The sequence below is a fragment of the Perna viridis genome, chromosome 7 (assembly GCF_037379345.1).
Source record: "Perna viridis isolate PV_CMFRI_1.1 ecotype Kerala chromosome 7, ASM3737934v1, whole genome shotgun sequence".
Classification (NCBI taxonomy): Eukaryota; Metazoa; Mollusca; class Bivalvia; order Mytilida; family Mytilidae; genus Perna; species Perna viridis.
This window is the reverse complement of record NC_142451.1, coordinates 31,194,258-31,450,713: the sequence shown is the minus strand read 5'-3', so window position 1 is coordinate 31,450,713 and position 256,456 is coordinate 31,194,258. Positions and strand designations below refer to the sequence as shown.

Sequence of the window (256,456 nt, the reverse complement as noted above, 5' to 3'; positions counted from 1 at the left end):
CCTCCCATTTTGTGTTTCTGTCTGAATTACTTTAGGGGTTCATATATGGATTCCAGAGAAGGGGCAGGGATATCAACATATTACACTTTGTGCATAATTTAGTTTAAATGTGGATATTTTTACTGTTTTATTATTACACAGAACTATTTATGGGGAGTCAAAAGAAATCCGTCAAAACTTAAATTTCGTCCACGTTTTAATGAAACTGTATAGGAAGAAAAAGTCAATCAACCGGAGAGATTTAATTGTTTTACAAGAATTAATATAGAAAGGACGTAAATAAAGATGTATATAACTCACAAATCTGATGATATAACAACCCCGATTAAATTACTTTAAAAAAAAAACAGTATGTGGAAATAGTAGAAATACTGCAGATTTTAATACCAGTTTCCTCAAAATTAAAAAATAAGGAAGTAAGTTTGCTTAATGTTCGTGTATAAATATAACTAGTCTTTCGAGAAAAATACGATTAATTGGTATTTAATTGAATTAAGTTTCCAAACTGAAAGTGAACTCCATTTGTTTTAATCAGGCTTACCTTGAGACGGGTTGCGAATGCATGCACATCCGTCATTTTCAAACAAAATTATTTATGCTGCAGCTTATAATTTACTTTAATCCTATTTCCTTAGATGTAAATGGACGGTTTAGTATTAAAGCATGCGTAGCATAGACTAAACACAAAGTTTCTTTGTTACTAAAAAAAAACAACATTTTGTTAATCTTACCATTTTTTTTTATAATTTCTTACCATATAACGAGAATAGGTATGGTGTATATGCCAAAGAGACAACAATCGCATCGGGATAAAAATGTCAGCCAGGCCAAAGGTCTTCAATGGACGACGAGAAAACCCTCGTACCACAGGGCAGGCTGCAGCTGGCCCCAAAACATTATCACCGGGATAACAGACATATAGAGGCCAGAAATTCCTGACTTGGGACAGGCGCAAAATATGCATCGGGTTACTTTGGCGTGATCACAACCCTCCCCTATTAAATCTGGTCACTGTGGAAAATATGTTACACAATTAAACATACCTAAAAATGTCTGAGTCTCATGTTACAACGGAAATAAAGAAACTGAACATAAATTGCACAAATGTACAAACCAAGGACTACTAGCAGTTAACTGACATGCCAGCTCCAGACCAGTTTAAACATACAAAAAGTTATGTCCCCATCGTATGTAAAACCAATCCCAATTCTGCCCATGCCGGTTGAGAATCACGGTACATCATACAGTAAGGACACAACCCACGTCATGCAAAAAAAACTGCTTTTAAATACAGTTCAATTTCTATGTAAAGACAGTATGAGCGAATCAATGTTAATTCCAAAAAAATGCTATCCTTAACGATTTAACTTCGATTGTCAAAATACTCGTATCTGTTCTTCTTGTATCTGGAGATGGTAGGTAACCATGATATGGCCAAAAAAGTCATAACTGAGTTAGGCTCGGCTACATGAAACAGGTGCGCGAATGGCATGAATTAAGCTTGTAAAAGAAATTACACTTAGAATTGCAGCGGTCATGTACTTCGTGTATCATGTAGTAAAAATAAATAAAATCTTGTATAATATTTAATGATATGAACAAATTTATTTCCATTTATTAATCTCATACTGAAAACAGTTTATCCAAGTAAATTTGATAAGCAGCTGTTGCGGTTTATGAACTAACACATTATGTACCCACATGGTCTTTCTTCTCATCGATGTGTCTTTCCTTAACATTGAAGTTTTATGTTACGTGTACTTAGGAGTTTTAGGAGTACATTTATACTTGACATAAAATTTGGTACGTATCAATTTCTATTATATGCACGAAAGACCTGTTTCCTTTTTTTTGTTATGCTAAGCTGACGTTACAAATGACAAGGACGTTCGTGTTAAAAATGTTCATACCAAAGCTTATTGTATATTCGAGTATATACATTGTACATATAGATTATCCCTCAGCAGTAAGTGGTTTTCTACATTCGTGATGGTAAAATTAAAGTTTTTCTACACTCGCGCTTAAGGAGGTAGACCTAGGGTAAGGGACACAACTCTTACAAATTGGAATGTTTCTATTCACTATTTTACAACAATCTAATGTAAGGATGAAAGTAACTTGGACTGATTTCATTCTGTTTCAAATGACAGCTTGACAGTCTTTAGTGAAAATTGAACACGATACAAACATAACACTGATTTCAATAGCTATGTCCCTTACCCTAGGTCTACCTCCTAAAGTGAGCATGTTAAAATTTTTATTTTACCATGAGAATTAATCATTTGATCTCTTCAGTTTGACAGTTTAAATGTAATATAATAAAAAATATTGTAAACACTGAAATTCACTACCATTAGACATGGACATAAAGACGTATTTTTCTTCTGGAAGAGGCACATGGTTTCTATAATTTTCGCTATTTTTTCCTTTATTTTTAAAAAGATTTATGTAACAACAATTCTTTAGATACAAAAATGTGTCATTTTCTGAGGAACCCAGGTTGGCACCATCTTTTCAAGGTTTCTGAATCCGCCTCTGCTACATGCACAATTATAAAAATGTAATTTTACACGCGTGTTTAAATATACATGGGTGCAAATACTGCATGTAAATGCAAATGCATACGTATTTAAAATTACACCATGTGTGCACCACCTCAGAACCAGATGTAAATAATTATATGTAAATATGTACAAGGGCATGAAAAAAAGTATAAATACTTACGGTTTTGATTTTACTTCATCGTCCACAGAGACAAATAGGGTTAATACTTAGTACTATCGGTGAAATGAGTCCTTCCAAAGAAATCATTTGAACAAACCTACACGTATATGCTTTTAAAGGGTTTGAAATTTATTTTACTATTTTCCCCATTTTCAATTTTATTGTAAGTAGTCATGTATTGGCCGATATAAAACCACGTAGTTTAACATAAGAGTGACAGACAGACAATTGTTATGTTACATACAGAGATACATATACAGGGATAATAAAGGATTACACAAAAAAATATGAATGATCGTGAAGCAAAATTAGCCGAGAACTGAGGTTGACACATTAAGGGCCTGAGGTTCAACATGTATGTTTTCCAACCCGGAGTATTGTCTTCGACTGGCCCAAATCATGACAATAGATCAGTTCAGATATACATTAAACATAATATAGAAAAAAAAATTAGTACACACATGATCAACAGACTAGCCATTCGAAGACAAAACATTACAGAAATTTCGAAGCAAGTTGCATAAATATATTATCAAACACTGAGGCCGAAGGCCATCTCGTATGGTTTTGCCCATCAATGCATCCTTTCTTTCATTCAAAGCAATTTTATTATCAATTTCAACGTTCCACTGATTATCACATAGTCCCGATGTTGTGTAATATCACACAGGCGGCAAACCTATAGACATGCACGTCCAGTCGTTTTTATACTATTAGGCATATACATTCTATCATTCAATTTGTCTGATTTTCCTCTGACCCTGCAACCCTCCTTAGAGTAAATTCGGACTAAAGCCACTGTTGTTCAGTGAATGTTTCTCCCACCAATCAAATAAACTGTCAAATGCCCACGTCACGTCAATCTCTTCGGACTTTAACCTATGGTTATTACCATTCAAAAATACTAGAAAATGGATCTTAAAGGCAAGATTTCCATCAATTGCTAGGATGTGTCGACAGAAGAACGAATATTGATTGACTGCTTGTTTCAATTTTGTTCTTGTAAAAATACACACCCTGCAAAAACTCGTAAAAATTCCTAGCAATTTTGCTTTTACACACATATATAAAATTTGTGCATGTAAATGGAGCTTAAATTAGTCCATATTGAAGACTATCATTATTTGTCTCCAGTTCTTAGAAGTCTAATTAAAATTAGACCTTGCGTTTTTTTTTTTATACTTTTGATGTACTCCGGCGAAACAAATAAAGATCGGAGGGGCTAATTTTAATTAGACTGCAGTTCTTAGTGAACTAAGGACCAGTAAAAGAAATGATAGAGAAGGGAACAGATAATGGTGAATTTAATGCACCATCGCATAACCTTTATCAAACTAGTAAATACTTACGGAGATTACCAAAAGGTCTCCAATAAGTGTAAACACAACTTCATGTAAGGCCCCGACAACAAAAGTAAGAAAATCCTTGAGATACAGTGTAACAGAACTTAACGATGACACAGTCAAACAATGACACGATTCAAGACACATTCATAACCAACAGTGTCAAACACTACTGACATTCATTTCTAACCTAGTATCATGTTGCAAGCGCAGCAGACAATTAACTTGAAAATAGTGGATAAATTCTAAATCAACAAAATTAGATTAAGGCAACAAAAATCTCCACAAAACATGCATCATCATTATCAATTATTTGTTAAAACTTTTGAATTTGATCTTGAATTTGATATCATAAAGCAATAAATGAAGTTGAAAAGGTAGAGAAAAATATGATTGGTTATAAATAACCAGGGATTGTAATTTAAACTAATTCCTGTGGTAAGAAAAATCCCATGAAAAAATCCTTGCCGTGAAGAGCAGAGCAAGGATAGAGGCTAAAACGGCGGAAAACACTTTTCGATAGAATTTAAATAAACTTACTTTAATGTCCTTAATTTCCCAACATGACAGAAAACTATCTTTATTTTTCTTTCTTAATTTATTAAAGCTTAAAGGTTGTTTAGAAAATCGTGCTCAATTATTTGAATGTTCGCGGCTTGCAACAGCCAATCAAACTGAACCTTTTGTATTTACATTGACCCGGAAGTTAATCCAGCTTATGACACGTCGTGCCAAAATATGAACGTCTCCGTTCCGGTTGATAATGAGGAGTCTTCGATAACAGAACATAAACAGGAAGCCCACGTGGAAAAGATGACTTCTGGAACTCGAAATAAGCTGATTTTCTGTGCTTTGGGGACGTTCGTTTGCTATTTTTACTACGGAATACTTCAAGAATCGATGTAAGCATGTAATTTTATTGTAAAAGCGAAATTAAAAAGGATATATTGTTTACCTTTTTCATGACACAATTTTGTATCAGATATTTCAAAAAATATTGTTAAAAGATCAAAATTGTTAAAACCGCTGCCATTTTGTTGAATGACATCGGTGTCTATGTGTGCATAGAGCATCACATTTACCTTTAAAAGCTTCTTGAGTGGAAAGGTATGTTCTGCACCAGTTAACAAGGTAATTACAATTTACCTGACACTCAGTGACAGGTGAGAAGCATTATGTTAATTAATATCCCAACAGCATAATGAGGTCTTGAACCTTAATTTTATGTTTCAGTGTAAAGTAAAGTAACCAAATTCACAGTGCTTTTTTCAAGAGTTTTTTTTTGTTTGCATATCATAAGTCAACTTTAAGGAACAGCATAATTTATGGAATAGGTATTGCCTATAAAAGTGAGCACCCTAAGTTTCATGAAATACTTGAAATTCAACTTTACCCTCACCAGAGCTCCTTTCTTTTTAAATTTCATAATTTGTGAATTCTCAGAACAATATCAGTTCTCCATGGAAGGTAGGAATACCTTACACATACAGTGTAACATATGATATAAACATATCCACATCAAAGATTATTTTACATAAATGACCCTGTCTACATGTATTTAAAGAAGATAATGGTTGCCTTTCCTTTCATAGAAAAGCTATACTTCAATATGGATAAAACAATCAAAGCTATATTTTTCTGAGGCGGGTCAGGTTCATCTACAGCCAGCAGGAAAGGAATAATGCTTCACCAGATTGGTTGTCCTGTATACAGCAATTTACCATTTTATATTTACTGCATTGCATGTACATGTATGTTTGTATAATAATATTGTTTCTTGTGGTTTCAGCACTAAAGGAAAGTATGGGGAAGGTGACAAGAAAGAAAAGTTTAAGTATACTATGGCCCTTGTATTTGTACAGTGTATCATCAATGCTATTGCTGCACAGCTAAGTAAGTATCAATATAATTGTAGTATCAGTCAAACTTAAATTGAAATCTTTATTATGGCTCAGACATTGTAGCATCGAGGATTGGTTAAAATATACGTTTGATTACCTGAAACCTCCTTTCAAAACTGATATCTGAACAACAGGCTTCAAGATGTTATAGATTACAATACACTGTGAAATAAATTTGGTAATTTAACTCTTGAACTTTCTTCAGCCAAAACATTTCAACACAAATAACAATCAGCCAATCACAAAATTAATATTTCTGTTGAAAAAGTAATAAATTATGAAGAAAATCTATATTATAAATGGGATAATCAATTGGTTATCATGAATAACCAAAATATAAGCACTCTTGCCAAAGAGGCATTAAGATTTAACTTTGTTAAACCATAATCAATCAATCAATCAAACTTTCTTTGTAGTAAAAATGACATGGAAGAAAGAAACAGACACAACATCAACCTACATGTATGTGTTATGTTCTATGTCATATCTTGGTGCTATGTTGGCCAGTAACCAAGCACTACAGCATGTCAGTTATCCTACACAGGTTAGTTTTAGTTAAAGCTTAACAGTAGTTTATCTTTTACTATAGGTGTTATGTCTCCTGCTTTTGAAGGATGCCCCCAGATATTTCCTGATAAATTTAACAATCTGCTGCTTATCTGCCCATGTCAGAATGGAGATTTAGCTGCAGTCAGAAATTTCGCTGGTATTATTTAAAACTCTGGCTCAAAATTGTAATAAGTTAGTTTGATTCTTGTCAAAACGTGGTGAAAACAAAAAAAAGTTTAGCAAATCTTCTGTTTTGAGATGGAGATCTCCCTCTTTAGGATTTTCTAAGGTTAACACCTATGTTCATCTCAATAGAAATAATGAGAAAATGTCCATCCATGAAAAAAACTAAAAAAAATAAGACAGGGGTGTCTGCCTTTTCAGCTGTTCCAAAGGTTAACAGGTGTGATTTTATGAACTATTATATCAAAATTCTTTTCTGCTATAAATTTCCAGTTTGTAGTCATTGCATGTATATGTTATTTTCCTGTAAAAAGTTGGATAATTTAAGGAAAAAAAACGAGAGTACTTGATCTGGTAACCACAATCGCCTTTGCATTTCCCAAGTTTTGCAGTAAAAAAGCTGTAATTACGTTTTTTCAATTTCATGGTTCAAAAACAATGGGTTACAATTTGAAATGATTTGGTTGAATATTGCTTTCATATCACCACTCTAGAAACCAGAGGTGCAAGAAATAATGAATGTATAAACAGACTTGAGGATCACATTTATATTTTTTCAAGTTTGTGTATATACTGCTGATTAATGAAAATTTAGATTGAAAGAAAATTTGAACATTTATTTTGTAGGTCCTTGGAAAGTCAGCAAAACCTATTCCTGTGTTAATATTAGGTATACTCTTGGCTAGGAAGAGGTACCCAATAGGGAAATTCTTCTATGTTTTGTTGATTGTATTAGGAGTAGCCATGTTTTTATACAAAGATCAAACATCTTCAGGGAAATCAGGTGTTTCATTTGGAATGGGAGAGTTACTTTTAGTAAGTAAAATGAAAGTTGTATTATGGTACAGTTTTAGAACATTTTAACATACATTGTGCATGACGATTTTGGCTTTGTATTGAAAACAATACTATAGCTATACTGTGATAATTTTCTGATAAAAGTCAATTCAATTATGTTATTTACAGTATCAAATGAAAAAAAAAATGGCACTACAAAGCAGGTATTGTTTTTCACTGTTTTACTAAAATGAGTGTTTTTGAATAATCAATAGAATAAGCAATTATTTTTGCTGCACTGTATGGTACGATAATTTGCTTGCTGCAAATTTAGCCAAAACTAATACACCACATAAATCTATGATTACGGTTGTCATTAGTTTATCTTATTAATAGGTCAGTGTCCATTTTTGGTTGATGGTTAAAAAACTTGCTACATGTTAAAGTTCTCTCTTCCCTGCAGACCTCTATTTTCAAATCCTAACTAGAACACTGTCATATTTTTCTCTGTTTACAGTTAATTTCACTGTCACTAGATGGCGTTACAGGAGCATTACAAGAGAACATGAGGTCCAAACATAAAACTGGTCCTTACTCTATGATGTTTGAGATGAACTTTTGGTCAGTTATATGGTTATTTATAGGTGAGTGAGTGATAGCCAATATTTTTAATACAGTTGTATGATTTAAGGCTTTATCTATTTGGAATGAATTTATTTGTACTCAAAAAACTGAATTGACAAAGTAACTTGTCAAATTCGGATATCTTCTAAAGTTCTTTAATATGAGTTTTATTCAACTTTGGACCTGTTTTAACCAAACAAATTGTTCAGTTCAGAAAGGAATTGTTTAGAATAAGTTTAATAGAAGCTTTGGTTGTTAATTTATCCATATCCCTGTACATCCTCAATATATTCAATAAAAACAAAATGACTAGTAAAAATTATACAGTTGGAAATTTCTGTAAATTTTTAATTCTATTAGAACATCTTGTAGTATTTAAAAAAAATACAGTTTTCTTTAATCATGTTTTTTTTTACTGTACAAATTGTAGGTTTAGTAGCAACAGGAGAAGGTGTACAATTTCTCGGCTTTGTACAAAGACATCCTTCTGTACTTACTAAAATGTTGACTTTTAGTTGTGCCAGTGCTCTAGGACAAGTAAGTAAAATATCAAAATGTGTTGCAAACCATCTTTTCTTTTCTATTCACACTGGGAACAACATGTTTGATTGGTAGAGCAATGTCTTCATCAAAGTGAAAGTGTATGGAATAGTATAATTAGGCCATGAAAAAAATATGTCTGTTTAAGGTTACCCTACCTATCATAATTTTTCTGCCTACTGCGGCACATTTTATTGGTATTTTTTTATGAACTATTGCTAAACTATCGTTTTTTTCGTTACGCTGTATTAAAGTCAAGAAATCCTCCAGTAAGTGTCTATATGAAATAATTTTGAAAAATAAAATTATTTTACCTACCTTCCTACTCTATTTTTTTCTTCCAAAGTAATCTTAAACAGACACAATTTTTTTTCTTGGCCTAAGAACACATCAAACACTGTACATGGACACAAACAAAGATCAAAATTTAGAACAATTGAATTTCTGACAGAAAAATGAAAACAGTTGAAACAGATACAAAAGATTTTTTTTTTTCAAACTAGTGAGAGAAACTTCTTGATGCTTATTCAGTATGAGATACTATAAAATGTAGTTATAGCTATTCATGATCATTCTGAATTCTAATTATATTCTTGGTTTACCTCCCCTTTCTTCCAAGTTCTGGAAATTGATTAACATGTGATGTTTTATTTTCAGATGTTTATCTTCATGACAGTAACATCATTTGGACCATTAACATGTTCTATTATAACTACAACAAGGAAATTCTTCACCATTTTAGCATCAGTAATATTATTCCAAAACCCAATGAACAGCCGGCAGTGGGTTGGAACAGTGTTCGTGTTTACTGGACTCGGGTTAGATAGTGCTTATGGCAAAGAGAAAAAAGACAAACATGACGGCAAAGACAAGAGTGAAGCTCACATTAGATAATGATGATTTTATCTTAGATTAATGATTATGGTTTATTGTTAAGGCTTAACAGTTTTATTCTTAAGTGTAAGTATTTGTAAGAATCAGGCAAAATGGGAAAAATCAGAAACATGCATTTCAAAAACCCACCAATCTGACAATGTAATATCACTCAAGGATACTTTCTCTATTTGGAAAGAATATTATTTGATCACTGCATTATTTGCTTTGCTCAGAATTTTTTCAAAACTTAGAAAAATGGGGTTTTTGGCAGAGCTATTTGCCCTTGAAACGTTCATTTTCAGTGCATTTCAGTGAAATTGTAACTCAGTGGTCCAGCATGATATGGAAAATCTTGTTTGTTTTCCTTGATATTTATGGTGCAAATAGTCAAATTACACTATCAATATGATGGGTTTTTTCATACCATGTTACACCTACTGCCTGATTCTTACAGGGACTGACACTTAAATATGAGTGTTGTGTTAAATTGTGAAGTTTATGTTAGACATTATGTTTTGAAATATGAAATGTGAGAGATTAATGGATGGAGTGAAATGTGAGAGATTAATGGATGGAGTTTTTTTACAAGGTGATTGTTGAATGTATGAGAAAGTAAAAACCTGCCTTAAAAGAAGTCATGATTGTCACATAATCAAATTAAAATTAGACCTACTGATTGCTCCATTCAGTCACTGCATGTAAGTGATTGAAAGCAACTATCAGAAGATCTGATTTTTGATTAGATTGAATTGATTTAGGGACCAAGTCCACACAACAGTTAAATATTCTACAGGTTTCTATGCTGGTTATATTTTAGTTATTTTAAAAATCTGTCTTATGCTATTAAGTCATGAATATTATCATCCCTATTTTTTTAACATCTCTAGGAGTTTGATTTTTCCATGTCCATCTCAGATGATGCTGAAGGTGACTTTGAAGATCTTTCATCTAACTTCATTTTTGTTTGAAGTAACCTCAAGTCAGATGTACCGTGATTTCAGTTAAGATGGATTAAGTATTTTTTAAACAGTTAAATTCTCCAGAGAATTTGTATAAAAAATGCTTTTATTAAAGTTCAATTATCTAAAAATCAAATTTGGTGACTCAAAATTTTTTGAAGTATGTTCATTTAATGTCATCTTCCAGAAAACCTGGGAAAAATTTTATCTACTAGAAATATTAGGTACATGTATGATTTACCTTATTGTTGTTTTGTAGAGTTGTTAAATACATGTAGTTACAAATCTGGAACTAGACTGATGTTTATCTAAGATTTGCATTTCACTGTAAATGATATAGCTAACTACAATAACATTGCTGTTTTATACAAGATCTGCTTTTACTGAAGGAATACACTTGTATATCAAAGGGGATTTTGTAAAATGGATATAGTTTCCACTTCTGAGAGATCAGACTATTCAACATTAGACAAACGTTAAAATAACATTTAAGCAACTGTGTTATTATCAAAGCCTTGGCAATTAAAAATTCCTGTAAAATTGATATTAATAATAAAAAATCATTTCTTGCAGTGTTTATTTTCCCTTTAAAGATATTTTTCACATATGCATCGTACATAGAATCTTATTTTGATGTGTTTTTTTCTTAATAAAAAACTTCATTTGATGTTTTGAACATAATGGTGACACATGTTGATAACTGTACTCAAGCTGTTACTGGAGTAGATTGTATGTGTTATACATAAATTAGATGTTAATCACTTCATTTTACACATGTTCATACCAATCAAACAAATCAGAAATTATGTGTTTGGTCATTTGATTTACACATGATTTGAGGTCCTGTTGTCAAAAACAACCTGAAATTTATCAGAACTTGTTTTTGCATAAAACACTGCATTTTCTAGTGAGAACATTTATATTAATCTTTTCTTTCACAAGTTTCTACAAGATTGAAGTCATCACTACAGGAGTTTTATGGTTGTCATCAACTTTTGGATTGTTATGGTGTATCCATCTGCACCATGAAAAGTGATTTATTCAACGGGTCATAGTTTTCCTTTCCTCGTTTGTCTACCCCGGACTTTACTTTTTATGAGCAATTTGGCAGGTGTTTCTAGAAAAACAGAGGACACTTACCCTACCGGTGCACCTGGTCCATGCTCCCAGTTTTTAGTGGAGTCGGAGTTGCTCATTTGCTTTATTACTTTGTATGTATGATTTTAGTTGCTTTATGTTCTTCGTTGTGTATGTCTGTTTTCCATGTCTTTGTCCCTGGATTGCATTCTTTTGATTACCGCTATAACCTTGGTTCCCTTGATTACTCTTTCTAACCCTAGTAAAGTAGGGTGAAACTGTATCAGGTTTATTGTATTATAGTTGTATTTACTAGAATCTGATGTACATTGAGTTTATATTCATTGGGAGTATTTTTGCAATAGTTAGTGCCATATTATGTACTGATAGATTCTATAAGGTTTTAAGTTCCTGTATACACTTAATGGGATAAAATAATTAAGCAGCAGAAAAAGGTGTAATACTTTTGCAATAGGGCTAAAAAGTATAAAATTGACATTTCATTTTTAAAATTCATTTTAAAGTATAATTTTTTACCAATTCTGGAATATTTACTATTATAATTTCCCTGAAACTATGAATATTTCCTTAAAGTTTGTTACTGTTTTATTTATACCTGGCTACTACAAAGAGGCGAAGAATTATGTGATCCACTCCGAAAAAGTGTATTTCCTCTCCAAAGCTTTCCAGATAATAACTTGAGAACGGATAATTGAATTTTTACAAAACTTTGCGCAGCAGATGAAGTTTTCAGCAATTTTTCAGCAAAATCCAAAATGAGTTAAGACATTTTGAACATTTTGATATCCCTCTTGTTTCACCATTACGTGGCAGGGTATCATTTAATGTTCCATTAAAATCTTATTTTTTTTTAATGCTGTAAGCATTTCCTGGTTTATTTTATAAAGTTTGGAATAATGCACAACATATAAGTGTAAGTTTATCACAAAACAAGTAGAAGAAATTGTTGCAAATGTTGGCATGTGATTACGATACATAAAACTTGTGTTTATTGAACTTTGATTGTAAATGATGGTTGGATTTTTCTCAGAATTGCAAAATTAAAATACCACTGATACTTTTGTCTGCAATGATATCATGTCAGTATATGTTTTCAATTACAATTATTTCAATATGTACAGAATATAGTATATATTTCTATTTTATTCATGGATGTCTGTACTAAACTTTATTTAATTTAAAATATACTGTGTTCACTTTTCTAGGGATTAATATGTGCTATTTCAATTATTGTCTTGTTCCTATTTACATCATGATTATTGAATTTTAGAGTTATTTTATTAGCATGAATAATATTTGGTTGTGTTTGTTATATCAAACATCAGTTTATTCAATCAAATATAGTTTTAACCTTGAAATGATGGTACATATTTCTAGATAATGCATTTCACACTCTCATTAAGTTTTTGACTCTTATCACAGAATAAAGATAATGATCTGATTCTTATGAACAGATTATGAACAACCATGCAGTTTCATAATTGTATTAAAGAATCTCAAACTATTTTTGTTCCATTAGTTTTTGTGATAATTATTAGGTTTAAATACTAAACACTGGCCATCACCATGTTATTGGTATAAGTAACATCATATTCTCAGAAAATGTAGCAACTCTAAATTTTCTTTACAGGAATTCTTTTATCTTGAGACAATTTTATTTTTAAAAAAAAGTTTTGGTAAATGAATTGTCAAATAACAATGCATTATTTGAGAAAAAAAATGCATTTTATGGTTTTGAAATGAATATTAAATTTGAAAAAAAAACTCCATCTGCATTTCATTTTCAGACTGAAAACTGATTCAATACTCCTTTATTTCTCTATACAATTGAACTTAATATCAAAACTTCTAGTGCAATAGCCAAATTCTGACAATCATTTATTTTTTTTTAATTCTACTGGAAAAGAATTAGGTTACAGTATAAAAGAAGTTTACATGTATGACCATTTTGCTTCCACTTATTCTTTTCTGCCTAATACATGCATGTTCTTGATTTTTTGGTAAAAAGTCAAAAAAATTTCTTTGGATATGCATAATATTTTGAAGCTAGACTTAGTTGGTGGACTTTTCAAAATATCAACCCCCCCCCCTGTCCTATTTTCTAGATTTATTTTAATTGTATTTACCTAAGACCTGTACTGAAAACACTTCTGTAAACTTGATTGTTGTTCGCTTTATGAATAAAATCATATTTTTCTTATGTTCTGTTAATGCTTATGATCAATTCTTAACCTGGTATGATATGAAAAAGCTTATGATCCATTCTTAACCTGTTATGATATGAAAAAGCTTATGATCAATTCTTAACCTGGTGTGATTTGAAAACGTTTTTAATAAGACATAAAACATGTCTAGACCAGCATCACCATCAAATTTTTGTCAGCACATTTTATATTCCACTCAGAAAAAGTTCTTTTTTTAAGCCAAAGTGTGAATTTTTTTTAAAAGCTCCCAAAGTTAAGGATAAATACCTTTAAGGCATTCCGACAACTTTAGCCCATTCACTCTTTATTATACATGGAGGTTAACCTGATGGAAAACTGGTTGGAGAAGGGAGATAACTCAGTATCTGATTGTATCATTTACTCCCAATGATAGCCCATCTCAAAGAATGTTTGTCCTGTCTGTGACACATTACACCTCTGAAACTACAGCATATTACCAGGAATTTTTAATCTGCTGAATTTTGTAGGAATAATGCCCTTTGAATTTTGAAATTTTTTGAAAAATACATCTGATTAAGCATGTAAGTGCAACTTCTCAAAAACAACTTATTTAATTTCATGAATCTGTGAAACTTAGTAGGTATTGAGGACACAATATGTAGTGCATAAAACCCTGAAAATTTTGATCATCTGTGTTTTTGTGGTAGCTGTGTCACTTGGAATATATTTACCTGAGGCAGCTTGTCATTGTAACTCCTTTGAAAGTACTCAATAGATACATATGAAACATGTTACATATGTAGGTAGTAAAGTATGGAACTCTATTATAGCACTGTGTGCGTCATTGATTATTAGGGGTTTCTTTGTTACAAAGAAAAAAATGATAGATTGAAGTTGTATGTCGAATGGCAAATATTTTCATGTAATTCATGTAGACAACATATGACTGATCCATAAGATCCTGCTTTGTCCTAGTCCAGCACACAGAACTATGCTTTTTACTTTGTTAACTCCAAAGAAACAACTGCATGCAGGTAGGCATGTCATACTATCCAGACACTGAGCCAACCAGTCATATTATTATTTCCTATGCTTGGCTCCCCTGAATATAGCTGAAATATTGAAGCTTGTTAAACCCCAATAATCAATCAATCAACCTATGCTTGGCAAAAAGGCAGAAACTGTCAAGTTACGGCATAACTCCACCAGGGGATTGAACATACTGCCAACATACTGAAAGATAACTCTCACTGAAAAATGTCACTGCCTTGCCATGGCTGGAAAAGGTTTTCGAAGGCAACCTCCAGAAAAATCCAGAACTAAGAAATAACGCTTTAAATTTCAGAATAGGAATATAGGGTTGAGGATTGCCCAACAAAAAAAACCTTGAATACTGGTGTCAAGTCTTCTAGGATTTTAAAAATTTTAGGTTTCCATGGAAGAGTAATTAAGGGAACCAAGGTTATAGCAGTAATCAAAAGAATGTAATCCGGGGACAAAGACCAGACATGGAAAACAGACATATACAACAAAGAACATAAAGTAACTAAAATCATACATACAAAGTAACAAAAGCAAATGAGTAACTCAGACTCCACTATAACTGGGTGCATGGACCAGGTGCACCGGTAGGGTAAGCATCCTCTGCTTTTCTAGAAACACCCGCTGAGTTGCTCATAAAAAGTCAAGTCCTGGGTAGACAAACAAGGAAAGGAAAACTATGACCCATTGAATAAATCAGTTTTCATGGTGCAGATGGATACACCATAATGATCCATGAGTTCATGATGACAACCATTAAACTTCTGTAGTGATGACTTCAATCTTGTAGCAACATAACCCTGTTCCAGAAGCCTATTTGTTAGAGTTCTAGCGCAACACAAAAAGTCAGCATAGTTTTGGCAAGCTCTGGCATAACGTATGAGTTGTGATATGAACACTCCATACGCAGGTGCTGAAGGGATGTTGCCACAGATGAAAGGAAAGTTGACAATTCTGAATGAAACACTCCAAATAAAGATTACCTTACCCACAATGTAAGTGTGCATTCGGACTTCTGAACATACCAAATCTTTTAGAAATTATCTTTCTACTAGCTAAAGGAACATTATATACAATTTCACCACTCCAAAATTGCACTTGCTCTGAGTGATTGGAAACTGGAATCCTAGAACACTGCAGGTGTTGGCCATATGGTAAAATCCAAGACCATAATACTGCATGCTAAGTTTATATTTTCCTCAAGAAAATATACATCAAATAAAATGTTTTGCAGGGATGCAACTGCAGAGGTAAAACCCTGAACAGCTTAGGCAAGTATGGGCACATCATTGAAGCTCGATATAGCTCTGAATTTTGAATGTGATTAAATATTTAACACAGGATAAAAAATTTACCAGAATTGAAAGTGGGCCACTGTTCGGTCCCTAATTCAGCATTGGTTCCAGTCAAAACCTAAAATCAATTCCAACCTTTCTTTTGGGGTACCATGTCAAAATTTTAAAAAATTACCTGTAGATAAAAAAAGACACGCGTTTCTTTCAAAATGTCAATTTTATAAATAACATTTTATTTAGAAAAGGTCAGTACAAATTTGCTATACATGCACAATCAATTAATGGCTTTAATGAATAAAACATCAAGCACCTGCAGGTCACATGATTCATGATCTTGAATATCATTGGACGTGAACACAATCTGAGTACTTAATGTCACTATTCAAATTTCATTTTAAGTAAAACTAAAAAATAACTAAGCTTTGAAACTGGACAATGTGTCAATTTTATTGCTGTCGACCTGAGAAAAGTAAACAAGATTATAAATTTTTACTTAATCCTATATTCAGAATTCGATGAAACTTTACTAGTCACATGACTTTTAAGGCATCAATACTCATTAAAAAACTAATAACTGGCCACTCAATTAAATTCCCCCTACAATACATTTTTGTTTTATACCATGATTCAATTAACAGGTAAGAACAGTTAAAATGAAAACAATTTTTGGCATAAAATAATAAAAACGGATAGAAAATACATGGTGAATTGCACACAAAAAGACAACCATAACATTTTGACAAATAAAACAATTATCTTTAATTTATGGCCGACTTCAAGACATTTTACAATGCATCAAAATTGAGGAACAAAAAAAAAGGACGGCAGGAAGATGTTCATATCTCATCATGATTAAAGAAGTAATTACTAAAAGAAATAATTTGTCCCAACAGTGTATTATCTGCAGATTATTTTGTGTCGTTACCCTTATCTTTGCACCAATGTAAATAAAATATCTAATTCTTCAAGCACCAACTTAGCAACATCTTAGCCCCTACATCTTCACCTTTTAAACAGCATTAATTAAATAGCTGGAAACTAAGGTTGCTTCCAGTACTTCTTTACATTAAATGGACATTAGAAATTAGGCTAAATTCAAAACTCAGGCTAAGAAAATGCATGCCTGTCAATAGCTGCCCATGTTATCAATGAGCAATGTTAAGGAGGGCACAGCAATCCAGACACATACTTCAAAATCCATTTCTTTGATATTTCCATAATTCTGAATGGTCCATCAACGATATACACAATCAAACTTCATTATCAAATTCATTGTGACAAGTTTGTGATTCATGAATGAAGTACAAAACAAAATTTGAATATACACCCTGATTATAATGGGGAAACATCTAATTACCAAACATAAAAGGGCAATAAGTTACTATACAATGTACAAGGATGGATTCTTGTTATCTGTACTGATGATCAGTATACATTTAATGTTATATCACAAAACTCTACATTAAAAGGGTGATTTTTTTTCCACATTTATGACAGTATCTTGAGTCAGTTGATGCATAAAACTGTTTTTTTTTCTTTTTTTTAAACAGTTTCAGCTACTTCAATTAAAAAATTCTTATTTCATCACTGTAGTACTTACAAACATGAAAATTTTTCAACTGAACTTTGAGATTCTTATCCTGTTCAGTGTCTAATTAACAATGAGTTAGTTTCTTAAAAGCTAAATCAGTTTTTTCAAAGAAACTGCAGCTTAGCAATAAAACAAACAAAACAATAGATAACATCAACTAACCCAAGATACTAAAACCTGACGTAGTCATGGAAATTTTATTTCATAATACAAATATATAACATCTACATAAAATAATTTGCAGATTTTCATTTTCACAGAGCAAGGGTCTGTCTATAGATTTGCAGCATCAAATGTCCGAAGATTGACTGAGGTCACATAAGGTGCAGTATCATATTGTCATGCACAGTTCACACTCTAAACAAGTCCAATTACAGGAAATATAAAAGCTGAAGAGAGTTCATACTCTATTAATCTTCTTCATCTGATTCTGAAAAAATAAAATAAAATAATGTAATTATTATCCTTGTTTGTCAATCTGTCTGCCAGTCACACATTTTTCAACGACTACTTGTCATTACTACTTGATATTTTGACATAAGCTTTATATTCATGTAGGTGCACCATGAAAAGGAATTTGGTTTCTGGCTTAAGGAGGTAGACCTAGGGTAAGGGACATAACTCTTGAAATCAGTGATATGTTTGTATCATATTCAATTTCATCAAAGCCTTTCAAGCTTTCCTTTGAAACAGAATGGAATCAGTCCACGTTACTTTGATGCTTACATGAGATTAATGTAAAATGGTGAATACAAACATTCCAATGATTTGTAAGAGTTGTTTCCCTTACCCTAGGTCTACCTCCTTAAGCAAAAAACTACTTTGCATAAAGTCATATACTTAAGTTAATGTACATCAGTGTCACTTATTGGCATCAGCTCACAGATTTTTTTGTTTTTGACTGTTAGTTATCAGATAAGTTTAAAATCTTTTTTTTTTCTTTTTTTTTTTATTTTGACAGGACATACATGTACTTTTAAGAACAAAAATTGCATTCTTGATTTAGCTTCTGGTTACATTCTTACCTTCTTCGGCATTTTCCAGCCATTCAATAAATTTTTTCATTTGTTCCAGGAAAGTACTTTTTCCTTTAGGAGAGTGCCCCTCCTTGTACCATTTAAGTATGACATCCTCAGATAGGACATCATCTACAAAAGGAAAATGGCTTATCATTTAAATTATTATTCAACAAGATATATGTATAACTGACACGTGGTTTAATCATTTTCTCGCATCATAGACCACATTTTTTAACTTCTAACTTGCACAACAAAAAGCTGTCCAATTGACAGATGTTCTGTTGTAACATTACCAAATAGACTGACATTGTGAAATGTAGATTTATGAGGAAAGAACAAAAAACAGAATCTTTAACAGGTACCCACTTTTTAACTCTAATCAATTTTTAAGTCTATACAAATAATTTTTTTTTTGAATCAGTTAAAATATATATATATATGATATACATTATGTTAGAAAGGTTTGCTTGCTATGACCATTGACCAACGAAGTTGGAAATGATAAGAAGATGTTGTCTTTTGATCATCCTGCCCTTAGGAAGATGCAAAATATGAAAATTTTACACACAAGCAAACAAAAAAAACAAACATACTTTGAACATGACCACTGGGTACAGTGTGGATTAGAACATATTTCACAGAATGGCAGTTCCAAGAATATTTTTTTCTTACTTTTATACAACATGACAATGATCTTCTGAAAAGACTTCATGAAGTTGACATTGCCATAGCAGTACTCCTGGATCTTAACCATTAAGGTAAGTTCTGCCTTGCCGCTCTTTGCCACCGCGGCCAACAAAGGGCAGTAAATCTTGATGTGTTTTATTGCCTGATCAGCTACTAGCTCCTCCTTCTTGTTCCATTCTACTGCATTCATTATTGTGTTCCAAACCTAAAATCAAAATATATTATTATATAGATAGCAGTGTTTTATCGAATGTTCCCAGTGTAATAAATTTTGATAATAAACACTGCGAAATAAATTTGATAATTTCCCTCTCGGATTTCTTCCGTCAAAATGTTACAACTTTGGTATGAATTCGCCAATCACAAAATTTAAACTCCATCTTAAAAATATGATAAATTATGAAGAAAATCTTTATAATAAATAGGATAATCAATTGGTTATCGTGAATAACCAAAATATAGGATCACTCATGTCAAGAACGCTGGAGGATTTAACTTGGGTGTGGAATAAGTGCCACACACACGTTAAATCTAAGCATTCTTCAGCACTTGTGATAATATTTTGATTGTTCACTTTTTCCAATTAATTATCCTATTATTATTTAGTAATTACGTGACTTCAAACATTTTTTCCCCATAATAATTTGTTTAAATTGCATAAATTGTGCATTCTATCAATACTCTTAAATGCCTGGTCTGAATTCTACAAATAAAATTATAGACTGACAAATTATTAGTATTGTTTACATTTACAATGAATGAAAATTGAGGTTCAAAGACAAATAATGACAATTCTTACAGGTTGAAATTTACAAACTAAATGCTTTACACAGAGGATATTCTATAACTGTAATTTTAACTGAGTGTAGTTGTGGAAATCACAGGATATGACATACCATTATTGTAATATCACTGTCTGATAAACTGTTCGTCTGAATCTGTTCCTGTACAAATTTAATCATCTGCAAAGCAAAATAACACATACAATTTATCAAACCATAAATTCCATTTCCCTAGCCTTCACAAACGACCATCACATGACTAAAGGTCTAACATTTACGTGTGAAAATCAAAAATTATGATCATCTAAAATAAAAGGTCAACTCTTTAAGAAAAAAAGGGACCAACTATACAAATCTAAACTTCCAATTTTAGATCATTCTCATAATTGCAAGATAAAATAGCAGTGGAGTGATCAGATGTAAACCTGAATAGGGTATTTACTCTGAAATACTTCACAGACAAACAGAGGTTGCAATAGTTAGACAAAATATGCCTGTAAACAACCTGTAATTTTTATGCATGCATGCGAAGAAATTCTGTATGCATACTATTTTGTCAATACAGGTGTGCTTTGATGAGTACTTGGTGTTCATATACAAATTTCCAACGATTGACATTGCTAAGTAGCACTCCAGCTAAGAAACATGTAAAATGTGATATATGATTGGAAAGCCTACATATTTATATTTTTGATATTTTGTTTAAAATGCTTTAGTAAACAGAAATTAACATTTGGTTTTTCATATAACCCGTGCTCTTAGTAGATAAAAATTATATAGAAACCACTGTAGATTTCAAAATTAAGGGAGATAATAACCCCTGGCTAGGGTTCTGAGCACTATTTAGTCGCCTTTTACGACAAGCTTAGCGCTGCAGCAGGCCTATTCTTTTAACACCCGGACCTGCACGGGTAGAGATAACTCTGTAAATAGCACTCAAATATAATAGAATCTATTGGATTTTCAATGTTAATTATCTCCTAAGCGCAGGCAGATTTGAATGAATAATTACAAATTTCATTGTATAGACCCATAAAAGAACTTAATTACAAAAATAAAAATATGTAACCTTTTTTGGGGTGTATCACATTTTTCAGATTTTGCATGATTCTTACAAAGACAGCTACTTAACAATCAAGTTCTGTTAAAAAGAAAGAATCTGAAATGTTCAACACAGCTGACTAAGTTCAAATTCTAAGATGTGTATTGATTACTACTGATATTTGATTGGATGCTATTCAAAAACATAATAGTTCTTACCCACAAAAAGATGATAGCAAGATAAGCATATAGTTGGTGGGAAATTTAGAGAACAAGCAATCAGATTGAAAAAAAAAAACAAAAGTAGGGAAACTTTAATATTTGCCATTGTTGACCCTGTGTTCAAAAAATGCCAGTAGTTTAAAAATGTAAAAAATGCTTTAACACAATCTCTGGACTTCTTATTAAGACATTATGACAGAAAGTAATTTATTCTGTAATAGATGAAAGACTTACATCTTCAACACTTTCTTCATCCTTCATCATTTCACCTAATTGCTTCTGTAAACCCTTTCTAACCCCTGAAGTAGATATGGCTTTCTGAAATGAAAAAAAAGTATTTCTTCCTTTCTTGAATCTGTCGTGGAATACATGAACATTTATTTGCAAATGTATTATTAAAATCTGACAATCTTATTACAATTATTTTGTTGAGGTCTTGTAATGGTAAAGCTAAATATGTAATAATTTAATAGATCAATGTGTGCTTTTGTTTCAAATTTTTTTTAATATTTAAACTTTAAAGAGAGGTGATCTTTGAAATGAGGTTACAAATTGTGATGTAGAAAGACTTTGATGTCAGCATATAATCCCATATTCATTTAGATTGTACTAATTGGAAGTTTTTCAACTTAATCACCAACCAGTGAGTAAATTTCACACCTTTACTATAGAATCTTTAATTCTGTTTTCATTGCAATATTGATTTAATCCTTTTGGCAACCAAATTATCTATATTGACCAGCAGAGCAGGTATCTCTACCTTTAAATAAATTTTTATAATTACAGATGTACCATATTTTCCGGACTATAAGTTGATATTATTTTTCAGCAAAGTGTCAGCCTTGACTTATTGTCCACTTCAACTTATCTAAGGATTTTTTTGAGAAAAATGTTCATCAACAATGCATTTCATTAGATTTGTTAGTTCAGTTTTGATTACTTTAATTCAAAATTTTTGGTAAACTGTAATCAACGAAAGCTGTCACACTAACAGTGAAATCGGTGATCGAATTCGAATATTATTGATCATTGCCGCTATCTTTTATGAATGAATACGATGATGTTAATAAAAACTCTGACACCGTTAAAATATATAAACTCTAGAAGATACTTTAACAAAACTCCTTTTTTTAACTCGGAAACATTATCGAGTGTTTTGGAGTTATTGGTCCTTTATTATGCAAATTTATACCCATTTATGGTATGTCGTAACACATTTGCACGTGGCTCAAATTATAATTAGTTAAGGTGCTATCTAAATGCTAATTGCAAAGAAATTTGCAGGTAACAATTATTTTTTATTGTATTTCGTAATACCAGGTAATATTGTTTACTAATTACTGCTCATAAATATGACCAATTCATCAAACAAATTTCCTGCTTATTTCACACATGGCTGCCCACATTTGACATGTTTACGATTTCGTACTCCTGATGACCTATGGCTGCAGAGAGCCATTGACATGCCATTCAATAAAAACAATTGAACTCGCGGACAAAATACAAAAACACAGATATTTATTTAATTCAGAAATCTTATACTTAGTAACATCGCTGGAATAATATGCTGTTGAAAACAAACAGCTCAACTCGGATCTCCACTGACATGTACAATAAAAATCCACACATCTGACCCTCAACTTATCTGCCGAATTCGACTAATACTCCACATCGACTTGTAGTCCGGAAAATATGGTATACATTTTTGGCATTGTTTTCATTTTTTTGTTGATATTCGATACTCAAAACTAGCATAAGGAAATATATATGTCAGTTTCCTGCTACCCTACCTACTCTAAAACATTTTAAGGCCATTTTGGCTCAAGCAACATTTAAATTAAAGTCTAGATCGATTCCCCATATAATTTCCCCTTAATATAATTTTTTTCTTGAAAATCCCAAACATCCCTACCAACTTACCCATCATTTTTGCTTGTAGCAGGAAACATAAATATTTTTTATTTGGCCCAAGTAAATCTCCACCACTGCATTTTTGAACATGAGAAAGAAAAAATAAATACCTGCATGTCAGCAATTTGTGAAAGCTTAGCCTTCTCAAAATGATCGACAAAGTTCTCCAAAGTCCTTTTGTTTAAAGGAAACAATTCCTACAAAGGAAAGCATGCGTTAATGAATAGGTGCCACCTTTCCTAGCCTGAATAATAGAGAACTGTATAGGATTCAACTAGCCAGAAACAAGAAAAGCACTCATCATTTTTACTAGCCCTGGGGTTCGGGCTAGTGGCTAAAGGTGAGCACAGGGTGCCAATAAATCAAATTACATGTATCATGGAGCAAGTACTTTTCACAGATGCTAATCAATAAATTTCTCAATTTTATTTTTGTCTTTTATCGTTATGTTTCAAATATTCCTAGAGGATGAGGTCCTCTGATTTCAGTCTGACAGGAACTTATCCTGTAATACCAAGTGTAATATAAAGCAAAGATCTTTTCAGCTGGGTATCTTTAAAAACTTTAAATGTTTATAGGTCACATCTTCAATTTTTGTCAAATTATGAAAAAAATAAATCCTTGTTGATGTCAAACTGAAAAAGCAAGACCATTTATAAAAAATATCAATATATATAACTTCAACCTATTCCTGCCTCATTTCAGAAATACAATTTACCCAGATATTAAATAAAATTTGCCAAGTATTACTTGGTTTTTTTTTTCTAAAATACGAAAAACTATAACCTTACTGTTATTGTGTGTTCACTCATTCAGCAACAGAATAACAGTTTTCAATTTCATGGGGTATTCTGTACATGCACATGTAACTTACCAGTAGTCTTCCGTCTATCTGGGCTTTCTTTAATGTGCCATTTATTGCTTGGATATCTCGTTCACTAAGCCAAACTCTGAACATCACGGTGGAAAAATCCAATGATAAACCTGTGATAAAATGCAAGTCATTAATAAGCCTTTAAAACTGACAGATTAAATGCAAGAGCTAAAATAAAATGATTTTTTTTTAAATTAAGGTTTGGGAATAAAAATTTACAGGTAAAAAGGATCCAGAACTGTATAAACTTTTTCAGTATTATTCACCTATCAGCATCTATTACAGTATTCACCTGAATATAGCTGAAATATTGCTGCTCGGGTGTTAAACCCCAACAAACAAACAATTACAGTAAATAGGCTATGATTCTTCCTGGCAATCTTATTTTATAATACTTGTAACTTAAATGGAAGAATTGACATGAAAGTTTATAATGAACTATTTAGCAGGATTAAAGTTACATGTCATGATGTAATTTACCTCCATGTATCTAAGAGGTCTAAGATTATTTAAAAATGCAAAAAATTTACTGGGAGTAAAAAATATTCATCAAATGACCATTACCTAATGTCTTTAGGCCATACAAAAAAAATGCCTATGTTCTGATGCCACATTTAAAAAAAAAATTGATGCAGGATGGAGGCTTTTTTTTAATCAGATGCAAGTTTTCTTTTCAGGATGTTGAGAAGTTAAATAACAGACACCATGGCATTAAATTTTTACTGGAATATGAAATGTGGCAAGAAATAAAAGCCATCTCTTCGCCACAAAGCCAAATTTTGTTTTTAATGATCAATGTTAAATAACAGTCTCATTAGCATCATACTTTTCCATTTCTGTCAAGTGTGCAGATGATTCCCTAACTAATTAGAAGTCGATTCTGGACTGGATATGAAAATTTCCAGGAACAGATATAAAATTTCTGGATTTAAAAAAAAAATCGCAGATGTGGGAAGGTTTTTAGGAATGTGACGGTGCCTGCGAACCTAGCATATTTTTTTTTAACTTCAGTAGTTCACTGGACTATTGTATTAATCCATGGTATTTGTACCTAAATGTATGTCTAAAAGAAAGTCTTCATTTCAACTGTCCAGTTATCTATCCTAGGCAGTTTATCAGGTGATGGTCCTTCAAACAATTTTATTCCCTTAAGTTAACTGTATTACTTGCTACAATCTCTGTGAAAGAACTATTTTATAACCAATAACTTACCATCTTTAACCAAATGATGTTCAAACAAACTGGAGAGTACCTTCGCTGAACAGAATCCTGTGGCCAGGAAAATTCCTGTAATTGTGGCCAATTTCCTCTGGTCTGATTCATGATAACCTTTCAGGAATAATATTAACTGAAACACCAGAAAACATAGATTTATTTTTAAAAATAAAGCAGAATAAAAATATTTAAAATGCAAATCTCGTAAAAATGATCAACTAGATAGGATTGACTAATTCTGTGTATCCATTTCGAAGTAATTTCCTTGAATGCAGGGGTTCAAATTAGTGGTGATCTGAGACCCAGGGCCTTCAATTTCTGAACTTGGACATTTAGAATTTCATTTCCATGAGTCCTGTACCTTCAACAACTTTTAATTGACACTTTAATGTAGACTTACGCTTTTCCTCAAGTGGACCATGTGGTCCTCTGATTTGAAACTGGCAAAATCAGGACCTTCCAATCTTGAAAGTAAATTAGAACCCCTGTTAAATGGTATATAAATCAACATGTGAAGATATTAATGGTATGAAATGTATTTTTACAGAACAGTACAGCTGCAATCAACAAACCTTTTTTAAGGATTCCTCAAAAGACTTCTCTAAATACTTGTATCTTCTTAAAAGTTTGTAATAGACCTAGAAAATAAGTAACATTGTTAACAGCTTGAATTAATGAAAAAATCATGTAATCAAGACAATGCCATTTGGGTCTGCAACAAATATGTTGAGTCAGAATTTGGATCACAAAATATATCTCATTACTAAATATGATATTCAATAAAAATATGGCACATTTCATCTATTCCAGGAGTTCAAATAAGTACTGATGTCAGGTCTTGGACCCTCAATTTATATTTCATAAAAAATATTGCACACTGTTCATATATTCCAGTAGTTTTTCCGTAGTTCGAATTAATACTGGTCTAAGGTCTGGGACCCTTGAAATTTCATTTACCTAGGACCTTTCACTTTCTTCTGATGAAACTTTCATTTAAGATGCAAAAAGTATAGGATCTTTCACTATTGAAAGTAAATTTTATAATTCTATCAATAAAATGAGCTGGTACTACACATAAAAGGTACATGCCAATGATTGTTGATACATTCAAATTAAAACTTACAACCTTATAAATCTGATTATTATAACATACCTCATAAAAAGATCTGATCTTTTCCGTGGACTCCTCCAAACCAAAGACACAGACATGAGTCTTGGATAATTTATTTGGGTCTGGATCTTCCACAATAGATCCACCTGGGGCTTAAAAATAAAACCGAAGTTATTGAATTGAAGAAACTGTCATATGCACAGGGTTCTAAGATGTTTACTTCCAATCACCCAAGGCACGTCAAATCTTGGTGAGGGGAAGCAATTTCTCATGCTCTACTTTCCCTTTAACAAGAAGAAAATTAAATTTCTGATAGGATTTAATAACATGGGAAGATGACATTGGTTGAATGAAATTTATTTACTTATTGGTGCTTTCCCTGAAGATCTTTTTTTTTCAATTCTAGACCATTGATGTAAAAGGAAAAAACAAAACTGAATTAAAAAGATGTCACAATGTCTTAGGTACTGAATCCACATCACTAGAATTAATAATGCAAATCTAATTGGTGATTTATTACAGCCAACTCCATTGAAACAATGCTCTATATCATTTTCAAGTTTGATAATCTCATTTTTAGGCCTTTTTTTCTCAGCTTCAACAGTAATACCTACATAAATAATATACTTTAAAAATACCTTCTTTATATCAGTCTTTGTCATATAAATTTCAGACAACAAATGAACTTACAAAGTAGTCATTAGCACATGAGCCGAAGTCTGCAAGCCCACCAGCACTCTAGCAGCCATTGCTGTTGGGCTGGTGGTCAATTTCCAAGACTGTTACATAATTCAATTTATCTTGATTTTAAAGGGAATAGGAACCCTTTTCAACATGTGGGGTATATTGATAGTCTTTATATAATACAAGAAGAATTTGAAGTTCATTTTCCTATATTGTTCTTATTTACTTAATTAGAGAGGAAAATTGCTCTATATCTATGGTTACAGGGGGCAGCCATCTTTGCTATAAGATAATCTCCCTTACTGCCAAATTACCAGATGGCAGCACTAATTATGATGTAAATGTGGCACTTAATCTGATGTAGTATTAAGTAAACAACCCTAGAAATGTGAAGAAAGTACAGTTTGTCAAAAATAGAAAATCATGAAAGTGGTTGTGAAAATTTATTTTACTTGTGAGTGAAGTTTACATTTCTGTTAAATGGAATATACACAAGATAATAATGGAACAAAAAGGACATATATTTATTTTTTTAAGTCAAGTCAATGACACTGCTGATGCATTATATTTTTTTCTATACATTACTCAATCATGCAAAACATATATGTTTTTGTTTCTCTTAATTTTAGAATCCATTCAATTGAATTGAAAACAAAATCAAAAGTTATTTTAAAAAAAAAAGATTTTGAAAGACTTTTTTTACAAAATAAAGAAGTCAACATTCTTGAATTTGAAATTTCATGCAATGCAAACAAAGAGAAAATTAAACTCTTTTATTATTTATCATCTTTTTTTTTCTCATTTTTGTTTTTGTTATAAACATACTATAAAAGTGTAATATTATTTACATCTAATTTTTGTCTGATGACCTGCTGTGCTGTCTCAAATTATGATATTGATTTTTTAAAAAACATTTTCAATTCTCAGTTTTTATTTTTTTTGTACAATTAATGTTGATTAAAAAAAAAAAACAATTTCAAGTTTTGATATTTTTTATTATACAATTTTTTTAATTATATTTTCTACTTCACACACATTTTATTTCTTGTGTGACCACATGATAAGATAAAGTATTACTTGATCAGATTAGTGCCACAGATACATCATAATCATGGTGCATGCTGGGAAAAAATGTCAGCCTCCTGTGTTAGTGTTTATCAGTTAATTAAGGCTAATTAGTGAGGCTTTGAAACTAAAGACACATTTTTATGCATGTTTACATAGATACTATTAAATTAGAGTACACCTCTTTTGGGGTTCCTATACCCTTTACAAACTGCCTATTGTTGAAGAGAAAACTAGATGTCATTTTTATTCCTTTAATATCCTAGCTGAACACTTTGTTAAAATATATATCATGTCTGTGTGATCATCATTTTCTAAACAGGCTATCAGGAAAGTTAACCATACCAAGTTGTCCTCCTGCTACGAGTATGTCAAAAAGAACCTCTGCATAACGTCTGTAGTCAAGCTTTGCCCCTGCCGTATCCAAATACTTTGAAACCTAAAAACAAACCCATGAATTCAAAATTTTACTAAAGCTCATGAACTACCGTATCTTTTTTTTTTTATAATAAACAAAACATAACAAAACCAACATGCACAGTATTAATTTTTTCTCTCTTCTTTTCTGTAAGGTTAGATGTGCATTAAACCCTTTTTTAATTACTACTAGAGGATGTCCACAAAATCGCGGTCGATTGAGCAAAGTGTGGATACAGAACTAATTTGATCAATCCAAGCAAAATGAGTAATCCTTGTAAAGGATCTATGATCATCTATCACATATCAGTGGTGTACAGTTTTGTTCGAATTGCTTTAGTGGTTTAAGAGGAGTTGACCTTTCAGAAGGACTAGGTTTTCTTCTGACTCAAGATTGTTTTTTTTGCAATAAATGATGTGACTGCTCCAGATATGCCTTGCATCAATGACATATTTTTGCAGTGATCGATTAATTCAAGATAAGCAGTCTCTACATGTAAACCTGATGATGTTACATGTAGCTGGTTATCCTGAGGCTACGCCAAAAATTTCACTCCATGGCCAGTGGGCAGCAAGAGAGTAACCTTGATTTTTATTTAATTAAGAATTCTGCTTATGTACACATTATAGGGAGCTTTCTTGGTCTAGTTAAAGGGTGTTAACGTTTTTTCATTGTTGAAGACCCTCACACAACATCAAGACGCAGAAGAGGCATTAAAGCCCTGAACTTGATATCAGTTATTTTCAATGTATCATGTGACATTTTTCAGATGCACATTCACACCGTAACCACCCTTTCATATGTATATACAAATATTTTTTTATCTTGCTCAAAATCGAGCTTGCATGTTTTTTTGTGCTTAACAACTGTACAAAGTTTTGTTTATCAAAGGGAAAACTCCAGGAGATGACCGAACAGACAGGGATAATCAACTGAATTTTTATGCATAATAAAAAAAAGTTTAGGCTTCATTCACACTTTATCTGAACTGTGCATTTTGCTCAAACAGAACTTTTTATCATACAATGTAATAAAAGAAAGACAACTACGCGTATACTATAAGCTTTTCAGAGTTGGTTCTGCATTTAAATGTGTGAAAATGTCATTTCCTGTTGTTTGTGACTGATGATCCAGTCATTTTGGTTTTTTTTTTGGGGGGGGGGGGTGGGGGTGAGTTGGAGTGGGTTGAACTCCCTTTAATTTTCTGAAATTCTGCTTCCACTCAGTTAAAAGGTGCATAATAAATTCTTAAATTTTAAATAATTCAATATTTTACTTGAAACAATGGGTCCCAGTCATGCCAGTTTACACATTAAATGGGGGAGTGTCCTAACTTTCAGTGCAGATGTTGACACATAGAAGGGGGAAGGTTTATTTCGACATGTTCTATGCCTTTCCATGTCTGGACAGTTTTGCACCTCAGAAAAATGGTGGATGTCGTTTAATTAAGCAAAATAATGAACATTCAATATTGGTGTACATATGATCCGAACAGTACGTCGATTGAGCATGCATGAAAGCGTATTATAACACACGGACCACTGACATTCTATGAATTCCCAAATTTTAAAAAATTCACGTTTCCTATTGAAAAAAAATTGTTTCAAAGACAAATTTAGGAAGTACACAACAATAAATTTATACTTCATATCACAAATATATTCGACCTTGTATGGTTTCAGAGGAGTTGCGGTTCAAAGACATCATCCTTTAGTAGTATAAATTTTAAAATAAATCAAGTAAAATTAATTGCAAAGAGTGAGCCATTACTGAACTCTCTTTTCTCTTGATTATTCTCTCAAACCTGGTTACTTCAAGAAGTCGCTAAATAAGGCACTAGACCAATGAATATTGCTTCAAGCCAATGAAGTTATAATAAAAAAAAATTTCTTTTCAGTGCATAATTTTGCATAAATAGCCTAACTGTGACTTTGGACCAGTAAAATTTTTGGTTCATCATGGAGACTGTATTATGTCCTTGTAAATATGATATGACTTACTTGTTCTAGATCACCATCAGTTTCATTGAGACCTGTGATAATTGCATCCCTGAATAATGAAGGATCGTACTTCTCCTTTTCATCTGAAAAAAAAAATAATTAATTCACTGAATTCTGATCTTGTTTATCAATTACTAAAAAAAGTCTGACCTGAGCATTAACAATTATAGAGCTCTACAAATTGATTTCAGTATTTTTTTTAAATGTCAGCTGTAGCAAATGTGACAACAATGCATGTCGGGCATAACTTGATTGCCAATTACGAGTAATTTCCTGTCCATGATCATTTTTAATCCTTTTATTTGGTAAATAAAAGCAGGGCTAATTGGTAGAGTGTTTCCTGGGCTTTGCATAGCTTTACACATCAGACATTTGTGTAGTATGTTAAATCATTGGTGCTAAAAATACATGTAGTTATAGATTGTATGATGTACATGTAGTGCAGCTACCAGTACATAATGTTGAAATGGGATTAGGTGCATTTTTTAAAAATCTTTTTTGTACCATCAAGTTAAGAATCTTTTAGAAAATAAAAAGTGGCACTTAGAAGGACCATTTTCTTCAACACATGGTAAGAATTGTTTTTACCACACTTTTTATACATTTTGCCCCTTTACGTCCCTCAGTAAACATGTTGACCAATCATTGTTTGAAATTATGAATAAATTGGTAACAACCATCTGCAACAATGAATGTTTCGATGACAATTGACCTGTGATGCCGTAATTTTAGCTCAAAATGGGAAAATGTGACAGTTGTATCAACAATTGTGCATATGGCATATCAAGACACTGTTCGTTTATTCAACATTTTAACACTTATCATGTTGGTGATAAACATTTCAGTGACAATTTTTTGTAACCCTACTTCCACATTTCGCAGCCACCAAAAGAGAAATCCTTGTATCAAACCATACAGCATTTTAGTGGTGTATACCAATATTAAAAACTTTCAATTCATATTTTATTCAAAAATTTACGTTTCTACAAAATAAGAGTACATATTATTATTAGAATAGAACTAAAATTTCCATGCATACAAACTGTAAACATCAATCATCTTCTTTCTTGCTCCCATCCTTTGCTTTTTTACAGTAAATGAACCATTTTTTTTTGTACACCCATGCAGAAGTGTTAGGGAATTTAAAAAATCAAAAATTTCAAAAAAATGAAAAGTGACAAAAGATGAGGGTGACGAATAAATAATATGTATGAACTATTTTATATGTAGGTATGACCCCTGCTTACTAGAAAAAGCACCTCTGCCCTTATTTTCTAAAGATTTCAATATACAAAATGTAGCTCACAAGAACATTCTTACCCCTTTTCCGAGTCTTCAGACGCGTGCCTGATAATGAGGGTTTTTCTGCCTTCTGACTCATAAAAATTCTGAAATAGTAAGTTCAGTATATTGCAATAATATAAATCAACTGACTGGCATTATCACACATCATTACAAGTCAGGGTGGATGGGCTTTATCTATGAATCAATGACAAGGAGAAGTTTTCATACATTCTGTTTGAAAAATATCAACATTTGGCCTCTGTAATAAACTACAAAAACTTCTCCATATCCAAGACGAATGAAAGAAGTGAGCACAAACTCAGAAACATTTCTGCTAATGTTTCCCTCTAGATTAGGCCCTGGTAAATACATGATATACTAATCTCCCTCTTTCACAAATTCTACCTAAAAATCTCCATATTAGCAGAAATATTGCACAAATTATGATCTAAGAGGCTTATCAGGGTTTGACCTTAACTTCATTTGTTTAGTGGTCAACAGGACTACTTCAGAGGTAAAACAGTAGTCTGCAGGTAATGATGGTTCTGTTCTTAAATCTGATGAAAAATAAGGCAAAATTTAGAAAGCCCATAGGACTACCATGAAAAATTTTTATGTGGTCTTCTACAAAATTAGGGTGGCACAGGATTACTGGACTACTGTTAGTGTCGATCCCTACTTATTACATTGATATAATAAATACAATTTTTAAGGTAACATAATAATCATTAAGAAACAAACAACAAATAATTAATCCTTTTGTGGTCAGAATTCTCACTAGGATTTTTACATGGTGAGTCCTGGGACTCATCACTTTTTTGGAAAGGCAAGCCCTAGTTTAATATAATCTGTTTGTATGCATTATACATTTATTTTAGTGTGTACATCAGTACTACATACATGTATGTACAATCTTACAAAACCATACCTCACTGCAATTATGCATATCGTCCATATATAAAAATTGTGTAACTCAGCATCTAAAAAGATTGGACAGTGAAAAGTTGAATTTTACTTGGTTCTGTTACACTTGAAATAATGAAATTTAATAAAATACTTCCTCAGCAAATGATACTCAAAGCTACACAAACAATTCCCCAATTTTTAACAATATTTCAATTAAAAGAACTTTGCATTATCATAATGGAAAACAAAAACCAAATAAGGGGTAGTGCCCCAAATGGGAGGTTAATCCTAATTTCAGGAATTGTTCCCTACCTGTTCAAATACAGCTGAATTATTTAGCTTTTAGTGTATCCACATGGCATGTATTTTAAAAATACAACTTAATACAAAGGAAATTATTAGCAAGACCACGAAAGTGGTTTTTATTTACACTGTATATGTAAATCAATAATAAAGAAACAGAAAATAACATCAATACATGTATCTGTTTAATGAGTCATTTGAATTTTACTCATCTCAATTTCAAATGACATTTTATCAAATTCTGCTTGCCCCCTTCAGACATAAGCTTTTACCAATATTTCTTTCTAGATTATTAGACCGAAATGATTACACTGAGTACGTAATTCTTTATGGACTGAAGTAAAAACAACGATAAAACAGATTTCTCAACGTGTCTTGTCATTATTAACCATGCTGGAGGTTCGAGGGGAAATATTTCACTATTGTATGAATTCTGTGAAGAAAATACTTGCGAAATAAACGTTAAATGACAGTGCCTATCGTTATTCGAATTTGTTAACCTCACCTAAACTTCAAGTGAAAAAGTAATGCCGGACAAGCCTTGTGTCGCTTCTTTCTCGGTCCTTGTCAAGAAAGAAAATGATACGTTACTAAATATAGTAACAAAATGCGGTGTCTCGCGAGAGGATCAAAATCGCAGTCGCTTTAGCGATTTAAAAAATAGAATTCTCAGTCTTTTTGTAATTAAAGCATCTAATTAACGCGAATAAGGTACCACGTGACACGTGACTTTCTCGGAAAGTTTTGGGCGTCATCATATCATTGAATAATCATTCAGGAGGGTTTACGAAAATAAAAATGGCAGCGCCCTTGACAAGAAGAATTTTAACTCAAAGCCCTTACAAGTTGTTTCAGGTTCGAAGCAGCACAATAAAGGGTCAACACAAGTGACAAATTTAACAAAATAGCTATGCGATTGAGTAACACACATATTAAAATTGAGGAACACAATTTATTTCGTAAAACCTGCACACTTTTATTTTAACCAGTTCAGTTGTAATTGTATTGAAGCCAATGAAGGAGAGACATGCATTATCATAATCAGGAAACATGATCATTGGAGGAGAGGGTCATAAGCCATTGTTACCAAATATTAAAAAATGACCCCAAACGTTGAAGATGAATCAATTACCCATTTTTTTCTGTGAAAAATATCCGATTGCTCATTTTATTGGCCATTTTGCATCAAAATATGGTGTATGCATTGCAAAGACTTTGAAGTTTCATCATATGTAAATTTCATTTTTTACCCTCCAGCAACACTATTTTAGTTTTTATGGGTTTGAATAATTTGTAGAGATTCAAGAAACCTGTTATGTTAACAAATGTTACATGCAGATGCAACTGACATCACATAAATTTTGAAAAGAAAATGCCTTTCCTATCTTATGAAAGCTTTGCTTTGATTTGGATAATTCAATCAGAGTTTAATTGAGTTTTTGATTTATCTAAATACCTTGTGTTGCTGTTTCATGCCTAGAACTTCGCTACTGTTTCTGAACAGTATACAAAAATATAGTCCTAATGTTATTCCTTTTATATCATTCAATACATCTTTTATAACCTGTTAATATATTTCTGGCAATTATTCACCTCAATAGGTTCTATTATTCCTGCAAATAAAATTAAGATCTAGTCGTCAAATGAACGAAAGATTTGAAGGACTCCTGTTTTGATGTTAAGTAATAATTTAGAAAGTAGGGAATGAAGGTGCAGTTATATGCCAAGAAGCATTAAATGTGTTAAGCATGTTCCATTTAATACAATTATCAGTCAAAATAGCCATCCTTTTATCTATATGTTATGATTAAAAAAACAGGAAATGAGGAGCATTGAAATTGGCTGGAAAATTCAAATTGACTAAGTGTCTAATTTTGAAAATCTTAATATGTTGATCAAGGAAATAATTTTCTTTAACTGAAATTAGTTCCATTTGAGTTTAATTACAGTTTAGGATAATACTCAGTTGAAATACTTTTAAAAGTGATTGCATATTAACTTTTTGACAGGGTTACAAAATAGGGAAAAAGGTGAAACACAACATTTGTAAATGTGTGTGAAGTTGGATACTATTAACTATTGATTAAAGTTTTTACTTCAGAAATCAGTAATTGATTGACATTTCATTTATACATATTAAGAAAAACAGTTCTAAATGATATGGGAAATACTAATGTATGATTGTAGTTTTATTTTACATTATGTAATCTTTTAAATTTTGTTCATGCTACAGTTTTTACAAGAATCAAAAACCCCCAGTGCTAACAGCACTTTGATTTTTTCAGAGGCAGATTAGATTCTTGACAACAGTAAGGGGGACAATGGAACAGAAAACATATAAAATGTATAATTAAAGATCATGTTTCAGTAAAATTAACTTCACTTTTTCTGATAGTCTTGAGTCATTTCAAGTTTTTGTTGAAATATACACAAAAATGTAAGTGAAAATGATCTTTTTAGAAAGTTCGGAAAAGTTGGTTGAACATATATATCCTTCTCCACTGTTCCATTGCTAAGCTTGCTGTCATAGAACATATTTGAGAAACATAAGAACTCAGATGTTAATTGACTCAAAGACTTAAACACAAGTAAAACTTTCCAAAATAATCATGCATTGGCATTTATCTCAATTTATCAAATTAAGTATGTGATGGTGTCAAAATACGAGCAATAATATCAGAACTCATTTTAAGTGTATATCCACAATTATTGTAGATACTGCTTGTTTGATCAATCAAATCTTGGTTTGAATTTTTACACATTTCATTGTAAGGTAAAGTAGGGACTTTTACTTCTAATGTAATGTCCCTGTTTCAGGTAAAAATTCATTTTATGGCCATCTTGAAGAATTTTTGAAGGCCTGTAGTATAGTATATAAGATTCTTTTAACGTATTTTGCACTTCTGTCCTGTTCAGCTCCCTTTGGGAATCACTCTTGAAAACAAGTTGGAATTACGTGTACATATGTATTATGGTTAGGTATACTGGTGTCATTTCGTCTGTCGTTCACACTTTGCACAGTAACTAAAAATGCTGCCACTTATTTTTATACAATTTCATTGAATTATTTCTCTGTATTGATGTGAGCAATCTTGATTTTAATAAATATCTGATTTTTCTTTTTTTGATTTTTGGCCTTTTTTTGTACAAATATGGGGTGATTCGGACTATAACTCAAAAAAACCTTCAGCAATGTCAATGAACCTTTATACCACCATACAAATAAAAGTGTCCTAAAGGAATACTTACATTGATTTTTCATACTGGTACTATATATATATGTTTTTTATCTGATGTTTTCAGGGGTTGGCATTGTGTAATCATGGAGAGATATGTGCATCTTCAATTGTCATCCAACACAGATTGAAACATAGTAAACATTGGAATCCTAAATTCAGGAGACAGAGAGCTGCCAAATTCTTGGAGGTAAGTTAATGAGGTAGACCTAGGGTAAGGGACACAACTCTTACAAATCATTGGAATGTTTGTATTCAGCATTTTGCATCAATGTTATGTAAGTATCAAAGTAACTAGGACTGATTTCGTTCTTTTTCAAAGGAAAGCTTGATAGGCTTTGGTGAAATTTAATATGATACAAACATATCACTGATTTCAAGAGTTATTTCCCTTACCCATGGTCTAACTCCTTAAGTCACTGTTTTCATGTTGAAGTTTATTATGTCCTTTCCACTCCAAAAATTATAGCTTAGGGTTATTGGTCAGGTTAAAACAAAATTAATAGAATTATTTTTTTTTCTAATGGAATTAATGAGATATTGCATGTTATATTAGGATATATAATATAGGTTGTTTGATCATGTTAAATAGAGGTCATTATATAAAAAAGAGGAACAATATTAAAAGTGAAAACGCTATTAGTAACAGGAAGTATTAAAAATTGTTGGTTGGCTCAAGAAAAAAAAAGAATCAAATCTCAAATCTATATGAAAAACATTCTGAGTAAATGCCAGGTCAATAGATCGAACTACATAAGTGTAGCCTAAGTGATTATAAACATGCATGTGTTTTCTTAAGCCAATTCTTAAATTAGCACAACTGTGGTCTATGTAATTACGAGATAGATTACCAAAACCTCAATTGTTTTTTATTCGAATCATGGAAATTTACAAATTACTATATATAATAGAAACTATATAGACTCTTTGCTTGAAGGATACACATTGAAGATTTAAACGGCTTTTCTCATTATACCCATTCTTCACCCACACCAAAAATGTTTTAGTAGGAAAATTAAATCATACATTTCAGATTGATCTCCCTGAGTATGAAGACTCTAAACCAAAAAATGAGAGGAAAACTCCTGATGAACAGAGGATGGATTATAAGAAAGATGGATATGAACCACCTTCAACTTTCAACCCAAAGCCTATAACAATATCTTGTACTTGTAAGTTGGCCTGTTTAATTTTTAAAGTTTAATTTTTATACAACATGTTTATTATGTTTCTTCCCCACTAGAGATCCCCAATGAGTATTGTATGCATGGGTAGGTAAGTAGGCAGAGCCAAAGTATTTATACTATCAGTGACTGTGTATCATCAATAGATATGATGTCAAAAGATATATCCATATTATTTCACTTACAAGTGAGCAAATATGTTAAGTAGCAGTCTTTGGAAAAATCATGCAAATTCTGTAATATGTGTTATGCCCCGAAAAAGGTTACACATTTGTATTTTTGTTATTAAATTGCTTATTAGGTCTGTGTGATGAAATGTATAATTATCATTCCAGTCTGTCTGCTCTTAGAAGATAATCCACAGAGAAAATCCAACAGTTTCTACTGTATTTTCGTATCATTTACAGAGTTATCTCCCATAATTTTGAATTCTACAGTGCATTCTGTATAATTTTTATCTCCTATGAACATGGATTATATGAAAAGCCTTATGTTAATTTCTGTTAACCATGACATTTTAAACAAAATATCAAAAATATAAAATATGTAGGCTTTCCAACCATGAATCACACTTTGCATGATTCTTATGTGGAGTGCTACTTATGTACATTTAAAGAGCAAGGAATTCAATAACAAGAATCAGAAATATAGAAAGATATCCATAAAAGGTAGTCAATTTGATGTATTTGTAAGAGAAAAATTCATATTCATCTTGAAATGACCCTTTGCAAGTTGAGGTGACCGATGTGAGAAGAGGTCATGCAAGCTCACCTAAATTTGGTCTCTTAACCAATGTAACCAATGAAATACCTTATAAGTGGCTATGTCATAGATACATATTCAAAACAAAGGCAAGAGAAATTTTGACGTCACTGTTTACTGTGTTTCCTGAAATGGTAATGCTATCTAGAAGAAGCAAACAAAATATATATGTTTACACAGAAGAAACAGGTACTTATATTTGTTGCAGATCTTAAGATCGGGTTGTCTTCCACACATTGGAGAAATTCTTGTTCCACTTGTGGAAAAGACTTAAATTTCTCAAACTCATGAAAGATAATTGGATTTTTAATCTTCACTCATTTAAAAACTTATTAAAATATCTGAGACCTGAATAAGGAGATGAAAATGGTCGATCATATAACTTACAAAAAGGAACCATATCAAAAAATTGTCAATACTTCCAAGTGTATACAATGTATACATGTTCTGTAAAATTCCCTACATGCTGTTTTCCTGCAAATATATGCAAAGAAAATCTTTTGAATTGAAATGACTTTCTTTCTTTCAGCAAGTGTTTTTGAGAAATTTATTCCCCCAGAAGGTGATGGAAAATCATCACTTTTGTCAAAACAGGTATGATTATTTATATTTCATAATTTTATTTAGAAAGATATATTTAAGTACTTCCACTTATGTTAGTGAAATAATTTAGTTTACAATGAAACAGAATAAACGGGTATAGTAAACATATCTCCCCTGAATTACAATGAAACAGAATAAACGGATATAGTAAACATATCTCCCCTGAATAACAATGAAACAGAATAAACGGATATAGTAAACATATCTCCCCTGAATTACAATGAAACAGAATAAACGGATATAGTAAACATATCTCCCCTGAATTGCAATGAAACAGAATAAACGGATATAGTAAACATATCTCCCCTGAATTACAATGAAACAGAATAAACAGATATAGTAAACATATCTCCCCTGAATAACAATGAAACAGAATAAACAAATATAGCAAACATATCTCCCCTGAATTACGATGAAACAGAATTAACGGATATAGTAAACATATCTTCCCTGAATTACAATAAAACAGAATAAACAGATATAGTAAACATATCTCCCCTGAATTACAATTTTCAATTTATTTTATAGAGTTAATAAATTTTGTTACTTTTAAGCATAATTTTGCCCAAAATTAGCAACAGTTGACCTAGAGCCTACCCCTCCCCCACCACCATTTTTATAACTTTTTGAATCAAACCCTGCCCTTATTTATTAATTTTTTACCCCCTGCCCCTGTAATACTTGTAGAAAACAAAACTGCATCAGACGATATGTTAAAAATTGTACATGAATATTCCTCAATACAAAAATTAGGATATAATACTTTAATTTACAGGGTGCCAAAGATAAAGTAGTTGGTATTGGGAAGAACACTTCATCTTGGAGACATATTAAAAAAATAAAAGATTATGAAGAGACATTTTCATCAAAGACATTTCCTACTGAGGCAATCGATATCTATAAAGAAGCTCATAAACTAATGGAAGAGTAAGTTAGTTGTTTGCACTTTCAATGGATATACAATACATGTACTTTGAAAGTATAATTGTTCGTGGGGTACTAACTTTCATGGTTTTCATGGGTTTGATAAACCACCAAATTTGGTTCCCAATGAAGAGGAAATTTCTCATTCATTTGTATGATAAAGTTGTCAAATCTAGAATTCAAGAATCTACGAACTGATACTTGTTTCTTAAGCCACAAAAATTGGTACCCTCGAGTAAAAGTACTTTCACAGTATATTGCCAGAAAATATCGCATTTATTTGACGAGATTTAGGAGCAGTGAGATTGCAAGGGTTCCCAGGCTAATCTGAGTGTTTTGGAGAGAGTACAAATAAATATATTGATATTTTCAGCATTGTTCACATATTGTTTTTATCCTGCAACCACATTTTCTAAATAAAAAATGGGAAATTTGCCCCAAAAAGTTGATTTTTTTCCAGCAATCTTTGAGTGCAGCTGTCAAGGTGTGTACCTCTGAACTTGCCTGTTTCCTATTTTTGATGTTGCTCATAACTGAAAGAGATGTTATTATGCAGCTCATAACTGAAAGAGATGTTATTATGCAGTGACAGAAAAAAGCTTGCATTATTTGACACCCTTTATATGTATAGTATAAAACAAAGTTGCAAGATAAAGGCTGATTGTTGGCAACAATGGCTGGCATGATAATACTGGCTCTAGTCAAAGTCTAATGTACTGTAAACATATTGACTTTTTACAGTGTACTAACATTCTATATTTTCATGATAGTCAAATAAGTGCAAAAACAGTAAATTCTTAAAATGGGATCAACACTTGTAATTTTTCAAAGATTTGAAAATTGATACCTGGAAATATGTTTGTTTTAAAGGATCAGAGAAATGAATACGTTTACAGTACCTATATGACCAAGTCATATTTTCTATCTTGATCAATTTTGCTGTAAGCACACCTTTTCATACATCTTGATGAAGATGTTATGATAAACTACTGTTTGTGCTCTTAAAAACTCAGATGTGTAAAATAGATTTTTTATCAGAAATTTTTAATGAAAAAAGGGAAAGCAAGACTGTTGTACAAGCTTCTCTGACTGTTTTGGAGAATTATCCATAATTATTAGAACTATGTCTAATTGGCTGCAGATTTTCAAACATGTAAATTCATAAAATATTGATGTATCCCAATTTCTTGGAGGGATACATGTTTTTGTATAAATGATAAATTCTTCACCGTTGAAAAATCATTTTTCATAACTCTTCAGTTTAAGTTCAATGTACATGTCTGTCTAAGAGTCAGACAAAATGTATATAAAGATGTGGCAGATGACAAAAAAGGCACCATGATTTTATTGCATTATCCAAGTATTTATACCTCATAACCTCCAGAAATATCCTTCTAAGTGTTTGTGAAGTATGCCCTTTTAAGATACTGATAGGTCAAATTTAGTTGGGAATGGTGGGAAAAAGTTCTTTATAAGCAGTATAAATTACCTTCGTCTAATATGCTTCAGAATAAATTTGAGTAGCTTTTTATTTACATTTGAGGCAAAAAAGGCCAAATTGAGAAAATTTGGTATCACTCATTGCTTGATTCTTACATAGAATGGTACATAGGATGTTTTTTAGGTTAATAATGTTCACATTGAATAGCTCTGCATTATTTATTTACAGTGTAAAGAAGAATGAGGATAGACTACATGATGTTGTAACAGAAACTGCATATCCTGTAAGATTTCATTTTATTTATATTCTAAATCATCTGTCCTTGTCATTGGCTAAATAAATGTATGGGTTCAGCCAGTATTAGTGTTTTCATATGTATTGTTAATATATTATAGTGTTTGTAAGTCTCATCTCATTCTAGATTCATTTTCCTTAGTTTTTCAGGTGATTCTTTGACAGAAAAAATATAACAATCATTTCTTAAGATAAAATATGCTGGAGGGGCATTTATGTCTTTTATGATACCTCAATATACTTTTTCTTTACAAAATTTATGTGAATAGTTTTACTACCCTGATGAGTTATGTGTCAAAAGACTATTGACAAGTCAATAGTTTCCTAACTATTTGACCACAAACATAATTATATTTTACTGAATTTTCATTGCTGCTACGATATTGGATAGCTTTTAAAAACTTCATTTGGAATTCTTGGTATTCATTGTTATTCAAGGTTGAGTCCAGAAATTTCATATTTCAGTCAGATGACAAGGAGTAATCAAGGGAACCAAGGTTATAGCGGTAATCAAAAGAATGTAATCCAGGGACAAAGACCAGACACGGAAAACAGACATACACAACAAAGAACATAAAGTAACTAAAATCATACATACAAAGTAACAAAAGTAAATGAGCAACTCGGACTCCTCTAAAAACTGGGAGCATGGACCAGGTGCACCGGTAGGGTAAGCGTCCTCTGCTTTTCTAGAAACACCCGCCAAGTTGCTCATAAAAAGTCAAGTCCAGGGTAGACAAACGAGGGAAGGAAAACTATGACCCGTTGAATAAATCAGTTTTCATGGTGCTGATGGATACACCATAATGATCCACCATAACGAACAGAAACATTATGGACAGTGCCCTGTAGTCAGATCGATTATGTTAAAAAAAATAAGGCTATGTATGTGACTACTAGAATAAGTAATAATAGAGTACTTATTTCCTGGGATCTTGTCTATTGCCTCTTTAGGTCTTTAATATAAATTTGTGTCTATTGTCTCTTCGGTATAATAAAACATTTACCGATTGTATTTTTAGGGAACAATAGGATAGTTCATCTGTCTCATTAATGATTTAATATTCACAAATTTGCATATCATTAAGTGTCAAATTGGTTTGCAATAAACAACTACATAAACAATTGACAATTTCATAGTAAGAATCCCAATTTTCAAACTTTATAACTTTGTTATTTTATATCCAATTTTGGTTCTGTAAAATGTTTCATTTAGATCAAAATAATTCATATTTTGTATGTGAATTTATAAATCTTTTACTTGAAAAATAGATTTGAAATGATATTTATATGTAAAGCTCTATTTTCACATAAAATTATGATTAAAATCATTCACATATAGTCTGATTATTGAATATTTATTCAAAAAATCCATGGATAAAAAAAATTATTTGCAATTTTGGGAACCAAAAGAATTTTTCATTCATCTTAAAAAAATGAAAAAATTATGATGATTATGTCCCATGCCACTCAATGGAATTTTTGCTAACCAAAACCAAATCACAGGTAAGTGATGACATCACGAAAGAACTCTCCTACAATAATAATAAATTTATTTTCCCCTTGGTTACAACTAATGTCCTTGGCTATGCCTCAGACAATAGTTGTACCCTAGAGAAAAGAAACTTACTATTCCACTCATACCCAGCCAATAAGTATAAATTGTTTTATAGCCCCACATAGTGTTGAAGGTATTGTTTCATTGTTTATACAGAGGTATTTACTTATATGGATTTTCCATATTTTCTACGGATTTAGAGTGCAAATTACGCTCTACGGATTGTGAATATCTCTATAATACCTTTGTTAAAATTTCAGAAAGTTCAGGATTTTATGGATCCTTTCCATAGAATACTGTGAAAAATATGGATTTTTATCCAGTAGTATAAACAGATCTGATCACAGCCTGAGAAAAATGTTGGGTGTACAATAAACTTTACTGTTAAACTTGTGTTGAACTAATCACTTAGTTAGTTCATGGCATTATAAAAGAATATGAATCATTTTACATTTTCAGCAACTGACATTTGGATTGGAATCTAAGTCCTTACGATGGGACTTTGTAGAATCTGTTGAGCCACCAAGAGTTGTTCATGTCCGTACAACTGATATGATGACCAAGGAAAACTTATATGCCCAGGTTACAGTCAGATTTCATACAAAACAGGTAAAATTGTTGTTCAATTTTCTGAAGTTATTCAGTTCTTCCTTAGGTCATTACTTAAGAAATTCTTGTGATGTTTTATATCACTTGAACAAATTTATGGTCAATGCTTTAAATATTTTTTTATTTAATTTTTTATCTTTTATTTACAATCTGTACATTTGTTAGTCAAAAACATCAAGTACTTTTACCTTATCCCAGCCCATTGCTTCAAATATTTTGTTGTTTGATGTCATCAGTATCTTATGGTAACAATATGACGAAAAAGAAAATAATTGTATCTTTTTTATATAATGGGATTTATTTTCAGAAAAATTTGGCAACAACTTCTTGTTTACTGAGGACATTGAAAAGAAAAAAAAAACTGTCAGGGGGCATATTAATTTACCCTTGTTCGTCCGTATTACACATGATCATGGCTTGTCTCCTCGTTCAGTTTTTGAACTACATCTAAAATATTTACAGGATATTTCTACACATGATGAAGGTGTGCCAAAGGATTTTGATTTTCATGAAATATTATGGAAATTAGTGATATAAATGTCGTTAGACTAAGTTATTTTCTACAGAAATAGGGCTATATGGCTTGTATGGCTATCTTCTTATCTAAAATATTTTTGGCAGAATGTTTCTACACATAATGATGGTGTACAAAGTCATACGATCTTGATTTTCATGAAATATTATGGAACTGGGTGATAGTTGGACTTTGGAATATTACATAACTGGGTGGTAGTTAGACTGTGCAACAAAGTTAGGGATTAGTTTTGTGGGGTATTTACAATTTTTTATGTGTCCGTCAGTCCGTCTATCAGTCCTCTTTTTCTCATCACAACTAGTCTGTTACTACCAAACAGAATTTCATGACACTATGTGGCCAGGATACAATATGTATATATTTAGGAATTTCTGGTCCCCAAATTTTTCGAGTTACGGTACTGGAACAGTTTGTCATTGCTAGTCTTGGAGGGATTGAGCTGAACCAACAGACCATGAGTATCACAAGTCTTGGAAGGATTTCTGAATCTGCAAACCATGTCTTCATACAAAGATAAATAAATCTAGCGAGCGGGGGCATCATTAGTGTCTTACAAATTTGATTTGCTAAAAAAAAATCTCTACTAACAAATGAGGCGGGGGCTCATGTGATAAAGAGGGCTTCTATTTTTGTTTTTGTTTCCTTCATGGTTTTTCCTTTTTTTGATATTAAGGTTTTGGTTTGTGTTCATTTCCTTTTTTGCGGTGGGCTGAAAACCACGAAAAATAGTACCTGTGAAATTAATTGTTAACACTATGTAACACCGAACATTTTTTTGAAACTTCAAAAATTGATACCTGCAAATATGTTCGCTTGACAGAATTTACAAAAAATACCAACCGAGGAAATTAATGCAATTACAGTAGTGTTTAATCTAAGAAAAAAATTTAAAACTTTTTTCTGCTGATTTTTAAACACATTAATATAGACTTTAATGTAATGTCTTTTATTTATACAGAGTGCTGATAATATTTTTCAGATATTGGCTATTTACGACAGATTTGGAAGGCTAATGTATGGTAATGAAAATTTGATCAAAGACGTTTTAGAATATGTTGTATTTGAAAAGCATGTATCTGATGAATATGGACGATGGAGGATACATGAAAAAATTATTCCAAGTTGGATGCCACCTCGGGAACCTCTACATAAAACTTATATCAAACCAGATTTTGAATATGTACCTCCTGCAGAAGATGAGGAAGGAGTGAAAGATACTGAGAAGGAAGATTTACCTCCTTCTGATGGGGCCACATTAACACCAGCAGTGGCTTAGTAGTTATTAATAAAACATTATTCTAATTCATTCTTGCTCTTTTTTGCTTAATTCAACTGAACAATTATCTTTTAAGTATAAAATTTTATGTGGCTTATGTGATAATTTACAGACATACAATTACTTTCCAAGTAACCCTCACTTCTTGATGAACATTTTTTTAAGAAGTACTCCAGATAAGAATCATGCAAAATGTGATTCATGGTTGGAAAGCCTACATATTTTAATTTTTGATATTTTGTTTAAAATGTTGAAGTTAACAAAAATTAACATGTGGCTTCTCATATAATCCTTGATCTTAGGAAAGGAAAATTATATAGACTGTACTGTAGAATTCATGATTAAGGGAGATATCTCTGTAAATATCATTAAAATACAATAGAAACTGTTGGAAAGTCTACATGTTTTTATTTTTGATATTTTGTTTTAAATTTTATTGTTCACAGAAATTAACATGTGGATTTTCATATAACCTATGCTCTTAGGAGATAAAAATTACATAGAATGTACTGTAGAATTCAAAATTAAGGAAGATAACTCTGTAAATGACACAGAGATACAATAGAAACTGTTGGATTTTCAATGTGGATTATCTCCCAAGAGATAGATTGGAATGAATAATTATAATTTTTTCATCATATAGACGTATAAAGCAACTAATTAACAGAAACAGAAATGTGTAGCCTTTTTTGAGGTACATCACATATTACAGAATTTCCATGATTCTTATCAAGACTGCTACTTAAATGTTCAGAGCAAGTTTCAAGGGTTGAACAAGTTCGTAGAAATCAGTTGTAATATTACAACTATTCTTTTCAATTCCCTTATAATATATATATGTTTTTTTTTAATTTCTTGGATATTTCTAGGTCAAAAATATTTTGATAAGTGATATCTTAAACAGGAACTTAGCAGAACCTAAGGAATATCATTGCAATAGTAATATACATCATGATCCAAAATGCAGGGACACATCAGTGATTTAGGATTGCAATTTCCCATCTTTCAGGGCAAGTAAAAATTTGGTAAGGGAAAGTTACAGAAAGTATTTTTAAGTTCAGAAAGTATACATTGATAATATGAAAGTTAATTTTTCATGATGAGCTTGAACTGGGGAAACCTCTAAATAACTTTACTATTAGCTTGTTAACCTGTATGAAATTTGATCAGGAAGTTTTAGATTTGTTTCAGGGATGGAAGTCGATCTGTGGTGGAATTCATGATCAAGCAGCACTTAATAAAAATTTATTGTTTTATTTATTGAACAACTTCAGTGATATTTGTTTTCTCAACACAATACTTTCAGATTATTCCCATTAAATAGATTTGATTGTATGTAAAGAAAAAGGTCATTCTGCTACCAGATTCTCCTGTATGGAAATTATTAAACAAATGTTGAATAATTTTTCATCAGTTTAACACTTTTAATAGCAGAATTTTTTTTAATGCTTCATTTTGTGAAGTATAAAAATTTATTAAATTGAACTTGATGTCTGAACTTTTTCTGAAAATAAACATATGGATACTTTTGTTTAAGTCTAGTTACAGCGAGTATTATAGTTAACTTCTGGGAATAGAGTAGATCTCTTCACTTGATTAAATGATAATCACCAGATGAATTTCATTGGTTGTTAACTGGAAAATTGACAGATTTCAAAATTTTCTATCAATCTTAGTTTAGATTTTGTTTATTGTACAGCTAATTTCATCAGGTTATGGTCATTGAATCAATGGGAGACTAACTCTATTCCCTGAATTAACCATATTACCTGCTGCGACAATTAGTCTGTTCATATTGTTTGGATAAAAGTGTACTTTGTTTTTTCCCTTGATTTATGTAGACTATTAATAGTATATTTAAACAAGATGATTGTCATGACTGTATTAAAGTTTGGGACCTAGGAGGGGTTTTCAGCAATTGACTCTACACAATTACCAGTATATGGAAAAAAATAGTGCAATCTAGCCCATGCAGACACAGAAGTGGCAAATATATAAATATATAAACAATCATACACTAGGTAATAATATTCAAAATGGCAACATTTATCTGTATGCAAATATTTATTTACCAGTATGTTGGAGTTAGTCCCTTTAAAAGTCCTGTTAGTTATGGCATATATTCACACTTCAATAGTGTTGTGTGCCTTTGCAGTATCAAATATTTAATCACAATCAAGCCTAAGAGATATGTCAGACTAGAAATGAAGGGCCTTACTTGCCCAAACATATATTTTTGTTTGCACCAAGCAGTATGTGGAGCATTTTTTCATCATCGGGCAACACTGGCATTGTTGCATTCAACTGGCTTAATAATGCACATCCATACAAGGCCTGAAGACACTGAAGAGTTAAAGTATCACAATGACATTTGGTTTTTTCCCTTGACTGATGTCCTAACTTCAAGTTGAAATCATTATAAAATATGGAAAACTCAAAATACTGTAAGCATGCTCACAAAAATACACCCTGTTTCAAATAGATTAAACCTTTAAAATGGGTAATCTCCCCTTGCAAAGTTTGATAATAATAATCCAACATATGGAGTTGGCATCTTAAAACAAACCCACTCGAAAGATTTTGATGAAATGTACAGTTATAAAAATAATCAATGTTAGACCACTACAAGAGGAGATAAGCCAAATTAAGGACTAGCACACTTGAAGTGAATGTGTTCTCTTTGTGAGCTAGCTCAAAGTATTTTAGTTTTGTTAGTTTATCCTTAGTTTTAGACTGATGACTAGAGAAGTGAAGTATTCTGACTTTGCCATAGTATCAATTATCAGCTATGGAATGAACTTCCAGTAGTTTTTTTTATAATAATTTGTATACAAAACCTGTTTTTGCTGTTGTTGTTCAGTGTTGATGTATCACTTTGTTATTTTGTGTGTAACATTTTACAATACAGTTGTCTTATGAGCTGGAGTTTAATTGGTGGGGGTCTGAGACACTCAAATTATGACCAAAGACTTTTGAAATTTCATTTACCACTAATTTTTACTCCTTTCCTCTGATTTTTCATTTTCACCTTTTGGTTTTCTTCTAGTGGACCTTTGATTTGAAATGTGGAAAAGTCAGTCCCGAACCTTCTACTCATGAAAATAAATTTGAACACTTGATGAGAAATCACACTTTAAACAATGGCAGGTCCAGTGAACCAAGGAGGTCCAATGTCTGGGGTTTGGGCCCCTTTTAAAGAATTTTTTTATCAATTTCATGCAAAATTAGGTCAAAAATGAGCAAAAAAATGGCATTGCATCCCATTTTTCTGGAATCCCACCTTTACCAAATTCTCTGGATCTGTGCTAGTTAAATTTTCCCTGCTAGCTATGCATGTACTTCATCATTCTTTGATCATATTTTTTTCTGCAAAGATAAAATACACAGAGCACCTGTTCTTTATTGATATGTAAACAAACTTGTTCTCAACTGATAAATATGACTACTAAAGAACTACTTATATGGAGTGGATTGGTTAATCAATAATTTTGTCTCATGGTATAAAACAATAAAAAGTATTATAGATCTGAAGTAAATATAAAGTAAACAAGAAGCTTCTGTATGGGAACCTGAATTCTTCACCTGTGTCTCATGCATGTATGTTTACATTTAATTACATGTACAAATAAAACTAAAAATCCATTCCAATGTGACAATTTGACTTTGATAAAAATGTATTAGTTGTAGCTAAATATATACAATGTATTACTTTCCACAGTGCACCTGCTTACCATTTCTTTCATTTGTCAAATTTGACCTGAACACAGCAAAAAGTTGTCTACTGACTTAAGACACATTTGAGTAAAGTGTAGCCCTAATGACAGTGCACTGTTAACAATCGGCGAAGAGATTTTAATGTAGATAAGAATATCTATGAAATGATAGAAATATCTACTGTATTTAGTACTTGTCCACATAAAATTCAGACACTGAAAATAAAGTGATTCATGGTAAAGAAAACCCACCAAACAAACGGTGCTTTTTCAGTCTACATGTGCTTTACTTTCACATAACTGTAATCATTTCTGCATTCAGGTCTGCACTTTTTTTAGAAAATTATACATTCATCTCCCACTAAAATCAACCAAATGAAATAAAATCAAGAACAATAACTCTTGCAAAGTGCCAATATCATGTACAATCTATATAATTTTTATTTCAAAAGTGCAACAGCCAAATGAAAAACTATGACTGGTTATGTGATCAGTAACTGCATGTTTCTGAACAAGAAACAAAACTGAATTTGCATGGTAGATTTTTGACATGCATCATGATGTTTCTGAGAAAGACTGATATTTAATTAGACATTTCATCATGCATTATCTACACAGTAATTCAAAGTTGTAAAGGTATATGGGAAGTGGTAAGATAAGCATAAAAATAGTAACAATGAAGTTGATTTTGAAACAGCGAAAATTCAGCTAATTTCATCACTAGACAGAATCACCGAAAATAGTAATATGATTTCAGTGACTATATTACTGACTGAATATAAAATACATGTAAAGTGCAAACGTTGAGGCCAATATTTATGTATTGTTTGTTTGCCCTAACTTCTCTTACAGAAAAAAAACTACTGGCCATTTTGTGACAATCAATTTTTTCAAACAATTCTAAAATGTCAATTCAAATGAAAAAGAAAGTTTTTTTTAACAGACGTCGCTAAAATGAATTAAATTATTCAGAAGTTGCTAAAAGTTTGTTTTTGTATATAAACCTGAATTTTCAGCCAGTTTGTGAATAAATTTGTAAAGCACATATTTTTTCCTCAAAAATGTAACGAGAAAGAATAAGGTGAATATGTCAAAAGTCAACAATCCCAACGGGATAAAATAATGTCAGCTCAAGGCCACTCCTGGGTTTTTTAATGAACGAACACAGGGCAGGCTGCCGCTAGTTCTCAAGTAAATAAGTGATACATCCTGAAAATGTGGAGATTACTTGCTCTTTAACAGAAGTTATAACATAATGAACAATAATATATCAATACTTTACAAATTCTTAGGATAATGACTTTCCAATGACCTATCCGTAGTGTATTGAACATGGCGCCACTTCCACCAATATGCAGATACAAAATGTTTTGGAACCTGGGTTTTTTTTCAAGGACGAGGGCCACCTTGAATTTTCACACAGTTCCTTGTTTCAATGGTCTGCAATGATGATGAATAATGGTTCCTTATAAACACTGGAAATAAAATAAGTTCTACATTTTTTGTTACAAGATGAGCACGAGCTCGAGTTTGACTACCAAACCTTGAATACATAACGATCATCACCAGGCACAAAATTCTTAAAATCTGTTCCTCTGGTTAATTTTATATATCACACATGCGTCAACGAATGATCAATATATCGTACCTCGTACGTTATGCCAAAGCTTGCCGAAACTACGCAGACTTTTTGTATCGCGCTAGAGCTCTAACAAATAGGCTTCAGGAACAGGGTTATGTTGCTACAAGATTGAAGTCATCAAGAACTCGTTGATCGTTATGGTGTATCCATCTGCACCTTGAAAACTGGTTTATTCAACGAGTCATAGTTTTCCTGTCTTCGTTTGTTTACCCCAGACGACTTTTTATGAGCAACTCGGCGGGTGCTCCCAGTTTTTAGTGGAGTCCGAGTTGCTCATTTGCTTTTGTTACTTTGTATGTATGATTTTAGTAACTTCATGTTCTTTGTTGTGTATGTCTGCTTTCCATGTCTGGTCTTTTTCCCTGGATTGCATTCTTTTGATTACCGCTATGACCTTGGTTCCCCTGATTGCTCTCTCTAGACTATAATGTGCAGTTTTTTTTATTAATTTTACTTTTGAAATTTTGAGTTATTTAATACGATTGATCTATATATCTGTAAAATATACTATCCATTTTTATTAATATAAATTTGGAAATTTTGAGCTATTTAATTACTAGTAATTAGGCAGTGGCTATATTGCCGACACTGGCTAGAAATGCTTCACTAGTAAAGGATTACCGAACGGACTCTGCACGCATGTGCTCCCTTCAAAAAAGGGAGGGTGACATGACCGTATAATTCACATTGCTAGCAACGACACAGCATCTTTGTCGGTTCTATATATATATCAAATTTTGAAAAGTAATTCCTCTAAAAAAATAAGTTTTGCAAACAGGATCCGAATTATTTTTTTTTTCATAAAATACTCCAAATGCTCCAAACTACAAACAAAAGCTCTTTTATGACATTCGGCCAAAAAGATCGAGCCAATTTCAAAAAATATATGCAAGTATGTCATTTGAAAATATTCAACTTCAATGAAATAAAAAAATGGAGCAGTCATCGTATTAATTCCTCTAAAAAAATAAGTTTTGCAAACAGGATCCGAATTATTTTCATAAAATACTCCAAATTACAAACAAAAGCTCTTTTATGACATTCGGCCAAAAAGATCGAGCCAATTTCAAAAAATATATGCAAGTATGTCATTTGAAAATATTCAACTTCAATGAAATAAAAAAAATGGAGCAGTCCTCGTATTATTTGAAAATGTTCAGGACAATATATACTGACTTTGAATCTTTGTACCTACTCCAAATAACTTGAGATAAAAGACGAAGTAAGCCTCGTATCTCGACCTACTTTTGGAGATCGATGAAAAGAGAATCGCATTACCAAACTGTGCGACCATCGCCTTGATTTTTCACTCTGTATTGACAACTTTCCTTTCATCAGTGGCAACATCCCTTCATCGCCTGCATAAGGAGTTTTCATATCCAACTCATACGTTATGCCAGAGCTGGTCGAAACTACGAGGATTTGTGTACAGTTCTAGATTTCTTAGGATTAGGCGTCTGGAACAGAGTTATGTTGCTACAAAATAAAAGTCATCACTACAAAAGTTTTATGGTCATCATGAACTCATGGATCGTTATCGTGCACCGTATGCACCGATCTGTTCACGCTGTCATAGTTTTCCTTTATTCTTTCAATCGTCTATCCCGAAAGTGACATTTTATGAGCAACTCGGCAGATATTTCTAGAAAAAAAGAAACAGAGGACGCTTACCCTACCGGTACACCTGGTCCATGTTTCCCGTTTTAAGTAGAGCCCGAGTTACTCATTTACTTTGTTTAGACTTTGTATGTGTTATTTTTGGTTATTTCATGTTCTTCGTTGTGTGTGTCTATTTTTCTTGTCTATTCTTAATCCTCGAACTTGGTTCCCTTGATTACTCTTTAAAAGGTGGTAGTCTAATATATTATAGATATAATTAATATAGATAATAAATAACCCATTTTCTATTTTACCGCGGCATCATCTAAATGTTTCTTGCACGTGTCTAATTTCATGACATGATATATTTATTACAAACAGGGAGGTAATATAAAGTCTCAGTTACAAATCAACATTAATTCAAAGTTTACTTAGTAGAGATTACTCATACTTTGTCAAAACTCCTCCAAATCATCTTCCAAATATACTGAAGAAATGCTGGAATTTTTTATCGACAACATATTCGTCTAGTGTGGTGGACGCATTTTTTCAATAAACCTTCGGCATTCCAATGAGAACCAATTGTGCTCCTCTACTTGCTGACCTATTTCTTCACTCTTATGGGGCTGACTGCATAAGGCTAATCACAGTTTCCGCTATATTGATTACGTTGAACCATCCTATAGTTTCGGGAATTTTACATCGCATATACCCCAAAGCATTTGAGATAAATGTCACTTCAGACACTGTGAAGCCAGCCTTATATCTTGACATATACTTAGAATACGAGGGTAAAGGAAAACTACTGACCAAACTACACGACAAACGCGATGATTTTTATTCTGTATTGTCAATTTTCCTTTCATCTGAGGCTACATCCCTTCGGCACCTGTGGATGCATTTTTCATATCACAACTCATGCATGCCAGAGCATGCCGTAACTACGCCGAATTTTTGTATCGTGCTAGACTTCTTATAATTTGGGGTCTGGAAAAGGATTATATCGCTACAAGATTGAAGTCATCGATACAAACAGATTTTTTATGGTCGTCATCATAAACTCGTGGATCGTTACAGCGTATCTGCAGTATGAGAACTGATTTGTTCAACGTGTCATAGTTTTCCTTTCCTCTTTCGTCTACCATGCACTTGACTTATTATGAGCAACTCGACGGGTGTTTCTAGAAAAGTAGAGGACGCTTACCCTACTGGTGCACCTGGTTCATGTTCCGTTTTTTTCTGTGGAGTCCGAGTTACATGCTTACTTTTGTTACTTTGTATATTTTATTTTGGTTATTTGAATAATGAACCATATTCTTAAATCGAAATAAAGCATATGCTTAGATAATCTAGCATATACAGAATTCGATTTTAGATTATGCATAAATTGAATTTAGCATATATATGAAGAACTATTTAAGCATATGCATAAATAATTATTTTTGACCCTGATGAGGCAGATTTTTCAATACTTCAGCAGTGCTAGAGGTTGTCTGGCAAGCTATTTTCTGACTTGGTGTCATCCTAATGTGTTGCATGGGGTATGGAGGAATGGAATTCCAACCTCTTACGTAGTAGGAGTAATTTTTCAAGTGCTAAAAAATTTTGATTTTCCAATAGTTCAACTGTCATAATTATCTCATCCATTGTAACAAGTTAGGTTAAATATATCATATTGTTATGTCGAGTTTCTGAATTACCGGTTTTCGCAAATAAATGATCGGACTAGGTTGATTACCCAAGCACGAATTTTTGGTTACGGGTACAAATTTTGCGGCTACATCACAAGATCACAGGAACATTTAGACTAGTACTTACGCATTTTCTGATATAAAAAAAATATTTCTTTTAATTTTGAAAAATATAACATGATTTTTATATAATGAAATAAATCTTTTTGTCTACTGAAAAATCGCTTTTCTTATAAAAAAAAAATCGTTTTCTTGCATAAAAATGTATATGTTTGATATCATAAAATGTTTTGTTTTGTTTTTTTTAGTATTGAAGAAATAGTAATTAAACATTACTCCAGAGATTATGAGACTTTACAAGCCGGAAAGTCCTTCATTACATCTCATTTCAAATAATGAATTATGTAGGGTTTAATATCAAGCGAAACATTTTTACTGTAACGTATACGAAAACTAAAAATATAAATTACAACAAGATATTTACGTTATTTGTGGTGCCGGTGTGACTAATTGAAATGAGCACTTTACTCATGCGAACGTCAGTGTTACTATATTTAGCGACGTGAACCATGTGACCAAACAGTTCCCTTTCAAGATGGCGACGTTTCTGGCTGTTCCGCTGAAACAAACCCAAGAAGTTGATTTGATAAAGCCCATGCGGAGCTTTATTCAGAATACTTTCAGTCAGGCTGACCCAGATGACTACAATAAAGCTTTGAATGAATTCAGCAAGTTAAGAAATTTGATGATTGCCAAATCAGTTGACAAACACGACAGTGCGCTCGAAATTTTGTATCGGTAAGGAAACATACGGGCATATAGACCTATAAATTTTGTTTGTTTGTTGGGGTTTAACGCCGGAGCAGCAATATTTCAGCTATATTCATCCTTATGGTTCCTACTCCAGGAGAATACCACAGTAGGGTTCTTTAACGTGCGAGGAACGTGGCATCTTTCCCAACACTGTGCACCACTATGGTTTGCGGTCAGGTTTTCCGTATTATAGCCTTACTACCCCAGTATGTAACACACCAGGGGTACCGCATTCCACCACCCAGGGCACACAACCCAGTTGCTCTGTGGGCAGAGCGCCCCAGCCCCCAGCTAGGGTTCTGAGCACTATTTCATCGCCTTTTACGACAAGCTTAGTGCTGCTGCAGGCCTATTCTTTTGACACCCGGACCTGCGGACTAAGTAGTCTGTACCAGAATGACATCAATTCATTCAATGATGTTTAACATTCATATTTACTGTTATTTGAATATTTCAAGTCCATGTTTCTATCACCCTTAAAAATATTCTGCAGACACTGTGTTCTGTAGTGCTAATCTCTTTTCATGGCTTTTAGATTTAGTGTTCATGCGGTACCCCGAATTACCGTAATACCCGTTATTTACCGGAATACCTATTAAAAATTAAAAAAAAACCATCATATTTTTAATGATATATGAATAGTTACTGGTGAAAAGACGCCTTAAATAAACAAAGGGACGCTATCAAACAAAGATGAAAGTTAATCAGCGGGAAATTACGAAATTTCTATGCAAATAATGGAATACTATTAATAGATGTAAATATAATTATGAAATAATGACAATAATAATACTAATAAAACAGATAATGATAATATTTATTACTTGTATTATTATATAATTTAATTGAAGAATCAATAATAGATGTTTAAAATTGGCATTAAAACAAATGTTCTGTTTCATGTCATTAAAGGTTTAAATTACGAAAAATATAAATATTTTTTCCAAAATTTTAAGTCAATTCAAATTCTTTGTGTTTTTACTGTTTACATCAACACTGCCAAGTGTAATGATGTATATTAGATTGGTTGATGAGATTAAATATTTTGATAATTAGATTACATACATGAATAATTTCATTATAATGTGTTGACAACATACTTGTGTATATTAGCCTTAATTATGTTATTTGAGATTGATCAGTTATATTAAACTCTTTGATCATTAGATATTGAAAATTGTTTTTTTAATTAATTAAACCTACATTTCTTTAATCATTTTTTGCACACAAAATTATGAAGAAGAAATTATGCTTGTTGTTTTAATTATAAAAATAAAATACCTTTTCTTTTTTATCTCTTTTCCGATATTTAGTCTTTGAAGTTAAATCTTCAAAAATAAAAATCTTCTCATTTTCTTAATACTGGCTTGTGTGTTTTTACATTCAAAAATATAAGTAATAATGTTTATGGCCACAAAATCATTTTGCATTTCTCTATGCAATAAATATGTCAGAATTTCCTTGTGGAATTTGTGACATAGCTTGGGAAGATATTAGACTGATAGTAATGGCAGATATTTTGAAAATTAAGTTTGTGCGGTGTGTAGAATTTAGAGACACTTTAATTAACAGCAGTGGTTATTTATGTCACAATGTGAAGGACAGTTTTTGGGGCACAGGACATGATGGTAAAGGACAAAACGTGTTTGGGTTGTTATTAGCAGCACTGAGACTTTCCATTTCTTCATAAGTTTATACATTTCACATGTTTCTGTTTGTTTATCTTGTATGATAATATGATTCAGTAAGTTATATTTCACAATAAATTTTTGTTATTTATTTAATCTTGTCTGTTATATCAACTAAAAATCGTGTTTGGATTATCTCCCTTTGTTCTCTCCATTGTAAACTGAAAACTAGCTACAGGCATATAAAATGTTTCATTTGATTCCTGAAATCATGTTTGTTTGAAGGAAATATTCTTTTTTAAGCTTTTTGAAAGTATTTTAGGTTTTTTAATGGGTATTCCGGTAGTTTCATGAGGTATTTTCTGTGGGTATTCCGGTAATTGAAGGGTATTACGGTAATTTGGGGTACCCGTGTTCAGATCTATTTCTCACAGTTTGGAGGGGCCTGATGGGTTATTTTCGTTCTTCGTGATCGGCACATTTTCGCTATCATGATCCGTTTTTCTACAGATTTATTATTCCTGATGAAAGCATTGTTTGTGAATCATTTTTATTGGAGTTTTATGTTCATTCTTCGTGATTGAGACATATATTTCATTCTCATAATTTTTTTCCATTACGGAAATAAAGAGTTCCATTGAGTTGTCTTTCTTGGCTTAAAAAGTTGAAGTGGTGCGATTTAATTTAGAACCTGGGAGAATTCAACACATATACAAGTTATGAGCCAGTAATGTATTTGATTGTAGTTGAATTGAACCAATCTACAACACAAACAACCAGCTTCTGAATCTCTATTATCAAGATTGATTGGGGATACTCTTTTTATATTTTCGTGATCCGTGATTGACGAAAAAATCAACTCTCGAATCGAGTTTGGTTCCACTTTCTTCTCTATATTTTACATGCATGTATTTTTACTAGCAATTATTAAAATACACCTTTACCAGTGCCAATCGTGGAACACATCCTGTACAGTATTCAATATAAAAGCAGATGTATATTTTTTTTCTTTTGCAGAGTATCATATTAAAATTTCATGCATGTGCAATATAAAATTTGCCCTGGACTGTTTTCACTAATTTATACATGTAAATGTTATAACCCTGTAAGCTAAGCCTAAGCCTTTAACTTAATCTTGCTACTCAGCGCAGTTAAATGAAAAATTAATGAGGGAAAATGCGGGAGTTCATGTGTTCTAATTAATGCCAAATTTCAGTGATTTTCTTTTGAAGAAAAAAAAATCAGCAAATTTCAGACTTATGGTTCTTAAAACTTGATGACCCTTTGCTCCTTTGTGTTGTATTCATAGAGAATGCCCTCTATATGTCATTACTTTTAGGGTCAAGAAGTGCACTAAACTCTACTGTAGCATTTACAATGTTTTAAACATGCTGTTACCTCCTAATCAATCAGGAACTTAAATGGATTATAAAAAAATTCTACTTTCTGTTTCAATTTTCACAACAATATAGTAAATGAAATTTCTTAAAGCTGCCTTGTAAAAGCCTACTTGACCTAAATTTATACAAGTAAATTCAAGATTGATATTTATATATGATTCATATCATACAAATGTATATTATTTTCTTGGTTGGCTCTTCCAGTGATATTTTTACCCTGATACTTTTTCATATTTATATGTACAATATCAAATCAGATGTACATGGATATCTTTGATTCATTTGTAAACTTTATGGCATGCACGTTTAGTGTTGTAATTTTCTACGCTTGCATAGGCCTTTTAATTTGGTAATACAATTATTTGTGTAAGTTTTCAAATTACAGTACTATACTCGGCGTCACATAAATAACATATTATTAAAATTTGAATAAAAATATCGACTACGACTTTATTGGCACCTACTGTCGTTCAAATTGTCATAAATGACTTGTTCATTCGTTCTGCCAAATGGCATCTTCCTAAACATTGAATCGTTAAATTCCGGCGAGATTTTAATTCTAGGTCCTAATATTTACATTGTCAAAAGTTGGCCATGCTTACAGTGATCTGGTTGCTAGGAGATGTTATTTACGTTTAAATGATTTGTCCAAAAACCGAAGAACCCAGAATACATTTCGGCGTTAGTTCGGAAATTTCGGATTTATTCTACGCAAACAACGTACAATACCGAGAAGTTGATCAAGCAGACGAACTCCACTGTTTTGATTATCCAGATTGAGAAGAATATCATAGTTTGTGAAAATGGTTAAAAGGAGGAGTTGTCTGCTTTATGTTACACATGAGCATGTACTTATTATTTCATACTAATTCTATTGATATTTATTTTGTAGGTATTACGACCAACTAGTTGCAATTGAAAACAAGTTACCAATAGCTGAGAATCAGGTATTTATGCAGTTGTGGTCTTTTTAAAGTGTTGAACTTGTAGTGAATGCAATGTACTTCTAGTCAGCTTAGAGTTAGATCTATCAAAAGTGTTGAAGAACTTTTATTTCAAATATATACATGCATAAAAGGTTTAAACAAAATAGAAAACTTTTTAGAATCTGCTTGTTTTGAAGCTGTTTTATGGAGGAAGACAATAACTTACATTATCCATTACTTATTTAAGGCCTAAAAAAAAAATATGTGTTTCCAATAACACCCTTTTCAAAATTAGGGTAGGTAGGTAGGTTTTTTTTCCAAAAATGCATACAATTTTTATTTGAGCTGTCTGTGAAGACTCTGTGTTTCTCCTCAAAAACTTCCATCAAAGTCCATCGATGCTCCAAACATTTCAGTAGGTTTTTAGCCTCTAAGTGCAATTTTGATTGCAAATACTGAACTTCGCCTTAGCGTTCTTACTGTGATAATGGGTCTCCACACCGGAAAGCGATTTAAATACAATAAAATGCAAATCATTGACGGAAAACACCGAAATTACGAATTTAAAAATTTTTTTTTTGCCTGACACCATAAAAAAGTTAGGCTAGGGTCAGTCGGGTTTCCGGAAACACATTTTTTTGTTTCTAGGCCTTAGAGTTTGAGCAAAGTCACATAATGATTAAAGATCGAAATTCAGATTTAATAGTGGTAGTGGTGTCATTTTTGTTTCAGATTAGAGTTAATTTCAAGTGGAGAGATGCGTTCGACAAGGAATCATTATTTTCTGGGAAAAGAACACTTGGTAAATTCTGATATGTTATATAGAAATACTTTTAAAGGTAGTAGATGCCTATGCAATAGTATATTAACATGACTACTATTTCTTCATAGACCATATACTATAGATTTTTCATCTAACACCCAGCATTGCATGTGTGGCTAAAGATAGACATTCAGTCAAACTGGAAAAGGTATTACACAGGCCTGTAGAAATGGGTCAGGGAAGTGAATACCAAATGAAAGAAGAGTTTGAATTGATTTAAAATTAACATTTCAAAAGTCAAAAGGGAATTTCTCGTTCTACTAACCCTGCCATAAATTTTCTTTACCTGGGATACAAATGCAAATCATCGTTATGTAACCTACCAACAAAATGAAACACCCTGTAAATTTTAGAAACACCATTGTGTTTGTCTGCTGGGGATTCCATTTTCATTCAAGTTACCTCTTTTTTCTGCACCCAAATATAAACATCGATTAGAGAGACTTCGAAATTATACCTGCTCTTACGGGAGGTAACTCTGCAAAAACAGGACAAAATATGGCTGTATCTCGAGCTCCGCAAGTAGGGAATAGGAAAAAGTTTTTAGAGGTAGATTGCAATAGAATTTTGACTGAAAAAAAATCGATATTTTGCGCTTTTCTTAATTCTCTTACGGAAATCTTTTATTTCTTGGCCAAGTCATTTACATTGATGCAAAGTGTGCACCCCCATGTTCTGGAAATGATTCCTATATATACACACCAAAATAGGGTATTTCAAATTAGATATAGAGCTTGTTTTATTTTGAATTGAAATTACAATCTTACTGCTATCAGCAATAAATCTTATTAACTTTTACTAGGCTTCTGTTAAACCAGTCTTTTATAAGAAACAAAATCATTATATGTTAGGTTATGTAATGATAGGTATTTTCTCTTCATACTTGTTACAGCTATTGCATCAGGAGCATATGAAAAAGTGTGTATGTTGTTTAACGTTGCTGCCCTACAAACCCAGATAGCAGAAGTACAGAACCACGATAATGATGAGGGACTGAAAACTTCAGCTAAGTATTTCCAGGTAATTATGATAGTGTGCTTTTTCAAATGTCATTTTATCTACAATTTTTGTAGTCATTTATGTACATGCATTCTATAAAACTTCCACTAAATTCAAGTTTATTTGAATGAAACATAAGAATTGTAAATTTGCAATCATCCAGTGAGAAATAGATAAAAAATGTCTTTAAATGAGGAATTTAAATGAGGTGAAGCTAACATTAAAAAAATGTTTCTTTATTTCAATTTCTTCCTTGTTTTGTTTTCTATAAACATTGCCTTATTACTATATTAACATACAGACAGGCTGATTTCTTATTGTTGGTTGAAATAAATAATTTCAGATACTGGGGAAGTTCTCATCTTTCTTGTTTGTTTTTTATATGTGTGTCTAATTTCCGTATATGCTCGAGTATAAGTTGATCTGCCTGTAAGTCTGACCTCCTCTTCAGCTCAAAATTTCTGGAAACTAGCCTTGACCCGCTTGTAAGTTGGACTGATTTTTGATAGCTGCATTGCTAACATTCCTTTCCACTAATTACAATAAGTATACCTGTTTGTTTTGATAACTTCAATAAATATTGAAATAAATTATTCCAAGCCTGAGTTGTTTTTATAGTAGCAAGTAATTAAATTCTTAACAAGCAATGTGGATTGTTTTGTTACAATAATTTTCTCATTCCTTCTAATTTTGGTACAACAAATAACTCAAATTAATATCATAAATATAAAGAAGAACAAAGAATAAAACAAAACGTTTATGATACTCTAACAACTCATTTGAAGATATTTCAGTAAGTTAAGAGGTTTTATCTTTAAGAAAAAGAAATTCATAAAAGGAATTGTTATTACCAACTGAAATATTTATTCCTTTTGTCACAAATTATGGTACATTATTGGGTTATGTTTCTATTACACCTTCAGGTTTTTGGCTATATGAGTGTACACAGGTAAAAATCAATACACAGAATGGATGAGTGGGAAATACGTATAAAATCAGTATAGTGGCAAAAAAAAAAGACCAAACAGTAAATACTATAAAGTAGAAGATGAAGACAGTCTTCCTAAATATGGCTGTTCAAAGTTGGTGTCACATTCATGTCAATTATCAAGCTTTTGACATTTTCAAGCTGAAAATTTTAGTTCATAGATCATTTGTAAGTGGGAACCCTTCCCAGCAGTTAAAAATTTAGTCCCAACGATCCAACTTATAGGTGAGTATATACGGTGTAAGCATTTTATATTGCTAAATCAAGTCATGCATTATGTGTTTGATTTCAGTCTGCTAGTGGAATTTTTGGACACTTGAAGGATGTTGTACTCTCCCATATACAACAGGATCCAACACCAGACATGAATCCAGATACACTCAATGCTCTTAGTGCCTTAATGGTAGCTCAGGCCCAAGAATGTATCTACAGAAAATGTGCTTCAGGTAATGACCACAATGAAATTTTATTTCCCTTTTATTGCCAGGGTTTGAAAAAAGAAAAGTTCAGAATTCTGTGGTCTGTCTTATTTGCAATGGACTTTCTATGACATCAGTAATATTTAGAAATGGTTTCTTCATTTATATAGATACTTTCTAAGGACTTTCCATTTTCACAGGCTGGACCATAAGCTTCAAATCTCAAATAGTTTTTCACCTTTCACTCAAGGAAACCAAATATACCCCTGCTCTGAATGAGGTTATACTGTTATACCCTTGCTTGAGCCCTGTTGTTGCTTACCTGTACTAAAATTTTACCAAAAAAATATGTTGTGTATGACTAGTTTTTTCATATTTTTTAAAAGACACATCCTTGACTGTTGTGGGGCGAAATTCTGTTGCAACATTGGTAAAATAGGGTAAATTTTATATTCTAAATGTTTATCACTTTTTCACCACTGCTTTGGTTTAAAGAGCTTTGAAGCATGCCATAATAGAATATTATTTAGCTAATTTTTAGATTCAATTCAAGTAAAAGATACAGTCTTTTAGGTTTGTTTGTTTGTTTGTTGGGGTTTAACCGACAGGTATATTACAAAAAGTCTTTGTACTGGTACTTCTCTCCTTATAAACTTTCCAAATAACTTCCTGTAGATTAAAGTGAGATCAAAATGTTATACTTATTTACATTATTTCTTCTTAAAGCCAAAACAAAAGATGAAATAGTTGCTAAAGTAGCACACCAGTGTTCAGAACTGTATGCTGATGCCATGAAATTGATGCAGTTAGCTACATTAAAAGAATTGTGGCCTAAGGTATGGAAGTGTTTTCTTAACTTACAAATGTGCAGTATTTTCTATTGCATATAATGATCCTCAAAAATGTGACTGTAATTTGCTGATAAATAAAATATGTACTGATTTGCAAAAGGGAGATTTCAGGATATAATTTGCTCAAGTATGCCTAGAATAAGCAAAATTTTCCAACGAAAAAGGGCTTGTGGTTCACATGACCATGACACTTCTTCAGTATGCTGTTATCTAGAAATATATTCTTTTGGAGTGTACTGGTTTGAACAAAAAAGTATGAGAATTGGTGTGGTATTATTATTGTTTCTTATTGTTCTTACATTTTGCATATTTCTTGTTAGATTTTGAAGGGAAAAACACACAGAAGACTTGTTTCCATTTTAAAGGCCTATATTTTTTTACTGTAAACAGAAAATGTACTTTTTATGGTTTCAGGAATGGATTCCATCAGCTGTAATGAAGCAAGCAGCTTTCCATGCTATGGCTGAATTTTATCAGAGCTGTGTATGTAAGGAAGCCAGAAGCTATGGTGAACAAATTGCTAGACTACAGGTAAGACTATATTGTTGGGTAAAATATAAAATGCCAAAGTTTTCACTAAGTATTTTGAATATTTGGAATTGAATAGAGGCATTGCCTTGAAGTTTTATGGTGATGCAGTTAAATATGGGCCTATCAAACATCCTACTTAATAACATGTAGATTGTAACCCTCATGCTACCTTAAAACAGGTGATTGATAGTTGTATTGAATGATTTGCAAAACATTATTTATATGGCTAATATAATCAGGATGTACTGATGTTGGTCCGATGCTAATTTGCTGTAAATAAAAAAAGTGTCTTTCATTAAGAGGCTTATAAAAGAAATGGCTTGACTATTTTGCTCCTCATGAGGACTGAAAAACAGTGGAAGTAAGTGTTGGTCCTGAATCTCTGACTTCATATATATATATATATATATAACATTATACATGTACATTTTACTCAAAATTCTTTTTGTGTTATATGTGTTTTATCATGTTTCTAAAATTCAGAGACCACTCTTTTTAAATCGGTCAATTATAAAATCAAACTTAGTGTTTTGAGATTTTATATGCATGTATCAGTAGTATGCACATTCACATACTGCAGTACATTTTTCACATATAAAAATCATGGCGGTACGATTTCACAAGTCAAATTGCTCATGCATGTACAATAACGATATTCTATTTTTATTTTTATCTTTGAATATATGGTTTTTCCAGTGTCAAAATGTGTCAATATTTGAGAATAAAGTTTGTTTACATCAAAAGGGAAAGTGAAATATTAGTATGATTAAATTTAAAAAAATAAATTTGAACATTTGTACTAAAAAAAAATCGCTGTTTTCCACAATATCATATTTTGAAGGAGACCTGAACTGTGTTCAACTGCAAAAATAAACTTAGTAAGAGAGCTGCAGGATGCAGAATATGGTAGTGATATTATCCAGGTCTTACATTCAATTTCAGCACGCCAATGATCTGATGTCAGCCTCAAGCCAGAGAGGTGGAACAACATTTAATTTTAGGAATGATCAAGGAAGGATTCAGAGAGAATTACAATCTGCTAAGAAAGACAATGATTTTATATATCATGACAAAGTTCCTGATGTAAAATCACTAGCGCCTATTGGTAAAGCTGCAATAGCCAAGCCTACAGCGCTTCCCACCACCAACATGAGTGATAAATTTCAAGGTGAGGTTTTACATGGAATTAATCTTCACTGTCTTCAAAGCAATACTGGTGGTAAATTTTAGGGAAAACTTATGTTTAAACCAAGCTATACATGTTAGGTTAATTTACTCTCCAGGTTTAATTTTATAAAGAAAGTAATACTTTGGTATGATAATTAATAATCTACTTTTTGTCTTACAGATTTGTTTAATAAATTGGTTCCAATTCCTGTTTATAATGCTCTTGAAGCATTTGAAAGCAGAAAGAACGGGATAATTAGTGGTGAAATTGGTCGACTCAGAGAGGCTTCCACTCTAATGAATAGGTAGTGTTGTACCTTAAGGAGGTAGACCTGGGGTAAGGGACATAACTCTTGAAATCAGTGATATGTTTGTATCATATTCAATTTCACCAAAGCCTTTCAAGCTTTCCTTTGAAACAGAATGCAATCAGTCCAAGTTACTTTGATGCTTACATGAGATTGATGTAAAATGCTGAATGCAAATGTTCCAAGGATTTGTAAGAGTTGTGTCCCTTACCCTAGGTCTACCTCCTTAATTAGTCAAGAATTGCTTGTAAAGTTTTACAGTAATATTTCTCAATTTCTGCAGGTAAGATTTTTTGTCTAATTATTAACAGAGTGTAAAAAATCATCAAATTTTTCATGTGGAAAAAAAAGTTTTACATCTTGTGAAAAAACTAAAACTCTTATAGGCAATGATAAAATAATAGCACTGGATATTTTTATAATTTAGAAATTCATTGCAGTCATCCACATAAGACCTAATGCTGAAAACTTACACTAGTCTTCATTGGAAAAGTTGGGTTACAGAGAATAATAGTTGGTAATTGGTTTGTATGGGGGAATGTCGAGATAATATGCAATGTCTCAAACACTTTTGTTCAAGATGGAGACATTTTCTTGATGGATAGGACGTTACATAGATACAATCGCGTTGTAACAATACATATTAATAGTGTCCATAATTGCACTATGCACTTCAGTGCCAAATTCATAATTGTAATGTTTTATACTATTTGCAGTGTTTTAGCATCATTGAACCTTCCAGCAGCGTTAGAAGATATATCTGGTAGCAACAAAGTCCCTCAGTCCTTACTGGACAAAGCTAAACAAGTACAAGATCTAGGTGGAATGCAACACTTGGACAAACTCATTAATGATTTACCAGAGTTATTGTGTAGGAACAGAGAAATCTTAGATGATGTATGTACCTGTATAGATATAATATTAAAGTGTTACTAACTGGCTGATTCTCTATTGGCCATGGTATTGATTTTAGGTTGGTTTTATTGGGCACCGGGCCTTAGGGCCAAGGGCCAATACATCTAATTGCGAATCAATACAGGGCCATTACAGATTCAACCAGTTTGCAATACTTTTATTGAAGAATCCAAACAGTTTGTACACCCGGTTCATATGACTAGTCCATATGACAAGCCAGTTCATATAGAAATCCATAATGACCCTTTGATGAACCGGAAACAGAACATGGATACAAAATGGGCCAATATGAATTCCTGTATTTGACAGAGCCAAAAATTAGAAAAGTTATTAACTGGATAGAGTTTCATAATAATTCTTATATTTTTGCGGAGTAGAGTGAGGGGAAGTGTATTTGTTATGCACATCATAAGGGCATTTTAGGGTCAATTTTTACATACTATTTAATAATAAATATTGATACAACTATTATTTTATGCATTCATTATTTAGATGAAATATTCTTTTGCGTTATGTAAAGCAATAAGAGTTTCAATTATTGCAATTACAATCCAGTTTCATTTTTTTCATTCTAAAACAATCATAATAATTTTAGAACGAACTATGTATGAAAGGTGTTGATTTGGCAAAACTTATTATAGTTAAGTGCAAGGCAAAAGAGAAAAATTTTATTGCACCATAGACTGTGGAAGCAAATTATTTTGCTTGTTTATACCCCCACTCAACTGCAATAATAGTTGAACTACCAAATGAAATTTCATCAAGAGCAAAGGTGGAACTGTCTTATACAGCGTTCTCCATGACCTCTTTTTGCATGGCGCTGGGCCTTGAATTCAAAACAATTGCCATGTGTTCATTTGGGGTGCGCCATGTATTCAAATTTGCGTCACACATTGCAAATCGGCAATGTATTTCCCAATTACTCTTGCTTATTAATCACCTATACCTGTCATAAATCAATATGATTGGCGCATGTGTGTTTATTCTAACGGTAATACAATGTTATGATCGGTAATTTCTGGGGTTAATGTGTCAGGGAGTGGAACATGTGTGTAAACAAATCTCGGATCAGTAAAATTTGTGATTATCACCGTTAGCAATATCAATAAGATTCAAATAAACTGAATGATTTCTATTGTTTTTTCATGAATAATAGTTTATAACTTTTCATTTGATAAAATATAGAAAATGTCAAGAGTTGAATTAAATTTGAGAAAGATCTATGTGAATGGAGATGGGGGGAGACAATCTTTTATACAACAATGTCTTGACGATCTCTACATTTATCTGACACAGAAAAGCAATCCAATTTGCCAATCTTTTTTGAAAGGGTGATGGATTGACTCCCAAAGGTCTAAAAGATTGCTTAATAACACAGATTCTGATGAAAACGACATACAACTGTCTAAGTTCTTGTGGTTAAATTACAAAGAACTTGTTTAATGGTATTATTTGTTTAATGGTATCAACAAAATAACCACACCTGCCAAAGATTTTAACTTCTCCAGAGCTGTGGACCTATGGTCAACCCTAGGGAAGGGAAAACTTTACCTTGATATATAATTTAGTTATACCATACAGACAGAAGGATTTACCATCATTGATTGTTAATTTCTATGTTGTACGTGTAGCTAGTACTATTAAATAAGTCTCATTCAACCTTATCATACTTAGTGTGGCAATTTATTTTCTGTGTGAAAGGACACACACCACAATGAAAATTTGTCCAAGAGGAGAGTGAGCCATGTGTTCATTTTGATCCACGGAGATCCCTGCTTATATATTATATATATATATATATGTTTCCTTTGTGATTGCAGTGTATCAAACAACTAGATGATGAAGAGAACTCTGACAAACAGTTACGAGAACAATTTAAAGAGAGATGGAGCAGGACTCCATCAGATAAACTGACCAAACCTATGAGAGATGAATGTATGAAGTACAAACATATACTAGATACTGCTATAGGTGCAGATAGAATTGTACAAGAAAAATATGCTTCACACAAAAATGCTATAGCTCTACTGTCAAAGCCATCTGTAAGTATTATCTGATAGTGAATAAAACTCGAAAATTTATGATATAAGGATTTAATAGAAAAAAATCAAACCTGCTTAACAGGAATGGTGATAAGTGAATATTGTAGTACATTTACTATTCTGCCCTTGTTTTGAGTGCTTGAATCTTTCAAATTCAGGCAAACTTGAAAAATAAGGAATCATGCTAAGGAAAAACACACAAATTTGACAAATGTTGGCACATAGTTTATAGTCTATTGAAGATGAATTAACAGTTTGTTAATCTTAGAAGTGTCAGGAGATTCATGAAAGGGAGTTCAAAGTAACAATAGAATGATGGTGAAAGTGAGTTATCTCTTTTTGATGATAAAATTGCAATGCATGTCATACAATTTATACCTTGAATTAATGACACTTAAAAAAAGAAATGATTGCCATTTCTGCATTTCAGATAACATTTTAATTAAGATTCCATTGAAAGACTAGTGTATTTTTTTAACCATTTTTCACCCACTGCCTGATTCTTATGGAGAATAGTACTTTGAAAGGATAGCAGAAATAAATTTATAATTTTTTCAGTCAGAGATGGAGAAAGGTTTACCGAGTGCAGGTTCATCAGGAAGCCTTTCTAACAACAGTGCTGTACAACAGCTAAAGAAGATGATGGAAGAGGTAGAGACAATCAAGGCCGAAAGAGAAGTCATTGAAAATCAGATCAAAGAAGCGACATTTGACATGTGTAAGTAGCATTAAATAGACAAGTCATTGGAATATCTTTTTATAGACCTACAATTTGTTTATTGTAGATTTACTTCCAACTTTGCCAACTATGCCAATTTCTGCTTTATTTGTTTACTGTGTAAAATCATGTATGATAAGTACAGTATTTGTACAGTGAAGTTATTTTCACAGGTTATGTATTTGATCAATAATTATGCTAAAATAAGTACCAGAGAATATGCCCAATAATAAGCATTTAATGTTTGGTAACTTTCAAGATAACCCTGTGCAGTACTCACAAAAATTAAAAAAAACACCCAAATGCCAAAAAAAGTATCATTTCAGTAAGAGAAATTGACATTGCTACTACATAGACTCACTACCCTTGTAATTTAAAGGCATAGTTTATGTTTATGGATATTGGCTATCTGCACAGCTGTTAACAATTTATTTTGTATGAAAATGTTTAAAATGTGGATGTTATATATTTGTCTATTCTTTATAGCTGGAAAATTCTTCAGTGCCATGGCTTCAGATGGGTTGATTGATGAGGAATCTATATCTGTTGGGGAGCTTGACAGGACCTACAGTCCACTTAGGGAACAAGTTAATGATAGCATTCAAAGACAGGAAATGTTGATGGCTAGGGTCCAGGTATGTCTTAGGCGTTATGTCATCTCAGAGAGATCAAGAAATTACTAAATTTTGAAAAAGCATATTTGACTCAACTGATGTTCATATTTGATTTTTCAGTCTGTCTCAGTTATATTGTTTTACCTCAGTTATATAAATAAATCATACTCTCAAGTTGGGAAGGTCATAGTATAGATTTGAAGGATTCACTTGGACACTAGCATCACAGGAAATTCAAATACTTGCCAAAACAAAGCTATTTTTGAAGAGTCTTTTTTTTTCACTTTTTTTCAACTCCAAAGAATTCTTGTTTAACTTTTTACATGGGTATTTCAAATACATGTACTACACTTTGTTTTGAAACAAAAAGTTGTAAGTGTAAAATTGATCATAAGTAATTACGTCACAACCAAAAATAGCATCATGATTTACAATTAATTTCACATGACCTTTTGTATTATAGACACCTGTATGCCATATTGTCATGGTTTTGAAAAATCATGTTTATTTTACAGTCCTTTCCTTCAAAATTCTTCATGACCAGCCTGAATAATAGAGGACTGTATAGGATTCAACTAGTTGGAAACAAGAAATGTACACATCAGTTCACTAGCCGGAATCAATTTTTACTAGCCAGAATCAATTTTTACTAGCCCCTTGCCACGAGCTAGTGGCTAAAGGCGAGCACTGATTTTATCATATATTCGAATTATGTATTTTTATGTTTGGAGAAGGAGTGTTATAGGGTTTAAACAATCATAACTATCTACATTTACTAAAAACATATTTTTATCTATAGGTATGATAGGTACATCAATGTATATCTATGCAATGTAAAGATGATACATTTTGTTTTAACAGAACACCAACACAGAATTCTGTCAAGCAAAGGCATCTAACCAGGGTGCTGCTCAAAGAGAACAAATGTTGAAAGATCTGGCTGCTGGATTTGATATGTACATGGAATTAAAGAGCAACTTAGAGGAAGGAACTAAGGTATGGCTAAAATGAAGTTGAGTGAGTGTCTGTGTTGTTTTATGGCAGGAAAATGATTAAAAAAGTTTACATGAAAAAAAATTGATTTCAAAGTAGTTTGGTTAACTGTCAAGGATATAAAGACAACAATGAAAATATAATATAAAATACTATGTAAAGGAAAGAATACAAAACAATTTTTTAAAATTATTGATAATAAAATAGGAATTTGGGATAATGCCCTTGAGAACATGTTCAATGCATTAAGTGTACGTCTGAAAACGCAAGAACTATTGGATAAATTGGAAAGCGTGATTAACAGAAATATTGTTCACTGTGCTGAATAACACAAAAACTTAACGGGTACACTGAACTTGTTCTTCACACTAGTCAATTTTACAAATTAGTCTCTGCATGAGCAATCATATTTTGGTTATTCATAAAAAAGGCATTTTAGTAAAAGATTAACTATATGGATTTGCTCAAGTATCTATTGTTATTTTCAAATAAATTTTAAATTTTGTGATTGGTGGACTGATATTCAATACCATTAGTAATGTCAAATTTAGTTAACGTCATAAGAGAAAAGTGATGTAACGTTTTTATCTTGCCATGGTCCAAGAGCGGAAATACAGTTTTATTTCTCATGTGAAATATTGAAATTTAAAATAATTTAGTTAATGCATGTTCCAGTCTTTACATCAGGATTTTATTTCTTTTATTTGTAGTTTTATAATGACCTAACTCCATTATTAGTGAAGTTACAGAACAAAATTTCTGACTTCTGCTTTGCACGAAAAACTGAGAAAGATGAATTGATGGGTGATTTACAGAAGAAAATAGCAAATCAACCAACTGGTCCTGCACCAAAAGCGCCAAGTTATCAGAGCCCACCAGGTAAGGTCATACAGGGAACAGGATTTTTTGTAAAAGTTTTTGTTCATATGATATTTATTTTAAGGGTTTTTTTTGGTTTGTCACATACATGTTATATAGCTAATAAAAGGATGAACAAATGAATTCTATAAATGTCATACCATGTTTCGTAGTTATCACATTGTACCAGTATTTTTTTTTAATATTAAAAGAGTTATTGATTATTGTTTATCTGGAATACACATTTCCTAGTTTTTATAGTTCAGTTTCTATAAAAGAAATGATACATTTTTATCTATGAACTTATAGTCTGATAGATCCTCTTTGAATTACTCTAAACCTAAAAAAATGCTTCTGATTGTTAAATGTTTTGTAATCCATTAACAAAAATAATTAATGTTTAATTTTCAAATGACTTATAGGGCTAAGTGTGTATGATAATCTAGAATTGCCATTGACATACAAACCTGGTTAAAAAAAACCATATTGAACTTACTGTCAGTGTTTCTGAAATGGTCATTAAAAGAAGTATCTGTATGCTACCACTGTTTGTTTAATCAGGTTTATTTCTCAATCTAATTAAAATAAGCATTATCAATTTTTCTGTTAAGTCACTGCATGTAAGATCTAACAACACTCCAGTCTACCTTCTGTTCAGAAGACCTTTTCAGAATTCGCAGGTTTTTCCCTTTGAACATTGCTTTCAAAATCATGAAAGATGAAATCTGATTGGCTGATCAGAAAGGTCATCAGAACAGAAAGTAGAATGAAGTGTTGTTAGATCCTATATGCAGTGACTGAAGGTCTTATTTTAATCAGATTGATTTATTTCCATAACTGATGATATAACAGTTTTGAGTTTACATTTAACTACATTTATTATTTTGTTATTTATCAAACATACTCAGGTAGATTTGCTGTGAATTGAAGAAATATGTTAGAATGTATATTTTAGCTATTTGTATTACATTTTCCTATTGTTTAAAAAGATTTGCATATAGATTTCACAGGGGAATGTAAAAAAGTAACTTAAATCTTAATGAAATTTCATATTTCATTAAAAATTTACAGCAAGTAGTTTTTTCTTAGTACCTTAAAGCAGATAATCTTTTAACTACATGTATATGTACTTGTAGATTTTTAAGTAGTTGATTTTAAAATTAAAATTTTCCATTTATTAATTTACTCTTTTGGAAATAAAAGTCTGAGAATAATACAAAAAAATGTGAAATTGTATTTTTTGTATGAAATTGATGTAGTTAGAATTGTAGGATCAAGAAATCTGCTATATGGTCGAATAGATATATTTCTGAGATTTCTTCTTTTCATACAATGTGTTCAAATCATCAGCTTAGTTCACTTATAAGTTGTTTGTGATGGGTATAATGCTTTGTTTACACTGTTGTGTTTTGTTTGGTGTCGTATAGAGTCCACACAGAGTAGGGTTCCACCTCCCAGACCACCCCCTCCAGCTTATACTCCAGCAGGAGCTCCACAGGGGTATAACCAACCTCCAACATCGCAGGGGTACAACCAGCCCCCGACATCACAAGGGTACAACCAGCCCCCTACATCACAGGCGTACAGCCAACCTCCTACAGCTCCTCAGGGGTATAATCCACCTCCAGCTGCACAGGGTTAGTTTAAATGATAACTTCTGCTAAGTCAAGTGGATGTGTTGGAATTTATATCTGAAAATAAAATGGTTAAATATTTGGGTATAAAGATAAAAATGGTGTGAGCATTCTAAACTAGAAATAGCCTTATAAAGCTTTGTACAGAAGAGAATTGAGCTGATAAAATAACCAAATTGAAATGGATCATCTTACCTATTCTTTTTTTTATGTAAGTATATTTTCAAGTACCATAATGACCAGCTTTTAAGACATCTCTGGTACTGAAACAATTTCAAATTTCACAATATTTGACCCTGTTCCTTATGCCATACAACTTTTACACCAAGTCTTTAGATAATTTCTAAGGTGATGGATGTTGTTTGTGTTGTACACCTTTTGAATGGTGAATGGATGTAGTTCTGCAGGTTACATATGTTAACATGTGTTTAATTATTTTCACTTAAAATTTTGGTAGAAGGTGATTCTAAAGGTATGAAACTTTTCCCCATCAGATGCAGATATTTCAATTGCTAGGCTTCAAAACTGTTACTGAAGTTTAATTCTTTACTGCTTGCAGGTGCATGAAGTCTTTATATTCATTTTCCATTGGATCCTTTCAGCTATACTATACAGGAAATAAGCTTAGCTTGGCCTTGTTGGCAATTTATATCGCAAATTTTTGTTAGGTTGCATACTGTATAACAGGTAATTTTCACATGGTGCTAAATTTGGTGTGTTTACAAGGTCTGAATAAAAACACCATATAATTATGCAAAAAATTAACTCTGAGTTAAAGTACTTAATAGAGCATCATTTTACATCTACCAAAATTCGAATCTGCAAAATTTGTTTGGGCTAAAAAAAAACCCAAAATTAATTTCCTGTGAAATAACCTGCCATACAGTATTTTTTTTTTACTGAAAAGTACCATTTAGTTTATCAAAGAAAATCACTGGGTGGAAGTTTGGCTTTTATTCCCACCATTTTTTGTGTATTCCCTGTATAATTCACACAAAACCAATCATCCTTTCTTTCATGACATATTCATCACAACACACACTGCTCTCTCTTACTGTAAATTTGGAAGTTATTGTGTTGTTTTTATTATTGTAAAGATTGCAATTTTAAAACTTTGCTTTACAGAATTTTTTGCAATGCTAACTTTGGTCAGAGTTTTCATCAAATTGGCAAAATGAAAATTGCAATTTTGCCCAACATTGCCCAAAATTGCAATAACAAATACATGCAATAATTTCTGAATTTACAGTATCATGTACACATTGGATTAATAAGATTTTCCATGAAACATGTTAATTCTTGAAATAGCACACATTTTTTTGTTTACATAGAAAGCTAACCACGATTATAAAATTTTTTAAACATTTTTGCACTATAATTTTACTTCAATTGTAATTACATGTAAGACATGGGTAATTTATGAAAGCTTGCTTTTTCCAGCCAATGCACCCCCTCTAGACCCTAACCAACCAAACCAGCAGAATTATGGTAAGATTCAGATTCTTTCTCTTTAAGTGTTTAATTTCCCAGGTACTTTTTTAACATATCATGATGTCTATTTAACTTGGTGGCTACAGTAAATGTATTAATTTACGCTGATACTGTCAGGCAAACATTGTTGCAGGTATCAATTTTTTTCTGTTTCAAAAAAAGGTTTGGCGTTGCAGTGTTAAAAATTAATTATGTGGGTACTATTTTAATGGTTTTTTTTGTCCACCGCGAAAATAGCGAAAACTAGTACACAGGAAAAATTAATATGTTTACAATACATGTATTTAATTTTTTGACAAAATGTCTTTCCAATATGTCTTCCACAATAAAGGGAATTATTTTTTGTGACTCATTTCCTTATATTTTTCTTCCTTGTGAAATTTTTAAAAATAAATTGCTTGCAAAAATATGTTGGTTTACAGTTTTTGATAAGATAGTAGAAATTATGATGATTTTATTCTTATTATTTTTTTTCACTCACACAGTTTATATTTCATTTTTCAATTTTAAATAGAAAATTTAAAATTTTAAGGACAAGGGAGACAAATTACATGTTAATACCAATGACTTTAGAAATTTACAGATAACAGTGAATTTTCTATTGATTAAGTTTAGTTATTGCATTATTAGATTAGTTCAAATTATACTTAGTTAATAGAAGATAATGAGAAGGTTAACATTAATCTTTTAGTATAGTACTACAGATTATAATACACAAATGCCAATTACATGTATATTAAATACTAATATTAAATGCAGTAGCCTGAAAGTTGTACTCTGAAATTTAATGCTAGGTTTACCAAAAACTTCCAAATTAAATTAAAAAAAAAAGGAATAAAATTGTTATTTATCTGTTATATTTTATACCTACAGGACAGCCTGGTGCCTGGGGAGCGGGTCCGTCAGCCCCATATCCACTGAGTATGTCCTTGCCAGCAATGCCATCAGGATTTAATGCTTACAATCCGTACATGCAACCATATCCAGGACAACAATTTCCACAACAACAGTATCCGGGACAACAACCGCCACCAATGCAGTACCCAGGACAACAGCCCTACCCCCAACAACAATATCCTGGTAACCCACCGTACCCAAATCAACAGTGGCGTTAATGTGAGGACATGTTTTCATGTATCTGTGTTTGTTTATTTATTGGATGTGATACACATTATGTTTTAATATTGTTATTTTCTGTTATAAAAGTCATAATTATGCATACTTAGTCATTGAACATTTTGTTATATGGTATTCAATTATTTTTTAGTTTACAAGATTTTAAGTGCTAATTATAGAATGGAAGTTTTCCATTGACTAAATAATGTAATCAGGAAAATAAATACTGAGAAAAAAAATGTGCAACTCTGATTTGAAAAAAAAAATCTTTCAAAGGATGGGAGTGCTATGAAAAGCTATATGTTTATCTCAGCTATGTTTAAGTAGCGAACTCTGAAGTAATAAGTGTATGTAAAAAAATGTTATTTTATCAATTTGTGCACTTTTTTGTTTTGAATAGTTACTTTCAATATTGCTACACAAAACAAGTATCTAATACATGGTAGTTTTTGCATACATCAATTTAAGTTTCCAATGATTTTGTTTTCCATCATGTTTCAGAATAATGCATGTTTACACTGATTTTCTATATGTTTTTCTGGTGCAGCATTATAGAGTAGGCGAGTCTAAAATCATTGGTCTCAGATCATTGTATCTACAGGTCCAATAAAACAATACACCAACTTATATGGTAATAAGTCTGAAAAGGAATATAAAATAGATAAAAGCTAAACAGAAGATCCTATTTGTGGATGATAATGGGACAATTGATAAAAGGAATAGTTTTTTAAATGGTTTATATTGTCTGTAAATAATGCAGTATTATTGAGAAGACACCTCTTGGAATAAATTAATCTTTGCTAAAAGTTCAAATTCCAGTAATAGATTTCTTATATGTACAAAGACAGAATGTATGAAAAAAATTTTAAGAAATCCAGTAGTCCTAGAACACAATTTTTCAAGGGTCTTTCAGTTTTTAAAACTGAAGTAACCAGAGTAAAATTACTAATCCCAACTTACTGTAAAAGTATTAACTTTTGTGGATTCTGTCAAGTGAGCATATTCACTGGTATCAATAATTGGGGTTTTAAAAATGGTGAGTGTTATATAGTGATTAAGTTGATTTCACATGTACTATTTTTCATGCTTTTTATGCTCATTGTGAAAATTGCAAAAATTAGTACACCCCAGAAAGAAATCTAAATTGATTCATCATTCTGAAAGAATAGGAAGGAAATTCTACACGAATGCTTTTAGGGTCCATGTTTTTTAGAACGGCTGTATGTCAAATCTATATTTTTATATAGAAGGAAAGTTCTGATGCTGATCAAGTATTAAAACAAGATATTGTATAAAATTGTAACTATTCCATTGTAGAATAGCACATTATGGTTTGAGTAAAGGTTGAAAAAAGTTGTAATAGAGGTGATCCTACTTTTTGGGGAAACTATAGTTTAATACAAACTGACTTGTATGATTCAGTAAAATTTATTAGTGCATATATGTATAGTTACTTTATAGATTTTCATATTAATTATATGAATGAGTTCTTGAATCATTTTCTTTCATCAACTTCAAAGCTACAGCTTTGCTTGGTTGGGATGTGTGCAAACTAACAGCAAGCCATTGTTTTTTTTTTGTGTTGAGCAGGCCATAGTCAGAAATCACACCTTGATTTTTTTTACTTTGAATACCTTGAATATTTACTTAAAGCAAAAAAGGTACTATGCACTTAGATTTAAGAGTATTTTTTTTGCCTTGTGCGAAAGCTTTATATCATACATCATATACATTATATCTTTATTTTGATATATTTTTTTTAAACTTAATTAGAAAGGTCATGATCATATATGATTTAATGAACTAACAAACATAAATTTGAGATATCTTAGGCCATTCCAAGAAATTTCTGGTTCTTGTACAAATTTTCATGAAAATCAATGGGGGAGATACTTGCATTTTTATTTACTTTTTTATTGCCAAAAAGTGATGTGGGTGCATTTTAAGAAAAAAATTGTAAGTGCCGCTTTTTAAACTTTTGTATGGTATTAAAAAGTGATGAGGCATCCTTAAAAGAGGTGAGGGAAGGAAGGCCCGAGAACCAAGGAATTATTTTAGCTGACCTTTATAATGGTTGTTCAGAAGGGAGCAGGATACTAGAATGTTTATATTGTTTGCCTTAGAAGTGACCCTGACTATGGCACTGTATGCACCACTAGGTAGTAAGTATATCAGTATTTCTGTATTGTGATTTGATTCATACCTTAGTTCTGATTTTTAGGTGGTATGTAGGTTACACAGAATTTACAATGTCAATAATTTAATTGTAAAACTTTTGTTATACCATTCAACAATAAATTATCCAATTTCTTACTCGATTCATGTGTATATATTTGGTAGATACTTAAATGACCTCAGTTTTTTAGAGAGGTCTTGTCAGAAATCATAATCCTTCTACATAAAAACAATTTGCAGGAGTTTTCTTGGCACATAGTAGGAAATAGCAGTAATCAAAAGAATGTAATCCAGGGACAAAGACCAGACATGGAAAACACATATACAACAAAGAACATAAAGTAACTAAAATCATACATACAAAGTAACATCATGTATTATAAAAAACAAGTCCAGTAAAAAAAACATTTAAAAAACACTTCTTACAATATTTAACTTCCTGAAATTTATAAATATACTACATGTAAATTACCCATTAACATGTTTTGTTTCTCAGTGCATACACATTATCTTTTTGATTACACATGTAGGTCATAGAAGGACATATATTGTCCTAACATTCATTTGTGAAAGATGCTTTTAATTGAATTCATAAGTATTTGGGATTTTTATGGGAAATATGTGATTCAGGTACCTTGTTCCTACAGCATGATAGATGTAGATAAAATTGTGTAAATATGTACGTGCATTCAAGTACATTGTTATATATTTTTTAGTTATTACATTTACGCATGTTTCATCATGCTCCTTCAATTTGAGTAAATTTTAAGGTTTATTAGGTCATTGCTGTGGAAGCATACTGCTTCTTGTATATTCAGGGGCAGATCTAGAAATTTATAAATGGGGTGGGGGTCTAATCCAGGGTTTCAGGCTATCATATGTCTATTTTGTCCAAATTTTGCACAAAACTGATGGAATTTCCCAACAAAAAAAGGGACTGTTGGACCCCTCCCCCAATATCCACCACAAAATAAAAATTTTGGAAAGAAATAAAGTCATGATACCCACTGGTGGAAGAAATGAAACCACTTTAACTAAGGCCTATGATCACAAAAACATTGCCTTCATATAACATTATTATACAACTGCAAAAAACATAATACGCTGCTGGCAATAACATGAGTACCCGTAAATGTCAATGGAACTCTTTGAAATTGTACCACAAGGTGTCATACCACTAAAGGAAGGCTTGGGTTGATTTTCGGGGATTATTACTTGAACTATGTGTAAATGAGGGCCCAGAAACAAGCATTTTCAGAATGTCAAAAACTACTATTAGGGAATGGATGTAGTTCAAGGTTCAATACTGCAAAAGGAACCCTAGAATTGATTATGGGTGTCGTAGCTTAAACTTTTATCTGATGTGCAGATAATAACTTTAGTGAAAGTGAACCAATCTCTTTTAAATTGTACAAAGGTGCCATACTGCCATAGGATGGCTGGGAATGACTTCATGGGTTGTGTTTATTGACTTGAGGAATAAGATGCAAAAAAGGGACAATGTGGTTTTAAAGTTAATTTTACTAAATTGATAATTGTTTAAATTGTGAAAAGAATAACATTGACAGATTTTATGATTTTTATTTTTTTTAAAAATATTTCAAGGTAGGTTTCAATTTCTTTAAATTCAGATTTATTGTTTTGTATATAACATTTCTCTGGGATAGAATGTTCACTTTAAACTGCCTATAGAAATGTCTCGGGTATTGAAATTTTTAGCAGATTAGGTAAGTTAGGACACATTTTGTTGAACATATATAGCACTTGTGATGAAAAAGTCTTTCTGCAGGGATTCTAATTAAAAGAAAACATATCCCTCACTAATTCTGTACTTCAACCAACCTGACATCTTGAGCATGTCCATTGCTTATATATGCTTGTAAAGTAGGCCTTTAATTGTGCCTGTCAAGTGCACTCTTTAGTAAAAGATTCTGTAATTAGTTATAAGGAAGATATCAAATAGAAGGAACTTCTAATATGTGACTTTAAATGGGAGATTATAAAGTTATATTACAGTGAATGGTTTTTTTTATCATTTCAATTGTCAAGGTCAAAACAGAATTATATTTAAAACACTAATTTTAAGTCATTGTTCATTCACATGAAGTATTTAAGTAACAGTCTTCAGTTTTCATAAGAATCATGCAAATTTTGAAATATGAGCCCCCAAAAAAGGCTACACATTTTTATTTTTTATATTAAATTGTTTCATGATTCTATATGTTGAAATGTACAATTATTCATTCCTATCTTTCTGCTTTTATGAAATAATCCATATTGAAAATCCAATAGTTCCTATTGTATTTTAGTGTCATTTATAGAGTTATCTCCCTTAATTTTGAATTCTATAGTGCATTTTATATAATTTTTGTCTCCTAAGAACAAGGGTTATATGAAAAGTCACATGTTGATCCCTGTTTAGTATAACAATTTAAAATGTGTAGGCTTTCCAGCCTTAAGTCACATTTTGCATGATTCTTATCTGGAGTGCTATTTAAAATGATAACAAATGCATTCACCATTTAAAAAGAGCTACTTTGATTGACAAGTACAATAGCAGTGGATCAAAGGGGAAGGGGTTCTAGAGTTTGAAACCACCTTAGTTTAAAGAGTTCGTTAATTTTGTGCTTAATTTGGGTAAGCCTATCCCCCTTTTTCAAAATCTCTGGATCTACACCTAAAGTACTAGCTACCATAACTGTGCATAGTCACTCCATTACATCCTTCTTTATTATTCATTGAACCATGAAACCATGTACAATTATATATGGTGTACAATTTACATTTGAAAGTACATACTAAGTACATTGATGTCATTACCCGAAGCCAATAATATATTCATTCATACTGTGTGCAAAGACCTTCGGGAGGGGACACTAAAATCCAACATATACAATATATAAAAAGACCAGAAGTTATGATAACTAGAAATACTGTGAATACCCCAACTTCAAATGGACTTAAATGTAAAACCTTTAATTTGGATTATCTCCCTTTGAAGTCATCCAACTTCACTCCCAAGTTGCACTTCAATTCCTCAATTGCATAATTCCTCAAGCGGTTTAGGAGAAGTTGCACTTACTAGGAATGTGAACATTTGACGAACGGAAAGTCAGACTGGGTGATTCCTCTATATGCCTCAATCTATGTTTGCGGGGGTGAAAAAAGCAAAAGTTGGTATTTGGTCATTATGAAAACCTAGGAAAGACTTAATTTTGCAACACTGTAACAGGGTGCTCCATTGATTTGAAGTTGCTGTTCTCCTTAATAAAATACCTTGCACTACATTTACACTTCAAATAATTGAACACCCTTTAAGTACTTCTCCATCTTAGAATCAGGCAAAATGTGTATAAGGTGTGGCACATTAAGTACACATCAAGTATTTATACCTGAAAACCTCCAGAAATAACCACCAAAGTGTTTGTCAAATTTGCCTTTTTAAGATACTGACAAGTCAATTTTAGTTGAAATGCACTAGGAAAAAATGGCAGTAATATTTTCCCACACTTCTTCCTTATATGAGCAGTCAAAAAATATCTATGTCACAGATGCTTTAGGATAAATTTAAATAGCTTTTCAGTTGTTTTTTAGATGTACTGAATATATTTGAGGCAAAAAAGTCAAATTGAGAAATATCATGTGCCACCCATTGCCTGATTCTTACACAGAATGGTACTTAATAGACTTATTGAGTAACTGCATATTAATTCAGTATGAATTGTGAGAGAACAAGAAATAAAAGCATAGAATTCAGATGTAGAGGCTATAAATACAAACTTGAACTATTGTATGTCATTAAATGACCTACACATCATAAAAATTATAATGGTTTCTTAAGGTGTTGATAAAAACTGAGGTCACCAACTTTCCAGCTTTTTTTGGGAGATTCAGATAATCAATAAAATGGAGATCAATTTTCTATTGAAAAGAACCAGTATACCAGAAGTTTTAAGTACCATTTCATATAAAATTCAGATACTGCCTGTGGTAGAGGCGATTCATGGCGTGAAAAAAAACATGGAACAGACATTGCTTTCTTGGTCTACAAATGCTATATTTCTATGTGACAATAGTCTTTCCTGTATTTAGATATGTACTTATGAGAAAACTATATATTAATCTCCCACTAAATTCAACCAAGTCAAGAGCGATAACTCTTGCAAAGTGCTAATTTCATGTGCATTCTATACAAATTTTATATCAAAAGCACAACTCCCAAATGGAAAACTAAGACTGGTTTTGTGTTCTGTAACCGATTCTAAACAATAAATAAAAGTGAATTTGGTGGGTTTTTGACATGCATGAATCACCTCCTGTCTGCTTTTTATTAAGGACTGGTACTTAACTACAGACTACCACCCAATCTGACCTAAGCTAACCAGCAACATCTTTTTTTATCTGTTCACCTTGCAGAGTAATCAAGGGAACCAAGATTCTAGAAGAAATCAAAAGACAAACACAACAAAGAATATAAATAAATCGAAATAATACACAAAAAACTGGGAGCATGGACCAGCTGTATTGGTAGGGTAAGCAGAGAAGCACCAACTGCCAATTTTCATCGGACAAGATTGGTAATGGAGATTGAATCCCATACATAAGCCACTGATGGCAACACCACCATCACATGATTTTGTGGAATAAATCTCATACAAATTCATAGAGGTCCATAATTCCATTTACTACTACTTAATCATTTTTTTAGAGAAAAAACTTTTTTTAAAATTCTTACAAAGTGAAAAGTCATTAATCCCCAAAAATAATTGAACCCAAACATTTGAAGTATATGACATTGTGGAACCACGAAGATTCAAGCTATCACAAGAAAACCAAGTGTCTACAAATGCTGCTGAGAGTGCCATACTATTATTAAACTGTTTTTGTTTTTGTTTAAAAATATCAGTTACAACAACCCATTGATGAATTTATATTATTTTATGGTCAGTTCTTTGGATGTCTCACCGAGCATAAAATCCTACCCGACAGGGTTCATTGTGATGTTTTGTCTTGTCTTCTAGACTGTCATTATTCTGTGCAATGTATATCTTGTCTGTTCATTCAATCATTACCAGTTCTGATTTGTACTTTCTTTCTTGACCTCCAAACAGGGTTTTCAACCAAAATTGTTTTTTTTTTCTGAGTAATTTTATTGACTGTAAACGAGTTTCAGTGAAATCTTATGGATTCAGACAGGTTTTTTTTGGTGATGTGATATGTCCTCTGTATCAAAATAAATACAAGTTAGTACTGTACATGTATGTAAAGACACCTGGGGATAGATAGGCTTACAAAAAGTAACTGATTTCTTGATTATATCAATTATTCGATAAAACTTAAACAGTGTAAATTGTAAACATTTTGCCATTTGGAAAGGACAAAAATTCACAAAAAAGGTTGTCATGACTACAGATGAAGGTGCAATGATAATGACTTGAAATGAAATAGCTGCCAAAATTAGGCCAAAAAAGTGTTTCCCATTACAACTTAGAAAAAACAGGGAAGATAGTAACAACTTTTTTATATACTCTGGGAGAATTGTCCTGATTGAAAAATGACAAAAAGGCTATTTTTAGCTGAAAATATAGGGTAGGTAAGGTAATAGGAAACTGTTTTCAAGCATCTTCTTTATTTGGCCTCATGAAATGATGATATTTTTCATAATAAATTTTGGACATGCATGCAGCTTATCATTTATTCATTTTGACCTGTGTCATCAACACTGAAAGCAAATCTATTTTCCCTGAAAAATGCTTTTGAGTGTTTGCAATTTCATGTTTGTATTTAAAAATCTGTAATATTCAAGATCAGCAATTATTTTCAAAATTAACCTCTATTGGGCCTCCATTTTGATAAAAGTATGACATAAGAACTACATGTGCTTAAAAATAACTACATAGGACATCAATGTGGTTTTAAATTATGTAACAACAATTTTGCAAGAATAATTTGTGGTTTTAAATCAAAATTTTTATTTAAATTAGCCACCAAACTTTTTTTTTATTCTAGATATAGTTAAAACTTTGCATTAATTAAAACAACCAAAAAAGAGACAGAAATTGACAAAGGAATCTCATTCCTTTTTCAATAGATTGAGTGGTAAGTGTTTTCATTTAATGAAAAATTCACAGCATTCCAAAGTGTAGTGCTGTTTTGACAAAAGAGCAGTACTTGTCATAATTGTTTTATATTGTAGCCAAATAACTTAATAAACATTAGTATTACCACTCCGACTGTTACAAAAATTTGCGTTTTCTTCATTATTGTATCAAGAAAGACCATTTTGTAAGATTGCATAGAATTATTCATGATCCTTGTCAAAAAAAAAAAGACATTGAGTTATCTCTCTTTGAATCTTATTTGAAAGTCATGTGATGGGCAAAATGAACATGAAGTAATGTTATGCATGGGAAAAAATGACAAAAAAAAGTCAAGCACATGATTGAAAAAGGAAAGACCATATGGTAAATGAATGAATACACAAATATGTGCAAAACTATAAAAATAAACTCTGTCAAAAGTGACAGTAAATGCAATAAATGAACATTTTTTTTTCATTTCAATACTTGTAAAAAGTATATTTTTCTTGAACAATAAAAAGGAATTCAACAATTCTAAAACAAACATCTTCAATATAATTAATTGCCATTTTAAGCATTGAAATAAAAGAAGTCAAACTCCCTAACTATACATGATTAAATTCATGCAATTTTTGAGATCAAGGCAATTAATTATATGGCACTATTTGCTGGTTCATCATATTACCAACTTTCCCTTTTCAATAATTAAAAAAGAAATTCAATAATGCCCAAAAAGAGGCTAAGACATTGGCTAATATTTAAAAAAAATATTAACCTTCGCCTTTAAACAAATACCTATTTACATACACTATAATTTGACTATCAAGTCATTAAACAATCAATAAATGCCTCTCCACAAAAAGGCCTTACAGTAATGTAGTTAACCAATATTTCAACTTACAATGTAGTCATGCACAAGTTATTTCCCTTCATTTTAGATCAGTTCAAATTTCTGATAATTAATTTTATCCTTAATTTTTTTTTTACAAAAATTAGAACACTGCAAAAAAAAAGGTCCTTGAAAGATAATATTTAAACTGCTATTATTTTTTATTATTTTTATCAAACCGTTTAATTTTTTTCAACTAAAAACAAATTTTAAAAAAAATTGCAAATCAATTTTATCAATAGTTTTCAGCCTAAAAATTATTATTTTCTAAACTTGCCAAGAAGTCCTTATTTTCAAACTTCACCAATGAAAAATTTCATTCAAAAAACAAAATCTTATTTTGTGATGTGCATTTCTGGGCATGCAAATTTTACACAAATTTTCTGGCATATCCAGTTAATATATGGTTAACATTAACTCTACCTTCTAAAGACATACAAAAATATTATCCTTTGAAAGAATGCACCAAAATTGATACAATATACTAAAGTTTTCATCAATTTTCAAGTTCAGCACATTCAGTCCCAGGCAAATTTTCAACTTTTTTCTTTAATTGTTCATTTTCCTCTTTTAACTTAGCATTTTCTTCTTGAAAGCGTTTCAAAACTTCAACATCAATAAAATCTTCACCGCCCGAACTCAATGATCCAGAACTGTCACCGTCCTTTGAACGCATCTGTCGCCTTTTATATCTCTTTTCGAGTCTGTCCAGTTTGGATTCTAGTTCAACATAATCTTTAATCAGTTCATCTTTACTCATATTTCTCAACCTTTCCGCTGCCATATTATCATACGTTTCCGTAAATTGATGTTCTTGATAAGAACTGTCATTTTCAATTTCCTCATCTTCGGAATTAGTTGAGGAATACTCTTCTGACGATTCAGAACTTTCACCTAATCCTTCTCTCGATTCTCGAGAATTATTCCTATGAATTTGTCCCTCTGTATGCAAATCCGGGTGAATCTCTTCGTTCTGAATGTGGTCTTCCATCAAATATTGAGTAGTGTTATATGGTGCAACGGGGTGTCCATGCTTGAAAGCATCTTCCCTTTTCTGATTAGCACGAACCGTTTCTTTTTCCTCCAAATCTCGTCGTTCGCTCCAGCTAAGTTTATCATAAGGTTTATATTTCTTGTGTTTCATACCTCCCTTAGGGCGCCTCCTACGCCTTTTCTTCTTCTCACCGATCTCTATTCTGTCGGATTCTTTACTATCGATCGCCTCTAATCTTTGGGGTTCACCAAAGGAGTTGAGGTTTTCTTTCTCGTGCTCCCGATACGGACTTCCCTTCATTCCCGTCGTTGCGTCCATTTTTTCGTCACCCCGTGAAAAGTCTGCTTCCATCATCGCTGAACCGTTGGCTTTCAAAGACATCGAAAATAATTTTGACAAGTTTGTTATTGTTCAAAAAGTCAAAGATCATATTAGCGTGAGTTATACAGTACGCTGTCTACGCGACAACTGACAACAATTTTGCTGGCTGGGTTTATATACAAGTCGAAAATTTATTCATCCGCCATGGAAAGTAAACCCAAATGGCCGTATCAACATTGAAATCTAGACATGACAGTAGTGTTCCAACAAAATAACAATTCCAAAGATGTATTTTAGGTGATAGGAATCAATTTTTCAACATTTCTTCGCAGATTCAACAATGACAATAGAAAAGAGACTTAAAATCTGTATGTTTATTGTTGGTGGAAAATAGTTCCTAAATACCGCGAAGTAATATAATTTTGCTACGATCTACAGGAAAAAATAGTTATATGTATTTGTTGTAATGTTTTGAACCAGACTTTCATATTTGGTTGAATTTTCTTGCCTTCTTAAAGTTATGTGGCATATGATTAAAGCGGAGCATAAAAGCGAATGTTAAAGTGCAGGTCTAAGAAAGTGACAGTAAAAAGGGGGAGGCGACAGGTGCAACTGTTAAACTCAAATAAGTTACTGTAAAAGCTAGTTGTCATTTTACAAATGGAGTCACACCTTTTGGAATCGGAAACTGGAGATGGGAAAATTTCTTAAACTTATTCACATATGTTTGAGAATTAGAAGATTCAATACAGAAAGTGTATTGAAACTGGAATTTTAAATATTCAATGACTGAAGTGAACTTCTGTTTTTAGTAGTCCCAGATTGAAAGAAGAAAAAAAACCAACATTCTTGCGAGATACATTTTCAGCTATGCATTATACGTTGATCTAAATTGATATTTAACACGATTTTAAATTTCAAACGAGATTAATTTTAATAGGAACTAGTATTGAACTTTAAAATAAGTATTCGGAAAGGAGATCCCGGTGTACTATTTGCTCTATTTCTAAACAAAGTTCCGGACATCAGCTTGGATCTCGGGTCTTGGATCCACCACTGCGTATAAAATTTGTCGATGTGAAAACCTGGTCGATGAACTTAGCACAAAAATATCGAGTGACATAGCTTCGTTTTTATGCAGCCCCACTAGTATATACTAGTGGGGCTCCATATTTGATAGAGGTTGCATACTAATGGGGCCGGGTATTTGATACAGAGAGCATGTCCCAGTGGTTTTTGGAAAAAAAAGTAGATTGATGTGATCGTCCGCCTTAAATTGATGCGTTCGTTATGTAACAAACCTTTTTTTCTGGCACACTTTAAAGACCACCATATAGGTTTGCCGGGCAGACACGGTTAAATAGTGTTAGTAAGTCTCGTTCTAGATTCATTTTCCATACCGGAATTTTCTATGTAGAACTTATTGAAATACGAAGACCGATCTGCATTTTACTATTTATACTTCCGGGATTTCGAAACGCTGCGCTACATAGCAAAACTTCTCTTTATTGGTTTTCTTGATACTTCTTTTATCATGTAGAAATGTATATTTGTCATTGTTTATCAGTATTTTTAAACAGAAAAATGTTTTACTCAACACTACGAAAATGAAAAAAGTCTCCATGCATTTGAATGGTAGATTAGGACCCATTCTTGTAAAACCACAGTCATGTGACGAGTCATACATACCCTATTAACATACTTGACAATATCAAGCCAATGGTCATCTACTCCAGCAATTCTTAAGGTTGTCTGCATGACAAATCATTTTTAGACCTAGTATCGGGGTATGGAGGAACCGAACGGAATTCCAACCTCTTACGTTGTATAGAAGTAATGGACACCTTCCTGATTTCTTCAAATTATTCAAATGTAGACAGTGAATGATTTTGTTTTATTCGTGCATGGAGTAAACTGGTATTGTTGGCTTCCATTGTGTGTTCGGATTGCAAAGCAGCATTGTCTCCCCTTAACTACATCAACAGAAATAGAAAGCATGGTTACTCTGGTTATAAAAAAAAACACACCAAGCAATCTATAGATAACAGACGAAAAGACAAATTATAATTTAACAACTATGAAATTCTTTGGCACATAAGACATTTCATGCTGACTAAAATTGCCTTTGTAACAATCCCCCGCCCGAACAAGTTGAATGAGATAACAAGCCCAGTTATATCATTTATAAAAGAACACGTCAATTTAGCAATATATGAATAACGGACGAACAGACAAACTAATTAAACAAAATCCCTACCTAAAGCCTTTGGCATACGAAACATGTCATGCAGACTAAATTTGCTGATGTAACTAGAACAAGATAGGTGATGTGATGATCTATTATAGTGTTTGCCTAAGGGAAGCGGATTTACTAGTACTTCAATACAAACCTTACATGTGAATTCAGAATATTTATGTACCAGCCGTGGTAATAATGGAATACGTTCTAATTTATTTATTTGATAGATATTATCTAGTGCCCTGTCGTGAGGAGAGCAATCAGCAAAAAGAACAACTTGGATCGAGATTTGAACTAGGATTTGTATGTCAAACATCCACACAGCTGAGCACTATTTAATACATTATTAGCTCCATATTAATCATTGTCCTATAAAATAAGAAAGCAATTGCCAAGCCAGGTATTTTGTGTCATATATACTTCACCTAAATTTTTGACGTTTTACTATAAAATAATTGCAGAATTGAAGTGCCCTTAATTAGTGATATACGAACTATTAATGCAACAAGTATAAATTAAAACAGTACCACAAACGAACAACAGACAATCAGGACCACCCTAAAAAACAAATAAACCATAAAAATATGAAGTCTCAGTATATAAATACTGATCTTAGAAATATAAACGGTGAGGTTTTCTGCATGTGAAGACACCGGATAATAAGAAAGAACGTTCTATCCTACCCCTTCATTTGAAAATATTTTTATTATGGCACAAGTATAACGAGAAAAAAAGCACGATTCTTATAATATTGCATATACATATCCCTATCCGTCAAAAAAATTTCAATTCTGTCAAACATTATTCTGATTGCATGTAATATAACATACTCATTTACTTCTTCGCTGCCCAAAGGTTATGGTCCGGTTCCCCTCCCTTCACAGGACCATTACCATTGATGAAGTCAAATTAAAAGTGTTTCAATTGAACCAATTAAGAGGATGTTCATGTAGAAATCAGGCAAACCGATTTATGCCATGGTTGGCACACCTTAAATATTTCCCCACTGAATTTGTTGTTTTAATGTAATGTTTACATAATACAAAATGTATGAATTCAAAGATATGTTTTAAATCGACAATAGATGGCTCAGAAGATGATTTTAAAGTAAACAAAGGTGCAGAGTCATCAGGCTAAGAATACTGCATAAAATATCATCTCTTTTGAAATACCATACCAGCTAATTAAAATTAGAGCTATCAATTGTTCCATACAGCCACTTAGACTTATCAATTGCTCCTTTCAGTCGTTGCATTTAGTGACTGAATGAAACAATTAATAGGCCCAATTTTGATTAGAATGAATAACATATAAATTGTTCATAACAAAAATAAAGAGTCATCTCCCTTTTTCAATGAATTTTGATACATAAAACATCTAAACTTACCTGTAACTCATTTAGATGTAATTAGAAACTAGATATCTTGAACCCACAATACACATTTTTGTGCAAGGAAAATCCCAGTACAGTACTCATGCACAGGGGCGGATCCAGACACATTGAAAAAAAAGGATGCTAGCCGGGGCTCCTAAAAAATAGGGGTGGACGGACATTGCCATTCTTTGTCAATTTTACACATGAAAATGACAAATTGTCCTATAAAAAGGGGGTGTTGGCGCCCCATGCACCCCCTCTGAATCCGCCGCTCATTCAATCGTCAAAAATATCCTATCAAATGGGAGTTTATACCTGACCCATTAATATTTCAAAGTCTTAGACTACTGAGTTGTGTAATCTGAGGGCTGATGGACGCATGTACGCCACTGAACCTAACTACACGGTCTCATTGGCATTGCTTTGGACCCATCATATTTATGTGAGTGTTCCATTTTATTAGATGGAAGCCGTCTTATCGATCTTTCCGCCTTCAAAAAAAACTTCAGGGATATGAGGTTGTGAAGTTGAAAAGTTGAAAAGTATATATCTTGCGGTGTAGACAGATCGAATTTTCAGGAAACAGTTTTAATTATTCTGAATTTCCGAGTCATTTCATACTGTCTGTATAAGCCAAGAAAAAGGGACACTTAACAATAATATTTCACATTATGGGGAAAAAAGCATATGAAACAAGGATACAAGACTGGCTGAAAACTAGATATCAAAACAATATATGCATACACGTAGAATTTAATTGTCTATTAAATTATATAATGTTATTACGTACGTGACACCAGACACGCTATACTTTCCATTAAACATGGCACGCACGTGCATTTTATGTAATATTTTCCGAGTTAATTTTTAGACATAAACCAACTAACCAATTTTGATTGAAAGGAAATCTCGGTGGATTCAACGGGACTTCTTTGTAAAATGGTGCTCATGCAGTAATTTTGGGTAGAACATGAACGCAATAGAGCAGTCAGCCCCCACTTCTTTATCATAAAACGGTACCAATTTTGGGTAAAACGTGAGCAAAATGAGCAGTCAGCCTTGATCCCTTTTTTTTTATGCATTTTTGAATCCGTTACTGGGAGTCAATCATAGATGTCAATATTGTACAATCATGAGACTCAACAAAAAATGTCATAGGTATATTTAACAGACGACCCGGACGATGTTGAGTATGTGCCCCTGCCACTTTTTCAAAGGAATACAGGATTAAGTAATTTTGTCGTATTTTTTTCTTCAAATACATTGCCGAACTTGTGAGGCAGAATGAATAAAAAATATCATAATATAAGGAGGTCATTGCTTATTTATTCAATTTCAGGACCTCCTGAATTATTTATGGACCTCCACAATTTGATTTTGTGATCTTCTGAATTTTCTGAAGACCTTCACAAGTAATTGTTTTATTTCAGGAGCTCTTCTAATATTTAAGGAGGTCCTGAAATCGAATTCTTGGGGTCCATTTATAAGTTAGGACCTCCTAGACCTTCAATAATAATAGTTTAGACCAATACCCCGCCTCATACTAAAGTTAAGCATTAATAAGAAATAACTAGTGGTGGTTTGGTAAATGTATAAATGTTGTTTTTCGACCTTGTGATAATGACCTATATCAACATTGTGTTTATTTATATTTCAACCGAGGGGTAGGCAAAAACAATATTAATCAACATCTGACAAAGAAAATAACTCAACAAAAGTATCAATGCCTCCCTCATCTTCCTATATTTATAAGTTATATTCTAATTTGAATCTATGTCTAAGAATGGAACTTCTAATGCTTAAAATCTCGAACAGTTATTCGGCACTGTTTGAACCCCTTAGTAACCCCTCACATGAAAAGTCGGTCAAGATATGTCTTGTTTCTAATATGTTTACATATATTTATACTTCATTTCATCATTTATGAGATCCGCAAGTGACTGTTGTTATGAAATATTATCCATCACGTGCCTTTTTTATACAATTAATATCGTGCAGTACGGATCATTTTAAAATACAGTCATGTGGAGTTTCCCCCCTTTGTCCACGATCTTTGCGATATGGAAGGACAGATATTCAGTCTGGTTTACCCTAATGTAGACTGCACGAAATCTCTATTTCTATTTCAGTGACATGCCTTAAAATGTTGTACTTTATCTTTTTCCCAAAAAATTTCATTTATCAATTTTTTTAATTTAAATTTTTCCATCTGTTTCAGGTGTAACATCTGCTTTTTAAAATGTTAAATATACATGTAAAGTAAAACAAACGTTCGATTGTATTATCTGGATTTCAGATGAATAGCTGTTTGGATGCATTGTTAAATATTTTTAATATAAACTAAAACTTTTCTGTGTGATCATCGTGTAAGCATATCTAATATCTATACATTTACAAATCTAAAGATTTCCGGTAAAAATACAGTTGATCATTTAATTGGTATACAATGAAAACTATCTTGAACCAGGGAGTGTACATTAGCTAGGTGTTGTAAAGTCAAGAATTGGTATGGAACAAGGTCAAACATAGCCTTTTCTGGATTCAGCCCCATTTCTGATCCAATTAAACGGAATTTTCTACATAAAAGTCATTAATGATCTAAAACCTTGTCGTAAAATAGAGAATTTTATGCTTGAGAATAAGATTAAACATCCGCAGAAGTAGGTATTCGTCTGGGTACTTGAACATTTCATCTCACTTTGAAATGGCATCTCTTGTGCAGAGGGTCATTTCACAACTTAAAATTTTGAACCTGCTAAACCCCCATTCCTTTATGCAAATTAGTACACTACATTCGCGGATTTGTAATGAGTAGTGTATATATATATCTATCGTGAATTTATTTTACATCCTGTAAAGAAGAGCCTATACATAAGCCAACGAAGTGACTAGTAAATCAGAACGAGGTTATTTGTCTGCGGAGGAGATTGTCTCCTACGCAAGGTATCTTCGCTATTTCAAAGCCCTTAAGACTAGCGGAATGATATATCAGAAGACGGTAGATAGGAATGTGAAAAAGATTTTGCTTCATGCAATCACTGTCTACTATTCAAATTAATCAAGTCCAGACTTATATAGACTTTTTTTTTATAAAATGAAAACATAAATCATAATCAATTCAATTACAGCTTGCTTATGTATAGCTATATACTGATTGCATAGAACTGAGCAGAATTTAATGACCGGAAGTGTTCCGGGTTGTAATGGAAGATTCCGAATTCGTTTATTTTTTCACTGTCATTTTGTGTAACAATCATCCTACCGCACGAGCTTATGGCTAAGGATTTTGGGCACATTATCCCGTCATCCGAAGTCAAAACTTCCCATAAACGACCATTTTTGAGTAATATATAGATTCCAGCATTACAAGTCACAAGCAAGTTTCCTTCGCTATCAACACAAAGACCGTTCAACGTCACAAATATCTCGTTTTGCAACTTGAATTCTTTGTGAGTAAAATATCTCAGAAGCTTTCCTTCAAACGTGAAGAGCTTAATGCTACTGTTTCCAGAATCGGAAACATATATATGTTTATCCTTATCAACCGTCACATGGTAAGGATGGTCAAATTCACGTGGTTCACTTCCATATTGACCAAACGAGTGACAACTATTACCATCTTTGTCAAATACAACAACCGAATGCTTGCATATATCTGTTACTATAAAATGTTCATCGTGTGACAAACATAATCCATACGGTATTTCCAAAACATCGCTTGAGCCCACGAGCTGAACCAGTTGTCCGTCAAGAGAAAACAATTTTACGCACGCGTTAACACTGTCTGTTACAGCCACGACGTCATTTTTGGTCATTGCAATACTAACTGGAAAATGTATTTGGTCTGGTTTACAACCTTTACATCCGAACTTTGATTTAAAATTTCCTTCCATTGTGAAAATTTGGATTCTGTGGTTTTCGGTGTCTGCGATCACAATATCACCTGGAATTATAGGATAAACAATTGTGTTAAATATATTGTTTTGTTTGTTTGTTGGGGTTTAACGTCCGAGCAGCAATATTTTAGCTATATTCAGACGATGAACATGAAATTGATGATAAAATGAACATGAAATGATGATGAAATGAAAAAGGGATGGGACACAAGGACAATGGGGTCGACAAATTTTGATTGCAACTGGAAATAGGGAAAGGTGGTTAGGGTCGGGCAATTTAGCCTCCTGTGGCGGAGCCCTATGGTTCTTACTCCGGGAGAATACCACAGTAGAGTTCTTTAACGTGCGAGGAACGTGGCATCTTTCCCAACACGGTGCACCACTATGGTTTGCGGACAGGTTTTCCGTATTATAGCCTGTCAACCCCAGCATGTAACACACCAGGGGTACCCCATTCCACCATCTGGGGCACACATCCCAGTTGCTCTGTGGGCAGAGCGCTCTAGCCCCCGGCTAGGGTTCTGAGCACTATTTAGTCGCCTTTTACGACAAGCTTAGCGCTGCTGCAGGCCTATTCTTCAACGCCCGGATCTGCACGGGGCGTATTCCCTTGATGCATGTGTTTTCAATTAACAGAGGAGCAAATAGATAAACTCAAAATGAAAAAAAATATTGTGTTTGTATACGTGCATTTTCCTGCCCTTTCCTTCGTTTTCACGAGCGCTTTATCAATATTTAGAAAATGTTTGAAATTATTAATAAAATCGTGACATATGAAATTTAAACCAGTATGACTACATTCATAATTATACGTTACATGTATGAAACGAAAACATTAAGCAACCAGAGTTGACACTGCGCATGACGAGTTTGTGATTAATTGTATTTTTATGTCACACACGTTTGAAGACAGTTTAGATAATTATTAAAGAACAAAGTAAATTGCTATTTAGATTTTGAATCCATGCGTTTGTCCATCCGAAAATTATATCATGTTAAACTTTAATATCAGTTTTACAAAAGAGGTCCCAAATTTACCTAAAATGCATGAAGCATTCACATGTGGTATTATACAATGTTGCTCCATTGTTCATTGAAATGCATTGCTTCCTTGTTATTTTTCCATCTTATGACATAAAATATAACAATAAAAATCAATTTCATAAGAGTCAAGGACCACTCGCCCCTATGCTTATACACATATTTGTATATGCTCAGACAATTATAAAATTTATGTAAATGTAATATGTATATATCCCGCAGTGGCGAACCCAAAGAGGGGGTTTCAGAAAATAGTGGGCTTCTATGCTATTATGGGCATTGTTTACCCAAAACCAGAAACCCCCTAAACCCGCCATTGCCCCGTTTAAACAACGTGAAGAATACAAGTCTGTCACATCAGAAAATTATATGGTAAGCTAGTATATAGTGTTTAGGAGATTATAGGCCATTCAACCGAGAAAGTTGTTCATTTGAATGATTTAAAAGGTTATAAACAAGATCATACTTGACTCGAGAAAATAATATAACAAATCCAAAATAGAATATAAGTCCTATTTATAAACATGAAAATACAAATGAACGAGAATGTTAAGTAATGGCTTGAATAAGAACAAAGTAGATTTATTTTCATCATAAAGGATACGCCCCTTTTATATATCAAAATGCTATAGTTAACCGCATTTTTACCATCAGTATCCTATTTCAGTTGGGATTAAAACATTATAAAACGAGAGGTACGGGAAGACATGAAATACATGATAAAGAAACCGAGAAGAAGCTAATAAAGAAATGGATGTTACAAGAAATGAGGGGAACACCATTTTCTATATCGAGCTAGAAATGCTGCATGAGGCGAATGCCAGCAGCCATTTAACACGAGCATAAGTCACTTTTTTAGCCATCACTATCCTAACAGCCATGCACAAACCAAGAACGGGACTGGCTAAGATGTAGAGAAAACAATAAATACCAATTTTGCATAAATAAGCGAATTCTCTACCTGGTTTGTAGATACCACTCAACCAAATTGTGACTCGGCAGTGGCGAATCCAGGAATTCCGAAAAAGGGGCACTGAATAAATTCATTCCAGTGATTTGCAGTTTTTGCTATAGACAAGCAGCATTTTCGTGCACAAGGGGCTCTACCTTCCCCACCCCTTTTAACTAAATTCAATAAAAATTAAACGGAACTATATTTTGAATAGCCATGTTGTTACTTCAGTATAAAGCTGTGCGCAAAAGTGCAAGTTGTTTTTTTTACTAACCACTGTAATTAATCTACAAGAATGCTGGAGTAATGATTGTACCAGGCAATGTACATTGTACAACAGCCTTGAGGATTCCTGTTTCTATATATAAGGAAAAGTGTATAAATTATTTATCATTATCTGCGCAGAGCGATAAAAGCATGTAATTCTTACATATTAACACTGATAAGACAATTTTTTTTTCAAGTACATGTATTTATGTGTTAGATAGGAGATGTTTATGTTCAGAAAGCTTAATATGCAACTGTATACCTTAAATTTCATTACATTTAAACCGGAATAAAAATAATTTCTATAGGGAAATTTGAGCTTTCATAAAAAAATTTATCAAACTTCTCACTTTGTTATGGAAATATTGTCATCTGAGAAGAAAGAAGGATCATATTGATTAAGTGTAAAACAAATCTAGAGGACAAATGGGACAATAGCATAAATAAGTCGTACAGGGGAGAAGAATAGGTACTAATTGGGCGTCTGAGCTGTTCTCGCACAATGTTTTCGACTTGCACCTGTGGCTCCCGGCTATATACGCCCCCAAGATGTATAAGATGTAAACTGAATATTAAATGTCAAAATCAGTATCACATGCAGTATCAAACCGAGACTCTTGTATCACCCAAAAGACCACCGGCATGACATGTCATGTGATACAGATTTTAACATGTCATGTTCATTATATCATATATATATATATTAACTATACTTTAAATATGGTTGGTGAAGGGGTGTGATATAGGGTATGCGATTTAGGTTTAGGGGTGTGATATAGGGTATGCAATATAGGTCTACGGGTGCGATATAGGATATGCGATATAGGTATAGAGGTGTTATATAGGGTATTCAATATAGGGTAAACAATATAGGATTTAAACAAACACGTATTATGCATATACAAAAATGGTATATTTTAATCTAAATATATAATATAAGGCATTATTACTGTTACGGCCTTGATCACTGAAGACTATTATGTTAACATTATCAGCCCATTATCTGAGTTAATGTTACATGTAAATAGGAACAATTCACTGGTTCATGCATGTAAAAGTGTACTACAATGAATGTACTTTCCATTTTACTCGCCCGTCTTTAAGTCTGGAACGTATTATGGTATTCCGTGTCTGTCCGTCCGTCCTCACGTGCAATTTGTCTCCATGGAAGAAAACTTCCTTTCGTTATTAGATGAATCCCGGTTATTGGGACTTTTAGAACCGAAAAGGGGACGTATCGATTCATGTTATAAGCGAAACTGCATGGTTATTTACATATTGTTCAATGGAATTTGATGACTGTTACTTAAGATTTCCTACTAAAAAGTGAAAGGTTTACAATATGTTCTTCTGTATCAATATCGGTATCTAGATAACTTAGCCAAACCTGATTTTGTAACGGCTACTCCACATGGGTTTAAGAACTGGCCTTTATATTTCCCACGTTTTCCAACTCTCCTGATCAGTTTTTGTCTTTCCATTGTCGATTTGCGAGTTGAAACTATCCCTGAGAATTTGTTTCTGAGTATATGCATCATTCGGAATTGAATTCTTAGTCATATGCAGGGAGTTGTCATGGTTACCGCTACAGGGTTTTCTGAAAAGACAAATGTTTGAGAACACTCAAAGTACAGTGATCTGTTTAAATCTCCAGTATTCTAAATTTCAATTTGTTCCGATACTTAATCTTATTGAAACCATTTTGTCAAAAATCATGATACGAGGTGTGACTATAAACTATTAAAAACACAAATTTATTACTCCAGACCCATCCACTGAGTATAACGTAGGCGGTTTTAGATAATTTTACTGAACATAGGTATAAGGGAAACAGATATTGTCTTATTTGTGAGACTTTGCTAATAAAATTTAGTTTCGGTACTATCACGTTGATTGAAATGTTATGATTTTTAGTTCTGTGTCTCCTGTCTCTGTTTTCTTCTTTTTATCTTCAAAATTCAATTTTGTAGTCTTCAATGAAAAATTCCGGCCCGGGCTATGTATCATCTATTTAAAAACAAAGTACAAGGAATTGTACATCAATTTACTTAAACCCTACATTATGTCTATCCATGAACCTTTTATTGTCGTTTTAAGTGTACTGCAGATTAAAGGTCTGAATTATGTATTCCTTTCCTATCTTTTCTTACAACGTATGGTTAAGAAATTGAGGGTCGTGGCATTTTCAAACAAAATTAACACTGACATACGTCTAGCTTAATTCGATATTTTGCGAAAAAGTGACGTCTCAGTATTAAAGACACGTTTCTTTCTCATTAATCACATCAAAAGAAAGAAAAAAACTGTAACATTAATCGTCAATAGAATTAGTTAGACCAAGCGTAGAACATCCGAGATAAATCCTGCACCAAGAGGGAATTACTGCCACACGTGGTCAGTATAGCGGAGTGATATATAGCTAACCCGGAAGTGGTTATTAGGTCTGCGGAGGCGATTTCAAACATTTTCGTTAATCAGTTTAATCACACTGTACAAATCAATAACGTAATGTCCCGTGCTGAAAGTCATTCTTTGATATTTTCACATATTCTTGACATACAACTGAACTCTGCACGCAATATGATCGACAAACTGGTTAAAATATAGATTTCCGTTCAAGTAAATTACAAACCATACTCCGTAAACAGTAGTTTGTTTGAACTTCTACTTTGCAATTAAGGATAAGAAAAAAATCTGTTTAGTCGAACTTTTAATGATTATTTGTCTATAGCAGGGATAGGACATTATTGTAGTGTTAATTTTTATGACACTCTTCATGAGTTGTCCATTTGCATACACATCAAAATGATGAAAACCTTTAGTTAACATGGTAAACAAGAAAAGGACATTTTTTTTGCAGAGCAAATCTTTGAAATCTGACCTTAATTGAATTGTTAACCAATTTGGAATAAGGTCCTAAAAAGTTGTTTCACCACAATATCTGTGATTTGCAAAATATGATGATTTATCGGAATTAAAAAAATACAAATTTTAGTGAGCTGGAACTTGAAGATTTTAGGTCGATTGATAATATAAAATCATATTCTTTTCCATTTCACATCTTTTGACCTATCGTACATTTGAACATTACTAGCAAAATAAGAGTATTTCTTTTTCGAAAATAATTTATATTTGACATGCATCTTATAATGTTTTAAAGCTTATGTCGGTTTTAAAAGCTCATTAGTGTTGTAATGTTTTATATGTACCGACTTCACTTTTAAACTTTGAACTTGGTTGTGTAACGCAACAGTTCATCAATCGGCTAAGATCGGCAAATTTCAAGCGCAGTTGCGATATGCTCAATGTTAAAAATCGAGTGAATTCGTAATCGTTTAGTCCGATTTTCCTCTGACCTTGCAACCCTCATTTTTTTATTTGGATATTGACCACCGAACGCTTCCGTGTCCGCAAATGAACTTTTTCATCTCACTCTGATGCCAGCAGCAGAGAAAAAAATGAGAAATTGTACTTCTACATTTTCAGTGCTTTCCGGTCCAATATTAGTGGCGGATAACCACGAACAGTAGATTATAAGATAGCGTATAACCCATATAAAACAGATAAGGCGAAATCCATTTGAGTTTTAGTCTGTTAATACATACATATTTAGACCCTCGATAAGCAGATCAATACAGTACAGCAGAAAAACTGGTTCATCTTTAAACATCGTCATGGTTTTCATAAATTGATCCGATATTGGAGACCATTTAAAAGCCTACTTAAAATATTATCGTGTTTTGGGTTGATTGTTTGATGTTCACAGTTTTGTAATTCCCATGATATATTAGAACAAACATTGCATAATTTGTATTTTAGTTGCGACATCTGAAGGGCTGCTATTTTTGTTCAATAATCTGAAAAAAAAATGTACCAAGATGCCTACATCTTGTTGAACAAATATGTGTTTTCATGAAATTTAGGGGTTGCGTAATCCATTTGCACAAATTTTTCATAGTAATACTTTAAATGCTTCCATTTATCCTTCAACATACGGCAATATCGATTATTTTGGGATAGGTTATCACAAGGATGGAGGAACAAAAAAAACAAAACAAAACAAAACAAAACGGAACAAAACGAAACAAAAAAAAAACAATATGTATATTTAACAATGTACAAAGTTTGAATAATGTTGCAGATTTCACAAAGTAGGTACCCCTAAGCGCAACGGACGGAGTCAGGCGGCTACTATACCTGCTTCACCGTTAGTGACGCAGGGAAAAATCAATAACTTATAAGGGGAATAAGATATACTCAAATCTTTTTATACAAAAAAAACCCCAAGCTCCTTAATTCCTGACATGTTATAAGTAGAATATTCTGCAGAGTGTATCAAACATTAGTTTACTGAGTAAATAATCCCATGGCTCGCTCTGTACAATCTCCTTTATAAATAATCCCATGGCTCGCTCTGTACAATCTCCTTTATAAATAATCCCATGGCTCGCTCTGTAGAATCTCCTTTATAAAAAATCCCATGGCTCGCTCTGTAGAATCTCCTTTATAAATATTCAACCCATGGGTATACATTTTCTACTGAATCAATGATCATATTGTTACATAACTTAGGATATTTAGATGAATTTTGATGCTTTTACTCCTTATTTATACAATCTAACCATAATTTTCATGTGTTTCCCATTAGAGAGATCGAAAGCAATTATTATTTGTATTCACATGGTTTGCAGTAGTGCCTTTAAGTCTCGTGTATGTGAAAGGTAGGTGTTACTCCGATATGCATGTAAAGTTCGGTTACATCAAGATATATAAAGCGTACCTATTACTTTGCGCGGCTTCCGAAGTGTTTCTAATACACAAAAAAGATGGGTGAGTAAGATAGGTAAAATACCACTTTATCTTAGAATCAGGAAAAATGTGTATAAGGTGTGCATCATATTAAAATATCTATCTACTGTTAAGGATAATTTTTAAACTTATAGAGCTTTTCTACTTTGTACTATCATATTATAGATGATATTCCTAAAAGCTAACTCCAAAACTATAGTTGACAACAACTTATACATGTACTCTGTATACAGAAAACAATTTTGGTTTTAGTGCAACATTCAATGAAACTGCTTAAATAAGATAATAAAACCGATATTTTTCATAAACTGATAAATTCTAGACTAGGCAATAGTAAAAAGGAATAGTCGGCATAAAAAATGGCAATATCAACTTAAAAACCAGAAAGTTGGAAACCACCGTTATGGTCCCTACTTGGTTCTTAACATTTCCACCCAAGTTACACCAGGCAATAGTGCTTAACCTGTCGCTTCCATGAAAGTTTGTTTTTTGTCGGGTTTGGGTGTCAAAATGGCAAACGAAGTGTTTAGGGAACAAAACAAAAGATGTCCATCATCAGATCGAATGACAACTAATCACCAATGATCATCTGACGGTTTGTAACCATATCATCATCGGCTTAAACTGTCGACTTGAAATGTCAATCTGTTTTCATGAAAAATAAGGACGCACCAATCACAAATATGATCAAAACTGCAAATATAATACAAAAAACAAAAGTGCGCCAATACTGGATTTAGCTGTCCAATACGGCTTTTACCCGTCCAATACGTCATATTGGCCAAGTTAAGATGAATACTGACCTAAGCCAATACGTCATATTGGACTAGTTAGTCGTTTAAGGTATAATTGCGTAATGTTTTCCATATTGGCAATTTTTGGTCCTCGGCTAGTCATATTGGACTTCGGCTACGCCTCAATCCAATATGGCTAGCCTCGGACCAATAACAAAGGTAATATGGAAAACCTTATGCAATAATACTATATTACCGTCGGGCAAGGGGAAATTGTCATTGCCTGACGATCTTCCTATATATCATCTCTCTACACAAGATTACCATTGCCCGACGACATTACTGTATTATCTCTCTACACTAGAGTCTGTACCAAAATTTCGGAATTCTGCAATAGCAGCGATCGGAAATAAAACTGTCATCACCAGACGAAGTTATTTAACAGCTTAGTACTATGTTACTTAGAATGAGGAAAATGCATTAAATACTCGTCCTGCTTATGCATGCATGTTCTGAAACAGAGTTATCATCAAATCGGTCAATAAAAAGAAGACAAACACTTTATAACGGAACATTTGTCAAACAACGATTTAAAAAGTACACGGCAGCAACTGTCATGTTTCCTAGGATACATGTAGGATCAAATCTTGAAATGATCTGAAACAGCACGGAACACGTCGAACTCAGTAATCACAACTCTGTCTATATCTGCATGTAGTGTCAAATGCTGTCTCAGGACTATTCGGTAACATAAAATATATTGAACTATATAAGTTTTATCATTAAACATATATAAAAATCATTTTTGTGACTAAACAAAACAACCACTACACAGCATATATTGCATTTATGAACAAAACAACAAAGAACAAGTTCACACATCTCATGATAATATTTCTGTCCTCAGTTCTAATGACTCTTTCAAAAAATAAAAAATAAAAATTCGGGCATAGTCTATGAGCATGCTTAATATACAATTCCGCGAGGTAAATTCTTTTGTTCTACCTAAGCCATACCTCGCGGAAGTATTGAGCATGTTCATCAACTTACCACAAAAGGGTCTATTATAATTTTTCCAAAGGAAACAGGATTTAATAAATATACATGACTTTATTTTGTATCAATTTATGTTCATCCGAACTCTTCGACAAAGGCATACATTATCTCATTCCATAGTTTATAAACAAAGATTCCCTCAAATTCTGATTTTAATATAAAATGGTCTTCATCTTCGATAACTCCACAATTTTTGCATCGTCTTTCAGTGCGTGGAGTGTTATTATTAGGACCGTTGTCAATTTCAAGTCTATGGTAGCTGATTCGAAACTTAGTCATTAAACGGTAAATAGAAATGCCTTTCCAATTAAGGTTATATTTCTTTTATAAAGGAAAAGCTTGCTGCTTTCATCAAGTTTGTCCAATTTGTTCTTTAAATATTTAATTTTTTATTTTTCGGATATTTCACTTTCCATATTTAGTAAAAACCCCTTGCGAATTAAGATATTTTGAAAGTTCAACAGGCACTTTAACAGTGATTGGGATTACCGTGCACCATGCGCCATAGTCGTATTTCCTCTTAAAATGTCCCATTGAATTGAAGGGTAAGGAGGCCATAGTTCTATTGGCAAAATTTTAATCCCAATCACTGCTTCAATAAATGGGTTTATAATGTCAGCAAATAGTCAGACAAGATATAAAATTGCTTGCGTATTTGTATAATTTTCAACAGGAGATCTAACCAATTCTGTTCTTACTCCCATACTCGAAGACGTCTTTTTGTTCCCAGGAGATGCTTAAAAAAGCGAGTTTTTTCTTAAATGGGGATCCATCAATAAAGTGAGATGGTCAATAAGAAAATAATCCATTGAGATATTTCAGGGCGATACATTTACTATCTGGATTGACATTATAAGTAGGTGCATTTGTAGTAGTATTTCATCATACCCGTTTTCTCTCAAAAATCCAAATTGCATGCGTTACAAAGCGACAGGGTTGCCATACAGAATTTTAAGGGGAAATGGGGTTCGGAGGTGTGTTATTTGGAAAAATATCAGGCAAGGTGACGAAAATTCTCTTTGTCTAATTCGAATTCGAACACTAGGTTGTACTTTAGTTAATGCATATGAAAAATACATAAGATTTGGCAACTAAAATATAACTTTTATACTTGTCCGAGTGATAACTTTTAATGTCTTGGGCAAAAGGACAACCTTTGATGTCAAAACCTGCTCAGCCAGAGATGGTCGTTTCCTCCCTCAATACTATAAAGAGTGGGTATCGAAAATCAGAAGTTGTTCGAAGCTTGACGAAACATCCACTACGGTTTACCAACGTGGGTTTACCTCTCTTTCTTTGCATATGATCAGTTCTACCGTTGACATATATCTCATAAAATTGACCGTACCACTTTTTTTCTGAAGAACTACGTCTATTTTTAACTAGAGAATTGTTTTACAAAAATATGGAGTTTTTATAATTCGAGTTTTGCCACAAAAATAAGAATTGTTACTTACTTGCATGGAATGTGTATTTCAGTGCTATCCTAAGATATGAAATCGTCGATGAAAGAGGATAGGTTTGTTAGCATTATGACTGAATATTTTTAATGAATGAATTAGTCAGACTTGCATATAGTCCTGGAATTACTCAACTGAATACAAATCTCGTTATAGCCTTAGATTATTGCTGTTGACATATCTCTCTGTGTATCCGATAAAAAATCCAATAATTTCTTATAATTTAAATAATAACTTACCATATCTGTCGCATTTTTGGCAATACCTCTGTAAAGTCTCATAAAGAAATGCTTAATTTCAAATACACGTGACGTCATGTGTCTGCCGATCTTCGTCTGCTCGGGAGATGCACACATTCCATCAGTTGCAGAAGATAACTATTGATTTTTCTTCGAATACATTGAAACTGAATCAAGCAAAAAATTTTCCTTGACTGAGGCACTCTTAGGTTCTATATAAATGATAAAATATTAATGGTCAATAAGAAATTTTGGCTCCTACCATTGGCGGAACAGGTTAACACAATTATATTTAATATTCTAGCTGTAAGATGCTGATTGGCGCCGGAGTATAGTCTCATCAGTTTTATTGATTTGAAATATAAACTGGATTAATGTCAGGTTGTGATTTTTGCTTCAGATAAACCAAATTAGAACATCAATAATATTGCGATTACTAACACCAACAGTGCGGTATTGTCGTTTCACAAATGTAATAATCTGCTTATAATCTGTTCATGACAACGCACTGAGCGGCAAGTTGCTGGTAGAATGACCACCTGCTCTAGGTCATCGACGGACCACTGAAGTCTAGACAATTACAATGTAGAAATATAAAAAAAAATGTTAAAATAACCTTATGGATTGACTCCATGACATAAATGTATATTTCCATTAATGTTCTGATGTAGGAAAGATTTAAAGCACCGTAAGAATTATTCCTAAGCCCATATTATGAACTCGTATTTTTTGTGGTATCCGAGCTAAGGGCCATTTTACTTTATTGGGAACATTGATAAATGTATGTTGTAAAATCTATGGACACTGATGCTATGTAATGGGACATTAAATTTGTACCCACCAAATCTTAGATTTTTTGCAATTCAGTAGTTATCTTAGAACATCGATCACAAATAATTAAGAAATGCAGGATATATAGCCATCACCATGTAGTACTGTGTGACGTGTCATGTCTTATTGAACTAAAGAATGTTAAAAAATATGAAAATTACCTTTTCACGATCATATGATACTTGTAACCTTGAGTGCAAGAATTGGACAGGAATGTTAGAAATGGCCAGTAAAAGTTGTAAAATGTATATTTGCTATAAATTACCCATTCCCGCCGAAAATCACTTTATCTAATATATTTCTAAATGTCAAAGCCTCGAAGAATTTATGATTTAGTAGAAAATGGTTTCTTTGATATTTTCTGTTTTGTACCATCGCAATGGCTACCTTGGATGCTATTTTGATGAGCTTTGGCGATCAAAACGATTAAAATATGTAATTAGTGATCATGACCTTGACATTATGAACCCCAATTTTTTCAATCGACACTTTAAAAGTTACTATTTTTAATGGAAGAAATGATATATTAAGTAAATTTTAGTGTCACTGTCAAATAATCTGTTCATATAATTATTACTGAAACAATTAAAATATAAAACAACAATGTTGAGTCGACCTATTTGCCTATTTTTAGTAACATCTTAATAATAGTATATTACAAGTACATTTTTTTCAAATACTAGTAGTCCAACATGGGTACCTGAAAGATTCTTTTTGATATAAAAATAGCTCTTTATACTGTACGCATTTCTGTAGTTAATAGACTTTGTTATCCTTTACTTCTCTTTTTAAGGACTAAATAGGGGAGGGTGTGCAGTGTAATCAATCCTTGCAGTAAAGCCTCAAATATTTTGTGGATATTCATTCCATAGGAAGAACTCTTAGACCCCACTGATTACCAACAATAATAAAAATGTGAGAATCCACTATATAGATAGGTAAGTCACTGCAGATAACTTTATGACAATTTATGGAAATAAAGCTATATTGAGACACGCAAACAAGCAAATCCAGCATTTTTTCCCTGTAAAAAGTATATATTTTTCAAAACCTTACATTATGGAGATACATGAAAAAAAGATAGATATTATATATTTTTCTATTTTTTGTTATGAAAACCTGTAGCCATGGTAACAAAATAAAATTATACATCAGTTTTCATAACAAATTTTGGGTGCCTGCCCAAGATTAATTGTCGAAAAACAGGTTTTCTAAAATATCAGGCGCTTAAAAACTGCCAGGAAAAGTAAGTTGGCATGGTATTATTGTAAAAAGCAAATAAAAAGTGTACCTTTTAAAGTTCGTGCGAAATTTTGCATTTTTGAAAAACAGCCAGTTGGTTCAGGGAAGAGAACCCAATCCGGTGAGGACCTGAATCTTTCCGGATAGCTTATAGCATGCATTTTACACCAGTATTGCATCTATTTATGTACGATTGCTCTACTACCTACAATCAATATTTCCACCAAGTTTCACCTTTTATTTTTAAGTTTAAGACAGGGTCAGTTTTGTGTACGAAACTGTACACCTAAATCCCATTTGTATAGTGCAACCTAAGGTTTTTTTTTTATAAATGTAGTTTTTCGGATAATTATGGTCCGGGTACTTAAACGCCACGTAACGAACTGTGTGACGTGTCATGTGAAAGTCTCATTGAACTATAAAATTAATAAATCTAAAAATTACCTTTTCATTATTATATGATATTTGTAACCATAAGCACGAGAATTGAGCAGATATGTTAGAAACAATGAATGGTCAAGGATTGAGTTTCAGTGTTTATATGTATAAATGAGCCTTTTTCGTTCATATTTGGGTACATTTTAGGGGTAAGGTAGCTATTTTTACTTAATGGATTTGAAATTGTTCAAGGATGAATTACCTGGGCTCATTTAAAAGTTAAGGTACTTGATACATTTAAATGCACTGTATCATTAGAAGTTGAAATAAAACAAGGAAAAATCTGAAATTCTGAAAATTCCCCTTTTTATTACTAAATAATAATTTTAACGCCCTAAAGTAAAACCAAAAGCACGAGATGAGTTAAATTACTCTTGAATTGCAAAAAATAGTAATAATAATACATCAATTAATAAATAAATAAAAATGATGCCTTAATTTGGCAATTTTAAGCAAATATCTTGAAAACCATTATAAATAAGTTTTTGTTTGTTGGGGTTTAACGTCCGAGCAGCAATATTTCAGCAATATTCAGACAATGAACATGAAATTGATGATAAAATGAACATGAAATGACGATGAAATGTAAAAGGGATGGGACACAAGGACAATGGGGTCGACAAATTTTAGTAGGGTTGGGCAATTTAGCCTCCTGTGGCGGAGCCCTATGGTTCCCACTCCAGGAGAATACCACAGTAGGGTTCTTTCACGTGCGAGGAACATGGCATCTTTCCCAACACGGTGCACCACTATGGTTTTTGGTCAGGTTTTCCGTATTATAGCCTGACAATCCCAGCAAGTAACACGCCAGGGGTACCATATTCCACCACCTGGGGCACACATCCGAGTTGCTCTTTGGGCAGAGCGTTCTAGCCCTCGGCTAGGGTTCTGAGCATTATTTAGTCGCCTTTTACGACAAGCTTAGTGCTGCTGCAGGCCTATTCTTTTAATACCCGGACCTGCACGGGGAATTATAAATAAGAAATAAACTTTCAACTGGATGATGAAAAATGGATAAAGGTCTGTAAATTTAAGCTTTCTATTAGTTCGAAGTTGTATGTCAACTTTTTGCCCTTGAAACGTAAAAAACGTTTTTCCTCAGTTTTATCCAATATTTCTTTGAAAAATCAAATCACGATTAATTAATATCTTCATAACCTGGTTAAGGCGGTTCCCAGAGTTACTGCGACTTTTTGCAATAAGACCAAATGTTAAATAATTCCAGACATACGAACTTTTGATCTTTAGCGCTTCTGAATTCAATAAAAATCAAGTATTAAAGTTATACCAAATGGCCAATCTGATCTTTCAAATAATAGCTTTGATAAAGCTTACCAAGGAAAAACAAGGGAGAGTCGAAAGAGATTCCGAAAAATTTTAAGGGGAGGTTACTCATAAAATTTTTATCATGTGACATTGGCCACGTGTGCTGTGTGGCGGGAAAGTCCTTCATTGTTGTAAACAGCGAACTATTCTGAGGGGTCTGATTGTTGCCTGTGTGAGAACATGGATGTAGCAGAGCAAGCAGTTGTTACTAATCAAGTCAAAGATCAGATTGGAGAGCGATGTCAGAAGCTGTTTCAAGATTTTTTAGAAGAGTAAGATTTTGGGGACCTCAAATGTGGCTCAAAAAACGTATCTGTTGAATGAAATCAGGGGTATTATAGTAAATCACCCAACTTGTCCCCAAGTTTGTTTGCTATTTGTTAGGCACTCTTTTACTAACACCCACAAATTCAGTAAATGGGTATTATGACACAAATTAGTGTCTCTGCTATTTCTAATAATATAATGCCATAGTTAGTTGAGGCATTGAAAAAAATACGTTTGTTTTGGGTTACATGGATGAAATAAAAAATAGTGTAGGTAGGTATGTGAAATCATTATATTAAATAAAAAATTTTATATTGTGTATCACGAGATGATTTCTTGATTTTGTTTGTGCTTAACTGAAAAAAAATGATAGTTGAGCAGCTTTTCTTGAAATGTATCCGTAAAATGTGCTATGTTTGTTTAAAGTGGCCATAGTTTAAGTAATTCATGACAATTATACATGCTAATCTACATGTACTGCTCAGTATCATGTACTGAGTTATCATAGAGAACTTTTTATTCTAAGACTGCTAAACATTTTATTATTTTAGTTTTGGTGCTATTTACAGACATGATTTTTTCCTATTTTAGTGGAATTCCTTTGTATAGTTACATCCCATTTTGCTAATTTACAATTTGTTTGTTGACCTCGTAAGATCATCCCTGTTTTTTTTTTTTTGTGCCAGCCAAGTTAGGGCATCCGACACTTTTTTTTATGGCTTAGCTATTCAAGTATACTGTAGTTAAATTCTACATTTGTATTTCAAGGTTTCAGACAGATGATCAACAGAAGTACTTATCAGAGGTCCAGGAACTCATTCGACCAGAGAGGAACACATTGACAGTCAGTTATGAAGATGTTGAAAAGTTCAACCAACAGTTGGCTGTTACCATATTAGAGGAATATTACAGGTATTTGAAGACAACCTTGATCTTTTTCAATTGTCCTATCTAGAAATAAATACTTGCTAATTATTATTTTCATATTTCTTAAAGGGGAAGACCACCTTTGCATGAAGTTAGGCTCTTATGTAAAATCCTACGCATATAAGCAAAAATGAAGAACCTTTAATGCAAAATGTGCTTTTGTAAAGTGCTCAAGGCTATGCAAAAATCAAAATCTTTGAAATATATGTGGATAGTCATCTGGCAGAACTCAACTATCTGAAGGAAGACCATAAGCAGACCTGATTGATTTTACCTGTAACTTCCAGTTAGCTCATAACGTCACTAAGTCGGTTTGGTACTGGTTCAAGTACTGCATATAACATGGAAATGAAGAGTATTCCGTAAATATTTCTAAATTTTACCTCATCACCTAACATGCTGTCTTGTCAAGCTTACAGTTGCACAAATGATCAAAGAGAAATATTCAAAAGGTTTTTTGACGGCAACACCAACATTCTCCAGAAGTAGCCGTAAGATTTTCCTCAGACAATCTAGTCTTCTGGTTGCAAATCCTGTTGTTTGTCAATGTTGTCTGACATTTGCTGACACGTGCCACAATGTCTTCTGTATATATTTGGACCTGAAATTATAGGGGAAAAGTCCCAGATTTGTGGTTTCTTCAGACATCGTTATCAGTTGCTGTACCTATTTACTTTAACTTCACAAACTGACTTTGTGATGTCACAGCTCAACCGATCATGGTGGCACCCATAGGTGTGGGAAATTCAAATTCCCTTATCATTTATCAGGATTAATTAGTTAAGAAAAGGAAATTATTTTGTTTCAATCTAATTTTCATGAATGTATAACGGATAAGTTTCAATATTTATAACTTGCACAATATCGTCTTCTCCTTTAAACTGTGATATTCAGTAAGATATAAACTAGCAACATCTTGAAACTTGATACAAAATTACATGTACTTGTACAAAACCCCATTTTAGTAAAAATAAATTCAGAATCAGAAATTTTAGAATTTTAAAAATTCTTTCATTAGTTGATGACCTGTGTTTTTATGTACTTGTTTTACTTACCAAGTTCATGACAAACTGTAAATTTGCAAATTTGTTTTCAGAGTATATCCATATCTGTGCAGAGCTGTAAGAAATTATGCAAAAGATTGGGGACAGATTCCTCCAGCTAAAGAGTTCTATGTCAGCTTCACAGATGTCCCTACTCGACTGAAGTAAGACCTCATTTCTGCTTGTCATTATCCCCCCCCCCTTTTTCATGAAACAAAGTTTGGGGGTATATAGATTTCACCCTGTCTGTCTGTCCATCTATCTGTCCACAACTAATTTCTAAGCAGCTTGCAGCATTGTTAAGAAACTTAGTGGGATGTAATATAACCTCATAGAGATGTGCATACTGTCAGGAATTTAAGTTTTGGCGAAAATTGTAGAAATAGTGGCTGATGGACTTAGGTGTTTTTCAGCAATATTTGGTCAGATGTGGTGTCGGCAATTCCTCCTCGACGACTTGAAGGATTTTTATGAAACTTGGTGGTGTGTTAAATTACATAATTGTGATGTGCATATTTACTTTAATTTATGTTTGGGCTAAAATTTTAGAAATGACAGCTGTTGAACTAAGGTGTTTTTAAACAAATCTAGTGTCTGATGCGTTGTCCACAACTCCTCCTTAACGACTTGCAGGAATGTAATGAAAACTCTATGGAGTGTTAGATTACCATAGAGATGTGTGCATATTGTCAATATTTTATGTTTAAAGTAAATTTGCAGTGGTATTCTGTTACTGTGTTGTCATTAACAAACAGTTTGGTGTTTTAGAATGGCAGCAAAACTGTGTGTCAAAAGTGCATATCGATCCCCCACAAAAATTGTGTCCAATATGGATAGTTTGTCCAAACTGGTCCCTATATGTACAGGGTTTAACTGGCTTTCAGGGGTATTAGTCCCGTTAGGAGCAATGTCTTGTTTTGAATTAGGCTTGTCAAGAAATATGAAAATAGTACACTTTTGATTAGAAAATATTACTATGTATAAATTGCCAGTTTTTGTCCTTGTGACTCATTTGTCTTTCTGTTACTAAGCATTAGAATTAGGACTGCTGGTAGCTTCACTCCATACATCTGAAGAAAAGAAAACAAATGTTTACCACATACTACTTGATCTTTTGATTAATCCTAGAGGTGATCTTGTGGTACTGAATAACCTTGAGTGTGAGAGATATCATAGTGAGTTCTTATATCAGTTCAGTCACAGCAGACTTAAAAATTGATATTCATTGCTTCTCTTCCAAGTTCAGGACCTATAGGTGATAGAGTTGCAGCTGTTTGACTTGCACTAGGACTAGTTCAAAGTAGGGTATTCTCAGTTTATCAAACTTTCATGTCCTAAAATATTTGCTGGAGTGCTTTAAGCCACAATCAATCAATACTTTGACAAAATATAAAACTAACACATATCTATATACACATATCTTGTTGAGAAATGAAATGACTGTGATTAATAATAAATTTCTGTCACATTGAACTTAAACGATATATTTTGACTTATCTGTTGATTCGCCGAATTGTTGGTTGAAACACATTTTGTAAGTCCCAGGAAATGTAATATTTTCGTTAGTTGTAAGGCATGGGTGTTGTTTAGGAATGGGTCACAGTTATTCTTTGCATAGTTCAAGTTTTGCTGGGCTTGTGCTGCATGTTTGATTCCATCGTTGGTTTGTTTGTTTGTTTTTTGTTTTAAAGCTTTGTTAATTGTACAGTACTTAAATTAAAATGACGAGAACTGTAGGGGTTGGGCATACTGTGTGTACATTATTGTAAGAAATCTTCTGGTAATTACTTTACAGAGTTCGAGAGCTGACTACTGCTAAGATAGGTACCCTGCTGAAGATCACTGGTCAAGTTGTCAGAACACATCCAGTCCACCCTGAACTTGTCAGTGGAACTTTCATGTGTCTGGATTGTAGAACCATCATTAAAGACGTGGAACAGCAGTTCAAGTACACACAGGTATACCACAAAAAATTGCTGAAAGAATACAGAATTACCATGTTATTACTACAGTACAGTGTATTAAGAATGGAAGGTTGTTTTATTAAATGCTTACATTTTATTGTGCTAATGTTATGGTTTGTATTTGATACCTATAAGTCTTTTCAGCTCATTCTTCAGAGATTTACACAAAGTCAATTAAGAGCTGTTTTAACAATGAACACAACTGAAAATTGATAATACTATCAGTGTTCATTCCAGAAAATTGCTGAAGGGGGCCATTTCCCCCCTTGATAGCAAAACAGGGGGTCATTTTCAGAATAAGGGGGCCAATATGGCTATTATAAGGGGTCAGTTTTACAAAAGAAGAAAGATTCAACCAACAAATAATTTAACCTCAAGTTTGTATACACTTAATAGTTTCATTTTAAGTGAGATGCATCAACTTCAAATGAATAAAAAATACTAGTGTATGTTTTTTTTTTTTTTTTTTTTTTTTTATTATTATTATTATGGCATTGTGTTGATTCAAATTGTAATTCAATATGATGTTGCAGCTCCACTTAACATCTTTCTGTTCTTAACGGGATCGTATCCAACCCGGCTCAGGCCCACAAACAATGAACTGTTTTATCTTCACTCAAAATTCTCAACTCTAGGTTCATTGGCCATGTCAGTTTGTTTTCAGTCAGTGGGCTGGCTGATCTGTAATTTACTGGGTCCCGTCAATAGGATCAAGGTAAATGATGGTGTCCTCTGCACATCGCCTGCAATTTCATTAAATTGTTTTTGACCTGTGAAAAGTTTTCACTTTTGCTTCTCATTATTACTATGAACCGGTCAAGGCCATTGGCCCTTTTAAATGACAGAAAAGCGTCCAGACACAGAACCAAAAAAAAAATCTGGAATTTCGGAGATCAACCTACGGAACACTTTGCGCCCGCTGGGCCCACATGTCACAGTTTTTGTGCACCATGCATAAATATCTGCACAAAATGGCGCTAGGACATGCTCTGGAATGAACACTGGCCTTGTTTAAGAAAGTAGAACTGCATGTATATGCCTGATAAATATACAACTGAAGGACAAAATTTAAGTTGAATCAAGATCACTTTGGGCTTTAAATGAGTTATGTAAATTTCAGCCATCTATTTGCCGCAATCCTGTATGTAACAATAGGTCCAGGTTTATGCTGGATGTGAACAAGTCGAAGTTTGTAGACTTCCAGAAAGTCAGAATACAGGAAACTCAAGCTGAACTACCTAGAGGTAGCATACCTAGAAGGTTTGTTCTATTGATAGGACTTTACAGCAGCATGATGTTATTACTATTAACAAGGGCTGTCTATGTTTAAGTACATTTTGTAAATTTTTCAGTTTTTGGTTACTTACGAATTTCCCCATCATTTTGACACATCTCTCTTTTATTACATGATGTAAATGCATGTATATTGATGTAAGTGCAGCATTATTTGATAATATAGAAAATAAGATAAAACAATGTTAATCAGAAGAAGTTGAAAAATTTTTCATATTCATATGCTGTTTGTACAGTGGCGTCGCACAACAAGTGAGTGCTTTCATCTGAAAAAAAAAAAAAAAACATGTCTGGAAGTTTTTAATATTCTCTGTAATGTCGTAAAATATCAACATATTGTAATTTAGCTTAAAAATTGTTCAATATACACTTCTTTGTATGTTATATTCCTTATATCTCATTGCAGTGTGGAAGTAGTATTGAGAGCTGAAGCCGTAGAGACGGCTCAAGCTGGTGACAAAGCTGATTTTACGGGTACACTGATAGTAATTCCAGATGTTTCTACCATGTCTACACCAGGTATACTTTTTATTTTTTATGACCCTTTCTACAGTCTTTTGGCCATTATGTTTTACTGTAGCTAGTGTGCCTACTTTTTCATAATTTTTGTAAGCTGAAACATGAGTCATTTTTTAAAAACAAATCGGACTATTGTATGTAATTTCGCATGATAGGTTCTACTGTATGTGCAATACCGTATAGTGGCTATAATTTTGGAGTATTGTAGCGGTCTTGTCTAAAAATGAGACAATAAAATCTGCAAAATACTGACTCCGGGCTTAAGTACTCGGTGCACCAAAAATAAATGCTGAAACTTGGTATACTCATTAGCTCAAAAATTGCCAAAATAACCCACCATGGAGTAATGGAATTGGATGTGTTGGAGTATCCATTTCCTGTTAACAGATCACTTGAAATTTGGTAGTTTTTAACTTAATTTCTTAGATAGATAAAGGTCTTATTTCTTAACTCAGTTTAATCCACTGCTGGTAAACTTAACTGTGAGAAATTCATCATTCCTTGATCCTAAAATTCAGACCTCAGCAGTATTGCTGAAATAATTACATTGAAAATAATCTTTTCAGCGGCAAGAGCAGAAACTGGTTCTAGAGTGAAAGGCTCTTCAGGATATGATACAGAGGGAGTCAGGGGACTGAAGGCTCTTGGTGTGAGAGATCTGACTTATAAGATGGCTTTCCTGGCTTGTACAGTGTCTTCTGGTAACCCTAGAGTAAGTCTTTGAATAAATCATTGGCCTAGCATTTCTTGTCAACACTTGAAACAGTGACAAAGGGCAAGGAGCACGTAGCATAATTTTCTTTAAAAAGGCACCGATTTAGTGTATTATCTGTTAAATGCCTGTTAGGGAATAGGTATGTAACAATACATTTTTTCTCCAATGGTACATATCGCAATATTTAATCGTTAATGTCGTAGGCAGCCACGATGTACTGTGAACCGAATTGTCCCAAAGAATATAGCAATTTATTAGGGAAGACATGTAACAATGTAGATAGAACAAGCGCTGGTAAACTGAACTCATTATTTAATGTAAGTACATGTTATTGGAAACTTAATTTGTGCTGGGAATAGAGTAAAGAAAAAATGGGGGAAAAAAAACTGCTGAATATGTGCTCCCTGATTTCATAAAATAATTTCTGAAATTGATGCAATCTTTCCAGTTCGGTGGCAGAGATATGAGGGATGAAGAGATGACTGCTGAAACTATCAAGAAACAGATGACTGATGAAGAATGGCAGAAAGTGTATGAAATGAGTTTAGATAAAAGTCTGTACACCAATCTGTGTAACAGCTTGTTTCCCACAATACATGGTAAGTAATAGGAAATAACATTCAGTCTTGGTCTTTTTACATGAACCTCCTTGGTGATCTCATAGGAGCATGCTTGCCTTGAATGGGACTTTGAAATTGGTAGAAGATAAAGTGAAGGTATGTTGTCTCAACAGTGTGGGAAACCATTTTTTCCCAACTTGCCATTCTGGCTAGTGGAATATTGATCTCTGCTAGCCAAATAGAAATTCAACTAGTCAATTTGTTTTAGGTTTTTTTTTTCCGTACTGTCATCTGTTTTCTCTTGGATTTGACTGTCTTCTGCCAAAGGCCAAGTGAGCTTATGCCATCACTTGGCGTCCATGGTTGTCGTGTAAACAATTTTTAAAAATCTTCTCCTCTGAAACTTCTGAACTGACAGGTTTTAAACTTGACATGATTGTTCCTTAGGGTGTTCTGCACAAACTGATCATTGGGATTTTTGATCCATGAAAAAAACATGGCAGCTGTTCCTAAAAATAGAACATAGGGGTCAGATTGCAGTTTTTTGCAAATAACTCTAAAACTGTTGCCTTTAACAAATTTCTGGCAAGGTAGAATTGTTCAGCATCATGAGGTGGACCTATGCCAAAATTTTCAAAACGATTGGTCAACTGATGTAGGAGTTATGGCCCCTGAAACAGTTTTTTTTCCATTTTTCGCATGTGTAACTTTGAAAATATCAAAATCCATTGCACAGAATTCAATGAAAGTTTGCATTTATGCTCCTTAGAGTATCCCACACAAAATGGCCGTTGGATTGTTGATTAATGAAAAATATGGCCGCCATTACTAAAAATAGAACATAGTGGTCAGACGGCAGTTTTTTGCAAATAACTCATAAACTGTTGCCTTTACCAAATTTCTGGCAGGGGGGTAAAATTGTTAAGCATCATGAGAAGGACTTATGCTGAAATTTTCAAAACTATTCAGTGACTAATGTAGGAGTTGTGACCCCTGAAAGTTTTTTTGTTTTTTTTTTTCACATGTACAACTTTGAAAATCTTCTCTAAAACCATATAAGATCATTGAATGAAAATAAGCATAATAGTTCTTCAGTGTATTGTGCTCAAAATGACTGTTGTGATTTTTAATCCGTGAATAGATATGGCTGTCTCTACTAAAAAATAGAACTTGTGGGTCATAAGATAGGTTTTTGAAAAAAAATCAAGAATTGTTGCCGTTAGCAAAATTCTGGTTCAGGTCATGAAAATGCTATGAAAAGCATTTCCTGCATTTGACAATTTAGTTGATTTTAACTTAGCCTGTCTCATTCCTCAAGTTTTTCAAATAAGCAAATGGTTAACCAGGTGAGCAATTCAGGCTCTCTTGAGCCTCTAGTTTTCTTTCTTCAACTATCTTTTCATTTGTTTTTTGAATTTATCACAAATTTTTCCATTTTCAAATATTCCCTCCCATTGAAGTTTTTCATGTATTTTACAAATAACAAAATAAGTACTCCATTATTTAACTCGTATATTAAAAATAGAATTATATTACAACAGATTCATCATCACGAAACAAGAAAATGTTTATCATTTGCTTCTTGTTCATTTTTATTTTGACAATAAATAACTAATTTACAAAGTAACATATCTTAAATCACCAAGATAATTTCGTTTGAATACAAATACGAGATCGGGACCGTCGAGTAGGTTTTGGCACAGCCCTTTTACCGGAAATTAAAGTGGCTGATTGTAAACGATGCTTTACAAGTCAATATAATTGTGCATATCATGCTAAATTCATTCAAGCTAAACTTCTTAAAATGAAGGGAATATATTTTTAATGTATGATGTTAAGGGATGTTTTACTAAATAACCTGTTGGCTGGTCAAATTTCCTTAGAAATGGCCATTCAAATGACGGTTGCCAAATTGATGAGTGTAAGCTAATGAGAACTCGCCAAATTACACATCTACTCATATTTGGCCAGCGGTGGTTTTCCACACTGCTCCAGAGTTGGAATAATTAGTTGGATCGGAGTGACATGCCTACCCATAGGCTATTGCTACAAAATAAAATTCTTGACTCAGCGTGTCGAGTACAAAGCATGTGCTGTTGGGTTGGTCAGTTGGTCTCTTTCTGAAATGCATGAAATATCTGATATAGTATCGTAAACCATAATCAATCAATCAGTAAATTTATTCAAATGAAAAATACTAAAAACATGATTGCACTAAGTTTTAAAGTCCGCTTTGGAGTTTAGACAGAATTAATTCATTTCTTATTACTGGATCAATGGTTATCTTGAAAGGTTACCAGGCAGTGTTCTAGGATTCCACTTTCCCTGTCACACAGGGCATGTGCAATTTATGCATTGGAAAATGTATATTATGTTTTTCTTCCCTTTTGGCAAGAAGAAAACTGCAATTTTGAAGAATTTGTTAAATTTCAAAAGCAGCCGTTAACAGTGGGAAAGATCAACCTTACATGGAGGTTTCCTTTTGAAATGTAAAATTTTCAAAACTCCTTAAACCAATGTAATTATGTTTATGCTTGATGTGGCTGCCGTTGTAAAGTGACAATTCAAATTTTAATGCTCAACTGAATCACCGGTGATGTAAAGCTATAGAGGTTGAGTACCTTAGCTTGAATTAGAAGTAAAATACTTGAAAATTAGTTGACACTGTGTCTCTGGCTTTCTATTCCAACAGGAAATGATGAAATCAAAAGAGGAATTCTACTCATGTTATTTGGAGGCGTACCAAAAGTCACGCTTGAAGGTACCAATCTAAGAGGTGACATTAACATCTGTATTGTTGGTGATCCAAGTACTGCCAAAAGTCAGTTTCTAAAACAGGTGGAGGAATTCAGCCCTCGTGCTGTGTACACCAGCGGAAAGGCTAGTAGTGCTGCTGGTCTGACGGCTGCTGTTGTAAAGGATGAGGAGTCTTATGAGTTTGTTATTGAAGCAGGTGCTCTTATGTTGGCTGACAATGGGGTCTGTTGTATTGATGAATTTGACAAGATGGACCCCAAGGATCAAGTGGCTATTCACGAAGCCATGGAACAACAGACCATATCCATAACCAAGGCTGGAGTCAAGGTAAAACATAGCTGATGTAAATATTTTATTAACAATGTTTAGTCTGCTACTGGCATGAATCAGGAGTTGTAAAATTAATCTTTTATAGGGAATCCAACACTTTGGTTTAATTTGATATCCAGAACTTATCACTAAACTACTTTTTTTTTTTTTTATCAAAGTGTGTATAAAGTCACAGGGCTAACTATATAATTTTGTAATACGAAAAATAAGAAAAAACAAGCTTGTTACTCATGAATAATCAAAATTTTTCTGAATCCTATTTTAATAACCAATGAAAATGATGGAAGAATATGATCATGTTATTTGAGAAAAACAACCTCTTTTTCAATTAGCTCACCTGGCCTTTTGGCCAGGTGAGCTATTGCCATCACTTGGTGTCCGTCATCGTTAACAATTATACAAAACTCTTCTCCTCTGAAACTACTTGACTGATAGAACCACACTTAGTATAAATGTTCCTTGGGGTATCCTGCATAGAACTGGTGTGGGGATTTTTGATTTGTCAAAAAACATGGCCGCCATTACTGAAAATAGAACAGGGGTCAGACAGTAGTTTTTCACATACATCTCCAAACCTTCTGACATGAGTTAAAGTGTTTAGCATGATGAGATCTATTTCTTGTCAAAATTTGGTTTTAATCTGTTTAGCTATGTTGGAGTTATTGTCCTTTTTCAATAATTTTTGCTAGTTTTAATGTGGGGATTTTTGATCTGTCAAAAAACATGGCAGCCATTACTAAAATAGAACAGCGGTCAGACAGTAGTTTTTCGCATAAATCTCCAAAACTATTAGGTTTAGGCAAATTCTTTCATAGCTGAAATGATCCTTATTTTTAGGACTACAAAAGTCTTCAGGGATAAAAGTTGTCAGATGACTCCTTGTAAGAGTTAGTGCCCTTGAAAGGGGAAAAATGACTTATTTTTTTTTTAACAGTTTTCGGTCAATATCTTGAAAACTATGATAGATCAAAAGAAACTTTCAAGTGTTGAAATGATCCTTATGATAAGCCCTATCAAAGACTTCTTGAGTCAAAATTGTTTGACAACTTCTTGTTAAATTTATTGCCTTTGAAAGGCAAAATTCAACCAGATGGGCAACTCAGACTCCTTGGAGCCTCTTGTTTGCTTTGATATCAATATTTTTTTTAGGCTACACTAAATGCTAGAACATCTGTGTTAGCAGCAGCCAACCCTATTGGTAGTAGATATGACAGAACCAAGTCACTGAAGCAGAACATAGCCCTGACAGCACCTATCATGTCCAGATTTGATCTCTTCTTTATCCTTGTTGATGAATGCAATGAGGTAAGTCTTAGAAAAAAAATTCTGTATTGAACAGATATAACTTCTATCAAAAATATATTCTAGGGAAACTTGAATACAACCATATTCAAAACATGGGACAAGTGAGGGAAAAAAACAAGAGTGGAGCTACTAAGAACAGATAACAACTGAAACTAAGTACAGAAAATTTTGGAGCATGTGGAAACTACTTTAAAAACTGACATCATGCACCAGATGCCCTGTTGGGTTATAGCTAACATTTTAAATTTATGTGTTGCTCATGGCAAATCTGACAGTGTTTTGGAGGAGCTAACTGGAAAGAAAAGTCATTTAAAGTAGTAAAGTATTTGTTTAGATTTAGACTTGTTCACTGGACAATAATGTCAGTGTCCACAGTGAATTAGCATCACTAAAACTTTCCTTTACGTTAAGCCTGTTATAAACTACAAGGTATAAATAATAGCACTTGTGGATGTAGACCTAGGGTAAGGGACACCACTCTTACTATTGACCAAACTTTTCGACCAACGTGATGACTTCATTCAGAATTGTCAACTCTCCTTACATCTGTGGCAACATCCCTTCAGTACCCGTGTATGGAGTTTTCAAGTCACATCTCATGCCAGAGCTTGCCATGACTTTTTGTACTGTGCTAGACTTCTTACAGTTAGGTTTCTGGAACAGGGCTATGTTGCTACAAGATTGAAGTTGTCACTACAGGAGTTTTATTAATGATCTGGTGGATCATTATGATGTATCCATCTGTACCATGAAAACTGATTTGTTCATTGTGTCATAGTTTTCCTTTCCTCTTTCATCTACCTCGGACTTGACTTTTATGAGCAACTTGGCGGATGTTTCTGGAAAAGTAGAGGACGCTTATCCTATTGGTGCACCTGGTCCATAAAATAATGAAAACAAACTTGTGACATAATTGATTTTTCTCTTACAACAATCTTTTGTGAAAAAACAGGTGCTAGCTAAATAGTTCCAGAGACGTATCAAAAGATTTCAATGTTATGGATTATGGGTACAAATTGACATATTTTTAAGCTTTACTTATTGTATTGCAGGTAACGGATTATGCTATAGCCAGGAGAATAGTAGACTTACACAGTAGAGTTGACGAGTCAGTGGAGAGAGTCTACTCCGTAGAAGATATAACTAGATACATTATGTTTGCTAGACAGTTCAAACCAAAGGTAATGCATAAAGTACGATAATTTGTATTGTGACAAATTGATTTGAGATGGACGTATAAGTTCAAGACTTGTTTCACTAATTTTGGAAAGCTGATTCTATCTAACTGAAATGGATTTGCTTTGTTTTACTGACATTTTATTTGTCAAAAATTTGAAAAAGAATCTCAAGTACATTTTTTTTAATGTTCAGTATGTTTTAATACAAATTCTTTTGGTATAATTAGAAAAAAACTTCATACACTAGAAATTTAGTCGATGCTTACAAGCAGGATTGTTATCACCACAGATCAGTAAAGATGCCCAGGAGTATATGATAGAAGAATATAAACGTCTACGTCAACGTGACGGTACAGGGGCAGCCAAGTCATCATGGAGGATCACTGTACGACAGTTGGAAAGTATGATCAGATTGTCAGAAGGCATGGCAAGGTTACACTGTCAAGATGAGGTAATCAAGTCTCGATTTTTTTTTTGGTCTGACTAAAATAGTTTATTATGGCTTTAAATTCAGATATGTTTTGAAATATTGAGTTCCAAGTTTAACAAAGAGATCACTAAGTGTCTGTAGTTAATTAAGTTGTTGTAGCTCTATATTAGGGATGTAAATTTACCATTAACAGTCAAAAAAAGTTTTGAAATTTAAGGAAAAAGAGAACTTTAATATCTTGTTTTGATGATCAATGATGACTAATCACTGCGCAAATATGAGGGAGATTGGATAGATTACTCCTAGAAATAGTTGAGTGGTCTCCCTTCTTCCACTGTATGTTAGTGAATACTGAGACATATATTTGCCCTTTGCATAATGTTAAGTAATGAAGTGAATTTTTCCTTTGTTTGAGAAGTTGCTAAGTGATAGTAGAGTTACTGTTCTTCATTTGATTCTGTTAATCCTTCTGTTTTTTTAGCACTCTGGAATCAACTTTCTTCACTTGATTCTGATCAAGCTTTGTTCAGATTTTGTAAATTTAAACCTTGTTAATTGTCAAAGATCAAGATTAAAGTTACAGTGAAACCGTCTTAGTGACCGCCTATATTCAGCAATAAATTGTCTTAGAAGACTGACAAAATATCCCTTTGTAGTAAAATTATATAATAATTATATTTTATATAAAGACCTGTTTTATGTGACCATGATCTTGCTCTCTTTTGGAAGGCTACTTAACACAGGTTTTAAACCCAGTAGGTGGTACTCAACTCCTTGTAAAGGGGGCCATTTGTTTAATCAATATTGTGGTCTATGTGTTTAATAAAGGGGGCCGTTTGTTTAATCAATATTGTGGTCTATGTGTTTAATAAAGGGGGCTGTTAGTTTATTGTGGTCTATGTGTTTAAGTTGACCATTATTTTTTTTCACTTGCACTTCTTTGAAGTAAACTTTTTAAACACTTGCTACAAACATGATTTGACCCTGGTAGATGAACAATGGTGACTAATCACTGCGCAAATATGAGAGAGATTGGATAAATTACTCCTAGAAATAGTTGAGTTGTTTCCCATCTTCCACTGTATGTTAGTGAATACTGAGACATCTATCTGCCCTATCAATAATATTAAGTAATAAGTTTATTATTTCTCAAGTCTTTTCAAAAGTAGGTTTTAAATTTTTTCAAGTTACCTTATCATTTTCAATTGAAGTATGTTTGGCATGCTTAATATATGAATTATGTTGCTAAGGGAGAAAAAACAACTGCTGATAAAAACTTGTGTTTTTAGGTTCAACCAAAGCATGTAAAGGAAGCATTCAGGTTGTTGAATAAGTCTATCATTCGTGTAGAACAGCCGGATATCCATTTGGAGGAGGAGGAAGGAGAAAATGAGGAGGATGTAGAAATGGAAGGTTTGTAATGAATATTTCAGATTTAAAAGTCTGCATTATTTCATTATTTTTACTGATTGACAAAATGTCCATTGTACCTGAAAATGTAGATGAAGTTATTTGGTGTTCAAATTTTTGAGAGAATGGTTTTGGGAAAAAAAATAGTGCCTCCGACATATAAAAGAACAAATTGGGATAGCACTCTCTGATTTAAATCGAAGTCTACTTTGTTAAAATATGTTGCTAAGTTTTATATTTACTACATGTAAGTTTAGTAATATCCTATCCCATACATGTTCATATATCTTTCAAATTTGGCAGTAATATATGAAAGCAGAAATTAAATGAATGGATTGATTGATTGATTGTTGGGGTTTAACGCCCGAGCAGCAATATTTCAGCTATATTCAGGCGATGAACATGAAAGGGATGTTAAAATGAACATGGAATGATGAAAAAAGGGATGGAACACAGGCAAAATAGGGTCGATAAATTTTGATTGCCACTAGAAAAAGGGAGGGATGGGTAGGGTCAATGAATTTAGCCTCCTGTGGCTGAGTGCAAAGGTTCCTACTATCGAATACCACAGCAGGGTTCTTTAACATGCGAGGAACATGGCATCTTTCCCAACACGGTGCACCACTATGGTTTGCTGTCGGGTTGTCCGTATTATAGCCTGACAACCCCAGGATGTAACACACCAGGGGTACCCCATTCCACCACCTGGGGCACACATCCCAGTTGCTCTGTGGGCACAGCGCCTAGCCCTTGGCTAGGTTTCTGAGCACTATTTAGTCGCCTTTTACGACAAGCTTAGCACTGCTGCAGGCCTATTCTTTGGACACCCGGACCTGCATGGGGTTAAATGAACGGAAGAAATACATGTATTTATAAGTTCTGTATGTGAAGTTTTGTTTTTCAGAGTCTAGTCCTGTAGAACCAACTCCTGCAGAACCAGAAACTCAACCAAAGAAAGGCCTTAAACTGTCTTATGAGGATTATAAACACCTTGCTAACCTGTTGGTTCTTTATCTAAGAAGACAGGAGGAGGAAACTATGGGTGAGTTAGGTCGTTCTTCATAGAAACCAATGAGGGAATGGAGCATTTTATTTCACCATTTTATTCTCCCCAAATTGATGGTTGCTTTTTACAACGTTCAAAATTGTGTGTAAAGTTCATGTAGATTTTGTTAACTATTGGTTCTCCACTGATATCACTTTAGACCTCTCCTAGCACATGAAAACCATACCCGAACTTAAAATGTATGCCTCCAATAGAAATTTTGCATGTTACTTTAAATCCAGATGTAAGTGTCTGTAAAGACTTTGACAATGAAGCCATTCTTCTTGCCTTAGGCCACACTAAAAATGTCTTTAGTTTCACTAGCTGACCTTACCTCCTGACTAAGGTTAGGTAGGTAAGGAAAACAATTCTTCCCCAACGTTCAAATGTTGGGAACTATGATCAAAGGAGTAAAAATTTGTGTTGAAAATTGTAAAAATTCTAGTCAGAGAATGGCAATAAAATAAATTTGGGTAGGACCAATTTTAATGGGTAGATAGGATACGGGAAAACAGACTTGATTTTGATTTTGCCTTTGTAGGGGTTGAGCAATCAAACTGGAAAGTTCTCACTGAAGAGATGTACATGTATTAAAGTGTTTCTTCTTCTTATTCAATAAAGAAGTGTCACTTCTCCAGGTTGATTTAGAATTAAAAAAATAAAATTCATTTACAACAGTTTCGTATGTTTTTAGATGAGGAAACACAAGGTGTAAGAAGGAGTGGTCTTGTTGAATGGTACCTTAGAGAAATTGAAGGTGACATTGATTCGGAAGCAGAGCTGATAGAGAGAAAAACTATTGTTGAGAAAGTTATTGACAGACTTGTCTTACATGTATGTATTTTGATTAATGGTATATTTATAAGTAAATATGAAGGATTGCCTGCTAAATAACAAGAGTAACACTGGTCTGAGAAATTTTTTCTTAACCTTCATGTCATCTCCTGCCTAACAAAGTCATAAGATTTCATTGCATCACAAACAATTTAGAATATTACGCATAGTTCTGTTGAGTCAGGGCTGGATTACAACACTTGGGTATTTTTAAAAAATATTGAAGATTCTTTAAACTTGAATTTCTAGTGTCCCACATTACAATGATTAAATGACTATTGTCAATAGTGGTTGAACTGGTACACTTGCATTAAAAATGTAGGAAGTAATTATTGTGTTAGTAGAACTACAGTTCCTGTGAATCTTGATAAGAATTAAAAATTTTGAATGAAAAAATGTATGTCTGTGGCCTAGGATCAGGTTGTTTGTGCTCTTGCATAGTGTAGATCGGGCATATCTTACAAATGGGTTCTGTATTGTAGTCTTTTACATGCAGAGATGAAGTTTTTCTGCTTTTCAGTGGAATTCTGCTTTTTCATATCTGGTTTTAAGCCCTTTTTTTTAGCTCACCTGGCCAAAGGCCAAGTGAGCTATTGCCATCACTTGGTGTCTGTCATCGTTAATATACCCTGAAACTACTTGACTGATTAGAACTAAACTTGGTATAAATGTTCCTTGGGGTATCTTGCATAGAACTGATGTGAGGATTTTTGATTCGTCGAAAACATGGCCGCTGTTACTAAAAATAGAACATAAGGGTCAGACAGTAGTTTTTCACATATATCTACAAAACCGTTAGGGTTTGCTAAGTTCTGACACAGTAGAAGTGTCAAGCATGATGAGATCTATCTCTGGTCAAATTTTGGTTTTAATCTGTTCAGCCGTTTTGGAGTTATTGCCCTTTTTCAACGATTTTTACTATCTGTAATGTTATTTCATTCAAAAATCTTCTCCATGACACTATTAGACCACCCATTGAAACCAAATTTGTTGTGAATGTTCCTTGGGGTAGCCTGCATAGAACTGATGTAGGGATTTTTGATTCGTCAAAAAACATGGCCACCATTACTAAAAATAGAACAGTCAGACAGCAGAGTTTTGCATATATCTCTAAAAGCATTAGGTTAAGCTAAATTCTGACGGGGTAAAAGTGTTCAGCATGATGAGATCTATAACTGGTTAAATTTTGGTCTTAATCTGTTAAGCCATGTTGGAGTTATTGCCCTTTTTCAACGATTTTTGCTATTTTTAATGTTATTTCTTTTCAAAACTCTTCTCCTCTGATACTATTTAACCAATTGAAACCAAACTTGTTATGAATGTTCCTTGGGGTATCCTGCATAGATCTGATGTGGGGATTTTGATTTGTCAGATGTTTTTCGCATATATATCCAAAACCGTTAGGTTTAGGCACATTCTTTCAATAGCTGAAATGATCCTTATTATTAAGACTACAAAAGTCTTCAGGAATAAAAGTTGTCAGATGACTTTTTGTAAGAGTTAGTGGCCTTGAAAGGGGAAAAATGACTTTTTTTTTTAACAGTTTTCAGTCAGTTATGTTGAAAACTATGATAGATTAAAAGAAACTTTCAATTGTTAAAATGATCCTCATGATAAGCTCTACCAGAGACTTCTTGAGTCAAAATTGTTGGACATATTCTTTGCCTTTGAAAGGCAAAATTCAACCAGGTGGGCAATTCAGGCTTCTGGGAGCCTCTTCTTTTTTTTTTTTTACTGTATATTTCTTTTGATTTTGCCAATTTTCCACGTTGTTATTTTTTTGACATTGTAAAATCAACCCTGTACCTGGTTCCTATGTGTGTAGAATAGACAGAATTCCTCGTACTGTTGTAAAGAGGAACATTTTCTAATTTTTTATAATATTCATAAATGTTTTTTTTGTTGTTGCAGGATCATGTGTTGATAGAATTGAAACAGACTGGGTTAAAAACAAGTGAAAGTTTAGTGAGAGAAGATGATCCGTTCTTGGTTGTCCATCCAAACTATGTTATCGACTCGTAGATGCTTACAGTTTGAATTCAGATAAGACATGGAAGTCTGTCAAAAGATAATGCCAACAATATGAATGGAGTTAATTTAATATGGCTGAAAATTCTAATAATTGTCTTAAAAATACACATATTGTTTAGGCTGTGAAACAGGTTATCTTCTGAGGATAATTTATCTTAGAAAATCAATTCATATAAGTGCTTTATTATATATGTGAATTGCAATTTTGTTTATATCATGACACTCAGTAAATAATTGTTATGTTTATGTTGTCAAATTCGTTAACCAATCAGATTCTAAGAGGTATTATTTACCAAGTAGTTATGTTGAATCAATTTGTATGCAGTTACTGTGATTCTTCGTTCTTTAGAAGGTGATTTTCATATGACTTGCTACCCATTAAATTGATAATATAAAGTATTGTGAAATCTGCTTAAACCCAATCTCTTTTTGGACTGATAGATTTGTTGGGTTAGATCAGGTATTCTGTCAGGTTCAAAATGTATTGAAATTGATATGAAGAGAATTCAGAAGATTTTATTGGAGATGTGGTATGATTGCCAATGTGACAATCATCCACCTAATGCCAAGTCATGAAACAATTAAACTTGTACATGTCTTCAATGATGGGCCGTAAGGCAAGCTGCAAAAGGCCCTAAAATAAATGAAGTGAAACTATTTATAAAAGATGAAATTGACCTAATCTATACAAAAAAAAAATGTACAACGAATAACAAAGAACAACAATCACTGGTATACAGGTTTTTGGCTTGCGACAGGCACATAAAGTATGTGACATGATTGTGAGTGCTCAACCCTCCCCCCTAACCCTGGGACAGTGGTGGGAAAATGCAACAATAAATCTGTTGAATTAGAAGATGTTAGGTTTACACAGATTACCAGTTTATCCAGTGTTTAGTTTAGACAGGTTTCACTGTATATCATTTTGTTTTTCATTCCTGTAAATTCATCTTCGTTATTTGAATATGCTTAAAGAGGTAGACCTAGGGGAAGGGACACCACTATTACAAATCATTGGAATGTTTGTATTCACCATTTACATCAATCTTGTGTAAGCATTCTGTTCTGAGTGAAAGCTTGAAAGGCTTTGGTGAAATTGAATATGATACAAACATATCACTGATTTCAAGAAATACGTCCCTTACTTTAGGTCTAACTCCTACTTAATGTACATTATACTGTATAACACTTTATTTTGAATGAATTGATTGTAAAATATGCATACAGATTGAGAGTTTGATTTCGTTTTCTACAGCAATAATAATTTGTATATTTTATGTGTATATGAACATTTTGATGGAATTTTGACTGGAATTGTAATATACATGAGTTTTCACATAAGTTGTATATGTGTATGTTGTATAGAAAAAATGAAACTCTATAATTTATTTGTTCTTATGTGTAAATGTTCAGGTTTTCAATTTTTACAAGTTTATAACCAAAACTGTAATAATATCATATTTAAATTCACAATATTTTTTTCACACTCTTGCAAATATTTCCAACTTTATTATTAAAAAAACTAATACTTCTTGCAGTTAAATGTGCACTGGACAACTGAAAAGCAGCTATAAATGAAGTGTGTGCTTTCAAAAGTGCAAATAGTATTTTTATGTGAACTCTGTTTATGGATATTGTCTTTCCATGTGTTTTAAAAAAATATGCCAAAACATTACAAAACATTTTTGAGATGTCATATTGGAAGGAAAGTTCCTTTATTTTTTCATCCTTCGATTATTTTGTTTCATAGTTGTTTTAAAAGCAATATTAAGGAAGGGCAAATAATGTTCTTGAACACGACCCAACTGTTAATTCATTTTGTACATATGTATAATAGGTGCTGTAGATTGATATATACCTTTAGATATGGCACATCACAAACTAGTGTCTGTTTGTTATTTGTTGATTTTGTTACAGTGAATAAAACAGTTAACTTCAGGTGATAGAGCTGGTCTTCTTTGTAAAGAATTGACCATTACCTGATAAATGCCATAGGTAGTTCACTAGACAATTGAGAACGAGATTTAAGTACCATTCTGTGTAAGAATCAGGCAATGGGTGGCACATCATAAAACTCAGTTTGGTCTTTTTTGCCTCAAATATATTTAATTTATCTAGAAAACAATTGAAAAGCTATTTGAAATTATCCTGAAGCATCTGTGACATAGATATTTTTTGACTGCTTACTTGTAAGGGAAAAGTGCTTTACAACTAAATTTGACCTAGCAATATCTTTAAAGGGCAAATTTTACTAACACTTTGACCGTTATTTCTGGAGGTTATCAGCTGTAAATACTCATTTTTGCAATACCATCTCTGTATTTTTTTCCTTCATGTGCCACACCTTGTACACATTTTGCCTGATTCTTAGAAGGAGAAGTACTTAAAGTTCTATTATTCAATAGGTATTTCAATCTATGTCGGATAAAAGTTTAAATCTCCTCAACTGTGTTGGTAACTAACTGTTGGCAGTTATTAAGGTAATGGTCATTCAACCAAAGGAAGAACAGATCTATCCTCTGAAATTAACCGTTTTACTGGTTATAATCTCTTTAAACTTGTGTTATGAAATATGTTGTTTGTTAATGAACTTATGCAAAGTAAATCTCAGATGTGTAAGGTCACTCGAAGAAAAACATTGATATATACTTAGACAGATCTCCACTTTTACAACTACCGTTGTGTGTTCAGTTTAATGCCTGGTGAAAGAAAATGTCACATTTCTATATTTATACATGAACAATCAAGAACAATTTGTGTATATCCATCTTTTTTTTTATTAAGCAATCAAGAAATCATGTATTATTTTGTTTTCAGTTTATTCAACATTAACTTCCACCGATTGCTTCATTGAATCACACATGTATTATGTGCTTTGTAGAAGTATTCAATGTGTTCGAAATATTTTTTACATGTTTCTGATTGTTTTAAACTGACCAGATGTGTTCAAATCAACTGTAGTCATGTTTATATCACATTCAATGTACAATTGGGTACTGTCATCAAGGGCATTCTTCCTAAACATTTTATTTCAACTATTTTATACATGTTAGTGTTTTTAAATTCAATTTTTGAAATTCATTGTGACCTAAACCAGTGTTATGTTGATTTATGACTAGGATTTTAAACAATTTTGATAGAAATTATAAGTATTGTTTAACATAATTTTAATCGTGATAAATCTTTTGGACAACCATGTATTGATAATTTTAATCGTGATATATCTTTTGGACAACCATGTATTGTATTTTTCTCTCAAAATTTTGTGTAAAGTGACAATTCCATACAAAAATGATTTTTTTTTACTGTTTTCAACTTCTGTATTCATATTCAGTTCTGATAGAATCATAGATGACAGAAGTGCTGGAGTTGCATTCAAGGTTATTATAGACTTTCGAATTTGTTGGGAAAGAAAGTTACAACTTACATGTTCATACTTTAATAAAAAACAATGGAGTGTTTATTGCACAGTATTGTTTCTTGGATAGTATTTGGATTATCCCACCAGTTGTTGCTCAAAACTACATGAATTATCTTGTATTTTAAAAAGCAACTGTGTCCTCGTTGTATTAATTTATTTAAGAGCAAGCAAAAGAAGAGGAACCAGTCCACATGATTTTAAGAGCCAGTAAAAGAACTTGTTTATAGAACCTGAAATTTCATACTTTTAATATATTGTCTCTAAAAGACTCCTAAAAGATATATTTAGAAGTAGGTTTTATGACCTTCTTTTCATGATTTCAATATGTTCCATTTTTAAGCCACTAGCCTGACTCTTTTAAAAATATTTTTCGCATAAGTTATAGCAAATCCTTATTATATTTTTACAAACATGGAGAGCTAGTGTCAAAAGGCATCCTTAAACTTTTATTTAGATTATTTCTATGATTCATATTTCTTTTTGCTTATATAATTCTACCTGTAGTAACATTTTACTTGCCAGAAATTTAATATCTGTCTCTCAAACAAACATCATTCACTGCCAATTCTTCGTAATAAATGGGGCATAATATTTATGACCTTTGGGAACTTTTATTAAGTATTTTTTTGTAGAACAAATGTGTTTAATCAGGGCCTTACAATGTGTTCAGCCTTTTATATAAATGAATTATTATATATTATTGCATGTATTCAGTCTCCACTTTTACCACAACATGTGTTCAAAATTGTACAGGTTGGCATTATACAGCCATGGAATAAAACTATACAACTCTCGTTATTTTTTTGTTTTTTTTCATTATCATTTTATTAGTTGGTCTGTAAATAGTTGTACTACATCTAAATCGCTTGGATATAGCTGAAATAACGTTGCTTGGGCGTTGAACCCCAAATCTACATCTGAATATGCACTTTCCTGATTCTGCAGCAAGTAATTTTCATGATGGGCAATTCAGCCAATCAGAGCCCATTGGGCTATATAATGTTCGTTGTTTTTTTTTGTTCAATGAATCGTAAGGGCAAGAAAACTATATGTCAGTTATGTTTTGGCAAAACTTGACAAGTTGGTCAAATTATCTGTTTATACCCCTTTATATACATATTGGATCTGGACTTGGTTCCTTATATAGTGGGAGAATCTTGTACTTCATTTTTATTTCACCCTGTCTGTCTGTCCAAACTATTTCCTATGCAGTCTACAGCATTGTTATGAAACTTATTGGGATGTAATATAACCACATGGAGATGTGCATACTGTTGTGTTCATGTTTTGACAAAAATTGTAGAAGTGATAGCTGTTACATTTTTACACTTCCCCATTTTTCAACAACTTGCAGGACTTAAGTGTTAAATTGCCATATCAGGATGTGCAAATTGTCAGGAATTCATGTTTGGACAAAAATTGCAGAAATGATGACTGTTGGAACTTGGGTATTTCTCAGCTTAACTTTGTCTGATGTGTTGTCTGCAACTCCTCCATAACAACTTGTAGGATAGTAAAGAAACTCAATGGAGTGTTAGATTACCATATGGGGAGTGCATATTGTCAGGAATTTATGTTCAGACAAAAATTGCAGAAATAACAGCTGTTGGACAAGGGTTTTTCAGCAAAAGTTGGTCTCTTGTATTGCATACAACTTACAGGATTGTAATGAAACTTTATCAGTATTAAATTACCACACTGGGATTGTGCATATCGTCAGGAATTTTTGAACAAAAATTGTAGAAATGGTGATTGTTGGAACTTGGGCAATTGTCAGTAAAATGTCTGCAACTCTTTAATGAATTGCAGGATTATAATGAAACCAAATGGAGTGTTAGATTACTATATGGAGATGTGCATATTGTCAGTAATTAGTCATATTCTGTACTGATGGGTGTGGGGGTTATAAGTCCCGTTAAAAGCAATGGCTAGTTCGTAACATACAAGAATGGAGTTGTACATGAACTTCTATTCTTTCAAATAAATTGATACAACTTTAAACTCAAAAGCCGTATTAAAATCACTATAAAGTTGTGTCAGTACTAGAATAGTGTTTTGTCCATTTGACAAAAGTTGGAAAGCACATGAAACCCATCTAATAACCACTATGAAAAAGAGCTATTCATTACATAGTTAAACTATAATGTGTTCACAAAACTTCAGTTGGTGTGACACTTTGGCAAATAAATATCCCCTTATTTGTACCATAATAATTACTCCCAGCAAACAAAGTTTGGGGGCAGTCTGTATGTCCATGGATCTTGTGAGCACAACTTGTCCTTAAACACTTAAGAATTATAGGAGGACTTCAGAGAGAGATAATCCAACTTGAGGGTTTTGCATTAAAAAACAAAGCCTCCTTTACCATGCGAGGGATTTTGACAGAATTTTTTTTTGAAAGTTAAGCATCATCTGAAACTGCATGAAGGAATTTACAATGTCATCATTGTTCAATGAAAGGCAAGTAATCTAAATTGAGGGTACATTTAACTCATTTGAAATATGGGAGGGGACTCTTTGTGAGCTTTTAAACAGTATTTTGAGTTTTTACATACATTGTATACATTTTTATAAGGACAAATTATCAGTTTACCACTGTAAGGTGTTCAGAGATTTTGCACTTAAAAATTTTAAAACCAAAATATGATTTTTTACAAAAAAAGATCAATTTAATTTGGACCAACATCAGATATGTTCAAAATTTCAGTACACCACTAGTCAATTTTCCATTTGTGTCTTGCAACATTCCTTCCTTATGGAGTTTTCTATCACAGCAGATACTCTGTGCCAGAGCCTGTGGCAGTTACATTGATCTCTTGTACAATGCTTCATTTCTTATAAATAAGCTACTTTCTTGAAGAAAATTATGTGGCACCAAGATAAAAGTTGTCACTACATAAACTCATGGATTGTCGTGAACTGCCATCTCAACCATCAGGACAGATTTGTCCACATTTTCCTCTTCTGTTATAACCCACATCTGGCATTCAAATGAGCAACTTGGCAGGTATTTCTAGAAAAGCAGAGGATGCTTACTCTACTGATGCACCTGATCTGAACTTTCAGTTGATTGTTGAATGCTCATTCATTCTTGTGTTTTATAATATTTTAGTTGACTTGTGTCATTTATGGTGATTTGTCTGTTTTTGTGGTCGAAACTTGCTCCTACAATGTAAGAGATTGGAAATCATTCCTTCATACTGATTACTCTATCATAGTTTAATCTTCTTGCTTTTACTTCAGTATAGTTGTGTAGATTTTGCATTCTAAAATTGTTGCGGGATTGATTACCTGACATATTACATAAATATGCTTGTTTCTTATCTGTGGCCGATCAATGGAGCAGGGGTTCTGGTGTTTGTACCTCCCTTTGTTAGACAATTTTTGCAAAATTAAAGACATGAAATCCAAGAACACCTTTTTCAAAACCTTTGATCCTCACCTGTAATAGAGTAAGTAGGAACAGAGTTCCAGCCTTTCCCTTTCAGTATGCCAGTCTTATCCAAAATAAATCAACAAAACTGGCCTGTTTCAACACAATAAACATTAATACATTGTAATCTGTCCAAATCAAACCCAATTATGTATGTTTAAGATAGGTGATAGGTTTACCCAGGTTCAAAATACATTTAATTTTAAATAGACTTCAAAAAAGGTGTCTGGTTTAGAGAGGTTATTGGATCATTCAGGGTTCAGTTTGGACAGTTTTCCATCTATCTGTATTTTCCATACATTATAATCTTGTAAGATGTATAAAAGAAATTGTGTGAAGATTTAATGGTACAAACGCAAAGTCGATGTAATTCACTAGAGCTAGTTTCAGAACTACTAACTTACTACATGTACATTGTATATCATATTACACTTGCTCATGACATATATCAGCAAACATGCATGTAGCTATAGTATTTATAATATTTAACAAAGCAGGAAGATATTGGTTTTTCCATTGTTACAATTCTGTAGAAATTCTATATTATACAATTACACTGATTTATTTTGTTGATCTTGCCATGATCATTGTACATGTAATTTGACTATCAGTACTACATAAGGAAAGATAAAAGTTTTTAAGGGTTTAAAAAAGTTGATAATGAAAATCATCCAGTTCATTCAATACTGTATTGATACTTTGGTTACACATTATTTCTGTTTTATATAATTTTGTTAATATATTCAAAGATAGTGATGAATCCAGACATGGGGAAGAGGAGGTTCTGAAAGTTGAAACCCACTTTTTGATGGAAAATTTTGTTAATTTTACGCAAAATTTCAGTCCAATAAAATTCTTACATTTTATTTACAATATAAACTTCAACAATCAAACAAGCATCATCGACACTCATCAATACATAATCATTCAACACATGCAGTTAACCATACAAAATAAAGCCTTTAAGGTCTACAAAAGTGCACCATTGTGCATCACACATGTACTACAAGAAAACATCCAGCCTTTTTTTAAATCTTAGTTATCTACCTTGATAATATCTTTTAAATGTATGATGGTTCAACAAATATGGACTCTATTACAATGAAATAAAACAGCTATATTTTAAACTAAGCAAGGGTAGTTGTAAATGCAGTGACTGTATATAGATATAAAATGACATGTATAATACCACATGTATATTTGCATTTATTTTCGCTGTGTACTTATTTTCATGAGTTATGCAATCAGTTAAAACAATGAATCACAAAAATAAGTATCCACAATTATGCACATTTAGCATACATCACACTATGTGATTCACAAAATAACTTTTATTTCAACATAACTGGAACTTAAATACTTGCGAAAATATTAAAAACAGTCAACAATGAAAATAAGTACAATTATGATAGAGTTCTCCCTTGTTCTTTTATACTCATACCATTAGCACTACTTTTTTTTAAATAATCTTGCTAAGAATGCACTAGAACTCTAATAAAATCCTAGTGAAAAGATCTTCCACAGGATGTGATAATATGGAGACACACAAGTTTATAATAACAGGACACTTGAAAAACATAGCTGGATCGTTTCCTTCAGCATACATCAGCACATCCATTGAGCAGCTATTTTTCTTTTGAAACTACTTATCACATTCACACTTTCATTCATCTGAAAAAGTTCACTATGATTCTTTTACATTGTCAGGTAACGTGTTAAAATCTTCATCCAAGAATTTTTCTTGTTTCACTGCATACATAGTATAAAAATCTGCATTGGGTTAAGGAGTAACAACACAAATTTGATTCTTCCAAAGCATGTGTAGCTAAGGAGTAACAACACAAATTTGATTCTTCCAGAGCACATGTGTAGCTACACAAATTGCACTTAGGTCAAGTAAACTTAAATGGTAGATGTTCATTCAATCTTCACAAAAAAATATGAGGTGGGATGGAAGATTTTATTTTTTATTACTTACCAGATATTTACTATCCTTTGAAGTATAGATACAAATGTATGTACTAAGTTCCTAGCAACATCAGTTTCAGAGAAGAAACATCATTTTAGTCACCAATAAATGAAAGATTTGTGTGTAATAGTATCTCAATATTAGAAACTGATGTGAAAAAAAAATCCTGATTTTGAAATTCCCATCCCATCCAAATAAAAACATTTTTGTCAATTTTTTTTTTTGGGGGGGGTGGGGGGGGACAGGAGGGGACGAGAGTCTACGAACTAATTTTATTTGACCTGATACACACATGCAATATATATAAAATTTTTAATTAAGATAACAGTAATGATCTGTAATTGTACTGCGTATTTTTGAAGTAAGTACGAGTACATCCCCGGGCCCAGAAAAATGTCAGATAGAGGACAATTGCTGGTGGCCTATGCTCTTTTTAAAGTAGACAACTAATTACTATAGGCCTATGTCAAGTAAGTCAAGCACTTTTCCGTAGTAATAAATACAAATGTACACAGGCCCGGGCACCACAAAAGTAAAATAAAAGACTGAAGTCTTCAAAGTCACTAATCGTCAAATATTCACTGTCACTGATTTTGGCATACTTTAAACATCCGAAATGGTACAAATGCGATATACTCTAAAATCAAAGTACTTCCACTGAAATTTTGGTTCCCTTGATATTATTGTGTACTCATTTGTAGCCATTATGACCCGAATTGCTATATATAGATATCAGTGTACTGATAATATATATATGAACTTTATATAATCAATACAATGTAGTAAGGAATGCCTGTGTTTGAATCAGCAACTGAGTAATATTACATAAATTCAATGCTAACTGATCATTTTATCTTTTAATGTAAACTTCACATTCTAATACAAGCAAAAAAACATGCATAGACATGTGTATGATATGTTTTAAAAAAGGCACGTTGTAGTGATCTTTGAGTTGCTTATGATGTTGACTGAGAACCAGTTTATGAACTAGATTTAGCAGCTGGCAATGAATATTCATAAATATTGGGGCGTGCTAATATATATGACCTATATAGTCTTGTAACTAGCCTCAGTGCCTGGAGCGGAAACTGGGCAATGTGCAAAGCTCACTGATTATTTCATGGAACTTCCTGTTCTCATACAAGAAAGAAACAGACGTAGAACACACGTGTATGATATTTAAGAGGTACATTTTTATCATGTATGAATCTGGAACTACAACACTTTGGTGGTGAACACGGCGAAGATCTGCTGGATTATGTGGCATATGACTACACTTTAATGCAAATCATATGCGAATATTAAATACAGAAATTATGAGTGCAAGAAGTCGTACTAACGCTATTAGCGACGTAAAAATACTTAAGTCTTAGAATTTTCTTAACTTCCATGGTAACTTCAATCAAAGTCTTTGAGATTAATGACGCAACAAACAGTTGAGAATTTTCTCAGACTGAAGTAATTTTTCAAGTTTTGTGGTCCCGGAGCCAGGAATTTTATTACATTGAATGATTTTTTCAACTGCACTTTATTTGAAAGGAAACAATCCTAATATCGTAGTTTGACATGTTTAACCAACCTAAACCACATTAAAATAAACAATGGATCATTGATCATTACAGATGCTTGTAAATGCACCATGTGTTAGAATGATAAAAAGAGTTTCCAGTCACTGATTAGACTAAAATGACAAATTAAACCGACATGTGAATTTACAGATGCTAAAGTGTCAGAAATTATCTCTTACAGTCAGGGGTTATATAAATTTTAAGAAGTTAAACCCCAACAATCAATCAATCAATCAATCATATAAATTTTTAAAAAATATTCCCAAATGATAGTCCCAGATAAAATTCACTTTTGCATACTTGTATTTAGTTATAGTATGATAATTACAACAGCTTTTAAAAAGTATAAAAATAGACCAAGAACTAATTCATTCAGTTCAAGACCATAATTCCAGCAAATGAGACAAACTCTGTATTGCAAAAATACAGGATAAGATGGGTCTTCATGTTTTATTTCTAGTAGCCTGTAGGTACAATGAATAGCCGAACTCACCACAATCATTTAGCAATCCTACAAAAAGGAAGTTGAAATAGGAAAGCAACCACAATTACTTACATATTTGCCTCATCTATATAAAGCCACATACCAAATTTTAAATCAATCCATTCAGTGGGAGTCCCCATAATAGCGATGAAATATGGATAGAAGAACAAGTAGATAGACAAGGTGATTCCAATATACTACCAATCCATGAGTTACCAGGGGACCCTGATGTAAAGTATTAATGAAACTGGGTCATACATACATATGTAGCAGCATCAGAATAAGGTACATGTAGTCCCTTCAAAAAGTAATGAAGACAAGAGTATTTCAGGGGAACCATCCTATCCATGATTTAAATAGTTGTATTATGCTTAACATCAGACATACATGAAAATCTCCAAAGAACATCTAACCTAATCACAGTGTTGTTCATCAGTTTGAGAATCCATACATGTAGTTTGAAGTTATTTTATACTTTAGCATATTATCAATTAACTGCTTCAACACTTAATCCTCAAAAAGATCAGTCTGAATGAGAAGGCACAGTCAAAACAATTATGTCATCTTTGGACAAATAATGGAGGTTACTTCTTTTTATTGCCTGTTCCCTTTCCTGCAAAATGAGTCATGACCAAGTGGTAATTTCTAAATTGGCTACCCTCTAAGAAGCAATTCAGTGGGTAACCAAATCTGAAAGTAAGCTTTGACACTGTACTGTTAACAAAGTGACTCAGTAAATGCAATTGTTATCTAGACAGGCAGCAGGCAGTAATTATAATAATGTGTGTAATCCTCCATCCATATATGATCCTGTTATCTGTTTTGGGATTCAGTGTTATCCAAAGCTGTTTCCTGATTTAGCCCTTAGTGGATGGCCAAATCAGTAAACAGCTCAAGAAACTGAATTCCAAAATGATTGCATTAAGGTTGTCTTGCAAGCTGTTTCCTTACTCAAGAGAAAAGACAAACCTTACTTAGAAGTACACTTAACATCTTATTATAATAATAACGGAATAAAAAGGATACAAATTCCAAGTGCAAAGAAACCCAGTCCCAAACCAACTCTTCGTCCACTTCTTCTGTATATTTGATTCACCTCCCATCGTTCTCTATTCACTCTCTTGAATTTCTTGTAGAAATATTTTTGTGAGTCTGACAGTTTGTCTATGTTTGCATCAATATCGAAAGCTGGTGCTTTCGTATCACCAGGTTTCGGAACAAATTTATTTTCCATTGTCATGCGTTGATCCTTTTTAAAATGTTTATTTTTTTTCACATGTACAGCCTACAGGTCGTTTCTTATACAACCTTGTCCTCCAGTAACCTTAGGTAAAGTGTTCATTTATCACAACTTTAATCTCAGAATGTCTTTTGGTTTTTAATTTAACATTGTTTGCTTCAGAGCGTTACTTTTCATAGAAAAGTTACACTGTGTTTTAAAAAATACATATGGTACAAATTTTGTAACGAAAGGAATTAAAATGGAAATTTTATTTTCTCACAATTTTAGAAATTTCCTTTACGGTCATTAGACAAACCAGATAATTTTTTACTAGCAGAGTCTTTCTTGCGGTTGATCTTCAAGGAAAATGCACTTTCCTTAGACTGGTCTGTGGAGAGCGAAGGCAATAGACAAGAAACCAGTAAACTTGTTTACAGCAGTGTTTCTGCTCAAGTTTCTCAGCTGCTAGTTTTGCTGCCTTTGTTTGCTCTGCCAGGTGATGCCATGTCAAAATCAATCTTGACTGCCCAAGATTCAGTTAGGTGAATTTACCTTTGATTGTATATTAATCACAAATGCAGTTTTTATTACTTGACCAAAAATCACTTGTCTTCACTGGTTCACCAAAGCCACTGGCTAAGGCTAAGATTCCGAAATTAGTAAGCATGAAACTTGACAGGCAGTGTGTCTTCATCCCAACATATCAATATCCAAATAAAACAAGTAGGATTGCAGGGTCAGGGGAAATCCGGACTAGTCTGGGTTAATCCTAGTTTTATAACATAAAATTAAAAATTGATGAAAATACATGCATTTACTTTTATTGTTGAAGTTTTCCATTTTTCTTATCATTTCCCTTGCATCCATGTTTTAATTTCAAATACTCTTTTTCGATTTTAAATTACATGAAATCTTTAATGAATAAATTATCTATAAACTATGAAAACCTAGGCACTATCAGATGTCCACATGGCTGGTTTTAAATGTTTTATACCAATGTTCCAATAATTTATAAAAATATCTAAACCCAAATGTAGACATCAAAGAGTCCAGGTCAGGGTCTGTTATCCGTTTAATGGCTGACAAGTGCCGGGAAAACTTTGCACAAAAGACTAAGAATCTGACAATTGTATTACTTCACATAATTATCTTGTGAAAAGTGTCTTATTGGTCTTACTGCTACTTTTATGGTCTTAGTGCACTAAGGTAGGTCTAAATTGTGGTGTTTAGGCAGACCCATCTAACAGTTTCTGTTATAGATATATTATTTTCTGTTCTTGAGAAGGTTTGTCTTTGTTTTTTATCTTGTTGATGAGAACTTGTCTGGGTACATTATAGGCTGGACTTCTTCAATTTGTGAAGTATTTCATGAAATGCAAATACAGTTACTTTTGGGGATATTTTGGTAGCGTCCCCTCTTAATTGTGAGATAGTGAGCACTAATCCTACATTTAAAAACTGTGGATTTGTCAGATTTAAATTTGCATACATTGACATAAGCAATGTCTACAATTTGATTGGCATAAACTTTTATAAAAGCAGAGTTTATTATTTTCTCTTAAGTAGCTGTATTGATTTTGAATAGCTTGATCGAGTATTCTTTGTTTTATATTTGATATATTTCGTTTAATATTATGGGTATTTAATATGAGGAAGCTAAATCCCAATTCCTTTATCCATTTCCAGATTGTTGAGACCCATTTGTAATTTTGGGGGATATTGTTATATGTCTTATTAACAAGTGTGTTGTATGAATTACATATGTGGTCCAAATATTTGATAACTTGTATCATTACTTTTGTTTTTAAAGGGCGTCTATTAAGCTCTGCAAGGCATGCAACATTTGTTGCTTTGCTGTATAGTCCTAAAATTTCTTTAATAAACTTTATGTGAAAATGTTCAAATGGGTCTGTGTCTTTAAAGTTCAAATTAATTCCCCATATTTCACATCCATACATAATAATGGGGTTGATTCAAGTATAAAATAGTTTTTCTAAGAGGGAAAAAGCATTATCCAATCCTATTGATTTCTTTATCTTACACCATGCTTTTTTGCCTTTTTCCATTAGTAAATTGATGAAGTGTATGGCAAGCCAAAGTGGACAAAAATCAATATTTTTTAATATAAGAAATCACATTTTTACAAAATCATTTTGTAAAATATTACAAAATCATTTTTGTAATATTAAAAAAATATTTTATAATAATAGAAATTCATTTTCTAATATTAAAAATTCATTTTCTAATAGTAAAAATTCATTTTCTAATATTAAAAATTCATTTTCTAATACATGTATTACAAATTCCTGATTTAGTTATACATGTATTATGAAATATCACACATTTTGTAATATTACAAATTGAATTTGTAACATTAGAAAATGAATTATAATAATAGAAAAAAATAACTTCTTATATTAAAAAATGACTTTGCAATATTGTAAAATCAGTCAATTTTTAAAAACACAAAATGATTTTCTAATATTAAAAAATCGCAACTGAATACAACAAATCATTTTTTAATATTAGAAAATCGATTTCTAATATTAAAAAAATCGTTTTTTAATACATGTATTAGAAATTCAATTGAATTTTTAGTGTTTTTTAATATTAGAAATTCAATTGAATTTTTGATATCAAAAAATGATTTTTTAATATTAAAAAGGGTTTTGTAATAATAGAAATCAAATTTGTAATATTAAAAAAATCATTTTTTAATAATTGAAAACACTTATTTTGTAATATAAGAAAACATACTTTTTGATATGACAAAATATTTTTTTTTATATCAGAAAATATTTTAATATTAGAAATTTATTTTGTAATATTTAAAATTCATTTTCTGATACATGTATTACAAATTCCTGATTTAGTAAATTGAATTTGTAATATTAGAAAAAGAATTTGTTATATTAGAAAAAGAATTTGTTATATTAGAAAATGAATTTCTAATATTAAAAATCACTTTGCAATATTGCAAAATCAGTCACATTTTTTTTATATTACAAAATTATTTTCTATTATTAAATAATTGTAATTGAATACAAAAAGTCCATTTTCTAATATTAAAAAAATCGTTTATTTATGTTAGTAATTCAGTTGAATTGTTAGTATTAAAATATGATTTTTTTAATATTTAAAAAGGAGTTTGTTAATATTAGAAATCAAACTTGAAATATTAAAAAAAATCATTTTTTAATATTAGAAAACACTCATTTTTGTCCAATCTGTCATAGCAGTGTTTAAATTACCAGTATACCGTTTTTTGTACTTTATTCTAATTCCTAAATAGCTGTATGATTTCACTATTTCTAGATGATTTTGATCAAATGTAAATTTATTCATGTATGATTTTTAGCTGTGTTGAATGTTTTCTCCAAGAATGTCATCTACTTGGCTAATTAGATTAATTGAACTTCTTAAAACATACAATGTACATAATATCATATGGAGTAAACATTGCCTATAAAAGCCAGCACTGTGAGTTTCACCATTATATTCGAAATTTCATTTGACTGCATGGGCAGATCCAGCAATATTTCATAATGTGTACATTTCCTGGTTAATTTATCAGTTCCCTATAGAAGCTTTAAGGCAGGAATATTTTACACATATTAAACCTAGGATATATAAACAAATGCACGTTAAAGATTTTAGATGCAATTGACAGTCTGTTTGATGAAGAATGAATGCCTTTCCTATCTTTGAAAAGCTATGTTTCGATTTGGATAATACAATCAAAGCTGTATTTTTTCTGAGGCAGGTTAAGTTCTTGAACAGCCGGTAGAACAGAACAGCGGAGAAAGATACGTACATTCATTTCCCAAACTTTAAAACCATATTTGTTACTTTTATTTATAGAAAACAAAATAGAGAAGACCTCAACACTATCAGAAAAGAAATAACTAATTTTACTGAGATTTGATCTTTAATCAAACATTATTATTTGTTTAGCTGAAGAAAATGTTCAATTTTCTCCATAAGGACAGTCACTTGTATTACTTCATGGACGTGACTTTTTTCATTGATATATTAGGAAACTAATAATGGGAAAGTAAGATGTGTGTTATAACAGTATCAAGAGCTCACACTGCTCTGTGGTGCTGACTATAGATTTCACACTGGGATTGGATGGGTCAAATTTATAATATAACAGGTTGTCTCCTGTCCTCCATCCCCACAATCTTAGGGCTTCTGCTCAGATCAAACTGCTTTTAAAAACTTGAATTGTATAATAAGTAATTTCAGGTGAATTTTAAACAATTTGTATTTAAGGTAAATTAGATTACTATCAGGCAAGTAATGAAGTTAATGACCTTTAGCTGACTCTGAATGGTGCAGACACATACAGAAAGGCATTGACAACTGTTTTGCTACACACAAATTAGGGCATGAACAGGATCAAAGGCCAGATTTGACATACAAAATCTCAGGTTCAGCATTTTGCCCACAGAGGGTTAATTCTTTAACCCATTCAAGTGATGGAATGAAGTGGAAGGATTTATTACAGAACCATAAAGTGTAAAATAAAACACATCTGCCTGCTCATTTATTTTGTACATGTGTACATGTACCTTCAGTTCTCCCATTACAGTGCATAAAACGTATGGTTACATTAAGAAAGGTGTGTGTTTCATTTAATCTTTTTTTTTTCAGCTGAAATAATGTACTCAAGTTTTTATGTCATTTTTCAAAAGACACTGTTGAAGTAAGAATGTTTCTCTCAATACATATAATGTATATGTATATTGTCCATTTACATTGTTATATAGTAATATAATTATGTACCAGTCCATCTAAAATTCAGGCACTGCCTATGGTAGAGGTGATTCATGGTGTAGAAATACCCACCGAACACACAACAATTTTCAGGTTTACATATGCTACATTTTCATGCAACGATAGTCCTTTCTGTATTCAGATCTGTTCTTTTGAGAAAATCATACATTATCTTTCACTTTAATGAACCAAATCAAACCAAATAAAAAAGATAACTTTTGCCAAGTGGCAATTTCATGTACAATTTATATAATTTTTTTTTCTCAAAAGTATAACAACCAGATGAAATTCTTGAGACTGATTATCTGATCAATATTTGTTTCTGAAGTAGAAATTCGGTGGGTTTATGACATGCATGAATTGCTTCCTGCCTGATTTTTATAAAGACTGGTACTTAATACACACATGTATGTGTACATGGTCATAATTATGTAAGGTGTATATTGTAGGATGGTGGTTCCTGATCGTGGATAATGGGCAATAACAGTAGCAGTCAGAAGCAGGAGCTATGTGTAAGCAGGCACAGCTACTGGTCAAAACTATTGTCTGTTCCACCAGGATGGTCAACTCAGACATCATACAACAAGTGGGCTAAACATTACAAAAACATAGCTGGGTTTACAGACTTTGCTGATTTTACAACATGTAGAGAATCAAGGAAAAGACATGGCGTCTTAGTGAAACCAGACACTTATGATGGCAGATTGCTTATTGCTTCTTTGAAATCAAAGTCTGAACTCACTTTGATTGAGAAACAAAAATGGAAACTTTCTACTATAAAACTTCCCAGGATTCCTCTGACTGGTCTTGAAGATCCCTATTGGCTTCATAGCCGCCATAACAGAAATAGGCGGGAATGTAGTATAATCAGTTACCATGACACCATGGCTGTGCTTCAAATGAACACTAATAGGTATCATCTTTCACCACGATTCTATGTCATTGATGTTGAAGCTAAACAAGTCATTGGCCATTTTGTCGTGTTCTACCACTGTAAGAGATGGTACGAGTGTTACATTTCACCTAACAAACGGCGACTCTTGATAAGACCAGATAACCTGACTCGATATGTGTCATTGCCAGACAACTACATGATTGAGAACATAACTTTGATGCCACAGGCTGAAAAGCTTGTGATAATGGCAATTCCGCCAACTCTTAGGGCTCATGTTGTTACATTTAATTCACTGGCTGGTGATGACTTTGCACTGACAGCTTTTAACAAGGAAATTGAACTGAGGTCAGTTGGAGATTGGAATATTGTGAGGAAGAGTGGGAGCTTGCATGTGCCTGCTTCTATTCAACAGATTAAGTCCAGTCCCATGGGTGATTATATTGTTGTTAGATGTGTTCATCCACTTTATAACAAAGAATATCGTACAAATGTTGTTGCAGTAGTCAGTTACTCAAACTTTGAACTTTTGCTAAAAATAGATGTCCGGGGGTGCTATTGGCCTGCAAGTGAAGTTATCAATTTACAAGTCTTTCCACATTTTTCACCAAGTGAAGCAACAATTGCTGTTATGAAAAACCATGCTTACAACAGGAGGGTAATTACTCAAAAACTTCCAGTTGTTCGACTGAATCTGCAGTACTTGTGTAGGAGGACAATACTACACTTAGTGAGCTATAGAGACGTTGACAAACTGCCCCTCCCAGCCCAGCTGATGTACTATGTTCAGGCTAAACCACAGAAAATTTGTGAAGTCTGAAAAACTCCAGGTGATTCATTCTTTAAGTGCTAGTGGAAAACATAATTTTAAAAAATTATGTTAAAATACTGTAAACCTATTTATTCTTACACAAACCTAAATTGTATCACTTAGACTGTCTGAAACATGTATACCGTAATTAAAAAAATACATGAAAATAATCACTTGCAAAAGTAAGTGGATTTACAGTCCATAGAACATTGGAACATGTCTCATCCAACACAACTAGGGACCAGATAGTTTTGGTCAAAACAGATTGTTGGTACACACAGATTGAAAACAAATAAAAGTTCTGTTAATAATTTTATGGGAGTCAAAAGTACTTAAATTGGTTACAAAATATATTTTGCATAAAGTCCTAAGTCTCCAAATCATTGTGAGTTATTATGTAATATAGAAATAAATAATTTTACGCAAACGACTTTCAGAAATATATCACTGATTACTGCATACAAGTTCAGTCTGTGCCAAAAATTTTAGCTACATATATAGCCTGAATTGTGAATTTCAAGAACTTTCATTTGGTGATTTATCAAATTTCCACTAAGTTTTCCTTAAGCCCAAATCAGTTACTGGACTCAGGCATAATGCTAGTGACTAAAGGCACAGACAACATGATTTTGGCTTCCTGGGTGTTGGATTATACAGGTTTTTTGGTACATACATGTATATTTTGTACATGTATATACATGTAGTATATACATTAGTACATGTAGTTTGTATTTTAACTTTCTTTTTTAAACATTGCCTTGCTGCATGTACTTATAAGTTAACTTTCACTTGAGGTACATGTATTATTTATGGAAATTACGTGTACCCAAAATATATTAGTCATAATATACAGCTTGAACCATTTTACTATAACAAGTTATTTATATTATGATATTAAAATACTCAAGATATCACTTTCATGACAATTACATGTAGAATAAATTATGTTATGTTTCTACAATACATAATGCATGTACTTAGCCTTTTACCTTGAAAATGTATATGATAGTTTCATGTTTTGCTAAATTTACTAGTATTTTAATGAAATCTTAAATTTTGTCTTTGGCTAACATGTTTATTTTTTTTTCATTGGATTTTGAATTCAAATATCTTGTGGCTTATTATCGTGAGAAAAGAATTTATGTACTACTAATGTTATTTTTTTTAATGGAAAACACCAGGTTCATTGTTGTGATTTTGACTTTTCTTAAAAATGTTCATGGCATCCGTCACTTAGACCACAGGACCTTTCTACCATTATCACATATACAGTATGAAGCATTGGGTGTTTTTACTTTTAAAAAAATTCTCATACAATTTTTGGCTGAATCTTGAAATTTTAACTTGATGTACTGTTAAAGACTGTATCAGTCTTTGTAAGAATCATGCAAATTCTGTAATATATGATACAACCCCAAAAATGCTACACATTTTCATTATTGTTATTAAGTTACTTTATAGGTCTATATGATGAAATGTATATTCATTCATTCCAATCTGTCTGCTTTTAGGAGATAATTGATATTTAAAATCCCATGGTTTCTGTATTTTAGTCTCATTTACAGGGATATCTCCCTTAATTTTGAATTCTTCAGTACTTTCTTTAAAATTTATATCTCTTATGAACAAGGGTTCCATGAAAATCCACATGTTATTTTCTGTTTACTCATTTTAAACAAAATATCAAAAATAAAAAATATGTCGGCTTTTTAACCATATATCACATTTTGCATGATTGTTAGCTGGAGTGCTACTCAAACAATAGCTGCATTGGCTGTTGCAGGCTGCAAAAACTTTAACGAAGACTGCTTGAATTGTTGAAGACAGGAAACATTTATACAATAACTGCTTGTACTGTTGAAGACTGCAAACATTTATACAATGACTGCTTTTATTTATAGGTGGTGCTTTTTAATATTGATGTATACTCACACTCAATATTGTTCATGTAATGTATAAAACGGGTACATGATATATTTTAATGTATTGTTATTACTTCATTTGAATATTTTAGAATTGAAAACTAATATTGGGAAAGGAATTGGCTTCTTCTTTTCATGAAGTGTATAGGTGTATGGAAACCAATTCTGTATGTGCAAAGTTACATGTACATGTGTACTGGTATTCTTGATTTCCTGTTGTATTATATACCAGTAGATTAATTCAGCTAAAGTAAAAAAAAACTTGTGTTCAACTGTTGGATACTGTTGGATACTGTTGCATACTGTTGGATACCGTTGGATACTGTTGGATACTGTTGCTAAGGTCCTTGTTACTTTGATTATTTATTATGGCACTCAATTAATATGATATTACTGTTGTTAAAATATTTCCCTTTCTCACAAATTTGTTGCACTTTTCTAAAGAAAATATTAACTCTATTGCCAATGATGAAAGAAAAATTGAATGTATCACTCTATAACCAATTCTATTAAAATTTCGTATTAAAAAAATTGAGATATCTCTGTGGTTTTGATAAAATGATCATGACATGACATCATTGACATGCAAAATCAGAACTGATTGCCATGTTTTGTAATTGTGGACAGTACATGTACAACTTGGATGTAGCTACAATGATTAAAATTTTCATATTTTTTTTTTTATCATACTCGTATTCATGTATTCATTGATTTTGCAAAAAATATAATTGTGTACTAGAATTGCAATACATCAGGGGTGTAGCTGCCTATATGCAAATACGCAGTTGCGTACTTTAGGAAAAAGTAACAAAAATAAAAACTCTCATTTTAAAGATGAAATAAAGGTTATTTATCACATATGCATACCATGAACGTAGTATGGGCTCTGAAAATCTGGCTCCAAAATCGTTAAAATTCAGGAGTTTCCCTCAGGGCTTTGCCTTGCTGGACTCACTGGGGGCTTTGAGTGACCCTCCCCCAAGACCCCTCGCCGTAATTTTGCGTACAACTAAAACAGGTCTAGCTACGCCCCTGTACATGTTCATGCAATGAATTTTAAAATTACAGTACATGATTTTTACATGTAGCTGTACATGGAACATTTTGAACTTGAAATTCTTGTTAATCTCATGCAACCTCTTGTAAATGTATGTATTCTATTCTATGAGCAATTTTATCAAACTAGTCACTCTGGTTTTTTTTGTAAGCCCCTCCCCCCCCCCCCCCCCATTTTCTCACTAGTTATAGTCAGCTTGTTGATAACTTATATTCTCAAGCAATAATTACACAGGGTAAATTTATACATATTATTTATATTTTGTACATAAAGTGTATGTTATTGTTGTTATCTTCATTTATTACATTTACACGTATATAAAACCATATCCATGCGGAGTCAATTAGCTGACTTAATAGAAGAATGCATGTCAAAAAGCAACCAAAATCACTTATATTTTTAATTCAGAAACAGTTACCAGTGCTTGTTTGTCATTCAGTTCTTGCAATTTTGAGATAAAAGTTATACAGATTGTGTATGAAGTTAGGTCTCACTAATCACTTCTGGGTCAAATGGCCACCCCTTGTGTAGTACCAAAAACACAGTGAACCTTGACCTATGCATTGTAAGTACATTATTTGTGTGTATTCTGATTAAAAGTAGTTAAAATAAAGCTGAGAATGTGTACTTTAAAATCATATATGTAATTTACTAAAAAAGTGTATGAATATTGTTTACGTGTGTGAGTAATTTGCCTCCATGCTGTCAGTTAGCAGAAAAGGTAAAAATGTTGATTTTCAGTATTTATTATTCAAGTAAATTTGTGAAGAATTTCAACGGACATCGTACCATTAGATTAATGATTTCGAGAGCCTTATTTTCCACGCTTTGCAATGGTATGCAACTTTAAGGTGTCATTTGTCCTGGGAATTCAGTGAAACATTGAAAATTACTTGATTAACATATAAAGTAATGGAAACATTAGAAGTGGTTAGTGATACCTTAGCATTTTGCAAGAGTTATCATTCTTGATTTGGCTGATTATTCTGGAAAATAAATTTATGGTTTCTATAAAGTACAGAACTATATGCAAAATGACTATAGTCCAGTAAAGATTTGGTGTATGTAGTCCCCAAAATTGGCAGAACCTGAGTTTTATGTGGATTGGTACTTAATTTTCATGTGGGTGAACTTCTGTCAACATTTGAGGCCCATAATGAGGGTTTACATGCCAGTAATCCTGTCATTGCCAATGTTTTGCTAATGTGATCACATAATCATTTAATATTTGGTCATGTAATCAGAAAATATTTCCTATAGTAATCAAAGACTGTCTATAATATTCAAATATTTTTAAAATAATCATTGAATATTTGGTGTAGTTATCAAATAATCACTAAAAACAGCCAAATAATAAAATTCCTGGAGAAGGCTTAAGTTTGTATTAGGTGTTAAGTAACGGGTATATCAGTATTTTTTAACTTTGCTGAATAATTATTTTTTCTAGAACCAAAATCAGCATTTGTAATACACATAGCCTTGTGCCTCAAGAATATAGAATAGGAATGAGTGAATTTTTGATTGCCCATTTTCTAATAAGCAAGACCAATGTTTTACCAGTTCCATATAGGTACTTGCCATATAAATGTCCCATAACACTTTGATAATAATTTTTTATATGGATTCGTGGCTTTGCTCAATGTTATACTGTAAATAGAGTATTAGACTGTATTCAAAACAATATTTCCTATATAGAAAGGGAAGACATTTTACATAGGATCTGTCATATTTTACACACTGACAAGTTTTGATACTATACTGCATGGTATGAATTAGTTTTGTGTTCTATAAAGGTGCGTTGACATGCCATTACAGTCTTCGTATATAAATCTCTTATTGTATACCACTTTCAATCTGTCCACATGGACTCTTGTATGTGTAGTTTCAAAATGCAAATTGGTTTTGAACTTTCCTTTTTTTTTTTGATAGTCGCACTAAATAATTCTTAAGTAAAGTGGCTCAAGAGGATGCATTTTAAATAAATAATGATAAATTCATAATTGTAGGAATATGAAATTTCCTTCTGGTAGGGATGGTTTAAATTAGTTTTCCATTCAAAAGAGTTTAGATTTTTAGCATTTGGGCTTTACCAAGCAAGTAAAAGTAAAATTTTACTTTAAGAAATTAAGAAACATTTTAATTTAAGATTTGGTCAATGGTGAATCTGTTTCTCCCATGAAAATTGTATAAACTCAGGAAATATAGAAATGACAGGAAACTGCTCATGGATAATTAGTCACTGTTTGGTGGTTATGAAGTCATGCTGTTATATATATTATCACTTGCTTAGATTAGAGACATATCGCAAAGAATTTATATATAGTAAAATATGTCTAAACTAGATCCTTTTTAGTCCATAAAATTTGGTTCATTTGGTTTAGACAGGTGTATGATTTACCAAGTTTTAAAATACACTTGAATTAATATGAAAGGACTTTAAGTAGCAGTCTTTCTAAAAATCAGGCAGAAGGTGATTCATGCATGTCAAAAACCTACTGAATTCAGTTTTATTTCTAGTTCAGAAACAGTAACTGATCACATAACCAGTCTTAGTTTACTATTTAATTGTGCTTTTGAGATGAAAATTATATACATTTTATATGAAATTGGAACTTTGCAAGAGTTATTGTTCTTGATTTGCTATGATTTGGTTGATTTAGTGGGAGATAAATGTATGATTTTCTAAAAAGTGCAAATCTGAATACAGAAATGTTGACTGGTACTGAAATAGTTTCTGGTTAAGACAGGTTTTTAGAATATTCAGGATTCAGTTTAGACAAGTTTTACTGTATTCAATATATATCAGTTCATTTCTGCACGTCCACATGCATTTTAAGGCTTTTGCACAAAAGTGTTTTTTTATGCTTTAGGTATTTTGAAATACATTCAAGATATCCATGATATTGGTGCATGGTGTATTATTAGCATTAACAGTACTTTTCAGATTATTAACCATAGTGAAAGTTTGAAAAAATAGTTGAAATGTTCTGAAAATTTATTTTTTAAATGTGTCCAATGTTGATGAGGTCTTTGATGAATTTAAGCATCCCTTGCTGTTTATGTATCCTTGTTCAATTCTATTTAAAATAAAGTTAAAATTTCATGGCTTAGTATGCCCTTGAGGGTTTTTGCAGGGACAGATCCAGGCACTTTGCTATGGATGGGTGCCAACCGGGATTCATCAGAAAAAGGGGGGTGAGGACATTATTTGCTGTTTTTTGTCAATTATATGCATGAAAATGACAAATTTTCAAATAAAAAGGGGGGATGCCAACCCTCTGGATCTACCACTGTTTTGGAGGATTTTGTTTTGGTCCCCCCTTCCTGTATCTGCCTATAAAGTGAAAAGTTTTTTATACTTGTTCTGTATTATTTTATCAAATTTACATCAGTCGTTGCTTGTTTATTATAGAAGTGACTGTAAGATGGTCATTGAGAAACTGCTTTGTGATATATGCTGCTTTAACATTCCATTAGATTTTTTATCTAGAATCCTTTAAATATTAATTGATTTTTATTGGTAAGCAAATTTGATGTGGTTTAACGAGTGGAACAAAAATGGATGACAATGCTTTGTTTTACTACAGTTACAAGTTTTCTTTTCGCTATTTGGTATTTCATAGTTTACGTATGTGTTGCATTTAAGTGTGTAGCGACCATGTTTTAATTGAAAAAAAAAGAGAAATATTTTTGTTGACTTTTGGTTGGGGCTATCGAAATCCTACGAGAAGGCACACTTATATATTTGCATTGTCTGATATATATTGTTAGAATTGGAATATGAACTCATGAAAGTTAAAATCTTGATTTATATTTAGTATTTCTGGGTAAAATGATTTACATAGGTCTAAAAAGTAATTGTACATAGCTTATTCGTACCTCTACCTTGAGACTTACTGTCTATAAAATACTATTATTATTCAAGTCCCTACCTTTTGCACCGTTTTATATTACTACTATTTAAAGATATCTTTTTATTTTGACAATTTACATTTTAAATTTTCCTTTTGAAGCTTGTTGTTAGCAGGTGAAATGTGAGAGCTATAGGTGCATTTAAATGTAGTACAACATCAAGAAAATACTTGAATGTTTTGTGCATATATTTGATTATATAGCTAAAGGTGCATTTCAAGATGTTGCAGGTTATAGAAAATATTTACAATAATAGCTTTGTATATGTTTTTGTACATATTGTCCAATATGGTGGCTGTAGGGAAGTTTATAGATCATTTCTTTGATTTGCATGAATATTTCTGAACTGATCTTATTACACCCCATGCAATAAAGTTGCAGGGGTTTAATGCTTTTGATCCATCTCTCTGTCCATTCGTCTGTTCTCACAACTTGGAAAGCACCTCCATTTTTGACACATTTCCTTCAAACTATGATGAATTTTTAGTACTAATGAAATCTTGGATGGGATAAATTTTCATAAAAATTGGTCAAGGGGGACCATTTTTTTGGAAGGGAGACTTAGTAAAAAAATTATTTAGGCGTGTTCCCTGTGTAGATCCTATATTTTTTTTACAGATTTCCTTCAAACTTTGGAGAATTATTAGTTGCAATACAATCTTAAATTTCACAATTGTTTAACAATAGACGTTATGAAAATTGTGTTAGTTGAATGTCAACTTTTAAATGAACATTAGCTGGAACACGTAATCTTTAAATGTGTCTGGAAAAATCTGGTGAAATATATCATTTACTTACATGTACTTTAATTACTGGTACTATGTTATACTGTAAATGTCAGAGTCTGTGATCACCTCTTTAAAGAAACCATGATAATTTAATTTAAAGATTTTTATATTTTTATGATATCTAATTTTATCATTTTCTACTAATAAGTAGATTTTGATATTTACTTTTTAATAGAAAATGATAAATATATTTTTTTTCTTCCAATGTTTCACGCCACCAGTTACTACAAGCCAAAAACTAACGATAATTTTGATTAATCTTGAAAATCATCGTTGAAATGTATTTTTTTGCAAAGATGGTGTTTAATTGGAAAATGCTCTCTCTGACAGATGTGATAATTCTTCTATTATTGATATTTTGTAATTACATAGATGTTGCAATATTTATAACAATGTTTTACTAATAAATAAAATACTTTGTTTCAAAAATATTTCTTAGTGATTTGATAGTGTATCTTTTAAAACAAATATGTTCATGATGTTGAAGTATGGATGCCACAGATGTCTTCTTAATCTTGTGTATGCTGAATTAAACTGATCCGACGTTATTTATCTCTGAACAGTCCTAACTTCATTCCACTGCTATGAACTTCCTTTTGATCTGCCGAAACGAACTTGAATACCTATAGATAAGTGACATCGAATCGTCATGAAAAAGTGGTAATTTTGAATTTCCAATTGTAATATTCCCATTTCTCAATGGCAATATAACATCTCTAGTCTCCCCAACGACTTGCGGATTGTATTGAAACTTCATGTGCTGTTAATTTACTATATTGTGATATGCATATTGTCAGGAATTTATGTTTGAACAAAAAAATGTAGAAATAATGACATTTTGGAACTTAGGCATTTTTCAGCAAAACTTGGTCTGATGCGTTGTCGACAACTCCTCCTTAAGTGTATTTTAATTCTTTTTATTTTAACTATTTATTATTTGTATCTCCCGTACTGTTTTGGATACTAATTTTATCAGTTTTGATTGGTGGCAGTTCTATACTGCCGGTTTTTATTTTAATGGACCGGAATGGAAGTGGGAGGTTTAGCGTTATAAAGCTTGGTTTAACCCACAATATCTATCACTGTACAAAGTCAGGAACATTGCGACGGTTTCCAACCTACCGATTTATCTCTTGACATTGCCACTTGTTATACGGACTTTCTTTTTTATTATTCCATTTGACTATTGCCTAGAGTTTATCAGTCCGATAATTTTGTTATTACCTTTTTTTCTTATTCACTTGCCAATGGCTACGATCTTGTCCCCCTCGAGCTCCCTAACGTAATCCTTGCCTAGCGAAGATGCTCTTCATTAATCAAACTATATAGTTTTGAAATCTGTTCTTAATAAAATTGACCCATCAACTACCAGAAAAATGTACTTACAAAATGACTGTTTTGTGAATTTTCAAGATGAAGGCGTATTACAAAACGTTAACAAAGACATAAGTAATGAAACTTTCGCATTTCTATACATTTATTTGTTATAGAAAATGAACGTATAAGAGATTATTTTGTTACATGGACGTTAAGTGTAATTATGCCGTAATTCTGCAACGTTTGAGACAATGATTCATGAAATGGTGTTAATTGTTGTTTGGCTGCTACAAGCAGAATCATTTGTCCCATTTTTGAGAATTCCATTCTGTGGAGAAACCACCATAGAACTGCGCCCATTATAGACGGAACCAGTTGCGCGCATGGATGTTGAACTGATCTGGGACATGGTAGTCGAATATGGCCGCCGTAATGGCTTCCTCCTACAGCAACAGATACTGTTAATAAACATCCTTCGAAATTTTCTACCGCTTAAGAAGTAGAGGTAAAAATTGATGGCATGATTAAGATCCGAGAGAAAAAATATTACATTCACAACAAGGAAGTATGTAGCATAAGTATGAATGTCTTTCTTGAAATTCCAGTAGTTTTTCAAGATAAACAAGCAACAGTTTGGTACAGTTAGTATAACGAAAACCACTGAGATGCTGATCAACATTACCGTTATCTGTTGCTGGTGTTTCACTTTGTCCGTGCCTTTTGTTTTGTCTATTTTATTTGTCAACATTTTTTGTTTACTTGAAGCCATTTTAATTCCACAAATGATCAAAGTATTGAAAATTATCAGCAAAACGAACGGAATGATGCTATATACAGCTCCGTCAATCCAGTACCAAACTTTTGCCGAAAATTCTAGGTATTGATCATGAAATGTACAAACCCATACATAAACATTATGAGAATCCTCCTTCGCGGTTATGAAAAATTGAAAATTTACAACGACGAGAAGAACCCCAACTAGAACCATATTTAAACAGGCACGTCGTTTTGTGCACAATTTTGTAACTCTGAGCGGAAACCAAATTGCTATAAAGCGTTCTATTGTCATGGAGACCAAAAGCCAATTAGAATAGTGCATAAGGTATGTTCCAATGAAGAACAACGACTTACACCCAATATCGTACATTCGGATATCGTACAGCGTCAACAGCAAGTACAACAGCTTGAAAATTAAACTCAAAGCATCAACCACAGACAGAACCGCCATATAAAGTGACGATGACGTTAAGGGTTTCATGTTGCATATTGTAATAAGTGCGCAAACACTACCAGGAATTCCGATTCCATTCAGTAAATATAGGTAGTAATTGTTGATATAAACAGCAGCCCTGTACTCAGTATGAGTCATTAACTGGTCAACTATGGAAGGTCCCTTGGCAGTTGTCGTCTGGTTCGGAAAATATGTCGTCTGGTTCAAAAAGTCTGCCGTCTGATTGATATAGTCTGTCGTTTGAGCCATATAGTTTGACGTCTGGTTGTCTAAAATTGTTGTGTTTTCCGGCAACATACTGTTGGTATCCGACATGTTCAGGCTTTGTTAATATCTTATGAAGACATCAACCTGCAATAGTAAAGAATTAGTTTCAAATTATATCCTTTATCTTATCGTATGTATTAGACTACTTTTATCCATATGTTAGCATTAGTGTTAGTAGTTAGAGCGAGTTTTGCCCTTAATTGGTTTGGAAAGTTTGTATTTGTGTCACAAATTAGGTACAGCAGTTGACAAGACATAATTGTGATGGACATGATAGCAATCATTCTTATTCGAAGTTCTTTCTGTAGTTTTTGTGTATGGATAGATTCTTAATTTTACGGAATAACCGGCCGGTTTACGTATTAAGTTGGGAGAATGCTGTTTTTTTATTGACCATGTTTTTATATATTGCCTGACTCCTACGAAGAACTTCTTAACGCGGAAATATTTTGTACTGTTTAACATTTGAAACGACATGATACTATAGATGACGAAAAACTTATCCCTGCATATCATGCCATAGTCACGTATTCAATCCAGAAGATGGATTTTGTTCTTTGATCCAGATGAATATATATATATATTTTTTTTAATAAAAATGCATATCCAAAATCAATAAAGCATAGTTCCCTTTGTAAAAATTCTTTCAGGAAATGTCCAATGGCGAATTACAAGTTTTTCCGCTAGAAGTTCAAGAATGACGCGAGTCTTGTTTGAAAGAACCAAACCGAAACACGAACTTTTCATATAAATATAAAATATAAAAAAAATATCTACTATCGACAAATACATGATGTCAACTTCATGGTGACATTTACACAACGGTTAGATTACACGTTTTCTACATTAATTCAAAAATAATATAAAGCCACACAAGAAGTTTGATAAGTATTACAAAACACAGTTTCTCTATTTGAATACCGCAACGAATAATTTAAGCCTGGGTGAAACCTTGATTCATTGATTTTAGGGTTTATATATTACGTAAAATAGAGAAGTGCAAAACAAAGTTTCTGTGAATGATCTATTCATTTTTGTGAATTTTATGCGGATCTGTTTTTCAGAATTTAGCTTTTCTGAAAGTAATCTCCTTGTAAGAAGTTCATTACTATTGCGTTGACATCAAAGTTCCATTGCCAATTAACTTTCTATGACATTTAAATTTTTATAAATGGATATACATTACCCTAGAAATATTCAGATATGATTGATTTTTTTTATTCGAGTCTCTGATTCAAATGAAGATTCTACCATCTTTCACTTCACAGAATTAATGGTTATTAATTAATGTGACACTTTTATTTCGTAATTATAATGTTTCATGGTGAAATTGACTTAGAATGATAATATTTAAATCAAAATACGTATGTACTGGGATCGACACATTCAAACGTTTCTAAACCAAAGCAAAATTCACCATTCAGACTACGAATGACATTAAATTTATCTTTAAAAATCACACCGAAATCCACGTGGCATCGTAGCAGTGCGCAAGTTGTGTAAAATTCAGGTTCGATGTCGGTTTACATGAAAACCCTGGACGAATGAACACAAAACTTTCCGACATACAGCATTACTGCACTACTACTTAATTGACCTTTCTGAGTTTCTAAACTTTCAAGTCAAAATTCAATTCATCGACCACCATGTCGAAACTGTCTGTCAAATCATTCAAAATCAAGCCACAATCGTTGAAATGAATAATGTCCTTAGATACATGTTCTTCTCAACTAGTTGCAGTAGAATTATCAACATTCCTTTGCCATCACCAAAGCAGAGTTTCATTTTAATTTGTCTTTTCCGGGCTTCCGATGTCACGAGGCGGTAACCATACTACAATGTTAAGATTAAGATCAGTTCACAATTTGTTTTCAATTTAGCTGCCAGTTTTTAGTTTAATACGACGTTTTTTGTTCAGATGGATATTAGATAAAAATGTCTCCTATGACCGTAAATAATAGAACGTTCCCTTCCGACTTGTCGGTCTAATGCAAATAAGGCTCCATTTCTATAAATGCTTCCCTTTTGTTTAAAATCTGGTCCCCAAAAAGAGCAGCAAATAATAGCCTGGTAACCCTTTCTTTGTTATTCTTCTTAATTTTCCTGTCTAGGATTGATGACTAGGTAAACATCAAATGATTTATTATGCGCCTAAGAATAAAGCATTTGTAGGTAAGTTGAGTTCGCAGTAAAACGTTGTTTAGTGGATTTGTTGGCGTTAATAACATAGAATTAATTTTGATGTATAAGAAAAACTATAAAACGGGACCTGAGCCTTAACGGAGTATGTCAATAGAACTATTTTCCTGTGGCGGTGTAAGAGATCAACGATATAAAACAAAGAAACAAGCAAAGCAAAACAAAACAAAAAAAAAATAATAAAAAAATGAAATAACAACTCACAACATACAACAAAAACAAACAGACAAACAAAAAAACACCATAAAAAAGCAATAAAATCAAATCGATTTTATTGATGGAATGATATAAAAGTGAATTAACGTATAAAACTCATCAACTGAAAAAAAAAGGCACACACCCAAAGCTATCCTATTGAGCAGCAGGAGCTGCAACATCTTAAACAGATGTACTTCCATTTAATATTCATGAACTTGAACTTTACATATAGTTTGTCAAATGTCAACTTATTCGAATCAGCATGTGTCTTGTCTGCTAATCTTGACTAAACTGAAATATGTAATACCGAACTTCAGGGGCGAAAATCTCCAATCATTATAGACAATCCAATTCTTATTATTCTGTTTTGGAATTTTGTTATCCCAAGAACATATTGTGACCTACTAGTATTTTTTTTAAAGTGCAAATAGTTGCAGCACATGCTCTGTGCCTCTGTTTCCACAACTCTTCCTACTACCGAAACTCATGAATATCAAGTATGGCACTAGTAGTCTCCTGTCTGGCATTTGAAATTCATAAATGTAGTTGTCTAATATCGTTTCAATGTAATTAGACTGTACTGATGATAAAACAATACACATACCATTTTCCATTTTCTTTTTTCACTATTCATTTGCTTGCAACCCGTTATTTCAATTTTTATGCAACTTTGTTATTTGCAAGTCGAATTATGTTCTCCTTAAATCTACACCGAGCATGCTTGAATTGTACTGAAATTTTGCATTTGTTTGACCTCTCTCATCTCTCGATGGATCACTCTGGTGTAACATTTATAATGGGTATTGGTATAGAGCAGTATGGATTTGCAGTTGGTCTTTTTTGTCACCAATTTAAGCTCATTGGACAATATGTCTGTGAAATGTTCATTTATGAACAACTGAAAACTGAATTATTGTAACCATACCGATTTATGTAGAGGTACATTCAAACATATAATTGAAATACTATTCTTTTTACTTTTGTTTTTTTTTTCATATTCGTTCAGCAAATCCTACTTGTTCATTCCAAGTGTATCCTGTACGGGACGTTTCATATTCCTCCAATGAGTTCGAGTGCTAGCTGGAACTTTGTTGACGATACAATAGAACCACCGTCAATGATATACAATCCGATTACAAAATCATTACCTGTGATTTTAATGACAATCAATCGGATATGAATCGGAACTCGAAAATACCAAATATATCAATTCGTTATAGTTTGATGCATTTAATAGACCAACCGAGGAATTTTACCGAACACACGTCTTCGTTATTAGATCTTTTTCTTACTAATAAAACTAAATTTATTCCGTACACTGCGGTTGGTCCATCATTACTTGAACAAATTCGGTATCATGTCCTATCGTAGGAATAAATAACGTTCCGAAACCGACGCAAACATCAACTAAGCGCAGTTGATATCTGATTAATATCATCGGAATCAAAAACTGAATTCTAGTCCGAACCGCCTAAGATACGTCGAAACTCGTCAAAGTTACTGCGATAATAAAGCCATATGTTGCGCTTAGTTGATGTTTGCAACGGGCATTGAGGTTATTTTTTTGTTCTAAGAGCAAAAGATTCAATCTAGTGGATTCTCTAAATTGTATTTGTGGTCGTAATGAATCCATTTCTCATTTTTACTACATTGTATAGATATAAAGAACTCTGAAATGAAACAATACCAAATTTGCCGGTCATTTTAAACACTGGTCTACTCATGTTTGGTTCGAATCAGCTTAATGATGGTAAAAATATTCACATTATTATGACGGTACAAAAATTTATTCTAAAGAGCAAACGATTCAACAACAACTTACTTCCAACCCACGTTGTCATATTTTGCGAAATTATCGAATTAAGAATTAAACTCATCAATTCTACTTATATTAAGTGTGTGTGTGTGTGTGTGTGTGTGTGTGTGTGTGTGTGTGTGTGTGTGTGTGTGTGTGTGTGTATGTATATATATATATATATATATTTATGTTATTTCGCGCTATATTATAACATGCTGTTCCTTATTAGAGCATGTATTTGATACTCACATTGAATGTGAGTATAATGCAAGAGATTGACTTGTAAAAGCGGAGACGTTTGTTTCCAGATCTTTTCGGTTGTTGTTATATTCTGAAATACTTTGTTACTTGTTTTTCTCTTTTGAATAAACAGGTTTAAACGAAAAGGTGACTTAACATGCTTTGCATAAAGGCATCCTGAACTAATCTCGTTACTCAGAGAGCAACCAACCAATATGATACGCAAAGCAGAGCATACTGGCCGCTATCTGTTAATTATCATGTATACACTCGTCGCACAGTTTCATTTGTGCGGTGGTGAAAAAAGTAAGTCAGTCGACATGTCCCATGATTTCTAACTAGTCTTTCACAAAAATTGTAAGCCATTACAACTGATATTTAACCTTAGTAAAACTAATTTGTGATGATAATGTTTGTTTATGAAAATAGCTTTCGTCATGGTACTACAGTTGGAATGATAATAATACATGTAAATAAGAAGTGCTATTATCATTTACATGAAAACTACTTTACTGTAATCTCAAACATACTAATCAAAGAATATATGACTTCCGTATACTAGTATGTTACATTTCTATTTTATGAGGCTATTTTGCTGTCTTTTTTTTTCAATGTATTATGAATAGCACGTTTTTATTAAGTGTCGTACGGAGCTTCGGTGGCGCATTGGAAGATACTGCATTACTATTAACTGTACCAGATGGAACAAGTGTAATTGGTAGTTTTGATCTTTGATCTTTGTTTTTTTTTTGCTTATTTGATGTTATTATTGACATGTCAAAATTCAAATGCGATCTTTAAAATCAACCAGGAGTTTTTCAACTTAATGCATGTTTGAGTGTTATTTTTTGGTATCATGCTGAGTAGTGATGGAAAGAACAGTTTATGTAGTAGATAGCATGTGACTATTCACTGCCATACCATAACAACAAAATGACATTCACGTCTTTAATCGATACTTTATAAAAAAATGACCGTGCTTTATTGTCTAGAAATATTGCTAAATAGTTCTATAAAATAAACTACTTAACACAAACTTTTTTATTGGTGAATAACTGCTTGAGATAAGGTCATTTTAATATTGTGGCCACTAACATTTCCCTGCTATCGATAACATATTATTCTGCAGTAATCGGGACATGTTTATTGCATACCGGGATGATAATTTTCTTTATTAGCCGACCAGTCAGTTTGCAGATCTAAAAATTGAATATAGGAATTTTATATAACTACAACAAAACAGAGTGATCGGTCTCTTGTGTTTGTCTTGTTTGTTTATTTGTTAGGGTTTAACGCCCGAGCAGCAGTATTTCAGCTATATTCAGGCGATGAACATGAAATTGGTGATAAAATGAACATAAAATGATAATGAAATGAAAAATGGGATGGGACACAAGGACAAATTCCGATTGCCACTGGAAATAGGGAGAGGTGGGTAGGGTCGGGCAATTTAGCCTCTTGTGGCGGAGCCCTATGGTTCCTACTCCGTGAGAATACCACAGTAGGGTTCTTTAACGTACAAGGAACGTGGCATCTTTCCCAACACGGTGCACCAATATGGTTTGCGGTCAGGTTTTCCGTATTATAACCTAACAATCCCAGCATGTAACACGCCAGGGGTACCCCATTCCACCACCTTGGGCACACACACAGTTGCTGTGTGGGCAGAGCGCCCTAGCCCCCGGCTAGGGTTCTGAGCACTATTAAGTGACCTTTTACGACAAGCTTAGCGCTGCTGCAGGCCTATTCTTTTGACACCCAGACCTGCACGGGGCCGGTCTCTTGTGTACCATACTATAGTATTTCGAACATTTCGAAAATACAATCTTAAGAGCAATGCGCTACGCACGACGTTCCTCCTTTTTGTCACTTTTTCAGTTTATTTCTGTTTTTTTTTCTTTTTGTATGTGTTACAAAATGTGTAATGACACATCTGTATTACGATAAAATTGAAAAATTAACATGCTCCGTTTCTGCACCAATTTACAACGAAATCAATACGTCACTAATTTTTCACAATCTTCCACGTATAGCTCATTGTAAAATACACTCTATTTATCCTCTTAATGCCAATTTTCGTTTGACCAAAAATGATATTTCCATATCATATTGATGTTTTATATTTATGTTTGAAGAAAAAAAAATAAAATAAAAATTAAAAAACAAAATATTTACTGTACACTACTTGAAACCTAATAGTTTTCCTCATTAGTAGATAAAGTGGGAAAATAAATTCCATATGACTTGAATTGAAAGACAAGAAAAAAATGATTTCTGTCATTAAAGAAACAAAGTAAAATTTCAGCATATACATTTTCGTTGACAATTTAAATATATTATTTTAATCATTTCAAATTGATTTTTGATTGCCATAGGTTGCAAGCCACAGACAAATTAAACCAGAAAAATGCACACATTCAAGTGTTTCTTTTGTCATCCCTGTATGGTTTTTGTCTGTCGTTGTAAGGTAAAAAAGTGTTTTTTGTTCATATGCTAATTGAATCGTCACAGAGAATCTTTTTCGGCGAATGAACTAAAATTGACGCATATTGACATTGATTGGAAAGAATGTCGTGCAGGTTCATTGTATCTATATATTTTTTTGCTGCAAATGTATAAATGCACTAATCTTTTCCGTAATCGATAGTACATTATTGGACAAGTGTGAATGACCCTACATTGCCAAAGCAACTAAAACATGTTTTGATGTTGGTTTATACAATCTGCTTTGAAGAATTATTATACTCAGCTCATTGCAGCAAGGTCAAAACCGCTATTTTCATGAAATTATATTTAGATAATGATGGAAATGCAGCCTACGAAAAAAGAAGCTGATTATCAAGACAATTTGAACAAATATGAAAACATCCAACTGGAAATATGTCTGGGACTAAAATGTGAGTTGGGAAATCATGGTTGGAACGATACTGAATCTCAGAAACACCGGGAGAAACAACAAACGACATTCATAGGGTGGAAACGAATGATAAAAAACTTGAACTTCAATCGACAAGAAAAATGGATCTAGTTCACTAGCTATAACGAGCGATTTCTGCTATTTTAGACATACACAAACACGAACAAAAACACACACTGAATTAATCGAGTAATGCATGTTAGTCAATGTAGACATTGGCAAATTTAAGATCGTGCTCGAAATTTGGTTGTTTTAACAACACCAAGGATAGGATTGCTTATCAATGATTTAATACCCACGTGACGAAAATCTGCTGTTGATAATGTATTCCTATTTTTACCCTACGTGTAGCATCTTTCATATCAAATTGCCTTTATTAACTGCACAACTTGTACATTTGCCCCCTTCAATTTTGCTTATTGTAGAAATTGTTTCCAAAAGAAATAAATTATTGCATTCAAGAACATCATAATGTCCTGACCCTTCAGAATGTTATGAAGTAGTATTTACTTGACAATTGTTCGGAATATTTGGGCCACTCAATAGCATGATTTGGCAAAATAGGCAAAGCATACCGAAGTTTCCATATATGCTTCTGTTTTTGATATTTATTCAGAAAAAATCAGAGCAAACATTTAAAATGCGCTGAAAAGAAGTTATGCATGTATGTATTAAATTTGAAAAAAAAAATATCCATCATTTTTTTTTAGTTCTAGATGATAAGATGGAACAATATATTAATAAATGTTAAACATTTTACATGTGATTGAATAAAATATCAACTATGATAAAAATAAGGAAAATATTTGGAATGCCTTTCCATCACATTGACATTTTGTGTACAACTAAAAGATTACATATTGTTTTAATTGTAATCAGAATCTGTAATTGTAACACAAATGGAAGAAACTCCTAATACATTGAGGTGGTATATTCTAGGGTAACAGAATATTTCAAATTTCAACTTTGCACTTTGGTTTATACATTCAACAAAACCCTCCTAATTGACCCATTTGCAGTGATAACGAGGGCACGTCTACTATCAATTTAGATAAATCGTTGATTGTCGAATGATACCCAAATAATAAATATTTTGACACTTGTCACCCAAGGATCGTCCATGTTTTAAAAATTAATTGTTAATTGAAAATGACAATACACATGCGCTACATGTGCTTCTGAATAGGTTCAAATTTTATGTCTTATGCATATTACTACCCAAAGGACTTGAGATAAAGGATAGTACAGACACTGTGAAATCAGCTTCATATCTTGACCTACACTTAGAGATCGGTGGAAAACTGTATACCAAACTTTACGACAAACATGATGACTTTTCATTCATAATTGTCGACTTTCCTTTCATCTATGGCGACATCCCTTCAGAACCTGCGTATGGAATTTGCATATCAGAACTCATCCGTTATGCCAGAGCTTGCCGTAAATACGCAGACTTTTTGTATCGCTTTAGACTTCTTACAATTAGGCTTCTGGGACAGGGTTATGTTGCTACACGGTTGAAGTCATCACTACAGAAGCTTTATTGTCGTCATCATGAACTCGTGGATCGTTATGGTGTATCCATCTGCACCATGAAAACTAATTTGTTCAACGTGTCATAGTTTTCCTTTCCTCTTTCGTCTACCCGGGACTTGACTTTTTATGAGCAACTCGGCGAGTGTTTCTAGAAAAGTAGAGGGCGCTTACCCTATCGGTGCACTTGGTCCATGCCCCCAGTGTTTAGTCCGAGTTGCTCATATACTTTCGTTATTTTATATGTATTATTTTAGTTACTTTATATTCTTTGTTGTGTTTGTCTGTTTTCAATATCTGGTCTTTGTTCCTGGATTACATTCTTTATATTTCCGCTAGAATCTTGGTTCCCTTGATTACTCTTTGCATCAATAGTTGGAACAAAGAATGCAATGAATATCTCTTTTTCTTGAGAAATACAACAAATCACTTTAGATTTGAAAGAGACTTTTGTAAATTACCATTATTAAAAAATAGAAGAAGCAATATATAATTTTGTTCGAAGAAAATGTGATTGCGTCCTATAAATTTAAATTGGTAATAATTATTTTTAAAAATGCGATGTTTCAGTCGACGTATATTGGTTGTTAAATTACAAAGAGACGATTTCATGTGTCTTTAAAAATTTGATAAGACACAAGGTTTAGAACATATTTTTGCTACTAATGCAATATAAACGCAAAACGTTTTGCAAAAATAAAGTGCAGTTGCGTGGATGAAACATTATACAATGACCCTCAACATATTAAATTATTCAATCAGTTCCATGGTGTTTTGTCCAAACTCGCAAAATAAGGAAAAACCCTTTTGAAATTATTTAAACACTAAAAACAATAAATTCCAAATGAAAGTGATTCCATACATGCATGATCTTAATTTAGAATCGCTAAGCATCTGAACTGCTTTAAAAGACAAACGTACGATAATTATTTTTCGGACTTACCTGAAATTGGAATTATGCAATGGTCCTAACATATACGTACTACAGCTATCATCACTTCACAATACAAAGCAAGAGTAAGTTTTTATAGTCACGCAGGCAATGGCATTTTCAATGTTACGGATTATTTGAAATTGTCAATAAAAATGTCAATCAATCATTCACACATTTCCCCAAAGAAAAATTTTGATAAATATCATCGTCACAAAGCAGCTAGAAACATAGAGTTACAAACAAGGTTATTAAAGTTTTAAGAAGATGTTCACCTGACGGCCTTTACAAATACGGTTGCACTAAAATTTGCTGCAACAATTTTTCGAAATGACCACTGAACTTCATTTGATCATCAAGTAAATTTTCAAGTATAAAATTGCTATTGGTAAATTTGTTTGATATTCGTATTCGGCGAGGCTTTTTGAAGGAATATATCACGATTGTAGATGTACTTTAAAAAATAATGATATATTACTATACTTTAATCAATAATAGATATATCTAATCACGAAAGTTTTTTGCCAATTTCACAGAAGAATTGACATCTATACTTAAATCATGATGTACTGACTATTACAGAGATATACAAAGAGTAATCAAGGGAACCAAGGTTATAGTGGTAATAAAAAAAAGTAATCCAGGGACAAAGACCAGACAAGAAAAACAGACATACACAACAATGAAAATAATGTAACTAAAATCATATATAAAAAGTAACAAATGCAAATGAGCAATTCAGACTCCACTAAAAACTGGGAGCATGGACCAGGTGAACCGCCGAGTTGCTCATAAAAAGTTAAGTCCGGGGTAGGTGAAAGAGAAAAGGGAAACTACGAAACGTTGAACCACGATTTCATGATGACGGGGTAGACTATCGAGTAAAGGAAAAATATGACACGTTGAACAAATCGGTTTTCATGGTGCAGATTGATGCACTGTTACGATACAGTTCATGATGACGACCATAAAGTTTCGGTAGTAATGACTTCAATCTTGTAGCAACATAACCCTGCCCTCCCAGAAGCATATTTGCTGGAAGTCCAACGTGGTACAAAAAGTCTGCGTTGCTACGACAAGCTCTGGCATAACGCATGGGTTGTGATATGAAAACTCCATACGCAGGTGGTGAGGGATGTTGCCACAGATGAAAGGAAAGTTGTCAATAAGGAATGAAGGAATGAAAAGTCATCGTGTTTGTCATATAGTTTTGTCAATATTTTTCCCTTACCACCGACCACAGAGTGTAGGTTAAGAAATGAGGCTGACTTTACAGTATCTGTAGTATATTAAAAAATACCCTGTCCAGAAGTTGAAATGATCGATTTCGTCCTAGTGTGAATAATGTTTGACAAGTGTCGCGAAACTGCATTAATGTTCCTAGATTATTACTGCACTGTACTTATTTTCCCACCACTGAATCAGGTTAGGGGAGGGTTGAGCGCTCACAAACATGACTGTCGTTGTCTGTTCATAGTTATACGTTTTATGTTTTCTTTTTCCATAAATACGAAATTCGATTTTCGTATTTTAGGAATAGTGTCTTTATTCTTTTTAAAATTTCGGGCCTTTTACGGCTTGCTTTATGGCATGTGTTTTTCCAAAATTGAATTCTGTGTGGTGACATGTAGCAGTTTAATTGTTCATTGTGTGGCTTTTGATGGATGACTATTTCATTGACAATCATACCATCTCTCCTATTTTTATGTATACGATAAATGAATAACTTGAAATTCGAAGTACATATATATATTCTTGTTCTATTATTGTTGATTATAATATTTAAGTCAAAACCATGGTATACTCTGGTAAATTTGAAACTAATAGAAAAAAACAAGACGCACATTTCGGCCTTTTTCGTATTTTAACTTACTTTTCACTGAAAACTAAATTGTTCAAATGGATTTGTGTTGTTTAAAGTGACAAACATCTGAGGCTTAAGTAAGAAATGTATTGGTAATTTTTAAGCGAATCTCAGTCGACTATTTTATATGTTTAGAATCTGTGACAAATATGTAATGTGCAATAATGGCATCATGGGCAGAACTCGATGTTCTGAAATTAATTGATACTTAGAAAGCTTGGAGAACATGTGGCGTAATTGACATTTATTGACAATGCTGACATGCATCAATAAGATTATGAAATGGCAAATGCATTTATACTCGATAAGAAGAAAAGTTTTGAATCATGAAGAAAATTTCGAAGTAAAACTTTTATTTACAGTAAAATCATTGTCGTGTAACGATAAAGAAACATGTTGCTAGATAATCAGCAATAGAAACTTTGGTTTGTAGATACCATATGAAAGACATTGTACATTTTACGATGTTATCTCCATTGATAACCCATAATTTGTGGAATGGATTCCATTTATTTATCCACCAGAATTATAGATTAAAGATACTACTGAAACAGTCTTCCCTGCGTTATTTTCAGACCTTTACCCTTCACGTCAAATTCGACGACAGAAATCGTCTCGGTACAAATATAAATGACAAACGGGACATTTTTAATTCAAAAATATAAATTTCCTATTCATGGGCAGAAATATACCAGGTTACCCCTGCATAGTGTTTTTTTTGTAGTTGTTCAGGTATGTCAGAGCTATTAGCAATTATTTTAACTATGTATTGAATCTAAACAGATTTTTTCCTGATGCTCAGAATTTATTGGAATATTTTTTTGTTTCTGACACAGAGATAGAAAATGATGGACTCAATAATATCATCTAATATATATATGTCTCCTGTTATTTGTACTTAATTTTGTACAATAATTTTCATCTTGAACTTTAGACATCTTTCTGGACTATACAATATCTCACATCTAGTAATTCCATTCAATAACATATATCATTCCCCCTTTGAAACACACTTTTTTCGTTTAACATGGGCATGATTGCATCAAATACAAAAAATACCAACCATATAAATTGGAAATTTCGAATGCTGTATACGTGTTTTAAGGGGTAACTTCTCACCAGCAGCATTAGAATCAAATATATAAGAAGATCTAAATCCAAACTTTATCATATACAAGAGATACTCAAAACCAAAATTATCAAAATATGAATCAAATTCATCATCAGAAGAGAGGTTCTACCTAAGTGCTGTTTAAAAAGTGAAACATATTGTCACGAAGTATTTTCCACTAAATATGAAGTTGTCCTGTATTGAAAAGTGCATAATATCAGTTGATCAGGGTGAAGAGATTATCAATTCAGAATGTGTTATACAAATATGATTTGATCAAAATTGCATTTGAATAATTAAACAGTTTGTATATGATTTTAGCCACAATTTTATTTTTTCTTCTAAAAATATTCCCATATGTAATCCTGGGATTTAGATGCTGAACAAGATGCTACCTGGATAAGCAAGAAATTCTTCCATTTGACGGAAGTGCCGATATAACATATCATTTAGAGTACTTAAAACGCCAAACAGTAATATATTTTCAATTAACAAAGAACAAGATAACACGAAGGCATCAAAATTAAACACAAAATCTTATTTCAACCCCTTTAAAACGGATAACTCGGAAATCATCTTAAGCTCAGAGTAAACAGAAACAAAAGTACAATCGAAAAATTTCATGCATGCTTGCCTTTGTTGTATACCTTTATGCTTATAACTGATAAGTTACATTGTACATTGTAATTTCCTAAAGAGTTCTAAAAACGTGTATTAAGAGTAATCCATGAAATCAAAACAATACGTTCCAAAGATAAGAACTAGACAGGGAAAATACAAACACACACAACAAAGAACATAAAAACTTAAATAACATGTACAAAGAAACAAAACTGAATGTGCAACTCGGACTCCAATTAAGCTGGGAGCATGAACCAGGTACACCGGTTGGGTACGCATCCTCTGCTTTTCTGCAAACACCGACAGAGTTGCATATAAACGGTCACGTCCGGGGTAGACGAAAGAGAAATAAAAAAAAACTATGACATGGACAAATTTGTTCTTATGGTGTAAATAGTTACAGCAGCACGACTTATGGATTGCCTAGAACCATTTCAGCTAGTTGTATACATTTGAATGCGCTTCAGTGGTAGACAGTCAACATCAATGTAACAACCAAACAAACAAACAAACAACAAAAAAAAACAAACAAAAACAAAACAAAAAACAAACAAAGCAAAAACAAAACAAAACAAGAAAGTTTAAATAAGTAAAAAGAAATCCACATGAACTTACCTTTAAACATAAATCCTCACTTGTTGGATTTGTTAAGAGAAACTCATTTGGAATTTAACGTAATAATCGTATTATTTGACTGTCAATAACATCATTTGGAAAGCGGCAAATTAGTTCAATTTTCATTTTATATTCGCCTCAAGAAAAGTGATTTTCAAATAATCATATGATTAGCCATAACTCTTCTCATTGGTCCTTATAATCCTTCAGATTCAGAACTATAGAGAGACGAAATAGAAAATTCTCTGAAAGGAAAATTACAGTCCTTATACATACATATTATAGATCAGAATAAAATTTTGTAGGTTTGATTATTTTACCACGGGGCATCCTCCTTTTGCCTTTTAAATTTAGTCTGATTTAGCGAATAAAAAGTTTATTAAAATTTTCTCGAGAAATCTACCCTCATTTGCCTCTTTTCACTTTTCGTGATTGACAGGTAATTAAAATCAATATTACTTAAGACCTTTTCTGTCAGTATCGATTTCAATGGTCCATTCAATGTAAAAACAAAAATGAAATCAGAAATCTGTCAAAGAATAATTACTTATCCAATATAAAATTGTCCTGTCGAGCGAAACGAAAACATTAGATGCCCATTTACAAGTAACTTAATTTAGTCTTTGAGGCGAAACCTGTTTTAACACATCAATGACATTTAACATTAATTAAAATCAGATTTATTCAAAAAATAAAACTCAAAACATTTTTGACATTTGACGAAGCATTCAGTAAAACTGAGTGGATCAGATGTTTACACAATGTTGATCAAATCCAACCGTCAGTGCATGATGTTCTAAATAACCAGTTAAATCAATTTGATTATAGATCCTATGCGAAAAAATTCAATTGAGAAAGTTTAGGGGACAAAATTTTTAGTTCAAGTCAACGAATGTGAGATGAATTACTAGCGGCATACTCACTATTCTCTATGGTATCGTTTAATCTGCTTTTGGACGGCTCGGTATTTGCGATATCACACCACTCGTGATGTAATATGAACAAGTAATATGAAAAATTCGCCGTTGCGATAGGTTGCTATGTGAGTGTATCGTTTTCTTTAAAAACTGATTGGTCGAAAACAATGTCGTGAAGTTTCTAACATTTTTGTCCAGAAACCATTGATGATGTCACAGACGTACGATCTCTACGCTAGAATTTTTGGTATGAGAAGCTGAAAGTCAAACGGCTAAAATATTCAAAGAATCATGGAGAAAAGGTTTTATAACTTGTAAAAGTTGAATATCGCAATAATTTCGACTCTATTTAATTTCAACAACATAATTTACTTGCCTAGACTCGGTTGTATTGATGTTGAAATCAAATAACTTGATGTTTTGTCATATTCAACTTTCACTCATTATGAAATCTAAAATTACAAAGCGGACGTTGTGTCCTGACACAACACCATCTTCATCCTCAATAGTGTATACGTAACGCCGTTGAAATACTCCGGTAAGAATGTATTTAAATATTTTTGGTTTATAGTATGCAGTTTACTTCCAAAGTATTTGGTTCCAATGTTGAGAATGAGAGGTTAATCCTTGAAACACGTGTACAGCATACCGAAATTTGCAGTATTTGTATGATTGGTCTTTTTGAATTTCTTAACTAATGTGTTGTATTTCTTGAAACTATGATTCAAATTGTTATTATGTTCCGATGTGTCTTAATAATTCCAATCTAATTAGAATATATCTTTTTCGTGCATTATGTTTTTCACTTTCTACAGTCTCAGTGGTAATACATGCTTTCAAAAAAAGCGATGGATTTATCAACTGCCCTTCGTGTTTATGGCTAGATCTGATCATAAATCATATCTTTATGATGGGTATTTTTTTGTATTTTACTGGGTCGATGCCACAACTGGTGGATCATATATCCCTGTTATTATTTACAAACATAGTAGTAAGGATTGTCTGACCACAGTAATTTAATAATCTATATTTCAATAAAAACACTAGATGAACAACACAACTTTTAATTCGGAACCTGCAAATAGTATTTACCAATTTGACGTAGCACGAAATTCAAACCCGTCAAATACTGAGGTTTCAATTCTTGTATTAAACGAAAAAGTTGCCTTTTTTAAATATTCTAGTAGAACTTACCGATGCTTAATTCGGCTTCCTATTTCGAAATTGTTGTTTTGATTACTTTTAGTAAACAATTTATCTTTGAATCCTGAATTTTCAAAGTATTTGGTTCTAATGCTGCTGATGAGAACTATCTCCTTGAAACACGTGTACAGCATACTGAAAATTGCGATATTTATGACTGGTTATTTTCATCTAAAGGAAATGTATAAGATGTATTGAAGGCGTTTCAAAAACAAGTACTATCTTTGAAAATATAGATGGTCGACGCAGTTACGTTTGTTCTTTTTATTTATTATTTTCTACATTTCATTCAGGAAATGACACATGGCATGCAATTTTAATTTTCGATACAGTTTTTTTTTCGGACGCAACTAAGTTATCAGTATTTGGCCAATCGGGAAACAAATACCATAAGATGACTTGCGTTTCCATGGAAGAGCGTCTTTAAGGTCAAAGGGTAAAAATAAAAACTATACCGACTGCGTCGAAATAATGTTTACGTGCATACTATTTGAGTTGCCTGATTCAGTTACATATATTTGATCATGATATGCACGTAGTTTTTGATTTTTTATTGTTTCAGAGATATTTAACGTGTGACGAGGAGAAACGTCCTGACTGCACACCATGACCGAATCAATGACAGTTTTGTGTTTGTAAACTGTAAACATATTAATTCTTTGCGGTTGCTATTTTTAAAGATTCTGCCAAGTGAACAAATTCGCCGGTTTCACTTTCGCGGTTTCATAAAAAATGATTAATTGTATATAGTGATAAGAATCAATTTCGCGGGTACCTTTTTTTTCTGTACACTCCGAATATTACAATTCTATCATATTTACATCCACAGCGCCTATTCCTCAATCATCTGCGATCTTTGGGCTTACTATTTATTTGAGGCAAATATACATCAGAATAATTGAATGAATATTAAAAGTATTTCTTGTATAGACTTTTCTTCTATATCTTAACATCACTATCCGTTTTTGAGTGGAATTTAATGTTGTAAATCGCTCCATTGCAGTCGATCTGAATCAGGAACTATGAGTTTTCATATTGATGTTTTGAATAATACTCTACTGCGTCTAACTTGAAATCATAAAATTTCATGTAAAAACAATTTTTCAAATGTGAAATCGGTGTAGGAAATACCATATTTAGAATGCTTCATTTGTTTCTAATTGCTGATAAGTTTTAGATTCAATTCATTTCCCGTGTGAACCTAGTTTAGTTGTTGCAATCAGTTTGAAGTCTCAAGTTATTTTTTAAAGAAAAGGTGCATTTCTTTCTAATAGTCATGGTTTGTTTTCCACGACGCAATTAAACGCAATATGCATATACACTGAAATACTTGTACGCAGTTTTTGTGTCAATCATTAAATAAGACGTTAAAAAATTGAGGACAATTGTTTTCAAATATTGAATTACAATACTTGATATGCAGTACAGTGTATTGTGCCAAAAATATTGTAGAACAGCGTCATGACATTAAACATGGATCAGCAATAATGATTTGTGATATATAATATAAAATAACCAATCATATTGTATTGCAAATTTCGATATACTGTACATGTGTTTCAAGGAGTAACCTCTCATAATCAGCATTAGAATCAAATACATAAAAAGATCTATTAGTAAATCAAAAAGTCAATTGTATACAAGTATTCAAAACCAAAACTATCGAAATAGGAAACCAAAATTCAACATAAAGAGTTTATACTATGTGAAATACAAGGAATGAAGCCTCAGTGTTTTAGTTGTTAAAATATTGAATTTAATTAAAATTTATGTTATGTAGTGTTTTGTAACATTTGATGATATTGCAGAATGTCGTGACTTTTGGTGATTGAACATGTATCAACAGTTACAATAAAAGCAGTTGTTTTTATAATTTTGTGACAATGTAAATAAAACAGCAATTTCTTTTAATCATAATTAAATCCATACTCCCTGAACGATGAAATGGTATCAGTTACATGGTAAGAACAAGTCTGGAAATAGAATTAGCATTGTTTGCTTTTTACTACACCATGCAGTCGTCTAGCACAACAGTAGGTTCACTGCTGTTTTACCCATTTTATACAACACTTACCTACATTATGGCCATCATTGATGCGAAAAAGTTTGGCTAGCCACAAAACTTAGTTCAACTCAACATTTCACTTTGAAGTCACTCTACCAAGTCAAAAACATAGTGGCCAATTTCGTTTTCCCAGTTTTCCCTTGATTTTGCAAGTTTATGTACTGTTTAAGAACAGATCTCAAATCAGTCACCCACTCCATATAAAAATCAAACAATATATAGAGTGGGTGACACATAAGCCTCCAACATTGTCGTTTAATATATTTGTTTCAATTAAAGGATTTAAGTTTTTCAGTTTAAATGTATTTTAGAGCTTTGTTGCTAAAGAAGTCAAAGAGGGGTTCGGTTTTGATCGGCTTCATAGTATACTTTTAACATACCATTCTTAGGAATAAACCCCCTCTTCTTTCAATAATCAATAAGGATATGTAATTTTGATGAAAGATTAACATAAACAAGGAATTCTGGATCAACATAATACTTTTTGAAGCAAAGAACATAAACATGCGTGTCAATTCAGATTCTGAATTTAAAATATAAAAAATGCGATTTTCATTTCTGCGAATTTGAGAAAAATTCCACGTCAGTAATGTTAAAATTTCATTAAGCGCGTTTTAGTATTAAGAATGCAAGTCGATCTTTTTTTGCATTACCAGAAACATCGCAAAAATTTCTGTAATTACAATATTCTAGCCCAAATATTTCTACAAAAGAAAAAAATCGTTAATGATTGTAACAGTTCTGATGTTTTGAATCATTATCAAATTCAAAGATTGGAACGAGTCATGAACATAGCGTTATGAAAAATAGATGAATTAAAGAAAACTAAGATAACCAAACTAATAAAGAAATCAAGATAATACAGTAAAAACAAAGAGGAATTTGTAATATTTTTTCTTGAAACACAGTTTCAGCATTCAATGTCATTATAACTTTATCTGTACAGTACTGATTTTGATCAAAATTGACGTAATGTTTTCTTAAGTTATACTCTATAAGACATTTCATTTTATCATAAATTAAACAAGTATTCTGACTTTATTTCCAATCCACCTGTACCTTGACAATAGGTTTAACGAACATCATCCTTCAATAAATTGATCTAAATGGGATGGATAATGTTCAATCAAATTACTCATTATCTAAATTAACTCATTGTAGTTGTCAATTTCATGCTTATTTTACCATTTAAAGCGTATTTACAATTTACCTAAATATAGGCATACGTCAAGAAATAAGATTTTATTTATAAATAATATTAAGGAAAGTCGATAGATGGAAAGTAAACAAACTAAGATGTCAAGGAATGGGAAAGGCCACAAACATGGAAGAACACCACAAATCAATCTAAAACAACAAAACTAGAAAAAATGAAAGGGCCATTTAGATGACAATTACCAGATATATCTGACAATTCGTGTTTTTTTTTTATTTTGCTTTTCTTAAAACCGTTGCGAAGTGCTTACAAGTGATACTATACTCGTCTTCATTGAGATGATGGATTAACAGTTGAGATTTATGCATTCAAAAGTTTTAAACCAATTTTATAATGACGAATTTATTTGTTTTTAGTTATACGTGGGAGTATGAAGTTCAACTGCAGACATATAACCGCTTGCTGATCTATAACATATCCATTTGCTGGCTAAAACAAACAAGCTCAGCTGTTTGGGATGTGAAAAAAATCACAATATATGAACAAACTAATAATAAACCAACGGAGGTATTTAGAGTATACTATAAGAGTAATCAAGAGCACAAATATTCGAATGGAAATCAAAAGAATAAAATACTAGGATAAAGATTACACAGGGAAAAAAGACAATTACAACAAAAAACACGGAATTTCCAAAATAGCACGTTCAAATAAACAAAAGTAAATAAGCAACCCGGACTCCACTAACAAGCTGGGAACAATGACCAGGTATATAGACAGGGGAACGCTATTTCAAAAGGAAATGTCTAGTTTGAATTAGACACATAACATTCTGAACGCCACTTCAACTCAAAAGACATTAATATTTTTTTCGTACCATATTTCATGTTAAAAATCGGAGAGTATGGACCAGTATGTATTTTATCATATAAATAACGATTGTGTGACAAAACGATTGTACATTTGGAAGTCCTAAAACACATATGCAGACATAGGTTATGCGTCCGAGTTTATTGAAACAAAAATATAATATTGAAATAATTTCAAAAATAATTTGCAGTTATGTTTTCAATGAAATATTAAGAGGTGGCATGTAGAAACCAGGTAGATCCCATGATTAAATATTATCATATTAAGTTTTTTTATTCAAATGTAATGTTAAACTCATTATGATGTAAGAGATAAGGCAATAAGGGATGATTAAGAATATATTCCCAAAGATTCCATAAAAATCAATACCAAAGACTTATTTCCTTTTATTCTAAAGTTTATAGTGCTTTCCATTTAACATTTTTTTCATTCTTTCTGAGTAAATAATAAATTAACATTCTTTTTTACAATAACTTAAAGTGTTTTTGATCATGTTAAACTCATTATGATGTTAGAGAAAAAAGCAATTGTGGAAAATTCAGAATACATTCCCAAAGATTCCAAACAAATCAAATAAATCATGAATATACTAATAATTTCCTTTTATTTCAAAGCTTCTAGTGCTTTCTATTTAACCTGAATTATTCTTACTGAGTATATAATAAACTAGCATTCCTGTTTACAAGAACTTAAGTTTTTGATCTCCAATGGATGAAAACGTTTTGGAAACAAAATACGGCATGTGCCTTCCATTATCTTGGTCTTCCATGGACGCCATCTTTAATGTTAACCAAAATTATAAAAAAAGTTAAACTATAAAGTTTTTTTTTATAATTGCTTGAATCATCTATAGTTCTTTTGCCTTGAAGTCCCATGAAACTACAATTCCTTGCAGTGGACCGAGAGTCAATTTTGTTGTGTCAACATCGGCATCAGTATTGAATCCTACGTCACTTCCTGTCGTCATTACAGCTGATGATGTTGCATCAATGGTGCTATGGAATGATGTGTAGTCATGGGTCTCAGAACTTCCACCAAAATTAATTGCTACCAAGTACCTTATATGTGAATAAAAGAAAGAATATTCAGTTAACACAGACTATTTTTATGATTGACTGATTTTATAGATGTATAATACTAAAATATGCATTCATAAATAAATTGTCATTTTGGCCATTCTCATTTTTAACATGCTCTTTAAAAATGGTCATTGATTTTGCACCATTTTATTGTTGTTTTGTAGTTCCAGTAAGTAAGAGCTTGCACGTGAACATACAAATCCTACCATAGTTTTAATGTGTAGACTATCTTTCGTCCTCTAGATGTATTGAAGGTTACATGTTTGTGGTATAATTGTTTCGTGTGCTACATCGCTGGATTTATTCATGTGCGTAATCGTTCACGACATTTTCGATGTTAAAAAAATGAAATATTTTACTTATAATGTGAAAGAACAGTTTTCATGATTTTCTGAAAAAAATATTATATATTAAAAGGAAACAATGAAAATGCTGACACAAACTTCTCTTACCCCGTTACACCATCAAACTCTCTAACAAAAGAGAATATGTTGTCATTTGAGTAAGCTGTTCTATATTCTCCATAGCGGAAGGCGTCGTTTGCTCTCAATGATATTAACTCTTTGATGTAGCCATGTAACGACCCGGATACACTGCCTTGTGACTATTGAATAGATATGCAACAAAATATTGAGTGTGCGAAATATTTAAAGTGCGTCAAAATACAAAACACAGAAGGAAGAAATTTTAAAAGTCAACCGTTTACACAGTGTATAGATTAACCATTCCACTTTCTACTTTATTAACGGAACTAGTACAAAATATAAAGAAACCTAAATCATGACTATCCCCTAAATGCTTATTACATTCATGGATGTTTTTGTATATACCCTAACTACATATTTCAGGATTGTACCCACGCACGATTCTTCATTAGATCATCCTTAAAAAAATGTTGGTTTGTTGTTATCGACTTACAATTTCAGATGTGAGTAAGTAGGTTGGTGATTTTTTTTCTTCCGAAAGATGCCGAAAAGTGAAGCCAATGTGCTAAAAAATAGAATAAAAATTTATCCTGGAAATGATGGAAAAAAGTGAGTAGGTAGGTTTTTGACGACTAGGCCCATGAATAGCAAACCAACATTTTTTCAAGACCGGTCATATTTCTACGTACTTTAACATTCACAGTTCCGTAGTCACTATTTACACCGTTCCATGGGTTGGTACAAGTTGATGTACAGTTCTGGAAACCTGCATTTGTCGTGTTTTCCCATTGCATTAGTCCCCGCATGGTATTAGTCCCAGCAATGTCTGACATTCCTATCTCTTCGCCATAGTACAGAATTGGAGTCCCCGGAAGTAACATTGAAAGCATGTAGAATGGTCGACTGTAGTTGGCAGGAAACCTAGAGCCAAAACGAGGCATTTCATCGACCCCTGTCTACAAATGGCAAAAGCAAAACATTAAAAATATTTTCCATTAAGTCACAAGCTTCCGACAATAATCATAAAATAGGAATCGGTTCTATGAAATGCATTAGGGGAAAAGTGACTTCTTTCTGAGATGTAGACTTTGAAGACCGTGTACATGTAGCATGCTTTGTCAATCTATCTTATCATCTCTGACTGCTTTAGCTTAGTATTTGGCTAACACTACTTCAGAATGAACAGAAACTTAGACTAAGATATAAAACATGGACAGGTTATAAAAAAGTTTTAGTTTTAAGAATTGCGGGTTTCCCGGTGTTATAATCAAACTAATTAAAATTCTCTATAGCTTTTACTTCAGAAAGAATTAAAATTTAAAAAAAAACATTGTATTTCTCTTACACTGATAACTCTCAATCATTGAATTGACAACGTCAAAATCATATGTCATAAGAAAGCTTAAATTATTTACTTGTACATACCATCCATGTAGGCCATTTGTTCGTTGAAAATTTACTAATCCAATCTTTAGTGTAATCTTTGATGCATTTTCCATTACATGAATCTTTTCCTACTGGGTTAAGGGAGAGTTGTACCCCACTTCCCGGAAAAACACCGTAGTATGACATTTTGTCCATAACTGTTCCGCTTCTGTCCGCCATTAATATCCTGCAATAATTGATTAAAAATGTTTACAGAATGATTGATGTACTTGGTGGGATTTATTTCTTTGTATTATTCAAAATGCAGAAAAAATTCGTAGGCAAAACGGCTAGATTTAGCTATACTTTTTAACATTTTAGCGCTACTAAATAGGATGTTAACAAATCATTTGAAAAAAAGGATTCAATTCATACTTAAAAATTCATTTCAAAGTCTTCATTACTACCAAAACTGTATACTGTCAATTTACTATCTAAAGAATTTTTGAGAACTCTTTGCATCCACAATCATGATTGAATATCGGTAACTGCAGTTACCAACGTATACATGCTGATCTTGTTTTTTTTCAAAAATTTAGCAATATAAAAAAAACAATGGAATTCAGAAAATATGGAATACAAACAACGTGAAGTGGTAGCTTTACTTACTTTGTTGATGTGTTGCTTAATTCGTTAGTGATTGCTCTGAATTTTGACAGCTGATATATATTACTCTCTATCCCATACGTATATTCCCGGTTATTCTGAAAAAGTAAGAAATTCGGCGTCTATACATTTGATGAACATATTACTCCAATGAATTTTGTGACAAAGAAGATTCTGAAAAAAAAATGCCGCATCATGAAATAAGTGCAAAGTTAGAATCGAAAATTTTCTTAGCGTATAATAACACCTATCTCTTGTAAAAGTGTTAACTAAACTGAATTGGCAGGAGGAAATTCATGCATATCAAAACCTCACCACAGTTACTATAATTTCTAATTCAGAAACAGCTACAAACCACATAACAATATATTAAGTTAGTCATTCGGTTGGAAAGAGTTCTCGGGGTTGGTTGATTTACTGAATTTACTAAAAATACATAATACGAAAGAACTATAGTTACGGAAAAATATATCATGCAGGTCGAAAAACATCATTTGTTAGGTGGGTTTTCTGCACCTTGAATCACATCTACCCTTGAAAGTGTTAGAATATACCGGAGGTAATGTGCTTTCATTGCGCATGTCGTAATCTTCCATCATATAACCACTGTTTCGAACATAGAATCCATCAACTCCTTCAGTTATCATCCAATACTCCATAATATCCTAAAAAGAAGTAAAAATGAGTACACAGCATAAACAAAGACTGACAAATAATAATAGCATCAATAATTTCATTTGAATGTTTTCAGAGTTCAATTTTCCTTTAACAGGCAAAAGACGATTGATTGATTGATTGATTGATTGTGTGGTCGGTATTTCATGCATTTCAGGATGAGATCGTTTGACTCGCCAAACAGACCCTGCCTTGCACTAGTTCGACACGCTGATTCTTATTTCCAGTGTGCTAGTTCACAGAAGTACCAGCCTACAAGTAGGCATGCCATTCCAATTTGGACATATTATTCTAACTCAGAGCAAACCACTCATCAGTCTATCTCCTATATGCCGTGCGCTCACCAGAAATGCATTGACTACAAATTTTAAAGCCATTGGTATGACTCGACCTGAGTTTGAACCCATGATTTTCACTTTCCAGGTGAGCACCCTACCCTAGACCACTGCAGTGGATCCAGAGATTTTGGAAAGGGCTCCCAGACTATCATCTGCTAATATTTGCCAAACTTTTGCACAAAATTAAAAAAAAGAAAAATTTTGTAAAGGAGGGTTTGAACCCTTTAAATTCACCCTGGACCACCGAGGCGTAGCAAAAAAAAAATGATACCGATGATACTCACTTTTAACTGGTCAAGAACTAGTTTGCTCCTGAGGTTTAGGTCTGGTTGGTTTACATCAAACTGGTGTAGATAATACTGGTCTCTGGTTTTGTCCATTTCCCATGCAGAGCTATAATCAATTGTGAGCTGAAAATAAATAGGAATATCTATAGTAATCAATGTGTTTCTAAGTTAAACTCAGACACTTCCACAGTAAGCTAACTTTCTTACATGTTATTTAAATCGGCAGACAGTTCAAAAAGCCTTTTTAGTAAATCATGCATCAAACTCCGAAGCTCGCACAACACAGTGAACCTAGGCATAGGGCCTCACCGCTGTTTTGAAGGTTTGTCCTTACTCGGTGCCTGTGGCCCCCTTTTAATGTACAGATTCAATGTGTATTCTTAAATAGGAATAAGATGAAAATTAATTAACAATTAAACCAGCAATAATTAAAGCGGTTGGATTAACTTAAGTCATAGGGCTTGCTCCCTCTATCAAGCTTTAGTCGGGCTACATTTTTGTGGGAGCAAGCCCTGTTGTTTAGTGTATCCATTACCCTACCATTATATCCAAGTTATGCTACCAAGGCGTTTAATGTGAAAATACGGAAATCAAACTATTTCGAGAGATTGGAATTTCGAAGAATATAAAAATGATTCAATGGATCGAAGAGTATAATTAATGCCATCATGGTTTACTTTCTATTGACCGACACGAGCCGTCTTTGTCCCAATTTTAAGCCGAGAAATAAAAAAATGTTCGTGACTACTAACCATCGGGTGGTCATTATATTTTTGCGAGTGTTTTCCCACCATTTTACATTTCCAAGTTTTCTACAAACCGATTCTCCTTCAACTTATTCTTGATTTAAATGGTGTCTCTACTTTCTATGGTAAAATTAAGATTTTAAAATGAGCGCGAAAGCTGGCAGGTTTAAAATCTTAAATTTTACCATCTCGTGTGGAGAAAAAAATTAAACCAGTCATTAATGAAGGAGAACCTATATTTCTCATACGTCTTGTACGTCCATATATAGTTACAAACAACTTGAAACTGATCAATAATGGAACATGAATCTATGGTTAAATGGAACAAACCGCATTATCGAAATAACCACGGCTAATTTGCTTCGTTAATAAGATAATAATAATAAAAAAACAGTACTTGAGAAGTCATTATACGACAGTAAACAGTTTGTATCAAAATTAAGAAAATAATGCTCAAAAAATCTTTTAGATATATGAGAACAAAGGAAATACAAATGAGAGAAATATCTTTTGAATCTGTTGTTGGTATGAATCTTTGAAATTGCTAACTTTGATTAGTGCATGGGGCAGAAATTAAGGCAAAATTGGCGTCGTTATTAACACTGCATGGATACGTGAGAAGTAACATAACAAGGAATATAAAAATAGCTTCAATTCAATTTCTGTCCTCGTAACTAATGTTGCGGCGTCACAGCGTACTTTGACCGACCTGGAACGTCTTGCTCAATATCAACCAGAATGTCATGATACAGTTTCTGAATCGATCTATTGATCTATAAATAATTACCCAGTTCGTTGGATTATCCGACCAAACATAGAAGTTCTTGTATGTATCATTAGACTGTTTACTTTGCTGAAACCATGAATGCTGTGCACTGGTCTGATTTGGGATGAAGTCAAGTATTATCTTCATTCCTGAAATGAAAGAAATATAGAAAGAGTAATCAAGGGAACCAACTGAAGGTTCTAGCGGAAATCAAATGAATGTAATCCAGGGACAAAGACCAGACATGGGAAACAGACATACACAACAAAGATCATAAAGTAACTAAAATAATACATACAAAGTAACAAAAGCAAATGAGCAACTTGGACTTCACTAAAAACTGGGAGTATGGACCAAGTGCACCGGTATGGTAAGCGCTCTCTGTTTTTCTAGAAACACCCGCCGAGCTGTTCATAAAAAAGTCAAGTCCGGGGTAGGCGAAAGAGGAAAGGAAAAATATGACACATTCAACAAATCAGTTTTCACAGTGCAGATGAATATACCGTAACGATCCACGAGTTCATGATGACGACCGTAAAACTTCTGTGGTGATGACTTCAATCGTGTAGCAACATAACCCTGTTCCAGAAGCCTACTTGTAAGAAGTCTAGCACGATACAAAAAGTCTTCGTAGTTTCGGCAAGCTCTGGCATAACGTACGAGTTGTGATAAGAACACTCCATATGCAGGTGCTGAAGGGATGTTGCCACAAATGAAAGGAAAGTTGACAATTCTGATTGAAGAGTCATCATGTTTGTCGTTAAGTTTGGTCAATAGCTTCCCCTTATCATCGATTTCTAAGAAACTATACAAGTAATTGTGGCCAATTCAGAATCTGGGTACAAACAATAAAACCGTTTTGATTTCATTTAAGATGAAATCGGCATCATCACATAAAAAAATATAACTCTCCCACAAAATGTTTTTCTTTATTTTTACTTTTTGTATGCGGGAAGGACATGTGTGTGCCAACTGTCGACTATGCACGGAAAGGACATATGTGCCCATGGTTGACAGCCCCGGATGGTACATTACTTCCAAGTTATATAAATTTGATTTTTGTTCAGCAGCAACAGGTGGTAAAAGTTTTATTTGAAAATATTGTGGGGGAAATATAGAATCATATTTAACCTCAAAAGGACATAATAGTTATGTTTTCTTTTTAAACATTGTAAAATTAATGCCGATAACCTTACTACACAGTCAAAGAAACGCGATCAAATCAACTGCAATATAAAAATGAAACAAATATGGGCGAATCCAAATAAAAAAACACTCGTATTGGAGATAGTGTGAGGCAGAGGTCGAAGTGGAATAAACTAATACTTTTACAAATAATTATGCTTTTTACGGTTTCAACACCAAGATTTTGTTTTTGTAAAGATCCGATAGAGTAAATATATTTTCGCGGCATCACAGGTCAGCTTTGAGTCAGACCGAAATCGGGATCTCAATGCTCGTATGGATATATACAATAGTAATGTAATTATCTTTTTATGTATAATTATGTGTACACAATAGTTTATTAGAAATGACCAGTGCATGTTTTTATATGCACAAATATGCATATATGACTTATTTGATATTGAAACAGTTTCGGGAGATTAAGATTTCAAAGAATTGAGTAAGCAATTGCTCATGAACTATATGCATCTCTTTCTTTCTTTTTTTTTTTTTGGGGGGGGGACTTCTAATTTCAAATGGAAAAAAAGTTTCTATTTTTCATGAAATTTTTTACTAACCTTTGTCGTGGACAGCTTTGATCAGGTTCTTTAAATCTTGTAATGTTCCATAAATAGGGTCAACGGATTTATGATTAGTGATACCAAACTCTGAGTTATTCCCATCCATTTGATATATTGGGCTCAATGACACAGCGCCTACTCCAAGACCCTTAATGTAATCCAGCTTTGACTGTACTCCTGTAAAAAAGATATTTGCGTAAATGAAATGGCCAAGAGATTCCAGGTTTTTGAGTATTGAATATTTTTCAGTATAATGATGGCGTATACATGTCTTAAATACATTTCAAAATTACTTTCCAGATTTTTTTCTGAAACCAATCCCAAATTTGGACCTCATAATAATTGGAAGCGGTGTTATGTTTCTTCCTAGTATTTTCTATGCTTTTATGTACTTAATCTACTAATTATTTCAATTATTAGTACCATTCTGTGTTAGAATCAGGCAATGAGTGGCACATCATATTTCTCAATATGTTTTTTTCCTCAAATATATTCACTACATCTAGAAAACAACTGAAACGCTATTTAAATTTATCCTGAAGCATCTGTGACATAAATATTTTTGGACTACATATATATATTTTCCCGCCATTTTCCCATAGTGCATTTCAACTAAATTTGACATATCAATATCTTAAAAAGGTGTTTTTTCCTTCATGTGCCACACCTTATACATATTTTTCCTACGTCTTAGACGGAGAAGTACTTTAAAAATAATAAGGTATTCATTTTCGAACTATGACATTAGAAATGGAAAAAAACGGATATGGTGAAATGCGACAAATTCACAAGCGTAACTTGTAAGTGGCAATTATAAAGCAAAACTTTATAAAAAAAATGCTGTCGTTTCAAATTTTGGTTGATGATTAGTGATGAATTTCGTACTGTAGTCTAGAGTAAATATTTTGCGGAGTTTATTTTGGAATTTTTTATTTTGACAAAACGCTAAAATACGTAAAAATTATCACCCTCGCGAAAATCTGCCGTTACACCATGTAACCTAGAAACAAAATATCAAATACTTTCAGAGATCATCTAAGGTCTTAACAAATGTAAACACACAATCAATGAGTAAGCTCTGAAACAAATGATATATCAAATTACCTTTTATGTCACCATTTCCGTCACCATCACTGTCGTAGAAACTTCTGACGTATACCCGGTACATGACGTCATTCTGCCACCATGATCTGGCATCCTTGTCGCGACACTTTGGGTAAGCAAATATCAGTGCCACAACAGTAATAATCAGAGCAAACCAACCAATCAGAATGATTCCAACACAGATCATACGCAGTCGTACCCAGAATGGTTGAGATGAGTGTCTCAAAAGTTCCTCTTTTCCCATCCCGCGAAATGGGTTAGATTGTTGCTGATCGGAAGACATGTTTAAATTGACATCGTCAGGACTCCTAAAGGTGAAACGAATTGATAATTAAAAAAAATATTTTTGCTACCACGGATCAGGAGTTTTCCTCAGTGATGGAAGTATTTTAAATTAATAATTTAAAACACATTGACTTACATTTTTATTGAAATACGAAGAGTAGCAGTAGGTAAGAATACAAAAAGGTTTGGAATGTTAGATTTACCAGATTCCAAAGACAACGAAGTTGTTCAATTCATTACATTTTAAATTAATGTACTAGGTTTCAATAGATTTTAATACATACGTGTATTTCGGAGCACCTCTGTCATTGTCGATGCTACTAGCACTAACGAGATAGACTCCAGAGCTCATAGTTGTGTCAGGTCAGCTGTAGAAAATAAGGTTAAACAATTTAGTTGAAACTATTATGAGACAGGTTTAATCTGTATAGGACGAAGTTTTTAAGCTAGAGTGGCCTTTCCGATGACAACCTAAATTCTAGTAGTCTTGGAACGACTTGTCTGTGGACTGAATTGATCTATTTGTTCAGATACGAAATTTGCTTGCTCTACATTGAGTTTGTTTTTCTCATTTGGAACTATATGATTATTTTGCCCGCACTTAATCTAAAAATCCCGGAAAGTTCAGCTTGATGTAACTTCCTCTCAGACTGAAATCGGGGTTCCTAATTTTACATCTTAAATTCGTGTGCATTAGCGTTTTGAGGAATTCCTCCTCTATTACCACTGTATCTACTGAAATTAATACATATGATGCAGGGAAAATATTTATTAATACAAAAGTTTACGCATTCCATGACGGAGACTAAAATGATGTCTGAAAATAAAAATTAACCAAAAACCAAAAGCAAAATCCATTGAATTTTGTGAATTCCGAAATTAAAGTTTGAATTTGTATAAGTTCATTCTAAAGGGCTTTAAAACCAAAATCGATTAACCATGACAATAAAACAAAACATCCGTAAGTGGCGGATCCCGAATAACCAAAGGGGGGTTTACTCGGGCCTAAAATTTTTTTCTCAAGTAAATTACGAAAAAAAATATGCATCATAATTCACTTGTATTATTAAAGCGATTCTAAACAAGGAATTTGTTCGATTATTTATTGAACTTTGTTGCTTTGTGAGTATACTAAAACCTGTCCAAACCGAACTTTTATTTCTTATCAGGAACGATTACAGACCACAACGCCGGTCTTGCTTTGTCATTTGTTCTTGCACTTATATAGGTTATGTATGAAATTGGCGTACACTTTGCAAGATTTCGGTTTGACTTGGTTGAATTTAGTGGGATACGAATGTATGGTTCTCTCCAAAACGCAGATTTTAATACAGAAAGGACTATCGCCATGTGAAAGTAATGTATATGTAAAGTGAAAAAAAAAATTCGATTGTTCGGTGGGTTTTTCTTCATCATGAATCGTATTAACATGAGCAGCATCTGATTTTTATATGGACTGGTATTTATGTGAATTATAACCTTAGTAAAGGGGTTTGGTTAAGACCGGTTTCGTTGCATTTTCAATATTATTATGATAATTATTAAAAAATGTTAAGTCTATAAGGGCCCTCTTTTCACCTGGCAACCGTGTATACATGTATGTTGTTTTTGAAAGATGATTTTGAAACAGTTGTTACATTTAGATTTATTTATTTCATTAAAATAATTATGATAAAGCCTGCCAACGAATAAATAATTCTTTAAAATGCTCGACTGAACTATTTGATGTACTAAACATGTAACAACTGTTAGTTGTTCTGAATAGACCAATTACTATTCAAGTAGAAATTTACCTGCATATAAATCAACTGCTTAAAACCTCTATTATTGACGTAAATATGTATCCTCATTTTTTAAATACATGTATACACATATCTATATACACTTCAATTTACATTTCAAAGGGCTTACATACAAATGTACATATATCAAAGCTTTATCGTAATGATTGTTTTGGTATCCTCGTTTGATCATTAATCATATCAAATTTATTATGTTAGTGGCTAGTTATAAAAACACAGTTTGAGATAATTTGATCACCATATCATCTTCTTATCAGATTTGATTATTTTGGCGTCTATTTTTGCATCCTCTTTCAAAATCAAATGTTAAAGAAGGTAATACAATTCCTTAGATGGCATATACTGAGGAGCAAAGTGACCCCAAAAGAGGAAGACAATTTTTTTAAAACTGTATATAGGAGTACGGTTAAAAAACATCCTAATTGAAATCATTTCACAAAAGAACATATTCGTGTACGTATTAATTATATAACAATTTTTATGCCACCCCAACCTGTGGCCTTTTCACAAAAAATCGTTAGTGTAAAATTAGTCGTAAGTTATGACGTCACAATACTTTGATTTACTATGACGTCATAACTTACGACTAATTTTACACTTACGATTTTTTGTGAAAAGGACCACTGCTGACCTATATCTAAGGGAACGACCATTTGATTCTAATCGCGGGGGGGGGGGGTCATGGAAAATTTAGGGGCCAGATATTTATTTTTGAAATTTTGATGGTCAGAAAATTTATTTTTATTCACATGGAGGCAAGATTATTTATTTCCATTTCGCAGTATGAGGTATCTATACTGAAGTCAGGAAACTTTATTTTCTAGGAGGTGTCGGGCAGATTATTTATTTCCAACTTTTTCAGGGCAGAATATTTCATTTCCAAATTCTGCCATACCCACCTACCCCCAGAATCATATGGTCGTCCCCTGTATTTAGAAGGTGTTGTTCTGAAATAAGAACAGGGAAATCGAATGATTATTTGCTTGCAATATATAGCATTATGAAATAAGGCACAATAGGTATACGCAGTCATATCAAATATCCTCATCCGGGTGAGTAAATGAACATAGTATACAAAGCCTTTGTTTTTTTTGTGAAAGTAAGAAAACGAAACGAGAGTACACCACAACCTACGCTAATAATACCTACTGGTTAAAAATGTCAAATTTAAACAAAATTGAGGTATTCGTCACTACTGACATTTTTGTAGCTGGACACACAGCATAAAGATAGGTTAAACCTGAACCCGTGAAGTACTCAAAATATGAGGGACCGCTTGAAAGACAAGTCATGCCCCCTTTTTACATTATAACATTGAAGGTATGACCCTCCCCTTTCCATCAGAGATCTTCAGTTTTCAACATATGACGAGGAAATATATGCATGTCAAGTAAAAATGGTTTTATATATAGGTAAATAATATATAATTTACTATAAAGAAAATTATCGCCTACCTTTGTGACTCTATACTTGATATGTACAGATTTTGAATGTTTAGGGTAGGTGTCTCACCTGGATGGCTATATAAATTACCTGTAACAGGTAAAATGAACTTAAGGGGGATACTTACTAGCTTCCAGCTGAATCTAAAGTAGTAAAGTATTGCTATTCGTTGTTAGTGTGTGGAAAGACAATTTGCTACTTTTTTGACAGTTTGTTGGACTTTTATGGTCATGTATTGACTCAGGATATCTGGTTAATCAAGCAAGAAAGTGCTTATATTCAGACAATGTCATAATGATTTATGTATGTATGCATGTACACAATTTAAATGTATAACGCCGTAAATCCACTAAAAGAAGATGTATCTGTCTATGTGTTCACCGATTAAAACAAACCAACAATCGTATATACATATGTATGATTTCAGGGGCGAACCCAGGGGTTTCGGAAGGAAACCAAGATTACTGAATTATTAAAAGTTTGAAATAACCTCAAAAGACATTTAACACACAAAAACTACTCCTGATAACATCAATTGAAGCCATTTAACATTGAGGGGAAAGTCAGTGAATCGTTTCTCTTCTTTGATTTGTTTACATTTGTTATATTAAAATTCGAATTCTGTAATCTCAAACCTTAATAACTATTAATTTCACAGCAAGAGATACTTGTAAACTATTGTGTAAAACGTACTGGTATTTTACATCGTTATAATACAGTACTTGCTCTGTTTTATACCAGGCTACAGAAATAAGACAAAAGTTACAGGACAACATATTTACAGCGCCATAATTGTAAATCGTCTGCTCTAAGCTTGTTATTATCCCGTAATTTTATTGTTTATTGTTTATTATTTGCTGTTTTTTTTTCTGTTTTTACTTTCCATCACTTCACTAATTCTTAACTAATACAATAATATTCCAAACAAAAAAAAAAAAAAAACAAAAAAAAAACCCAAATACAAATAAAGTAAAACCAAACAAACAAATAGAACAATCAAATACTAAAAAAAAACGAAAACAAAACAAAAAAAAAAAAAAATAAAATAAACACAGAAAGAAAGAAAGAAAGAAAGAAAAACCAGACAAAGAAAAAACAAACAAACAAATAAAAACAATCAAAAACAAAACGAAACAAAACACAAAAAAGCAAAATAAAACGGAACAAATTAACAAGAATCACTACATAAGGCCCTGTGCTTAGAATATCTTTTATAAATCTGGTTTTCCATCTCCATTATACAGTTACCTACATTTTGACCTTCAGCATTTGTACCCGTTAAGTACATACGACACTAAAATCATGAACTAGGGATTGTTGTTAAACAAAACTTTGTTTAAAGTTTTTATCTTTCATTGTATACATTTATCCATTCACGTTTATTGTTGATGTTATACATACATACGGGAACCATTTGATTGTTAGGGCAGGAGCGTAGCTGAGGCCAAATTGAAGTGTATGCAAAATTACGGCAGGGGGTCCAGGAGGGCGAAGCCCCCACCGAAGCTGCGCGGAGATAGCGTTTTAGAGCATCATTTATGCCTCTCCTGGATGTATTTTATCTAAAAAAAATTGGCAAAATTAAGTGCAGGCAAAAGCTTTTTTGCCTAATGGCAGCTACGTGCCTGTAGGGTATAACTATATATGAGCGATTCATGTTGTAGCTTATACGTTCAGGCAGGATTGGAACTAAAAGAGAAAAATATTCCGGACGAGCCTAAAAAGCCTAATAGTTGAAAAAAGAGGGGACACGGAATATAGCACGAAAAATTGGATACCAAATCCATAAAAATCAAAGTGTTTGTTCCTATAATCCTCTGCGCATGAACTTGCGACTTCAGTTTCCTAATACTACGAGCAAGTTCATCTGAAAGCACTTTATTAGAACATTAAGCATTGTACTTTTAGTGCATACAACACACGAATCACCAGATTAAACCAGAGCCTTTTTTCACATGATAAAATAAAACTTGTATTCAACGCGGGAAAAAACTTGAATGTTTACACAGGCGACCTATATTTTGACCCAGATCTCTTACGTTATCGATACAGGAGAGTGTCTCGAATATATAACAACAATGCTGGTCCAAAGTTCCTGACATTATAATCGAGTATCAAAATAAAATGAAACGTATAAAATATTTTTGACGAACAGACGTGTTTTTTTTTAGTTGAAAACGTGGAAAAATGATTTCGATGGATAATAAAATAAAGGAATGGACAAATAAAGCCCTTTTCATGGTCACAGTGTTCGTACTGGCAACTTCAGCGCGAGGTTAGTTGTTCGATTATTTGGCACAATTAGGCAAAATATGTGTAATTAAACAGAAAACGAATAATATTTGTGTGATGATGTTTTTTATTCCAGATATTGATTTTTTAAAGATACCTGACCGATATCAGATTATTTTTGTAAATAATTTAAAGGGCACTGTGTCAAATCAATAAAATATCTATAGATACACTGTTATATTTGCCGTACGAATTATAAATTCTTTTAATATTTGCCAAATATACCTATTATAGGTCATGCAAATGAAAATTACTCAGACTGGATATTTTCTTAATAGTGTACAGATACACACTCATATAGATACATATACAGTTAACCTTAATGGTATACCCAGCTTGGTATTAATTGGGAGAAGTTAGAATATTCGGATTTTGCATTCTCATTCATATATTTTTGTACATGCCTTAATATTGATAAGTGACCATCGATTCCAAAACAACGTAAAATTTGATACTAGATTGTATTCATTCAAGTATTTAAGAAGGGATGGGGATTCAAAATTCAAAATTTTGTAAAATATTTTCCAACCCCGAGATCCTCCTTTGCATTCGCCAATGTCATGATTATACGAAGTTAACATGGCATTGAAGTAGCAATAAAAAAAATCAAAAAAAAAAAAAAAATCTAAGCTTTGTTTTTATTTCAGGAGAATGGCTGTTGATGTTTGTATATTTATTCAGAGACAAGGTACAAGAGTCGTTCCATGGCAACAGCTTTCCATCTAGTTCCAACAACATCTCACAAACCATACCTTTACTGGAACAATGGAAACTACAGAATATACATTTATTTTTGATCATGTCCATTTCGGTTTCATTCCTGATGTTCTGGGGCGTTGGTGGATTCTTCCAGTATTATTTCTACTACAAAAGACGCGATCAGGTAGTATTATTATGTACTAATTGCATTCAGTTTAAAATTGGTTAACTTAGTCTGTTAATATTTGAGTAGCTGTCTCTGTAAGAATCATGCAAAATCTGAAAACATGTGATACACCTGAAAAAAGGCTACATGTTTTTTTGTAATTCAGTTGTTTTATGGGTCTATACTATGAAATGTGTAATTATTCATTCAAATATGCCAGCTCTTAGGAGATAATCAACATTGAAAATCCAATAGATTCTATTGTATTTGAGTGTCATTTACAGAGTTTTCTCCCTTAATTTTGAAATCTACAGTGCATTCTATATATTCTACTAAGAACACTGATAATATGAAAAAATGAATGTTAATTTCTGTTTACCATGACAATTCAAACAAAATATCAAAAATAAAAATATGTAGGTTTTTTTACCCATGAATGGTATTTTGCATGATTCTTAGTTGGAGTGCTACTTAACTTTTAATCCTTTGATAATGTTTGACAATAATATTGATACAACAACAATATTTTCTGAACCGTGTTATGTTTGAATGCTTCAAGTATGCTTGTTGATTTGAGTGAGGCAAATAAAAGTCTTGAAGTCGAATTCCAACTTCAGGACATTTGCACACAGAATAGTCTCGAGATCTCAGGACATCATTTAAGTTAGTCGATTGAAACAATGCATAAATTGGTAATTTTTTTTATTATAGTAGCAGTCATGCTATACATGAGCACGATGTATACCTTAATTTCTCATATACATGCAGTACAGGGCCGGATCCAGACGCTTTAAAAAGGAGGGATGCTAGCCTAGGTTCTTCAGAAAAAGATGGTGCTAGGACATTATTTGCCATTTTTTGTCAATTTTACACAGGAAAATGACAAATTTTCCAATAAAAATGGGGGAACCAACCCTTTGCAGTCCCCCTCTGGATCCGCCGCTGCAGTATGCGAAAGGAAACCCAATGCAATTTTTCCCCGTGGAACGACAAATATCCAATTATCGTTCTTAATGCTTTTGTTCGTTCAAAAGGTATGATGTGATAACACTGTTCGAAAAGGGATCTTTATCAACCAAAATATCACAGCCCGCCTGACTCAGATTATTTCAGATAACTTATAATAGATTTTACAATGCGTACTCTGGTCCTCTTCCGGCATAAATTCAAACAAATATATTTTTATAAAGACTTTTTCTCATGCTGTCTTTTCTAAAAATCTTAAACTTATTTCCTCATTTTTTTTCTTTAGGCTTCTGAGTGGAAATGTCAGCCTGATAAATTCCTAACAGCAGAAAATGAGCGGCATGAGTTCTTCTTGGGATCAGCAAACATGCTTCTTGGTGCGACACTCTCCGGATTTATTGCCTGTTTTATTGTTAACGGGGGTAGGTCAACCTTCACAGTTAGTTTAAATTGCATGATTTAACTAAATTGTATACCCAAATAAACTTTTGTTATGAATGATACCGTTAAGTGTCAGTAACTCTCTGTTTGATCTTAGCTCTTTTGCTTTATTACAACAAATAGGTTATATCCCATTTCCGGTCCAGTGGTCATATATATTTACCAATTTTCTTATTATCTCATAAGAGAAAGTTAAAATATTGATTTATTACCCTGTTTGATTCAGTTGAACCAGCACGTACAAAAGATGTCTCAACTAATTATTAATGCCTTAAACTGTATGTCTGACGTAAATATGTAGATTGCAGGAGGTCTTTGTATTTTGTTTTAATTTCTCTCGAAGTAAAGATACGAACCCACATATATTCAGGTCACACGATATTCTGACTCTTTATGACTTGTACCATTACAGGTTATACAACTTTGTACTATGATCCATCAGAAAGAGGTTGGTTATACTTCCTGGCGTCCATACCGGCATTGTATATTTATATAGATTGTTTGGCATACTATTTCCATCGACTCACCCATACAAAATGGCTGTACGTCAACATCCATAAAGTACACCACCGATACCACCAGCCGACGGCTTTTAGTACTGTTGCCATGCACCCAGCTGAGTTTTTGCTCCATCAGAGTTACCTCATTCTTGTTCCGTTTTGTTTCCCCATTCATGCAGGTATATATTAAATTTTACATAATTTTAATTATTAAAAAAAACAACAACACAAACGCGCAACCATTTAACACAAACCAAAACCAAACCACAAAAAGAAAAAAAATACATAACATTCAATAAAAACATATTACTAGTGCTTATTCAAATTGTAAATAGCAGTGATCCTTTTGCAAATTTATTCTGACATAACTATATGGAAATAGCATCGATTGTGTGAAAATAGACCGATCAAGAAATTCAGAAAGAAAGCACTGCATGACTGATCATAGAGGGAGGGGGTCAACTAAAAAAAAGCAAAAAGGGGAAGGCCCATTGATTCTGTTATGGTTGGGAGATAATGTCTGCAACTTTGAACATTGCTTAAGTGTTTGCAAAATGAAAGGAATGCAATTTGCTATAGATATGATACTTTTCATTATAAATTTAATTGCAGGAGTTTACATTTTTCTTTTACTGTATGTATATTATTACGGCATGATGGACCACTCAGGAGTAAAAATGGATGCCTTGTGGCCATGGCAACCACCATCAATGTTCCATGACAACCACCACAAGTGAGTTAACTCTTCTGTAGTTCTAAATATGTCGACATCAATATGAATGTTCAAAAACGCTTTAACTAACAAAAAAAAGTTTAAAGGAAATTGACAATTTCAGTTACCATTAGTATGTAATAGTTTCATATACAATAAGCGATATTGAACCCCTGTGCAATCTGAAAAAAAAACTTATTCCGCTTTGTGGATCCTTTCTATAACACATCAGATCGAAATTTGATAATCAAAGTTATTCAGATCTTAAAAAAAACATAAGAACATTAAGTCAATTTTGGTAGATAAAAGATTACCCTTAAAGCAAATCCCCAAAAATCTTCGAAGAGGTTACTTAGCTCTCATAAGCGCCGTTTTTTTGCTTGTCATAACCTTATTTCTGTTTAATCAAAGGTATTTCCATGTCAACTTCGGTTTTAATTCGTATTTCTTCGACTGGTTCCATGACACTCTTCGACAGGAAGACAGGGAATACGGAGAAGACATATTTGGTGGAAAGGGGAGAAACTTTGTGAAGAAAGTTCGATAATTAGGCTGAATCTAGTGTCTTACGTTTCTTGTTTGTTAACATAATATCATATCTTGCCACTATTTTAAAAAAAATGATTTTCTAGTCATTCACAAGCAAACAATTTGTAACTTGTTCTTTAAGGGGGTAAACCTATGGTAAGGGACATAACTCTTACTAATCATTGGAACACTTGTATTCACCATTTACATCTATCTCTTGCAAGTTTCAAAATAACTTTGACTGATTTCACTGTGTTGCAAGGGAAAGCTTGTAAGTCTTTGTTGAAATTGAACACGATACACGCATATCACTGATTTCAAGAGTTATATCCCTTACCCAAGGTCCACCTTCTTAAATTGAAGAAAATTGTTTTATACATTTCATGGACTGTTCTAATTGCTCCCCTTTGTTCATTTTAACAAACTTTTAATTTGTAATGTTTTCATGCTGACATAATCCATGTATGGGATTTGTTTTTGTATGTTTTAAAAGTTGTAAAATTTGATTTTCACGAGAGGTAACATATTCCTTGTGACTAAAGCGCTGTTTTAAATGACTTCTAATGTTTTAAAATTATTGTTTTTTTTCCAAGCAAATCGTGACAAAATGCAGGTTGTAGAAGGAAAATATCGGAATTTACATAATGTTTTTAAATAACAAACTTTATCAATGTTTTGAGTGAGCTGTTACAAAATTGTTGAATTCAATGAAATATATTATAACTGGAATTTTTTCTATGATGAATTGTTGCATTTTCGCTTTTAATTCTTAATTTACAATATAAGTTACAGAATGAATTCAGTGAAAAATATGTACATTTTGTATGTTTTGAGAATTAATAACAATTTTCCATGCGAATTCAATGCAGAGTAGTCATGTGTTTAGAGGATTCATAACAATTTTCCATAGGATTCCCGCTACACAAATTCTTGACGTTAAGCGTCATTGACACATAATTTACCAATGCAGTCTTAGTATTTTTAGTGTCGTCGTTGATAATTAGTTGCTATGCAACTGTTCCTAAACAGAATTCATTGAAGGACTTTTTGTCTTGAGAATTCTGTTATATAATTCTTTTTAGTATTTTCAGTGTTGTACAATGTAGTTGATAATGAGCTGCTATGGCAACTGTTCTTAAACAGAATTCATTGAAGGACTTTTTGTCTTGAGAATTCTGTTAGTTAATCTTTTTTAAGTATTTTTGGTGTTGTTGTTGACAATTAGTTGCTATGACAACTGTTCTTAAACAGAATTCATTGAAGGACTTTTTGTCTTGAGAATTCTGTTAAATTAATCTTTTTTAGTATTTTAAGTGTTGTAGTTGACAATTAGTTGCTATGACAACCGTTCGTAAACAGAATTCATTGAAGGACTTTTTGTTTGGAGAGTTCTGTAAAATGCTTCCTTAACTTTATTTTTGCTGATTATGTTGCTATGACAACTGTTCTTAAACAGAATTCATTGAAGGACTTTTTGTCTTGAGAATTCTGTTAAATTAATCTTTTTTAGTATTTTAAGTGTTGTAGTTGACAATTAGTTGCTATGACAACCGTTCGTAAACAGAATTCATTGAAGGACTTTTTGTTTGGAGAGTTCTGTAAAATGCTTCCTTAACTTTATTTTTGCTGATTATGTTATTTTCAAGTTTATTGCATTTAATTGTTTCTGTTATTATGATGTAGTAGATGATAGGACAGTACAGGTCTTTTTGTTTGTTTGTTGTGTTTTTGTTTGTGTTAAGAAGCCAGTAATTAAGCCATCAGGGTATTTTTTTCTAATTTTAATAGCCGTAGTTTATCTTATTACTTTTTAAAGTTTTAACAATTAGTTCTTTATACATCTGTTGAATTGTTGTAATAAATGTAGCATTAGTTGGTTTGTATTCATTTTGGCCTAAAAAAGACACGACGGCAAATGTCCGTAGGTGCTAATTTCACAACATTCAGTTGTTTCTCTGGACTTTACCTTAACTTTAACCTGAAGAGGACTATATTTCAACATGATTCTACATATGTCAGCTCACAATCCTCAGAATGACATGTTGGGTTAGCGAACTTATACTGGTCACCGAAAGTGAAGGGTCTATAAATAAGCATAGGAAATCCTAGTTTTTCACAGGATAGGGGTATATTTAGAAAAAATGCATTTATAAAATGTATAGAAATGTTTTTCCTTTTAGAAACACTTTCAAATTTTGAAATAAAATGAGAACTTTTTTCACAGCGCTATGAGGAACTGGAGGTAATTTCTGCGTAGTACTATTTTTGCGTACGTTCCAAATGCTCGTTGGTTGAATTGGTTTTCTGTAACATATAGTAGGTCCATTTAACTTCATATGCAGATCCGAGACGGGGGATAGGTGGACGAAACTGAAATTGCTTTATTTTATATGTTTAAACGTTGAGGACAATTAAAAGAAAGTGTAGTAAAACAATCAAGCAAATTCATTACTCAGCATTGTCTTTTAAACATAAGTGAATATGATGCATATTTTTTCACATATTTCTGGAGGAAAAATTTGAGCTGCGGGTTTGCTCTCTTGTAGATATTTAGATCCGCCATTGAATTTCTTATTTTGCTCTTAAAACAAATACCGTTGATAACAGTGAACTGTTAGCAAAAAACTGAAAATCAGAAATCTTTTTTGATTTATACCTATTGTCATGAAAAATTCTTTAATTATTTTCCTCTTCAGAATTCAACTGTTCATTAACTTGAGATTGCAGGGAATTCTAACTTCGTGATTACTTGTGAAACCGGGTCATGGTCTACCAAAAAACCAAAGTCTGTTAAATATATACATCAATTTTATTATTTTATTATCAGATAGATACTTTTTTTTTATCTAAATTTACTTTGTCAAAATATAACCGTCATACCTGTACAAACGCACCTGGTCCATGCTCCCAGTTTTTAGTGGTCCGATTTGCTCATTTGATTTTGTTACTTTGTATGTATGATTTTAGTTACTTTATGTTCTTTGTTGTGTTTGTCTGTTTTCCATGTCTGGTCTTTGTACCTGGATCACATTCTTTTGATTACCGCTATAATCTTGGTTCCCTTGATTACTCTGTCCATCAAAAGCGTTACATTTACCAGTCAAAAACAATTACCGTCTATTTCTGACAAAAAGATTATAGACAATGGATTTTCATTAATTAAAATATATCTTCTGTACTATTTCGACTACTTGTTGGACAAAATTTGCCTATACTGGAAAACAATTAGATTGAGGTTTAGTGCGCTATAAAACATGGTTTAACCCAATTTCAGGCACAGATAAGACGGATATATAGGCCACCTTTAACCTCAAGCTATAACCTATCTCGAGTGCGTTTTAAGCAAATGCATACCGCATCGATAAACATCCTCCAGAATTTTCTGCCGCTTAGGAAGTAGAGATAGAAATTGATAGCATGGTTCAAGTCGGAGAGGAAAAATATGATATTGTATATAAGATAGTATATGGCATAAGTATGGACATCTTGCTTGTAATTCCAGTAGTTTTATATTATCATTAAACAACAGTTGGGTAAGGTAAGTATAACAAAAACTACGGACACACTTATAAGCATTATAGTTATGTGGTGTTGGTTCGCCAGTTTTGCTGATTGTTAGTATGTCTGATTTGTTGGTCAATTTCATATGTTTGCTTGAAGCCATTTTTAGTCCCCTAATAATTAAAACATTGAATATGACAAGCAAAACGAACGCAACGATGCTATATGTGACTCCATCTATCCAATACCAAACTTTGGCCCCAAAATCTGAGAATTCGTCTTGAAATGTGCATTCCCACATTAAAATGTTGTGCGTATTTTCAATATGAGTCCAACTCATTTCAAGATGAGTGCATATTCACGGTAAAGAGAGCTATTGTCACAAGCGACATGATAATGCATGCACGTCTTTTTGTGCACAACTTCGTAACTTTTAGCGGAAACTATACTGCTATAAAGCGTTCTATTGTCATGGAGACAAGCAACCAATTTGAATAGTGCATTAGGTAATATATCGTAAATAACATAAATTTACAACCGAAATCGTATAGTCTAATGTTTCGAAGGGTTAATATCAAGTACGTGAGTTTAAATATCAGAACCATTGCATCAACGAATGAAAGTACAGCCATGTAAAGTGTGGATGACGTCAAAAGTCTCAATTTAGATATTGTAATGAGCGCAAAAATGGTACTCGGGACTCCTAATGCCACCAGTATACAAAGGTAATAGCGATTGATTAATACGGCAGCTTTAAATTCGTCAAATTCCCATAGCTGCTCTATAAGTGTTTGTGGTGGTGCTACTGAATAATAATTCAGAAAGATTGTTTGGTTAAACGAATCTACCGCCTGGTTTAGAATTGTAGCAACTGCCCAGTCATTCATAAAATCAGGCACTGTTTTATTATCTGGACATGTGTTTGTAAATGACATCTTGATGTGCAGTTTGTGAGTTGCCTCGTTGTTACTACATATCTGTTAAAAAATAAATAAATAATTATCTTGATAATCAGGAAGATTTATCAGATCAAATATTCACTGTTACGTTCCATACTGCATTGAAAATATTCATTGGTTGATTGGTGAGGTTATCTTTACCATTTGAACAGACCAATGTCGTAATTTCACTCTTTCGTTTTCATCCGGATTTGACATATTAATGCGAGAACTCGGTGGGTATTTCCAGAAGAGTAGAGGACGTTTACCCTACCGGTGCACCTGTTCTATACTGCCAGTGTTTTAGTGAATCAGTTATATATTATTTTCTGCGTGTATATACTTTGTTAATTTATGGTGTTTTGTCTTTCTATGGTCAGTATTTTACCAATACTCTGTCCCTCATTCTTATCATGATCTTTTTTGCTTTTATTTGAAAATCTTATCTTTATACTCATATAACAATACAGCTCTTGGATAGTATATAAGGTCGTGTTTATATACTAGACGGGCTGCATATTTGATAGTGGGCATTATCCGTTGTGCTTTACCTATGCGAGAGGGAACTATTTGTACTCATATAAAGACTATTAATTTTTTTTAAAATTGATTATGTAATGCCTAGTTGTAATGGGTGATGTCTCGGCCAACGGGAACATGGAGAATTCCCAGAACTCCCGTCATGCGTTTGCTTGAAAAGTTCAATTAATCATTTCGCAATTACGTACAAAGAGACCTATTTTGAGCCGTTTATGCTTTAGTAGTGCTTCCTTCATATGATGGACGTCTCTGACGCGCTGTACAATTTTTATACATGTAAGAATATGCTTTTTGCATCTATTAGCGTCTTGTGATTAACCGGAGACGTTTGTTCCTGGGAAACAAATGTATTAATAAAATCAAAATAAATAATATTAATGTTTTCATTAGTATTCTCAAAGTTTATCAAATAAAAATAACGAATACTTACGTCTGTCTTTTATGGGAATTCTCAACATCGTTTCGCTCAATGAGATTATATCATAAATTCATCGAATATATTTGGTGAATAAAAATATAAAACAATGTTTACCATGGATAAAGCATTATTAATTCATAAAAAAAAACAACTAAAATAATGAAAAAAAAAATATCCTTATTTATGCTTCATCTCTGTAGAAATGAATGGCAGGCTTCAGGGCATTCATTTACGTTGATTGAATTTGCAATAATTTTTGAAAATCAAAAGGAAAAAGATTGAATTATTCATTGTTTTAAACTCCTATATTTTATCATGCTTTGAACATTTCACACACTTTTTAGAACAAAAGTTACTAATGATTGATGGTAAGTTAGAACGACAAAAAGAACACTGTTTTTATTTCCGACTTGAATGGGTATAATGATTATTTTAAGTATATATAAACTATTGTAAATTATACGGTTACCACAGTTTCGATGGTTGTCATCGAAGACCTACTGCTATGCTAAATCGAAGGGAAAGTTTTGTACCGAGGTCACACCGTGAAATGAAGTGGTCATCGCTGAAATTTCATCGGTCTGCCTGTGGTATGTTCGTTTTGTTTGTTTGTTTCTAAGTGTGTTTGTGTGTGTGTGTGTGTGAAAGAGAGAAAAAATTAACAAATACAACCACATTTAATTCCTTGTCTAGAAAATTGTACAACATATACTGTGCAGACATATATCTGTTATATGGAGAATTGATTATGTAATATTTCAATCAGATTTTTATATTTGAAGAATTCCTGTTTTACACTTATAAATCATTGTGTTGTGTCAACTGCTAGTTTCTTATATATTCTTTGTGAAGATGCATTGATATACATATGGTCATTATGGTTGGTTGTTGTATTGTATATAAGATATAAAACAGTAAAAGTACTTGGCAAAGTTTCTCCCATTTGAATTCATTTTGTTGGTATGAAATGACTAAACTGATTCGCGGTTTATGACGCACATGTAGTAAAGATATATATTTGTATCAATCCAATATCACACAGAATGAACTTCATAACTAGTTATTGAATTTAGAATATGTTATGATGACTTAAGTACTTCTTCGCCTAAGAATCAGGCAAAATGTGCATACGGTGTGGCATATGTAAATATACATAAAAAAAAAACAAAAAACAAACAAAAAAAAAAAAAAAAAACAAACAAAAACAAAAAACAAACAAACAAAAAAAAAAAAAAAAAAAACCAAAAAAAAAAAACCCAAACAAACAAACAAACTAACACAAAACTTACGCGTAAAAACGCCAAACTTACGCGAATTAATGCGAAACATTTGTTTTGTTTATATATATATAAAGGTAGAAAAAAACGTTTAATTTGTTCGGCTAGTATATTTCTACACTTTGACTTCGATATTTTCCCCTAGAATTTTCATTTTTCCCTTTTTGTGTTGGAGGTCGAAATGGGGAGATAAGTGTTATCTACCAAATATTTTGTTTAAAACAGGGTCATACAAATTACCAAGCTGCCCCTCCCCATGATTATATAGCGATCACCATGATGCTTTGATATAAAAAAAAATGGCTAAATAAATTCTTGCTTGTCGTCGATTCAAAATGCTTTCACTTTCAAGGAGACGCTTATTGATGATCATCATGGCAGCGAGGGAACTCACTGCTACGTATATTTCTACTAAATGATAGACATTTGAAAAAAAAAGTAAATGTCGGTCTTCATAATATATATAAAGTATTTTGCATTATTTCGCGTAAGTAATGCGTTATTTTGCGAAAGTATCACGTTATTACGCGTTAGTTTCGCGTTATTTCGCGAAAGTTTCTTGCTATTTTGCCTAAGTTTCGCGTTATTACGTGAAAGTTTTTTTATAATTCCACGTTAATTTTGCGGTATTACACGAAAGTTTCGCGTTATTACGAGTAAGTTTCGCGTTATTACGCATTAATTTCACGTTATTTCGCGAAAGGTCTAATACATAAACGACAAAATCTCGTTCAGATAATTCATAATCATGTTTTGATCAAATAAAGACCCATATATTGAATTTCTGCTTTTTGGGTTCTTTTTCTTACACGTGCAACCAAACTAATTACCATGTTTTTTCGGTAACTTTATTTGTTAAACCGTTGCTTATTGAAAACTTGTTTGATCATTCCATATTATGGTTTTAATTTTTTCCCAGTTGATGCGTCATGTAAATTCTAAATATGATTTAATTTATGTATTAGTTGTGTTCGTACTGCTTCTGTTCCACCTTTTACTTTTAACAATTTACACATTTCTCCCTGTTTTAAGTTTTATTGTCTCTCTTTATCACGTCTGCACCGTACGTTTGCACTTCTCTCTAAAACATGCCCACATGCATATCCTTCTCAATCACACCACTTTACTCATTGAAGAGGTTTACTTAGTTTTATTTTTTGAAATTTTTGTACTGATCTCTCTTGACAAGCTTAATTTTCCAACCAAACTTCTCTTAAATGGTCTTGATGACGGATGATATAGCTACACAAAGAGAGAGAATCGGACTGTTTTACTCATTATCACGTAAAAGAAACTCTAAGAAATGTCTCTCCTTGTTTGATATTATGCTTAAATCTTAGTTATTCGCAAATCCTGAATAATTCTGTCTCTTTTCTTCACTTAAACGTGCAAAGCATTAAACCAAAACTTGAGCAAATAACAATTGAATATAACGACTATAACTGACTTCAAATCTTGTCCTATTTGGATCAGATGAGATGTCTGATGAGTATAATGTTGAAATGTTTACCAAGGTTCAAAAGTTTTTGCTGCAGAGCAAACGCTTCAAATCAAGAAAATAAATTACACAGTTACTAGTTTGAATAATTTAAAGAATTCCTTACGTCCAGAGAAATTACATAGGGCATTAAGTATCAACCTCTTCGCTTTGCACCAAACGCACCAAATGCACGTAATAAGCACTTAAGCACTACTTCCTTGAGCAATGTTATATGATATAATTATTATTCATGTTTTCAGGAGACGAATTGATATAAGACTTTAAGTCTTGTTTCTGAATCCTGTGATTAATTTGCTATTGTTCGATTCATTCTATTGTTTTGGTTTGATGTTAAAATGTGCAAATTAGTTAATAAATATGTTTAAACTAATTACGCGTTAGTTTCGCGTTACTTCGCGAAAGTTTCGGGTTATTATGCGTAAGTTACGCGTTATTTCGCAAAAGTTTCGCGTTACTACGCGTAAGTTATTTTTATTAGTTATTTTTTCGTTATTTCGCGAAAGTTTCGCGTTATTACCCTTTAGTTCTTGTTATTACGATAAATTTCCTTATTATTACGCGTAAGTTTCGTGATATAACACGAAAAAAAAATTTTTAGTCTACGAAAATGAGCTTAATGGGCTTTCGTAATTGAATAAAGTAAAGGCAAAAATATAAAAAAAAGCTCAAAGGGAGAAAAATGATGTATCACCCACTGATTGATTCTTACACAGAATAGTACTTATCATATCAATGTAAGTTATCACAGTTTCCAGAACCAAGCTTAAAATTCACGGAATATCACTATGGAGATACTCGAGAAATTCCAATGCGACGACGGTCCGGCTAAAAAACAAGAAAGGAAGAACGACAGACAGACAGACAAACTGTTTTTGTGTTGTAAGCCCAACTTCTTATTGTACCATATCATTTTCCGCCATTTTAATGCTACTACAGCTAATTTGGAGACATTCTCCGTCATTGCTGTTATTGTTCAAGTTTGAGTTAGCACATTCTTTTTATGGTTATGAAACAATGCACAGTTGTATTTGATCAGTAGTAGCGTGATTTTGGTGACATTTCCTATAAGAAGTTATCAAATTTCTGTAACTTTTTGGCAGATCAACAAACTATTATGACGCTGATTAGATTAATTAAAACACGATTCAATGGCATAGGCATTTAATTAAAAAAAGTTTTAACTATTTTGTTAAGGAGTCTATTTGCGTGATATGAAATCAACTGATTTTTCAATAAAGCAGTTATTTTTTGAATGAGTTTATGTAACCTGCCCGTCTTCAGTATTGCACAAAAGAACATTATTAAGTTGCATTCTCGCTGGGTTCAAAATTGATTATGCTGGGACTAATGAAACTTTATATATATACAGGTTGTTATTTAAACGTACGGTTCGTACATTGACAAGGTCTTCATTCATCTATATATAGTCTTACTTCCTGGTACTAGGTATTCTTTAACCCGGGTGATAGGTTGGCAGTGTTTTCACTGTGGTCACGAGGAGGAGATAATATCAATTGTTGCGGATGTTGCGGTAGTCAGGAAGACGAATAATGAAGAATTATCGAAGAAATTTGGTAAGTTGACGGTTGAGTAATATTTTTTTTCACAATGGAAACACAATGGAAACAAAATTACCAAACTATTCAGTAGAATTGAACGATATTTTTGTGTGTGTATATATAGTTTGCTGTTTTGATGTGCGGAAAATTTTAGAGGAATTTGAATGTACTTGATGGCAATAAATGTTTTTGACATAATTTAACACGAATTAATCAAAACATTACATGGAAAATGTATCATATGAGTAAACAGTAGCTTAAAACCCCGATAAAGTCACAATTTTATCTTAAAAAAATCCAGATAAGGACTTCCTCAAGAGGTTTCCAATTGATATTTGCATATAGCTTTTTTTGATAGCTTGTAATTCTTGATATCGCAATATAATGTTATCTTTTTGAGTGCTGTTAGAATCAAAATTGTATGACTTAACATATAGCGTTACCCTTCTTAAATCATTTTTTTCATTCTCAAGAGTGAAACTTGAAGATGTGTGTTTGGACAATGCATAAAAGTTATGTGGAAATTGTCCATAAACTGAACACAACTCTTAGTGGAAATTAACAATCTAAATGTCGGGTAAAATACCGAAAGGTCAATAAAAGAACATTTAGATACACCACTATCAAAGAACATGACCTAAATGTGAAAACAGGAAACAAGAGACGATCCACAATGTAGCGAACAGAATAAAGTACAACTACAGATCGAAAAAACTAGACACTAACAAATTTTGACCATAACTTCAATGAAAAGTATCTAAGCCACATTTCTTTCTACAATCGATTTTTTTGTGTGGGAACCATGCAACATTTAAATTGTCATGCGCACAAAAAAAAAAAAAAAAAAAAAAAAAAATGAAATCAGTATCAGAGAATCTCACTTCGTTGTAATTATCTGTGTTTTGTCTGTTCAGTTTACGCATAAAAATATCTATTTTATTGCATAATTCATCCTTGTAACACATGTGTCATTTGTTTACTAGACTCTGTGAGGAAATAATTGGTTCTTTCAGTACCCTTTTATCATCCTTCTTCAACCAGTATTGAACACATTTACTTTCAATTAAAAGTGTCAGTTTACATTTATTTTCGAACTAGCAGGGGTTTTGCAAAAGGAAAAAAAATCCGTTTATAAAAAATCCAGTGTAATACAATCTATGTGACATTGGCATTTCCAAATACAGCTTTATTTGAACAAAATCAATAAAACTTGAACCATTATATTTTCCTTATCTGAAGAATGCGATAAACGGTGTGTTAACATAAATATCTCAGTTTAAGATCTTTTACTATTGACAAGTAATAATGGTTTTACAGTCAGTTTATGGTCTTTATTTCCCTGTTCTTACCTGAAAGGTGTACGTTGGTGTCATCGTAATTTTTAAAACCGATTTGGGGAGGAGGGGAGCGTAAATAGAATTAAAGGCTAAGTGAAATGAAGCAAGACAATTTTTTTGGTAAAATTGTTAAATAAAACAAGATTTCCTGCCATTTTTTCCCCCAAATTATGAATCTACATCTTATGACTTCACTATTTTGTTGTATTCCGACTTCACCTACGAAAAATTGAAATCATCACCCGTCGACTGTAGAAATGAAATTTACGATATAACACTACGATAACATTATTTTAGCCGGTTTCGTAGCCTTACATAGAACCCAATAGAATAGTTGTACTGGTCTATGATTGATCTCTTATGTTAGCTTTATCCATATCAATTTGTGTTTTTTTTGGTTAGTTTGGTATATGTACCACCTAGTAAACTTTTCTCACTTTATAAACAGACGCCAGACAATGCTCCGTTATTGTTTATATTTGATCACGACTGATGACAGTGGAGGATTCAGAAATTCCGAGAGTTCCGTTTATGTGATTTTCAGTATTTTATATATCATCATGGACCATTTTTCGCAAAAGAGGTTGGGGGGGGGGGAGGGGGGGGGCTCCATAGAGCCCTCCTTGCATCAGATATTTGATTGGGTGAATTTCTTTTGGGCATGTCATTCACCTGTGTTCTTCACTTTGATACATGAACTATTCATAAAGCTGTACGGCATACCAAGGGAATATTGTGTCACCTTAAATTTTTTAAATACTCATAGCAATTAAGAATTTTTAGCCCATTAAGTATATATTATTTTTTTTTATTGAATTTCCTGTATAACACTCTACTTTTGTATTATAGTTATAACATTTATAAATCTAAGAGTTGGATTGATTGATTGTTGTGGTTTAACGCCCGAGCCTCAATATTTCAGCTATATTCAGGCGATGAACATGAAAGGGATGATAAAATGAACACGAAATGATGATAATGAAAAAAGGGATGGGACACAAGGATAATAGGGGAGACTAATTTAGATTGCCACTAGAAAAAGGGGGATGGGTAGGGTCGGGCAATTTAACCTCCTGTAGCGGAGCCTTATGGTTCCTACTCCGGGAGAATACCACAGTAGGGTTCTTCAACGTGCAAGGAACGTTGCATCTTTCCCAACACGGTGCACCAATATGGTTTGCGGTCAGGTTTTCCGTATTATAACCTGACAACCGCAGCATGTAACACGCCAGGGGTACCCCATTCCACCACCTTGGGCACACAACCCAGTTGCTCTGTGGGCAGAGCGCCCACAGGGTTCTGAGCACTATTTAGTCGCCTTTTACGACAAGCTTAGCGCTACTGCAGGCCTATTCTTTTGACACCCAGACCTGCACGGGGCTCTAAGAGGTGGAAGCATAAACTATAAGGAGACTGTTACTGGCACGTTTGAAACGCTTCCATCGAAAAGGCACTCTTGGAAACGGTCTTAGAACATACACGAACAAGCATTCGGACCCCATGGTCTATTTATTGATAGAAATAAAATAAAATACATTTATCGGTACATCATGTCCGTTTTTTAAGTTGTGGTTGAGCATCGACATTTATCATCAACATTTAACGGGTCCAAAAATACAAACGTTCATGAAATCTTTTCCCGGCGATCCAGCAATTCCCTTTGAAATACTAGCAAGGGGAAGGGTTTTCAATTGACCCAGTGGTTGGGAAGCGGCCATTTTCAAGATTTTTAAAGATATTCACAGTCTGAAGGGTCATTTGTTAAGAAACCATTTAATTTTCTGTTAGATGAATGGGTCAGTTCCAGTCAGGAATGGGAAATGGTTCATGGCATTTTGCTTTCCTAACTCCTGTAAGCCTTAAGTTTTTTTTGTACAACACATCAAATTGTTCACAGTCATTATAAACATATCAGAAAAAAACTAATAGAATATAAACGGCGCATTTTATTGCGATCGGAGATCCAGGAAGAAAGTGTATGTATTTCTCATGCACGCAAAATATGGGATAGATTTTTAAATGCAATTATACATTACAACTCGGTGAGGTTGAATGAAGGTCGATGTAATTAATATATTTTCAAGAACTTAAATAGCAATGAAATAAGATCGAAACTTCCTGCTTGTCTATTTATTTAAAAGTATTTATAGAGATATTTAAAAGAATGGTGATAACAATTCTTTTAAGGTACGATAAGGGCCACAGTTGGCTCCTTATTTTACCAAAAAATCAAGTTGCGGGAGACACTCAAAAAATTGAAAAAAAGTGTTCCAAAAAGTGCCCAATTTCAGCATACTTTATGGAAAATTTGAATCACATTTTCAATCATTGAAAAATGATATATTTGTAAATGTGGTTGATCTTGTTTAATCATTCATTTAACATTCTAAACAGTAATAAAAAAATTCCAACATCAGATATCTTATTTCAAGTCATGCAGGCGGCCATATATGGACCTAATAGTAACTTATCCTATCATAAGACACCACCTACTTTCTCTAGTTAATTGTACGAATGTTTGTTTATGAGCTTAGCCTTTGTTGGTGCGACCAAAAGATTAGTTAATACCGTAAATTAAATATGCGGCAGCCATAAGTGTGAATATTTATATAATGATCCTGTAACTTAAAATAAATTTGCATTTCTTATGCTTGACCGCTAAAAAACGAAACAAACAAGATAATTAAACATTTGTGCGATTTGGTTGATTTATTGGTCCAATAGTATCACGTCTGTGCATTTGAACTTTTTAATTTTCGTATGTCACAGATTTTGTTTTGTTTTTTTGGTTTTTTTGGGCGGAGGGGGTCATCTTAATTTTGTTTAAAGGATTTTTAGCGTTTTTAAGCGAAAAACAAGTTTCTCAGTTAGAAGTTTACATTTTTTGTGTTATCTCGCGCTAAGGACTTTTGCCCTTTAAACCAGAAGTTTTCATATAAAAAATTATGAAAATATGTTTTTAATTTGATTGAATTTATTTGTCTGTAAAAAAAGTCATAATATGAGTTTTCAAAGTATTCATTTTTTTTGTTTTGAAATTTGAGGTAAAAGTCTGCAATTTAAAAATAAAATGTTCCTTTTCGTAACATAATGAATTACTTCAGTATCAGCACAAACTCGTCCTGAAAAGGTTGAGGCAAAAATACATAAAGCGTGACAGGCGGACAGACGGATTAAAATTGTTAAAGAAGGAAGTATTAGGCAGACCTATATTAGTGCATATCAGTATCTACGTATAGAAACTCAATATAGACATTTTGAAAGACTACGTATGACTGTACAAATGCATGCCTTTAATTTATATTTAGATCAATGTTTACGTTTTAACTCGATCCAGATATCAATAGACATGGCTAAGTGCCCAACTTCGCATTCCGATCTTATGCATTGATGGATCGACATTATCATTTGACAAAAATGATGACAAAGTGAAATTGAAGACGGCATGGCTGACCTGTCAGAAAATGATAGTATTTACCGAGTTATAAAGATAGGCTTATGCCAGTCGTACAAAACTTGACGAATAAGAATGATTCTACGATCAGATTACTACAACTATCGTTCAGCAACCATCATGAAAACGGGAGCATCCGGCATTTTTAACACTACTGTCACGAGGTCAGCCGGAGATATATACAGCTGGAGAATACATGCTTTCAAATTTTGTTTTAAAATTTCTCAGTATCGTATTATTTCATAATAAGTACCATTGAGAGTATAATATTCCTACGCAATGCACATAAATTATATGAATCACGTTACAGTATAAGGTGTACTTAATGTATACGTGTGGCTGCATATAAGAAATATTCAGGGATCATATGACCACCAATATATCACATTTTATACAATATATTAATATTCAAACACTTCACATTTGGTACTTGTAGAAAAGAGCTCGAGTTCGTAGACATTTTTCTATTAAACATCAGAGTAAATATACATGTTCAATTTACCTTTTACGACGTTTGGAAAAAAAAGATTTATATGTTGACTACAGAGGTTACAGACCACCAATTCAAACAATGAGCATTGGAACGTACGCAAAAATAGTCCTACGTAGAAATTACCCCTGTTCCTCATAGTGCTGTGAAAAAAGTTCTCATCTTATTTAAAAAAATTAAACAGTTTCTGAAAGGAAAAACATTTCTGTACAATTTATAGGTGCATTTTGCTTCTTGTGATGTGAAGCCTATCTCCATAATGATTTCTATATATGCCCCTATCTTGTAAAAACACTTGGATTTCCCATGTTATTTATAGACCCTTCACTTCCGGTGACCAGTACTGCACTGCAAGTCTGCTAAACCCACATGCCATTCTGAGGATTGTGAGCTGACATATGTAGAATCATGCTGATATATAGTCCTCTGCAGGTTAAAGTTAAGGTAAAGTCCAGAGAAGCAATTGAATATTGTGAAATTAGCATAGAAGCCTATGGGAAGTGAAATTAGTGGTTTCTATCCTAAAGAGCTTGTAAGTCTCGTTTAAATTTTCTTTTTTTTTGATCCGGGATTCTTATTTTTGAAAGCATTAAAAACCGAAGACCGATTTGTATAAAGTTTGCTACCCCAAGGTACATCAATGTGAAGCATAGTTGTCAGTGTTTTCTACTTCGCGTTATTACAATACTTAGATTTATTATGTTGTGTAAATAGTTCCGCGTAATATTCTTTTCACTGTTGTTACGCACAATTTTTTTTTCGTTGAAAAGATTGTTGTCGTTTTTATTCCCTTACCCTTGAATGGGAGCTCCAGGGACCCGTATTCGTGAAAGCCTCGTTGTCACGCGACGAGACTTACAAGTCCTATATACTTTAGCTTGGTCTTGGCTTCCGGCACTTAGAACATCTGCTGATGAAGAAAGTCAGAGTATAATTAGACCTATGGTGGTTCACTTGATTATGTGAACAGAGACTGCGCAAAAAGAAACGAAAATTTTAATGAATTCATTGAATTTGTTACCCGATGACATGAAAAGTCCTTTCTTCAGATTCGTGATCACTGGACATTTAAAAGAGTAATCAAGGGAACCAAGGTTATAGCGATAATCAAAAGAATGCAATCCAGGGACAAAGACCAGACATGGAGAACTGACATACACAACAAAGAACATAAAGTAACTAAAATCATACATACAAAGTAACAAATGCAAATGAGCAACTCGGACTCCACTAAAAACTGGGAGCATGGACCAGGTGCACCAGTAGGGTAAGCGTCCTCTGCTTTTCTAGAAACACCCGTCGAGTTGCTCATAAAAAGTCAAGTCCGGGGTAGACAAACGAGAAAAGGAAAACTATGAACCGTTGAATAAATCAGTTTTTATGGTGCATATAACGATCCATGAGTTCATGATGACGACCATAAATCTTCTGTAGTGATGACTTCAGTCTTGTAGCAACATAATCCTGTTCCAGAAGCCTACTTGTTAGAGTTCTAGGGCGATACAAAAAGTCTGCGTAGTTTCGGCAAGCTCTGGCATAACGTATAAGTTGTGATACGAACACTCCATACGCAGATGCTGAAGGGATGTTGTCACAGATGAAAGGAAAGTTGACAATTCTGAGTGAAAAGTCATCACGTTTGTCGTAAAGTATGGTCAAAAGTTTTCCTTTACCATCAATTTCCAAGTGTAGGTCAAGATATGAGGCTGACCTTACAGTGTCTGTAGTATCCTCTTTATCTCACGTTCATTGGGGTAGATGCGATGTATCGGAAACCCGAAATTAGGATTATTTAAAGATAATACATCATCTATATAGCGGAAACTGAGATTAAAGGATCTAGCCAAACGATATTCTTTCTTTCGGATCAAATCAGCTATAAAGTCAGCCTCATAAGAGTAAAGGAATAAACTTGATAATTATTTTCTATAATTTTAGCATGTTGAAATTGGACAAATTGTCCCTTTTTGTACTGAGTGGCACCGCCATTGTGTAGACTATGTAAAATCTATTACACTAAAAAAAAAATGAAATAACCGAACACTTCTTTGTATAATGCTGAAATATTCCCGATAACGACGCAATTTATCTTTCACGGCATTTCCCACAAAAGTTCATGTAAAAATTAAATTGTTCAAGATTATCTGAAATTAAATCACAAAAATGGGCACCTATATTCATGTGGTATCCTTTTTACCCAAATCTAGAAATATTGATTTATTGCCTATTTTTCCGTCCAATGGCCACTCTGATCTGAAAATGGCTCTGGTCTGTCAAACAAATAGTTTCAACAAAATGCTTTCAATTCATAAAGGTATTTTGTGGGTTTTAGCTTTATTTTCTCAGAATTGAATTTTACTACAACCAACCAGTCTGTCTAGTGACTGAGTTACAAGTGTATGCCCTATGCATGAGATGTCAAGAAACCATTTTTCAAAAAAAGTCTTCTGTGAAAGTACTTTAATTCGTGGATACCAATTTTCATGGATTTGGGAAGAAAGACAAGTTTGTGAATCCTTGAATTCGTGGTTTTGAGGTTTTCAGTATAAATATCAATGGATATCTCCTTTTCGTTTGGAGCCAAACTTCGTGGTTTGGCCTACCCACGAAAATTGGTACCTCACGAACAATAGTACTTTCAGAATATTAGATTAACCTCCTGTCTTATTGATTGTAAAAGTTATTTTTACCTAGGTCACAAACGGTGAAATCTGGTCGATCTAGTAGCCGCTCGATTCCTTCCTTCAGTTCGTTCGTCTATCCGTCACGATTAGGGATATTTATTTTATGCCAACTCTACTCAGTTATTATATACGTACTGAAAATGGGCATTTGTTATTCTTAACATATTTGATAATTATTTTCTACAATATTTTAGCATGTTGAACTTGGACAAATTGTGGTGAGTGGCACCGACATTGTGTAGAGTATGGAAAAATCTATTACATTAATATTATTCAGTTTAAACATATTACGCACCTGTTACTATGGCAAAGTAGATATTTTCTCCGTACATTTTCAGTATGTTGAAATTAGCCATTTTTTCACTAGTATATGCTACCTTTGGGACATTACATATGGAATTTGTACCCACACTGTAGATTTTTTTTTAGCTTACTCAGTTTTATATTACATATTGGAGACACTAACAAATAAATGACAGTAACATAGGCGCAGACATGTTTTGATCTTGTTATATTTTATGAAGACTCAACGGAACGTTGTTACAATAATGATGGGGAGCTAGAGTTTTGAAGCCAAGCTAGAAATAGATTTATGCTCTTGTTGGCGATGTTCATTGTTTGTTTGGTTTATTTCATGGCCACATTTTAATGTTTATAATTCTACATAGAACTATGAGGCTGATAACTTTAATCATTGAAAAGCAGTTTCTTAAAAAAAAAAAAAAAAAAAAAAAAAAAAAAATAAAAGAAAAGAAAAAATATGCTCCACCTAAAATTCCTTCTAGATCCACCCGTTTCAGTTAATTTATGAAGAGACCGCATATACTGTCGGGATATATCCATTTATCACATTCGTAAAGGAGAGGTAAAAACAAAAGTACCAGACTCAAAGCCGTAATATATTAGTATAACGTACAAATTAAGGATAGACCGGGAAAATGTAGATATATGATGCCGTAAATAACTCATCATATCATGAAACCGTTATATAGAATCATTTGAAATTACAACTGCATTTTGTCCCATCATTTATTTCATAACAAAAATTACAGCTGCATTCTTTTTCCATCATATAGCAGAATACATGAATTCCCCGCGTATGTATTCGATGGTTAAAATTATCACACATTCAAAAATGTTACCCAACAAAAAATTAGAACGATTATACAAACAAGAAAAAATACATGAGGAGACATGAAAGAGAAAAAAATGTTTTTGAAATCGTTATATCATGCGATGTATTGTTTCTTAGATGTTTACCTAGAAATATGACCACTTAAATATAAGATGACGGTAAATCAGTAAAAAAATCCGGGAAGGACAAAATTACTAAGGTAAATTCCAAGAAACAGCTACTCATGGAAGATAATTTATATCTGATATTTAATACTTTGACTTTACAGGGAACTATCTTTTGTTCGTGCTCGTGAGCTATGTGAAGAGAAATCTGTTAGCTGATACACAGTTCCTCGATGAATAAGGTGAGTAGATGATTTCTATATTTAATCTTATTATCAAGTATAAGAAAAAATCTAATTAGAATGTTACATGCTTTTTTTATATCAAAAGTGTCCCACATTCCGTTTTCTTTTTGTCGTTAGTTTTTCAAAAATCATGATTGTCATTAACACACATGTTTGTTGATTCATCAACTTTTATAATTGTTTTCCAGTATTAATAAATTGTGATATATAACGATAATAGGTATAGTGTATATGTCAAAGAGACAACAAACTGACTGGGATGAAAATGCTAGCCTAAGGCCACTTATTGGTCTTCAATGAACGACGTGTAACCTGTAACTGCCCCCAAAACATCATTTATACACTGGTACAGTGAAAGAATTGCTCCTATATACTCAAGTAACATAGAAATAAACTAAAGGTGAAAACGAAACAAGACATACAGAGGCCAGAAATTCCTGAATTGGGACAGGCGCAAAAATGCATGCTGATATATTTTACATACTTGAAAGATTTCGGATGTGCTTTAATGTAACTTAATGCAACCGTGTACACGCGAAATACGATTCCTAAATGATAGGTTCTGCATTGTAAGGAACTCCACGTGTCTATATATAATTTAAAGCAAATGTCCGATAGAGAAAGTGTAAAATTAGTATGTATCGTGTATGCGAGGACCCCAGTTCCTTCTTTTCCGCTATTTAGTGGAGTTCTTTCTGCGTGTTTCTGTTTATTCATGTAATGTGACATGCTGTTCTTCTATCGACCATTTATTGTTCCTTTCATCGTTTTGTACACAAATTATTTCTCATTTGTAATTTCGTTACAAAAAATGACTACCTTTTCCCAAAACTTTGACGTAGACAAATCATTTTTTTTCAACGATTTGTAAATTAACAATGGCGGGGTTTCAAATTCCATGATTTTGAACTTTATAGATATCTTTCTAGACCACCCTACTTCTTTTGTGACTCAGATTAATTTTATCCACCTGTGGTTTTTGGGATAAGCATATTTAACAATTGTGAATACATACAAACTGCAGGTAAATCAGTAACCCCCTCCCCCCCCAAAAAAAAAAAAAAAAAAAACGCTACTCGACGAGAATAGTTGCGAATTTAGAACTAAAACTTAAAAAAAATGATTATTCAACTTATTAAGGAAGCTAGAAAATGATAAGATTCTTCCTCATACATGCCATCAATACGAAAAATTACCACAGCTACACAATACAAAGTCGAAATACATTTCAAACGATGAACTTTCAAGGAAACAAAAACTATAAAACAATGAATTATATTTGACCGTTTTGTAGAACGTATTGTAATCTTCAGAAAGAGGAAAGAAAAGAAGATTTCGAGATACAGACAGGAATGGAAGACAATATTCCAGTTTCAAGGTATGCATTTTGATGGGTCTTCATTTCTCTATCTTGGTTGATAAATGTATTGCTTGTATGAGTGCATACAATATGTTTTTAAAAGCATTTGTAATCATGGTTTTATGGCATATTTAGATAACGACTCTTTGGAATAAACAATTGTATTTATCTTTAAAAAGCGCCATCTCTAGACTGAGTCGGTGGATTTCCATCATTATGTGATTGTAATGTACTTCAAGAGGTATTTGTGTTTCAAATTTCAATGTTGAATGCCAGTATCTGAATTATGAATCCACTTTAGTACTTTTGAATTCTTATTTAAATCAAGCTCTTGCTGTTAGTCTATTTGCTAATAATTAAAAAACAGGAAAAGTTAAAAACAGGAAGATTCTATAAAAAACAAAAAAAACATTGCACATAGCAAAGTTAGCCCACTTATTTTGATATTACACTGGCGGAAAACGTTCGTTTTTTTCGTGGCAACTTTGGGGAAAATGAGCAAATAATATCCTGGAACCCCCCTTTTTTTCTAGAAACCATCTAGAACTCCCAGACTTAACCATACACTGCAGGATATATGTAAAAAGTACGTTTATTATGCATATGCGTAGTGTTCCCCACTTACTATTTCCGAAAATAAAGTATAAATCCCATATTTTCCCATTTAAACACAATTAAGTTACAAGGTTGAGCAATTTATACCCGTTTTAAAATTGTACTTTAATCCAGAACTCTAATTCAGCCGCTGCAAGGTCGAATATGCATACTTTAATAACTTACTGCGCATATATGCATTTAAACTTGTTTATACTAGCTGCATAAGGAAGTATAGTAGAGTTTTGGCATAAAAGAAACTGAAAATAATTTAGATTACGAAGACCAGTGTGATCGATTTAAATGTTTATGAAACTTATGTAATATGTTAATGAAGATAAAATGTTAGTGGAATAGTCAGTTCATATTTATGCAAAAAATGTTTTGTTTACACACATGACTTAAAAAAGATATTGAAAGTATTTTTTAATCATACAATCTAAGGTTGCTATTTATTTCAGACGAAAATTATAAATGTGTGGAAAAAATAAACAAATAAGGGTAACAACAAAATTACCGAACACTAATCCGATCCATAATCAAGTCAACTCTGGCAAAATAGGTATTACACCGCCGTAGCAGCTGGTACCGCAATGGTCCTGACTTGGTACAGGCACTTCAAACGAAATGGTGGGTTAGATATAGGTTTTACAGCGTGCTAAACATCCCTCTTCCATTGCGGCATAACTATACCAGTGGTAATTAAGAATCATTTGCATGTTACTTTCATATTAGGTAAATCAGTGTCACATCAGCTCGGAGAGCATTTATTCTAAGACAATCATTACTCATTGTTTTAGAAGAAACCGAGTTTGTTTTCAAACAAGGACTGATATCTAAAAAGCAATTTGATAAGAGACGTTTTAAGACATATTTCTTCATATCTTTGATTCAGGAGTCTGTTACGCAGATATTTATGGCGTTCAAGGAAATCAGAGTAGATAGTACTTGCTCCAGCGTAGCGAATCGATTGTGAAATATAAACACTATATGCAGGAGGTGAAGGGATATTGCTGCACATGTAAGGAAAATGTATGATATTAAAATTAAAGTCGTCTCTTTTATCATGAACCTTAGTGCTGAGATGACCATATAGATATTGACATTCCCATGAAAGTGGTAATTTTTTACCAATAAGGAAATAAATGTACTATGAATCACCTACATTTTTGTGGAGCTAGAATAAACTTTATCTTATTATTTACTTTGAGATTTATTGCGTCTTTTATAATATGAAATCACACTCTTTGATAAATATTATTCAGTTAGAAATAAATAACTCAAATCACAAGTTGCCAACCGTGTACCTGTTGTGTTATACACTACATTTTCTGAAGATGTGCAAAATAATGAACGTTACATAAAAGATATTGTAAGAACATGTAATTTAGTTGACGATTTGGTATGTTTCTTGAAGCCACATTTTGTGGATGCCGGCTTAAATAAGTTTCATTGCTTTTCTAAGCGTCTCTGCAATGTTTTTTTATTGAATGATTCAATATGGGAGGTGAAATAGAAAACCGAATCAAGATCCTTTAAATAGGGTAAGCGAGATAATTATAATAGTTTAGGTAGGTATTTAATACAAGGTAAGTTTATCAACATTGTTGCATTTTTGCGTTTTTAGAATCTGGTAAGTTACATGCTTGTAGCATTTTGTTGTATTGCTTTAAATATTCTTACAGTCTACTTCATGCGCAAATGAGCATTAATTTACTTACAAGATCAAAAATGAGAAAAGTATTTTTTTCATATGAAAATAAATCAATTTGAATTCATTTCATAATTCATAGTTTTGATCTTGTAAAGTAACTTACAGATACTAGCTCTAATTTAATCATTCAGCATCAATTGAATGGTTGTCAAGATTAGACGATTAGTCTAGAACGAATTTGTTTTGCTTATAGATGATCCAGGCAAAGATTTGTGTATTACGGAAATGGGAAAAATGGTGAAAGTTGTGTATACAGATAAAGAAGAACAATTACACTCGTTGAAAAAAAAAAAAACTAGTCGGAGTGCACAAAGGCTGATTAAGTGTAAGAATGTTTAAAGTACATATAATCACTTATTGAAATGTAGCCACATAAAGAAAAGTCAAATCAAATTAAACTTAAAGAGTAGATCTAACGGTATTTGTCACCTGCTCGTCTGAAAATTTACTTCGAGTCGATCATTCGTAATCCCTAAAATCACAGAACTTTTGGACACGAGTTAGATTCATGAAATGGCCAAAATCGTACCTAAATGATGTTAAAATGATATTTTGCACTTAACCATCCGCCTAGTGTATGGCCATGAATGATAATATGTAAGTCCGTCGTTAAAACAACATTTTAGTTAATTGTTTATCACTTAATGGATCTAACCCGTGTCCTAAAGCCCATGTGCCTTAAATTGGTAGTGTTCAAATCATTTGAAATAGTAATCTAGCGTCCCAATGTTTACATTGTCACACAGGCCGTGACAAACTACCATAACGCCAAACTTAAAATATCACTTCACAGATTTTTGTTCCTAGCAATAATTTGAAATTAAGAACCAAATAAGTCTCCAGACTCCATTAAATTTTGATTTAAAAATGATGCAAGGAAAATCACTACCATATTACCGGTTTTGTTTATCTCTCGTTTCTCTTCATTTCAGGTCAAACTGTCAGAACTAAAGGTTATACAATATTTTGGTAGGTGTCGGTTTCATAATACTACACATGTAAGTACGCTTCCAGGTAAGTGAATGTGTGTTTTGTATTTTTTGTTCAGGTGAGCTGGGGTAAGTAGTGTAGCCTTAGATGTATAATGTCCCGTAGTAACATGTGTGATATATGTGTGCATAGGCTGACAATAATACGCATAACTTAAGACCAAATATACAATTTTATTCAAATTTCATTCCTTACTAATTGTATGTTTAAACCTTTATGCAGTTGTTGGATTTACAATTTTATCTGAGCTAAAATGAAGTGTGAATTTCATGACAAATTTTTTTATGAAGAAACTTATAAAAATAATAAATAAAAATAAGTAAGATAAAAAAGAAAAAAAAAATGATAAAAATAACTCTTTTGTATATCTGGTCTTGACTGTAGTTTAGGAGCGCTTTACTAACATGTTAGGAATTCTTTGAATTCCAAAACAGCTTTACAAAATGAATGGAAAGTGCAAATATTTTATCACTCATTTCTACTTTTGTATGTCAATGTTTAAATGAAAGCAATATGTTCTAACACAAGCCTGATAATACGCAAAAAAACTCGGATATGCCGCATTTTCCATTTGTTTGTCGCAATTTAGTTGTAAAGGCAGCAGCATAATTGAAACATATCATAATCAATAAGGTTACGGTTGATTATGTGTGTTACATCATTAATCATATATGGTAGCACAGAAAGCCTATGTGAATTGTTTTAAAACACGAAGCAAGAACATTTAAACTATATTATTCAGATACAACGACTGATGAAAGCACAACGGAAGTGATCCCGACAACCGTACCGGTACAATCAACAACATCATGTGCTGGGGATGGTACTTTAAACAGAACGAATGCGGGTTTGAATCGAGAGTGCGGTGCGTACAGTGGCACTGGAAAATGTATTATATCACACAGCGCTTGTACGGAGATCTCGAAGACTTGGCAGTGTAAATGTGTTCAAGGATATGCTGAAAAGTCTGGTCAATGCGTAAAAAGTAAATGTTTTGTATTAGTTTGATTTTAATTTTGATTATACGTCGCTTGGAATGTGGAAGTTACATAGTGATCATGTTGTTGATCTTTCATTAAACTGAAGATAAAAAATGAAATGAAAAAATTAAATAAAAAAATAAATGAAATGAATCGCTAGAACGTCCACAAAAAACCTTTACACAATTCCTTTTTTTTTTGAGAAAAGGTAGCAGTTAGATCGGAAAGACAGCAATCAAAATGATGGTTCCATTAATGTTAAATCAAATTAATTTAAAAAGCTGGAAAGTGAGCAAAAATAAATAAATAAAAAAAAAATACTACGCAATCAATAGGAAAATCAGTCCTGATCATCTAAAATGATGTATGTACATTTACATGCATGCATACTCTTCTTTAACACTCATAAGTGTAGAAATCTTATTTTATTTTGCAGTGCCCAATGGTCTTTTTAAGGATATTGACAGGACAAGAACAGTTTCAGTCAGTGAAAACGCTGGAGAATCTGGTAGTATTCTTTATTTTATTACGTAGACCATTCACCCAATTTCAGTTGTAATAAATGTTAACAAATTTGAGGAACTGGTCCAATTGTTTACAAAAAAAAATTCTGGAGAAACTGCATTTACTTTGATAAGACCAATCCCAAAATTATATTATTTTTAGAGACTCTCATTTAGTGAAATCTATAATATCAGTTGATATTAAAATGGGGGTATTCAACCGAAAACCTTGTCGAAAATGTACGGAATAAAGCACATAATACCATTTCAGATTAATTGTTTCAAGCGGTAGTAGCGATGTTTTTTTTTTGGTACATGTCCTTTACGAAGTTAAAAATTCTGTCATCACTTTGGCCACAGAAAATAAACAAAAACATCATGATGCTAACTAGGTTAGAAGTATAACTAAGTTTGAAGCGTTTACCAAAATATTAAACAAGATAAAATTATGAATCAATATCAACTTAAACTTGAATCGCATGGATCAAGCAATGTGGTCCGTAAAAGAGATACAAAAACCCAAGTTTGCCTGCGTCAGCAAATTTGAAATCGATCTAGTGAACTCTCCACACGCTTAGGGACTATTCATATCGTGCGATTTGTTACTATAAACGAATAATATTCAAACTTGTCACATTGCTTATAGAAGATATAAAAACAATTATTATTTTAGTGGGGTGAATCTAACAATTTTTACATGGGGGTGAAGCAAAACCTACTAAGTCGATGTATACAAATTTTCCTTTTTTGTACCTTTATTGTTTTCAGTGAAGTGTATTTGTTTTATTTCTTTTAGGAGTGATAAATAGTGAGCATAGCTTAATATTGATACAAATGTAGTAGAAATAAAGTTGAAAACTATGCAGTTACTTGATTCTGTTTCAGTTTTAAATGTGATCTTTTCCGAGATAAATGGTTTTGAAAGTATAACAAATCAGGAAGCAAAAATTGTTGGATCCGATGCGGAACATTTTGAAATAATTTATCCAATACAAAGCAGGTTTTTAATTAAAACAAAAACTAAATTAACAATGCTAAAATATGAGATAACGGTCATTGTATCAGTCCAGATTGATAATGTAATAGTACGGGATCACGTACATATAATTGTCAACGTAATCAGGTCAACGTCAGATATCACACGGAAGACACTTGTAGTACTTGATGGAACGCTAAGTGGTAGTACTATTGGTTTCATATGCACGTCTTGCATAAAACAAGCAGTTTTATATCCAAAACAAGACATATTTTCAGTGGAGAATGATGGTAGTGTCAACACTACTAAAAATATTGATTTGGACTCACTTATAGGCGAAACAACAATAACTTATTCCAAACAGTATAATATTACAAACAAAAACGATCCTTCGGTTGTACTTGCAATAATTGACCTGGTCATAACAAGACGTATGTTTACGAAACAGCTTCCAGATGTTAGTAAGATCGATACGAAAGTAGGACAATTTGATCTTCATGATAAGTTGAAGATTGAAAATTTAGGAGATACAGGATTTACCATCAATAGTGACAATTACTTGTTATTAGGTACTAATAGATTAGAATACGCCGAAAGTCAGAAAGTTGAGAAAACATTGCAAATTAGTATCGGCGATGTTTCGTTCAATATCGAAGTAGAAATCGAAGTTTTAGATGCCAACAATAACCCACCATCATTTCCGGAGAATAATGAGTACAATTTCAAAATGATTCAATCAGTTTATCCCGATTTGATAGTAGGTTTCGTCAAGGCAGAAGATAAAGACACAAAATCGAGAATATTTTATACAATATCTCCCAACGATAAATTAGAAATAAATAACGATGGCGTCATATCTATTAAATCTGCCTTTTCTACCAACGAAAATTACACCGTTAAAATAACAGCAAGTGACGGTTTGTATTCAGAAGATGTTGATGTGATCTTTGAAATAATTCCCGGAGTCGAACAAAATCTTAATAAATCTTTTACTGGAATGGTAAACGAAAATAGAAGTCCAGGTACCTTCGTCACTACAGCATCTGCCAGCGGTTATAAAGCGTATTCGTTCGCAGACTACACAGCAAGAACTAATTTTAAGATTGATTCAAACACGGTATGTTTATGCTAAGACTTTTGTGATATGCCGTTATGCGACTGCTTTAATACTATATTGTAAAAAAGTGCTTAGTAACTTTGTTTTACTGTCCATTTTGATTGAATATACTGGTAGTTTTTATCTTTGATGTTTTAAAAGTGTGAACTGATCCAAACCATATTAGTACATACAACCTGTTCAATGATTAAAACGTTCCTTAATTAGATTGATTTGTGTCGTTAGGAGCTTGCTCTATCTTGTAAATAAAGGAGGCTTCCATACCGGTGCACCTGGTCCATGTCCTGATTTTGTGGAGTCCGGGTTGCTCATTTACTCCTAGTTTTTTTGAACGTGTTTTTTTTCGTGTTCTTTGTTGTGGGTGTCTGTTTTTTTTGTCTAATTCAGAATTATTATAGGAATAATTTCTTTCGTGTTCCGCTAGAATCATGGTTGCCTTAATTTTTTCAATTAAAATAAAAAATTATGAAATCATGTGCTGTAATGTTATTAAAACAATCTATTCATTGTTATCGAAATATTGTTTATGAAATCATGTTGTGCTTTGTTAATATGTTTACTATAACAAATGTTTATGCAGGGCCTTATCACCACAGTGAAGGAACTTGATCGAGAGCAGCAGGATAGATATAGGTATACAATTGTTGCCCACAAAAATGACACGCAGTCATGTACTCTTGTGGTAAGTACTGAAAGGAAACAAACTTATCACCGTATTCAGTCTGAATATATAGCTCAAGTGTACGGAATAAAGCAAATTAGTCAATGTGTCAAATTAAACAAATATTTCAAACATTTCCACATTACTTGTATTCGGAAAACTTCCCATTCTATGGTTTATGGGGGATAAATATATGGTGTAAATGTGAAGGTTATACCGTTCAAGGACTGTATCATAATATTTAATAAGGAAAAAAATATAAACCGGTGATAAGACTCAAATTTATTACTTTCATATAAACATTTCTATTATCTTGAGCATCAGTGATTCCTTTTGGGAACATGTGTATTTACGATTTGAATTAAAAGACTATTTTTCTTTTAAGATTTTCATATTTTAAATTTCTTAGGTATATGAATCTGCCATCCCAAATAACGTAAGGAAATTAAATAGACCACATCGCTTTCAAATTAAAAACGTTACGTCATAATTTATTTTCCTCCACGCAAATAATCCAGTGTAAAATGCATTTGAAAAGTTATAATTGTGCAAATAGTTCTTGGTACTTTAGGTCTTATTACAATATATGGACCGGAAGGTCGCCCACACAATTATGCCTCGGTCCATAATTTTCTTTGGCGACCAACTGGTCCATATATTGCCTTATGACCCGCAGCATAATGAATTATTATCTCAGTACATTGCGTTTCCCAGGCATTTATCTTCATTAATAAAGTTTCACTTTTTGAGTCGCAGGCCCCAGCGCCATAAAACATAAAAAAGTACTTAAGTCTGAGAAAATTCTTGATTGTTTGTGACGTCATCAGTTTCAAAGACTTAATTTGGAGTTACAATAGAAGTTAAGAATATACTCAGACTTAAGTATATTTTAACTTTATAAGCGTCTGAACCTGATGTTTTCATAAGATTATTATTTCATAAGATGACCACCATCTTAGTCTAGTTTATACGATCAGTTATCATGTGATAATAATGTGTCACATTTTTTTCTTAAAGACCGTTGTTATAAAATAATGATAACAAATCAAAAAAAAAAGGAACACCAAAAAGACATGATCGAAACTAGCGTATTTGTTGTAAGTTTGCATGATGATACCATATTTTTAGAAGGTTATTGGTGAAGTCACGATAAGAATTGGAGACGTTAATGACGAACCTCCTGTTTTTGCCCATCCATTTTACAATGCAACTGTTCCAGAAAATGAGACATCCACTTCATTAACGGTAAGTTTCCAGTGCAGGAAATGGTCCGCAAATATGTGAGAGTGATGTGTGCTTTCGACTTACAAATTTAAAACAGAGGGGATGTCAGGCTAACATTTGTTCATTGTATCTTGATCATATACATTTATTTAAGAGAATTTTCAGCAAGTTGTGGAATGTATTTGAACCCCGAAACCCAATTTGATCAACCACTGCCTAAAATAATATAATCCCTGTTGACATATAACAATACTTTACAACTTTAGAAAAAAACTCTTATTGTTAATATTTTATAATTATTGTTATTTATCAAGAGTCTTTAAGTCTCAAGAAATTTGACAAAAAAAATCGATTAATTCTTATTTTCAGTAATAAATTAATTATTTCCTGAATTAAACAAATATGAATTGAAATAGTGTGCACGCAAGATTTATTTCAATCAAGCATTCATATGAATTTTTCAAAAGTTTCGGGCAGTTATGCCATATGGAAGTCACGTACAGTGAATTTCACGTTAAAGTCATGTTAAATTAGTGTGTATTTCGTGTAAAACTTGGGATCCAAAAACTTATTTTGCCTGTGTAAAAGTGTTTTTTATCGAATTAAAGGATAAAAATGAATTTAAATTTTGAATAGATTGACAAACATATTGTCCGCTGTTAAACAAATAGTTTTCGCTTGTTATGTGTGATACTTTTTTTTTTTTTATAAATATTTTCAGATGCATGTTTTAATTAGCACAACAGACAAAGACATAAATCCGTCGGTTCTCTATAGCGTTGTTTCCCCTTCTGACAAATTTAGTATAAACAGTATTACAGGTAATTCTAAAAAAAATATGGAGACACAACGATTTATAAATTAAGCATAGACTTAAGAGAGTGTTCATTAGGAAACCAGACAGGTCCTATGGTATTTGTGGCACATAGTAAATTCAATCTCAATAATGTTTTTGTCCTAGTGTTGTTTTATGTTCAATCGGAACACCCCAGCCTTTCTAGTTACACAATAGAAAAACCTCGAAGGCAGTAGGCGGATGACTCTGTCTGGAATTTGACTGATCCGATTCTAAAATTATAGTTAAACTGGTTGAATTTTTTACCATTATTTTATCTTAGTACCTCTCTTCGCGCCAAAATTCTCGGAAGAGTTGTTGTTCTTTATTTCTAGTGATATCCAACTAAAGTGTTCAGCACCACCCTGGTGGACAGAACTACTTTGATTCGCGTATGACTACAATTCCGGCAATTTTTTCAAGAAGAAATTCTCCTTTCTGCATCCGAGATTATTTTTAGTGTAGCGGAAATGGCCGAGTAGTTCGATTTTTTTTTATGTCATCGTGATGTCAGAGAGAACATGGGACTCATAGTACATGGTCAAAGTAAACTAAACCATTTCCCTTTTTAAAAAAAAAATTGTAGCACTCCCTGGGTAGTTTATTAAGAGTGTGTTATCCAACAAACGATACATGTATCACCCTTACAATGGATTAACAAAATATAACACATATTACGACATCTCTTTCAAATTGTTATCATTTTGATCTTTGTAAAAGTTTTGCTAAATTGTTGAAAAATTAACAAAATGTTTGTTTACGATCCTTAAATTGCTCCTTTTACGACCAAGCTGCATTACTTGACATAAATTTTCGACCTGTCCAATATCATTTCTCTGACAGTGGCACTGAGATGAAAATGTTTTGAAATCAAAATTTGGAATGGGCCACTAACGGTCTGTAAATATAGGTCTTCCATGGACACCCTTATAGTTAATGAAAACAAAACATAAAATATAAGTATAAGTATACATATAGATAAAATTCGACTGAAATTGATTTCTTAATAGGTTCTATTTTTTTAGGTTGTCAAATCATATTTCAGAAGAAACATTGGGTATTTCAAAAATATAATTTAAAAAAGTAATACTCATAATGCAATCTGCGTACTTGCAAATTAATAGCATGCTGGTACTAGTATGTTTTTTTTACACAGATTTTGTTGTTACATGTACAATAAATTGTTGAAAAAAAGTACAAAATTTGTCAACTTATGGTATTTTATTTAGATGAGTATTATATTTTACGACAGAACTCAAAAGCTTCAACAGATCAAACATTTCCACGATCATAAAAAATGCAAATTGAATTTTTATTTTGTTTTAATAGGCGAAATAAAAACAATAAGAGTGCTTGACAGAGAAACTGATCCTACGTACGAGATAACTGTCAGAGCCAACGACAGTGTTAACAGTGCCACGGCAACGGTAACAGTTCAAGTACTTGACAAAAATGATAACGAACCAAAGTTTTCAAGACATGTCCCAGGGTGAGTGATTCACATCAAAAAGATTATATCGTCACTAAAAAAGTGGGATCACCTTGTCCGTAGTTCATTCCTTCAGTCCGTCCTTCCAAAAGGGTAATCAAGGGAACCAAGGTTATAGCGATAATCAAAAGAATGTAATCCATGGACAAAGGCCAGACGTGGAAAACAGACATACACAACAAAGAATATAAAGTAACTAAAATCATACATACAAAGTAACAAAAGCAAATAAGCAACTCGGACTCTGCTTTCAAGACATACCCGCCGAGTTGTTCATAAAAAGTCAAGTCTGGGGTAGACAAACGAGGAAAGGAAAACTATGACCCGTTGAATAAATCAGTTTTTATGGTGCAGATGGATACACCATAACGTCGAATTCTCGTCGCAATTATCTCCGCTGCACATGATTTTAAATTTGGTGTGTGACTATATAGGGATAGGAAATATTGTGTTAGCAATTTTGGTTGCTCCCCGATATCAACTTCCTGCTCTATATGGGGAATGCATAGCACGACAATGCCTGCAACGACTTGGTTAAGACATAGTCATATGGTATTTATTTATTTTTTTAAATGTTAAGAGGGGAATGTCACGTGCTAATTCCCGTTCCTTTACCGCACTATAATCCCCGTTTAGATTCTTAAGAACAATTACTATTGTAGGTGTTAATCGATTGGTTTACTGTCCTTAGAAATTGACATTTCCTTGAACATTGATAATGCCTTCGCCTGCGGTTGGAGGCATCAGCAACAGTTCAAGTAATATTACCACCCATTTAATGTATAATGATAATATCGCTACTTAAACATTTAAGTACCAGTACATATAAAAATTCAGACACTGCCAATGGTAAAGTTATTTATGGAGTAGAAAAACCCATCAAGGAAACAATGCTTATTAAATCTACATAGGCTATATTTCCACATAACAATAATCTTTATTGTATTTAGATATGTATTTTTGAGAAAATTGTGCATTCATCTCCATATAAAAACTACCAAATCTAACCAAATCAAGATGGATAACTCTTGCAAAGTGCCAATTTCATGTACTTTCTACATGATTTTAATCCCTAAAGTGCAACAACCAATGAAAAAGTAAGGCGGATAATGTGATCAGTAACTGTTTCTGAACAAAAAAAAAAGTTTTCGACATGCATGAATCGCATCCCGTCTGATTTTTCTTTTGAAAAATTCCTGCTACTTAAAAAAGAACGAGTATGTATACGGATACCCGAAACAAATTTATGAACAAAGCCAAAGGCTGAGTGCGGAAAAGCAGGTAAAATTTATATAAACAGCAAACGTTGAAAAAGGACTCTTCGTAGGAAAACATTACTTATACATATACAAGTTTTGTTTTTCAATCTAATTTTGAAAATACCTGATCACGCCAATGTAGCCAAAACAAAATATTGAAAGACAGGACCGCTTTAAATATGCAGTTTGAACTCTGGAAAACTCTCAATACTGAAATAACCATATTGACCCTCGATGAATATGAATCATGTCGACCCAATTAAATTTTCTAAATATGATATAGACGAAATTTGAAAGCAGTGCATTTGATTACCTTACATTAGTGTTCTTCTAGTCATGACTTGTATATACTGATCTTCTGTATGCTTTTATTTTACATTTTTAGTATTTTGACCTTAACCATTTGTACTTGTACTACTTTTGTTGTGGTAGGAGCATATCTTACGTTATATGTAACTCAATAATTATAGACAAAATATTATTTTAACTTTGAACAGTGTTTTATACCTTTTTGAGATTTGCACATCCCATAATGTTAATTTTTGACCTAATTTAATATGAAAGATTGACATGTTAAAGTAAGTCTTCTTTTTTTCTGCAATATATGCTATCAGCGGCAACCGCCTCGGTGGTGTCAGGGTAGTGTGCAGGCCTCGAGTGCGGGAGATCGTTGGTTCTTATTAAAATTGGTAGTTACTGCTTCTCTACCAATCGCGTGGTTTAAAAAATAGAGTGATGATTAGTGTGCTCGGAGTCTGAATAATGTGTTCAAGTGGGGAGACATGCCTACCAGCGGGCTGTTGTTTCCATGAGTTACCACAATAAAGACCCCGCTCTGCGTGTCCGACTAGTACAAGGCCAATCGTTCTCGTCCTGAAATTCATGAAATATCTACCATTAGATGTCAAACCTTAATCAATCAATTAATCATTTGTTTATACATTTTGTAGTATGTAACCCCAACTATAGTGTTTAATCTTGTTTAATTTGATATATGCTAACATACATATTCAGATGCAGATCTAGGCATGTTGTCGGTCATTTTTGTATTTACAGATTCATTCGGAGAGCAGTTTGAATATAGCTTTATTATTACTGTAGAAGATAAAGCCATAACGAATTCTCCTTTTGTTTTCTGTAAATTGTATACATAGACAATAACAGTGAATTGAGTTGAAAAAAGCTAAGTAACGAACGAGGATTAGAATCGGGATGAAAAACAAGGCTTTGCCGAGCGTTTTTATTATTAGTGACAAATTCGTATATCGTTTTTATTTGTCAACCTTATTTTTATCAACCTTAAATAGTACCGAAGAAACACCTTAGTCCTTTAACTATTTTTGTCAGCCCTATTATTATTAACTTCCAAAGTGGTAAAATTTGGGTGCCATGTTTTGATCATCTCTATCTTGGAAAAAGCTAATATTCGATTTGTATTTAATCAACGAAGTTAGCTATTGTTTCCTATACTAATATGGTTCTCAGTTGCATTTAATAAGTATACAAGAATGAAGCCGCAATAATACCGTTTTTAAGCTTATGATATACATGCACAAACCGGATATTGATGTCTTTTTTGTCATAAGTATACTGAACCAAGTTGTTGATAATATAACCACTTAAATTATTATTGTCTTCATACTGCAATCTAAAGCATTTATTAATTAAGTTCGCTTTTTATTACGACGTGGCTTTTTAAAAATTTCTTCCCTACTAGTTGCCTCGATAATGACACTACGACATACAGGTAGTTCATTCAAGCATAGGAAAGTAGTGATATACATTCCAGTGACTGTATATCACCAGAAAATCTACTGTAAATACATTTTGGTGATCAAATAGAACGATTGCCGCATAAATAATCATTATCAGTAACAAATCTTCTGACAAATTTTGAGTAAAATTTCCTCGGCAGAGTTTGAGCAATTAGAACAAAAAAGTAATTTGGTGTTTAAAATCTGAAGTATTGATAGAATTGAACCATTTTAGTAACAAGGGTCTTTGACAGTGGTCAGATTAATATCAAGTATTTTCGCATTTCAGAAAATTTATATTTCTCAATGTAGCCATAGTCAAATGTAATCAATACTATTTTAATGTGAATCTTCAACAGTGAAAAATTGTTTAAGTCTTTTCTGGTACAATGTCAATTAAAACCTGAATTTCAGGTGTTAATCAAAGCGTTTTATTGACTACTGTAAACCAGAATGTTTTTGCCTTTTATGATATCAGTCCAATATTGATAGTATCTATTTTTGCCATTAACATTCAGTTAAAAATGCGTTTCCATAATAAAGGGACATTTTCGCGATGTTTTCCTACTGGCGAAAGTAGCGAAAATAAATTGCTTGCGAAAATAAGTTCATTTACAGTCATTACGGCCAATATAAATCACTTCTAGTAAGTCCACTGTGATGTGTTCTATTATTTATATATTTCATTCAAAAGTCAAATATCACAAAAAAGGGTTATTTTGTTTACAGTTTTTCAGTGTCAGAAAACGCATCAATAGGCACAGTGGTTATATCTATATCAGCCAATGATTCTGACGAAGGGAAAAATGCCGAGATTACATATGACCTTGACAGTCCAGGAGGCTTTTTCAAAATCGATCAAACTACTGGTGAAATAAAGTTACTACGGGAGCTAGATCGTGAAAAATCACCGATTCATTATATCACAGTTTATGCACGTGATAATGGTGACAACATTTTGTCTTCAACATCAACCTTAACGGTTACAGTCACGGACATTAATGACAACAGTCCTAAGTTCAATTTAAGTGAAATGACAGTGTCTGTTGAAGAGAACAACGACTGCACAACAGCTATCCTGAAATTGAATGCTACTGATGCAGATGAGGACAATACCCAAAATAGCCAGATAACCTACACTATTGTGAGGTAGTGACTGTAGATTATTTAGGACAATAAGTCGCTGATATATTACCACGACTTCCTTTAACAATTTTGAACATAAAATTTCTTTTCAAAGTTAGAAAACATACTTGATTATTTTTTTTTATAATTAAACCTAAAAGTAACAAAAGATACATATATATATTTCTTTTAGAATGTTCAATCATTTTTTAGTACCTATTGTCACTCATATGACTAGTTCTGGTATGTTGGTTGTCTCGTTGGTTCTGTAGGGTTTGTATTCCTATTTTTTTTCAGCAATGATCAAGACATTACTATAGACAATAATGGTGTACTGAAATGCAGACAATCTTTTGATTTTGAACAGCAACGGTCTCATACAGTAGTCATACGTGCCTCAGACAATGGGAAACCACCGCTATTTGCTGAACAGAATGTAACCGTTAATATAAATGATGTGAATGATAATCAACCAGAATTTAAGAAACAACTAACTAATCTAACAATAAGGTATTAAACGTTTCTCATTTTAAAGATGTTTTGGGTCCAATTTGAGGATCTAATTTATGTTTGTTATTGCTTATGAGTATTCATCAAGTAAAAATAAATTTCTCGTATCCGAGTATTTTGATTATTTTTATTGCAATAGAAATCGAACATATACGTGTACACAAAAGTATTTGTTTTTAGGTTTTTCATACATATATATGTACCATACATCGAGTACTAAGTTACAACCCTGATTTTTCCTACGAGAAGGACAGACCCGGCCAGGGAAAGCTACATCTAATAGCTACATTTGATATTGCCCAGCTGACCGAGTGGTCTACGGTGCTGCTCTTTGTGCCATAGATGTCACATCGGTACGAGTTCGAGTCCCGCAGAGAAAACAACAAAAAATTTGCTTCTCAAATTTGACAGTTCTAACATCATTAGGAATGTTTCAGACCCCTCTATGCTTTCTATATCTTCCCTGTATCAATTTGATACGATGGAGCAGTGTAGCGAATAGAGTCGCCACATTTCGAGACCTATATATTTGACAGAGCACTGCATTTATCTTTTCATTGAAATGCTGTGATAACCTGAGTCATATATTATACTTGATAAAATGATGCTATAATTGGGATAGATCAAAAGTTCACACTCGGAAATTAGAGAAAGGGGAAGTATCAAGTTATTATTGGCTTATTTTGTTAAAATTTGTCAATATGGCATACTGTTCCAACAACAAATCTCACACCCTGTACGCCACTGCATAACAATAACACCACACACAAATACAACTGCAACCAACAAGAAAAATGTAAATTAATTATTTTTTTTTTATATTTCGTTAGAAAAAGGGAACTTATTTATTATTTTCAAAAAGTAATGTTTACTTCCAGGTATGTCAACGGCGGCTCCAGCATTTCCCAAATCGTTGAAATTGTCAGTGCTACTGATAGGGATTCGGGTGAAAATGGAATGGTGACTTACAACATGAGTGGAACAGCAGCATCCTTCCTAAATATTGATCCTGATCGTGGTATAATACGTACGAACAAAGGCATGGTGCCAATAAACCAACAATATACCCTTACTGTTATAGTCAAAGATAAAGGAGATCCACCAAAACAAACTTCGAGTAATATAAATGTCAATTTCCAAGCTATTCAAACACAGCCGGTAAAGTTTAACCAAGAACTTCTTGAATTTACAATCAGTGAAAATAATGCAATTGGTAATCGAATTGGGTCAATTAGAAATAACGTATTGCATCCTTCTGGGACGAATGTATTGTTTGAAATTATAGATACTGTGTCAGTAACTGCATTCTCAATTAATGCCAGCACTGGAATTATTACTTCGTCGCTCACTTTAGACAGAGAAGTTCAGGATAACCATGAGTTTGTTGTCAAAGTGAAGAACTCTGTCAATGGAGAACAGAGTGATCTTTCTGTGGTAAGAACATAGACGATCAGTCTACTACGTCATTCAAACAGCATTTCTCTAATTAACTATGACGATGATGAATTCATTTACAAAAATGTGTTAAATTAACAATGCATCAATACCGGTACAATACACAGATTTGATATCGTATTAATCTTAAGAACCAAATATGAAATACATGTAGGATACTTCATCGTCGAAGATTTTATATATTTTGTAAACTTATAACAATCCAGCATTTTTAGGTAAGTCGTTCTTTGCCACTTTGTTCGCCATAAAAAAAAATTGCTGTTTAGGATAACTGTAAGGTACCTTTTCGGTAGTTTACATAAAAAAAATAAAGGGTTATTTTAACATAGATACAAATTTTCGAAAATTTGTTCCTCAAAACTGATGAAGAATATTTCTTGACAATCCTATTGATATATACAGATACGAGTAGAAGTTGAAGACGAAAATGACGAAAAACCTGTTTTTGGAAGAGTCCAAGATTACACGTACACAATCAGTGAACACCTAGACACTGGTGCACACGCCACGGCAGATGTTGAAGAAATAACAGCCAGTGATGCAGATATTGGAAATAACGCAATAATAGACTTCAAAATCGAGGATGGCGGTGGTTAGTAAACGTGTATTTTTTTCCTTATCATATATGTAAATTATAACATGTTTGCAGAAAAACGAAAGTTGAAGTTAAAGTTTCATTTTAAAACTAAAGTGATTTACTACAGAAACTCGGTTTAAGAATTCTTATAATGAAACGATTTTCTAGTAGACATAGCGGTTAAAATAATTGACCAGAAATTGCTCTACCCTTACATTGGTATTATCCAAGTACTTATACCACAAAACATCCCTAAATAACCATTGAAGTCTGTGAAGTATTGATAGGTCAATCTTCCTGAACCTTTTCCCTATATAAGCAGGTAAAAATTTCTTCGACACAGGATAAATTCAAATTTCTTTTCACTTGTTTTTTAGTTGTATTAAAATGTTGAGGCAAAATACCAAATTGAGTAAAATGATGTGCCACCCATTCCTTGATTCTTATAAAGAATGGGACATAAAAGTCTTATTATACATGAAGAGTTTTCGCAATTGCTTATATATAAGTTAAACAACTGTTACCTACTTGACAAAAATGATCATGACTTTAACGTTACATGTTTGAACATGATGATAATTGAGGCATTTCACGTGGTGCATTTTATAACATTAAGAAAAAAATCTTTCTCAATCTTTTTAAGAAGGAAATTACTCTTTTCCTGTGAAGCCTGTAGAAGCCGATAAACTAAATAACATTTGATTGGTTATGAGTGAGAGAATGTTTTATTTAGTATCATACTAATATTTTTTAACAGATTGCATAAAAAAGTTTAAACTTACAACTATGGCAGAAAACAAAATGGCTGTATCGTTAAATGAAAATGTTGACTACGAGAAGATGAAAAGTTGTACTTTCCTAGTTACGGTATGTACACGTGTATTTATTGAAGTTATCCCAGTGTACCTGAGTATGAACAACGTTAAACACTTTCCCCCTAAACAATGGAATTCTTACTTTCGTTCTAAAGTACTTGTACACCAATGATATTCTATTGTCATATGTTGTAAAACCATTGATATCATTGTTTTTATGACATATCATGTATAACGAAAATAGACGATATGTTTCATAGTTTCCATTTCGATTTGTTACTATTTTAATCTTGTTTCGTTTGGTTTGGTTTATTTTTTTTTTATGTTTGTTGTTTTTTTGAGCCCCTTTTTCTACGTACCTATAAGATTAATTATTGATCTTTTCAGGCCTTCAATCGCTACGAGCCACAAATGAATTCCACTGTTCGTGCCGTTGTAAGGATAATGGATTATAATGACAACGATCCTGTTTTTGAAGGTCACACAAACAATGAATATGACATTGACATACCGGAGGATACAACAATAAACTCTGAGGTAATATTTGAACAGTACATTTTTCGCTTCAAGTAAAAACAATTTGAAAATATTGAAACCTTTAGAAAACCAGATGCGTGTTTTTAAAAGTTATGACATTGTGTTACATATTACAGTAAAACCTTTCTATGCCAAAGCCGTTTTCTACTATATAAGATGTCCAGTTAATACAGGTGCTCGGTTAACCCTGGTTTAAATTACATTTAAACTGATAAATTCAAAACGTATACAGGTTATAGGATAGTGCATTTGTTGCGTTTCACCACATCTGTTCCTTTTTTTACTGTTGGTTTAGACAAGTATGGGCTTAAATCAGTATTCGGTTTTAACAGTTCTAGATCTGCTACATTTTTGAAGTGATACACAACTGTACATTGACAATACTACATCATAAGGAGTGATCTGTAAAAACAATAGATAATGTTTTGAAGCGTGGCATGAGCTAATTAAGTAGCTGTCTTTGGAAGAATCAGGCAAAATCTGAAAAATGTGATACACCCCAAAAAAGACTACATATTTTTTTATTTTTGTAATTAGGTTGTTTTATGGCTCTATACTATGAAATGTGTAATTATTTATTCAAATCTGCCTGCTATTATTAGATAATCCACATTGAAAATCGAGTAGATTCTGTTGTATTTGAGTGCCATTTATTTGATTTATCTCCCTTAATTTTGAAGTCTACAGTGCATTTTATATAATTTTTATCTCCTAAGAGCACGGGTTATATGAAAAACCACATGTTAATTTCTGTCTACTATGACATTTCAAACAAAATATCAAAAATAAAAATATGTAGGCTTTTATCCCCATGAATCACATTTTGTATGATCCTTAGCTGGAGTCCTACTTAAATCACAACAAGCAAATAATGCAGATTTGATCTAAAGGACATAGGCCATAACACAATAAGTAAATTTATTTGTTGCCAAATTTGCTATTAAATGATATGTTTGCATTTTTGTATAATTAATATAACGGAATAAAGAGAGATTACTCTTGATATAGGACTTTTTCGTGTGTTTTATGTATTTAATTACTTTTACAGCAACATTTTATATGAAAAAGGTGACTGATATTTTGAACTTTGTTATCTACTTAGTGAGATTTTAAACTTTAGAGCATAAGAATTGTATAGCTTCTGCTCATGTAAAACTGCCACTGAAATGTCCGTCTTAAATTTTACATGTAAAATACCCGTATGTCACTCAGAAATGAATATGTCAATTAGTAAGTTACGTAACAAATTTTATGTGTAAATTATAGAACACATTAGACATACACAACATATTTATGTTGCCTTAATTTGATTTTAAGCCGATAGTTATCGGTAGGGTGACTGATGCAGATGACCGGGAGAATAAAGACGTGGAGCTTAAAATATCAGACGATTGCTGGTTCAACAGTATCAAGGGTATGGACTATAATGTAAACAATATATATGGAGCAGGATCTTGTCTTTAAACAAGCGAATGCCCCTTTTAGCTCACCTGGCCTTCAAATAACATGGCCGCCGTTACTGTTACTAAATATAGAACAAAGGAGTCATACAGTAGTTTTTTTGCATATATTGCCAAAACCGTTAGGTTGAAAGTGTTAAGCATGATGAGATGTATCTGTGGTCAAATGTTTGTTTTTTAAGCTTTTTTTGGTATTTTTTTTCATACTTTTTCATGTAATTTATGTAATCGCAATTTTATTTAGAATTCCGTAATGAAAATTATCGGATAGATACACAACATACGTGGCGTCTCGTAGCACTCCACCGTAAAATAGTCACGGAAGGAAACTTTGCAGAGCTTATAAAACTTATTAATTTGGGTAACGGAAACTGAATATAAAAGAAAACAAATACCTTGCACTTCAGAAAAACATCGATAAATAGATTATTTAGTATTTTTTTCAACTTGCGGGAGTTTCTCATGCTCTTCTCGTCTCGCCGCGAAGTCGCTTGACGAGATAAGCAGGATAAACTCCCTCTCATTGAAAAAAAATATTGGATAATCTAATATTATCGAAAGTGCAATTATTATTCAGCACTGTGATACAAAAATGTGTAAAAGGGTTGGTTCACTTTTCAAGACATTCGACCGAACTATTTCTTGAAAATTAAAAAAATCCCCCAGCAGTAATATTTGTTGCTTTTAATATGTAGGCAAGCATATAGACAATTTAAAAAAAAGATGCTGTAAATTGTGTTTGAATCGACAACTAAAATAAGATCATTTTTAATTTCTATCATAACGCAATTTGTGTTCATGTAGGGTAAGTAAGTCTCTTTCTAGTCTCATTTTCTTTGCCGAAAGTTCCGATGTAGAACGTATTAAAAACCGAAGACCGATCTGCATTTTATTGTTTACTTTCGGGTATTCGAAACGCTGTATAACAATGCAAAATCGTATATTTTATGTTTTTTTTAATACCTTTATCATTTAGAAATATATATTTGTCATTTTTTATTGGTATTTTTTACACAAAAAGATGTTTTCCCTTAACACTGAACTCAACGTTCTCTAAATGACAAATCTCCATGCTTTTGAATGGTAGTCTAAGACCCATTCTCCTGAAATCACGGGATCACACGACGAGACTTGCATACCCTATTGTTCGGTCTCAATATCTAATTATCAATAACTTCCATATTAACAATAGATGAAAAATGCAATTTTCATAACTGTTTATAATTATGTAAATCAAATAATATTTAATATACATATATAAAGAATATTTAATAATATCTTTTGTAGATGATGAACAATTTTCCCTGAAGCTAAAACCAAGTCAAACCCTGGATTATGATGATGGACCAATCACGAATAAATGTGTAATTACAGCAAACGATAAAGCCAAAGACGAAAATCTTAGACGATCTGCTACAGCAACAGTCAACATTAGAATAACTGATGTGAATGATAATCCACCAGTTTTTGACAAGAAAAAAAAATATGTCAACGTACCCAGAGATGAGGAAATAGATTTTATTATCACAACTGTTGTTGCAACTGACAGAGATTCGGGTTCAAATGGCAATATTACATATAGTTTAAGTAAGAACAAACATTCTGTAATCTCTGTGATAGCTCGTTTTGCTTTTAGTGGACTACTTAAGAGACCCTCCATTTACAAAGCAGGCAGATCATATGATATGGGCGGCGCACGGAAAATTCTGCTGAAATGTCTATTTACATCAGTAGATAGACTGCTGGATAACTTTGTTGCATCAGGATTTAATTGATTTTCAAACCTTTGTTTATGCCAAACAGTCGTACATGTATTATCAATTTCAAGAATACGGTCAAATTAATTGTTTTATAAGTAAATCACTCTTGCATCTTTTTCATGTTTATCAATTGTTTGATATTTATACAAAAAGAGCTTCTGGTAAGTTTTTATGATAATGTATAAGTTATCAATTAAGTCTCATTAGAATACTTCAAAGTTTATCGATCACAGATGATAGATTGGAACGATAGTTTACTGCAAGGTTTTGTTTTCACTTTGAGATAGCTGACTTTGTTGTTCATACACACTTTACAGATTAAGTGTTCTTGAACCTATTTTCCAGGAAACTCAGCACATTCAGCCAGCTTTACAATTAACCCATCGACTGGTGCATTAAAGATAAATGCTCCGTTAATAGCTATTGAAAAGGACAAGATAACACTGACGATTATTGCAACAGATAAAGGAAGCCCCTTGCTTTCTGATACCATGCAGGTACGGTCCGATAGAGTAAGAAGTAATTTAGTAATTGATTTAAACATTCTCTAAAATACTTGTAGGTAGAATATGAATGGTTTGTCAGATGATTTTGAATTCTTACAATTTGCTCAATATTTTGAGATATTTATTAAACATGACCCATAACCCATTCACCAGTTTGTCATGCCTGCCCAATAACTGCACCATGCCAAATTCTCTTCTCCGAACATAAAAAGGGCAATATAGTGATAATAATGATAATATTAATAAAAAAAGCAGCAAACATGTTTGGAATCAGTGAATTATATCTACTCAATATCATTCTATTCAAAGATAAACTTTCTTTTCCAATTGACCTTTTTTCAGTATAGAACAAATTGAAAATCGTCAATACATTTACATTATATTGTTTTGTTTTGACATTAGACTTCGTTTTATCCTTACATTTAAAACTTTAAGTAGCACTCCAGCTAAGAATCATGCAACATGTGATACATTGTTTGAAAGCATATTTTAGTCCCCTACCGCTTTATAGCCAAAGGGGACTTTAGATGTACAATCCATCCGTCTGTCTGTCCATCCGTCCCACCCTCTGTCTGTCAGTCCGGAAAAAAATTTTCAAACTTTTTTCTAAATCTTGCAGATATACCTTGATGAGTAACTTATCATGTTATCACTTCGATTTGCTCCGCTGATTTTTATTATGGCCCTTGATTTTGAAAAAAAAAATACCGAAATTTAAGTTTTTCTCACTTTTTTGTAAATGCTTAGATATACTGAGCTGATTTTTGCAATGTGTGTGTACCCATACGTGTTACAGATCAAGTATACGTTTGGTTTGGTTCCGCTGGTTTTTATCCCAGTTATGACTTTTGAATTTGAAAAAAATACCGAAATTTAAGTTTTCTGCACTTTTTCTAAATGCTTGCAGATAATGAGCTAATTTTTGATATATTTGTCTACCGTGATGAGTTACAGAACAAGTGTACGTCTTGTTCCACTCCGTTGATTTTTGTCCGAGTTATGGTACTTGAACTTTGAAAAAAGTACCGAAATTTTAGTTTTCCGCACTTTTTTCTAAATGCTTGCAGATATTGAGCTGATTTTTGGTGTGTGAGTCTATCTTGATAAGTTACAGATCAAGTCTACATTTCGTTCTGCTTTACTTGATATTCCAAGGTAGTATTTGGGACAGTGATATAAACAGCCGGTAGGGGATAATGTATTGTTTTGCAATACTCCTGGAATGCTTATTTTTTTTATATTTTGTTTACAATGTTTCAGTTAATCGAAAATACCATGTGGATTTTCATAGAACCTTTTTGAATGTACTGTAGAATTCAAAACTAAGGGAGATAACTCTGTAGATGACATTAAAATACAGTAGCAACCATTGGATTTTCAATGTAAATTATCACCTAAGGGGAGACAGATTGTAAAGATTGATTATACATTTTATCATATAGACCTATAAAGCAACTTTATAACAAAAATAAAAATCAAAATGTGTAGCCTTTTTTTTGGGGGTGTATCACATATTGCAGAATTTGCATGATTCTTACAAAGAATGGTACTTAAGGATAAAAGGCTTTCACTAGATTAACAAATATGTTTATTATTTCTCCCTTCTATACAATGTAGGTATCAACAATTAAAACAAACATTCTTTATTATTGCTGCAAATTTACCATGTTTACAAAACTTTACAATGCGATGACTTTTTGATTCATTCATATATCAATTATTTACTAACAAATTGCAGAGAATATTTAATTTGATATAAAAAATATACCAATTCTTGCCCACAGGTGGAAATAAACATCACTGATGAGAACCCTAGACCGTTTTTTACTAAATCAGGTTCTGTGGAGATTCAAGAACATAATACACTCCCTGATGGTTTAATTGAGCAAGTTGTGGCTTACGACAGAAAATCAGGCATAGTTGAGATATGTGACTGTATTTACTACATAGATACTAAAAGAGGTTGGTAAGATTCACCATATCAATTTTCTTTTCATTTAGTATTGAGGAGCTGATCGTTATACTTAAATACTGAGTGAAATGATGAATACTGTACATATTGGGTGAAATAATAGTATACAATATATTTTATCACTTGGTTGTATACCAGCGTATTAAGCACGAAGTTATTGAATACTACGTAGGTAAGGTAGACATAATGAGGATGGTATTATATAAATAGCATATAGCTAAGAGGGTGATAGAGCAGTTTGTTACCCCGAAAAAATAGTTGTCACTATATTTTCAAGGGATAACAAACCTCTCTATCACCCTCTAAGCTATATGTTATTTATTTTATTATACTGAGTGTTCTATTGTCATTTTTCAAAGTAAATTTTAACAGTCAGTTTTGTATGTTTGTCGTTTGTCTTTATTTTCTTCATTAAAGTTGTTTTATTTTCTTTCAAGTTTGCCTTGATTTCAAACTGAAAAATGTAAACTGTGGGTCACACGCCTTATTGGGACCTTTATTGAATGTATTGGTGGTGGGCCTTTTCCCTGCTGAAAAACACAAATGTCAAAAACATATTTTTATTGTTTTTGTTTTTTACTGTTTTAAGTTTTTTTTTGTGTATAGTTATGTAATCTAACTATACATACGCGATTTAACAACAACAAGAAAGAAATTCAAAAACAAAAAACAACCAAAAAAAAAAAAAAAAAAAAAAACCAATAGAAAAAACAAAACAAAAAACGCTGGACTGAAATCCTATGTGATACTGCATTATTATAAACTCTTAACTGAATACAGGTAGTATACATCAGCATATTATAATGAAGTTGTCAATCTGAACTTCATTAATGATTACAATATTCTTCAGACATATGTATATATATGTCTGAGTTGCTGTCTTTTACTTGACTAAGTGGTGCACTTGGTCCATGCTCCATGTATTAGTGGAGTTCAGGTGCTCACTTTCTTTTGTTTCTTTGTACGCGTAAATTTTGTGATTTCATCTTCTTGGTTATGTGCATCTCTTTATTGGTATAATATGAGTCACATGCATCATATAAAACCACATACATTTCATTTTTTATGCAATGCCAATCTTTAAATCTTTAAGAAAAAAAAAACAGGAAATTATCAATATATGTACAGAGAAAACAATATTATGTAATAAGACAAATTTTATTATGACGTGCATCAAAGCTCTTTAGACCACTGTCATGGTACAAAAGGTGATAAACACACGACTATCATTTCATGCAACATAAAAGGCTGTGTCTATTAAAAAATCTGAAGAAAATAGTCCTATTAGATTCGAAGTAAATCACGGAAACTCTATTTCATCATCGTTATACCGCCGGCTAGGAAATAGGTGTAACAACAAAATTACCGAATTCATGATCAAGTCTAAAATAAATCTGGCAAATATATATATACGAAATGGTGGGTAATTAATATTGGTATTTAACTCCTCGCTACCTTAATGATTAGCATTATTTTCCAATTGGTTTAATATTTATTCTTTTGCAGACGATATATTCATAGAACGAAATACTGGGAAAATTAAATTTAAGAGCGTCAACGGTACATTGGACAGAGAAAAAGAAACGAATGGCAGGGTACAGTTCGCCGTTATAGCACAAGATAAGGACAACCCACCAAAAAATTCCTCAAATATTGGATTTGTTATAGAAATAAAAGATATAAACGACAATACTCCTGCCTTTAAAAATCCTGAATTATCTTTTGCATTTCCTCAGGTAAGTTTTCTGCATGGAAACCAGACACTTTTAAAGTATCTTTTAAATTTCGAATTCATTGAATTCTGTAACAAAGTAAACCATGCAGCTGTCAAACATATACAACCGAGCAAACTATACGGTTTAAAAAGGCGTTGATGGAAGTCAGTTTCTCTTTTGTAGATGACACAGTTCCGATTATGACAAATATTTATTAAAACGTTTTCCACATACGTGTAAACGAATACATGTATCGAATATTTCTTACTATGAAATACCTTAACTTATATTTTACTGATGTTACTTTAATGCAAAATTCAAATTAAGAAATTAAGAATAAAAGTTAAACTAAGTGCAAGAGTCAATGTTGGCATCAAAACTATTTTCTTCTTAACCTAACAGGATTTACGAAAGTCAAATAAAAATCATTTATTTATATTTTTAATGTTTTTATCAATGATGTTTTCTTTGCTTCTTTAAATGGAGAGCTTTTGTCTTTTATAGAATGCACCTGACGGATACGTTTTTGGAAAAGTACATGCTGAAGATCCCGATGTCAATCCTAAAACCTTTTATTCAATAAACTTAACGCAAGCTGGTGATAACCTTAAAACTGATGTAGTGCACATAAACCAAGAGACAGGGGAATTAACTAAGCACGGAAACACCACATTGACCTTCACACAGGATGCTAAAATCGAGGTAAGTCGATGTTACATATTGTTTTACGGTCAGTTGTAGCCTTCCGTTGAAGCCTTGACCTTACAGTTTATCTCCCAGTTGAGTTGTTGTCTTTTTGATATATTCACTATATTTATTCTCGTAATATTGATTTTTAATGGCACATCACTTTTATCCATTTTTTTTCGAAACTTAGATCAGGCACTCGCTCTCATCTTTTATTTATACAGCAGGGTCAGCTAAAAGTATTTTTCGGTAGTGTATATATCCTCTTCGCGCCCATCAGCACATAAGGCCTCACCCAGCCGACGCTACAGCTGTCTATTTTGTGCTTTCTTCTCTATTTCCATCCAGGTCTTCCTTATATCTTTCATCTCCTGTTCGACCATCCTTCGCCATGTCTCTTGGGCGTCCTCTTTTTTGCTTCCCGTCAGGTGTCCATCTTAGTGCAATCTTAGTGATATCTTCTCCTTCGATAGTTAATTTTGAACATTAATTAACTTTTGTTAATTAGGAGTACATACTTTTATAAAAATCAATCTTCATCAGGATATGGGTGAATTTTTAAAGAAAATTAGACTTTTTTTCTTTCTTACCAATATTGCTTAAAAAAATTACAATTGCTACAAAGCAATCCGTTTTAGTTGAATTAACTTACATCAGAGTAACTATCACTGTCTATTTGAAGCGAATGGTTTAATATTAACAAATAGAGCAGAAAGCAATGTTTGATAAATAAGACGGTGTTTGGTGCAACACTTCATTTTCAAATAGGGGAAAATAGAGTGAAAAGGGCAGTGTAAATAATTTAAGCACAAAACACAATTGAAACAAAACAATACAAAAACAACAAATTAAAGAGTAATCAAGGGAACCACGGTTTTAGCGGTAATCAAAAGAATGCAATCCAGGGACAAAGACCAGACAAGGAAAACAGACACACACAACAAAGAACATAAAGTAACTAAAATCATACATACAAGTAACAAAAGTAAATAAGTAACTCGGACTCCACTAAAAACTGGGAGTATGGATCAGGTGCACCGGTAGGGTAAGCGTCCTCTGCTTTTCTAGAAACACCCGCCGAGTTGCTCATTAAAAGTCAAGTCCGGGGTAGACAAACGAGGAAAGGCAAACTATGACCCGTTGTATAAATCAGTTTTCATGGTGCTGATGGATACATCATAACGAGGATACGAGGATAAACAATACAAAAAGCATAAAAAAACAGAAGAAAAAGGTTTTTATTGCACGGTGTGACATTTTGAATATCGTCTTTAATACAAAGTTAATAAAATAACCAGTAAAATTCTTTTTGCCAGAATGACACGTGTAAGCCAAAATGTAAGATAGCGTCTAATTCGAATCCTTTATTAAACACAATACCATTACCTTGCATTACATAGTAATCGGATATAGAATTAAACACTTGTCTCGGAATCATTTTTTTTTTACATTTTAACAATTATTATTGCAGGGATTTGTGGCAGCATGGGATAGTGAGGGTGATACTAATTCAACATCGTATGCTCGGATTATAATAAAGGTCGAGTTTGATGATAAAAATAAGCATACACCTACATTTGATCGAAGTGAGTCACATTTAAAAAGATCTGAATACTTTACGTGAGAGTTATATGTATTTATATCAATGTGTTCTAGAACATACATTTATTCCTACTATTTGCTTGCTATCCACGAAATTTGCATATTTATAAGCAAACTGGTACAATGTACGAAAGGTACTGAATGTTTAAAATCAATGCACACTTTCACTAAAATAAAAGTCTTTGTGAACTAATAAACTTGCCGCTGTTGGGTTGTAGTTCACTGAAAAAAGATGAAAGAAGGGCTTTAAAAACAGGACTATTGAACAAGACATGAAATATTTATTATTATACGGATGACGTTGGCCAAGATATAAAATGAAAATCACCTATGTTTTTTTTTCAAACGACTTTATTTAGTATTTGTCATTAAGTAATTGTATTTGTAAACTTCTAATTCGGTTGTTTATATTTCTGGACCCTTACAAATTGTTTTTGCTTGTTAAACTTGTTGGTCTACTTCAACAATGAAAATAAGTATATGAATCGTACGGTTAAAATACACATATAGTCCGAAACACAAATATAAAATAATGTTAAGTTTATATTCATATAACTGTTTTAATCAATAAACTGCACTTAAATCATTTCAATTAAACATTGTCCAAAATATCTCAAATATAGGTATTGCTAAGGTTTAAAGTTACTTTTGTTTGTAGATACTTACACTGGAGAAATCAGATGGGATTCGAAAGCAGAGAAGTCTATACTTCAGGTCAATGCTACAGATCTTGACAAAGACGTGCAGGGAGAGGTTCATTACTCTATAGTTAACGGAAATACAAGAGTAAGTTTCGTATTTAACATTGCTAGAAATAAACCAGGTGTAAGGAATAATCACATGTCAGTCATATCCAAAGCTCTTGTCTGGTGGACAAAAAAGTTCATTAAAAAAAATTATGAACATGGCTTTACATCTGTAGAGAGATCACATACAACGAGTTTTTTAGTAAAATATTTTTCGTTTAAAAGTACTTTTTGTATTAATTGTATGATAAGCGTTTCATGTATTATTTGGCACAAGACATGTTACGAGAGCTCCATGGTTTGATTTCTTTATCCTTTTTCGATTTACATGCAAAAGCGTCCCATGAACTACTGAGACTCATCTTTCAACGCTTCGTCTTCCCTCTTGTTTTATAAGTATTTCAGTTTTACACCGCATTGCCATCATTAATTGAAAATATTTTTTATAAGCAGACATATATATTCTTATTCTAATATCATAGGGTTTTTTTGTTGCAGGGTTTTTTCAATGTTGACAAAGATGGCGTTGTATATTTACAATATTTACTCGATTCATCCATTGGAACTGGAAATAGAGTAACTGTGAATTTGACGATAAAAGCAGAAGACAGAGGCATTATACCAAAGTATAGGTATGTTTTATAAATCTTTATGTAAAGGAAATGTATAGTTGGAAATAAATTGGTATCTTACTCTTATTTTAAAGAGTAATCAATGGAACCGAACCAAGGTTCCAGCGGAAATCAAAAGAAAGTAATCCAGGGACAAAGACCAAACATGGAAAACAGACATACACAACAAAGAACATAAAGTAACTAAAATAATACATACGAAGTAACAAAAAACTAAAATAACCTCTACAAACAAAACAGTAAAAACTGGGATCATGGACCAGCTGCAACGGTAGAGTAAGCATACTCTAGAAACACCCACCGGGTTGTTCATAAAAAGTCAATTCCGGGGTAGACGAAAGAGGAAAATAAAACTATGAATACACCATAGCGATCCACGAGTTCATGATGGCGACCATAACCTTGTTCCAGAAGCCTAACTGTAAGATTCCTAGCGCAATACAAAAAGTCTGCGTAGTTACGGCAAGCTCTGGCATAACGTATGAATTGTGATATGAAAACTTCATACGCAGGTGCTAAAGGGATGTTGCCACAGATGAAAGGAAAGTTGACAATTCTGAATGAAAGTTATCAAAGTTTGTCTTAAATTTTGGTCAATAGTTTTCCTTTAACTTCGATCTCTAAGTGTAGGTCAAGATATGTAGCTGACTTCACAGTGGCTGTAGTATCTTTTATCAAGTTTTATGGGGTAGATGCGATGTATCAAGACCCCGAAACTAGGATTGTGTAACGATAGTACGTCATCTATATAACGGAAACTGAGATTAAAGGATCTAGCTGATCGATGTTCTGTCTTTCGGATCAGATCATCTATAAGTCAGTCTTATAAAATTGTAGGAATAGGTCAGCAAGTAGAGGAGAACAATTTGTTCCTAATGGTATACCATTTGTTTGTTGAAAAATGCGTCCATCACACTAAACAAATATGTTGTCGTTCAAAAATTCCAGCTGTTTGGAAACATCTTGTCTGTATATTTGGAAGATGATTTGGAATTATTTTTTTTACAAGGTATGAGGAATCTCTACCAAGAACTATATAGTTATAATTATGAAAATGTTTAAATTGTGTTATGTAAGATATAGATTAGTGAAGATAAGTTAAATCTAAGGTCATGAAAACGTTAAGGCATACCTTTTTTGAAATGGTGGAATAAAGTTGTCTCTTATTTTCTGAAATCAAGACCTTCCAGAATGACAAGATTTCTTGCTTAGAAACGATTGTACTTACTTCAGTCAAAAATTTACAGGCGGTTATAATAGAAATATCTGTTTAAACCAAACCCCGTTTGTTTGGTTCATTTTAGAGAGGTTTTTATTTTTATTTCAGTCATGCCAATGTTCGCGTTGTTATAACTGGAATAAACCCAGGCGTGTGCATTCAGGAGTCTGACCACAATAAACAGGTGGTAGATCTAGAAACCGAGAGAAATAGCTGGTCCAATGCGTTATACGGACTTGTAGCTGCGTTATGTGTATCGATTATTGTCTGTTGTGTATTATTATACAAGTAAGTAAAGTGACATGACCATTTACATGGTGAGCCCAGCACATTGGACAGATAGTAAGAGAATTTAAAATAGTTTTATACACAAATAAAAACTCCAAATTAAGAGTAAGCATTACTGGGATAAGAGTAGAGTAGTACTAGGACTTCATCAAATCCCTGCGTAATTGCTTCAAGTTCAGGTGCAAATTTAATTTCATTAATTTATTCTACATCGACAGTCTTGAGGTGCTTTTTTTTAAATTCATAGAGCATCGACCGTAGAACTTGCATAGAATCAGCTTTATTGGGATGCTAAATTTTAGTTGTAAGTCATCTCAATAAGACAACTAGCGCTGACGAAATAAAGTAGCACTTGAGTATGTAGAATTAAGATCATATTAACTTGGAATAACTTTAACTTTATAAAAGTTTGCATGTTTCAAAGGCAAATTGCATTTTGTCGTCATTACTAACAATCAATTTTACAATACAAATTACAATTACAAGTCGGCCAATATATTTACCAAGACTTCGCGAACGACTCGTTCATTATTTCTTTAGGACAGTTAATCCATTTAAAACCTTAAGAGCATTTAAACATGAGTTTATTGCAGTTAGTTAACGACCTGAAATCAGCACATTAAAGCGATTTGTGTTCTAACTGTTTTAGATGGAGAACATCAATTCCATCGTCAGGAGGAGAACCATTCTACAAACGAGATAAACAGTATGCAGAGAATCCTGAATATGATGATCTCAGTAGAAGACAAACTGTACAATATTCTCAATCTAATCAAGCGTTTGATCCCCCGGCCCCTCATTTAGATTTTCATCCTGGAAAGGATGAATATACTAGGGTAAGCTTTCATTCTGGTTTTAACAGTATATATATATAATCATAGTTGTATCAAACTATTGTAGATTTAAATACCAGTCCATATAAAAATTCAGACACTGTCTATGGTAAAGTGATTCATGGTGTAAATGTTCTTTTGGTCTACATATGCTATATTTTTATGTGACAATAGTCCTTTCTCTTTTTAGATCTGTACTTTTGAGAAAACTACACTTTGATCACAGACGAAAACTCTTGTAAAGTGCCAATTTCATGTACAATTTACATAATTTTATCTCAAATACACAACCCCCAAATGAAAAATTAAGACCGGCTATGTGATCTATAACGGTTTCTGAACAAGAAATAGAACGTTTTGACTTACGTGAATCACCTCCTGTCTGATTTTTATAAAGACTGCTTCTTAAATGTGCACCTTAGCAATCATACTTATATATCAAAGTCTTTTCGATCATTCAATTCAATAACTTAAATCGCGATGGGCAAATCCCAGTATTACTAGTGAAAACCAATTTATTTGATTTGTAATAATTCATGGTTAACATACTGTGAAAACTAAATTTTACATTTAAAACATATTTTATTGCATTTCAGTGGTTTTTAACCTTGTTCGCTTTTTTCATATTTTCTTGATGAACTATACTATAATCGTATATAGGGAAATGTTTCTTTAAAAACATACTTAAACCAGAAGCTCGTTTCGTCATGGGTGATGCATTTGAGCACTCTTAATTGTGTTGATCTTATAGTATCATTATAATATAACTTTTGAGCACAGTAGTTTTATAACATATTTACCTTATTATGTTCACATCTATTCTAAGATATTCATCTTTGTCATACTATTATATACATAAAATAACCACCGCTATTTTAAACCGACAGTTTCAAAATCCATTGTATTTTGTATAAGCACATAATAAAAAGAGTGGTCATTATAAGATAAAATGAGTCATTTAGTAACATTTTTGTTAACACCTAATTTTGTGACGATTTTAAATGGGAATGAAAATCATTCCATTGTAAATTTTACGGGCATTGCCTTTAGATTCAGAATAAAATAAATCAGTGTAAAACAGAGGTATATAACATAGCGTATATCCTTTGTGGTCAAAACATATCTGTTAAATGTGAAATCAAAATTGTCGAATTAAGATGAATCATTTAAGTGTCAGTCCATGTAAGAATCAGGCAGTGGGTAAAACATTGTATGGAAAAAAACCCACCATTTTGAATGTTTGATTTGGCTATTTGGGCCATCAGAATCAAGGAAATAAGACAATATTTCCCATATCATGCTGGACTATTGAGTTACAATTACATTGAAATGCACTGAAAATTATCATTTCAAGTGCAGATAACTCATTTTCAAAGATGCTATTGGAAAAGAGCGGAGCAAATCCAATGATGCAGAGATCAAATAATGGTCTTTGTACATAGAGAAAGCATTCTTGAGTGATATTTATTGTCAGGTCGGAGGGGTTTTGACATGCATGTTTCTGATTTTTATCATTTTGCTTGATTCTTACAAACACTTACACTTACTTCTCTTTTTGTTTAACTGAGGAAATGTTCGTTAACATGATAAAACATAAAAAGAAAATTGACCTTTAAAAATATTTAAAATTTTAAGACTGCGTTTGATTTCTAGATAAGTGATACTGAAATGGTGAAATGTTAGCATGAGTAAGTATATGAAATTAGTTCATTCCGTCTTTGAAATATATAAGACATTCAGTAAATTGAGTACATGAAGCTTTCCCGAAACAAGTTATGTAAGTATCCGTTCGCAGGAAAGTATTTGCATTTGCATTAGAATTATGGTAATAAATTAAATTCGCAAATTTATTCGATAATTATATGGAATTGTATAGGCAATGGATAATTATTCATGCTACACTACCAACAGTATAGAAAAAATCAATTAAAAGCGAAATAATTTATCTCATCTCTTTGATACCAGCACTACAATATCCTTTTAGCAAACAAATTTTTCTTTAACATTTGATGTGGATTTTTGCAGTTAATTTAATAACTACTAACCTTTTAAGTAATTGGTTCAGGGAGTTGTTTCAACGGATCAGCAGAAAATATGTTTAAACCTTACACCTGTTCCATCAAACAAGTTTTAAAAATATGCTCCTTGTTGAATCTGTTGAAGTATTAAGTTATTTTTTCGTGGGGACATGACTATTAAATCAAAAAGCTTACTAATAACTGGGTATATAGGAATTCAAATTAAAAAAAAAGCATTGCATTTTTTTCCACAGTGGTCAGATTTAAAAGTGGGAGGGGGTTGTAATCCCGCTAAAGTATTCTAACTCCACTGCACTTTTTTGTGCCTATTTCAAGTCAAGAATTTTCGGCTTGTGTATGTCTTGTTTCGTTTTCGTATTTAGTTGATTTTTTTTGTTACTTAATCTTATGGGGCATTTTTTTCTTATAATGATGTTTTAGATCCAGCTGCTGTCTGCACTGCCTTGTGAATATTTCCTCTTCGCTCATGGAAGTCAACTGGGTGGCCCTAGGTTGACATTTTCATCGCGATGGGGTTGCTGTCTCTTTGACATATTCATCAAACCTATTCTTGGTTAATTTCAGTCTTTTCTTAAAAGTTATAAGATATTTTCTTTTAAGCAATTCACTAAAAGGGTACAAAGATAGTTTGTTAGAATAAATGTACTCGATTCAATTAAAAAAATATTCCGTAAAAATTTGTTGCATTATTGTCCTTTTGATATGCCTATTTTGCACGAAAAGAAATCAATTTAAAATTTTTTGAACGTAAGAAATTTGCTGAAATGGCTGCCATCTGTTAACCATTTAGATGCCTTCATTCTAGTATATTCAATGTATTGCTAGTTCACTCTCAAGTGCCGAACACTATCTGACGTTCGCAATCCCCTGTAGACGCTGTAGGCATTGCTCTAAGAAAAAGGAATCTTGCACTTGCAATGTCGGGCAAAAAGAGAGTGATATTACGCAACGTCCGAATGTCAAATACTATATATATATATAAATAGTATTATGGCATTTCGAAAAGGACACGAGCGTTGTTTAGAGCTTGATTCCTTAAATATTTTATACTTACAGTTTTGCTTCGGTTTTTTGTACTTATGCCTTAATGTACCTATGCTTTTCGTATTCTTCTCTGTAACACACATTATTTTTTGAAAACTTTTTTTATCAAATGAATATTTTTATAGATTAAGTTTTTTATTTTTTACAATTATGTTTTTATTTGTAATCTTTTTTTTCCGTTGGTTCCATTGTGTATGCTGATAGTCTAAGATGATTATGTTCACGTTTAGGGCATGTTTTTTTTAAATGTTTGATGTATTTGAATTATCCAAACTGCTGACACTTTGGTATTCTTTGCCACTACATGTATTTTTTCCTATTATTAAGTGTTAGTCTTTGAAAGAATCGGGCAGTGGGTGAAACATATGGTATAAAGAACACCATTTTGATAGTTTCATGTTGGTGTATTGAACCGTAATTTCATTGAAATGCACCGAAAAATGAACATTTCAAGGGCAGATAACTCTGTCAAAAAAAATACAAATTTTCTAACATTCTTTTGGAAATTTCCGAGCAAATCCAATGATACAGAGATCAAATAATGATGTTTTACATAGAGAAAGCATCCTTGAGTGATATTACATTGTCACATCGGTGGAGTTTTCATATGCATGTTTCTTATTTTACCATTTTGCCTGATTCTTACAAACAAATACATTTAACTGATTCATTTTTGATAATTGCACAATTTTCAACGTCGGTTATAAAAAATGTTTTAGAATAGATTTAACGGTAGTGATGTATTGCATATGAAATTAGAGAATCGAATCGACCATTGCATACAAATTTGATTAACTAAGTTACCCTTGAGACAAAAACACTTCTATTTAGCGCATGTAAACCATAGTTAACGATTGTTTAAATTGTTTTTTTTTCACTGTAAACTATACTAAAGTAGGCGCTTGAAAAGTTTACTGAAGATAAACTACACTTGAGAACAGTAAACAAATACAATGCTACTTTAAGCACATAAAACTTTCAGGTAGATTTTTGCTTTCTAAAGACTTTAGTTTTTGCTTTTTGGTTCGTTAAACATGAAATCACCATTACACGAATGGGTAATTTTTTCTCAGTTCAAATTATCGGCACTATCATTCATGTTTCCTGATTGGTTAAAGACTAATCAATTTTGATTTGATAATTCTATGTAGCAACATGTAGCGATGGCGAATAATAAGTAATATTTATTGTAATTATAATTATTGATTGTAAGCTAAAGTTTGCTGGCAAAAAAAACGAGGTTTATCGGATGCTATTTATACTGTGTGCGTGATAATTTTCAATATTATCCAATATTTAAGTGTAATATCTACCTTAGACTATTGGCAATGATTCTTTTGTATGATTATAATCGTACATTTTGTTTTCATTTTCAGATTGAGGAAAATACTGGTGAAACTAGGTGAGTATCGATTTTATATATGGAAAGGTATAAGTTAAGGAGGTAGATCTAGGGTAAGGGACACAACTCTTAAACCTCATTGGAACGTTTGTATTCAGCATTTTACATCAATCTTATGAAAGCATCTAATTAACTTGGATTAATTTTATTCTGCTTCAAACGAAAGCTTGAGAGGCTTTGGTGAAATTGAATATAACACAAACATATAACTGATTTCATGAGTTATGTCCCTTACCCTTGGTCTACTGCCTTAAACCGTAGAATATATTAAGAACCAAGCAACTGTACGAGCGCAAAAAATGGAAATCTTAGACTACCGAGGGTAAGATTTAAACGTTCTCTAACGAGCGTCTGCTGAGAGGACTATTATATATGACTTAAGGATATCTGAGATTTTTCAATCTTAAATGAGAAAACCTGGTGTTAAGGACATCTTTTAATGAAAAAAAATGTAGTGACTAATTATGGCTAATTTGTAAAAAACTTCTAGTTGTGCATAATCGAATGTTAGCAATTGAATACTCCTTTCATTTTTGAAGTTTGAATAAACCTATTGGCAGACAAATTAGACGAAAAGTATATCAGTTTTTGCAGTTTTCACATTAAATGATAAAATATTGAAAGTAGCTGCTGGTTAGCTCTTTGAAGAAAATTACCATATGGATTAATAAAGTTTGCAAAGAAACTTTCATTTAGTTGTATTGAAGCTTTCTTTCAAAAAAATGTCCTCCGTCTGAATTAAATTTCTTTGTATCCCATGCTTATACAACTGGGGGAATATATAGTAATCGTTCCGTCTGTCCTTCTGTTTGTCCGTCTGTGTACATTTTCTGTAAGCTAAGATTTCGATGAACGTTTGTAGGAACGTTAAGCATTATTTGTAGATCTGCATGGAGGAATGAAGTAACTGTCGGAGTACTCCAAAGTGAAATAATTAAGTGGTAATCTTAAACACATAAGCACACGTTGGAACAACTCCTCCTTAACTGCTCAAGAAATTTAAAGAAATTTTATAGGAGGGTTAGGAATCATATGTAAATGTGCATGAAGAAATATGGTTACTGTTGGAGGACTCTGAAGGGGATAATACAAGTTAAGTTTTTACATATTTAAACTTTGTAGGCGCAACTCCTTCTGAAGCATTCAAGGGATTTTGATGAAAGATTAATGGAAGGTTTTGTCATCTATGTAGATTTACACGAAGAAATATATTTATGTGTTGGACTCCAATGGCAGATTATTGAACTTACGGGTTATATGTTTCAAATGAAGAGTGGGTTTTCCGTTTCTGAGTTGCACACAGTAATTTTAGTCGATTATTACTTATAAAGATCCGTAGATTGCCACATGTGCAACTCCATTTGTCTTGACATGTCTACACGTGTTTTTATTTATTCTTGTTTATTTCTTTGACATATATGCTGAATGTTCTATTCCATGCTTTGTTTTCTATTTTAGTCCGTTCAGAATGTCAGACATTGAAGAATCCCCGGATTATACACCAGAAGAGCGACGTAGACATATGCCCCCTGCAGCATATTCATTTAATCCAAATTATCTAACATCATGATAAAAACTTGAATTCTCTTTTAGTGGCGTCAAAAATGTCATTTGTCATTTTTATACATTGTCACTATAAACATTGCAAACATTGTAACATTCAGTTTGATTCTTTTCATTTTTTTAAAAATATTATTCATTTTTATTTTACTCTGTTGAATAATAGACTGACACGACCGAGCTCTATATGGTTTACACTGGTTCCCGACCGCAATATTCAGTATGTTACACATATACTCGTGAGAGTGTATTGCTAGTAGCTAATACCTGGAACGTAGTTCCGGGAACCAGAATATATATGGTTATTTATGTTAACTGACACTTAACCTGCATATCACAATGTTGAAAGTCTAAATTAATAATTATTATACTATTAAACAAGTACCGAGTCATTTCATAAAAGCTTTTTGGTCTTTACAAAATTTGTTATAGTGAAACTGAAATAAACACTCGTTTCTTTCTTTTACTTATAAATTTACATCTAGTATTAATTCATATTGAACTTTCACGCAGTATATATATCAGTAACGGCAGCAGGATCATTGGTAGTTAAAATGTTTTTTCAAATGATTTAGAATATAATTGAACAAAATTCACAGTCAGTTGTTGTTAATTTATACCTTTGTCGTTATCAGTTTTGAGACAAACATGTATATATGTACATTTCATTCATCATTATACCTCATAGAGAACAACATTTCAAGCCTGTATACTAGCTGAATTTAAGTGTAAATATATAAATAACCATGAGTAGTCTTCGATTTGTAAATCAAAAATCCTTAGTGTAAACCTGACGGCATTTTTGTTACTTTAATTGAAATAAACTATTTATGAATTTATTTTTACTCGGTTGTATATGTCAGTTGTTGATGCTATCTTCGATATAACGACAATATATAACGATTAAAGGCGCAAAAAAGCACGGTTTGAACGAGGAAAAAACATTCATAAAACTTAAACAATGACTAGACCAAGAAAACAGACAGAACACCATAAATAACACATTAATTCAAACAATATACAAACAAAAAACTGCAGTAGTAGTCTTTGTAAGAATCATGCAATTTCCAAACACTCCCCCCCCCAAGAAAAAGGTTGTTATTTTTTAATTAAGTTGCTTTATATGAAAAGTCACATGTTACTCTCCGTTTACTATAACATTTCGTACAAGCTATTAAAGACAAAAATATGCATGTTTTCCAGCCATGAATCATATCTTGCATGTGCTACTTAAGTATAAATGAACACTACTGCAAACTTAAAATATGGATCGGGTTCACCGAATTTCATATATCATGTCGAATCTGTGTAATTAGAAAATGAATCTGCAAGCTATGGTGTCATATATATGTATATTGACTTTAATAGAAATAAATGAAGAACTGTGTCATTCTTGTTCTCCGAGTTTTATTTTGGTGGTGTGTTCGTCAGGAGGTCTAGGGTTTGATTATTGGCCAAGTCGCATCAAAATTGCTGTTTCACTGCCATGAACGACGTAATATAGAGTAAATACCTAAAGACTGTGAACAAAAATCCGACATAGACTATTAGTCCTATACAAAACAGCGCATGTTCGATTAATCAATCATTTGATTATTTGGTACTAGAAACGTAACAAGTAAGTTGGTATACATTTTGGAAATGTCCACCATAGCTAGCACTAAAAATAACCTTTGCTTTGAAATGCTATAAGTTTTTTAAGAATGACACAAACAAATAAGTTCTTTCCAGTACCCTTCTAAAAACTTTATTTGGGTATATACATAATAAAACAGTCAAGTAGGTTGTGATATGGTCCAGTTAACGCACTGCATGGGAATTGTATCTTTTGACCACAAAATTGATTCGGATCGAAATCTAAATAGAAATTGTGCACAGTGAGATTGTGTGATTAAGATTCTTTGAGGATTTCATACAATCTCATTCTTCAGTTGTCTAGGAGGGTGACAAATAAGAGATACCACCTAGTCTCCCATATTCAGATGTGAAAAAGTCCGTATCTTACCATGTGAAACCCCGATTTTGATCAGGATAAAATCTGAAATAAAAAGTCAATAATTATTATTATGTGAAAGTTTCTTCCATTATGTGATTAAGAGGGAATATTTGATAGGAAAAAGACCCGTTGTCCTCATATTCAGAAATGACGAAATATATGTTTTGCTTAGTGAAACCCTCAATTTGATTCTGATCAAAATACCAAAATAGGAGATGAACAATTGGAAGACGAAGTAACCATTCTGTGAAAGATTTAAAGATTCCATTTCATTCAGTGGTGTAGGATAAAAAAAAAACGGATAAGAGATGGGGCCCATATTTCAGGGCTGTCCGGGCTTGGTCTTTTGGACCCTGTAAAAAAGATTAGGCCGAAAACTGCACCAAAAAATGGACCTCATATATATAACAGGTAGCGCCATGTTCGTTCTACATTAAGATTTCACTTTACTCGACTGGTCAACTAGGAGTATTATTTAATAAGTCAGTATAGGCACAAATTTTGTAATAATTGACGTTTGTACACTCACAAATAC

The 256,456-nt window shown here is 32.5% G+C and overlaps 13 protein-coding genes and 1 pseudogene across 43 annotated transcripts; 7 read left to right on the top strand and 7 right to left on the bottom strand.

The window, feature by feature from the left end:
- Positions 1-4,773: 4,773 nt before the first annotated feature.
- Positions 4,774-13,774, top strand: LOC148612291 (solute carrier family 35 member B1-like). Its single transcript, XM_088593601.1, has 7 exons — positions 4,774-4,969; positions 5,857-5,960; positions 6,385-6,512; positions 7,328-7,516; positions 7,995-8,121; positions 8,532-8,638; positions 9,299-13,774. The coding sequence occupies exons 1-7, from the start codon at positions 4,806-4,808 to the stop codon at positions 9,533-9,535; spliced, it is 1,056 nt and encodes a 351-aa protein (XP_088449727.1). The 5' UTR covers positions 4,774-4,805; the 3' UTR covers positions 9,536-13,774.
- Positions 13,775-16,273: 2,499 nt separating this feature from the next.
- Positions 16,274-33,769, bottom strand: LOC148612290 (eIF5-mimic protein 2-like). The gene is made up of 14 exons (XM_088593598.1): positions 33,694-33,769; positions 32,016-32,083; positions 30,696-30,778; positions 28,623-28,716; positions 26,571-26,680; positions 25,990-26,055; positions 25,415-25,550; positions 24,203-24,312; positions 23,439-23,525; positions 21,652-21,735; positions 20,269-20,334; positions 19,358-19,577; positions 18,692-18,814; positions 16,274-18,096 (listed from the first exon to the last, which is right to left on the bottom strand). The coding sequence occupies exons 2-14, from the start codon at positions 32,074-32,076 to the stop codon at positions 18,077-18,079; spliced, it is 1,260 nt and encodes a 419-aa protein (XP_088449724.1). The 5' UTR covers positions 32,077-32,083; positions 33,694-33,769; the 3' UTR covers positions 16,274-18,076.
- Positions 33,770-33,906: 137 nt separating this feature from the next.
- On the top strand, positions 33,907-45,640 carry LOC148612289 (large ribosomal subunit protein mL45-like). The gene is made up of 8 exons (XM_088593599.1): positions 33,907-34,043; positions 36,492-36,614; positions 37,458-37,596; positions 38,900-38,964; positions 39,749-39,900; positions 41,567-41,621; positions 43,650-43,799; positions 45,314-45,640. Exons 1-8 carry the CDS (start codon positions 33,987-33,989, stop codon positions 45,608-45,610), a joined length of 1,038 nt encoding a protein of 345 aa, XP_088449725.1. The 5' UTR covers positions 33,907-33,986; the 3' UTR covers positions 45,611-45,640.
- Positions 45,641-54,819: 9,179 nt separating this feature from the next.
- LOC148612288 (programmed cell death 6-interacting protein-like) lies at positions 54,820-77,807 on the top strand. Of its 8 annotated transcripts, XM_088593588.1 has the most exons (19): positions 54,820-55,053; positions 58,989-59,043; positions 59,755-59,824; positions 60,738-60,865; positions 62,125-62,278; positions 62,978-63,087; positions 63,517-63,633; positions 64,576-64,801; positions 64,982-65,105; positions 65,825-66,005; positions 67,844-68,065; positions 68,624-68,783; positions 69,270-69,418; positions 70,259-70,393; positions 71,101-71,269; positions 72,676-72,885; positions 73,340-73,354; positions 74,323-74,370; positions 75,247-77,807. In XM_088593588.1, exons 1-19 carry the CDS (start codon positions 54,851-54,853, stop codon positions 75,486-75,488), a joined length of 2,718 nt encoding a protein of 905 aa, XP_088449714.1. In that variant the 5' UTR covers positions 54,820-54,850; the 3' UTR covers positions 75,489-77,807. The 8 variants fall into 8 exon arrangements, with proteins under 8 accessions (XP_088449714.1, XP_088449719.1, XP_088449715.1 ...); XM_088593593.1 differs by lacking the exon at positions 72,676-72,885; XM_088593589.1 differs by lacking the exon at positions 73,340-73,354.
- Positions 77,808-82,969: 5,162 nt separating this feature from the next.
- LOC148612287 (protein HEXIM1-like) lies at positions 82,970-86,091 on the bottom strand. Its single transcript, XM_088593597.1, has one exon. It carries the CDS (start codon positions 86,006-86,008, stop codon positions 85,130-85,132), a length of 879 nt encoding a protein of 292 aa, XP_088449723.1. The 5' UTR covers positions 86,009-86,091; the 3' UTR covers positions 82,970-85,129.
- Positions 86,092-92,632: 6,541 nt separating this feature from the next.
- On the bottom strand, positions 92,633-107,878 carry LOC148612286 (B-box type zinc finger protein ncl-1-like). 5 transcript variants are annotated; one of them, XM_088593586.1, is made up of 5 exons: positions 104,017-107,000; positions 101,894-101,999; positions 100,499-100,626; positions 97,106-97,315; positions 92,633-93,505 (listed from the first exon to the last, which is right to left on the bottom strand). In XM_088593586.1, exons 4-5 carry the CDS (start codon positions 97,254-97,256, stop codon positions 92,706-92,708), a joined length of 951 nt encoding a protein of 316 aa, XP_088449712.1. In that variant the 5' UTR covers positions 97,257-97,315; positions 100,499-100,626; positions 101,894-101,999; positions 104,017-107,000; the 3' UTR covers positions 92,633-92,705. The 5 variants fall into 5 exon arrangements, with proteins under 5 accessions (XP_088449712.1, XP_088449710.1, XP_088449709.1 ...); XM_088593584.1 differs by lacking the exons at positions 100,499-100,626; positions 101,894-101,999 and adding an exon at positions 107,863-107,878 and having other exon boundaries at positions 104,017-104,228; XM_088593583.1 differs by lacking the exons at positions 100,499-100,626; positions 101,894-101,999 and adding an exon at positions 107,816-107,862 and having other exon boundaries at positions 104,017-104,228.
- Positions 107,879-107,942: 64 nt separating this feature from the next.
- LOC148612285 (zygotic DNA replication licensing factor mcm6-like) lies at positions 107,943-130,680 on the top strand. The gene is made up of 16 exons (XM_088593582.1): positions 107,943-108,125; positions 108,889-109,032; positions 110,144-110,254; positions 111,886-112,048; positions 113,175-113,314; positions 113,754-113,866; positions 114,433-114,578; positions 115,030-115,180; positions 117,834-118,225; positions 119,378-119,533; positions 120,586-120,714; positions 121,001-121,162; positions 122,431-122,554; positions 123,456-123,593; positions 124,291-124,430; positions 126,342-130,680. Exons 1-16 carry the CDS (start codon positions 108,034-108,036, stop codon positions 126,450-126,452), a joined length of 2,412 nt encoding a protein of 803 aa, XP_088449708.1. The 5' UTR covers positions 107,943-108,033; the 3' UTR covers positions 126,453-130,680.
- Positions 130,681-134,163: 3,483 nt separating this feature from the next.
- Positions 134,164-138,688, bottom strand: LOC148612284 (cytochrome c oxidase assembly factor 3 homolog, mitochondrial-like). The gene is made up of 2 exons (XM_088593581.1): positions 138,363-138,688; positions 134,164-135,085 (listed from the first exon to the last, which is right to left on the bottom strand). Exons 1-2 carry the CDS (start codon positions 138,574-138,576, stop codon positions 135,000-135,002), a joined length of 300 nt encoding a protein of 99 aa, XP_088449707.1. The 5' UTR covers positions 138,577-138,688; the 3' UTR covers positions 134,164-134,999.
- Positions 138,689-138,900: 212 nt separating this feature from the next.
- Positions 138,901-153,148, top strand: LOC148612283 (uncharacterized). 3 transcript variants are annotated; one of them, XM_088593580.1, is made up of 2 exons: positions 138,901-139,054; positions 143,787-153,148. In XM_088593580.1, the coding sequence occupies exon 2, from the start codon at positions 143,811-143,813 to the stop codon at positions 145,047-145,049; it is 1,239 nt and encodes a 412-aa protein (XP_088449706.1). In that variant the 5' UTR covers positions 138,901-139,054; positions 143,787-143,810; the 3' UTR covers positions 145,050-153,148. The 3 variants fall into 3 exon arrangements, with proteins under 3 accessions (XP_088449706.1, XP_088449705.1, XP_088449704.1); XM_088593579.1 differs by having other exon boundaries at positions 138,903-139,095; XM_088593578.1 differs by having other exon boundaries at positions 138,903-139,100.
- A 1,017-nt stretch (positions 153,149-154,165) lies between these two features.
- Positions 154,166-171,896, bottom strand: LOC148612282 (thyrotropin-releasing hormone receptor-like). 7 transcript variants are annotated; one of them, XM_088593571.1, is made up of 4 exons: positions 170,485-171,629; positions 169,562-169,806; positions 157,132-157,367; positions 154,166-155,618 (listed from the first exon to the last, which is right to left on the bottom strand). In XM_088593571.1, the coding sequence occupies exon 4, from the start codon at positions 155,580-155,582 to the stop codon at positions 154,293-154,295; it is 1,290 nt and encodes a 429-aa protein (XP_088449697.1). In that variant the 5' UTR covers positions 155,583-155,618; positions 157,132-157,367; positions 169,562-169,806; positions 170,485-171,629; the 3' UTR covers positions 154,166-154,292. The 7 variants fall into 7 exon arrangements, with proteins under 7 accessions (XP_088449697.1, XP_088449696.1, XP_088449702.1 ...); XM_088593570.1 differs by lacking the exon at positions 157,132-157,367 and having other exon boundaries at positions 170,485-171,626; XM_088593576.1 differs by lacking the exons at positions 157,132-157,367; positions 169,562-169,806; positions 170,485-171,629 and adding an exon at positions 171,673-171,896.
- Positions 171,897-175,898: 4,002 nt separating this feature from the next.
- Positions 175,899-188,588, bottom strand: LOC148612281 (amino acid transporter heavy chain SLC3A1-like). 2 transcript variants are annotated; one of them, XM_088593566.1, is made up of 12 exons: positions 188,510-188,588; positions 185,538-185,621; positions 184,969-185,276; positions 183,862-184,041; positions 182,141-182,268; positions 180,605-180,730; positions 179,862-179,972; positions 179,311-179,405; positions 178,702-178,888; positions 177,966-178,232; positions 177,304-177,455; positions 175,899-176,830 (listed from the first exon to the last, which is right to left on the bottom strand). In XM_088593566.1, the coding sequence occupies exons 2-12, from the start codon at positions 185,603-185,605 to the stop codon at positions 176,620-176,622; spliced, it is 1,833 nt and encodes a 610-aa protein (XP_088449692.1). In that variant the 5' UTR covers positions 185,606-185,621; positions 188,510-188,588; the 3' UTR covers positions 175,899-176,619. The 2 variants fall into 2 exon arrangements, with proteins under 2 accessions (XP_088449692.1, XP_088449694.1); XM_088593568.1 differs by lacking the exon at positions 188,510-188,588 and adding an exon at positions 187,047-187,109.
- A 942-nt stretch (positions 188,589-189,530) lies between these two features.
- Positions 189,531-196,675, top strand: LOC148612280 (uncharacterized). Its single transcript, XM_088593569.1, has 6 exons — positions 189,531-190,773; positions 191,438-191,673; positions 192,908-193,043; positions 193,475-193,741; positions 194,175-194,295; positions 194,686-196,675. The coding sequence occupies exons 1-6, from the start codon at positions 190,686-190,688 to the stop codon at positions 194,819-194,821; spliced, it is 984 nt and encodes a 327-aa protein (XP_088449695.1). The 5' UTR covers positions 189,531-190,685; the 3' UTR covers positions 194,822-196,675.
- Positions 196,676-198,117: 1,442 nt separating this feature from the next.
- Positions 198,118-199,238, bottom strand: LOC148612279 (uncharacterized; annotated as a pseudogene).
- A 5,154-nt stretch (positions 199,239-204,392) lies between these two features.
- LOC148612278 (protocadherin Fat 4-like) lies at positions 204,393-254,764 on the top strand. Of its 11 annotated transcripts, none has more exons than XM_088593558.1 (32): positions 204,393-204,551; positions 213,905-213,982; positions 215,299-215,363; positions 216,835-216,960; positions 217,847-217,978; positions 218,586-219,628; positions 220,060-220,131; positions 221,012-222,219; positions 222,800-222,901; positions 224,009-224,125; positions 224,826-224,925; positions 226,269-226,428; positions 230,171-230,590; positions 230,864-231,076; positions 231,955-232,510; positions 232,934-233,123; positions 233,866-233,975; positions 234,311-234,460; positions 235,778-235,874; positions 237,208-237,507; positions 238,026-238,177; positions 239,971-240,148; positions 241,665-241,894; positions 242,378-242,575; positions 244,032-244,146; positions 244,821-244,948; positions 245,407-245,540; positions 246,868-247,047; positions 247,697-247,883; positions 252,340-252,365; positions 253,250-253,306; positions 253,824-254,764. In XM_088593558.1, coding segments are annotated over exons 6-32 (5,493 nt in total). In that variant the 5' UTR covers positions 204,393-204,551; positions 213,905-213,982; positions 215,299-215,363; positions 216,835-216,960; positions 217,847-217,978; positions 218,586-219,627; the 3' UTR covers positions 253,936-254,764. The 11 variants fall into 11 exon arrangements, with proteins under 11 accessions (XP_088449684.1, XP_088449681.1, XP_088449682.1 ...); XM_088593555.1 differs by having other exon boundaries at positions 215,280-215,363; XM_088593556.1 differs by lacking the exon at positions 216,835-216,960 and adding an exon at positions 216,401-216,569 and having other exon boundaries at positions 215,280-215,363.
- The last annotated feature ends 1,692 nt before the right edge of the window (positions 254,765-256,456 follow it).

What these genes read in the sequence shown, in the direction of transcription:
- LOC148612286 (XM_088593584.1), bottom strand. Translation starts at nt 97,256, where the DNA reads ATGATGCATATACTCAGAAACAAATTCTCAGGGATAGTTTCAACTCGC. An exon ending in AGTAGCCGTTACAAAATCAG is followed by an intron (nt 93,506 to 97,105) that starts GTTTGGCTAAGT and finishes CTATAATTCCAG; the next exon opens with GTGATATTGTGATCGCAGAC.
- LOC148612283 (XM_088593580.1), top strand. Translation starts at nt 143,811, where the DNA reads ATGGGCAATAACAGTAGCAGTCAGAAGCAGGAGCTATGTGTAAGCAGG.
- LOC148612291 (XM_088593601.1), top strand. Translation starts at nt 4,806, where the DNA reads ATGAACGTCTCCGTTCCGGTTGATAATGAGGAGTCTTCGATAACAGAA. An exon ending in ATGTCAGTTATCCTACACAG is followed by an intron (nt 6,513 to 7,327) that starts GTTAGTTTTAGT and finishes TTTATTTTGTAG; the next exon opens with GTCCTTGGAAAGTCAGCAAA. An exon ending in GAATGGGAGAGTTACTTTTA is followed by an intron (nt 7,517 to 7,994) that starts GTAAGTAAAATG and finishes CTCTGTTTACAG; the next exon opens with TTAATTTCACTGTCACTAGA.
- LOC148612281 (XM_088593566.1), bottom strand. Translation starts at nt 185,605, where the DNA reads ATGAGCTCTGGAGTCTATCTCGTTAGTGCTAGTAGCATCGACAATGAC. An exon ending in CAAAGCTGTCCACGACAAAG is followed by an intron (nt 182,269 to 183,861) that starts GTTAGTAAAAAA and finishes CTTTCATTTCAG; the next exon opens with GAATGAAGATAATACTTGAC. An exon ending in CGGATAATCCAACGAACTGG is followed by an intron (nt 180,731 to 182,140) that starts GTAATTATTTAT and finishes ATTTATTTTCAG; the next exon opens with CTCACAATTGATTATAGCTC.
- LOC148612280 (XM_088593569.1), top strand. Translation starts at nt 190,686, where the DNA reads ATGATTTCGATGGATAATAAAATAAAGGAATGGACAAATAAAGCCCTT. An exon ending in ACTACAAAAGACGCGATCAG is followed by an intron (nt 191,674 to 192,907) that starts GTAGTATTATTA and finishes TTTTTTCTTTAG; the next exon opens with GCTTCTGAGTGGAAATGTCA. An exon ending in TTGTTTCCCCATTCATGCAG is followed by an intron (nt 193,742 to 194,174) that starts GTATATATTAAA and finishes ATTTAATTGCAG; the next exon opens with GAGTTTACATTTTTCTTTTA.
- LOC148612288 (XM_088593588.1), top strand. Translation starts at nt 54,851, where the DNA reads ATGGCGACGTTTCTGGCTGTTCCGCTGAAACAAACCCAAGAAGTTGAT. An exon ending in CTCTACTGTCAAAGCCATCT is followed by an intron (nt 68,066 to 68,623) that starts GTAAGTATTATC and finishes TAATTTTTTCAG; the next exon opens with TCAGAGATGGAGAAAGGTTT. An exon ending in ACTTAGAGGAAGGAACTAAG is followed by an intron (nt 70,394 to 71,100) that starts GTATGGCTAAAA and finishes TTTTATTTGTAG; the next exon opens with TTTTATAATGACCTAACTCC.
- LOC148612290 (XM_088593598.1), bottom strand. Translation starts at nt 32,076, where the DNA reads ATGAGTCAGAAGGCAGAAAAACCCTCATTATCAGGCACGCGTCTGAAG. An exon ending in CGTAGCAGGAGGACAACTTG is followed by an intron (nt 26,681 to 28,622) that starts GTATGGTTAACT and finishes TTTATTTTTAAG; the next exon opens with CCCCAGGTGGATCTATTGTG. An exon ending in ACAGTGATATTACAATAATG is followed by an intron (nt 19,578 to 20,268) that starts GTATGTCATATC and finishes TTTTGATTTTAG; the next exon opens with GTTTGGAACACAATAATGAA.
- LOC148612287 (XM_088593597.1), bottom strand. Translation starts at nt 86,008, where the DNA reads ATGTCTTTGAAAGCCAACGGTTCAGCGATGATGGAAGCAGACTTTTCA.
- LOC148612278 (XM_088593557.1), top strand. An exon ending in ATAACCTACACTATTGTGAG is followed by an intron (nt 230,591 to 230,863) that starts GTAGTGACTGTA and finishes ATTTTTTTTCAG; the next exon opens with CAATGATCAAGACATTACTA. An exon ending in AACAGAGTGATCTTTCTGTG is followed by an intron (nt 232,511 to 232,933) that starts GTAAGAACATAG and finishes TGATATATACAG; the next exon opens with ATACGAGTAGAAGTTGAAGA.
- LOC148612284 (XM_088593581.1), bottom strand. Translation starts at nt 138,576, where the DNA reads ATGACAATGGAAAATAAATTTGTTCCGAAACCTGGTGATACGAAAGCA. An exon ending in TTTCTTTGCACTTGGAATTT is followed by an intron (nt 135,086 to 138,362) that starts GTATCCTTTTTA and finishes AACCCAATGCAG; the next exon opens with ATTTTTATACTATGTATGCA.
- LOC148612289 (XM_088593599.1), top strand. Translation starts at nt 33,987, where the DNA reads ATGGCAGCGCCCTTGACAAGAAGAATTTTAACTCAAAGCCCTTACAAG. An exon ending in TATAACAATATCTTGTACTT is followed by an intron (nt 37,597 to 38,899) that starts GTAAGTTGGCCT and finishes TCTTTCTTTCAG; the next exon opens with CAAGTGTTTTTGAGAAATTT. An exon ending in TAACAGAAACTGCATATCCT is followed by an intron (nt 41,622 to 43,649) that starts GTAAGATTTCAT and finishes TTACATTTTCAG; the next exon opens with CAACTGACATTTGGATTGGA.
- LOC148612285 (XM_088593582.1), top strand. Translation starts at nt 108,034, where the DNA reads ATGGATGTAGCAGAGCAAGCAGTTGTTACTAATCAAGTCAAAGATCAG. An exon ending in AGAGGTAGCATACCTAGAAG is followed by an intron (nt 113,315 to 113,753) that starts GTTTGTTCTATT and finishes ATCTCATTGCAG; the next exon opens with TGTGGAAGTAGTATTGAGAG. An exon ending in TAACCAAGGCTGGAGTCAAG is followed by an intron (nt 118,226 to 119,377) that starts GTAAAACATAGC and finishes TATTTTTTTTAG; the next exon opens with GCTACACTAAATGCTAGAAC.
- LOC148612282 (XM_088593576.1), bottom strand. Translation starts at nt 155,582, where the DNA reads ATGTCGGATACCAACAGTATGTTGCCGGAAAACACAACAATTTTAGAC.